General features: G+C 39.7%; 2 protein-coding genes and 1 pseudogene across 3 annotated transcripts; 2 read left to right on the top strand and 1 right to left on the bottom strand.

The window, feature by feature from the left end:
• Positions 1-8,608: 8,608 nt before the first annotated feature.
• On the top strand, positions 8,609-24,983 carry Ppp1r17 (protein phosphatase 1 regulatory subunit 17). 2 transcript variants are annotated; one of them, XM_032906439.1, is made up of 5 exons: positions 8,609-8,708; positions 13,923-14,017; positions 17,522-17,674; positions 18,612-18,764; positions 23,788-24,983. In XM_032906439.1, the coding sequence occupies exons 2-5, from the start codon at positions 13,924-13,926 to the stop codon at positions 23,865-23,867; spliced, it is 480 nt and encodes a 159-aa protein (XP_032762330.1). In that variant the 5' UTR covers positions 8,609-8,708; position 13,923; the 3' UTR covers positions 23,868-24,983. The 2 variants fall into 2 exon arrangements, with proteins under 2 accessions (XP_032762330.1, XP_032762329.1); XM_032906438.1 differs by having other exon boundaries at positions 8,612-8,708; positions 13,864-14,017.
• A 50,416-nt stretch (positions 24,984-75,399) lies between these two features.
• Pde1c (phosphodiesterase 1C) lies at positions 75,400-167,667 on the bottom strand. Its single transcript, XM_032906437.1, has 16 exons — positions 167,561-167,667; positions 166,053-166,235; positions 165,059-165,125; positions 160,056-160,172; positions 157,805-157,945; positions 147,204-147,304; positions 145,425-145,553; positions 139,894-139,995; positions 138,710-138,830; positions 135,575-135,656; positions 132,289-132,409; positions 129,400-129,575; positions 120,376-120,603; positions 116,613-116,690; positions 83,379-83,447; positions 75,400-75,573 (listed from the first exon to the last, which is right to left on the bottom strand). The coding sequence occupies exons 2-16, from the start codon at positions 166,136-166,138 to the stop codon at positions 75,560-75,562; spliced, it is 1,632 nt and encodes a 543-aa protein (XP_032762328.1). The 5' UTR covers positions 166,139-166,235; positions 167,561-167,667; the 3' UTR covers positions 75,400-75,559.
• On the top strand, positions 84,612-85,200 carry LOC116903747 (annotated as a pseudogene).
• Positions 167,668-288,358: the final 120,691 nt, after the last annotated feature.

The following is a 288,358-nucleotide window of genomic DNA, read 5'->3' as shown; positions in this document are numbered from 1 at the left end:
CCCCACCTGTGACAGGTGCCTGGGCATCTCTTCAGATGTCACAGATGTACCTATGTTGAGAGTGTGAGTGACTTTGCACCTTGCCTTCCAGCCAGGCTTAACCATTCATAGATGGCATGCCCAATTTCCTATAATGCTTGGCCAGGCCTTCTCACTGTTCATAGATCCTCAACTGTTCCTGCCCACTGTGGTTTTCTCCCATAGTCTCTCCTTCATGTTCCTGCAGACCACTTTGCAAACTCTGTTAGTTCCCTAATCCCACTAACAGGCAACTCCTCTCTCAGTGTGGTTTGGATGTTAAAACAGTTAAGTGTGCTTTTAAATGATCCACAGGCAACTACTGAACTTTAAACCCAGGATATGATTCAATGACTTTACCACCTTTGTCACAGAGTCCCATTGCACCTGGGAACCATGTGCTGGCACGATTGTGGCACATGCCCACTGGGTCAGCTACCCGCTGTACATTGGGCACCTGTCCCACCTCACAAACTGGCACGGTGAAATACCTGGCTTACTCCCACGCCCAGGCTGTCAGGATAGTCTCTGCTTATCCTCATATAGATGGAGTAAATAAGATTCATTCACATGAGAAGAAGCAGAGACGACCCATTCAGAGCTGACCATAATAAGCGAGTCAACTGTTATCACATGTATTTGTCAGACTCAAAGGCGGGTAGGTCATTGGTTGCAAAATTTTATAATAAAAGGAAAAGGGAAAGGAAGACTATTGGTTGCCCTGATTCGAAATTGGTGTTGGAAAGATAGAAGCAGGCTAATAAGGTGGGTATCCTATTCTATCAGTTTATACAACTATTTGACTTTTTTTCTGATTGAGTTGAGTTAAAAGTGTATGTGTAGGGGGTGTAGGGGATGGGGGGTTGGCAACAAGGAAGCTGTCAATTGCCAGGTCCTGACTTCTGATGTTTTGTATCAGATCTAATCTCTAGGAGTCTATTTCCCAACCTTATCTTGTCATTTGGACATTCAGGGCTTATGAGGGAAATTACTTCTCTTTTTCTTTCTAGATTAAAGACATCCATTGTTTGTCATACATATTGCAAAGGATCTGAATTTGTTTAATGTACTTAGATTAGATTGTGAATTTTCTATAATTATTCAGTTTTCAGGACCTCTACTTCAATGTTTTTCATATTCAAAAATATGAAATTTATATTCTTGTATTTTACTTGTATTTCCTTCTAGTTCTTCTCATGGACAATTTTATTTCTTGCTTTTATTATTAGAGTCGATATGGAATTTACACTGGTTAAAGCTAAGGTAGTTTTCTGATTCCTCTGGGCCTTCCTTGGCTGTCCTTCCCTTAAGGCAGTCTTCAGCGGGTCACTATCCTTATCTAAAAGAAGGTGTGGTAAGCCCCAGTGTGTTTGCCTAGTGTGTAGTACTTGTTGCCCTCAGTGAAGATGTCTGGGGAAGAGCTAGGATATTTTCTGTCCATGAATCCTCAGAGTTCTCACCTGTCTCTCCAGCTCTTACCCTACCCTTGAGGAGTCTCTCTATTTCCACTTACACTGGATTTCTCCTTCTCTCCCTCTGCTACTGATGAAAGCAGCCACAAGTACCTTCTCTCCCAACAGAAGTATGATACATTTATTAAATTTAGATCTCTAGACTTCTTTGCATCATTATCTCTATAGTAGATTCAAAACTCTAATTTCTGAAATCTTGCAATTTTCTACAATCTCAACCATAGCAGAAGTCTCTTTTCACCTTTCATTTGACCTAATCTTTATAAATCTCATACCAGTAGGTCTTATAAATAGTTTTCAAAGTTGTAATGAGTATCTAAGTATAGAGTTGTCTAAGCTGATCTAGGATATTCTCATTAGAACAGAATTAAACTTGATTTTTAGATTTTTATTATTAATGGGACAAGTAGGAAAAATGAGTAGGTTAAAGAAAAGGGTATTTTTAGGTGCCTACGATGGATCAGTCGTTGTATCTGACACTTTGGTAGTGTCATCTCACATAGTACTCATCATACCTCTGTAAACAAGGAAGACTATACTCCTTTTCTAGGTGGAAAAATGAAATTTCAGATATTAAATTATGTATGGTCAACACTGTGTAAATTGAGGAGATGGGATTTAAGCACAATGTTCCGTGATCTCAGGTCTTCTGATGTCTCTCCAGGTGTATCATATGTACGAAATAGAAATGTGTAAGAAGGCAGGCAAGGAAACTGTTCAGGAAGCAGTGACCTACCAGGTAAATGAGACGGGACCAGCCCAGGTAAGCCTTGGTATTGATGTAAATGCTCAAAGCTGACCTTGTAGGCAATGAGTATCATTGTAGTTTCCTATATGACTGTAGGAATCAGTTTGCCTGAAAGCAGGAATGGAAATGTTTAATTTTCTCTATACCATTAACCCAACCCCCCAAAAACCACACAATTGAATGAGAAGGCATGTGCTTTCTTTCTAATAAATCTTGGACACCTTTCCCAACCCCTCTAGTCTAAAGCACATGGACTGCACATATGTGGCTCTCCTAAGCTGTCACTCTGCATACACACCTTTGCCAACACCTGGGGTGCAGACCTTCTCACCAGCAAATGTAAGAGAGCTTCCCTGAGCTTTATGAATGGGCTGACATGTAGCATACACGTTCCTTAAAACCAAGTGCAGAAATTATAGCCGCTATTGCAAACACACGCTGGGCCTAAAATTTGCTTTCACACATCCCCAAATTGGGTGTCATTTTTTATACAGTTGAAACCAAAGAGGTAAAAAAAATCTTAAAACTTAAAAAAGATCTTTTCCACATTGTAAAGATCTTACTAAACACTTTTCCTTATGTTCATGGAGAGTTAATGAACTTAATTACTAATATTTTGTAGCATAATTCAAGAACAATAACCCTGCATTTCTAACTGCTCTGTGTGCAAAAAGGCTTTCAAATACATTGCTACATACCTTAAAATTCTATGTGCCCTTTGGGAGAGTGTACTACTCACTCCCTCTGTATTCAGAAGCCTACAGAAGCCATGTGTTGGGTTTGCCACTCTCCTCACCATCTGCTCGCTGACATCAATCCCCTCTCAGGCTTCCTCCAACAAGGCGGCCTTATAAGAACGCTTGCAGAACATTTCATGGGCTTTGGCAACACAGTGGGGATTGGGCTTGTTTCCTCTACTGCCTTCTCTCTGTAGTAAAGCTTTCTCAAAACTTGGACAACTTACATTTGGGGATTTTATTAGTTCATTGAGAAAGAAGTGAGCAGAAATTTCATTCTCTGAAGGCCTAGTCCTTCTTGGGTGTTGTAGAGGTCAGCAGTGTTGCTGACTAGGTTAGCTCCCTCATAGCTTGCTGCTGGATCAATCAGTGCATTTTTAGCATCCTTATCTTTAATATGTGTGCGTGTGTGCGTGTGTGTGGTGTGGTGTGTACATATATTTAGTATAGGGTATGTTTGATTTTCTCTATACCATTAACCCAACCCCCACAAAAAAACACACAGTTGAATGAGAAGGCATGTGCTTCCTTTCTAATAAAACTTGGACACCTTTCCCAAACCCTCTAGACCAAAACACATGAGCTGCACATATGTACATTTATATTTAGTACTAAATATATGTATATATACACAAAGATAGATAGATAGATAGATAGATAGATAGATAGATAGATAGATAGATAGATAGCACACCTGGGAAGCTGACAGAATTGATACTCACGCAACCCTTTTGAGTAGTGACTGAGGGAAAACCGCTCTTCGCCCGAGCAGTGATCACTTTCATACAGAAGCCAGGTGTGCTGCTCTGAGAAAATGGTTCTTGTGACTGAGACACTGACAGGTCAGATACATTTCAACAACACATGGGAGTGGAAGAGCCAAAGCAGGAAATGTGTGACATTCAGGAAGTGTCACCCTCATCACAGAGAGAGACAAAAGACAGCATGGACTCTGGAGAGGACGTACCTGGCTCCCAGTCACCCCTTTGTTCTTAGTAGCCATGTGTCTTGGCCAGGACCTATGTTTCAGAAAATCAGGTTTTACCTTGCAATATGATGTGACATGAGGACATATTAGTGACTGCACAGACTGCCATGGAGGGTGGAGAAAGATGGAGGAGCTGCACCCCCAAAAGCCCAGCAAGAGAGACCCCGGCACTGTGGGGGTTATCAGTGTCCACACTGTGCAGACGCATACATAAAGCTACCTGGCTGGTACAAGTATGACACACAAGCATGCAAAAGACATACAGGAAAATCGAGATGAGAAGGTGGATGGAGGAACATCAATGTCTTCATTCAGAAGCTAGGATCTTCTACAAAATGTCACCAGCAAGGAGAACTTAGTGCCACACAAAAAGGCTCAGTCTCGACCAGTTCTTCACAGCAGCCCCAACTGAAGTGAAAGACATTTAAAGATTAAGTATGTTACATATTTTTACTGCAAGCAATTTGTTAGGTAACAGAATTTCTTGTTCTTAATTCAAATGCTCCCCATTATCAGGAGCCAAAATGTGTTCAAAGCTGTGCCCAAAGCAAAGGCATAGGCAGCTGTTTACCTGAAAATACTGATCTGAGGCAGATAATTCCCTCCCTTGGAGGATGACACAGACAAACAAAGATATCGCAAGACGTCTACAAGATCTCTCACATCTCTCTCTCTCCCTCTCTCTCTCTCTCTCTCTCTCTCTCTCTCTCTCTCTCTCTCTCTCTCTCTCTCTCTCTCTCTCTCTCTCTCTCTCTCTCTCTCTCTCTCTCTCTCTCTCTCTCTCTCTCTCTCTCTCTCTCTCTCTCTCTCTCTCTCTCTCTCTCTCTCTCTCTCTCTCTCTGTCTCTCTCTCTCTCTCTCTCTCTCTCTCTCTCTCTCTCTCTCTCTCTCTCTCTCTCTCTCTCTCTCTCTCTCTCTCTCTCTCTCTCTCTCTCTCTCTCTCTCTCTCTCTCTCTCCCTCTCTCTCTCTCTCTCTCTCTCTCTCTCTCTCTCTCTCTCTCTCTGTGTGTCTCTCTCTCTCCCTCTCTCTGTCTCTCTCTCTCCCCTCTTTCTCTCTCTCCTCTCTCTCTCTCTCTCTCTCTCTCTCTCACACACACACACACACACACACACACACACACACGCACACACACACCCCACCCATATACATAGAAACTTTTGTAGATTGATTTTGAACAACAAATGTTTTAAGAGAGTCCATTTCATGGGCTATTGACTGAAATAAGTTGTTTAGAATTGTGTATTTCTGAGATCGGTCTCATTCATGAAGATTCAATATTTATGAAAATACACTCATCTAAATATAGCAGAAGCTTCAAGTGTCCATCAGGGGGATCTGCATACTACAGAACAGTTTGCAGACACAATAGCCTCTTGTACTTACACTGGAGTGTTCAGGCCATGGGTCGGTGACTTCACCAGTGCCTGCTTGTAGTTGTTATTTAAAGCTCTCTAAGGCATACATCTGCATTACCATCTGTCATTTCAGTTGCAGTTTTCATCTGTCTTGAGAGTAGGGGAGGGACATGATCAATTGGAGGGTGTATCGAATGTGCGTGGGGGGATGGGGAGTCCATAGTAGCCCCAACCTGAACTTGGGAATACATGTGCCTATGCAAAGAGATGGAGAAATCCACATGCTTTGTAGATAATCCATTTGAACTGTGGTAAATTAAACACCGAAGAAATTTATAAAATTCCACAGGCTAGAACGCCTTACAATGAAACAGTTCAGTTCTGAGACATCTCAGAAATATTTCAATTACCTATGCTTTTAATTTAGTGATAAATTTGACTCTGTAAAAATTTAAGAATCTGTGTGCGTGCGTGCGTGCGTGCGTGCGTGCGTGCGTGCGTGCGTGCGTGCGTGCGTGTGTGTGTGTGTGTGTGTGTGTAAAGGTCTCTATTAAGATATTAAAAAGAGGGCTGGAGCAATGGCTCAGCAGTTAAGAGCACTGACTGCTCTTCCAGAGGTCCTGAGTTCAAATCCCAGCAAACACATGGTGGCTCACAACCATTTGTAATGAGATTTGATGCCCTCTTCTGGTGTGTCTGAAGATGACAGCTACAGTGTACTTATATATAATAAATAAATCTTTTTTAAAAAGGTATTAAAAAGATAAGCACAAATTGTGAGTAAATACTTGCAAAGTAAAATTTTAATTAAGGACTAGTATCTAGAATATGTAAAGAATTTTGAAAACTCAACAATAAAAAAAAATCCAATTGAAAAATGAGTGAAGACGCAGAGAGACTCTACACAAGGAAAAGATATACAGGACTAATAAGCACATGAAAAATGTTTAATATCCCAGCCCTTTAGGTGATGTAAATCAAAACCATAATAAGCTATCACTACATAATGAGAAGAGTGTTCAGGAAAATTGTGGCAATATGAAGGAAAGGCTCGATACAAGAGTGTGGATGCAAAGATACAAGACTCTTGCTAGTGCGGATGGCAAACCGTACAGCTGCTGTATGGTATCATAACATTAAACATTTGATTGCCAGAAATTGTACTTCTGGGCACTTATCCAAGAGAAACAAGAGATTTTGTTCACACAAAGAGCCCCTACACAAATGTTCAGAGCAGCTTTATTTACAAAAGCCAAACATTGGGGACAACCCAGGTGTTCTTCAGTAGGTGAACAGTTAAGCACCCTGGAACCATGCAATATTACTCAATAGTAAAAAGGAAGGCATTGCTGATACAGGCAGTGATGAATCTGGAGAGAACATGCTGTAGGAGAAATGCTAGCCCAAAGCCTTCTCCTGCAGGACTCCATGCTCATCAAATTGTTGAGATAACAAAATCCCAGAAATATAGAACAAACTGGTAGTAAGGGAACAGGTTAGTGAGAGGTAAGTCTACCTATACATATGCTTGCTGAAGGAGTCATGTGATGACAGAAATGGTCTGAATATTATGACATCAATGCCATTGTGGATGCTCTGACACTGTTGTAGTTTATCAAGATGTTTGCATTGGCAGGGGAGTGGGGGTTGGGGCTGCCTAGTGGCTATAGGGATTCCTTCTGAACTATTCCTTTATACTTCTGTGCTATGAGTTGTTTTTATGTGAAGTGATTTTCTAAACAGTACAACGAATTACACTCTCAAATATGTAAAAAGGGAGCAAAAATGTTCAGTGTTAATAAGATTTATTGAACTATGTAAACTAAAAAAACAATATGATGATTGATGGCTACCCCAAAAATTACATTTGAAACAAAAGCTTAAGGATTTTGGGAGAAAGTGTATCCTTTCCACTCATATTTAAATGAAGACACTGCTCATAGAGTGTTCAGAAAGGCTGTTGGTTAGGTGACAGGCAGCTGGAAGCAGGGAACTTCTTCCTGTCACTGTTCCTCAACATGAGGACTTTCCTTCCCAAGGACCTTTTGGCAGTCTTCACCCTCTGTTTGGCTGGTTGATTGGATGTTTTGGGTTTGGTTTTGATTTGTTTTTCATTGTTTTGGGGGTTTGCTGTTGTCACCTTTGCCATTGTTGATGTTTTGTTATTGTTTGGGTTTGGGAAATAAGGTTTCTCTGCGTAGCCCTAGCTGTTCTGGAGCTCACTCTGTAGATCAAGCTGGCCTCAAACTCAGAGATCCACTGCCTCTGCCTCCCAAGTGCTGGGATTAAAGGCCTCTATCTTTTTACAAGAAGTCTTTGGGAGTTTTCGTTTGTTTGTTTGCTCTTTTGTTTGTTTAATACTGTCAAAGGGCACCCACTGTCCTAGAACATACAGCTTTCCTCCAAACAGGCCAGTGGGTCTTACCTGCTTACTTGAGCCCAAGCCTTTGGAGATATGCATATGATTTTTGGCATTGGAACATCTTGTTTGGTTTCTTTGAAAGAATATAGTTTTCTTGGCCTCCAGACAGTGTAGCATTATGCTGTTAGAAATGTTCTTTGATAAGTAGTAGGACAGAGAGGCCAGCAACAGGGAATCAGTGTTCGGTGCTGGATTTGAACTGTCCTTTTGCTAATGTTTGCTAATGGTAAGACCATGTTCTTGTCAGTCTTGCAAGTTATATGGGGTCTTGAGTTCCATGAGACTTCATGTCTTCATGAAAAAAATGTATGAACCTTTAAGAGAATTGTGGTGATGATCTGGCCTCTCAGTTTCATTCTCCTGGTCAGATGGAGATTGGCAAAGCTGTTCCCTTTAAGGTTATGAAGGCTAATGGGATTGGAATGCCTGGCACAATCTACACAAGTTAGGAAGAGATGCCATCACTATCCCTTTCCTCATCCTGCCATCAAGCTCTGGATTCAACTGACACCAACACTATTGCAATTTGCTGCCCCTCAATGAGAAGCTGCGAACCTTTGTGCCTCAGTTTCCATATTTATAATTCCAGGCAACTCTACCCCTGAAAAACAGTTTTTAAACCTGCCTCTGAATTTTCAGTAGGATTCCAAAGTGGAGTTGTTACGTGTTGATTTCCCTGACACACTAAGAACTCAACATAAGACTCCACGTGCTGCTGTTGTTTGTAATATACAATTATTGCTGCAGAGAGCAGGGATGACCAAGTTAGTTATTGTTCTCTCTCCATCCCCCTTGCCCTGGTGCCTGAGAAACAGAGCATCCCCATGGCAACCACAGCAGCTGGTCCCTAGATAAGAGGAGCTGGAGTAGGGCAGCGGCAGCCAGTGCAGCCGAGGAGTAGAGCCCCAGCACGGTCAGAAGAACTGCTTCTAGCCTTCTTCTCCTCTGCTCAGCACCTGCATTGACTGGTAAGTGCTTTGGATTTTTATCCAGGAACTTTGATGAGTTAAAGAAAACAAAGCCAGCTTCCAGTAACTTACTGCTTTCTTCTGTTTGGTGGGACAAAGCAAAGCATGTTGGTGACATTGAGTGCTTTTTTATGGAGCAAGGCTAACCTGGGGCTCTCTGGGATGGACAAAGTCACAATTGTCACATCAATTTGCTAGGGGTGTGGGGGTCCTGAGCTCTGTGATAGTCTGTGTCCTTCCAAACAAAACTGAAGCTTTGGAGCTGAATGTGGCGGGTCCTCATACTCACTTGAGGCCCTGGGGGTCTGGGCAAAGTGCGTTTGTCTCAGGACATTCTCCCATCTTCCTTCACAGCACAGTCAGTCCATGAAGAGGACTGTGTGCAGGGTTAGGTCTCCACATGAAAGAATTCTATCTGCTCATGAGGTGCTCTGGGGCTTGAGTTCAATCCTCAGTTCAAAAGAGGTTGTGAAGTGTATAAAGCCAGAGGGAGGGCTAACCAAGTCTACACTACGCTGTGGATATTGGTCTTCCCAAACTTGTATTGCATCAATATTGTATTGCAGAAGCTAGACCTGGCTGTGTGGGGATGTCCCTTAGAATGTTATACGGTTAGCAGAGTGTCTGGCAGCTCCTGAGAGAGCTTCTCTTGACCCTGAGGCCTGGAAATAGTTGTTCTCCCCCTTAGGTTTGTGCCTGTGGCTGTGCTAATTTCATTCGCAGCTTTGGAAATGGCTGGCACTAGGATGGGATTGGTATGACAATTTAGATTAACTTAAAAATAAGTATCCTAATTACAGCGACTAAGTGAGCAAAGACCATCCACCCACGGAAGGGTCAGTGTGTGCCTGGCTTCTGGCTGGGTGCTAGTCATGTTACCAACCCTAGGGAAGAGCCCCTGGTACATCCCGCCACAGACATGAAAGATCTTGCATTCTTGGCCTTTTGGGTAGGATCAAGTGTGCAGACATGAAAACTAACTTTGCAAGATAACACAAGACAACCCAGCAAGAGTGAGGAAAATGAGTGAGACAGCTTCTGCCTAGTGCCACCTCACAGTATGTCAGCTTTGGGGCAATTTCCTGCCCATGTATTAAAATGTATATCCTTTTGACAGTGTCCTTATCAGACTGAGCACGGGGACCCCAATGGAGGAGTTAGAGAAAGGACTGAAGGAGTTGAAGGGATTTGTAACCCCATAGGAAGAACAACAATATCAATCGACCAGAACCCCCAGAGCTCCCAGGGATTAAACCACCAACCAAAGAGGGACCCATGGCTCCAGGCACATGTAGTAGAGGATAGCATTGTCTGGCATTAATAGGAGGAGAAGCCCTTGATCCTGTGAAAGCTCATTTCCCCAGTGTAGGAGAATGCCACAGTGTTGAGGTGGGAGTGGGTGAGAGGGAGAGCATCCTCATAGAAGCAGGGGGAGGGGGATGGCAGAGGGGGCAACCGGGAAAGCGGAAAACATTTGAAATTTAAATACATAAAATATCCAATAAAAAAGGGGAAATAAAATGATCAAAGAAATGAAAAAAATTTAAAAAACTCAAAAAAAAATGTTTAGCCTTACCCTCTTAAGAGAACACAGTGCCTGGGCCAGCTTGTAACCTCAAACTGAGCTGCAGAAACAGCACAGCTGTCCCCTAGCCTGGGTGAGTGGAGACTGTGGCCTCAGCAAAATGTGCATTCAGGTTTTCCTAGCTGTGCTGACACTCAATGGCCCTCTGGCTCTTTTTCAACTTAAAGAGATACCTTCCCTGGTGCCAGCTCCTTGGCTCTCTGTTTCTACTCTCAAAAGACTAGGTGACAGATATCACGAGCACTGGCTTCACAGTAGGATAATAATTCATGGCTCTCCACTCCCAGTGGCATTTGCAGTAGTATGAATTCCAGGGGAGAGAAAGGCTGGGTCCCTTATGAAAAGAGTTACTAAGGAAGTTCCAAGACTGCAACACGTGGAGTCTTGGAAATTTCCCCAAGACCCTAAAGCTAAGGCTGTTGGTCTATTCCACACATCCCTTGGGTCACCCACATTCTCTCAAGTAACTTCCAAGAAAAGCTATTCAGTCTTTATTCTCTGAGACATCTGAAAGGCAGAAAGGACGAAGGATAGTAAGGCTGTTATATGGTTCACCATAAACTCATTTAATAGCAGAACCTGACCTGAGAGGATATGAATCTTCTTGGCGTCTGCTCTTGCAGCCTTCATGGTGAATGCTTGAATTTGGTTGTAGAAATAAGGCATGAAATGGCCCGGGCTCCCTGGGGCCCTTCTAGGCTTCTTATATAATGAAAATGTCCTGGTTTCCACAGCACATTTGTCCTCAGGTGAGGGTGGGTGGACCAATGCTGATACTCATCAGTGGGTCAAAGTAAAATCCAGAGACCCTGCGAAGGCAGGATGAAGCAAGAAAATGACAAAGTCACAAACCCTTTAACTAAAGGTTAAATGTCCCTATTGTAATGTCTCCTCGAACAAGCATCTCTGAAGGCTTTAACATTGGAGTTGGAATCTGAAGACCCAGGGGAACCAATTATTTAGTTTAGAAAAAAATATTGTTTCCCATCCCCCAATTACAGAGAGCTGTCAGTGGAGCCATAGAAACCTTCTCTGGCCATCATGACAAGTGCAGGGTCTAAAACTGGGACACAGAGTTAAAGGGGTGATGCATGGGTAGAGTGGGGAGCAGAAATGAGACAGACCCTCTTACCGTTGTAGCGAGCTTCCTTTCCTCTGAGGATGGTAGTGGGGAGCTGGGCAGGACTATGTGGTCTTAGTGATAACTGACCTCCATCGACAAGACAACTCTGAATCCAGACACTCCCATTATTGTTACTCTTTGGTTGTTTTCTTTGAAGATTTAATGACAAGACAGTCACAATGATATCACTCAAGATTAAAGTATCTTGTAATCCCCTGGCCAAAACATGCCTCTGTCTGTCAAACATCTTTGATATTGTCGTAACATAAAATCCCAGATCAGAAAACAGTCTCCCAACCCCTTCTACAGACAGTATTCTGCTCCACCACAGCTGGATTTTAGCCATACTGACTTAAAATAGAATTGCTTCCTCTATCACAAAAACTATATGAGTTATCTTTGAGAGGAGCACTCATCATATTTGTGCTGAAGCAGTGGCTGCCCCAACCTGTCCAGGGAATCCTGACAGGATCCAGCTGATGCTTCACCAGCAGGTCCTTCCTGTTGTGGTCCATGGCTAGTGAAACTGCTTATCTTAGATGAGGGCAAGTTCTCCACAGTTCAACATCTACATGAAAGAAAGTCACTACTGCTTCTTGGGGTTTTTCAGTTATGCAGCCGCTCCTCCTCAGCTTTCATATGCAATGGAACAGGACAATAGCTATCCAATGGAAAGCACCTTCAATGTGTTAAACGTGAGGCGATCTAACTTCATCCTCTCAGGAACTCTATGGGGAAGTTGTTGTTTCTTCAAGTCTGTTTGGCTTAAAAGCATAGGTTCGAAGTAAAAAATACCAATGGCTGGGCTCATAGGAGATGTCACTCCAGTCCAAAGAGTAATTTGCTTTAGGTTGCAGGGGAGAAGGGTAGCATCACAGAGCAATCTGGCAAGTGTACACTAAGGGGCCAGATCTGTGCAATGATTCTAGTGGTGAATGCATGACTACTGGTAGGCCAATTTAAACTCCCTAAACTTCAGTTTGCTTTGAAGATGGATACTTATAGAAGATCACTGTGGGTGGTTTTCAACACACCTGTCATGTTGCAGACAGGAGGAAGTTTCATCAAATAGGGCCATTTGCGTCTATCACATTTCCTGCAGCTGTTAGCATAGAGCTCATTCTTCCTGGGGGACATTCCCCTTTTCAAAACTACTGGCACAAAGTGATAGCCTCTGGATGATTACAACACATTTCCTTATGGTTCCAGGGAGCTGGCAGACTGTACCCAGTCACAAGGAACAATGGTCTAAATTAATGTCTGCTGAAGTCACTCCCACAATCAGTTTGCTAAGAGTGACACTAAAAGCCAGGCTCAAGTGATCCACTAATGGCCCATCTGCTCTGCAATGACCTCAGCTTGTGGGGGAGAATCTCTCAGTCTTCCCAGGGAATACCAACTTAGTCTTCAAAGTGAATGAGCTAGCTCAGTCAGAGCTCCCGGACTTTCTCTGTGGATGGTCTGCGGGTTCCTCTGCCTGTTGCAGGAACAAGACTCTCATGAATAGAGGATCAGCTTGGTCATTTTAACCTTGTTCATTTCTCCCCTTACCCTTGCTGTTACAAACACCAGCAGTAAATCCACAGAAGGGAACCCAAGAAACAGACTCTAATGAAGGTTTTCTCAGAGCCTCAGCTAATGCATTTCTCATCCAGACTTGACATTCATGAAGAATTTCACTTCTCCTGGACAAGACTATAACTAATCACTAGAAAAGATCATGCGTCTGTGTTCCAGGAAAGAGGTATCCAGGGACAGGAAAGGATTTGCTTTTATGTCTAAGAAGGGAATAGAAATATTCACAAAGACCAAGCTTTTCCTCTCTAGTTACCTACTGTCCTCATGTGTTCATGAGGAGACAGCTGGGTTACTTTATAAGTTCCAGTTACAAGGACCCAAGAGCCTTATTTAACTCTGGGTTCAGAGGATTTTCTTTATTTTTAAGAGACTAGAGTGCGAAGAATTCACTAGGACTAGGTTTTAATCTAAACTTATCTAAGAAGACATGTGACAACGAAATAAATTAAGTAAACTTGTGTGCTCCTGTTCCTCATTTGTTATGTAGATATAATCATACTCTATAGAACTCAAAACAGACAATGCACATGATGGATGCCTGATGTTTCCTTTAAGTCGTAGCCAACTCATTTCTAATTCAAATTTGACTAGCTTCATGAACCCTTAAATAGGCAAATAATAAACTTTTGACATACAGCACTTTCTAATAGGTAGAGAGATGACTGTGTGTGTGTGTGTGTGTGTGTGTGTGTTGCTTTATTTTGTCTTACATCAATTTAACAATTAACTATAAGAAGAATACATGAAAAATAGTATTGAGATGGGATCTGTAAAAATAATCACTTGGTATTTAATGTATTTATTAAATAAGTGAATGAATGAACAGAAAGTATACTGACATACTTAGATACTGTTTTTAACTTCTCCAGTGCTAGAAAAGTCTCTCTCTCTCTCTCTCTCTCTCTCTCTCTCTCTCTCTCTCTCTGAGGATGTCCACTGAGATGATGACCACTGAGCCAGTGCAGTCTCTGGAGCTTTCAGAAGACATACTAGACAAGCTCGATCCTCATGGCAGCCACTCAGGTAAATACTCCATCGGGAAAGTCTGTCCTGTAAGCCACAGGAGGGTTCTCTGCCATACTGCTTTCAGGCAAGTCTGAGAGAAGGGCCCCTGAAATTCGATAGCTGCTGCCTTCTGGTGACAGTCTACACCAGATGGACAGGCAAATAGCCATGGGTCTGTGGGGTCCGCCGTGTAAATATTAGCTGAAGTACTGGAGAGAAGTTCATTGGAATTAGAGAGACAGAGAGAGGGAGAGAAGCATTGTCCTGTGTTTTGGATCTGACAGAGTCCCAGACAGAGCATTTTTGAGGCAATAAATGGAATGTGGCAATATAGCTTGTTTCCAGTATTTTCCAGCACACTTAAACCCCATGTGCAGCGCCAATAAAATATTTCAAATATCTCTCTTTGCCTATCAAGACAGAATTTTAAATAGCCCCTTTCTGCTTTATTGTCAATCTGTTTCCTTTCCAGAACTGACTTTTTGCATAACCTTTGTAATGAAAACACCAAAAACATTTCTGCCTCTCCCCATTTCTAAAAATGAGACACTCAGACTTTTGATGGATGTGCCTCTTGCATATTCATAGTCTTTGTTAATGCCTCATCTGGCTATGACTCCTCTCATCTCCCCTCTCCTCGATTGCCTTCAAGATATTTTATGTTCAGGGTTCCTCCAAAAAATAGGGAAAATTACAATTGAAATGAAAGTCAAAATTGAAACAAATGTCTGGCTCTCTGCACTAGGTGCGGAGTAGCACCTTGGGTTGGATGTTAGCCCACCCTTAACAGATTCATGTGCAAGCTATGCCCTCAGGGACCCCACAGCTGGGCAGCACCCATCCTAAGCACCATCAATCAATACCTATAGTGCATCTGACATGGGGAAGGGGAATAAGCCACTATGTGGTAACAACTTTGAGGAATTACAGTGTCAGCGAGGCTGACAATGGAGCTGAGTAGCTCCAATACTTGGCTTGATCCTTATCAATAACCTGGTCACATCTGTAAATAGAAGACAAAAGTAGAACAACTGCAGGCTTAGTGTGGGGATTACATGAGATAATTTGTCCAGGAAGGGGATGAATACTGAACAACTGGTAAGGTATAGGCACTGAGAAGTTGGAAGAGCCCACATGTGCAGTGAAATCAGGACAGTCTCCCCACGCCTTCTTTTCATATATAGGTGAACTTCACACACCAGGGCCCTAGAGAGTTCAAACTCAGTAAGTATTGATTAGATTGAGGCTGGTGTTAATATTATCAATGTCTATTACCGATCCATTTAAAGGAAAAGCTGACTTTTCAGTGTCACCAAAGACATGTGAGTTTTTTTCCTTATGTTTTTCTATGTGGATGGCTGGTGATATGTGCATATTGTGTGTGGTTACTAAATGTTTCCAGTGTAACTTTTCAAAATATGTGGACTATGATGGACTATGAAGATCTCTAATAGACTGCAAGCAACTTGGAGGCAAAAATAATTTATCATTTTATTTTTAGGATCTAATAAATGATTTGACAGATAGTAGGTGGTTAAAAAATGTCTTGGTAGAATCATGAATGACGTTGGGTATGTCTTGACCCACAAAGGTTTACATATTCAGTTTTCAATATTTTAAAGTAACTTATCTGAACATTTCCCAAAGAAATGTATAGAGAAAAAGTGGGAGCCAAGTATAGCCATATACACCAACAATCCCAGTACTTAGGAGAGGCAAAAATATCACAAGTACAAGGCCAGCCTGGGCTACACAGAGAGTTCTTGGGATGGGATGGGAAGGGAGCAGAAAAGAGGACAAAAAAGGGAAAAAACAAGAGAGGGGGAGGGGCAGGAAATACTGAAATGTTAAATCAAATCAACCTCTGAAGTCCTCATATTCTTTTTCATATTTCTAGAAATACCCAGACTGTATCCAGGTCACAGTTATGAGCTTTTAGAGAAAACATGCGGTTTCTTTGTGATTCATAATCGAATAGCTCTTTACACTAAGTCTATCCGAGTCCATTCATTCAAGGACGTATTGAACAAACATGTACTTGTGGCTGCTAAAATGATTTTAAAAAGCAAAGTAATGCCAGAATAATACCGACATCATCATTTAAAATATTATCTAAGCAAAACTGCTGTTAACATTCAGGAAATTAGAAAGAATCGTCAGGGCTGGGGTTAACAAAGACTGAGAATGCTGGGGCTCCCTGCAGATCTGCTGGCAGCTCGGGCTGACTGATGGCATGGTGGGTGGGATACTGGGCAGGTGACAGACATCAAATACCCAAAGCACATACACTGATTAGATGTCACCTCCACTTAAACAATGGAGACAAAATCAATGCATCTAGAAATTAGGTCCCGAGTTTTCAGAATCAGCAAATGAGAGACGATGGATGTGAACTCGAATGAGAGTTCGTTCAACTTGCATTTAGAGCACATTTGTTGGAGAGAGATGCAATTAAGAACAAAATCCCCCAAAGCGTGTGATCTTTGTCTCCTTGAAGATTCCGTCCAGAGTTTAAAACTACAGGGATTAATCACTTCAGAACAATGGATCAGAGCTCGAGCAATGGCAGAGAAATGCAAGCAAAGCAGAGCAGAGCAGACAAAGATGCCTGGGTTTAAGATGCAGGCTAGATGCTAGACAAGGCTTTCAGGAGCCAAGTGATTGGTCTGGAGTCATCGCCGGGGAGAACCTCTGATGATGTAATGTAGAATCTGGGCTGCTCAGGATCTAGTAAATGTAGTCATGAAAAGTAAAGAGATCATAGAGAAAACAACATTATAATTTTATAACTTTATAAAGAGGAGACTTGCAAAAGCACGGGGCACAGAGGAAGGTAGATACTGAAGTCTGAGTGGGGCTTTTCAAGAGAAAAGCAGCCCAGAGAGGTAAGGCAAGTAAGAGATTCGCCCTATATCCTAGTGAAACAAACCAGGTTCTAGGAGCGTGAGTTACGGTGGGCTTGCGGGCATTTAAGGAAAATGATTCTTGAGCAAAAGAAGCTGAATGGTGAGCAGTGACGCTACTGTTCCTGCAGAAATTCAGCTTAAGTCTGGTCACATTTTTCTGCTTCTCTCTGCCTTGATAACTCTGATTTCTCTAAATTTAAACTTTTACCAGAGGGCTGGAGAGATGGCTCAGTGGTTAAGTTCGCTGGTTGGCCACAGATAAGAGTTGGAGACCATCTGTAGCTCCAGTCTGGGTCGGGGATGGGATGGAGGGGTGGGAACCAGTGCCCTCTTCTGACCACTCCAGGAACTGCATGTACAGGCACACGGGCAAGCAAAACACGTAAAACAAAAATAGATGTTAAACACTTTTTAAATTTCACTGAGTTCTAATTTTCTATTTCATATACAAACATGCAAGTGTACTCGAGTCTTTCGTTGATGTGATAAAAATAAGTACTTTTCTGGCCAAATGACCTCTGTCCCTAACGTCAAATGTGGTTAAAAGACCAACCAGTTGTGACTCAAGATCTGTTACTCCTTTTCCTCTTTGAACCCATTTCCTCTTTGAAACCAGATGACCTTTCAGACCAGTTCATTAAGGACTGTGACCTGAAAAAGAAGCCAAGAAAGGGGAAGAATGTGCAGGCCACTCTGAACGTTGAGTCAGATCAAAAGAAACCCAGAAGGAAAGATACGCCAGCATTGCACATCCCGCCTTTCATACCAGGTACGGGGTGAGACACGCTGCTCTCCGTGGCTGCAATGGCAGTCTCATAAGACCGGACATCATCAACACATGGGGAATAAGTCCCCACAAGCTCCCGAAGTTACTGTAAGCATCTACATCGAGCAAGCCTGGGGTGGCATCAGGATGGAGGATTAATGGGGGCACTCACATGACATGGGCTTTCCTCAGTCCCTTGTCCCCTGACCATGGAAGAAGCTGGAACAGCAATGGAGCCCAGGCTAACATCTCTATTGCACTTTCAAGTATGTCTTGTGATAGGCTTCTTCTCCCCCATCTCCTTTACTTCTGACCATTTACTTCGTATCCTTTCTACTCATAACATGTTTTGAGGGACACTAAACATGTTTTCAGTGCACACCTAGGTGGAATTTGCAACAAGAAGCAGCATTGTCATGGACGTTCTTAGATCAAGATCATGGGTTATGAGTCTGATGAGTGATTGTGGAAACGCTTGTAAAGGGGGCCATTAGAAAAGGATGAAATGGTGGAGAGTTACCACCGCCCAGTCCCTCTCCTTCTACATAGCAGGTATGGGGTGAAGGTCAGTGACAGTGGAGCAATGCCTAAAAGATCAGGATGAAGGAGTGTAACTCACAGCCTGCAGGACAGACATATGACCCCCTCCTCACTGCTTCAGCTCTGAAAAATCAGAGGCATTTCTCTTTCTTTCCTGAGATAGTTAATAGTGGTGGCAATTCAGGCAAAATGAGACTGGGCATTAAAAACACCTAATAATAAAAAACTATTCTCACTTATTTATAGGAAATCTTTTTTTTCTTATTTTTTAAAGCAAGTTTAAAAGCCACATTGTTTGCCTTCTCCATGTACCAGCCCACAATGTACAACACTTCAGCATTAGGATCTGGAAACTGCACTACTTGACCCTGTTCTTCTTTCTGCTCCTCTAACCACGCAGGTGTGATTTCAGAACACTTAATTAAAAGATATGATGTTCAAGAGAGAATTCCAAAGGGCAAAACAGGTCCAGCTCTTCATAACACTGACGTGGAACAGAAAAGGCCAAGGAGAAAAGACACACCTGCCTTCCATGTGCCTCCCTTTGTTGCAGGTAAAAGCAGAGCAAACAAACAAAACAGCTGGTCTAGAACACTCACAGGAGGGGGAGCAGGTTGGCGTCTAACCATCTGGAGATGCGAGGGGCGTGCCCTGTGTCCTGGCCTAGCAGGCTGTGTCGCACTCACGCGCCCAGGGGAAGAGCATACGTCCTGCTGCCTTCTGGGTTTTTCTTCATTGGTAGTTCCCCAGGGGCTGACGTAGAGGAGGTGGAGGCTGAGAAATTACTCCTGCTTCAGCAGACATAGTCAAAGTCACTCAGCCAATGAAGCAAATGTCAGTGGGATCTTGAGAAGAGGTGAGATTCCTGCTTCCCTATCTTATGTGGATTATGCCTGCTAGAACTCATGAATAATTTCCCAAATCATATGAACTAATTTTCAAGACATGAGACAGAGATGTAGGAAGATAGAAAAGATACACAAGTATCAATAGGTATCTTAATACATGTCAGATCTCTCTCTCTCTCTCTCTCTCTCTCTCTCTCTCTCTCTCTCTCTCTCACACACACACACACACACACACACACACACACACACACACGTAATGAGGTATTGTCCTTGTCCCTGGGAAGTTCATACACAAGTTGAAGAGTGAATGGGAAAAGAAACAAGGAGAATCACAGTCAGACCCTGCAGACTTACAGAAGATCCTTGAGTCAGGGAAGCTCTACTCCAGGGGCAGACAACCCTGCATGGCCCCAGCTTCTCTTACTGGGTTAGCTGAGGTGCTTTATTTCTGGAACCTTTCAGTATGTAAAGAATTGGCAGTAACCACAATGCTAGTTAAGCCGAGAAGGATGAAGCCTTTTGGCGCGTATTCAGAAAGACTCATGCTGGTTCTAATCAGGTTGTTGAGAGGAACTCACAGGCAAAGACACCATAGAGACATATCTCATTAACCCTTGGCAAGTGGAAACCGGACAAGGATTCACTATCCTTTCTAAACCTCAGGCTAACCATCTCACTCCCTTAGGTTAATGAGCTTATTTGACAAGTCCAACTGCCTGAGTGAAGCCTCTGTGGGGAGTCCTCTAAGACTTCCTTCTTTGTCATGCCCAGGCTTTGTTCAAATTTGGCTCACAGTTGAAAACTGCATGACAGGGAATGTTGGGTGTGATTGGTCAGAAACAGGTATCAAGAACCGTTTAAGAGAAAAGAAGTACTCAGTCTATCTTGGGGACAAAAAGATCCAAAGTAAATAAGGATGATACAGCATGTAATAGTGACCACCAACAGGACAGTTGGGAGTCAGAATTCAAAGCAGTGCATTTATACAGAAGAAAGAGAGCGCCACCTTTGTAAATGACACATCTGTTCACTCAGGAGAAACCCCTTAATTTGGTTTATGAGGACAGGTGACACCTTTGTCAAGGCTTCTCAAGGTTTGAGGAACATCTACCGAAAGCAGATAGCAGTGGTTTGGATGGTGCCTAGGTGAGATGTTGCTTAGAATCAGCACAAAGATCCAGGACTAGAAATCTTGGCCTAACACCAGGGTGTTTCTTGGCTCAATATGCTAACATCTTCCAAGCAGCCAAGTTTCCTAAACTCTAAATTCTGCTCTATACAGAAAGAAAGCAATTGACATTTGCTAGATCTTTACTATGTCTGAGACTTGTTCTAGAGGCTGGATGTGTGGGAACGCCAGGAACATGACTGCTGCTCAAGGATTCCTAGCATGCAAACTATGATTTTAGCAGAGGGTCTATAGGATATTATTGGCGAACTACAGAATGAAGGCATGATCTTAGGAGATGGCTTAGTGGATAAAGTATAGGGCTCCAGTTTAAATCTCCAGACCCAGCTTTTTACTCTGGGTATAGACGTGGGCCCAGGGCTCATGAAGAAAAGGCAAGAGACATCAAAAGGAGGCTGGCTGGCTAGCCTGGCTGAATTGATGATCTTCGGATCCGGAGACCTTGTCTCAGTATGTAAAGTGGAGAGTGATTATGGAAGATACTTTATCTCTTGCCTGTACACATGTACACATGTACCTGCAAACATGTAGACTCACATGCACGTATACACACACATGAAGAATTAAAAGGATAAAGAGATTGAAAGCCCAAGTCTTTCTTGCAGCATCGAGCCCTTGAGGAAATGCAAGTTATTTTCCCAATTAGGTAAGATGAGACTTGGGTGGGTTGAGTGAGCTCCTCAGTAAGGATGAATAACCAAGGGAAGAGCTCTGGTTTTAATGTCTCCCTTCAGAGACACAGTTCTGACTCCTCAGGAGAACAGAGACCAGGAGGAAGACAGACCACATCAGTGTTGCTCAAACTGTCCTCAAATGCTTAAAATGACAAGGACAGGAGAGGCAGTAGTAGCATGTGCCCATCCCTATGTGGGTTCTCTGAACAGGGTAACCAGAAAATCAGCACTGTGCTGAGCTCTGTAGTGGGCATTCTTCCAACGTTATGACAAAACACTGAAGGAAATCAGTTCAAAGAGAGGAAAGTTTTGTTTGCCTTAGATTTTCAGAGCTGTTGTTCATAGTTACTTGGCTTTGTTGCCTGTGATCCAGTGTCAGGACAGAACGTGGCAATATAAGGTGCATGGTAGAGCAGGTTACTTCGCCTTTAGTGGCTTGGAAAGAAAACAGAATGGGAATGGGATGGGAAAGTCACTCAGGAGCATTCCCCCAGTGATCGATGATCTCACTTCCTGCTGATGGGCCCTATATCCTAACACTTCCACATCTCCAGACGTCAGCAGCAACTGGGAGTCCCATTAAAAGTCCAAACACAATATATCCCATAATATATCCCATATCGTTCCCTTATAAACTATTACAACCAATGTTTGCCTGTGTTGATATAAAATTCGAGCTCATTTTGCACATTAAATTATGTTCCGTGCCCCTGTGGGCAGATCGTTCCACTTCAGGAAGGGCAGGCCTTTGCCATTTAATATGTCCCTGCTATTCTTGCTATCCCAGGGCCTCCTCCCACCTTCTTGCCCAGATTTTTAAGGACTCTGTTTCAAGGGCACCCAGAGTAACTAGAAAGTTGCTGATCATAGAAATTCAAAGATTTTTGTCTATTTTTAATTACCTGAAATTCAACTTAATGTAAAGAGATATCAAAAAAGGAAGGTTGAAAAGTTTGACCCATCAACATAGCTAATTCTACACGCTCCTGGCACACTAGTTTTAATTCTAAATAAAAATGGAGCTCTATGCAGCTGTCATTAGAGGAAATATCTCCAACAGTGTTTTATGAGTGATTTATGCAAAAGCCTTAGCTTCAGCCAGACTTGAAATTGTTTTTCTCCTCCAATAAATACTAATTGGTTAAAAATATAAACAAACTAGGAATTAAATCAAATGAACAGTCATTAAGATCCACACTCAGTTTTCATTAATTTGTTGCTGTTGAGTGGAGGCCAACGCTGTAGAAAGGCCCCGTGTGGAGCACGGCTTCCAATCCCCAAGCTGAGATCTTTAGGAAGTGTTGCATGGACTGGAAAATCTCTAATGAGAGGAGTAGAGGCAGTTAGTGCAAGGCTGTGGTGGGAAGCATGGCTAGGGACCAGAGGGAAAAGACAGAAATTACCCAGACTCATTTGTCATTTATTAAAGTGGTCCTATTTTCACAAATGGGCAGCATCAATGAAGTCTCCTTTGCTGGCCTTTTCTGAACTGATCAGCTGTGAAAAATGATACAATGGAAAGAAGGAAGGAAGGAAGGAAGGAAAGAAGGAAGGAAGGAAGGAAGGAAGCAAGGAAGGAAGGAAGCAAGGAAGGAAGGAAGCAAGGAAGGAAGGGAGGAACGGAGGGAGGGAGGGAGGAAGGAAGAGAGGAAAGGAGGAAGGGAGGGAAAAATGAAAGAAAGAAGGAAAGAAGAAAAGAAAGAAAGAAAGAGAGAAAGAAAGAAAGAAAGAAAGAAGAGAGAGAAGGAGGAAGGAAGGGAAGGAAGGAAGGGAGGGAGGAAGGAAGGAAGGAAGAGAGGAAGGAGGGAGGGAGGGAAAAATTAAAGAGAAAGAATGAAAGAATAAAAGAAAGAAAGGAGGGAAGAAGGAAGGAAGGAAGAAATTAAATGTTCTGAATTTTACAGGCCAGCAAAGAATAACTTCATATTTTGCCTAAGTAAGGATTTACCTAATATTGCTACATTTTTTAAAAATGGGGATATTTTAATTCTATCTTCAAACGAAGAACTGATCTAGAGTGTGGCCATACTGTGTGTGAAAATGCACTGCTCTCTAGTCCCTTCCCTTTGCTCTGACATGTGGGGGCTCTGCCATCCAAGGGCTGGCATCGGGAGCAGACATCAGAGTTCAGTAATTTCTCTGGTGCTTTTAGATTTGACTTTGTTAGACTTACTGTCCCATTCAAAAGAGAAACAAACTAAGAAATTATAGAAAAAATAAAGTGAAAAAAAACACATCATTTAGTTGATCATAGGTATGACTGTAAACATTTTTATAGTATGTATTTAGGTGTGGGGCAGGGGCAAGCAGTACAAGGGCTACAATGGGCCTGTGGAGGTCAGGGGACAACCTGTAGGGATTACTTCTTTCCTTTCACCATAGGGGTCCTGGAGATCAAACTCAGGCTGTCAGGTTAATGACATATACATTTACTCCCGAGCCATGTCACTGGAGTTTTGCTACACATGTTACAAACATCTTATTGAATTGATGCAACGCCCCTTTGTAATAAATATTAGTGTCTTCATTTTATATGAGAGGACATTTAGATAAACATTAGCTTGTCCCATTTACATTAAAAGAGTGGCTAAACTGGAACCCACAACAATTGGGCTCCTAAATCCCTGAGCCTTCATCCCTACCATACTGCACAAGGGTGAAGGTAGCCTATGGCTCAGGCCTCTGTCTCCCAAATGGAGTCCTCTTGACTACCTCGGCAAAGATCTAATAAGGTCACTTGGTTCTTCCTAGTCATGGAAACATTTCTGGGTCACCATGCCTTTGAGAGCAGTCTTGGGGCTCCAGGGGCTGCCTGATATTTCAATTGGATATTTGTAATTGCAAGTGTACATTTTGTTTTTGCAGGTTTGACTCTCCTCGAGGATGAGGGCACTGGAGTGATTATGGAGGATGAAGAAATGGATGGTGACAAGCTAGCTATTTAAAGACATCTCCCCTGAGATTGCGTGTAAATAGATTACATTGGTTCCCTATGGTGATCTAGAGGAAAAAATAGATTTGTCTCTGCTCTCATTTTGTCCTAGTCGACTCTCAGATCTAGACACCTCCTCCCCAGGAGACCTACTACTCAGATTGCTGGTCACCTCTTTGTCTTTCCTCTTTAGTTGCTTTTTAGCCCCACCTTCCAAATTTTCATTTCTCTATACATTGCAAAGGAAAGTGATTTTTTTCCAAAGTAAGAGAGATGAGACCTCAAAAAACATGGATGAAAGATGGGGTTGGGAGGAGGTGGTCCTTTCTTCCTAGCTTATGGTCAGGCAATCTGATTCAACATCAAGCACTCAGGAGTTCAGCAGGGCCACAGCTACCAGTTAGACTGGGAGAACATGTGGACTCTAACTCACAGAATGCTCTGACAAAATGGTAATTCCTATTTTCCTTTCTACCTTGAGAGTCCAGCTCTGGCCACACTCTAAAGACCCTCATTACAGATGTTATAAGAGTTTAAGAAGAGGAAGCTGGCCCACCATGCAATAACAAAAGACATAAGAGGCAGAGAGTGCTGATCTATGTGTGTGGGGGGTTGTCTTATACTTAATTTTATTGTTAAAAATGAGAGTTCTTAACTATATTGGTTGTCTTGACATTTGTGAATTATGTCATAAGCAAGCCATCCCTAATGGGAGATGAATAAATACCAATAATTGTAAGGAATTTATTTTTTTAACTCTAAGGCCAGTCGAAGGTTCTTCTGATAGTCCTACCATCTCACTTACTTAGACTCTGACACATTTTCTTGTATAAGAGGTGGTGTTGTCTAGTGAACACAGATGTGCATGTGACTCCTGTGCAGCTGGCAATCTCCGAGTGCCCGTGGGAACGTTGCATCTGCACTTCATCCACCAGACAGCAGACAGGGAGAAGGTGAGGACTGAAAGGGAGAAAAGCAGAGGATCTAGTGCTCAGACCAAGGTGGGGAGCATGGGGCAGTTCTATACATACTTGCAGTCCAGCTGTTCGTTAGCCTTTCTGTCTTTCTGTTTCCCTTACAAAGATGTGGAAGATGCAACACATTTCAGAAATAAAGACACTTCAGCATACATCTCTGTATCCTGGAAATTTCTCCTAACGTTTACTTAGAATTATAAAAACAAAACAAAACAGAAGAAAACCAAAAGGTTTTGCAAAGAAGAAGCTACAAATCTTGCACAGTTTGGTTTGATTTGCTCATATTTTTGTTTGGTCTGTAAAGATTATTTTTAAGTCCTTGAATTACCTGTTAATATGTAAGGATCAAATCAAGAAAATTTGTAAGAAATTCTAGATTTTATACTGTCTTGGGAAAAAGGTCTAGGCATGCTAGGCTTTACCAAAACATCCTAACTAATCCTATGACTACTACTGAGTTATATACACAGTTCTAGAAGGCATGCACACTCTACATTTGGAGATCTGGCCCACCCTAGCTACTGACCCATTGACTTCATGCTCCAACATTTTCTGGGAGTTCAGTAGTAAAGACATGGAACCTGTCCTCAGCACTTTCTTGTCTTCTTGCTCCAGGCAGTCCAAGTTTAGGAAAAGGATCATAAGAATGTGACCAGATTGCCAATTGAGTCATACATGATGAAAGGGCGGCAGTAAAGTCTTTAAGCTGTCTAAAGCAATTGCAGGCACCTGAACAGCAGCATTAGTGCACCAGCAGCGGAATGTTTTGCAGGTTTCTCACTAAGAAAATACAGATGCACTCTTGCCTTATTAGATTTTTGTATTTAAACACATGGTTCACCAACAGCCAGGCCTACAGGTTGTGCTTAATAGCTCTCAGTAACTTGGGAAAGCACCCATCATTTCTGGTGGAAACAAACTGACTGTTCTAGAAGTGAAGGCCTTGGATCCAAGTCCTAATTGTATGAAACTGAGCAAATCCCCAAAATGCTGAGTTTGAATATAAGGATAATGGCTCTTATTTAACCTTCGCTGTAGTTTGGGAATCAGCATGTAGACAATGGATTTTGTAAGCTAGAATGGTTATCCACTGTGATCTGGGAGGACTTGAGAAGGGACAGTGTCTTTCTGTGGATAAATCCCAGTAGCCTTGCTGTTGAGCTGTGAGGAGTTATAATGAACTAGTTCAGAGCATTGGAAGGACCTCAAGTACGGAGAGTCTGCCCCCTGTGCAGCCCTCATTCAAATGTCTACTTTCTATTCCTGGGAAGCTGTACCTTGTGACAGAACTCAGCTTCTATGGAAAGGTGCAAACCCAGATAAAGTGCAACCAAACCTGGATGTCACTGCAGTAATGTGAGTTGAAACCAAACCTCCTCCAAGCCCTTTGTCCCATGTGGCGTTTTTGCTGGGCAGTAAATTAGTGAATAGACTTGTGACTAGTTCTCTGTATAGTGCAAATTCCCTCCAATCAAATGATGGTGCTGAAAGCAAATGTATTTCAAGCACCATTCAGGAAGCAGGCTCAAGAAGCAGCTGCCCCAAGCATTCTTTCAGCAATGTCCTCACTGAACCTGAACTTGTTAAGATAAAGAGATTCCATGAATGAGAAGTCACTCTCTTTCAAAAGCAGCATCCCATCCAGACAGCCTTTAATACTTATTGGCTAAGCTCACACAGCCAGCTTATAATGTCTAATTATTACGTGAAAAGTCACAAGAGGTGTTGTAGGATGGGACAGGAGCGTGAAGAAAGAAAGTAAGGTTTTCTTGTCATTACTATTGGCTGAGTTTTTCTTTCCCAGACTGTGGTATCCAAGTTGTCCTAGTTAAAGAAGAGGAGAATGAGCTAGCATGCAGTTGTGAAAATGAGTTTGCTAAGCAATATTTTCCAGATAAGAGTCTAGTCACACGATGAGTTTGAGAAACCTTTCATGTCATCTGAGGGAAGCTTCCTTGCTACTGTGATTCACGAGTGGGAAAAGGATATTCCCAGGAGTATCAGAGCCATGAGGGGAGACACAGCCAGTGGGCAGCTGGGAATGTGCATTCCCAGACACCTGGGGTCTCCTTCAATCTGTCATCTTGGCTGATGTTCTGAACACAAGTGTGAACCCTAAAATCAAGCCAGAAGACTGTGCCCTTTCTTTCCAAAGGTATCTTCATTGAACCCAAGTTCATTGAGAGAAAAGTTAATTTTCTTGTAAAAGCACTGACCAGGGTCTTTCTTTAAATCTAGGCAGCCTTTAATAGCATTTCAAGAACTTGTGTGCTGTTGCAAACAAGCTCTGCCCTTGAATATCCAAGACACCAACTTACTTTTCTCAAGAAGAAGAGAATAAGTGTTTCTTAAGATGAGAAAAATCCAGATACCCTATATCTAATTCTAAGTGAATGGAGGTGTAGGAGGAGAGAGAAGAGCCAATCAGCTAACAGTTCCAGGCAGAAACAGCAAAAGACTATCCCATATTCGTGAATATATGCTGGAACCCAACTTTGAATCCCAGGCTGCATGTCAGTAACTGCTATGTCTGGGAACTGCAGCCAATCCAGAAAAGGATCCATTCTCCTTCTGAATTGTCCTTCTGTCCATAAGTCTTTCACCATGCCCAGGGGCACTGCTGTCTGTCTACACAGTTAGTGTAGTAGAGGTTCCATGTAAACAACACATTGTTTTGAGCTGCAAATTTTCAATACAGAAATATTCTTTTTAAAATTATTTTTATTACATTTAGATGTGGGAGGAGAATGTGTGAGAGAGAGAGAGAGAGAGAGAGAGAGAGAGAGAGAGAGAGAGAGAGAGAGAGAGAGAGTGTGTGTAGGTCAAAGGACTTGGAGGAGGAAGGAGTCTGTTTTCTTCTTCCACCATGTGGGTCCCTAGGATTAAGCTCATGTTATCAAGCTTAGCAGCAAGCACCTTTACCCACTGAGCCATTTCACCAGCCCTTTAGAAACACTGTCAGCTAGAGCCCCAGGAAACAGGTTCCTAAACACCATTTCACCCTGGAGTGGGTGGCAGAAAGGAGCCTGCCCAGAACCTGGGTCTCTTCTACTCCAGTATCCATAGGGGGACAAAACAAACAAACAAGCAAAACAACAACAATGACACCCCCTTTAATTTCAGCAATTTCCTCAGTCTCCACTTTTTGAAACCTAAAGTAGCAGGTCCATTCAGCAAGGTAAGATTTCATAAAGAACTCACAGGAGAACAACAAAAAATGAAAAGGAAAATTTTTATCCTAATGTGTCTCTTCCTTTTGATGCTACAGATTTGTTGGCTGGGAAAGGAGAGAGAGAGAGAGAGAGAGAGAGAGAGAGAGAGAGAGAGAGAGAGAGAGAGAGAGAGAGAGAGAAAACAGATGAAGCAAAACACAGAACTAATCTAAACTATAGGTTCTCCTACACCTATAATTATGTTAGATTATACATTAGTGATGCAGAGAAACAATATGTACCTCAATACTTATCAATAGACTTTCACACACTGTTCTGCCCCTCAGTAAAAAAGAACTCTTCTCTGATCCTTGTCTGCTCTTTAACCCATGCTCCTCCTTTAATCCTTAAAAGTAATTTGTAAAATGTCAAATAAGACCCAGGGAACTGAGAGTCAAGGAAGCCCAGGTAAGAGTCCAGGTCTCTGAACTAGCTCAGTGCTATTCATATTGTGTGGAATTCTGAGAGTTGTTTTTGATGAAGGGTCCAGGGCACAACTGAGGCTGTAGCAGTCTTTCTGCAATCTATAATTCATAAGATTCCTTGGAACCATGTTTCCCATTGTCATAATCCAAAGCATTGGTTTCTCTTTAATGGTGTTAACATCTTCAGAAACATCCCTTCTTAGTTGCATCTATGTTTAGGATTTTCTGATTAAACTACAAGCCTTCTCAAGTTTATCTGCTCTGCTGTTTTGAATCAAAGTATCATTTAAAATATTGCTAAAATGACCAACAATAACCATGCCACAGCCTGAATGCTGGTTGCTGTGATATTTCCTTTATGACATTAACTAATCTATCAAATCTAAATTCAGTATCATGAAGAATATTATGCAAAAAACAAAATGTAAACAAGTTTTGAGCTATATTGTAATAATGTAGTCTCTAGCTTAATTTCCAATAGAGTTCTCATTCCTATCTGAACCCTCATGAGCCTGGCCTTCTCTGTTTGTATTTCTAGTTGCAAGTCTACTCTTCTGAGATTCTACCAAAAGTTTCCCATCAAGGTGCTTTTTCCAGTATTCTGGCTTTTTTCTAATTAAGCTTCCATTTCTTCCTGTGAACCACATGGTCAGCAACATGTTGTCACAGCAACAACGGCACTTTCTGATACCCATGTTATGTTTCAGTTGCTTCTGGGTGGCTATGACCAAAATGCCTGAGAACACAACTTGAGAAAATGAGCAACTTTTCAAAGAATGTAGCCCATGGGTGTTTTAAGCTAATATATTAATATATATATATATATATATATTGTATTATATAGCACACACACACACACACACACACACACACACACACAGGGGGCAAAAGAAAGTAAGGCAGAAAGACTTGACCCCATATTATTAGGCACAGCAGCAAGGCAGCAGAAATGAATGGTTAAGGAGACTCTTTACTTCAAGGTAGACAGGAAGCAGGCAACTGGGAAGGGACATATGTGGTTTAACCCTTAAGGATACAGTTTCATACCTAACCCAGTGTTGTGCTTTATCCAACTAAGCCTCACCTCTTAAGTGTTTCTAAACATTCTGAAATAGTACACACACCTGGAGATCAAGCAGTCAGTACATGGGGTCATAGAAGAAATTTATTTTTAAGCTGCAATAGCACTTTCAGTTAAAATCAGACATGAGTACTGCTTATCATCCACATGTTATGACACTACCGCATTAGCAACCAGACCCATCAGGAAGTGCATGCATGAAAGTGTCTTTGTTCAATGTGCTTTGCTTCCAAGTAAAAAATTGGGTAGCTCCCCTAGGTTCTAGAACTTGACTCATGCGGTTCTAGCGCTAGACTCTGAACCTGCTCACCTGGTGGTAGGTGGTCCCAAAACAGACCTTGACTGCACAGTTGTAGCTGTGATGTGGCGGACAGAGCACTTCTCAACCCCAGAGCTCCATTAAGAATGCTAATCCACAAGCTGCTTCTCATCCACATAGGCTAGAGACTCTGGCAATGTGTGGAGGAATGGCACAAGATGGACACTAGAAGGAAGACTCAGTCAATGGAGGGAGAAGAATAAGTTCACCAGTAAATCAACAGGGAGGTTAAGGGTCACAATGTACAAGGTCAGAGTTATTAGGCTCTCCTTTGCTGCACACAGGGATACAAGGACAGAAGCCAAGGTATAGAGAAAATTCTGGCCTTCTTGGGATGAAACATTAGGAAAACTCCCGGCATGTTCATTTCGTGGTTCAGCCACAGCTTAAGGGAAAGAAGGTTCTAGGCTATTGGTAGACTGTCTTTGGGGCTATAAGCACTAGTATCATGCAGGAGGCTAGACAGGTGGGGGCGCCATCCACATGTACTTGCTGCAGGAGGCATGTGAAAAAATGAGGAGAAATGGCAATCCTTTCTCCAACCATCTTTCAGCCTATACTGGGAGGGAACCCAGGGTACAGACCTAGACAGGCACCTGAAGGAAACAGTGCTGTGTGCTACACTCTGCAGCTACTAGCTGGCAATGAATACCCTGAATAAACATAAATCTTACGTAAAATTAAACTGGAAGTCATGCAACTCTGCCCAGTTGCATTGCTCTGAAATTCTACTCCGAAAGCAAGCAAGTATGAGAGCATAGCCAAACCTATTCCACACCAGTAATTTCTGCCCCAGAGTGAAGCTTTTTGTTACATTGTCAAGTGTTAGGGGCTTCTTTTGTTCAAAAGAAATCACATTTAGAAGTGTAACATGTGGAGTATACAAAAGCTGAGGTACCAAGTTGGAGAAATGGGAACAGTCCCAAGCCTGCCCTCCATTCCTTTCCCTCCATACATACTTCATTTGGTGGCCTTTGAGGGAATCCTTAGCACTCTTCGGAGGGGACCAGAAAGCACCACATTGGGTAATTAGGCAGCTCTGTTCTCTCCTTCACTGCCTCCAACCTGAGCATCCTCGGTTCACACTCAGCCCCAAGCCTCCCATGTGGAGTGGGATGCAGGTTTTCATTGTGTGGGTAATGTATGGGTTTTAATATACAAGTTTGCAATCTTTGTCTTTGATCTACCATGTGCATTTCTGAATAGGAACAACATCCCTGGTGACTCCTCACTCTGAGTAGCAGCCAAATCTGCAGCCAGTCTCCTGTAGAGCCGCGCAAAAAGCCAGCAATAAAAAAACTAACTAGCAAATCAACAGGGTGTAGTTTTTGAATACATGCACATTCATAATTTGTAACTGTGCAGCTATAAATCCCCTCCTAGTGCTTTGCTTGAACGACCTGAAACAGAGGATGCTTTTAGGTTTTTTGCATTTAGGTATTTGGTGAAGAAGCAATATGCATTTACCAATAGTAAAAATATTTATACCTTTTATTATCTTAAGGAATTGCCTCAATGACAGGAATTGCAAAGAACCAATACCAGATTTCACAAAATCCTAAAATGAAGTTGCTATGAGCTCTAGATTATTTTAGAGGAAAGGGAGTATGGTTGATGTGCCTAAGAGGTTTTAGGACACAAGCCCTTTCAGTAAGCCCTCAAGCAGCATGACTAGATGCATAAACCAGAGGATGCAGTAATATCCAACCCAGGTACTCCTCAACTTCAGTGGAAAGCACACAGGGGTTCAAAAAAGAGAATATTCTGGGTCTTTTTCATCTTAAGTTCAACTCTGATACATAGGAACATGGGAAGGGATCAGGAGACAAAGCATTTCAGTGGAGAGATTGTGGTTTTTTCCAAGAGATGATTTACTGTGAAATCACTTCTATTATAGGAATATTTAATGTAGCAAAAGCATATTTTAAACAATAGTAATCAATACGATTCTCTGGAATGATGTCTTAGTTAGGGTATTACTGCTGTGAACAGACACCATGACCAAGGCAAGTCTTATAAGGACAACATTTAATTGGGGCTGGCTTATAGGTTGAGAGGATCAGTCCATTATCATCAAGGCAGGAGCATGGCAGCATCCAGGCAGACATGGTGCAGAAGGAGCTGAGAGTTCTACATCTTCATCTGAAGGCTCCTAGTGGAAGACTGACTTCCAGGCAGCTAGGGTAATGGTCTTAAGCCCATGCCAACAGTGACACACCTACTCTAACAAGGCCATACTTCCTAATAGTGCCACTCCATGGGCCAAGCATATACAAACCATCCCAAAAGACAAAAATGTTCTAATCAGTGCTGTCCAATACAAGTAGACATGAGCCTCATGTGACTAGTAGGACTAAAAACTCAGCAGGTTTAGTTAACTTTAACTAAAGTAGCCTCATATGAGAAGCAGCTAACATACTTCACAATACAGATCTGGAACCTAATCTGATATTCTGTGGCTGGACATAGAATCAAATATATAAGCAGTAGATCTGAACAAGAGTTTCAAGACAAAGGACTTGATGCTGGAAGTTATCTTAACATTCACATTTCATAGGCATGTTCAGAAATAGCATTCAAAGCACAGAGATGGAATGATGATGGAGTTAGGTAGGAGTAACAGCAGCGGATAGCAAGGATTTAGTGAAGGTATTCCAAGTCACACATAGACATGCTAGGCTAGGTGCCCAGCAACTTATAGGGTTCCATAATGAATGTTCATCAAGAGAATGCAATAAAATATTATGTTTCCTGATCACCTGGCTGGTAGCAGGTGATCTCAGTAGTGGGGTTTCACCATCTTGGGAGCACACCTAGAGAGGAGGAAGGTACAAGAGTCTCAGGAAGGAGAAAGCTCTTTGCTTACACTTTACAAATCTAGGTTATATAGTGGTTGCACTAAAGCCTCCCTGTGTCTTTCTTCTCATAAGAGCTTCTCTCTCTTCTTTCCATTTCTCATTCCTTTTTCATGTACTCTAGTCTCAGCCCCAAAACACTTCCTATCCTGTTTCTTCCCAGCACTCCTCCAGACACCAGTGTCCCCATCCTACTTGGCTACTGTGAGTTCCTCACTTCCTGCTCAAAAGGTCACATCTGAAACTATGGTCTCATCTAACTGCACAGATGATGATCCTGTACTCAGAGGTCTAGATTCTACTGGTAAGTCTTGCCAGTCATAACCAATTAATAAATACTTCCTGAACACCAGAATGAATATATACCAGACAAAGTGTTAGCTGCCAGATCAGGTAGACAAGGACCGTGACCTCAGGGTTTGCCTACTGGACAGATATCAGCCAAAAAAAAACTCATGATTTCAAAACCCAATTGTGTTGGCTACATAAAGATTATGAGAGCTCATAAAAGAAGCATCTGACCTATCTGGGGAAGAGGGTTTATCAGAAAAACCTTGTCAAAGGAATAATATTCTAATGGAAAGCTCAAGAGTGTACCAGGTAAAGGAGGAGTAGTGGATCAAGGGAAGAGTAGTTTAGGCAGTGGAGAGAGCAAGTATTGAGGCCCTGTGAAAGAGGGGACTTCAGGGAGAAGGCCAAAGTGAACCAGTATGACCAAGCACAGAAAACAATTGGACTGAGGCAGTCTGGGGAATGTTCCTTCATGTATGTGTGTACACCACATGTGTGTACAGTGCCCTTATCATTCAGAAGATGGTGTCAGTTCCTCTGGAACTGAAGTTATAGAGGTCAGAAACCATCATGTAGGTTCTGGGAACAGAATCCCAGTGTTCTGCAAGAGCAACAAGTACTCCTAACAGCTGAGCATATCTCTAGTCCCCTGTAATTCTTTCAAGACCCCTAATGCATATTTGTCTTTCTCTTTTTTTACTGAAGAGGAAAGTGAGAAAGAAAAATGGAAAATGGCATCTCTAAGACTAAGAACTACCTATTAATAAATTCAAACCACCAGTTTGGTTGCAGCTCGGTTCTGTGGTTTTGAGACTACATATAAAAATACAGGCATATATGGCAATAAATAAAACTTTCCATATTGTATTCATTTTTTATTTCTGCTGGTGCCACATCACACAGTGGTAAAGTTTATGAGCAATCCTCAGCCATGCTACTCCTCTGGAAACATGTGGCACTATAATAGGCACTGGTGTCTAAGAGCTATTTCTAAGAGTTTTAGAATCACAGGTTGCTTAGGTAGTAATCCTAAAGTCTGTGGGCCAGGGGGAGCATAAAATTGTTATCTCTTCTCTGGAAAGAAAAACAAGCAAGCATTTTCTCTCAGTGAAGACAACCAGAATACCTAAAGTATCACCCAATATCCCCTGGGAGGGTCACTATCCTGCTTCCCCCACACATTGACTGATGAAACTCATTCCTGGTCCACCACACCCACAATACAAAGACAGTGCACATCTACACAGCTGTTTGTCCACTGTTGTTTTGGAAGTTTAGTTATTGCAAACAATTCTCAAAGAACAGCCATAAAGTTTGAAAAATAATTTTGAATAACAAATAGGCATTTGTAGTCCTAACAACCAGTTCTTTATTCAGACATCCTTTTTTGTTTTTAATATTTATTTATTTAATGTGAGTACACTATCGATGTCTTCAGACACACCAGAAGAGGGTGTAAGATCCCATTACAGATGGTTGTGAACCACCATGTGGTTGCTGGGAATTGAACCTAGGACCTCTGGAAGAGCAGTCAGTGCTCTAAACATCTGAGCCATCTCTCCAGCCCCTATTCTGACTTTATTATGTGAACTCACTTGTGTTTATTCTTTTGTCACTTAGGTATTTATGGATTATTCCCCAATTACAGATCATTTAGAGGTGAAATAAGACTCAGCCCCAGCCTTCTCTGAGCTCATCTCGGAGGGGGCCACCATGAACACACTGATGACAAACCACGTCTGCCTCTAAACAAATGTCAGTTCTGGAACCTGGGAGAGAAATTGGAGTTAAGTGCTTGCAGGGAGGTTTCCACGATCGAAGTGGGGAGTGAGCTTGGCTTGAATAATTCAACTGAATGGAGAATGGGGAGAAGAAATGGTTCTTTCAGACTGAAGGACAGCTGGGTAGAAGCAAGGGGATAAGGGACGCCTCTGCAGACTTGAGCGATACACCCTTCCAGGCTGTACCTTAGAGTTTGTAATTCCTGGTCAGTCCACATTGATATAACTTCAGTTAAGTTAAGCTAAGACTTAACCTTTGGCATCTGGATGTTTTTGGAGTCTTGCTTAGTTTTCAGAAAGAAAAAAATTAAATGGTCAATATAAACTTTGCTAGGTTACTACAAAGAATACCTGCAAATGTGTGGGCAGCATTAAGGAGGCCTGAAACAGGCAATCAGAGCTTATCTGTAAGGCCATGATCTTTATCCCATTGGATCAAGGTAACCTTTCACTTGGGGTCTCCAGGGAAATGACTGCCAGACAACCACAAGTGAGAATCTGCTTTGGGGATGGCTCAGACTGGATGGATTCCTTTGTTCCTCATCAAAGACTTCGTCATGGTAATAAAGCCAAATTCAACAAAAACATAACTCCCAATACATCTTCACAAGCCTGAATAGAGTAGGCACTTAATAATGACCCAGGAAGAGAAAAACAACACTATTTTGTGGTTCTACCATGCCAAACACTGCATTTCAGCATTTTTAAAATCAACAATCTCCTCAGAAACACCCTTAGCCTTGCCCTAAGAGCACAGAAAATGAAAGAGTGAAACCTGAAAGATTCCCATCCGGAAAGGGGGCTGAGACTAGTTCCACACTGAAAACTCAGTGCACTTAGGAAAACAGAACACGGTCTGCAAAAGGTGCGTGTGATAAAGGGTCATAGCAGATCTTTCCCCTCTAATCTGAGATCCAAGGCTACGTAGGAGGAGGTTTTATTCTAATTGAGCCCATTCAAAGATACAAACTATTCAAAACTTTCGTTGTCATAAAAAAACACATGAAAATGCAATTTGAGAACACAAATGTGTATCTGGAAAGGACTTGTATGTTGGGATTTTATAGTGAGACTATTAAGACATAAAGAACAACTCCTCCACCCTAAAATTGAGGTTCTTTTTTAGCTGCTCTTGAAGAGACCAGGGTTCAGTTTCCAGCACCCACACTAAACAGCCCACAACCATCTGCAACCCCAGCTCCAGGAAAGCAGACACCCACTGTACCAAATGCACAAAACCCCACAGGGACACATAATTAAAAATAATGAAACAAGCAAAAAAGAAAAAAAATCACTAACTCTTCCCATTGTGTAGCAAATTACTAAATTTCTCTTTGTTCAGGTGTCCTCCTCCATAAAAATGGTTTTGTGTTGGGTGAACTGAGGACACTTAGTAAATGAGACAGGCCATGAATATGAGTCCTTCTGCACTATGAAAAGATAATGAGTCCAGGTGATCTGTGTTTCATAATCTCAAGGCAAGTGAGGTGGGTAGGCTGTGTGTAAGCCTGACGGAGACAGGTGAGGGCATCAAGAAAAATAAGAGTAAAACCATCAGGAGTCTTCAGGACCTGGGTCTACAGGACAGGAGAGATGAAGGACAATTAACCAAATGTTTATTCTTCACGAGCCCCAAACAGTCACTGCTAAAACTCATCTCCCAGACCACAAGTAAGGCAGTGGATAGGAATAAGACTGGTCGCTCTTCAGTCAGTGGACAATGCACAAAAATAAAGCCTTCTCTCTGCCTGTGCCTTGTCTGTGTTTGTATGTTGGGGTGTGTGTGAGTGTGTGTACTAATGGTTCTGTTTCCCTGGGGAACACTAACTACACATTGACAAGACTTAAGAGTTTTTCATCCCCACAACTTCTGTTTGTTCTGTTTCATGTTTGACAGTTAACATGGCTAAAATCAATAAAAAACCCTTGGGGATTCATGGGCAGATGTTCTTGGATCTTTCCTCAGGAAAAAGAAAGGGGGGGGGTTGACAAAGCCCTGAGGCTCCTCAGCTCAGTGAGAGATAGCTGCTGAGTTAGACGAATGTAGAAAAGATCCATCCATCAATAGGATGGAGTTTGAAGTGCTCTATTGTCTTGGGGGGAAATCTTGGAATCTGACTTTAGAATTTTCATTTGTAAAGGTAACTTAGTTCATAAGGTTATCTTAAGATAAGAAAACTAATAGGCATCCCAGCATTATCCACTTTCTTTTGTTCTTGGATTGGGGTGAGTGGTTCTGTCCCAAAGGACACATACATATTTATGAGATAAACTGACTTATGATGTCTAATTTGTTAGCTCTCAAATGCATGGAGATTGAGTGTCTCCTTGTTCTCGCCTAATGGCTCCTTTCCAATTACCTGCATCACATCTGAGCCCCATGACCAAAGCAGTGGCTTTGGGCAAAGAGCCACTGATTGATTAGCGGTTTACAGAACATATTGTACAGTTAGTCAATTCTATGTGAAAAGAGCAGTGAGAACCTAGAAAGGAGGTGATGACGAGAAATCAAAAGATCATGCTCGCATTCAGTGTCCTTTTAGTGTTCTTTATTGAGAGAGAACAACCAGTAAGATTCATGTTAGACATGTAAGACAGAGGCACAGAGAACCAAAGTAACTTGCCCATGTTAGCTGAGAAAATAAGCAGTTATTCTATAATCGCAACCTAGGGTTTTGCTTGTGAATCCTCATGTATTACCGTTTATAGTCCTACCTTTCTGAAATATAGTACTAGCCTACTGAGGACCCTCATTTCCTTAAAGAAAACAAACTATACAAGTCCTAGCTGTTTAAATGCATCTTTAATGCATAAGAATGTTTTTGATATTATAGAAACAATAGAAATACTCCACCACTGGGAATTAGTGCACAGCTACTTTCAGAGGCGTTTGCCGTACAGCTCTTCCCTGTGTGACTATTGAGGAATTCACGGTGGGACTTCAAATGAGACCCAGCTCCTACCTCTAACAGCTTTCCCTCATAAAAAGCAAAGACAAGTTTTCAGAAAGTATGTCAAAATGATCTTGAACGTTAGTTTAAAAAGATCCCTCTTGGGTACAAAAGGATTCCAGGACCCTTATGAGGTCAAACCAGCAATTTAGTAGGAGGCTCATGGCTCCTGCTCAAAGCACTCTCCACTTGTCCCCATTGTGGTCCTTTCTATGTAAGTCATAGTACGATGTTGAGGCTGTTCCCCAATTGACCACTGTCACCCACCAGCAGCAAAAGCACAGCTCCACAGTGTAGTTTACACAGTTTGAGAATGCTCTCAGGGCCTCAGAGGCTAATTTTACTTAGTCACAACAGAGACTCAGGACCAGTCAGAATGAAGCGAAGGTAGTGAATTTACTGGCCAGGATAATGGACAGATGGACTTGAGCGTCAGCCATAAAACAGCACAAGTCCAGAGCAGGGCAGCAGCTATGACAATGATTGTGGGCTTGTGGAGTTTCTTCATTTAAGGGAGATGATCTATAACAAAGGGTGAGGCAGAAACATTTCGTTGTTGAAATCAGGTTTCTCTTTAAATAAAACAATAAGGTGATTTGTGGGTACTGGTAGGTAGAAAAGGTGTGACTGAGGCAAAACCCCGGGTTTACATATGAAGATTAAATTGATTTTGTTGTGCAGGTCACACGATGGTTAAGAAACATGCCTTTATCAAGAGTGTTATTCACTGGCTGTCATGATAGCCTTGTCCGTGGTGTTTCCAGGAAAAAAGTATAATTTCTGTGTACACGTTTTATTTAGGGAGGTTTCTAGTGAGCTGTGTCAAAGGTACTGATTCACCAACAGACTTAGCCTAGTAGACAAAAGGGCCTCTTCTCTTCCCACGCTCCATTGATCTTTCAACCTTGCTTCAGTAGCAAGGAGCCATGGGGAAGCACACATATTTTATAATTCTAAAAGAAGGAAATACTCCATTAGAATCCATGTGAATGTCTTGTTCTGGAAGTTTCCCATTTTTTAAATAAGCATAGAAGTTTTTCTAGTGACCCAAATCTTAAGGAGTAGTGCCTTGTGGACATATATCTCATTAAAAAATAATTATAGGAAGCTAAGAAGAAAACAAGACCTTATTTGCTCTTTCCATGTGCGCGTTCATCTCACACACACAGTTCTTTCAGATGGTTGATAAGTGTTTAAGTCAGGACATACGAAACTTAGGTTGTTTAGAACAAACTACTCTCAAAACAGAATGTGAGTTGCTTTGGGCTTGGACATCCGAGATAAGGAAAATATTTAAGGGCCTCTGAAGGAGGGAACCTTATGCCTCAAAGGAAGGACCTCGAAACAGTACCTTTGCTCTCAAAGATTCACTGGAAATGCAGAATCCTCTGCCTCGGCCAAGTGAGCATTTCATTGTCCCGAGAGCCCTGCAGTGACTTGCAGTTCCTACACACCTGTCCCAGTTAGAGTCGCCATTGCTGTGGCAAACCATGACGACCGCCTAAAGCAAGTTCGGGAGGAAAGGCTTTATCAGCTTACACTTCCACATCATAGTACATCACTGAAAGAAGTCAGGACAGAAGCAGGAACCTGGAGGCAAAATCTGATTCAGAGGCCATAGAGGGGTGCTGCTTACAGGTTTGCTCCCCTTGACTTACCCAGCCTGCTTTCTTATAGAACTCAGGACTGCCAGCCCGGGGATGGCATCACCCACAGTGGGCTTTGGCCATCCCAATTAAGATCACTAATTAAGAAACTGTACAGGCTTTTCTATAGCCCAAACTATGAGGCGTTTTCTCAGTCAGGGTTCTGGGTTCTGGTCTTACAAATGACTCTAGCTTTGGTCAACATCACATAGAACTGGCCAGTACAACACCTAACACTGGAGAGCACCTCACTGTGATATGTAGGACAATGCATGCAAGCCTCCCAAGTCCTCTATTTGCCTCAGGGTATATGCTAGAGCCAGGAAATCAGAGTCCACCTATCACTCGAAAACTGGATGTTCAGTATAATTGGGAACTCTGAACCAGTTTTCTTTACCTACCATAGGCTGTTGCCATATGCTCAGAGTGTCGTTAAGTGGGAAGAGAGGCTATGCTCACAAAGTAGAAGGCATGCCTCCGAGTATAGGTGTTCAATTGTCCTCTTCTTTCTTGGATCCATGCTTCAGAGAAGGTCATTTATCTTACTTTATTCTGCATCTTTGATGGGTCACAGTGGCCAGAGAAATGACACTGCACACACAGTCATCAAAGACAAACAGCGACAACAAAGCCAAGCAAACTCCATTTTTCCAGGTCTTACACAGTGTCGTGTTTATCAGCCGCTGTGAGTGGGGATGGGGGGGTGGGGGAGGGGGTTACCTTCAGGATTAACACTTCTCTTAATGCATCCACCAGGTAGTCTTTTCTTTATTTATGGCTGAAAATTTATGATACAAGTTCATCATGCCTACATGTGCCCATGTCCACCATTTTAACCACTTGAATATGCACTCCATGATTTTGAGCTAAGCATGCCCCATAATGAATCTGTCATTACTCCTTGCTCAGAACTCTATCCCTTAACTGAGCATGCTCAGAGTGCGGAACCCTAAAGCGATTTATAGAACATGTGTATCTACCTGGATAGAGTTCCCATTCCTGCTTTGGAGATGACTCTTCTGTCCCTGTTTCTCTTACCCACGGTAGTAAAAAGCTTCCTCCATCTTTTGTCCCTGTTGTACAAAACAATTTTGATTCTACCCTTCCCTTGAACTGCTTCTAGGCTTGTTTTTGGTTGGTATTTCTTTGTCATTTTGATGGCAGACAACATGGATAAAGAACTGGCTGTGGATTTGATTTTTCAGTTTTTTGAAAATCAGTGAGTCAGAAACTTGCCTAACAGAAAAGGACATTATTCTCTATGACTGTGAAGTCTACAAGCTAGAACACCTTATTCCATGCCTACTAGATCATCACATACCTTCCTAAGACGATGCTTGGAGAATGAAAGGGTTAGTGGCGGATTTGCACACTACTATGGAACACCCCAAGCCAGTCTCCACTCCATAATGCCTTTGTCAAAAACAGCTTTTCTTCCTACACAGCAGTGCCACCTGCTGGATCCATGTTCACATTACACTTCTAACCTCCTGCTAGTGTCTTTGATTAATATTTGATAAACTGATTTGTAATTTGTAATCTCAGAGTACTGCAATCCTCAGGCAATGTTAAGGTTTATTTTGCTTTTTATAATTGTCAGAGAAGATGTCATAGAGTGTGGTTGTGGGAGTTAAGAGAGGTATTTTGGATGAGATTCCAAATTATGAGAGTTGCTTTGGGGAAGAAGCTTTGTAATATAAAACTGGAGCGTGGTCCAATGTGATAGCCTTATGAATTGACACAGAGGTCATGACCAGACCAACTGGAGCTTTAGGCATTTAAAAAACTGGCCACTTAATGCAGTCAATGCTCTGATCACAAACTCAATGATCATTAGGACAACTCTCCCAATTTTAACCATAGCTGTGGGGGAAATAAATGAAACCAGCACCATTAACCCAGTTTAATGGCTTTTTGATCATATTCAATAGGATTGCTCCATCTGAAAACTAGAATAAGGAATTCTGCCTTTCAGCAGTTTAAGCTGACCTCTCAAACTAATAGATTTTCTAGACTCCACATGAGAAACCTCAGCTCACTCCCAAGTCACTGGGGAAAAAATTGAGCCTGAACCTAAATTAAAGCAATTTCTCTGAAACAACCATTAGGATTTTGATCATCACTTAACTTGACATAGTGAATTGAAGATTTCAGTCTTGCTGAAGGATGTCACCTGGGAAAATGAGGTCATAAGAAGCTTGATAATCTCAGAAAATGTGCAACAGAAAATTCTCTCCTCCCTGATTGGGGTGGACTCTCCCTCCTTGTGACTCTGTAGCACTTCTCGACCTCTGTCATCACCCATGCTGGGTGCGCGGAGTGACTATCAGTGTTAGAGGGTTTCTGATCACACCTCCTCCCAGCCATTCAGGCAAGAACGCCAGCAGGAAACCGGAAAGAGGACTGTGTGAGGATGATGGAGGGAGGCAGGCTGGATGTGCATGGTTCCCCCAAAAGCAAGCACTGGTTGAAAAGACATGAGGCTACCAGTGAGGTTCCTGAGGAACTAATTTCTACAGCATAAAATACCTTGAAAAGAGACCACAGGAAGTCATAGTGCATCCCTGAAATTACTGGACAGGACTAAGTAGGCAAGAAAAGAAGGATCAGATGTTTGGGGGAATCCTGGGAAGTTTACTAAAACAGTATAAAAAATAAAAAGATGCCACAGTGAGGGAAGGCAACAATATCTTCAGCTGCTTATGATAGTGTCAAGCTGGAGAGGAAGAACAAAAGCTACAACTCAGGAAGACCCAGGCACCAGTTTGCCTCCATGATTCTTGATGACTAGTAAAAGACATTCTTACTTCTGGAAGTGGTAGAGACATAGTAGATGAATGTCCAAGTCCTGTCCTCTGGAGATCTCACAAGTACTGGAACCATGTCTGCGTCCTTGAAAGTAAAGTAGATTTCCTTCCTGTCCCAACCCCTTCACACGTCTTATACCTGTTCACACTCACAAACACACACACACACACACACACACACACACACACACACACACACACACACACACACACCTGTGAATGCCTTCAGTCATTGTGATAAAACACCTGGAGGTAACTTGGAGGAACAAGGACTTTGTTTAGCTCATGGTTTCAGCCCATGGTTCCTTAACCCTACTGTATTTGTTATGAACAAATTATGTACATTTTATAATGAAACCATTCCAGCTACTATTTGAGGTATTTGATCCTTACAAGCAATTGCTGGAAGGATCCACTCATCCAAACTCACATAGTTCAGACAACTTATAAGCCATAGAATTTCGAACCCACTCTAACTAATGGTGGGCTAGAGAGCTCAGGATAGTAGCTTTAGTCTCTCCAGAGGCACCTGAGAGCACATTAACAGTGCAGGATTCCCAAACCATCCTGTACTGTCTGCCTTGTTTTACTAAGCACTGTTGGCTTATGGCCTTGACTGGCAGTGACTACATTTCCCTACCTAGAACTTAAGATTCTAACTGGATCATCCCACTTGGGACCATAGTGTCAGGACTATCCAAATGTGCTGGGCTCCTGTCCCATTTCAAAGCCAATCCTGGTTCACCAGCTAACCCTGATCAAGCATAGGACACAGGACAGGCAAAGGCAGTGCTACAGAGGGGACATGCAACAGTTGAAGCTCATGAACATGAGTGGGGTGAGTAAGAGATGCTCATGAACATGACTGGGGATATGTGGGACTGTTCTCAATTGTCCTAAAGTTGCAACCCTTTTATACAGTTCCTTGGGTTGTGGTGTACCCAATCACAGAATTTTTTTTGTTGCTACTCCATAACTGTAATTTTGCAATTATTATTAACCACAATGTAAATATATGTGTTTTGTGATGATCTTAGATGATCCCTTTGGAAAGGGTTAGGGTTAGGGTTAGGGCTAGGGTTAGGGTTAGGGTTAGGGTTAGGGTTAGGGTTGGAGTTAGGGTTCCTTCTCCCCCAAAGGGATTGTGACACATAGATTGAGAACCATTTCTCTAAGGCAGACAAAAGAAAACATAGCAGCAAATTACCAACAGCATGTTCCTGTCTTCCACAAACAAACCCTAAAATACAAAGATGGTGTAATAGGCCTGACGGAAATGAAGATGTTCTAAGAAACACTTGTGTCTCTCAGTCTATCAGACTGCTGAAACAATGCACACTAAAAAAATGGGACACCCCCCCCCTTGGAATCTCATGGTGGGAGAAGAAAAGGGCTTCAGCCCTGTGAAGATGAGACTGAAGCCCAGATGAGGTTGGTCAATGGCGGGGCTCCCTGCTCACTCTGACCCATGGCTTCCCTGACAGTCTGTTGCAACACTTTGTATGCTTACAGTTGTCACATGCATCCTGACTGCAGGTTCCTTTCTAGACATAGGCTCATCCCTGAGAGAAAGAATTGGGTGTCTCAAGTATTATGACACTCCCTTGAACAGAAGGTCTTTAAAAACAGAAAATAAATAAATCCTGCTCATTTGTGTTGAACCTGGATGAAATTTGAAAAGTTAAGACCAGAGTCACTCTCACAGCCAGCATTTTCACCAAGAAACCTAGCAACCCTTGGGAGATACTCTACAGATCAAATATCTCAAAGATACCCAACAACAGGGACTGTAGCCCAATGTTTCTGGATGTGGTCCCAGGAGAGACATAACTAACAATAGGCCAGAATATAAACCAGAAGAGTTGGAAGCTCATAGCAGTGTTTCCTAATGCTCCCTAGTCTATGCTCATGTTCCCAAGGGGACAGGTGGTAGCTTGATGCAATTAGAAGATGCTCTAACCCCAAAGTCTTCTTGAGAACTTTGCCATGGGTCACAGAGGTCCTACCTCAATTCAGAGGCCACCACTTCTTCTTCTTCTTCTTCTTCTTCTTCTTCTTCTTCTTCTTCTTCTTCTTCTTCTTCTTCTTCTTCTTCTTCTTCTTCTTCTTCTTCTTCTTCTTCTTCTTCTTCTTCTTCTTCTTCTTCTTCTTCTTTCTCCTCCTCCTCCTCCTCCTCCTCCTCCTCCTCCTCCCTCCTCCTCCTCCTCCTCCTCCTCCTCCTCTTCTTCTTCTTCTTCTTCTTCTTCTTCTTCTTCTTCTTCTTCTTCTTCTTCTTCTTCTTCTTCTTCTTCTTCTTCTTCTTGTGTCTCCCTTGGGAACTTCAGTTCCTTCAGACTTCCTATGTACTACATGCCCAAGAAGTGGGAAAAGTTTGATTCTAAATGGGTAGAAATAGCTAATATTTTACAGCAACATCATTATCTGGCATCAATATAGCCTAGCTGGTGTTGATTTGTATAAAGGATGGTGATAAGCTATTTTGAAGTAAGTGTAATGACCCAATTCAAGCCAGATTAAAGTATGTATAAATGTAAGTTTATTGGGAAGCTGCTCTTGGGTGGATCACTGTTCCCAAGAAGGGTAGCCAGGGATGTTTTCCTGAGGAGGGAGACAGAAGGAAGAGGTGGGAGGAGAAAGAAAGCATGCACAGAGAGAGGAAAAGAAGAGAAAAAGAAGAGGAGAGAAAGAAGGAGAAGAAGAAGGGCGGAGAGACCACAGTCTCTGGATTTTAGAGAGAAGAGCCTCTGGGGGAAGGGCAGCCCAGCCACTGGCCTGGAAAGTTCAGGGTAGAGCGAGCAGTATGCTAGGTAGGGACTGAGCATTGCTGAGAGAACCTGGAAACAAGTCTGCTTTGGTATATAAAATATGCACCTCAGCCCCTTGGAAAGACCTGCTCTTGGTCTTACATGATATAATACCTATGAGGAGAAAGAGAGTGTCTGGGGAAAAAACAGAAGGCATACCGATTAACCATTTGTCCAAAATCCTATTGAACACATCTGTCCAGAGCACAGTTCAGCAGCTGATTCTTTGAGATTGCAGCACCCTCCCAGGGACACATAGACAGAGTTCATGTGGTAGAGAGGCTGGTAGCAGTGTAAACATGAAATTTACAAGTAAATGTATGAACCTAAACAAAATCATCCTGAGTAAGGCAATCCAGACTCAAAAAACTCAAATATGGTATGTAATCACTTATATGTGGATGTTAGCTGTTGAGTCTTTGATAAGTAGGGCTCAATCTGCATAATATCAAAGGTTAGGTATAGAGTAAGGGACTAGTTGTGGAGGATGGATCTTCTAGGAAGATGTTTGGACAAGGGGAAGGGACAGAAATGGGAGAATCAAACAGAGAGGGAGAGAGAAAAGGGGAAGGGTATTATGAAAATGACATCTAAAACTAAAGGCCACTTGAGGAACTATATGAACCCTAACACAGTATTATATTTCCTAAAATATATACATACATGAAGGAGATCTAAATGGACTCTACAAATAACAGGGAAATGGAGCCCCAACTGGACATTTCTTATCACCAAATGAAGCTCCATTTCTATGAATAGGTTACCCCTAAATAAGTTGTTGATCAAACGGGCTCTTTGGAACCCCTAAACAATCCAGGCTATTGCTCTCAATGAAGCGATGGTAAGGCACTATTGATGAAAACTACATCTACACAACACTCATTGATTATAAAAAGGTTAAGCTGGTGCTCCCCTAAAGCCTTTATACCTACTTTTGTTCATGCTACTGGAAGGTAGTCTGCATATTACCAAAGGAGAATAGTAAATATACAGGGTAGTTCTGGTGCTTTTTGATTGGGAGTCTGCATATGACCGCTGAAGGTCCTATTCCCCAATTGGTTATTGATCAATCAATAAAGATACCAGAGGCTAATGGTTAGGAAGAAGAGGCGGGACTTCCAAGTTTGTTTAGGCAAGCTAGGAGATGCAGGAGGAAGAAAGGAAATTCACCATGTTTTGGAGGGAGAGAGAGAGAGCTATTAGCCATGTGAGATCTCTGTGGAGTGTCTATTAGCAGCTTCCCTGATTGGGCCTGAGGTAGCAGGCAGGAAATTAGAAACATAACTAAGCTGAGAGCAGATTTAGGGTCCTGAGCAAGGAGAAGGTAATTGGGCTACTAAGTTGAAGGCAGATTTAGGGTGTTGAGCAAGGAGCAAAGGCAAGGGCACTCTAGCCATAGGAGGCTTAGAAGGGCCCAGACACTGATCTTTAAGGTAGTTTTAAAATGAGTTAATGTGTGTGTCTTTAAACCATGGATCCAAGAAAGCCAAGGCAATGGCTAGTAGGGAGGCCTGTCCATAGCTTAAAGTGGGGTAGTAGAAACTACACACTACAGGTAAACACCAACACAGCTACAAACTCTTCTGTCGACTATGGTGACCTGCCAGCAAGATGTGATTGTGCAATAGTGGCACAAATCTTGTAGAAGCAACCAACCAAAGGGGCTGGAAGACATCAAGGAAACAAGGCCTCCTAAGCACAGCAGAACTGATGTAGTATGCACAGGGCTTACACAGATGTAGGCCAGATGGAGTCCTGGTGCTGAGAGAAGTGAAAACAAGCCCCAAACCCTGAACACAGAAGCTATCTCCAATGATAACTCCTTTCAAATAAAACATTAGCTTTCCCCAATACAGTCTCACTAGGTATATAAAGCACTCCTGAGGGCAATCCCCTTGCCCAGCAGTAGAAAGCCATCTCAAAACAAACTCAAAGGCATTTTGTGGAAGTTAACTAATTATCTTTTGTGGAGGGAGGGGTAGAGGGGGTTTTCTTTTTCTTCCTTATAGTTCTTATGACTATATAGTAAGCTTTCCAGATTTTTGTGCTCTTTATGGAATTTCTGTATATGAATATGTGTGATTCTGTATCTATATTTTGTATGCTTTTTATTTTATTTTATTTTATTTTATTTTATTTTATTTTATTTTATTTTATTGGCTCTTCTGTTGGCTATGCCCTGTACTGCTTTGTCAAGTTTGGTTTTGCTTTTTAACTTTTATGATTCTTTATGAGCATCACTTCATTCACTCCAGTCCCAATCATTGTCCTGTGTCTTTGTATCTGCCCTCTGCACTTGCAAACTCTCCACCCAAAAAATAAAAACTACACACATGATAGGTTATTTCTTCCCTGGTGAAATGAGCCAGTTCAAGTCAGATGTTCATTGCAATAAGTCATTGGCCTGGTTCGAGGCCTCTCTGCCTTCTGTGACACCACCAGTATGGATCCTTCCTGGTACTCTTCCTGCTTATCCTGTTATTAGCCTGCATCATGGAGATGCTGCAGCTTTGAATCAATATGACTAGGCCTTTTTATGTGGCCCAAACAGTTCACAGATGAAGTAGATTCCAGGGGTGGGCAAACTCAAAACCCCAGATCTGGGAATGGGTGGTAGCATAGTAGTGGAGTTGGTCAGCTCACCAGCTCTCCTTTATCTGTGCCACTTGGGCCAGCTCTCTTGCATTGTTTAAGCTAGGCCACACAATGGCACCATTGGCAGGAGGCATGGCCAGTTCTCCTGCTCTAGTACCCTCAGGACCAGTTTACCTACCAGTGTTGGGATAACCCACAAATACAGTATTTACTGGCAATGAAAACGTTTAACCTTTTGTTCTCAATTGTTAGTTGCTGGGCCTGTGGTTCCAGGCTAGCAGGATATGTATAAATTTGTTGCTTCCTCACCTGTTAAGGGATGGTGATGCAAGCTGCTGTGGGGAGTGGGGAAGGTAACTTAGCTCATAATGCCAACTGGATGAGTAAGGAGTGTGGTGTTTTGCATAATAAAAAGCTGGTGGCTGGTGCTGGGGCAGAAGAACCTACAGAAGCAGGAAGACAAATTCCTGTCCAGCAGGGAGTCAGACACAGAAAGACAGACAAGGGACAGGAAAGGGAATAGATAAAGCAGGGAGGTACAACAGTGAAAGACTCATAACTGGAACACAGGGCAGAGAAGTCTGGTTAAGTTTAGTTGGGTTAGCTAAGGAACTGCACCAGCAAACAGGTCTTACACTATACAGATGTCTCCCTTTCTTTATTATTAAATGTCAAGTGGGTCCCCTGAAAACCCTGTGATACACCATCCAGGTTCACTGTGCTGCCAAGTCTAGGCATGGGGACCACTTCCCAAGTGCTGCAGCTGACAAGGGGCTGGGTCAGCTCTCCCAGAAATGGATGGGATCTCATGGCCTCAGATAGAGGCTACTGACAAACTATGTCTCTCTTCCCTTATATCTCCAGTTCCATCATCCTTAACAGTGCTCAAACTGTTCCGCCTCTCTTTCTATCTCATTTGTCCACCACACACTTGCACATTAGTGGCTCCCACTGAACTGAAGCTATGTGGCTGGTGAGCCTCTGGGTAACCCCATCTGTCTGCACTACATTGAATGGTGGCAAGTGGGCTGTAAGTGTCTGCAACCCACCTGTGTGGCATGTTGTTGGGAGGCTCTATGGACGTCTTCCCCCTACTGCATCTCATGGTGCAGTTGCAGGAAAGCTTCCGGTTGTCTTCTGCTTCCAGACCTGCTGTTGTGTGGCAGGAGGCAGGGCTCTGCATGTCTATGGCCCACCTGTACCATGAGGCCTGGGGTAGGTCTGTAGGGATCTTTCCCTAGCTGAGCTGTGTGGCTGGCACAGATGTTAGCAGGTCTCTGGATGTCTCCTGACTTTATTTTTAACCTCCATTGCCATCAGCACAGCCCTGGGATACTGTGATGACCTCCTTGTCACAGCAGCCAGAGATCACAGGTTAGGACAAGTCAGGATTTTATTATTTTATTTTATTATTATTTTAGATATCTATGAGAAAGAACAGGTGTTGATTTGGATGGGATAGGTGGTGGGGGGATCTGAGAAGAATTGGTGAAAGGAAACCATAATCAGAATATATTTTATTTAAAAAAAATGTTTAAAATTAAAAAAAAAAAGCCCTACTAACAGGCTAGCATCATGGTTCTGCAGGTAAAGGTGCAGATCTCTCTACCGTATTTTTTCTTAAAACCAGGGAAAGGTATCATTTTAAGTGTGTGTAACAAGCATTGCTTTTTTACCTTTTTTGCTCTTATTGGCTATCTACATGAGCCTTATCAATGTTCACCTTAGATGCTGTGCCTTTGAGGTTTAAATATTCTACTTTGATCCCATTTAGCATCCTGTCTTGGAAGTATGAATTTTGGGGGGAGGGACCTCCAGGTAACCCAAGTTAACTTTAAATTTAACTTTTGAGGGTTTTAACAACAAAAATTAAATTATGTGGTTAAAGATCTCAGAATCAGTCATCATAGACATAAGAACAAGCCCAATTTATAGACTTCACCCTGGGAATAATGTATTTTCTCAGGCAGGTAATAACCTATACCTTAGAGAACCTCCAAGCTTGTGAAAGAGGGCTCTAAAGGGAAGTTGCTCACTGTGGGATACCAGGACATAGGAAAGGAACTGCCCTCCATTCTAAGAAACGAGACTTTGCCCCTCTGCAAAGTGGGAAAGCACTAGAAGGGACAATGTCTCACATCTGAAAGGAGGATGGGGTATGAACCTGAAAATGACTGATCCTAAATACTGAAGCTTCTCAAAGTTTCCTATTGAAGCACCACTCCTTGTAAGTGACTGCAGATCACCAATGAGGCACCTCAGGTAACTCTAGATGTGGTAAGTAAAATGTTAGTTTTCCCCCAATAAAGGAGCATTATTTTCTACTTTAATCAATAGCCCAGGACCCCGCTTTAAATAACAGCATATCCAAGTGATGGCGGAAATGAATTATTGTCATCCTGGCCTTGGTAATTGCCCTATAAGTTCCCAAGTAACAAGGCATACTGTTGGGAGTCCTCATTTAAAGGTTAGGGAACATTCCAAGACACATGGTTTATTTCTCCAGCTACACCCTGTAACATATAACTATCTAGGATGTGTATAACCTACAACAGCTAAAGCAATGATGCTAGAAGGGCCTTGTCAAGGATATAAATGATCATCTGATGTTTTTTAAAACCTTCACAGAGTGCATAAAGATTTACAACAAGCTAGAACTCAAGGAATTGTCTAGAACAAAACTCTCTTTTTAGAACTCTTCACATCCTTAAGAACATATTGTTTATACCAGTGAACCATGAAAGGGCTTATAAATTCTCTTCACAGAAGAGAATGGTATCTGTACTGGTTGGTTTTGGGTGTCAACTTGACACAAGCTGGAGTCATCGCAGACAAAGGAGCCTCCCTTGAGAAAATGCCTCCATGAGATCCAGCTGAAAGGCTGTAATGTATTTTCTCAATTAGTGATCAAGGGGAGAGGGCCCACTGGGGTGGTACCATCCCTGGACAGTTAGTCCTGGGTTCTATAAGAAAGCACACTGAGCAAGCCAGGGGAAGCAAGACAGAACATTCCTCCATGGCCTCTGCATCAGCTCCTGCTTCCTGACCTGCTTGAATGTCAGTCCTGACTTCCTTTGGTGATGAACAGCAATGTGGAAATGTAATCTGAGTAAATCCTTTCCTCTCCAACTTGCTTCTTAGTCATGATGTTTGTGCAGGAATAGAAACCCTCACAAAGACAGTATCTTAACTTCTTACTTGCAAAGATTTATGTACCTGTCAGTAGTTTTAATCTTGCTTTAAGTCTTGGTTTTCTTCATTGTTTTTTCTTCTGTCATGGCTAGTGTAATCCATACTTAATATCTGTAATCTCATATTAGTAATTAGTAACTAGTAATCTCATATTCAACTACTGGGTTTCTTCTTGAAATTATGCCTGTGTGTTTTGCTACATTCTCAATATAAAACAATAAGTATACTTTGTCAAACAATATTAAGAGACTAACCCAAGAATCTCACCCCTGGGAGCCAACTACCTAAGGATCCCTCTAGGGTAATATATGGATACAGTTTTCCTGCTCTTGCCTTTTGGGGGTCATTCATTGACAGAATCATATTGTTATTCTTTGGACCTTTTTTCTTTTTTGAAGATAATTTTGTAGTTATATTTAATACAGAAAATTTAACACTGTACACTTAACCCTGTTTAGTGGAAAGTTCTTTGGCCTTTGCTTTTCCCAGTTTGGCAATGCAAGTCACAGATTTAGGACCCAGGATTTTGTCTTCCCAGTGAGAATGAATCTCATCACATCTGTCACTGTAATTGGTCCCTATAGCTTCCACCAGCTTATCCAGAGCACCCTTGTTTCCCAAGTCAACCTTTATGAAGGCAACCTGGTAAATATGTTCTGTGGACCAGCCATTCCAGCCTGACCTTTCCCTTGATGATGCAGTAGGAGACACACATACCCCGCCCCCTGTTTAGTGAAACAGGCAGGCAGGAATGTGGTTTACATTGTAGGCAATCACCACCAGTTGAGCCTTCTTGTTTTCCACCAAGGTAGAGACTGTACTGACCCCTGCTGGAAGGACAGGAGGTCTCTTAGATGGGAACTTTGGTAGCAGCTTTCTACTAGCAAGGGCCAACAGCCTTGTTTCTTCTGTGTTGTCCCTGGCCTGCACTTGTGGGCAAACTTAAGCACTAGGTATCTGTTTGCTGGTTCATAGCCTAGGGAATCTGGTTAATGGTGGGAGGTTCTTTGAGCCACTTACAGAAGATAGCTCCTTTGCTACTCTGGCCTGATATAGCAAAGCCATCTGAAGAATCGAGTGAGATATCTTTGGAGCTGGGTATCAATCAATGCAGAAGTTCTTTACTCAAACCACCTTTGTATTCCCCTGTTTCTTCGCAACAGTGGGGTCAGGGCCACCTTCTTTCCATTGTTCTTTCTTTGGGGACTTTTGCTTTGCTGGAGGAAAGAGCTGGGTCTTGTGTTTTTAACTTCTAGGGTATAGTAATTTCAGACCAATTGTAATGCCCGCATTTTAGCAAGTCCTGCTACAGAGGATCTAAATCGTCTCTAACTGCTTGATAGAATAGGGAGACTCTTGTAGTTCCTCTCTGGCAGGGACCTATAAAGCAGGGAGTGAATTTAAAATGAAAGATTGCAGACCCTTATTCTTAGCTATCCCCAAAGGACATCTGTGACTATGGCTCTCAAGGGGAAGCTGAGGCAGGGAAGTAGGATAGAGGATGAAGTCTAGATGGCCTTGCACAAAGGCTGCAGCATTAGTATGTGAGGAAAACTGTTGACAAAGGGGGAGGCTTCAAATCCACTCCTAAGGCCCACATGTAACTGAGCATGAGCAAGGAAGACCAGACTAGACAAATGAGGCAGAGATCCCACACTGTGCAGAGAACCCCCCAAAGCCTATCCTTTGTATATGTCCTCCCCTTGAGCTTTAAACTTGTTCTCTGTGGTGGTGCTTTTCTTCCCTCAGGACTGTGTTGTCTCTTAATGACTTCTCTTTTCTCCTTGCTACTGTCAATGTGCCTTCATCCAGTTCCTTGTTCAGGGAAAACAATTCCCTGGAAACTCTGGCAGGTACTCACCGAACCTCAGTATTTACTGTTATTATCCCCACTGGCCAGAACTTAGTCAAAGGCTGACATAATTGGGCTCTGAAAAAGAATGTCCAAGAATGTCCAAAAGGAAAGGAAATTAGCCTGTTGACCATTAAGTCAGTATTATCCCCACTTCCCCAGTCCTGTTAAGAAGAAAAAAATACAAGTTCACAGAACACACCCACTTATTTAAGAAGGATCAATCTGGTATCAGACAGCAGTCTTCAAACAAGTACCCACACAAGTGACATGAACTTTCTGAGGGGCATATGACATAAGATGACCTAGACCATCATTTCCTGGATTTTGGTTCCCCAATCTTTCTACCTGTTTGCAAATAGATTGGCCTGAGAGCTCATCTATGTGTTCCAGTTTAATTGACCAACTCTTCCTTTCCCACTGTATCCATGAATTCTTCTCACAAAGTATCAGTCGTGGGAGCCTCCAGGAATGAAGAAGAGAAGTGCATAAGCCACCTTAGGGTTATTTCTCTCCAGGATCAGCTCTGTAAAGGGTTTTGATGAAGACCTAAGATACAACATTGGAGCCCACTTTGCAGTGCTTTTGTAGAACTCTCCAGGATGTATGAGAAAGATAAAGGTAAAGAAGTCAGTTACTAGCTTATTCTCAAATATAGCAACAGAAAAAAAAAACAGTGCTGATCTACATGTATTATAACCCTTTTATTCCTTTATGAAGTAAGTCACTATATAACAGAGGTAAACAAACAAATATGTGCATATGCATGTGTTAGTATATATAATCATTTGATGAATCTATGTAAAATATATTTATATAATTTTTAAAAATTAAGAAAGTAGTTACCTCAAAAGCACAGGTTGTAAATTTTTCCTAAAACATGTAATTTCCACTTCTTCAGTTATGACACAAATTACGATACAATCTGCTTAAGTTGAGAGAATGTTATTACTATGTACTCAGTTGAGACATGTTACTGTAGAGTTAGATTTTTCTAAGCTTATTTTATTTAGGGTTCTAGAATGCTTCAACCTCCCTTCTAATCCACTGACCTGAGGTAGGAGAAAAAGAAGGCTTATAGGAAAAGGGTGTTGTGGGCCTGTTTAGAAGTAATTCTTTGGGGCAATTTTACTCTTTGTAGTCAGGATAACATCAGTCTAGTCCAACAGCAAACACTAAACATGAATCAGTAGCAGTGGTTCTATCCAGCAGAAACTGCAAGGCTCAGCCGGATCTGCAGGAATCAGTTAAAGTGGCAAGAATCAGCCAGAATGCCACAAGAAGCTCTTTGGTGCATTTCTCTCTATGACGTGAAGAGCAACCAAGACCAGTGAAGACCAGCAAAGACCAGCAAAATGCTGCAAGGTGTAGCAATGCATGAGCCTCCTTTCACTGTCTGTGGACGTATTTTCCTTCCAAACATCAGGCCCCCTTTCAAGCATCTGCTCCAGCAAAACATCACATGCCCTCTCAATTGTCTGTTTCAGCAAACATCCGCTCACATATCTTCTTCAGCAAATCATTCTATCACATGTGTTTTTCAGCAAAACATTCTCTCACAAGACAGCTTCCAAAAACACATCACATGACACAATTGAGTTTCTAAAGAAACCAGAAATTTCCACTTCACTTTACAAAAGAGTTCAAAGACATAACGAGCATTGCTAACATAACCCAGTTTTCACAGATTTACTTTCCTATGTTTTCTCAATTATCAAATTAAAACACATCATTCCAATGACGACAATATACAGCAAGGAAAGCTAAATAGGCCCGGGACTTCCCTTGCAAGCATGGGGATCTGAACCCATGTAAAAAGGGCAGGCATGGCCACATGTCTTTGTATTCAGGCACTAGGAAGGCAGAGGCAGGTGAAAAAGGAGCCTGTTCTCTGGGACTTAGTGGTGCCAATGTCTACCCTTTTGGTGAACTACAAGCCAGTGAGAGACCTTGTCTGAAAAACAAAACAAATCAAAACAAACAAACAAAAACGGTGAGTTTTGAGTGACCCGAGATTGTTCATTGTTCTCATACAATTGTATACATTAATAGGCTTACCTGTATACATACTCGTAACAACACACACACACACACACACACACACACACACACACACACACACAGAGAGAGAGAGAGAGAGAGAGATTAAAATAAGATAGAAAAAGTCTATCAAACCCATGTATTTTGTTTAAATTTAACAATTCACTTGTCAAAATTTGTAATGTAATTTTGCTCATGTGATGCTTTGAATGAGCATGGCCCCCATAGGGCATGATCTTGTTGGAATACATGTGTCTCTTGGGGTAGGCTTTGAGTTTTCAAACGCCCAGCCAGGCCCATTCTCTCTGTACCTGCTGTCTATGTGTCAGGATGTAAAGCTCTCAGCTACTGCTCCATCATTGTGCCTGTCTGCCTCCTGCCTTGATGAACTACTCTGAAACTGTAAGCAAGCCCCACTTAAATGCTTCCCTTTAGGAGAGTTTGCCTTGGTCATAGTGTCTCTTCTCAGCAACAGAACAGTAAATAAGACACCGTGTTTCTTCATAATTAGTGATAATCTATTGAATTCTGCAATTTAAAATCTTCTGGTCTCAAATTTTGTGGCACACAGTGCCTTTTCACCTCCTTTTGTGCTCATACTTTGTCTTCCCTGGGTATAATTTCTGAGAAATTTGAAGCATTTACCTGAGCTCTTAATAAACAAATTTATTGCTTTTCTCTTGATTTTATAACTCTTAGGTGGAATGTCTTAATCACCAATCCTTTGCCATGTTTTAACTTCACATTTTTAAACAATAAATTTTAACCTTTCTGATATAAAATTAAATATACCCATTAGTCATCTTTCATCATTTTCTCATTCCTTTTCTTCAATAATAAGTGTCTTTTGCATTTTTGCCTTCCTTCTTTAAATTGCATGCTCCCATTTTGAACTGCTTTTTATTCTGTCTTTATTTATTTAACTTTTACTTGCATTTATTTTACGTTGAATTTATTCCCATGCAATAGATTTCTCTTTTCTTCAATTTCTTCTAGGAAATTTCTTTCGTTTTCTTCTGTGCAACTTCCTCCTCTGACTTTGGAACAATTTGTTTCTTCTCAGGGACAGTCACCTCAGCTTAACCCAGTCATGGGCTCTGTAAATTCATTGGTAAATCTTCGAAGCTTTGCTCCCTTCCATATGTTCAATAACCAGAGAATATACATCTAAACCCTTAAGCTCAGCATTACTCTAGGTATTTGTAAACATGTGCAGCAAAAAATATCAGCACTGTTTAAAGCCACTTGACGTTCTGTGTCAAGAAGTAATGTTTGGCCTAGATATAATTACTGACTACTTTCACACCACTGGAATGGCCCACGTGACTCCTTTAAAGTGACATCGTTCAAACACTTGGTGACTTCTCAGATATGCATACCCTTGATGGCCTGGAAACTTTTACACATGATCTTAAGAGAACATGAGGATTTGAACATCTTGATTTGCATGATATTGTGGGGTTTTCTGGGTCAGGAAAGTAGTGAACCATCTTCACAGGTCACCCAAAGCCACTTACAGGATTAGGAAGCCTTAATCTCCAGTGTCCTTTCAACTATACTTAGCCATTTCACCATCTTTAGGATTGCTGTAGCCAGCTTCTGTAGCTGGCTTTATGCTAGCCCACTTTTTACCTGCCTGTAAGACAAATAGCTGTCTTCCATCAGTGAGTTGTACATGTAATCTCTGGACACAGGGCCATCATTCAAGTACCCACTCCCTTCTCTAGATTCCATCTCCTAAATTTCCTTCACATCCTGGAAACTCATAAAATGGTGAACCTGTCAATGATGTTAGAGATTTCACAAACCAATCAGTTCCTACCTCTGAAAATTGTTACTGGGAACCAGGCCTTCAGCACTTGGTTCTTTGGTAGACATTTCAGGTCCAAATTGGTACACTAATCTGTCCTGGCTAGTTTTATGGCAACTTGACACAAACTAAAGTCATCTGAGAGGAAGGAACCTCAATTGAAAAAAATGTGCCCGTAAGATGGGGCTGTAGGAAGGCAAGCCTATACAGGACATTTAAGATTCCGTCTCCTAAGTGTGTATTATCTCCTGGGAACCCATAAAATGAAGTTAATCTATTAGTGATGGAGGAGACGTCACAATACATTCACTTCCTATCTTTGGACTTTGCTGCAGGGAAAACCAACCTTAAATCTTGTCATTAGTAATTGGTGGGAAAGGGTCTATCCCAGTGTGGGTGGTACCATGTCAGTTTTCTAAGAGAGCAAGCCAGGAGGAGGGCAAGCTAGTAAGCAGCACCCCTTTATGGCCTCTGCATCAGTTCCTGCCTCCAGGTTCCCAAGCTGTTTGAGTTCCAGCCTTGGTTTCCACCAATTATTCAGGCTACATAGGCTAAACGAACCCCTTCCTCCTCATGCTGCTTTTGTTCATGACACTTCATCACAGCAATAGTATAACAAGAATTAAAGCACTAACACAAACCCCCAAAACACAATAAGTGCAGTTAGTGAAAGGCTAAGTGCTCCACAAACGTGTAAAATTTGTGGAATGCTATACTCTTCAAATTTAGATTTCCATTTCAGCTTTCTTCAGAGCCCCAAACCAGCACTTAATCAAGTAATTATTGTCATATAAATTCCACAATTGCCAAATAGATTAAGTAATTTCCATTCTGTTCAAAATACCACCCTCCCTTTGCCAAGCTATACCCCAAGTTCCTATGTAATCATCACCGTCGTCATCAGCAAGATCACCAGCATCTATCTTAAAACTCCCTATTCATGTTCTGTTGATTCCACTTTCCAATTTTAGATCTCTACATTCACTTCCAATTAATTGGTTTCAATTAATACCTATCTCTGAGATCTTGCTGAATTTTCAGTTTTGTCTCTTCTCCGCTTCTAGCAAATTCTCTCTTTGATAGTCACATGATCTTTGTAGTTTTGAATTTTATCCCACTAGAACCCTATTAATATTTTGTAAAAAAAAAAAAAAAGAAAGAAAGAAAGAAAGAATATCAAGTCTGCACTTTCCAGTACAGCATTATAAAGCATATCTACTTTTGCCTTCGCCTATCCTCAGGAGCTCACCTCATGCCAACCTTTCAAGTGTTTACCACCCCAGCCTTTTCCTGTTTATTAAACAGATTCTCTTTGCTTGTGCTCTTTCCCCTCCTTAGAATGTGCATCTCTCTCCTCCACATGCCTGAGACTTCAGGTCTGCACTGGGATGAGAAGGGTCATCGGGATGTAAGAAGAAATGGTACCTCCCCTTTTCATGGTGTCAACGACTGGAGTCAGTTGTATCAAATCACATCAAACAGTTAAGTGGAAAATCACACACACACACACACACACACACACACACACACACACACACACACACACTATATCAAAAGTACAAACCTGATGGACAAGCATGTCCTTGAGACTCCAGTATCATCTACTTAGTTGGGTGCTGCCTTCCAGGGTCATGATACAAATGGTAGATTTACAGCAACTTAATAAAACAAGGGTTTATTTTTCTGTCACACAACAGTAAGAACTAATGCCAAAGTGCAGCTTTGGCATCTCAGGGTAAACTGAGGCAGGCAACCAGTGCGGGTTAGTGCTGAGAGCAGTTGATGGAGGTTGACCCAGATACCTTCTGGGGCTTTCTCCTATGGTAGCCAACAATTAGAGAAATCATTCAGCAAACTTTTCTCTGAGAGAACAGAGCTTAATTTAGTGGGGTTTGGTACTCCCTGTGGCCAGGGGAAAACTCTGAACTCTTTTAACTCCCTGAGGTCAGTGAGAAAGAAAAGGAAACAAAAAATTCATAAACACATATATACACATATACACACTGAGTAAATGAAGCAAAAGGCAAACTCCAATAACTTCATACATATAAATACATACACAAAATTGGTGGATAGAGCAAGCTCCAACACACACCCAAACAAGCTTTACATACATGCATACATAGAGATTTGACGGTTGGAACAAAGTTCCAACATATTCTCACACAAACTTTACACAATACATACATACACATACATGCATACATACATACTTGGAGGGTAGAAGAACAAAGTCCTAACAAATTTACTTTTTTTACTTTTTAAATATATATATATATATATATATATATATATATATCTCCCAGCAAAATCATTCAAGCAGTATAAAATTACAATGTGATTATGTTTCAGTTTTCTTCTAGTGAATGACTATGAAAAAACTGTGTTCCCTAGTACCTTTACAAGAAATAACATTACATAATACAGATAAAGAAAACAAATTATTCCCAAGAATCCACATATATTTGTAACTAAGCAACTTGTTATAGATTAACAAAGTGTAAGCAAGCAAAGTAGTTTTCTCAAGCAGTTTCTCTTACTGGCAGGCAGCAATTTGCAGTTACAAAGAATGGAATAATAATTTTAATTGATTTTTAAAGTTAATCTTATAAGAATCTTAAAAGAATCACAAATCTAAACTGTTATATGAAAGTCAGATATCCCTATTTTAAATCCTCAGAATGCATAGCTATTCGTCAGCAATTCTTCATACATCAGATTACGAAGCCAAGAGCAAAAAATAAGTGTAAGAAATCAATCCTCACCAATCCAGCCTCAGTGAGAGTCACGTCAGCCACTGCTGCCATTGTTCTTGTTCCTTGACTGAACTAATGAGAGTGTGCCTTTCTGAACTTCAAATTGTTCCCTAAGATTTTTCTACATCAGAGCCAGTAGCAAAAACATCTTAACCTAGCTTCACTAATGATTTCATTTTTCCAAATGTTTTCTAAGGTTAGTGGTTAATGCCTACAATCCACATCTCTTAAGTTTCCTTAGGATGGTGATTAAATCATAAATCTACTCCAGCAGCACTGCCTGAAAGAGATCAAGCACTATTATTGTGAGTGTCAGAGATACTGTCCAGTGAGGGGCTGGAACCCCATTAAAGTTTTCTTAGAATTCTTAGATTAAAAGGGATGTGAGGGCAGCAAGCAGAGCAGAGCTCCATAACAGCATGAAGTCCTCAGGACAGGGTCATGCCTCAATTACCATGTCCTTGCTAACCAGTGGGCCACATTCCATGAGTTCTAACCCCACCTGCATGGCCTTCAGCAACCCAAGAGGTCAGCAGTAAGACCCAAGTATCAGTGACTCAGTAATGACATCAGAGATGCAGCATTTTTTGGTCTTATGTTTAGTGTCATGCAACGTTCCAAACTCCCAATTCCAGGTGTGTTGTCCCGTGTGGCTCTCCAGAATTTGGTGAGAGGCAGCTTCAATTCTCACTAAGTCAAGCTGTCACCCCACTTCAACTGGAAGAACACTGATGAAGTAGTGTGTCTTAAAGCTCTTCCAGAAAAGGAAAGCACTGGCAAAGGCCTTTAGAAATGGCGGCTGTGTGGGTGCGCTGGTGCAGGTTCTGGCATTCCACATACTGGCCTAGTCAGAAGGACTAAGAGTTTGAGCATAAGTCTGAGCTACACAATAAGAGCCTGTATTGAGTCCAGAGACAAAACAGAACAACTCCCTCCCCTAGAGAAATAGAGGTTGAGCTGACATGCCAGTGTGTTAGGGATGATAAGAGGGAAGTAGTGCCAATGTGTCTGCATGTTGTTTCCACATACAAATGTGTGGGTAGTTTGTCTGCTTAGAAATTAGTTATATTTCCTTTAATGTCTATCTAATGTCATCTTCTAGTATTTCCTAAATTCAAGTTTCTTTGTGAGTGAAGAGTTCATATATATGCGTGCATATGCACGCACACGCTCTCTCTCTCTCTCTCTCTCTCTCTCTCTCTCTCTCTCTCTCTCTCTCTCTCTCTGTGTGTGTGTGTGTGTGTGTGTGTGTGTGTGTGTGTGTGTGTCTCACTGAAACTCTAGTAAGATCACCTGGAAGTCATTCTTCTGAAAGACACCAGGTGGCAGCAATACCTAAGAAGTGACTGGCATAGTTAGCCCCATATAATTGAATCCATTTAAATAAATCAGGTAAGTTGTAGAAGTGGGTGCCTTTGCCAAGTCCTTGAGCCACTAATCATTATGGCTTCTGCCTCACTTCCAGAAACGAGAACAACCTGGGTGACACCGACTAGTGACACCATTTTATCTGGCTTATTGACAGCCAAAGGCTGCGGACCTCCAAGAACTGCCTATACTGTATAATCACCTGGTCTGTTCAGACCACACTCTGACACTCCAGAATACTGCAAAGCCTCCACACAGAACATTCCTGAGGTAGACACCCAGACAGACCTTCCCCCACTAAAATCTAGGATGTCCTGCCTTCTCGGGAATTTCAAATTTTAAAAAACAGAAGAGCCATTGAGCATTAAAATAAAGGCAGTATGGAGTCCTTTCCTGGATTGTGGGTGCTAACTGACTTTAACACAGTGAAAATTCTGGCTCACGGGAACAGGTTGCCTGGAGCTCTGCACCGGGACACCACTGTGGTGGTCTGGATGAGAATGGCCCCCAAAGACTCAGGTGTTTAATACATGGTCTCCAGTTGGTAACACTGTTGTTTTGATAGGTTCAGGGTTACAGGCTTGCTGGAGGGAGTATTCCACACAGTGGTGGCTTTAGGATCTCATAGCCTTGTGACATTCCCAGTCTGCTTTCTCTGGTTGGGGCTTGCAGTACAAGACATGATTCCTCAGCTTCTACTCCAGCCACTATGTCTCCTGCTGCCTGCCACACTTTCCCACCATGACCCAAGAAAACATACAACAGGGAAGAATTAAGATATGCGTAATCCACTGACACCACGCCTAACACTGTAATTCAGTGGTTCTCAATCTCTGGGTCATGACCCCTTTGAGAGTCACACATCAGATATCCTGCATACCAGATACTTATACTACATTTAGTAACAGTAGCAAAGTGAAATAGCAATGAAGTCATTTTATGGTTGGGGGTCACCACTGCATTAGGAAAGTTGAGAACCACAGTGTACAGAGCTCAGGAGACTGAGGCCAACCTGGGATACATAAAGATACCAAATACAAGTCAAAGCAAAAGATCATTTTTATCTCAGGAAGTAAGAGCCCCTTGGCCAAGAGAAAGTGGATTTGCTGTTGTACTTTAGAGAACAGCTCAGGTTACAAGCAGAAAAACCTAAGACACTTCAGAAAAACACAGAACAGAATTGAGGAGGGAGAGATCTGGTTCAATCAAGAAACTTCCCTGTGTGAAGGTTGAGCAAAAAAGAAAAATCAAACAAACACAAAACTGTGCAGAAAGTAAGGGGTGTTGCTGCAAACAACTTTGCCATCCAGGGAAGGGGCAGTAATGTATTTTCCACTTGCTTATTCATTACGTGGAACCTTATGCTTTCTGAGCTTGTTGTATCTAAATTCAAATGTTTCTGCTCACACGATTTCTTTATACTATGTATGATACGGGAGTATGGAGGTCATAGGGGCAAGAGAGACTGAGACATCAGGATTAACAAGACCACACTCAGAGCCTGTGAATTTGTGGGATGGAGCTGTGTTGCAATCTATGAGGAACCCACTGGTTGAGACAGGAGACGGCAAACTTATTTCTTCAAATGAAGCTTCTGCTATTGATCAGTGGACAGTGGATTTTCTGCTTCTTGGAGGGAGTGTCTTCTTGCCACAGAAAAGTTCTAAGTGTTAAGGAAGTAACCTAGAGATTGTAATAGATGCCTAGAGAGAAAAGTCATGACCAAGGATAAATGTGAAGGCTAAGAAATATAAATGAGATGTGACTTCTCAAATAGACAGCAAGGACAATGTCAGTACGCAGACACATGGACACCAGAAAGAGGACAGTGTGAGACTTGCAGAAGGACCTAGGAATGAGGCTTGTACTTCTTCTAATGCTCAGGTGAAGAATTCCAATCAGTAGCTGGTAATGCAGATAGAGAAGAACTAAAGTCAGGGGAAGAGCTCATAGCCTTGGAGATCAAGAAATTCTAAGAAAGGGTGCTTTTTGTGAGGAGAAATTTGGAAGAAAGGGACAGAGACATGGTAACAAGATAGAGAAGGAAGGAGAGAGAAGCAGACAAGGAGAGTATATTCCACACAGGCAAATGATAGTGAGGGCTCACTGACTGAAATCCTGAGAGCAGCCTTAGGACAGGCTACAGGACAGTCTGTGGGAACTTGTCTGTGGAGACATCAGGATGCTTTGGAAGGCTATTTATCCAATAGTTGGGTTGATCTTCTTGCTGATTCTCTGTGAAAATGAAATGCAAGGCTATTTTGGCAGCAGCCAGGGGAGAATGACTCACTGTCAAAGACTGGCTTCCAGAAGAGGAGAAACATGGTACCTGTGAGATGATGGAGAAAGTGCTAGAGAGTCATCTAACCATGGTGGGAAGAAGGAATCAACAGAGTGCTTCCCCCACATTGAGTGTTTTGAGGAGATTGAGAAAGAAGTCAGTCATTTGGCATAACTGTTGAGAGGCAAGTTAAATGCATTCAATACACAATGGTATATAGAAAATACAGGCAAGGTTTATGAATGATATTATCAGCACATTCATAAGACTTACCCTTCTGGATCGACAAAGCACAGGTTTCTTGATGCCACCGACTCCAGTATCTGCAAGTAACCAAGTCCCATAGAAAATGATACAGCATTGAATCCATGAAAGTAGAAATGATTTGAGTATGGCTGGACTACAGAAGGTCTGTGATCCTGGCAAGCGGGTTCGACATTCACAGGACAGCATGAAGAATATGTGAAGCAACATGATGATATGGAGCCATGCAGGGTGAAGCTCTCCATTTGACCTACATGTTAAGTTTTCTCTGCAAAAATATCTATATATGCATCTCTATAGATAGCTTTACTATGGTGAGGTGAATCGAATCTAGAACCATATGCATTCCAGACATATTCTTTACCGCTGAGCCACACACCCCATTTCAGCCTGCTACAGAAACTTTGGAGTCTCAATTTACTAATCAACAATAAGAGCAGTACATCTTCTCAGACTGATTTACTTATGGGAATTAAATATGCTAGTATATACTAAAGCCCCTGGCTCCTGGTAGATACTTAAAAACAATTTTTAAAAAATACTTTCAATCTATTGTGCTAGAGGTCTGTTTTATCATTCTAATCGCTGGCACTTTGAGCATATTTATTTCTGCTGTTATATTTGTTTCATATCCTTGTACCTTTATGTCTTAACTTTTCAGATTTTAAACCGGTGTGTTATGAAAGATGTGGCTAACCAGGCAGCAATTGAATTCTAGATGAGGTATTTCTTATGTCTAGATTAACTGAACGTCGTATCTAAACCACGGAAAGTCACAGAGAATCCCGGCTGAGCTGAGTATGAGTGCAAGTCAGAGCAGGATGTCACAGTCACCATCCCTTGTCATCCCTCTAAAGCAGCTTTGCAAAACCTTTGTTGTAGGAAAAGGATAATTGATATTTATAAGTCTTAAATCGGTCTTGAAAAGAGTACTTCTTCTGACATTCCCACTTTATCTCTGGCATAAAAGGGCTGACCCTTGCTTCAACTAGCCTTGTGGTTGTTACTGGGGTGTACAGCCAACACCATACAAGGAAGCATATAATTATTCTTTCATAAATTCCCAAACTCTAGTTCTAGATATTCTTCTTCCTAGCTCTCAATAGACTTCCTATAAATTAAGGTTTTGGCTGAATAGAATCTGTTCGAAACAAATAAAAGATAATTGAGCGAAGCTATATCTTTATGATGACAAACAAGCTAGAGCTTTACAGAAAGACAAGCAACCTGCCTTTTGTCCTAGGAATGGGACTGTAGATAGAAATCCTAGACTCAAAATTAGGAGCTATCAACCACACAATCATATCTTATTCAATGGAGAAACCAAGACCTCAACAATGAGAGCTGGACTCTCAGCTGCTGGAGTGCTCAGTGGTTGTGCACACACACAGAGCAGGGTTTAAACAGCTATGGGAGGAAGCATTGAGTGATGGCCAATGACCTGACTTTGTATACATAGTTTTAATAACCATATGGGAAAGAAACAACTAGAATTCCCTGAAGTTCATGATGGTCAGAGGCTGGGAATAGAAGATAGGGAGCAGTTATTCTGCTATTTTCTTACCCAAAACTTGGATCATAGTGAAAGGAAATTGCCATTGTGAAGATTCTGTGAATTCTTTCTTGTTTCAGAAATGAGAGCTAAAATGATGTCAATTGTTTTCTAGAGTATGCTTTAAAAATACCCAGAACTTGTATCATGTAATGGATGAAAAGTAGGTCATTGTACACATTCATGAGAATTTCGGGCTCAGCACCAGAGCAAACAGGTGTCAGTAGAAGCTCAAAAAGGCAGGGGCAAATCGGTCCCTAAAGGACCCACAGTCAGCAAGACATCCTGCACCAGGGGACTGTCTTTACTGTTGCTTGAATCACGTCCAGCCTGCAGGACAAGTTCTGTGCAGTAGAAGAATGGGAAGCATTAGAGAAGCAAAGCAGCCAGGCTGGGATCAATGGAGTAGAGGACAGAAGGGTAGATCCTATAAAAGACAAGATACAGAGGGGGGTGAGGGATGGCATAGGAGGGAGACATAATAGCGCACAACTGTAACAGCTGGAGGGGGGCTCAAGAACTCTAAAGAGTGGGAGATACCGGACAAGGGAGTGCTGAGGAGGGGATATTGCGTCTCTACCATATGGAGGGATACATGAAAGCCTTTGACACAGGATGGTGTGTCATAGTCACATGAACACCAGCTCCCTGTAATGGCAGGTGAGGATGAACACCTGTGTCAGAGAACCAGCGAGGGATGTTGTTCTCTAACTGAAGGTCCTATTTCTCTCTCAGGCTGGAGCCCCTCCCTCCATAAGGAATACTAGCTAATAATTGCATCTTGTTCTCTCTAGCCAACCCCACACTATGCTGAGTGAGGCCTTATTATTACCCTGACTTTATTGTAAATGAAACAGAAGTTGAGAGCAATTACGTAACTCAGTTACAAAGGGAACTAAAGGCAGATCCAGGGCTTACTAATGAGTTTTCCTAACTCTAAAACCTAGTTCCTAACCATTAGCTAGGCAGCTTGCCCTGGAATGACAAGTATGTTGATAACACAGGTGTTCCCCTACTGACTAGCCCCATTGTAGGTCTCCTGCTATTAGCAAATTAACTTATTGAGTCTGAATGGATGAAAAGATTATAAAATTTCAATAATCTGCATACACAAATTCATAAACTATTCACCTTAACAAGGCAAGCAATTCTAAATACTGCCAAACTATGGACAGGGTGTTACTTTTCAAGTAAATTGCAGAATTCTAAGAAGAAAAAAGATGACTCACAGCCAAGAAAGTCCATTCAAAGCATCTTTTTTATTTGCTATAAGAATATAATCTTCATTTCTGCTTGTAAAACATAGTAGGCATTTAAAAGCAATGCAGACTTGCCACATGTGAACGTTTGTTGAACTAAAATTTTAGCAAGGGTTGAAAAAAATTCACATCTTAAGAGAAAAGAACAGAGTAAGAACAAACATTCTTAACACACCACCCCCAATTAACTGTGAAAGAGCAACCCCACTGAGGCCTGAAACCTAAGACAGGACGTTTTTAGAGATAGGAAAGGACCCCTAAACCTTGTCAGTGTAGTCAAACTGGCTCTGTGCATTCTGCATTACAGTTTCTGCATAGTACCAGGCAGGCGTTACCTGTGAGTTAAACTAATCCAAGTGAAGGTACACTTCCAGCCTGCAGATAGCTTTGCTTGCTCAAATACTGGGCAGGGAACTAAGAATTATAATTGTCTTCCATAACAAAAAGTCACAGTGATTTCTCGCTTGTATAGCAATTATCTGAACAAACTACATTATATATGAACTGTCTAACAGCACCAGTGCTCACTGGACCCTGGAGCTCGTTTCTTGGGTAATTATGGTCTATGGAAATGAACTAAATAGTCTGTAATCTACTCAGGATTCTGTGACTATCACAAAAGGTTCCTTGCTTTCCTAAACATGGAGTGCCCTGTACTAATGTGTCTCTGTACCTATAGTCATCAGGTGTGGCAATAGCTTCCAAAACCCACAGTCCATCTCCACCACAAAAGAAGAGTAGCTTAAACAAACTAAGACTTGAAAGCATTAGACCACAAGTCCAAGGACCTGAAGCAAGTCTCCGGCAGAACAGGTGGAGGTCACCTTAAAACCAACAGAACCTTTAGATGCCCCTGGTCATTCTGAAGGGATCGACAGCTATCTCCAGGTGTGAGAATTCCCTTGCATTTCTATGTTTTTAGTCTCAAAGTAAAACTTCTTGGGAACCTTATAGAGAAGCTAACAATGGCATGCCAACAAGAGGTGACTTCTGTCCCAGGAGAGAGAGGAGAGCAGGTAGGAACCCCAAGAGCTTTGAGTGGGCAGGCTGTGGACTAGATGAGCTAATGTTTAATTTAAAGGCATCTCTAGACTTAGGGAGACAAAGTTGGAAATGAGGAAATAACTTTAGGTTCATCATTTTTCAGCTTCTTGCCTCAGTTCCACAAAACCATATTCCTCTGTGGTAGATCTGGAGCCTGGAGTCTTTGAGCCACAGGCACTTCATGGATCCCTGAGTACTCTGACAGAAAGGATTGAAAAAGTTGAGCCAGTGTATATCTAGAAAACTCAAATCCCCCAAAGTACATTGAAACGCTAGGAATGAGATGTGATCAAAAATCAAAATCAATTTCTCTCTCTCTCTCTCTCTCTCTCTCTCTCTCTCTCTCTCTCTCTCTCTCTCTCTCTCTCTCTCTCCACCCACTCCCTTGTCCTCACTTGGATCTATTTTCTGAACCTGAATTCTAACAAAGAAAACAACCCATCATCCATCTTTCCTCCAAGACTGTTATGCTCAGAAGCAGAACATTTGTTTTGAATGTGTTTGCTTTCAAAGTCACACATTTGCTTGAATTTTGAGCAAGTACTTTAAATTTTAAATCAGTGCATTTAAAATTGGACAACACTAATAGACATGTTAACATGAAACAGAGAAATCTCACAGGGTTGCAACCATAGACAAAGAAGTATCATCAATTAAGGAATGCTGAGAGTGGGAGAAAATTAGTTTTTTCCCAGGGAAAAGCACATCAACTGATTACCCAACACCAAATAGTCTTCTCTGAAAACACATACATACAAGTAATACAGGGACTGAGAAGATGGTATTTATATATTTAGGAATATATATAAGATATATGCAATATATAATATTTTATGTGTATTGTATATATATACATATACATATATATAGTATACAATAAAACAAAAGAAGCCATGCTTTTGAGAGAGAACAAATGTATATGTAAGGGTTTGGAAGAAGGGAAAATGAAAGAAAAAATGGTATACTTATATTTTAATTTCATGAAATAACTTCATTTTAATTGGAAAAGTTATTTTTAAAAGTACATTTCGTACCCCTGACAGTTTTAAGGCAGTGTTCATGTAAGGGTAAATCATCTCTTGGGGATGAAAACAGGGCAGTGGGAAGAATTTTATTTTTTAGGATAAGATATATCATTTTTAATTTGGATGCAACTTAAGACTTTTAAAGGCCTACAAAGTAAAATCAAGTAAGTCTTCCATTTACTAGCTTCTTGCTGGAGTCTTGATTGACTCCAAAGGTAGTGACTGGTGCATCTATAACAAAATGACCAAGAGGAATCTCAGGCAAATTTCACTTTGACTCTCAGGGTCAGCCACAGTAGTGGCAGCTGCATGACTTCGGGGTGTGTCCTGGTGTGTGTAGTAGGTGCTGAGAGGCAGGCAGGCCGGCTGGCCCTCCTCCACTCCCTCAGTTCTTAAACTTGCCCTACTTTTTGTTCCAGTGATGAGAGATGTTCTGGATCTTTTTCATCTTGATCCGCTGATCCAGCATCTTGTACCTTACGGGATGATCATCAGTTTTCTTTGGAACGGAAGGTGCGTAGGAATTAGATGCATAAGCAGGACGCTTAAAGTGACGCAAAGGAGGCTTGATGACTGGAGGCCATGAAAAGAAAGACAGATAACCATTAGCTTCAGAGAGACTTGACTGCACATAGACATGGCGGCCACCTTCTTCTTTGACTCATGTGTCTCCTCCAAGCCAGAAAATGAACAGGATTGGATTTCTAAATTGATTGAATAAGCACAATATCAACTTAGTTATTGACTTTAAACTCAATAAAGACAAGAAGCTGCTAGAGATGGGCACTGGTGGACTAGTATATAACGTTTACGTGGTAATGAATGAATGAATGAACTTATGAAAGAGCATGGGGATGCTGGGGTCACAAGTGGAAGCAAGGTGACCTTGGTGAGCAGTGGTATATTTATGGCTCACAACAATTAGCATCGTGTGCAAGCTTTGGGAGCTGGAAAAAATTCTACTTACTCCTGAAGTACTAACTAAAAGCACATCACCAAGAAAATATTTGAAATTTTTTACAAAGATCTAATATCCAAAATGTACAAAGAACTCTTAAAATTCAACAGAAGGAAATAATCCAATGCCAAAATGGACAAGAATGAATGACCTGCTTTTACTACAGAAGATTCATATATCAAATAAGCAGAGGACAAAATGTGAATAGTGAAGAATTGCAAATAAAACAACAATATTCTACTACATTTTACATAATGCCGAAGGCCAAAACCCTTAGAATTCGCCTTCCTTCCTGCTCAGGGAAGTGATAAATGTTACAGCTGCTCTGAAAGAGAAATTAGCAATTTCATGAAGCTGGACACAGACTTTACCATAAATGCAACATACTTTTTACTTTTTTCAATTAGTATTGTTTACCCAACTAAAAAAAGCCAAGATGACTTTTAATGGGCTAATGGATAATTACATTGTAATAGACATATATGATGCTATCATAATTGGTAAAAATAAATAAGTGATCAAGCCATATGAAAATGTGAACACATCTTAAATACACATTGCTAAGAGAAAGAAACCAGTCTGCAAAGGCAGTCACACTATATGATTGTACTTACAGGACAAGCTTGAAGGGGAAAAAAACACACACACAAAAGTATGGAGACAATAAAAAGATCATTGGCTGTGACATTATTAAAGTGAGGAGAGAAGAATAAATAGGTAAGCAGTAGGAATTCCAGGGCAGTAAAACCATTTTATGCAATACTAGTAGATTCTGACACTATTTGTCAAAACTCATAAAATTTTATGGGAGAGATCTCTAATTTATGCAATTTTAAAAAGGCATGGAGGTTATTAGGATCCCAGAATGCACTGCAAAAAAAAAAATCTGTTGTCCGTGCTAATTTAAGTAACAATGAGCCTGCAGGGGATGGAAAGCTAAGTACCACCTGACTAACTGCTTATAGGCAGGCTCTAAAGGAGGAAAGGGGCAGAGGAGCTCCACATGAACTATGTATTGTGGTTGATGAAGTTGCCTCAATTCCCCTCTACAATTCTCTAAAATTGAAAACTTACATCAAATGAGAACACATGACAAACCCATCCACAAAGATGTTAGGTGAACAGCTAAGAAAAGGAGGAGCTAGAATGATCCGAAGTTCATTGATTAGAGTTGGTGAAATCAATACGAATTCATTGCAGAGAATTGATGGCTACATATAACGGCATTTATAAATAGGAGTGCTTACATAGCTTACTGCACACACATGCATTTCTTTATCAGACCTAGAAAAAATGCAGGTTTTGAGGCTACAGCAGCAGAGAACCCATCTTATATTTGCGTTTTTATTTCAAATACTGTTCTCCAATGAGGGAAATAAGCTCATCCTATAGCAATAGCCTGTTACAGAACTAAGCACAGTATATGCACGGTGGACTTGGATACCATTAGAGAAACATCAAATTCAAAATATCAAAAAAAAAGGAAAAAAAAGAGAGAGAAGTAGAAATGGAGGAGGAGGAGAAGGAAGAAGAAAAAATGACAAAGGAGATCCAAATGGCTCTAAATGAATGTCACTTTGAGCAATGAATGAAAACATGAAATCAAACACCCAAATATAAAACCATGGAGTCAAGCATCATCCAAAGTATAAAATACAGATGTGTAATAATGTGTTACACAAAGATTTGTGAGGAAACATGAATCCACCAATCAGATTGCCAAGTAATTTATATACAGCTGCTGCCTTAAGGAGGAGGATGAAGACGAGGGGGAGGGGGAGGAGAGGGAGGAGGAAGAAGAGGAGGAGAAGGAGGGGAAGGAGGAGGATGAAGATGAGGGGAAGGGGGAGGAGGAGGGGGAGGAGGAAGAAGAGTTGTTAGTGTGGTTTGGACATGGTGACATCCTTACAAAGAACGTGTATCCTAAGAAGAGATGAGAGCAGTCACAGTGCAGAAATATGACCAATATGGCCTCATCCAGGAGACCAACGTGACGTAAATCCTGTTAACAGAGCAGATCCTTTACTCTATGTGACAGGAGTTAATACTTTGTGATGAAAATAAAACTTACACAACCCCGTTCTAACTGGAAGCAAACAGCAGATAACCCCAACTGGTAGACAGTCACAAAACACCTGACTAGTAAGGCAAAGAAGTTTGAGAGACTGAGAAACCACAGAGCCAAGAGGACCCTAAGGAGACACAATGTATCTCTGTGTTTCCCTGGGTGATCTCAGAACAGAGGAAAGAAAAGGACAGCAAGTGAGAAGAGGAAGATGTGAATGGGCTTAGATGATGACCTTCATCATCTAACCTGCAGTTCTGCGAGGAGAAAAGGTGAAGGACTGATTACTTTCTCCCTTCTCTGTTGTAGTCTCCTGTGACTCCTTGGTCTTCCTGAAGTTTAGTTAATGGACAGAGGGAGAGAAATAAAGTTGTCAGTAAGGATGAAACAAAGAGGTTAATTAGGTGAGAAGTGTGGAGGATCAGAGGTGGTGCACCGGATTGCCCAAGCACCAGCTCTCCCTGCAGGCCACTCCTCTTTTTCCTAAAGAGCAAAGGGAAATGATACAGGACGTAAAGCTAAGGGATACTTCTCTTAAACACTTAAAGCAGTTCTTGGAAATACCCTCTCAGCAAATATTTTCTAACAGTGAACAAATGCCTGACTTTTGTTACATGTGAGGCTGGGCAGATGGCTCAGATCTCTGCAAGTTCAAACATCTAGTATCCAGAGAGAAACCTGGTACAGTGACAAACAAGTATAGTGACAAGTATAGAACCCCAGTTCAGGCGGGACAGTGGCATGTCAATCCCAGGGTCTCCCTGGACATTCAGTCTAGAAGGAATGACAAATTCTAGGTTCAGTGAGAGACCCTGTTGAGGAGGACATCTCAGCCTCCACAAATGTCTGTATGATAAGCAGCCCCTCATACACATACACCACATATACTCACACAGTGAGACACAAATGAACTATTAAATAGGATACATTAAACTGTTATGTTTCAGGCCAGCAAGATGGCTAAGTCAGCAAACTTAATGACCTGAGTTCAATCCCTGGAACCCACACAGTAGGAAAAGGAAACTGATTACTACAAGTTATCTTTTGAACACAACATCTGTGTCATGGTACACACACACACACACACACACTAAAAAAATAAATAGAAAATATTTAAATAAATTCTCATTTTTTTATTTAGTAAAAACAGTACTGTGCTATCATGAAAATATGGAAGGTGTTTATTAGCAAAATAGATGCTTATGTGATAATAGAATGAACAATAACTTAATTTAAACCAATTTTAAAATTATGTATATTACATGTTATATATCTATATCTATATATTTGGTTTTTTACATTATGACTGTTTTGCCTGCATATATATCTGTATACCACATGTGTGCCTGGTACCCTCAGAGGCTAAAAGAGCTCATCAGATTTTCTAGAACTACAGTTACAGACAATGTGAGCTGTTATGTGGGTGCTGGGACTTGAACGTGGGTCCTCTGTAAGAGCAGCAAGTGTTCGTAATATCTGAGCTAACTCTCCAGCCCCTAACCTAATCTTATCACTGCAAAGCATATTGCCATGATGTGCATAGGAAAAATCTAAAAGATAAATACTAGCTCAAAGCCATGATTATGCCTATGTGGTACGAACATTTGCTTTGATTGACTTTTAGTGTTGTAATTTTACAAAAGAAACATAACTAAGCATTTATTCTATGGAATCATCTATCAACTCTACAAGAATGCACCAGAGGGGGGAAAAATCGATATTGCAATGTCCCTTAGGGTTTTCCCAGTAGATCCTCAGAAAGTCTCACTCAGCACATGCTTTGAAGTCTAAGATTAATATTTACCTACGGGTTTCTTAGAACATAGGCTACATGCTGCTGGTGTAACTGAAAAGAACAGAAATCCCAGCCCTGGTGGGCAGTCATTCTGGGTCGCCTGGAACTTGTGCATCAATTGCAAGACGCATTCTTATAGCAAGCTGCTCTTCTCAGGCTTCATAATACCCAGGCCGAAACTGCTTGGGTTTGTGCCTTCTTGGACAGTGAAGGCTGTCAGAAATGGGTCTGTTGTGATGCAATAATCAACTCCCCTGCTCATTGTTAGAATGGTCACCTTTAAACTCCCAGAATGCTTAATCCCATGGTTTAGGGTAAACAACCATTACAGCCACGACCATTCCCACTCCCAACACATCTAGAACAAGTATAAAAATATTGCCATGACCCGGGAAGATAGAGCAGGAAGGGCTGAGAGTCTCAGATCAAGAGCTCAGGCTTGGGCTCACTGATTTATGTCTTTTGAGTCACAGTCCCTCTTCATATTCATCCTATTTTCGCAACTCAGCATGAACTCAGCCAAAGTATTATTGAATTTCCCACTTCTCAGCAGGAAGGAACATTTACCATTTGCTAGAATTCTGATTGTCAGAACAAAAACTCTGCTTGCCACTAGCTGCAAATAGCCTGAACCTACTGGTAGAGATCAGCTCCCCGCTGAGCTATGAAATACACACATGCCTGCTGTCTCCTCCACTCAGGGTGGGAAAGGGATGCTGTGCCCAATGCTGTTTGTATGCACGCCTTGCTTTTCTCCTTTGTAGGGGTCAAGATTTGATGGCAGGACATGACAGCAGGGCAGGCACAGGTACACCATCTTGAATGCTGTGTTGATCTTTCTTCTGGAGTTCTAGGTGTTCTCCTGAAGGGGTTTTTATTCATCTTTGGTGTGTTTCTGGGGTCTTAGAAAGGGTCTGACCCTCTTTCTTTCAATAACTGCCATTCACTACCTGATGGTATTCTAAGCAAGGAAAAATGCCCCAAACACATTTTGAACTGAGCAAGTAAAAAGATGAATGTTTACTCAATGACTCTGAGAAGGACCTAAAACGTGCTAGAGATTCTGATGGGAAGAATGGCTCAGACAACCAATGAGGAGATGGCCCTTCATTCCTGATTTCTAATCTAGATGTAATTAGCAGGTTGTAGGGAGACTATGAAAACGGGACCCATCGCGATTCCTGAGACTGCATTCCTTACACTGACGCAGAAAGTGCTTGAGTCACTTTCTGGCTGTGCTTGTTTGTTTCAGACATTTCTTTACTCCATAACCTCTTCAGTCCTGCGTGTCTACATCCTGGGGCAGGTATAATGTGCACACACATTTGTATCTCCTGATGTAGCCTAGCATTGATAATAGCTGGTGCAGAAAAACGTTTAAATGAAAGAACAAACTACTGTGTACCACACTCAGTAACCTTCACAAACGCTGCCTTTCAAAAATAATGATTCACTTGAACTATGCACTTGCTGGTAATGATATTGGTATTGACAAAAGCCAGCATTTTTCCCTTCTGTGATGTCACCACACTTAGAGTCATTGGCTATGACTTTTGTATAAGAAGAAGGATGCCGAGGAGTCCATCCCTTCACAAGCTTCAGGTCTACAATGAACCTTTGCTTTACATAGATGCTGCAACCATGGCGTCTATCATGGGAAGGCACGGATGCAGAGTTCCCGGCCCCATCTCCTAACAAACTGGTGAAGGGGAGGAGGCTGGACAGTCAACTCTTTCCATATTCAAGCAACAGCAACCTTCAATTTAAGGAAAGAGATCCTCCCTCAGGAAACGGATCATTTTTTATTTCATATTTTTATGTTCTCCTTTTGTGTGTCCTAACACACAACAAAGTCCATGTTTCTCACTGAGTTTTCCACTGTGACAAGTGGCGTGGTACAGAGTCTTTCACTTAGTTTTTCTCATCAACATGTGGATGCTTCTTCTACTTGATTATTTAGATTTGAGATGAAAATGTAAGGCTAATCAGTTAGTTGTGTGCCCCATGTCCATGCTAAACTATTTCAGAGGGTTCTGATGGGAAATTATTAGTGCTTGCACAGCTCCAGTGCCACAGTAAGCCATAAAAAGTAAGCCTTGATTCAGTCCACAGTAAGTAAGCAGCAATGGCCAACAATCAGGGGGAACTGAAAGTGAAAGTCAGCTGCATAACCCAAGGTCATGGTTCATTCAGGACTCATTTAAGAGTCCTTCCCTCCAGAGATATGCGCTGGAAAGTCACAGGTCGGGAAATGATCTAAACCTTCAGGGAGAAGGCAAGTGTGTGAAATGGTGGCTCCGTGTATGTAGTCATTACCTCCAGACTTTTCTTCTCTCCCAGGAATGAGAACAGGCTTGCCAGTTGCAAATAATTACTTTGGGCAAGCTATGGAGGTATTCATGTCTCAGTTTCCTGAACTGTTAAAGAAGATGCTCCTCCCAGTGTCCTCAGAGACTTATCAGGGTTTAACAGATGTTCTTAACAGCATTTTCCCCCTGATGTCTGTAAGTCTAAAAATGAAAGTACTTGTCTTCAAAAAGTTGTATTGAGGAGAGCAAAACTCACCAAATTGGAGTTTAATACTTAACAACTTACAATACATGTAGATTTTGTTTGGGGAAAAGAAATCTAAGCTTTCCACAATGTCTTCAGACCTTGGGGATGGTAAGTTCTCTTCCGAGGAAGTTTCTGGATGATGTTTTATCCGTAGTCTCCTGCAACGGGAGACACAACAGCATCATTGGGAGCCGGAGAGCATTTGGCCTAGAAATTCTTTCTACGGCAGGCAGCAGAGTTCAGAAGCAGAGCCACATCTATTGAAAGACTACTGCGCATGCCGCAGTGTATGCAAGGAGCAGCCAGCTGTATTGCATCAGCCGTGACTAAGTACTGTACCTTTCCTCTAAGATCACTCCACGAGGCACCTGGGGAGCTGCTCAGAAGCCACTGCTTTGGATGGTTAACAGTTAAGGCTGGTAATTATGGTCAAACGCTGAGCCATTCTTCAAGCAAGAGCCAACAGTCCCCCAGTTCTCCACCATGGATGTCCCCTGCCCCCAAATTCCATGAAATCTCTATTCCAATCCCACCAGACAACAAATAGAGTAGGCTCTAGGGAAAACTATCTGTGTGTGGTAGTCTTTCCAATGCAAGGTTTAGATGTGCAAAGACTCCAGATGAGGACCCCAAGCAGTCTTCTTGTGCTGAAGCTGAAAGATGATCCTGTTAGGTAACTGCAGAATTGTATAGTCCTTTAATGAAATAATGGTTGCAGCCTTCTGACAAATAACTTCCAGAACTTCTAAAACGACTTAACTCCTCATAGCCCAACCATATCCATAGATTAGAAAGGAAACATGTCAAAGTTCTTAGAGCACATGTTGAATTCTCAACATGAAAAAAAAGTAAACAGGATCATTTTGCAAAACAGTCATAGCTTTATATAAAGTCATTTTTTAAACACAGGAAAAGTATAACAAAATAAAGCTAACAAAATAAGTACATATACTCTCCATACAGCTTAATAAAATCAATGTTTGAACCATTTTTAAAGAGACTAAATAGGAGCTGGGAATGTGCTCAGCGGGTAAAGTGCTGACTGCAGAAGCCTGAAGAGCCGAGTTCAGACCACGAGCATTAATGTGAAAAACGATGTGGTGGCTTATTCTTGTACACCTAGTGCTAGGGAGGCCTGCAAAGGGATGTCTAGGACCCGGTGGTCAGCCTTCCTAGCTCAGTTAGTGAGTTCCAGGTTCAGTGAGAAAACCTGTCTCAAAAAGTAAGGTGGAAAGAGATAAAGACAGACATCCAATATTAACTTTATCACACCAGAGATTAAACGCTGGTAGAACTTAGTATTTCTTCACCATTACTTCCCTCTACCTCTTCAAAGTCATCATCTAGAATTTGTTTATTCTTGTGCACATGTGTGTGGTATTAAGTTTATAGCCATAAAATTATGTTTCTGCATGTTTTAAAATAAGACAAATCATTTTAGTGACTTGTTTTTCTTGCTCAACGTTATGTAACACACTATGTATAAACAGTCTTGTAGCAATAAGAATAGAAAATAATGACAACAGACGTGTCATATGTGTATAGTAGAGTTATATATAGATGGTCTCCGTAAAAGACCCGGCTGTGTGTTTGGATGGGGCTTCCTTTGCCGTACATAAATGTAATCTGACTGTAGTACCAATGTATACCACTACACGGATGTAAAAATGGGGTGGGTCTGATGCAATCATGTCATTGCTGCAGTTGATTGGAAGGAAATTAATCAGTGACTGCTAACTATTTACATCTGGGGGCTCATTTTGACACTCGAGTTTGTGTTGAAGCTGCCATTCTCCGTTCTTAGTTCTTTCCTTTCTTTTCTCTGTCTACTGCCTTCTGCTTGATCAGTCTTACATCTGGATGTCTGTTCCATGACTGCTGGGTGGCTCATCAAGACAAAAACTAATTTGTCATGACGATAAGCCTTGACTTAGAAGATCTGAGTTCCAGGTAAAGGCCGATTGCTGTAAGTTTGGACTGAAACTTCTTGTTACATTCTCTGATAGTTTCAAAGCCTCTAGGCCACCCATGTTGGTTCTATCTTTGTGACCTAACACTTTTGTCGCCAGATGTTTGATCGCACGGTGAACCATGAGATTGTGTTGTTTACTGGAGAAACCTGTTTCTACTTGTGGTGTGGCTCAGCCTTAGTGGACACCTTTAATCCCTCTGGCTGGGATGCAGTCATACCTTTAGAACACACCTTTAATCACAAACAACAAAGGAAAAGTTAGTTTGTAGAAGGAAGTACCCATGCTTAAAAGGGATGTCTAGTTGAGAGGCATACAAAGTGAAGAATCAGAGAAAGATTTTACAGAATAGGATATGCCCAGTTCTCACTTGAAAAGAGAGAGAGCAGGGCAAAATGTCAGACACTGAGAGAGAAGACAGATGAATCAGTCAGCTTGGAGCCAGAACAGCTGAGTTGCATCAGCCAGCCAGAGACCAGAAAGGAGGAGGAGGAGGTGATCTTATTTAGCAGCACGTCTCAGAGGCTGAAAACATTCTAATCCTAGATTAAATTGTAGCCAGGACTAGACCTAGGTCACCAGATGGAAGCTGTTAGCCTCTGAGATGACAATTACATCAGAGGAATAAAAGATAGTTTTACACACTTCCCACTGTCCTATTGTAGATTAGGTTCCAACACATGGAATTGGGGCAGGACCCAAAAGTTCAGTTCATAAAAGTATTATACATTATAATTTAATCATTTTAGTGATGATCCTTTGTGTTAGAAAGTCACAAAATTTCCAAGTTCTCCCGAAAGAAAAAGAAGAAATTAGTATCCCCAATTCTGCACTGAAATGGCTTTATGTATAGTTTTTCTTTCCTGTTTTACTACAGTATTTCTATAGTCACACACACACTTATTAACACGTATACTGCCATGCTACCTTCCTTCTTTCTGGTATGTGCCCTTTAAGGCTTTCACCAATGACTTAAGTGTAGCACATCCTGTAACTGTCCACACTGAATGAAGATTAAAGGGGTTTTACTCTCCTTCACTCAGTACTAATATTTGCCTTGCAGGTAAAAGACAAATATCTTCATTGCCCTCTGACATCTACTGTAGCCAGTAACAATTTGATGCCAGGTAACCCGGCAGCTGGTACTGGTAGCTTCCCTGACCATAACCAACCACAGCATTTAAGGTTTTCTCAACCTTGAGCTCATTGTGGAAACTCTCCTACAAAGTCTTTAAGTCTGCACTTGGTGGCTCTTCCTGCTGCTGCTGCTGCTGCTGCTGCTGCTGCTGCTGCTGCTGCTGCTGCTGTTGCTGTCCTTGTTTTAGGTCTGTTTGAATTGAGGTCTGATGAACGTTGCTTTCCCAATGTCCTGTCTGTCCTGAGGGGTGTGCAGTCCTTTATCTTTCAACACTTTCCTTCTTTTAATCAAATGGTAAATTATTTACATGAGAATTCCTCTTTTGACACATGCCTCTTGTGGTTTTCCATATAGTCACAGAGTTATGTAATCATTACCATCATCTAAATTCTGAGTTTAATCACCTCAAGAAAAAAATCTCATGCCCTTGAAGTCACACTCATGCTCCTCTCTGTGACGCATTATACCTAACTCAATTCTCTTGGAATATGTCATACAAACAGAATGAATCACTGACATGTAGATTTTGTGTCTGGCTTCCACTAAGAGAAGTGTTCTCAAGGATCTTCAGAATGTGTCAGCATTTCATTCATTTGGAATGGATGCAGTATTTTGTTATTGTATTCTTCAGTTTCTGGGAATGTAGATGGTTTTCACATTGGACTCTCATGGAAAACTTTACTGTGACTATGTGAGAACAAAGTTTCCAATGAAAATTGCTTTCAATTCTCTTATGCATGAATCCAGAATTCCTGGGCCGTTTAATGACAGAAAATATTTTGTTTTGTTTTGTTTTGTTTTTCTATGTAGCCTAAACTAGCTGGAGCTGGAGCTAAACTAACTTGCTATGGAGTCTAGGTTTCTGTCCAACACTTGATTCCCCTTTCTCTGCTCCATAGATGCCATCGTTCACCAGGATACTTGGATACATTTAACCTTTTAAGAAGCTGTAACAGCTTCCCAGAGAGCTCTGTCACTCCATTCCTGCCAGTCCTATGGAAAGATTCCCATTTCTCCTCATTTTCATTTAAATATTCTTCTTCTTCTTTTCTTCTGTCATCTACTACATTTGAAGTCAGATCCCACTGAGTTTGAATTGTATTTCCCTGACTAAGGATACTGGTTAATCATCTAGCTGTACATTCATTGGTCATTTGTAGACCTGTGACCAACTGCTATTCTTCTCCTTGTCTATTTGTGAGCTTGGCTCTTTGGCTTTTACTGTTGAGTTTCTGAAGTTTATTATAGATTCTAGAAACTAACCCGTACTCAAACATATTATTTGCCAATATTTTTCCCATTGTTCAATTTGCCTTTAAACACAGTTGGTCATGTTGGTTGGTTGCCCAAATGTCTATTATTTTGATGAAGACCAATTTATCTGTCACTTCTTATGTTATCACTGGAATTCCAATCTTCTGTGCTTCCTTCCATTTGGCCTGCCCCCTATGATAGTTCTGCATCCTGTCTAGGGTTTGTAGTTATTTTCATTTGATCCTTAACTATCCTGTCAGGGTAGGGCTTATGATGATGCTTTGCTTCTAAAGCTCCACAGTCATATTTGGAGGATTAGAGATTTACTTCCAGTACTAGCCTTGTATGGTAAGAAAGCACATGACTGCTTGCCCATTGCTCCAGGTCAGTAGCTTGGCTAGAGCTCCAAACAAAGGCCACCAGCAGGGATTTTACCTTTCTTATCCCTGTCCCGTATTCTGATTAGGTTCCTATTACATCAGGCCTGAATGCCAGAGGATTTTTTTTTACTACCTTTTGGACCTTCTTCAGAGACCTTGCTTGGGCTGTGGAGTACAGCTGTTTCAAAACATCAGTCCTGTGGTGCACGCTGTGTAGTCCTCTTTGTTTCTACTTTCCAGAGCTATTTTTTCTTATACTGCCTTTCAAGACTTTCATTCATTTTTCTATTTTGTCCATCTCTGCATATGTTTGGAGCAGAGGCACACACACACACACACACACACACACACACAATCTCAGGATCTCAGGTTATCCTGACCAAACTTCACAAGAAGAGTTTCATCACTTAATGACTGAATCAAGTAGCCTGTAGCTGACTGGTGTCCTCATACCCAATTCAGCCTTGAGGATGGTGATAATGCCTAAATCTTAAACTCTTCAGCTAGGTCCATTCAAATGACTGCATGATCCATGCTTTTTAAAGCTACTATTTGTCGGTGATAGTTAAGAATTTTCTATAATCCAGTGGTGCTATTATCAACAGCTCCTTTAACGTAGAGCTTGAGAAGACTCCAGAAAGATCTGAGTACGTAATCATAATGTCATTTACATAAGAAAGAGGAAACATGCATAGTTCTTAACTTAGAAAGGGGCTGAAGAGAGCTGATGATTATAGATTATAATTAGCAAGTTGGAGTCATCTGCTAAACAGAGCGCCAGCAATTGTGCATTTTAAGAAGTACCTACTCTACTTCATAGGCTTTAGAGATGGTCAGGATTTATAAGGTAAGACCTTGGGGCAAGTATAGACTGGCAAACTCAGGTAAAAAGACAAGGCTGTCATCCTGGTGATTCGGGGGCCATATAATCCTGAAAAACTACCTCTGTTTTCAGCATAACAAGCAGGACAACATCATCTGAATATTCTTGCAGATGGCCAGGATGACCTCTGAGATGCTCCCTGGCTCAAGAATGAGATAACTTTCTAATATGTAGACATGATCACTTTCAGTGGCATTGCTGCCATGAAGTTAGCTTCTTCCTGATGCTCAGAATTCTAAAGCGCACGATAACCACAGCAGGCACATGGTAAGATAACTTCTAGGCACTGGGGATGGGTCCTCTCTAAGGAAGCACAAACTAATCCTGAGTCTGCTCGCTTAGTTGCAGAAGCTTTGTGGAGACTAATGGACATCCACTTATCACTTTGGCAGTCTGGGATCAGAAAGTAGAAAGATGGACTTCACTGTCGAAAAAACTATCAACAGATGAAAGCACTTTAAAGACAATCACTGCCATGCCATATTAATTTCACCCAGATGGTTTGAAGAAAGCTGCAAAAAGAAAGAAGCCAAAGTAAACTAGTTTTAAGAAGTCACAAAAGCAAGAAAACTCAAGCCTTCTTAGCAAACAACAATGGAATCCACAGGTCAGGCCTGTGCACAGAGCTATAGAACATAAAGCAAAATACTGGGTCAATGTGGATTATATTTCATCTGTTAAAAATACTAGTGATGGTGAAGTGAGCTATTATTTTGCCTACAAGCAAGAAAAACATGTTAATGAAATATGATACACCATGGATTACAAACCAGCCTAATCTCAGAGTGATTAAAATACAAGACTATATGCTTCTCACAATGGTTGAAATATAGTAATTCCCCAAAGCAGAAATCTAAAAGATAATTTCACATTAGTAAACAGGTATTTGTAAGAAGATAAAGGCAAAGAAAATATGGGTGAAATGTCATTTTTCTTATCAAAGTAGTAAATTGTGAAATATACTATTAAGCATTGGCAAAGAAGCAAAATGTGTCTATTAATAAATTAATTATAGTAAGAGATAAAATTTATATTACTAAAAGGAATCTTGACAAGAATCTAAGTATTTACACATTCTTAAGCCAGGATTTCTAACTCAGGAATATCCTTCACTCCATACTTATAGACAAGAGTATAATAATAAAAGTTGTCCTTATGCATATAAGTAAACTGACATAATCATAGGCACGTTAGCCAATTACCAAGATATTGGTTAATTTACTAATATGTAGAGGAGATTTCAAATGGGAGAAAACAAAATTCTGTATAAGATAGAGATTTAATTCGGGAAAAGAAGTGTAATAAGACCTAGAAGGAGAGGGGATCTTAGTTAATGGGTAACATTAGCCATAAACAGTAATTTTTTCTTCCTATAGTTTTTCTTATTATTATAAAACTGTTTACAATGACCATGTTTACCTTTTATGGTTTCTCTTTATCAAAACAAATCCCACTATAGTTAAACTTGTAATAGGGTACGTAAGGTTATACATGTCAAGCTACTCTCCAGAGGGACTGTCTAGGGAGAGTAAGAGGCATTAGTCTTCCCTTGCACCTACATATGAGCATCATGGGCAAATATTTTCCTAGGAGATTCTAGAAGGGAACTGGGCCATATTGACTTCCATATTTGTAATAGTAAATCTTAACTGTGCCTGCCATTAGCTATGACACTATTTTAGGGGATACTAAGGTTAGAGCTGTCAGTTCTAATCCTTAGAGAGAGGAAGTGGGTGAGAAAAGTAAAGCTCCAAGACAAAGGGGCACAAATGATGTTAGAAAGTTAATTTATCTATCATCTATCTATCTATCTATCTATCTATCTATCTATCTATCTATCTATCTATCTCAGCCATTCATTTTCCCTAAACTACCTGACTCTAAGAAGTACATACGTCACAGCCTATACAAAAAAGGGCGGGCTGGAGAGATGGCTCAGTGGTTAAGAGCACTGACTGCTCTTCCAGAGGTCCTGAGTTCAAATCCCAGCAACCACATGGTGGCTCACAACCATCTGTAATGGGATCTGGTGCCCTCTTCTGGTGAGTCTGAGTCTGAAGACAGCTACAGTGTACTTATATATAATAATAAATAAATCTAAAAAAAAAAAAAAAAGGAGCACAGTTCCACTGTGTCCATTGCTGAATAGAAGATTGTCTGGGAAACAACATGGCCACATCTAGAAGAAATTCACAAGTGAAGGTGACAGACACAACCCTCCCTGATAAAGTGGGCTTGAACAGAGGCTCTACTGCAGCTATTGCTCCCAGCTCTTGAAACAGTAGTGCTTTCTGTTGTGTGTGGTCATTAAGATAATAGAGCAATGTCATTTACCTACCTGGCAAAGTAAGGCGACTTGTGGAACTAGTGCTTGGAGCAGGTGAGCCATGAGAACGCTTCTTGGTACCTATGAATAGGAAAAAGAAGATAAGGAAAGTATAATGTGGGTTAGCTTGGATGGGCAAATGCTCATCGGATGCATGACCTGAAAAATAACAAGCGGAATATAGATGATCAAGATTACAGGTGTGTAAAGCCAGAAGTTCAGCTTGTGACTTTGTGGGATTATACTTAGTATATCTGGATGGCAGCTTGGCATATGGGTACCCATGCTCTTCAGTAGGGCACCTCAGTATTAGGAGAGAATATTCCTAAGTATGTAGTTGTAAAAGATGCCAATTTCAGTGTTCTAGATTGGAGACTATAATAGTTTAAAGCTCCATGTAGTCATAATGTGTATGTAGGGTGGGAATCAACAGTTGGGAAATGGAAAGTTTGGAATTTGTAACTGAGGAATCGGGGATTTTAAATCTGTTTTAGCTATAGCCTGGAATCTGTCAGAGTCCCAGATCTTCACCTGGAAATGAATAAATTAACAACTTTATTCAAGTTTTCTGGAGAGTTAGGGTGTGTTAGTGCACTCAGAAACTGAGGGAAAACACTGATGCTATGTTAACAGGGTCCTGAAGCTTCCAGCAGCTGGTGACTAACTCTCATTAGGAAAGTCAGTATCTTTCTTCATGTAAACAGTTGAATGCATCATGAAGAAATGAATAGACAGCCTCCAGGATGAGGTTTAAAAAAGAGATAAAAAGAAGCAAACCAAAGGATCAAAACAAAGGAAGACAGCACTGTTCTGTAAAGGAACACATTTCTCATATGCATACATCTTACACATGTACATACACATATTTATATAAATAAAAATATCAAGTGATGTAGACAATCTATGCACACATATATAGTTATAAATACTATATGTTTATATTTTTTGTTACTTCATTTTATCATCCATATTGAGGAGAAAGAAGCACGGAAGCCGTAACTCAGCAGCAACTCATATGATAATCCCTTCATTAAGCTGGCAGAAATGAACGAGAACTCTTATTGGTTGAACCACATAGTGTTTCACTTTGTAAGTCATGCTAGCCCATACCTCAGTATTCTTCTATATTAGTCTACTGAGAATTGTGTTACAGGCATGTGTCACCATGTGTGGCCAGAAAAATTATTAAATAAAGAATATACATAAGCCAATGCTGATCCTGCCTGAGCCATGGCTGCCAGCGACATGTTTAAGGTAATTCAGAGATCTGGAGGGCCAGCCAGCCTGAGCCGGCTCACCTTCAGAGTCTACGCAGCACCCAAAAAGGACTCGCCTCACAAAAGTTACATGAAGATCCATGAGCTTTCACTCTACTCAGTTCCTGAGAGTCAGTCTAAATATGTGGAGGAGTCAAGGACTCAACTTGAGGAAAACATCTCACAACTCCAATATCGTTGTGAGCCATATACAGTTTGTATCAGGAAATACACTCCCATACTACGCCCAAGGTGGAATACTTTGTCCAGTTGCGGGGTGGACAACTATAACTATCTTCAAATGTGCCTCCTGGATTTTTCCCAAGACTTGGTGTTATTGGTTCTGTTGGTTTTGTTGGACTCCTTTTTGCTAGAGGTTCAAAAATAAAGAATCTGGTGTATCCTCCTTTTTTCATGGGACTAGGTGCCTCCGTCTATTACCATGTCTACAAGCCATCACCATTGCCCACATCCCTGGGGAGAAGTTATATGGCTGGGGATTATGAGGGTACATAGATTTGTGGAAGCAAAATTTTCAGAAGCCAGGAAATGTGAAGAATTCACCTGGAAATAAATAGAAAACTCCATGTTCTGCCTATTTTAATCAGTCATAGATAAACATTGGAAACTCCAGGCAGTAATTCTGTATTTCTACAGACAAATGGCAGAATCAGCATTGGATATGGTAAACTGGCTTTCTTCAGGAAAAACAACACTAAGCCTTTTTGCTTGTTTGGGTGATAACATATTACAGGTCAACTAATCTACAATCCTTTACATGGAAATAATGTACAAGCCTTAGAGCTCCTCATTCTTATATCACTATTTATGTACATAATTAAAGTCGAGATTCAAAAAATAAAAGCCAATGCTATTTCTGTTAAGAGTTCCTAAGATTGCCCAATATCTTAGTTATTTTTCTATTGCTGTAACAAAACATCATAACTAAGACAGCTTATAAAAGAAAGCATTTAATTTATCTTATGGTTTTAGAGAATTAGAGTCCATGACAACAGAAATAGCTGAGAATTCACATCCCAGTTCTCAAGTAGGAGGTAAAGAATGACACAAGGCTTTAGAACCCTCAACTCACCCCACAGGGACACACCTCCTCCAACAAGGCCACATCTCTTAATTCTTCCTAAACAGTTTCACAAACCACATATTTAAACAAATGGGCCAATGGGGACCACTGTCATTCAAACCACCACACTCATATTATTAGTAAAGTCATATGCAGAGAACTGGGATGCCAAGAAGTTGTACTAATGGGCTATACCCTGTTATCACAGTCCCGGTAAAGATAACCAGGATGATCAGCATCAGAGAAAGTATGAACCCAGAACTGGAGATGTGTGGGTAAGCAATGAGCTTTTCCTACCCTAGAGTCTCCTGGTATAGAGTCTCCTACAGACATAGCTTCTGCACAGTACCAGGGACTGTTTTCCTTTCCCCTCCCTTATCTTCCCCAAGATCCTCACATATCCAATATTGTCTCTCCCTCTCCCCATCTTTCACCCTTCCTCTCTCTAAAAAGGAACAAAACAAAACAAGAATCGTGGAGTCCAATTTGTATTGGTTAACTACTCTGAGCATGAAGCTTGCCCTAGAGTGTGGTTGATATATCCCTTGTCACTCCCTTGAAGACAACTGATTTTTCCTCTCCCAGTAGCTATCAATTACATAGAGGTAGCATCAAAAGAAGCACCCCACGTCTGCTTTTCCATGCTGAGATTTTTGTATGACTTGAGTTTGTGCAGATCTTGTGCATGGTGTTAACAATCTCAGTGAGTTCAAATGTGCATCAGTGCTTTTATGTCTAAACATCTTTTTCCTTTTGAGGTCATCCATAATCTCTGGCTTTTACAGTCTCTTCCACATTGATTTCTTGACAGGGGCAGGTGTGATCAAGACATTTCATTTAGGGCTAAGTGTTCCCAAGTCTTTCAGTTTGTACATTTTCCAATAGTTTGTAATTGCCTGTGAGAAGATGTTTCTCTGATGAGGGTTGAGTAATATACTGATATATAGGTAAAATAATGTATCTTTAAGAGTTGTTTTTGTTCACGTAGTAGAATAACAGTAGTGTTTGTTGCACAGTGTCTACTACCCCATCCCCTGACCTGAGTAGCTTATCTTATTTTAACCAAGATGGTGTGGAGAGAGAGAGAGCCTTAATCCACTGTAGGTGGATGCAGTACAGGATGTCCATCAGCAATGAGTGCACAGGCAAAAACCACACCTGGGAACAGCTTTGGAGAACTGGTTTGTTTATTCAGTGGGGAGGGTGGGGATAAAATGGTATTTATGCTCCTGGGAAGATGGCCAGAGTCTCTGGGGCAAGGTTTGTGTGGCCCTGTTCATTGGCCAGGATGATGTTATTAGAAGATGCTTTATCTACATACTCGGGGGTTATAGGGTCAAGGAGGAGAAACCCTTATAAGGTCAAACAAGGAATGAAGCCTGATACCTGTCAGGGTAATAAATTTGTGCTAGGTTGCACAAATGTGATGGTGCAGCTGGCTTTATGGTGCCAGGTTGGGAAGGGGAGGGAGCCAATTCTTGCTGTCCTCATATTTGAGGTATCTAGGATTGAAGCTTCTTTGACCCTTCCTCCATAGGCATGGGCCATTACAGTCCAACAAGTTTTTTTCTTATGGTTTATGTCCTATTCAAGTTCTTGGCTTAATTAACAATGCAAGTATTTTTTCCATCTCATAGAGTGAGCCTGGCTGGTTACTCCCACAACATTCATGTCCCTGTTTAACCAGTGGACATATCCTATAGGCATGACAGGGCAAGACAGTGCATGGTTTCCTTCATCTTTTCCTCTTGCTGAGGCAACTTCAGGTTTAAACTAGAATTTGATCTCCTTGTTGGAGAACTTTATGTAAAATTGTGCTTCTCTATTCAAATAACCCAGTCAAGTTGCCCCAGCTAACTTATCTTAGCTTCTATTAAAATACCTATTTCTGCAAACCTCCATCTACAGCTAACTACTTATCTTGACTTCTGTTAAACTGCTTGCTTGTACAAAACCTCTGACTGAAGCTGTAGCATAAGATACCAAAATATGGTTTTGTCTTTAATAGCCCCTTACTCTAAATACTTGGAGATACACTTAGATTCTGTATAGCTGAGTATAGTCCCAGCTGGTTGGGATAAATATTTTCTATTGGCTATAAACTATGTCTGAGTGGTTCTCTCTGGTGGGATTCCCATAACACTGGCAGGTCACTGTTGTAGCTTGCAGCGTAAGATGTATGGTGAGATTAATAATTTCTTTTCCCTTCCAGCTGCATGTATAGCACCTTCAATTACTATGAATGGCAATCAGTAGAGGTGAAACTTCTGGTTGATTTCTCCATGTTCTGTGACATAAATATTTGGTGTCTATATCAACAGGGTCTTATCAGGTTGTGGAGGGTAATGAATAGTTTTGATAATAACCTGTTATGTTTCAGGTATCTGTGAGACCTCTTTAGTCACCAACTAAAGATGATTTAACCCATTCATGGTACTGGTGGCTTTATTTGGCAGTATATGATGGATATTCTCTTCCCCATTATATGGTATGGTAGGAGAGCCCCAGGCTGTGGTTCCTTGGCATCTCACCTCTCTCCTAGACTCTGCCTCATGGCAGTAGCTGGAGAAACCAGGAACTGCAAACTTGTTCTGCCCGTTGTCCTAGTACTCTCCCTTTGGAGGGCCTGGCCTTCTAACATGACCCCCAGAAGCTATCTTTTTTCCTACAAAGGTCAGCAGCAACTTTTGTCAAGCAGCAAATATCCCTGGGCATGGCCAGCCATGCTGTGTAATTCTTGCCCTGGGCCAGAAGCCTTTTACATGGCTCAACAAGGACCTTACATCCAGAATGACAATAAACAGACCTGCACAGTAGGGAGAGAAAAGTGAGAACCAGGATCCAACTGCATGGCAGGACTGACCACATTCTTTTTTAGAATGTTTAAGTCTTTGGAAGTTTAGACTTTGTGATAATTTGAATATGCTTGGCCCAGGAGTAGCAAGCACTATTAGAAGGTGTGGCATTGGTGAAGGAAGTGTGTCATTGTGGACATGGACTTTAAGACCCTCCTCCAAGCTGCCTGAAAGCCAATCTACTCCTAGTGGCCTTCAGATGAAGATGTAGAACTCTCAGCTCCTCCTGTGTTATGCCTGCCTGGATGCTACCATGATCCCACCTTGGTGATAATGGACTGAACCCCTGAACTTGTAAGTGAGCCCCAATTAAATGTTATCTTTATATGAGTTGTCTTGGTCATAGTGTCTCTTCACAGCAATGCAAACCCTAACTAAGACAGGCTTGAAAAGCAGTTGAATGCTATAAGCAGGGATTAATGGGCAATCCATGTAGGAGCTTGAAAGATAGTAATGCTGAGAGCAATGTGGATTATGGAAACCCAGCTCAAGAAGTTTCAGATGGGAACAATATTAGCTATGGGGCTAGAAACCATTATGATATTTTGGCAAAACATGTGACTATTTTCTGCCCTGTCTCTTAAAAATCTGTTGGAGGCTAAATTGAAGACATTTGGATTAAATTCCTTAGCAAAGGAGATTTCAAGATTGCCTAGTACTCACTTTGTCATGTGGTTATTAGTGATTACTTTTATGCACATCTATAATGAAAAAGAGTTAACAGGATAAAAAGAAATACAAAATGCAGAGGAGAAGGCGGTGACCAGGAAATTTAATGTTGGAAATAATTTTTGTGTTCAAAGAGATGTAAAGCTTAAAGAACGTCTGATACAAAATGGAATAAAGGGAGAGGTGCCCTCAGGGCAAGACCCTACTCAATCAAGCCTCCAACTTATAATAGGAAGCCTAAAGCATTAAAGAAAAGCTTATGCAACAAAGGAAAGTACCAACAAATCAAAGTTTATGCAAATACATGCAGGGGTCCAAGTTCTATCCCAGGCAAGCAGAACTGAGCAGATTCCAGCCATGTGATTCTGAGTGTAGAGTCAAGGAAACCAGAGTAAATAGGTTGGAGACTCTTCCTCTGCAGTTAAAGAAAGCCACTGACAGAGGGCAGGCTTGTGGCAGTGGTCCCTTGCATGCAGGATTGGAGAGACCATGGCCTAAAGCTGTGAAAGTAAAGCCTTGATTGTGTAAGAGACCCCAAGATGTTGGAGATACCAGACTGAGAGATGTCTGCTGAGAGCTTCAAACACTAGAAGAAAGAGAATTGTGTTGCAGGCAACAGAGCTGAAAGGGGTTGAAAATCTAAGCTCTTTGATATGAGACTTTGGACATTGGACTTTTTAACAGTCTTGAGACTGTGGAAAACTGGAGACTTTTGAAGTTGGACTAAATGCACTTTGCTTTATGATATAGCTACAAGCATATGGAAGCCAAGGAATAAAATGTGGTTTGAGTGTGAATGACCAAACATGTTCATATAGTGAATGTTTGATTCCCTGTGGTAGCTTCATCAGGGACTCTATATTCACTCTGTCAACATTTTTCAGTCTTGGTGAGAATGAGGGTCACAGTGCCATAAGCAGACATTTGAGCCCTTTAAGCAGGAATGAGATATTTGAGGGATGGGCGTGGCCTGGGACTTCCAGTGTGACTACTCAGTGAAGAGACTGTTTAGAGTTGAGGAGAGGAGCCATCTTTCTTCCAAGGTGCTTTGGCCTCACAGATGTTAGGGATTTTTAAGTAATTTCTGCTCATGTAGCTTTAGGTTTCCAGAAAACTCAGATCTAGTTTAAGGCTTATTACTGGGATCTGGGGAGGTTCTTTGCCCTGCATTTCCACATAAAGACAATTTCCTGGGCTCCTAGTTTTCCTTTATCCCTCCACTCTTATTCTGCTTTTTCTTTTTTTCCCTCCCTGTGCCATATATATACATATATATATATATGTATATACATATGTATATACATATGTGTGTGTGTGTTCGTGTGTGCATACACACATAAGTGTGTAGGGCACAGAACAACATCAGTTGTCATTCCTCAGTCACTGTTTACCACGGATTTAGAACAGAGTATCTCAATGGTCTGGAATTCATAGAGTAATCATGGTGATTTGAATGATAACAGCCCCCATAGCCTTGTAAGTTTGAATGCTTGGTCTCATGATTAGTGAAACTGGGAAGGATTAAGAGCTACAGTTTTGTTGGAGTAGGTGAGGCCTTGTTACAGGAGCTGTGTCACTGCGGATGAGTTTTGAGGTTTCAAATGCTAGGCCACACCTGGTCTCGGTCTCTCTCTCTCTCTCTCTCTCTCTCTCTCTCTCTCTCTCTCTCTCATTCTTTCTCTGTCTACTTCCCTTTATCACCTTTCTCTCTCTGCCTGCTGTCTGTGCATCAGGATATAAAGTTCTTAACTATTGATCCAGTGCCATACCTGCCTACTTCCTGCCATGATGGTCATGAACTCTTATCCTCTGGAACCCAAATTAAATTTTTCCTCTTATAAAACATTACCTTTGTGATGGTATCTTGTCTCACACACACACAGTAGGCTGGTTGTCCAGCAAGTCCCAGAGTTCCACCTATCTTCACCTTTCAAGTGCCAGGATTAAAAGCACCACCCAACCAGCTTTTCTTTAGTGTGGGTTCTGGAAATGAAACTCTTGTGATTATGTTCTCAAGGGGAGCATTTTATCAACTATATGTGATATCTTCCCAGCATTTATTCTGCTTTCTTAATTTAAAGAGTATATGTCAATTTATGAGTCTTTAGAATTCTTAAAGATTTTATAAGTACACAAGGCATACAAAAGAATAAGCAAGTACATTGAAACAGACTTTATTTCATTTTCATCAACTATTAAGCTTTTAAAAACATCAATTTCAGGATAAAATTTTGAGGGTCAAGAAAGAGTACTCATGCCAGAGTGCTTTGTAAATACTGGGGTATAATATTGTTTGTTAGTGTTTGGTTTTTATTCTAAGGGAAGTGTGTGTGTGTGTGTGTGTGTGTGTGTGTGTGTGTGTGTGTGTGTGTGTGTGTAAATATGTCATCTTTGGAAAGGAGAATTTTTAAGCCAAGAATTAAATTGTCCTTGATCTACAGTGAATGTTTAGAGAGTAAACAACCTAATCAGTCAGCTTGGGGCAGAAATGTCACCAGGGCAACTCATGTGACTGGTGTCTTTTGACAAACGAATAGCTTTCAGATATTTCAAATTAATGTCCTTGGCTCCTTCAGCTAAAAGGCAATGAATCCAATTATTCAGGAGACTGGAAATGGGATGGAGATAGAAGTGACAGCCAAGGCTGCCACCCACAAGGTGAACACACATTCCTAAGACAGAACAGCCTGAGGTTAGTGAGAAACCCCAGTGATTGGTGACTTAACTCAAACAACTCATTTCCCTTCTACAAGGATGGGTAACACAAGCACAAGTCTGAGGAGAAAGAATGAGTTAAGTGCCCAGTGAGTCCAAATATCATTCTTATGAACAGCACTGTTATAAATACAACCCACAAGGCAGCATGGGTGTAGAAAGGCTGTGATGGGAAAAGATGTTGACATAGTAGGCATTTTAAATCTATTCGTTTGAGCATGTTATAAATGCCTGCTCTTATAATAGTCATAACTTTCTGGCCATTGTTGCTAAGTTTATCTGCCGACATTGTTGTGTTCTATTTGGCCTATGGTAGTAGGCGGATGTCTCAGAACAAATGATCACTCGTGTCTTTTTATATCCTAAAAGAAGGGGTACAAAGTTCTTCTTCTTTGAGGAAATCAATGAAAGTTTGGAAGATTTCAAACCATGTTTTCCAAAGGGTTGTCCTCCAGCAATGTATGCATGCCCAGAGCTCATACCTGAAGTGTACTTTCCCACAATACACCAGGTCTATGTTTGCTCTGGCAAGACTTGTCTGTTCTTCACAAAGCATGAAAAATAAGAGCTCTTCACCCATCAGCATTTTATGCTGGTCATTTGAATGTGCTCAGAAATTGGACACCCCCACAGTATGTGCAACTTTTAATCCCATAACTGAACATCTAACAACTTGTTCAGTAACGATATTCTAAAATGTGTCAAAACCTAATATATAGACAGGTTCATTTCTATTATTTCAAATACAAATGCTAAAATAAAAGCACCCAACTTCATTGATCAATAGTAGAGAGGTGGTTAAGTAAACTGTACTAGAACTACAAGATGAAATGCATTATGCTTGCACTAAAATTATATTAATGAGAAGGCTTAAAAAACAGAATAATGCTTACGCTTCAATATTATATGAGTCATAATGATAACTTGAGTGCAGTGTATGGCCTTAATTGTGTTAACACAGTTTACACATAGTAAAGTGTACACAATCAAAGACATCAAGAAAACACAGTGAAATACTGGCAGTGATTAATCATGGGGTGGGGTAGTACAAGCGACTTTAAGTTCTTATCCAGGATCTGATAACAGCACTTTTATTATAAAACAAACAGATCCCACAGGGAAGAAGTGCACAGCTAATGGCTATAATTTATAAGGCGGGTAGTAATGCAGCAGAGTTACTGCGTACGAATACTATGCAGAGCCACACGGAGTAGTAATTGTGTGCTACACTCCATCGTCACAAGGGGCTCCTCTTGGTGACTGCTTTGAAGTTAGCAGCTGGTTCAAACCTTATGACAGTAAATTGCTTCTGTTGTCATAGACAAGGATATTGAGCAAATTAATGCTACTCTATTTGAAAGGGCAGGAAAACATGTCCATGAACGAGGAAAGGAAAGAGTATAGAATTTGAAAATTGGTATTCAGGATTATGATACCATTGTAATCTAACTCTAGGATAGCAACCTTAGTTTCTGGTAACACATTTAACACAAACGTCACCCTCACGCAGACTACACAAACACAACAGCCATGCTCTATGAATAGCCACTACTGTGTAGTAAAGGTAGTTGCCACCTGAGCATTACCCAGGATTCAGGAGAATGCTAACAACGAAAGGTAGAGAGGGTTCTGGCAGCTCCAGATTTGACACAGAGTGTGAAAAACAATAACTACAAGAAAAACGCAGCCGTCTCTTTGTTTTGAATTCCAATGAAGGGGCTAACTAATGTTTTTATTTGACAATTAGAGGAACATACAATAATTTATCACTAGATGCTAGGAGGAATTATACATGAAGGATTATCAGGCTCTTTTGTGCAATAAAGTTTTACAATAAACATATTTTTAAATCTTTTAACAGCAGTTTGGCACTCTCTGTTTTACATGAATCCCGTGCTTTGATTTTGCATTTGGAGGTGTGATGTTACAGTGTGTGAACAACTTTTAGCATGAAGCGACAGCACCGTAGGGGACAGAACATATTTCTTTAGAATGGATAGCCATTCCCTTGCTCTGTGATGGATAGATGGAAACGGAAACCTGCATTATGTCTGCCTGAGACTTCATTCACATTAGGGAAGTATGTGATATGGTGCCATGAAGTAAAGAGAAGCCATTTTCCATCTTCCTTTCTGGGATGGCATCTATAGTACACAACCACACATTTCTTACCCCTCCCCAACAACTAGGCATATGGCACAATCTGAGAAAAGTCTGGAGGACTAGCAGCCTTCCTTCTTCAGAGTTCTGCTAAATGTTCTTGCTTCCATTTCGGACACTTGCCACAAACCTAGCTGTCTAGATCTGAACAGCAGCATTATCTAAGGCTTAGGAAGGGTTTCTACCTTCCATTCCCATACAGCAGGGCCAGGGCAGCTCCCTACAAGGAATGAGTGAATCCACTGATACGTGGTGAGAACATAACATCCCGAGGAGAAAATCCTTGTAACAGAAAAAAAAAAAAGAATTGTCCTACAATCAAGGAAGACAAAACATAGTATTAACCTAGAAGTGATTCACCTTGCTTTGCATAATTTCCTCCCATTCTGATTTCCCTGTCCTTGCTTCTGTTCACCAATCTATCCTTTCCTCCGCATATAGCTCCACTTTGCTTTAGACACTTACCATTTCCTCATTTGGGTTACACTAGAAAGTGTGCCCCCACCCTCATTATTTTTGTTTCTCAGTGCTCGAATAATAATTGCAATTAACATGACTTATCTGGGCAGAAACCACTGAAGAGACTTGGGAAATGACAGAAAATGTGAGGCATGACAGAAACCACAAAGGGAAGGGCATGAAGCAGGGAGAGGATACTTCAAACACTGAAACCGGGGTGTCACTGTACAGGGGAACACAAAGGCTAAGACAACCCGAGCCAAGATCTACAAAGGAAAATAGCAAAAATATTTTAAAATCTTACAGCATATAAAATTGTATAAAATAGCATCAAAACAAGAAGAAAAAAAACAAAGGAATTCTCTATAGTCTGTTTCTAGAGTCCATCACTGGATGATTTGTATGGCTGTAGATTTTCACCATAAAGCTATGTACGTATTAATGTGTGGTTTTTTTAATATCATCACACATATCACACATGTACCTATTTGAAGACAAGAGTAGTGGTATACAAAGCCCCCTCCCTAGTATAGAGCACACGAGAAGAACAGATCTAAGCAGAAGAATGCCCCCTGAGCACTTGGGTAAAAGCCATTCCAGTCCCAGGGTTCCAGTGAGCTTGCCTGTGCATGTTTTGCAAGTGTAGACATCAGCTCCCATGAAGAGTAAGTAGATGTGGGAGCCTCAGAGGCAATGGCTGTGCCCAAGCACTCTGGAAAAGATGTCCTATACTGACACTGACCGTGGACTGTTACAGCCAACAATCACCCAGAAGGTAGAGGGAACCCCAGGAGAGAAAGTAGGCAAGTGTGTTCTTGATGAGCTGCAAGGTCCCACCATCCTACTGTTTCTGACTCTGCAATGGCCGCTTAGTTTGGTTCATTGTATCAGGAAAACCTGCCCCTGCCCGTGTTAACCCACTTCCGCTTGAACAAAAGCCACAATTAATGCCAATTCATCTCTAATATGTGTGCCAATATTTTAAGTGAAGCAGGGCTGATATTAGAAGATAATCAGGACTTAATCTTTAAAGCCTGACCATGAACTTCTCCATCCAGGTCTCCTGCTGCTGCCCCTCACCATTGTTTCCTGAGAAAACAAGTTCTTGAATGGAGCTGGTTTTGTTCATCACAGGAGATCTTCTGGAGAGCACATTCCCCATACAAATGTCCACTGAGAACCTCCCATTTTCCCAACCTCACTCACGGTTGTTAAACACTGCAGTAAAATCAGTAGATGGCCCTGGTTCCCTCCTGTCTCCAGGGCCACCTCGGTGCCCACCTTGGACACTGGGTAGTGAGTCTCCTGGTTTCACAGGACTGTTGGCGCTTTTTATGACTGGCAGCTCAGCATGCTCTCTTTTTCAGTGCTAATGAGGCTTTAATCATGGATGGCTGTTGATGGATTGCAAGTATAATTTTCCATTTGTTCAAGAAGAAGAACCAATACAGCATCATTATAGAAACATTATATTCAACAACACTCAGCTTCGCAGCAGCTGGGCCCTGTGCCCACCACACTGGCAGAGCAGACCGTGCAGGGGTTTCTCATGCTGCATGGATAGTATTTCCTATTTGTTGTAAGAAAGTCCAAGTTTCAACTTGGGTTCTGAGCAGAGTCATGAGTGTTTCACGCAGGTCTGTGGCATCATCCCTCTTGGTTCAGTCTCTGAAGAACTTCACTTCATTGATTTGATTTGTTGTTGCTGTTGTTCTTTTTCACGTTTAAAGGCCACAGAAAATATTTTATCTACTTTCATCCACTTGCTAGCTCTAACAATTTCCCCCCAAATAGCCTGCTGCTTCCTCTGTTTTGTGATAAACGATTGGTGTAATAATGCAAGTCTCACGAATTCAGCCGTATGGAAGGAGGAGATGTGGAATATGTTGTAAAGAAAATTTGAACTTTGTTTGAATTGAAAGGGGACAGTGTGGTTCCACCTAACAGTTCTCCCATGTTTCCTGAGTGTTGGCTGAGTGCCAGGCACTGTGACAAACCCTAATTCCTGTAGCATGGGTGGGCATCTTAGAGATAGAATGGAGTGTCTGACTGGGAATAAAGGTACTCCCCAAATCTCTTTATTTGGAAAATTATGCTATACTCAGACTTCCTATCTTGGAATCTTTTGTCTTGTCATGTGAAAGATTTTCTAGTTTTTATTATTTATTCTCCTCACACTCATTGAAAGAACATTGTAAAATGTTTCTCACTATCAAAATCTCTACTCACATATTAACAAACACCAGAGGAAGATATATATTCTTTTTCTATCCATCCATCCTCTTACCAACGCATTAAGTCTATCTAAGGAAAAGTTATCCAGGAGAGAACAGAGTTCAGGTTCCTAAATGCCAGAATGTGGAGCACAAAATAGCCCCCACCCTTCATACTGTATAACAATATATTTTCCTTTTTACATTTATGGCTGGAGGTGGAAAATATAATGTCTGAGATTCTACAAATGAGATGAACCTGCCACACCGGATTGCCTTTGACTTTGGTGCTCAGTATGATGACTTTAATGGTTGAAGGAAGATGTGTGCAGAATCCTGTCAGATACCTTCAAAAGTCTTTGAAAAGTTCCAAGAACAAAACGGCCAGTGGAAAAAGTGTTTTAATGGTTTAGAAATGCATCTTTTAATTGATGCTATGAGTTATCAGGACTCACAGACTAGGAAAGGCAGCCACAAATAAGAAATAAAAACCAGAACTTTGTAAGGATCAGTCCCTCTGTCCCAAGATGAGACCATAGTGACCTAACTTGGATAATAGGCTTGTTTGGTGATATGAAGATACAACTCAAGTGATGATTCCAGTTATTATACTCAGAAACATGAAAAGTATTTATTAGAATACTAATGAGTATGAGGCCACTGCTGTGTCCACTGTTGCTTATTGTAACTCTGGTGTGCAAGGCTGCACTACGCACACAAACCAGAGCAAGATGATGATTGGGGTAGTGGGATGATGCTGGTTGGATATCAATGCTAAACTTAGGAGAAGCTGTTCCAAGAAAAGCCAAATCCACATAAAACATGCTAGAGCTTTGGAAATATTGTTTCTTCCTGTAAATACTGACCTGGAATAATTATTCCAATGTGTTATCAGGTCTAGGATAAGTTTAGAGCATAGTAATGTGTTTTTAAACAAATGGCTTTGCATTTTTATTCAATGTGCTTTAACACTTGAGAAATTTGAAAGCTGAGACTAAGCAGAGCTTTTGTTCCTTCTGGGCGTTCTTAGTAAAGTGTGATGTGTGAAGCTCTCTTCCTATGCTTTTTCAGCTAAGTTATGGCTAACAGCAAATTTAAATCATTTGCGTCTTCATTGATTCTAGAGAAATGGCTATGTTCCTATTTCTTTTCAAATATTCTTTAGTGTTATTTGCTAGATTATAAAATGAAGCAGTAGGCATTCTGTATCAACTGCCCAAATGCTTCACATACAAAAAATACAGAATAGACGTGAGGTAAGAGGCCCATGTTCCAAGGGCATAAACTGCATACACTCGATTGCATGGAATTGACACACAGAATCACGCTACCTTTAAGGACACAGTTTGCAATTCGGTGATTCCCTGGGTGGCATGCAGCTCATAAGCACATTTTGTTTCACTACTGCAGTGTGAGCATCTGAGTTAGAAGCCAATGTGTAAAACTTAGGAGGAGATTTACATAAAGTCCTGTGTACATCGGACCCGTTTCTACACAGCACAGATATAGCCCATGATACTGGGCTGCTGCCTTTTTACCCCGGCATCTCCCTCAGCAGTTCCTCCTCATCCTTACTCTTCACTAACACCCAGCTTCACCAATTCCCAAGCATTCTCACTCTTCCCTCACAGCCACGCCTCTTCAGTATCCCAACACTCTCACTCTTACTGTCTCAATAATACCATGGCCCATCCTACCGCCCTATATTACAATAATTAGATATCACATGGCTTATTCTAACCATACATTTGGTCCTCCCTCTATCCTCCCAAAGTCATTTAAATCTGAAATCTCATGATTTAGTTAGGAAGGCAGGTAGAGCAATGAGGAAGCATAAGTGTCGTGATGAGGCCCAATATACAACCAACAGAGAAAAAGCCTGTAAACATCAGGTTCTGTGTGTTCCAGGCAACAACTTTCTTCCCATCTTCCTGCTGAAGCCTGTTTCTATGAGCCAAGAGGTCCTAAGGACCGCACACAGTCTTCTGTAACCTCTGAAGAAACACCAACAATTTATTTCAGTAATTCAGATACTTTAAAGTATCTGACTTTATGTTTTTAATGTAGAAATCAAATCTGTGGAATTCATCTAAGCCCACCACCTAGTTTACTTTCTTCCTGACATTAATCCTATAAGACATGCATTACTTTCAGAAGGGACCTAAAACTACATAATAAAAATACATTCAAATCAAACCATGGGAGAAAAATCATACCTTCCTTGTATTCCACTGGATTCCACTTTCTGTTTGGTTTCAGGGCAATCTATTTTTATTTCCTTTCCCTGCCAAATCTCTTATCTTTATTTTGTATTTGTGCAATTAATCAACTCCTTTGTTGTGTTAAAATTTCACTGAAATGAAAATTATTACCTGACTCAGCTCTCTGATGATGGGTCCCTTATCATTTCCCTTTCTAAAATGCTTTTTAAATTAATGAGACCAATTTACAGATATTCAAAAGAAAATGACCAGGCAATGGTGGTCAACATTTCAGCAACATTGTAGTGATAGGTACTACCCAGTGAAAACACTGGGGAACCCACCTGGCAGTATGGTCATCAACTAAGACATTCAAGTTTATATTTATGAGTTTACAGATAATAAATTAAGCATCAAATACAGAGTCCTATAGGATAAACTCCTCTTAAAAATTTTCAAATTACACAAATGGAAAAATTGTTCTAAATTTTAAGTCATAAAGTAAACTGGAAAAAAAAAAAATGAAAGTTCTCAACTGATTCAAAAAAAAAAAAAAAAAAGAACTAGAGATTGGCATTTCACTTTAGTTGTGATGAAGGCCAGCCTGGCTATATTTACCATCAGGAGCCAGTGTGAAAGGCAACAGTCTAAGATAACAGCACTAACAAAAACAAAATGGCAGTCTCCAGGCCTCATTCAGTGCATCCAGGATGTCAGCCTTTCACCAGGTCCCAGGTCCGGAAAGCCAAATTATTAGTAATGGATTGTAAAATGGCCTTTCATGTTTGATTTCTGCTGGGGTGGGAATGGGACAAAACCAAAATGAAAATAAATAGGACGCAAGGAACCCACATGTGGGTTTTGTGTGTTCAGGGAAAGAAATCCCCCAGAATTCGAAAACCAAAACCCCCAGAGGTCCCTGGGAGGACGAGAGAAGGCCAAATGTGGGACTTGGCTTTGAAAGCTGTACACCTTCCCCAGATATGAGTCTTTGTGGAAGGAGGAGAATGGAGAAGCTCAGCTAAAATGGCAGGAGACACTGGCAGCCTCAGTCTATGTGAGGTCTTTTCTACTCTTCTGGATCTGAAAGAAAGAAAAAGAAAAAGAAAAGTGTCAATGCTGCCTTCCCTCCCCCTCTACCCTCAGGCCTCAGGAGAAGAAAATCTGGGGGCAAAGTCAAGGCAGAAAACCAGTTGGGGGACAGTAGAGCTCTGCTCTCCAAAACAAGATTCATTCTACTCATAAGGGAAATCTCAGCAGAAAACTGTAAGCTCCCGACACATACATAAAGACACAAGGGCTGTTTAAATTGGGTTAACAGGCATTCAGCTGAAGCACAGTGTTTAATAAATCACTTTATTTTGTCATGGAGTGGACAGTGGCTGAGAGTCTGGCTAATGTATTTCAATGGTTGGTGAGATTAGAAGAAATCAGATGGCTATGATCTTGCTTTTAGGCAAAACCTTCTTAGAATATTTGCCCCATTTACAGAAGCTTTGCAAAGATATTCCGAACACGAAATGCCCCAACCCAAACCACCATGCAAGGCATCCAGATTAAGAGCCAAAGAAGAAAACAAAGATGAAAACAGAAGGAAGTTAACGGAAATAGACAATGTTGGATTTTTTTTTCAACCTGGTGAATTCTATCCCATATGTCCTCAAAGGTCTTGGAAGGGATTTAAATTAACAGCCCCTGTAAGACTGGCAGGCACTGGTATCATCCCGTAAGTAAGTCACCCTTCCCTGTTTAAAAAGTTCCCTGCTGTGCAGGGCCCCAAAGGAATGATGGTGCAGGGTTCTGGACTCTACGAAGGGTAATAGCTTTATCTGCAGCAGTCCTAGAAGTGATCTCAGGACAAGGAAAGCTTCCCCTTCAAATTTAAAGATACTTTCCTAAATAAGACTTAGCTGAAATTAGGCAGAAAACTAGTTGGAAGATAGGCCAGCCTCTTCTGATCTATTGTAATTATAGTCAATTCTCCCTTTTCCAGGGGCCATTGATCCCGACCTCCTGCTGCTCCTCTTTACTCAGGGCTTGGAGTTTGCTATGTTTACCCTCCATTAGCAACTGCACCCATTTGGGAGAAATAATAGGGGAAAAAGAACTCAAAAAACCCCAAAAACCTGGGCCAGTCCCTCTCCATTGACAGCACTTGGCAGCAAGGGAGGGAGACATGACAAAAGCTAACACTGAGGATTAGAATTTGTCCATAGCTTATACAGTTTGGCCCACAAGGGAGTTGAAAACTGGATCCCCCTTCTTTTTTTTTTTTTTTTTTTTATTTTTATTATTATTAACTTGAGTATTTCTTATATACATTTTGAGTGTTATTCCCTTTCCGGTTTCGGGGCAAACATCCCCTCCCCCCCCCCCTTCCTTATGGATCCCCTTCTTAGTGCTCAGGCCTGTCACTGTCAACTTAAGGTCATACATAACAGGACTCCTTATAGATGGTACTCCTCACACTCACAAATATACCTGAGTCCTCTTCTACAAACTTCATTTTGGTTGTGATGGATGGCATAAGGGATTTGCTTTGTTTTGTTTTAAATAAGGCACACTGGTTAGAAGGAAGCTGAGAATAATTTGCTCAAAATCACCATTGTTAAACTTAGCAGGCTCTGCCTGGTCGATCAACAAGGAGTATGATAGCTCTGCAATGTTGCAAGCAGTCTGGGTTATCAATGGCCTGCTGTCAAATGTTGTTCCAGCGATGGAAAGAGATCCACTCAGAGTCTTCGAGGAACTCAGAGTCTAGATCTTCCGACCTTTCTAGTCATTGCTTAAGTGTGAAACAAAGGAATGACTGTTTTCTCAGGCTCTAGACCTCAACTGATCTTACATTCTTTGGCCATGGTTGGGGAGATATGGAGGGGTGAGGATAAAGAAAGTTTGTATATTTGAGCAATATGTGAGTTTGTTATCATTATATATAAGATCAACACCAAAAGACCAAGAGGTTACAGATCCCTGGCCATCACCCCAGCCTCAAACACGTAGCTTGCTTAGGGTAATTTCTATTTAAGGTGCTTTAGCCTAAGATGTCCACTTTTAGGGCTACTCAGAGGGTGATGTTCTGAGACAGACTTGACCCTTCGAGAGGAGGAAATCATCTATTTCTGTCCACCCTCTTGTTCTTTACTGCATGACATAAATAACATGGTGTGATTTGGCAAAATTTTATATTTCATATATGAAAGTCTCATATGGATGGCAGTCTGTGCAGCTGATCTCTGGAGAGGGACACCTGCCACAAGGCATCTTTTGCCCTGATTTGTTAATCATACCTGAGCTTCTCCTCACTCTAATTCCTATGTATGTTTACGCAGTTCAGTTTGTATTTCTGTTGTCCAGTTAAATGGAAATTGAGAAAACATCAGCAAGACCATAGAGTATATAAAAATGAAGACTCTGAAGACAAATTATTAGAGAGGTTGCCATACTGAATTGTAGTTATAATAGTTTGCTTTAAATTTCATTTGTAATAAATCCATGGCCAACTCTTTGAAGGCCAACAAAAACATTAAATGCACTTCCTTTCAAAGGAATAACTCATGAACTAAAATGGAAAAACTAGGCCATCTTAGGATGATTAAAGAAAATGTTTAGGCTAGTGTTTCCTACCTGCTCCTTACGCCTCACAAGGAGAAGCTTGGTTAGCTTTGAATCCTAAAGTACAAACATAACACAAGAATTCATATAAGTGTACTTGCTTCATGGTGGTGGGTAATGATATCTCAGAAACTTCTTACAGAAGTGGGAGATGGGTTTAAAATGGGGGCCTTGCCTAGTTTACCTTTCTTCTGCATCCTATTGGCAATTGATGCTGAGCTCAGCTCTTATAGCCATTTGGGTTAAAAGTCATGCTTTTAAAGAAACAAGTCAAGGTTCAAGTGAATGTGGTATAGTTTTTTAAATGTGTTTATCATTCCTATTGTTTATTCTCAGGGTATCAGCTGAGCCTCAGCCAGGGAGACGTTCTAAGAATATGGCCCCGGCCTTAAACAAAACACTGTAAACATAACTCATTGCAAACATTTTTTTAGCAGTTTTTGGGGTTTGTTTTCTAATACTCTGACTCAATTTTACAGACTCAAAGATGTAATTTGGGTTGGCTAAGGACAGTTCAACAGCCAAGTCCATATTTTCAAGTGGAAAATACCATGGCTATCTCCATATAAAATCAATGAAAATTTCAAAGCCGTATAGCAAGTGACTTAAATATCTTCCAAATATAAAAAAATATGGAAAGAATAAACAGTAAAGATAATCCTAATACCCAATTTTAATTGTCAAATATATTCTTCTGTGACATGAATAATCATTTGTTATATAGTTTATTAATAAGAATACTAAGAAATACTGAAAAATCCATTATTTTAGAGATATCTATCTAGGTGTAGATTTCACTGTTCTAGTCTCAGGCTATGCAGGTGTTTTAAAGAGTTATTTTCAATGTGCACATTTTCTCTTGTACCCTCAATAAAAGCTAAGGTGATAGAAGAATTATTCTAAATTAATTCAACTGCGTATACTATCAACATCACAGTACTGTTTAAACTAAATGCTCTGCCCACATATTCTATCAGAGCTAGTCAGACAAATGGATAAATGAATCAGTAGATGGTAGAAAAAGATAAACAAGGGTAGATGAGCATAGGATTATGATTTCTAAAAAGCTAACCTATGTCATCTACATGCTAGGCTATCTATGTTCTACAGAATGTCCCGTCTTACTTCAAGTACAATAAACTTCTGTAGTTCTTACTCATAATAGATCCTGGGTCTTGTGCTTGCCTCTCTTTCTCATCCATGGTGCCGTCACACCACTGTAAATGGTGATGTCATTAAACTTTCCTGTTCCTTTACTGTTTCCCTCTTCTTTTATGTGGCATGTGCTTCCTTTGCAAATCTGGAATGTTACCTGCCCATGTTCCGTCTGACAGGAGTCTGTGTGTCTTTCTGTTTTCACACACTTTTAGGTAAAGTGCTACATATGCCATGGCAGGGCCCTAACCACTCCTGCCAGGTCAGTAAGTCTTGCATGGACCTGCATTGACACTGGTGTGGGTAACATACAATCCGCACACAAGACAGTGTTCTTTGTACTCAGTCTTTGGATTCGTGAAGCCAAGAAGGACCCAGGAACATGCAGATTAAGAAAGGTCTTCTGAAAAGTTGGTGGGACATGGAGTCATGACCTGAAACAACCCGACAGTTTCCATGCTTTCCTTGGATTTATTAATTTGGGAAATCACTAGATGCTCCAACATGGATAAAGAAAAGGAATGAATTCTGATGCCTTCATGATGGTTTGTGCCAGAGGCAGTAAAATTATCACTTATTGTAGCAATGTAGTGTGTGGAAACACACACATCTGCACTTGGCCATCAGGAACTCCTTCTTATGAGATCTCTAAGATAAATATTGAGCATGCACATTTGACACAGTCCTTGAGATCATGCATATCTAGCTGAGACATGGCACTCAAAATGTAGACAGTCGTGGGTCAGTATAGATTATTTCAAAAGAAGCTGGTTCTTGTTCGTTTGTTTGTTTCAAGGATTTAATAAAAATCAATAGTTACTCTGGGAAATACAGTTACTTTTGTTTCTCTAATTGTTTGCATAGAACATGACAAAATATAATTTTTCTAGGGGAGAGACAAATATGTATTTTATTGTTACTATTTTATATGTTCTGGGTATCAATATTAGTTAAAAAATAAAAGTCACCTTTTTCATAAAATCTTCTCCCCACCTCAGAAGCTTAGATGCGGATCCACAGCGTAGGAGCCATTTAGTTCACATGCCATCCTTACCTGGTAAGTCGTTTCTTCCATTACCTATCCTTCAATCTATTTGCTCCCATCTTCATACCCACAGGCCTTGCTCCAGGTCTGTGACCTTCAAACCTACTTTGTTTCCAAGCCATCTTTGACTTTTGAGACACTTCCTCTCTCATCTTTACCACTGCCTGATGCCATCTCTACGTGTATATGCCAAACTCCAATCCTGGTGCCATATTTTGCCTGGTCCAATTAAAGAGCTCATCCCCAAGCTTTACCACATAACTTCTGCACTGGCTCAATATAAGGCAGGACAGATCTCACATCAGATACACATCAAAGAAAGTCCACATGCCCAGATCAAATCATCAAAACAGCATTAATGGCTAAGATAGCATGGCTCTTGTCAACCACAGTATTACCATAGCAGTATTCTTCAATAAGAACTACCTAGATGATAGCCATGATCTTAAAAAGGACAATCATAAATATTATCAAAGAATTAAAGTAATTTTAAAAACACATGCTTAAATATCTTATTGAACAGCAAAAAGATAGCAATAAGTACTTGAGTAATGTCCAAGAAAATACAAATACACAACTGAATGAAATGATGATGATGATAATTAAAGATTTGCAAACAAAATTGAATAGAGGGAAATATTGAAGAGAGCATAAACTGAAATGAAGACAAAATTGAAAATTCAATATTTGAATAAGAAATCTCAAAGGAATTATCCTACAAGTAGAATGAATTAGGCAGAAGATAGAATATCAGGATTCAAAGATAGAGCAAAAGATCTATATCAAATAAGTGAAGAAGAAAAAAATTTTTTTAAGAAAGAACAGGAAAGGAATATGCAGAAAATGTGGGACACTAAGACCAAATCTTCAAATTTTAGGCATAGATAATGGAGAAGAATCTCAAAACCATCTAATAGACCAGATCTTTAACAAGATCACAGAATAAAACTTTCCCAAACTAAAGAAATATATATCAATACCCATAGAAGAAGTACACAAAATCCCAGTTAGACAATGCTAAAAACCAAACTTTCCAAGGTTTAATTTAATATCACAGTTAAAACACTAAATACAAAGATCAAAGAAAAATTATTGGATGCTGGATAAGAAAAAAAAGAAAATGTTACATCTAAGGAAAACCTATCATAACCATAGCTTATTTCACATTGGAAAAGTCTGAAAGCCAGAAGTGCCTGGAACAATGCACTGTATGTTCTAAGAGACTTTGACTGCCAATGGAGACTACTATGCCTCCCCCCAAAAAACATAGCCACAATTGAAGAAGAAATAAAAACTTTCCACAGCCTAAAAGAAATCATATACAATACCTAAAGAAAATGCTAAATAGAATACTGGGAGTGATGCTATGAATTGAAGAGTGGGATGAGCAGAGCCAAGAGATGTGACAACAAAACCAAACAATAAAAATGATAACTAAGGAAATGTAAAGCATGACAGAGCATTCAAAGAGTAAAAGAAACCCTAACATCCACACCCTCAATAAAGGATTAATATTAACAGCCTCAACTCTCTAATCAAGAGTAACTGAATGAATTAAGAAATAAAATCCATCCTTCTGTTGTTTATGAGAATCTATCATAGCTTTAAAGATAGGCACCACCAATGTGAAAGGGTAAAATAAAGTGTGTCAGGCAAACAGGATGAGGAAGCAAACACGTATTGCCATCCTAATAATTGACAGAACAGACTTCAAACTAAAATTAATCAGAAAAGACAGAGAAAGGCACTTCATTTTAGTGAAAGGACCAACTAAAAAAGAAAAATTACAATATAAAGCATATCATCCAACTTTGGCACACTTAATAAATAAAAAGCATAGCAATGGAAACAGACAATACAAATTCAATAATATCAGTTGACTTCAACACCCCATTCTTTTCAATAGACAGGTTTTCTAGACAAAATGTAACCAGAGAAACCTGAGAATTATATGACCTTTCAACACCAAAAGGACCTAAAAGATATCTAAAGAATATTCTATCCAAATACTAAATATAGTCTGACTTATGTCTACTTTGGGGGTTCTTTTTCCTTCCACCCTTTCAATCCCCTAACATTAGACAGGAGAGAAAAAAGGATAGCAGGGGCACCATTATCATTAGATGGCATCCTACTGATTAGGGGAATCAAGTTCCTTGGGACAAGTTTGATCTTTGCTGTCAGAATATCTAATTTCTTCTTTTTTGCACACATTACTTAACAAACTGCAAACAACAGCATCTAACCACCATCCCACCAACCCACCAATGACCGTACCTCTCTGGTCCCTAGCATTTATATACTCTCTGAAGAGTTACCAGAATTCTAAATGTCAATAATCACACCGACATTCTGCCACTGGCAAAATTATACCCCTGCTAGAGCATGATGCAAATCATAGTCAGCTGATGCAAACAATCTGAAGCATCCTTATATCACACACTGAGGTTTAAAATGGAAACACACTCATAATATTTCTGTGTTTTAAAAGAAACCAAAATTCTCACTACAACCAAAGAATATACATTCTATTCAGCAGCACACAGATGCTTCTTTAAAATAGACATTCTGGGGCAGAAACAAATTTTAACAGATATAAAAATTGAAGTGATTCCATATATTCTAGAGAATAAACAAGATATTCACAAATAATCAATAAGTCAAAGAAGAAATTAAAATATTCCTATAGTTAAATGAAAATGAATATACAAAACCTCAGGGACAGATTAAAAGCATCCCTAAGAGCAAAACTCATAACCCTAAATGCATACATTAAGAAATCAGAAAGAGTACAAATAAATGAGTTAATAATTTGCTGTAAAAAAAAAAAAGCAAAAAAAAAAAAAAAAACAAAATAAAATAAAACAAAACAAGAATCAAGACCAACCAAGTCCAAACTCAGTGGATGGCAAGAAATAATAAATACAAAAGCTGAAGTTAATGAAAGAGAAAGAAGGAACATAATGCAAAGAATCATGGAATGTAAGAAATGGTTCTCTGAGAAGATAAGATAAATATCTTCGCCCAACTAGCCAAAAAGAATACCCAAATTAACAAAATCAAAATGTAACAGGGAAACACTATGATGGATAAAGAAGAAAGAATATTATAAGGGGATATTTTAAAAGCCTGTACTCCAATAAGTTAGGAAATTTATATATTTTTTAAATTTCTCAAAGCTACTAAAGTTGAGCCAAGAATACATTAACAACTTAAGCAGTTCCACTGCAAAGGATGACACTGGAAAGTAATAAAAGCCTTCTAGCTAAAAAGCCACATGTAGGTAAATTTATAGCAGAGTTCTACCATACTTTTGAAGAACTACAATTGATACTTCTCAAATTATTAAAAAACTGGAAACAGAAGGAACACTCCAAAATTCATTCTATGAAGTCATACTGTACTAATTCTGAAACTAGGTTAAAAACAAAACAAACAAACAAACAAACAAAAACAAACACCTCTATGGAGATTTAATGAACAGAGATTCAAGATCAACAATAAAATACTAGCAAACTGAATGCAGGCACATATCAAGAAGATGATTCACCACAATCAAGCTGGCTTCATCCCAGAAATTCAAGGATGGTTCAACAGATGTAAGTCAATAAATATAACAATATTATATAAATTATACATAGCAGTATATATTATTTATATAACAATACTAAATATATAAAAATATAACTGAGCTCAGTGTCTGTTTGTCAGAAGGCAAACTTGTGTGGCCACACTGGAAATCAGTATGGAGAATGGTCAAAAGAACTAAAAATAACCCTATGATATGATCCAGCTACATCAGCCTTTGGCAGATGTCCAAAGGAGTCAACATCCCACTTCACGGATACTTGCTCAGCCAAGGTCATAGCTATCTTATTTACAACAGCTTATTTACAATAGGAAATGGAAACCTAAATGTCCTTCAACAAATGGATGTATAGTGAAAAGCACAGTATCTATTCATTTAAGAGTACTGTACAGCTGTTAAAAAATGAAATCATGAAATTCAAAGGTAAACGGATGGGCCTAGAAGCATTTACATTGAATGAGGTAACTTAGATCCTGAAAGACAAACACTGCACAATCTCTCTTATCTACAGTACCTAGTTCCAAATCTTCAGATATTAGTATACGATATGAAGTTACCACAGAAGGTAGGAAAGTATAAAGGGACCATGGGGGTACTTCAGAGGGGAATAACAGGATACAGATGATATTGACGGCAAAATGGAAAAATGAGGGTGGGAGTAAGTAGGAGAGAGCTCAATACGGAAGCAGAAGGAGGAACAAATCGCACCAAGGTTGTTTGATAATGCCTCAAGGAATCAGTTTATGTTCATATATACATACACACATGCACATGCACATGCACAGTGATGCGACTTGGGCTGACAATGCTTTCATGATAACCATAGACTAAACATAACCTCAATATTAGCCACGAGAATCTCCTCTCATATGGCTGGTGAGGATAGTCTAGATGACTCTCAAAGCCATATAGGTTACTGCTGTTGCCCTGGATATTTCTCAGAGGTTGAATATAAATCCCTATTGCAAAAATACCACATAAGTAGGACACAGGACTTGGATTAGTCAAGCTGTGTCTAACCTGAAAGCCTACTTCCTATAGTTTAGCTTCTGTAGTACCAGAAAGTACTAGGAAGCTGCCAAGGAAGAGAAGAAATTAAATAGTCCTACCCAACTTGTGACATAGTAGTGGCACTCACATGTTGTTGGTCACTGACAGCTATTCAAGTGGATTTGAGGTCTACTTAACATAAGGAAAATCACATCTGCTCATAGAAACCTAGCCAACTACCTGGGTCTAGTTAGATCATGGATCTTAGAAGAGAATGTACTGTTGCTACACCACCATAATTCCTTGACCACATTCTAAATCCCATTTTTATACCCACAGGCAAATGTAGCTATTTCTTCTCTTTGAAGACGTGTCTCTTTACAGAAAATAATGATAATCCATAGAAAACCTCAACTGTACACATGCAAAGATAAATAGTTTGTGGAGATCCTAGCCCCAATAGATATATCTTCAGCAGAACTCCTACATCTATAACTCAGGGGACATCATGGAAATAAAAGATTATAAAGGTCAGAATTTCAGGAAGTCTGCAGTGTGATTGCCTGTGTTAGAAATGAATAGATCAACAAACCTGAATGATGATAATATCTACAGACAGGTCAACACAAAAAGGGGAGAGTCTCATGGGACCCTACCCCTAGGCAAAGAACTCTAGACAACTAATGAGTCCTAAAAGAGAGAACTGGCCTCCACCATTGATGAGTTCCCTGAATAGTGATCCAATACAAAGTTGTTACCTGAAACCATGCACATACAAACAACAAAAATGAACCCAACAAGTTGTTCTTACATATTGGTGCATATATGACACATATATAATATATTTGTTACAATAATAATCAAAGAAAAGGCTATCAATTTGAGTCTAGAGAAGGATATGAGAGGAGTCAAAGGGAGGTGATATGAGGGGGGCTGCAGGTAGAAAAGGAAAGGGAATGATAAAATTATACTTTAATTAAAAATATAAAAGGTAAATATATATTTTTTATTTTTTTCTGTCAAGCCAGGTTCCTTAACAAATATAATGACATATCAAGAGTGTAATGAAATGCCAAGATGAAATGAAACAATAAAAGTTTATATACCAATAATTATGAAATAAAGTTGTCTGAAAAGAATAATGTTATCTTTGACAAAAAGACAGGCAATAGGCTTTTGTTTGATATTTTCACTACACAGTTATTTTATAAGAGACTGGAGTCTAAGTAGCTGGGACAAAAGCATGAAAGGGTGTTGGACAGTTCCCATCCTACAACACAATTTAATTTTTTTAAACCCGCTAATCTATTATGCAATACATATATACAGTGTATATACACTATGGTTACAAACTTACAGAGCACAAGTTCTACAGGGGAAAGATGTCTATTATGTGCTATCTTCTGTTGCATAATCCATCAAAGATTCAAAATAAAGTTATATTCATATTGTACTGATTTGTGGTGCATGTTAGTTCAAAAAGAGCCAATGGGTCTGACTCATCATGACTCAGCAGTGCTAGAGCTATGAATAATTGCTGGCCCCATGCTCCCTGATCCTAAGAGGGAATTCCATCTAAAATAAGCTAAGCTAAAAGGTTTTGCAAGTCTCCACCTAACCTCTTCTCACCAATATACACACTGGCCCATAGGTTTCCCAAAAGTCATCCTCAACCCAACAGAAACAGATTTGTGCATACCTGAGCCCACAGCATCTCTTAATATTTGGCCAATGTACAGAATAGATTCCAAAATAATCTATTTGAGGTATATAAACAAAAATGTTTAGGCCACACAGCCCAGGAGAGTCTTGTTAGTGGAGCATTGTCCTGATGCATAGCAAGTACCTCCAATAACATTGCCGTTTTCTCCATTCAATGACAGGGACATTGGAATGTATTTACACATTGGCTAAAGTTCTTGAGAGAACAGGGCTGTAAAATGTTTTCAGAAACAAAGTATTTCATGCTGTGGCACAGCCTCCATTTACTGGCCGTATGTTTAATTAGGTCAAAGAAGCTTCCATGGACAAATGGCTAAGGGAATAGGATACTAATCAGAACATGTGTTGTCATGATGATTCATCTTAATTGGTACCCAGAGCACTCCAGATGTTTGCTCTCTCAATCCAGAAGGATGCTGGATTCTCGTGCTAAGAGTAATTCATTTATTAAAGAAATAAGTCTACTCCCTCTCTCTGTAAACATAAAGCTACAACAAGATACCTTCTTAATGTAAGAAATAGTGTTACCATCTGAGAAGGAAGGGATACTTTCTTCCTTCCTGTTTAGAGAAAACACAACAGATGGACTTAGCTGCTTGTAGAAAATAACCTTAGAATATGTTTGTCATTGTGTAATATACTATAGTGCACATAATGAGAATATGCTAAGCACTCAAGCTAGTGAGGACTAATTTGCTAATTTTAAAGTAATTAGAAAGGATTCCATGTTCCTGCAGCTGCAGCATCACCTTGGTTGTGGCAGAAAAGGTCAGACAACAGCGAGAGTTCCCAAACTTTTGTCATTTTTGCCTATTTTCCACATCATTTCATCTGAAGACAGATTTATATTTGTTACAATATGGTCGAGAAAACCCAAGAGAATCAAATCATCGGAGAACACCTGCCTTAAAGATAGCAAAGTTTCATCAAGTCCAAGGACTAAGAAAACAACCAAGGAAGCCTAAAAGAAGATAGGCACACATCTGTCTGAAGGGAGAGCAGAAGGATGCCGCTGGGGGGCTGGTTATCAGGACATGGGATACACAAGATGGCCCGGCTCACTCTTCCTAGGAGATGCAAAACAAAGGTAAAGACTGAAACCAGAATCTCACAGCCACCAGGGTTTCTCAGGAGTGAGAATGGGAGGAAGATCACCGAGAAGTTCAATCAACTCCCGTGGTTATCAAGTACAATAAGATCCATTAAATAGAAATAGTTCTAATCTTAATTCCATATTTTAAGTCGACCTACATATTGTCTACTGGTCTGTATATTTCCCTTCAATGAATTCTCTAAATAGACTGCTTTATGACCATAAGGAAAGTGTAAGTGAAAAATCATCAAATTCCTTTCAACTTCATCAAGAAGTGGCTTTAGGACCTGGTAAGGATTTTGAATGAAAATAGCATCAATTCTCCCAAGCTTAATGTGCTCAGTCTCGCTGATGCCAAATCAGTGACAATGGATAAAAAACACAGTTACTCAGCCTGTCTTCCTACAAAAGCAGTTGTAGGTTGGTGCTATAGTTGGATGCCAGGGACAGAGGGCAGGGCTTGTCATTGTGTACTGCAACCAGTTCATTGTGACATCAGATCAAATTAATAAGAACTGAGTGTTGTGTTTATAGGAGACACTGTTCCTCCACAGAGTATTTCTGGGGTGGACTGCTTGACTTGGTCTGTGTGTCAGACTGTGCTTGACTGTGTCAATCAGTTTAATTCTTTTAAATTCTTGTGAATAATTAAGTTTATGGGCATGGTTAAACTAAGAAGGCTTTTTGAAGATGATCAAATTTAACCCATAATGCACATGTAATGGCATCATGCCAGTTGTTTAAGCACAACTGAATGAGGATCGGGAGGTAGCTCATTCTTAGAACTCTTGACTAGAATAGACAGTCCCTGGGTTTGATACTCAGTGATAATGGTGATGGTGATGGTGATGGTGATGGTGATGGTGATGGTGATGGTGGTGGTTATGATGATGATGATGATACACACCTACACACCGGTGAAGTTTAAGTTTCCATATTAAAAATTGGTGGTTTGATTTGATTTTAAGTCTTATGCTGTAGGACTCAGATGAGGAGTATGGCTAGTTGTTAAATGTAGAACTGAGTGTTGTGTTTATAGGAGACACTGTTCCTCCACAGAGTATTTCTGGGGTGGACTGCTTGACTTGGTCTACTGACACCTGACAAAGAGCCTCTGGTATTTGGTCAAGCTTTCTCATAGATAGAGTATATCTGAGAAGTCTTCATTTTAAATTGCATTTTATTTCTGCACAATTCACTTCTTAGTCACAGTTATTCAAGGAGAAATCACTCATTAAGCAAGGGGTTTCTGGTTGCACGAGCAAGTTAGTGAGAAATTCCAAGTGTGAGTATTGTTAAGATACTTGAATGAGTTTTCTGATTTTTTTTATGAAAGGAGAAGTTTAGTAGCCAACTTCACCTATGAAAGTAAAGATAGTTATCATTGTGGCTACAGTAAAAGGGGTTGACACTCTCCCCAACTTTTTTTTGGGGGGGGTATTTTTGTGGTTCTTCTTTAAGGGCTTCTACTGTTTACCTATGTTGTCATGTATTTCTTTTTTTAATTTTTTTTATTAACTTGAGTATTTCTCATTTACATTTCGAATGTTATTCCCTTTCCCGGTTTCCGGGCCAACATCCCCTTAACCATTCCCCCTCCCCTTCTATATGGGAGTTCCCCTCCCCATCTTCCCCCCATTACCGCCCTCTCCCCAACAATCACGTTCACTGGGGGTTCAGTCGTAGCAGGACCAAGGGCTTCCCCTTCCACTGGTGCTCTTACTAGGCTGTCCATTGCTACCTATGAGGTTGGAGCCCAGGGTCAGTCCATGTACAGTCTTTGGGTAGTGGCTTAGTCACTGGAAGCTCTGGTTGGTTGGCATTGTTGTACATATGGGGTCTTGAGCCCCTTTAAGCTCTTCCAGTCCTTTCTCTGAATCCTTCAATCGGGGTCCCATTCTCAGTTCAGTGGTTTGCTGCTGGCATTCGCCTATGTATTTGCTGTATTCTGGCTGTGTCTCTCAGAAGAGATCTACATCCAGTTCCTGTCTGCCTGCACTTCTTTGCTTCATCCATCTTGTCTAATTAGGTGGCTTTATATGTTTGGACCACATGTGGGGCAGGCTCTGAATGGGTGTTCCTTCTGCCTCTGTTTTAATCTTTACCTCCCTATTCCCTGCCAAGGGTATTCTTGTTCCCCTTTTAAAGAGGGAGTGAAGCATTCACATTTTGATCATCCGTCTTGAGTTTTATGTGTTCTGTGCATGTAGGGTAATTCAAGCATTTGGGCTAATAGCCACTTATCAATGAGTGCATACCATGTGTGTTTTTCTGTGATTGAGTTACCTCACTCAGGATGATATTTTCCAGTTCCATCCATTTGCCTATGAATTTCATAAAGTCATTGTTTTTGGTAGCTGGGTAATATTCCATGGTGTAGATGTACCACATTTTCTGTATCCATTCCTCTGTTGAAGGGCATCTGGGTTCTTTCCAGCTTCTGGATATTATAAATAAGGCTGCTATGAACATAGTGGAGCACTTGTCTTTCCAACTTTTATTTTTAATTTTTATTATTTTATGTGGATGGTTGTTTGCCGGCATGTATGTGTGCCACGTGCATGCAGTACCTAAAGACACCAGAAGAGGGTGTCTTATCCCTGAAGCTAGAATTGCACATGGTTGTGAGCTCACATGTGGATGCTAGAAATTGAGCCCTAGTCCTCCACAAGAGCAACGAGTGGTCTTAATTGCGTACTTACCACTCTAGCCTCCATTTACTTTTGAGAATGTGTCTCGTGTCCTGCCTGGTGAGTACTAAACCCAAGGGTGACTTTGAACTTCTCTTTCTTTAAAATACACTTTTATTTATTGTTTTGAGAATTTCATACATAACTATACAAAGTATTTTCATCAAGTTCACTCCTAACTATTGAAATTGTTGCACTCAAATTTCTTCTTATTCTCAGTTTGATTATCCAGCATTCGTTCTTCAAAGAACAGTCTGTCATCAAATAGGATGCCATCAGGGAAACAAAATGCACCTTTCATAAAAAAGTATTTCCTAGAAGCTCACGTTATCTGAGTATCATGCCCATGGATGAAAGAGTGATCAGGAAGGAGACTGGGTTACAGGTAAAACAAAGAAGTTTATATAAGGAGACGTCTCCATCTAGTAGATCCAAAAGGGAAAGGCAAAACTGCCAGCTTTTAGATGATGGAAAGTTGTTTATACTTCCCATCGTAGGCCCATTTATAATACTGCAGCCCATTCAGTCATGAGGCAGCTCTACACTACAGGTTCATTCGTGATGTACATTGCACTGCAGACCCACTCATGACACTGTAGGCTCATTTTATATGATCTTGCATTGTCTTCAGGACTTGTTCTTAACAGTGAAAAGTGGAGACTAAGGATGCGTATTTTGATTCCCAACCCAACACTGAGCAGATTCTCATATTTATTTTTATCAAAATTAATAACTTACTCAAGATAAAAAATGTGAGAACTGAAAATGTTAGAAATATACTATTCATGTTGCATATTATATTCAGATGCTGATTTCTGGGTTCTGAGATCAAGTTACTGTCAGGACATGGGCATTAACATGGATATTGAAGAATCTCCTATATCAATGTGGTATAAAGAATGCTACCCAGTTATCTGTGATTGGTTAATAGAAATCTGAACAGCCAATGATTGGGAAGAGGAGATTAAAAGACTGAACTTCCAATCCCAGGCAGGGGACAGAGGGAGGGAGCCAAGAAGAAGGAGTTGGCCATGAGCCAGGTAAGGGCCCAGGAGAAAAAGGCCAGTGGAGGAAGAAGACAGTCACCATGAAGTTGGGCATGAGGAGGGTCACCAAGGAAGTTCACCATGAGGACAGACAGCTACAGAAAAATAAGCCAAAAAGAGGCTGAATGCAAGTACCTTGGGGGTGTGGCTGGAAAGCGGATAAAGGATTAGAATAGCTCAGAACCAGTTCAGATTAAGCTTGTAGGCTGCTGATAAAACTACTAGGTCTCTATGTCAATTATTCAGGTTATAAAAACCTGCCCCCTTTAAATTTCATCCTCTAGTTGCACCACCAATGGTTCCAAGCTTGAAATGTGAATAAATAAAATATCCAATTTAAAAAAGTTTCCAAGCTCATATATTAGCAATGTGTATTAGTCTACTGAATGACAATCAGCTAGTCTAGAATCAAGTTTTTTTTATGATGTTTGCAATAAAGACTGTCAGGTGGGGAAAGGAGGCATATAGAGGGTGCTTGTGATAAGAAAGTATTGCCAGAGAGGGAAAGGTACAGTGGGAATTTGTAACTTACTACACAGAGATGGTAGGGCTCTTTAAATGCACGGAGGTCTCATTCAGGGCAGACTGTGAGGAGCAATTAACAGCACCGTTTCCCTCCTGGCACAATGCTAACAAGTTTGCAGTAGTTGCACAATCTACGGAAATCGTGGCGAGAATGACATTCTTACCATCTGCTTTCTTTGACTCATTTCCGGTGTTGGAGTGATCCTTCTTGTCTGCCTTATTTTTACCATCTTTCAAGTCACCTGAAAGCAATAAGCGTGACAAACTGAATAGGTGCAGCTGGGGAGGTAGAAAAACTTAAAATCCTGTGGGGACAGGACATGGTACAGCTCACGGAGGATGAGGACCACACACCCTGGTATCAGTATCTTGATCAGTTCTGGAAATTGGATTACAGTCAGAAATTAAAATTAAAGTATCCATTGAAATAGGCTTGTACTTAAGTTAGTGGTATTTCTCTAAGAAACACAAGTCGGTTTTATTGTTAGGCTGTGAAGGGAGGGGAAACCGGAATACATAAAAGCTCTAATTAACAGCTAGTTGATTATGTTAACTAACAGCTATGTTTTAGATTCTCATCTGCAGAAGGGGGATAATAATGTCTACTTTTTTAAAAAAAAAGATTTATTTATTTATTTTATTGTATATGAGCACATTGTAGCTATCTTCAGACACACCAGAAGTGGGCATCCTATTACAAATGGTTGTGAGCCACCATGTGGTTGCTAGGAATTGAACTGATGACCTGTGGAAGAGCAGTCAGTGCTCTTACCCACTGAGCCATCTTTCAAATACTTTGCATGTAGGCCAATGGACAGATGCGCTCGAGTCAGTACGTGGTCAATGTAACCTGTAGTGTATTGCTCAAAGGCAGAGCTCACTATCCTAAGCAGTCTCTACGTGTGCCGTTCTAATTGAAGGGGCTGACAAAAACTCATTTCCAAAAATTAAAAAGACTACTCTTATATATGAGCAAACAAATGTGAAGAATTTATATAATGCATCGATGAGGGAACGAGAGAAAACAAGATGACTTTAAGAGCATCCAAAGAGGTATTTATAAGCAGTTTAGAAATGTGTTAAAACATGGCTGATATAAAATAGGCATAAAGGTGTTGAAAATCAAAGAATAATGCTCATGACCTGCTCTGGCAATCTTTACACGTCACAATCTCTCATTTAGAAAATAGCTTTAAAGTGTTATGTATGAATCAAGTACTTTAGTTAGAAATGTAAGCATACCTGTATTCCCCTAAACCATGAGTCAGCAAGTTGCGAGGCAACCTGGTTATCCCCGTGTTAGAACTGACTTGTAAGGTTTGCTTTAACTCTTAAGACCGAAATGGGGTAAACAGATTGGCTGGAAGGATTAAGAAGGGGTGTTCAGGATCTTTTCAAGATTGCTTTAGCTGGAGGACATGATTCGTATCCTCTGAACCCCAGCGAACCAAAAACAGTTCCTTTAGAGTTCCTTTCCCTGTTTAAGAGCATTAGAGGTGGACGGAGTGCCACAAGCCCTGGCAGTTTTCTATAGTTCATCTTTTCCATGTGAAGTTCTCTGACTGGGGCCTGTTGTGCTGTTCTGAGCTGGAGGTTTAGAGCTGTGTCTGCAGTGGATGTTTGTGGAGCAGCACACAGCCGGACTTAGCTGGACTGAGAAGGTTCACAGAGAAGTTAGCAACTCCTTTAATGAAGGAGGAGATTCCCAAGGGGGAATCTCTATCTAATATCCTCCAATCCTAACCTAGAAAATACTTTTGTGGCCCACATAGATGAGAAAATGCTCATGCCTATTTGCTAGCACTCCTGGAACAGAACCCATTAGGTGACTTCCCACTGGCTGTACATGGAACAGTGGCAGATGAACTGGTGCTCCGCAAACAGGATGAAGGCACCTTCTAGGCAGCTCTAGATTAGATCTTAATCAGGCTGCTGCAACCACATCCCCAGCTACCTCCGCCATTCTTATTGTTGTTCTTAATTGATTTCTTCTACACTTCTCACTCCAAACTTAATTTTAAAGGAAAATGGCAGACTGCCTCCCACTTTACAACATGGCTATGACACCAAGCAAGGTTCAGGGTCTTAATTTGTGTCTTTCAAGTTTTTCAAGTATTAAATGTAAACTAATGTCCTGCCTTCCCTCTAACTCTTTGTAGAGTTGAAAACCTGTTCACAGGGGTAGGGGTTGGGGGTGGGGGAGGTTTCATTTTATTCATTTTGTTTGTATTCATTGGCTCCTCTCATCAATTATATCAAGGGCTGACATGACCCCACTGCCTGGTTTTATATGAACATACTAAGAATGACATTTATATCTACAAAGGGTTGATTCAAAATAACACGTGACATGAACATTATATCATGTTTAAACTTCAATTTCCAAAAATAAAGTCCTAGTGGACTATAATTTCACTTAATTGTTCATGAGCTCTCCTTAGCTGATGGGCTGTAAGGTCCAAAGGCTTTACCATCTGGCCCATTACAGAAAGCATGTAGCATCCCTGTTGCCTGGACAGTGACAGGGCTCTGCATTCCTCTGATCCCCTCCTCTTCCTAGCTGCACTGGGCTTGACAGATAACAAGAGCTGGCTATGAAACAGAAAATGGGGATTCCCAGAAGCCAAGGATCTCTTGCTTGAGTCTTTTAATTTCTGGGTCTCAATTTTTTACCTGTAACATGGAACTATGTTTACAATGTTAGAATTTGTATGTGTACCTGTATATATGTGTATGTACATGTAGGCGAATGGATGCACATATGTATGCATACCTATGGAGGTCAGAGTTCAACCTTGGGTGTTCCTCCAATACCATCAACCTTGTGTTTTAAAGCAGAGTCTTTCAATGTCTTGACTACCATGATCAGTGAAATCTCACAAGTGGATGAAGTTCTGAATAGGATTTATATGTATTTTGTACAGAGATTAAAAGTTTATGTAGTTTAAGGTCTCCAAGAAGAACGAATTAACAGTCGTTGACTTGAGTCTAGATCTGTTTGCAAAGGTATCTTATTACATAGTTATAGCCCGGCATTTGTAACCTGCCAGAAGTGAACATCCTTCCTATCCATAGACAATGGGGCTGATTCTGTGCCTTGACACTATTTAATCTGTCTGGCTCTGAAGCCTTTCTCCCGCAAACTAAAACTCTGAAAAACCAGAAACCACCTCCTTCCAAGGATACCTCATCCCACTACCTCAACTACCAACAACAATGTCTTTCTTTATGTAGGACTCAGGGCCTTTTATCTGCTACTCTGCCTTCCCTCATCTCTATCGTGTGCACATTCCTTTAGAATTACATTGAGGGTGACTATATCCCCGTAATGCCACATATCTTCCATTCCTAAATCCTTTAGATCTAATATAGAGGTTGACGCAAAGTTGTTAATAAATAATCACTTCATTACATGTAAGAACTCATCAATTATCTGAAAAGCATGGTGTCTCATTGCCCTCACTTTACCTGGACCATTTTCAATTCAGAACTGAAAATCTGTGCCCTAGAAAGTCTTCATCTATAGCAAACCAGGCTGACTGGTCACCTAGTATGTGTGCTTAGGCCTCTGTCAATATACAGATACATACTTTAGGAATAGGGCTCCTGCACACTGAAACCTTGCATAGTTAAAGGGATAGAATATTTGTTTGGATGGTTTGGCAATGAATATAGGCATCCAGGCTGTGCTGGACTATTTAATTGGAATCCTCACTTGTGAGAGTCTCCAGGGCATCAGAGAAGGGCCAGAAAGAGGTGTACTATTGCAGAAAGGAAGAGCTAAGTGGGTGACCTTAGGGATCTTGACTATAACTCTGGAGAAATGGGAACCATGCCAGCTGCCAGGAGAGGGAAGGTGACACCAGTTTCTGTTTGTCACATCATTATCACCCTAAAGAGAGTCTTTTGCAGACAGCCCCTCCTCACCATTCTGCTGCTTTTCGCCTGCCTTGTCGCCTTTGGAGTTCTTCCCACGAGGGTTGTCACCCTTGCTTGTGCGTGTTCCGTTGACTTGACATTTTGTTTCTCCTGATGTCTTTTTTTCAGCTTTGCTGGTTGTGCCTTGTTCAGCTTGGCTTTTGGCTTCCATTTCCTTTTGCTTTTCCTCAGCAGCCAGGCGAGCCTTCTCTTCAGCTTCCTTCTTGGCTTTCTCTTCTGCATTCACAGCAATGAGAAAAGGCAAAGGACAGAGAAAGAGAGGTCTACCATTAGGAAAGCTGCCATTTTGGAAAAATAATCAACAGCGATGTTCATGGGAACCAGTACACTGACAGGACCTAAGGGCTTTATTGAGAGTGTTGGATATTTTCTCAGTTAATTCAAGTCAGATTTATAGGTCTATTTAAGGTAGCAATAGGATAAGCCACTTCTAAAAGCATTGAGTTAGAGGATGGGACTAGAGAATATGATAATAGGAGTATAACAATAATGGCCTGGGCACTGCTGTTCTTACTGCTGAGCATGTCCTCATGTCACTCACTATGTGAGCAGTCTTCAAAGATTGTTTCCGTTAATCCTTAAAAAGTGCCTGTGACTCTGTTTTACAGTCACATTTTAATGAAGGATGAGAGACATGAACAGACTCTCTCCCCAGCCATAGTAATAAACTAAAACAAAACTGAATAAAAGAAAAGAAAATACAGCATTTTATGAGGCTTGCTTTAACACTTACAGCAGAAACTTTGACAACTGAGTATGGAATAAAAAGTTGGGGAAAATAACCATCATTAGAAGAACACAAACTGAAGCCAGCTAGTGAAGTTAGACATAGAAGGGTTGGGTCAAACATCAGAAAGCTAAAGGCAAGCCCCCATCCCAAGATACTTAACTGTCCTCAAGAAGAAGGGCAGCCTTCAGTTTGGCCATGTACTCACTCTGGGACCTTCCATTTACTGAGTATCTATATTATTTTTAATGCTGTTGATGGACTCTCTAGTTAATGAGAATACAGTATAAATGCATAGGTCAAGTATTTATGAACAGATTGGCTCATTCACTCAGCTGGTACTTACTGAGCAGCCATATTGTCAAGCACAATTTTTGATGCTGGGGAAATGACAAGCATGGCAGAAGCATGGAGAATATTATAATTAAGTAAACAATTGGCTGAGGTAATTTAGGATATTGAAAGTATATTGCAAGAATTGAGTTCAAAACAACAGGACAGGATGGTTCATAGCACAGGGTATGAGTTAGTGTTCTTCTTTGAGCTGTTTCCATACAGGATGATTGCTTTAATCTAGAGGACACCAGAGAGTTCGTTTATCTGACATTTGCTTTGGTGTTAGCTGCTAAAGTACTCCATGTCCTGGTTGGACCCAGGTTGGGTTTACTCAGCTCTGTGACAAGTATTCTGTGTTCATGATGCCTGGCTTTATTTTTACTTTGCCAGTTCTTGTACTTGTTTATTACTGGTGTCATCTTTAATATATCATGAGATTTTTATTTATCATTTCACTGATTTGCCAACTCATCCATTTGCTAACTCATTCATTCCTTCAATGACTTGGCCTCATTTCAAACAAAGTAAATCAGATTCTAAAAGAAGGATAGGATAGGATAGGATAGGATAGGATAGGATAGGATAGGATAGGATAGGATAGGGTAGGATAGGGTATCTCAAATCTTTATTTTTGGCACACAGCAAGCACTAAGAAGCTCTGATGTAAAGCCTAAGCATTTGTCATTCAATGTGTTATTACATTCTTCCCAACAAGATGTATTTACAATTTACAAGAAAAGGTATAAAAGTATTTCTGTACACATAACTATATGCATGATAATAATGTCTTCTGACTTCCATAGAAATGTAAACTAAACAGTGAAAGAATGCCCTTTAAAAGATGGTGGGTTGATAATCCCAATAGGTTGCCAAGGAAATGGGGCTCCTAGGACATTCACTAAGACTTCCATGTATCTTAGGTGCTTTTAGGAGAGAGCCAAATGTCATGTTCATAGTTGCTTAGCATGTTATATAGCATACAGCACATGTTCCTGAAGCTTGATGAAGCAGTAAGATTTCATTCATGTATATGATTACATGAACAACCAATGTAACCGAGCACCTTAGACTGATAAAACACCAAAGCACAGAGACTCTCTGTTCCTATTCTGAAAGGAATAATAGGCAAGCATTAGATTCCTTAACTTAAAATATAGGCAAATAAAAAGATGTCTGTTTTTCCTTTCTTACTACCCTCATAGATCAGTGCCATGCTCAGCCATCATTAGAGAAGCTTCCTCCTACAGCAGACGGGAACAATAGAGACCCATAACCAGGTATTAGAGAGTGAGAGACCTTGGAACACTCTGCTCTAAATAGAATGTCTCCAACAAATCCCTTCTCTTTCTGCTCAGGGAACCAAGCTGAAGAGGAGGCAGAGTATGAGAGTCAGAGGGGATGAAGAACACCAAGAAAACAAGGAACTCCAAACCAACATGAACAAAGCGCATACAAACTCACAGGGACTGAGGCAGCACGCACTTTCCTTGCCCAGCTCTGCCCCAGGTATATCTATATTATAGCTCATGGTTTAGTGTTTTTATGGGACTCCTGAACATGAGAATAGGTATGTCTCTGATGCTTGTGCCTTCTCTTGAGCTCTTCTTCTGTTTGTTTGTCTTGTCCAACCCCAATGTGATAGCTTTTATTTTATCATATTTATTTTATTTTGTTGAATTTAAAGATAACTTGGAAAAATAAGACAGAGAGAAACAGAAACAAGGAGAGGCAGTGCCATTCATATTTAGAATGCTCTGTCAGACAAGATTAGCTATGGCCACCTTCACAGACTCATTACTGAATACATGGAAAACTTCCAACACTCAAAATATCTCCAAGCCGAAAATCATTTAAATAAAATCTGAAGCTGTTTAATTGTAGTTTACTATGGAAGACCGTAAAATATTATCATAGAAAGAAAAACTCATTTGACAACTGAGTCAGACCAATTTTCCACAGATGGAGAAAACAACTGAGAAGGAGAGAAGGCATTTGGGGGACAAATTTGTTTTTGCTCAAGTGCAGCTGACATACACAAGCTATTTTAAGTTAACAAACAGTAGCTCTTATTACATCATGATCAAATCAGATATGAGCCTGGGTCAGAATTTGAGTCTTCTATCTTCAACAATCTTCTAGTAAATTCTAGCCATGACTCCACAATGCTCTTCGGCCTGTCTAATCATCTTCTGCCTGTGAATTTGGTGAGTGTCATCAACCACAAAGTACACAGAGATACTACTGAAGATAGAGAGATGCTTTACCAACACACATAAGACTAAAATGGCATCTCCACAAGGTTGGTTTCTCTCCGTCTGCAATCAAACTCCTTTATATTCTTAGGGTGAATTTATTAGTATAGACACTATCATTCTAGATGAGGAAGTTGGTGAGACACTGATAATCTGCACAGATCCACATGTTCCAGTGGTGGCATGGATACAGAGAAGTTGTTTGGCGGGTCTTAGATCTAGACACCTAGGCATTATCCCAAGGCTTCTTGACTAGTAGGCTGCAAACTTCATGGTTTTTTTCTTTTCCTTTTTCCTTAATTAATTAATTTATTCACTTTACATCCCAAACACAGCCGCCTCCCTCTTCTCCTTGAGTCCATACCTCACACACTCCCTCCCCCATTTTCCCTTTCCATTATTCTTTGAGAAGGGAAGCCCCCACACCCCACCCCAACCATGGGTACTAATGAACCCTGTACCAGGTAAATCCTCTCCCACTGAGGCCAGACAAGGCAGCCCAGCTAGGGAAAAGGGATCCAAAGGGTGGTAATAGAGTCAAAGAAAGCCTCTGCTCCATTGTTAGGGGACCCTCATGAAGACCAAGCTGCATATTTGCTACATACAAGTGGGTTCCTAGGTCTAGCACATGCATGCTCTTTGGTTGGTAGCCTCTCTGTGAGGCTCCATGGGCCCAGGTTAGTTGACTCTATAGGTCTTCTTGTGGTATCCTTGCTCTCTAGCTTCCTTGATCCTTCCTTCCATTCTTCCACAAGACTCCTGAGTTCTGCCTAATGTTTGGCTGCCGTTCTCTGCATTTGGTTCCATCAGCTGCTGGAGGAAGCCTCTCAGAGGACAGTTATGCTAGGCTTCTGTTTCCAAGCATAGCAGAGTATCATTAATAGTGTCAGGATTGGCTCTGTCCCATGGGATGGGTCACAAGTTGAACCAGTCATTGGTTGACGTGACTCATTAAGAAAACAACCAATGAAAAGCAACTGAAGAGTTAGGGTATGGCAGAGCTCATGGGATCTGTAAATTGTACTTCTCATGTACAATCTGGGTTTTCTCACATTGGATGTCTAAACAGTCATAAAAATGCACTTGAGTCTTTCTCCATCCTGCTTCATCCTGCCTAAGCAAAAATCCTATAAATTCAATAGTGGAAATGCCACTAGACTACTTATCCCTTAATTTACTCTGAACTGCTGACTTAAACAGGAGAGAAAGACTTGGAGGAGAGCGGTAATTTGAAATGAGATAAGAGATAGAAATCTCACCTGCCAATATAAATATGTATATTATCTGTGCATTGCAATCTACACAGAAACAAGGAGGGCATTAAGGGCATGCCTATGAGTTCATAAGGTGTTCTTATAACAGCTTCCTAAGTACACTAGCTGATAGAAAATTTCAATCAATATTAAAAATTCAAATTGAGGAAAATGTGTCAATGATACACAATAAAAGTACAAAGCTTATTTTTTTAAAAAGAAATAAATGTTAAAGATAAAAGTGGAGGCAAATATTTAAAAATAATGCGCTGGGCTGGAAAGTTGGCTCATGAGTTGAAAGCACTTGCTTCTCTCACAGAGGACCACACATTAGCCTATAGTGAACCCTAACTCCAGTTTGTAGGGACCTGGTCCTCTTTTTTGATCGTTGAGGGCACCAGGCATAGACATAGTGCATATACATATATACAGGTGAAACACTCATGTACAAAAGTAAATCTAAAAATTAAAATAAAATGTACAAAGCTAAGCTGGATGGGAAACAACCCAGCTCTTCTAATCACCAGGCTAGGAACATCATATTATTCAACAAAAGTAAGGGCTGATAAGTAAAAATAAATTTCTCAACAACTGCAAAGATTCTCACTATGTGTTGTATGAATATGTTATCACGTTTATTGAAACTCACTGTCCAATATAGAAACTTAAAGCCAGTTTGTGGGAGAGTAGATGTAGGTGATATAATAGAAACTCAGCAAAGTCAATGAAACATGACAGACTGGGGTTTGGCAGAAAGTGCAAGATACTATTCAACTAAAATATTTTCCTTAATATGTAAAACATATTGACTCAACAATAAGAATGTGGCTATCCTAATGGAGAGAAATAGACAGTTTCACTGTTCTTACATCTGAGAGAGAAACTTTGGTTTTAAGAAAAGGCCAGAGTGGAATTTGGTTTCAAAAGATTTAAAGTTCTTGTCTCTTTTGATGTAAGAATCCCATGGAGTCTATTAAACTTTCATATTTATAATGGCATTACATACAGTAATTACCTGGAACTCTAACATTCAGCAATGAAGGGATAGCAATGATTGTATCTCAGACAACATTACATTTGAATAGTCAACATCAGGATAAAATGCCCAGGTGGGAAAAACCAATAGAATGTAAATGACATTTCATTATAATATTTATTTGTGGGGGGAAAATTGACTATGTGTATACAGAACTGAGCAAAACTAGATTGGTTCAGAGCATCAGTAAGAGTTACTGACATTTGTGTAGGTTAGAATGATTTTATTCTTGTCTACATAGATACTTTAAATAGTCCAGCATTTGTGGACTAAACATATTCCATTAGTAGAAAATGAATATGTAAAAAGGATTAAATATTAGACAGAAATTAATAAATACAGACAATACTGATCAACTGTTATATCCACAAATTTTAGGGTGGAAATGATACTTGACTCAGAAAATTATTCAAAATGTTAACTTTTTCCAAACAAATGTAGATTCTGGTCTATATAACTTTGTAACTCAGATTGGACAACATCACCCAAACTTTATCCCATTTCCTAATAATATGTGTTCAAAGGTCCATGGAAGGCAGCTTGTCTCAAAATCAAAGTCCTTTGGGATTTAAAAAAAGACAATGAGGAAAACAGCTAGGGATCATTTACTCAGACTGACCACTACCAATGTAACTGCAAACCAAACTTCTTCATGTCAGTAGATACATGAACAGCATAACTTGGAGATTGAAGTGTGAGCTGAGTTGAGTTGACAACATCACAGCCAGTGTTTTAATCCTGCCACACATGGCCAACCCTCCTCTGTAATGTATTTAAATAGCAGCTCCCTCTTACCAATCACAAACTAGGTCGGATTTGCTCCTTAGTACTCTCCATATGTTCTTCAGTGCTCAGGGCTAACTCTGAGATCTTATTTTGAATGACCACATCCAGAATGGAGTCTCAAAGAACCTCAAAGCATAAGACTGTACAAGTAGGGATTCAGTTCTCCATTTCCCTGCTAACTAGATATGGCCCCCATAGCTAAGCTACATGCCCCTAGATATCTATAACCTAGGGGCTGGGCCTTGTTCCTTTCGTTTGCATGTGCATATTTTCTTTTTTCTTTTGTATGTATGTACACATCTGTGTGTTTGTATATGTGTGTGTTTTCCTCAAGTACTACCTACCCCCACCCCAAGACAGGGTCTCTCACTGACCTACATATCGTTCTTCAGGTGGGCTACGCTGACTGAGTGGTGAACTCAAATGAGCAGTCTCTGCTCCCCATCACTGGATTACAAATACATACCACCATGAAGCTTCCTTTATAAGTGTTACTATGTGGGAATCTTCTTCATCCCTCCTGTTTCTATTGCTGACATTCTGAAACAAATCCCAGTGTCCTTCAAATTCTACCTACTGGATGTCTTCCCAAAGGCCACAAGCAAGGTTAGGGACAAGTCCTTTCATGCTGCTTAAAATAGTTTCTGTATCTCTACCTGCAAAGTTAGTGCATTTTACAATGATGGGGTGTTTATTTGTCCTTTTGAAAGGACCAGTTATTCTTTGGAGAAGAAGCCATCTAATGTTTCCCTAGGTGATTGATTCAGAAGGTAATTTCAGTAACCAAGATAATTGCAAACAAATGATTTTGAATGACCTCCTTAAATTGTGTGTTGTCAGAAATTGGATGTTCAGGTATAATGATCATGGAAGAATGTTCTTCCAATGGTGCAGTAGCCTGCCAACACAGAGGATTTAAATACTTGAAGCTTTTGAATAGACCCTCAGTGCCTACAATTAAAATATAGAACAGATGTTGGCTTCTTCCATAGCTCAGGATACAACATCTGTCCCCAAAAGATAGTGTTCTAGTAATGCCCCAAGAACACTATAAATCTAAACTCCTTGCCTTACCTGATTTTTTTTTTCAGGATTTTGATGGTGAGTCAGTGTCTGGCATTTGAAATATTTCTATCTATCCAGTGTGGGTTCTGCAGAATCCATAACTCTAATGCTAGTACTTAGAGTTGTTCCCTAGTTTTCATTCATCAAAACCCCAATCCTTGAATTTAAATGCTGATTGGAAGTGGGAACTCTGGGATGTAATCAGGACTAGGTCAGATCTAGTAGGGACTTCACAATCATGTTAGTGAGATTATGGGAATAGAGATTCAAATTTGCACACTGGCTCTTCATGTGATGCCATCTGCCATGAAGTAAGCAGGCTAGATGCCAATACCATTCTCTTGATTCTTTGTAAAATTAATGAGTATCAAATATTTTTGTTATAGTAACAGAGTATTTCCCAAAGCATCAACCATCCTACCTTCTCTCCACATGTGCTGACACAGGCAGATAAACAATGCAGGTACTATTTGTGGACAAAATCTCAAAAAATCTTGGCTGCTCTGAGGGTTTGGGGCTCAGGCATGTTGACATGTACAAGGTCATGTACTGAATTCTCAAGCATTCTATCAAAGTCTAACATAAGAGCCCTTTCCTATGAACCCAGAGGATGGGGATATCCATGATATCGTTTGACACTGGTATTCAATCTAGAAAATGGATGGCATACAGCAGGTGACAGGAGACACTGACTGCTACTGAAGGCTCATCTCTGCAAAGTCCACTGCCATCAGCCCATCACCGAACATCAAGAACCAATTCACATCTTTGAGCCTCCCTGAGATCTAGCACCATAGATTCTTATTCAGGCTTGTGCCTCTTATATGCATGTGCCTCTCCACCCTAACAGTGTGATTGTGTTGTATGTGTCAATCATGTTCAGTAATAAAAAACAAATGTGAATATATGAACTAAAGACCCCAAAGCATGAATTTTTCTACTTTTCTGTGCATGGTAACAAGAGTCACAGCTTTCTGGTCTGAACTTTGAAGAAATTTGCTTCAGGAAAATTCAGTTTCATTACAAGTTATTATCACTTCCCAAACAAAACAACAAAAACAAAACATAACAAAAAACCCATCAGTCAGTTCCATGGTTGGAAATGAGAAGAAGAAAACCATTCCTATGACAAGAAGTTCCTGGAAGAAGTCTAATGCTTCTCATACCCTAACACAGCAGACAGTAGCTATTGACCAAGGAAAGGGCAGAAAGGATTTACAGTTGTGGCAGCTGACATGAAATGTAAAACAAGGTAGCCTAGCAGAGACCAAAAAGTACTAACCCCGTCCCTGCAGAGCTCCACACTAGACAAAGAAGTTTAGCTGTGTTGCAGAAAGGGAGAATTGGCTTGGAGACCAGTCATATCCTGTTACACACTCAGTGTTCAAGAGAATGAGAATTGTCACATGGGAGTACTCAGTATTCAGTACCCAGTCCCTGGAGTAAAGTGCCATACTTAAAGAGACCATAAATCATAGAAGGCAGCCACTTGCTTGGCAAGTGAGTACTGAGTTTTTCTGGATAATTGTAGACGATTCTTCCTGAAGAGCACATTACCTTTGGGAACCTTGGCTCGCCACCGCTCCCGATTGATCTGCACCACCTCGGTCCAAGTGGCTTTAAAACTCTTGTAGTCAACAGGGATGACTGAATTGTTGATGGGAGCACTTCCTTCTGACCCAGAACTCTTGACACCTGATCGCTTTGCATCTGATGAGTTGATGTTGTTCAAACTGGGGAACAAAAGAAATCATTTCAAAGATGAGTGCCAGCATCTGCAGCATGCAAGAATGCAAGCAGTGAGAGAGGCCACAGAACGCTAAGTAGGATTTGCTGAGTTAGCATTGTGAGCCTCCCTGGCCTTAGAGTTTGTAGAGATTCTGTTTCACATAAAATATGAAAAATTCGGTGTTTTAGCAGGAAAAAAAAAACACTGCAAGTTCATGTGTCACAGTATTCTTTAATTCCTTCTATGCTACATGAGCATTCTGTTCATGTGTCACAGTAATCCTTACTTCCTTCAATACTGCATGGGCATTCTTTTTTTTTTTTTTTTTTTTTTTTTTTTTTTTTCTGGTAATGAGGATCCCCTGGCATTTATTTGATCTGTTTTGGTTTCTCAAATGAAAAAATTTAAACTTGAGAGTTTTATCTGCTCCAAGGTACCTCAGTCTGCTAATCACACGGACCACTTTTCCAGGTTAGTCAGCAAATTGATACTTGTTCACCAGTTTATCCTCTTCCTGGACTCAAGATTCCTTTAATGTTATAGTTATTACATTTTATCTATGTATCTATGTATCTATGTATATATGTATGTATGTATGTATGTATGTATCTATCTATCTATCTATCTATCTATCTATCTATCTATCTATCTACACATGCCAGGGCACATATGTGGAAGTCAGAACGATATCTAAGAGGCATCTTCTTTTTGATCATGTATGTCCTAGGGATCACACGTGGATCATCAGGCTTGATGATGAGTCCCTTTATCTACTGAGCCATTTTTTGGTCTTTAGAATTCCTCTAATTTCAGTTCCACAAGCTTATGAAAAGTGATGATTCTCCTATGCTTCTTAGGGATGGTGGATGACCATACCCTAGCTAGGATCTAATTTAATATCAATTCTTCTTTGTGCTTTAAATGGGGAGGCATATTATAAATATCAGAGTGTAGCACTTTCTGATGAATTATTGTATATTCCTAAGTAGCTAGATAAGGTATCAGATCCAGTGAATGATAATAAAGGATTGCTAGCATTTGTTTTAGCCAGTACTTGAAGAGCTAAGGAAGTATGTTAACAAGGGCTTCTGTCCTCATTTTTAGTTTCTTCAATGCAGATCCATTGTAGGTGCTCATTCATCTTAAGCATCTTTAGTTGAACTGCTCATATAGCAACTAAACAATTGCTACAAAATGAATTTTGTAAATTAAGCATCCATAAACATAAGTGTTTTATTAATTTATTTAAGCATCGCCACACAAACCATATAGAGCAATATAATAAACTTAGGTATTGGACTATTATAGCCCAAAGTACACTTTGTTGCTGAAGGTATGTCCTACTTGCCAGGATGTTATTAGTGTGAATAGATTAAAATCAGGGATATTAAACATTTTTTTCTGCCCGCTTTTCCAATACATTTATAGGTTGGCACCTGCAGGGTTGTAGTACTTCTTGAAAAGTCAATACAGAAATCCAATGTCTGTTCTCTTCTCCCTTTATTAGAGAAATTGACAAGTAAGATGAGCCCTCCGGCTGCCTGACATAGGTACAAACCATGTTATCAAATAGCTCTCAGCAGAGGCAGCTACAAGCAATAACATCCAAAATTCTCAGCATCTCTTACAAGTGATGTTTGGTGTAGCTAGTCTTTTCATCCATTAAAATTGTGAAAGTTAATGCCTTATGACTTATCTAATTGTCTGTATTCTACACCCATTTTTGTCCTCAACATTTTCTATATAAAATTATAATTTCCTGCAGGGCTACTTTATGATCCTATTTCGAACATTAATAATGATGTGCAGTGTGTTCTATCAACTGGGAAAAGTCTCAACAAGGAATTATGTAGGTCAAGTTCATCATTTTGCTTGTTTGTGGACATGTATGAGGGAGTTTATTTTGATTACATTAATTTGATGTGGGAAGATGGAGTCCGCTTGGGGCTTCCATATGCTTGAGTCTTGGACTGTATAAACAAAAAGGAAAAAGGAAAAGTGAACTGGAATAAATATACATGCATTGATTTTCTTTACTCTTGAGTATGGATGTGACCTGCTGTGTCAAGTTCCTGCCTTGACTTCATCACAATGCAAGACCATAACCAGGAATTATAAAATGACTAGACCTTCCATTATAGTTGATTTTGTCAATGTCTTGACAGAGGGAATGAAAGTAGGGCAGTGAGTTGACTTGTAAGTGGCTCCACAAGTTAATGGAGTCAGGATTTTAAGCCTGATCACAGGCCATATAGCATGACTTCTACTCTGTTCTATGCTGATATCTGTATGCCTTATGCTATGACCCATGGCACTTGAAAATGCTTAAATTTGAGGTGTTTCATTATATATCTTTTAAAATCTGCGCTCTACTTTCTTCCTGAACTTAGAGATAATAGCCAGCCTCATTTCTCCTAAGAAATCTGATCCAAAGCATGATCATCTAGAGAATCAGGAGCAGGGGCTGACTGCACCCAACAGGAGAAGGATAATCATCAGTGCTGGTAGAAACAATGGTTTCAGAGTGGGGGCATTCTGCTCTGACCTTGGGCCACCTGTTATGGGTCATCCTAGAGAACACAGCTTCATCCCAAATCCTCTGAAAGAAAAGGAGTTAGACATGTCCCTTGTAAGAAGTAAAAGAGGTACAGCTCACTGTGATACCATACAACGAGAGCTTTCCATTTCCACCCAGGTTTCAAACTTTCCCAACTGACCTTGATCGCCTCTGGCCTGTCCCGCCAGTCTGGGAGGTTTCATCAATTAATGGACTCACAATCTTCTCAGTCATATCCGTGAGCACAGTGAAGGTGGGTTCCACAATGAAGTCAATAAAACCTACAGAGAAGCCACAGTGACTCAGATAGCTATATGCTAACAGGGACCAGCCCAGATTTTCCACTAGAAACCAAGTAGTCTTTCCTTAAAACAAACAAACAAACAAACAAACAAACAAACAAACAAACACCCAACCAAGCAAACAAACACCACATCTACATAGGAGCTCCAAATCAGCCAAGAGCTAGTGGGCTTCATTGTTATTGAATGTCATGAGTCAGTTTCTTTTCCCCTATATAATTTCCTCAGGACTTTTCAATAGTGATTCAATTTAATGCTCAAACATACAATTTAATACCTGCTATGTAATAAGCACTGTGATGGGTTTTGTAAAATGCTGAAGATGAATAATTCAATGGAACAGCCCACAGGGAATTTATAGGTAAGATTTAATGTGCACAGAAATGACCCCTAGAGTTTCTGAAGGGCCAAAGGAGAAGCTCAGAAGAAGAAGACTCCTAGAAAAGAAACAGAAGTGAATGGAGAGGAGACATTTTGCTCCCATAGAGACCAGTGAACAATTGTGTGGTGGTTGTGATGTTTGAGCTGGATGCTGAGGGATGGGTAGCCAGAGAGATATGGCTATTCACTCTGGGTAGAGGAAGTTTCTGAGGTGGGAAAGCACACAAGAGGACTCTGAGGAATGACTATGTGTAAGGAATGCATTGGACCTGGGGGGACAAAAGAGGTTTGAAGAGGCCAGTCATTCATAGTTTATGGAAGGCAGCTCCTGGGGTTTAGAATCAGAGGAGTAGTAGGCTGGTCTGAAGATGTCCATGTGTCTTCGTGCTGATATATTCAAGTTTTCTTTGATATGGTTTATGCAGCGAGTAAGTAGGAAAGAGTGAGGGAGGAAAATCTTGTTAGAGTGACTGCAACAGTTCAAACAGAATGTAAGAAACTGAGCTGTTGTAACCTGGGTACCAAAGGCACGCATAGCACAACACAATGGGCAGGGTGGCTCTAAGGGGATTTTTCCAGGAGGCAGCAAAGCTGAAGAAATGAGAGAAGACAGAGGAGGGACTGTAAGATGAGGACCTGAGATACAGGAGGTTGAACCAGATGGGAAGAGTTAGAAGAAAAGGGCTAGACACTGGGTTAGGCTCATTAATGAAATACCTTTTAAAATGGCTATACTGAGGAGATAGTAAAAGCTGACATACAGTGATTATGTTAATAATAACCCCCCCCGCACACACATACATGAAGAAAAGAAAACTAGACGAGTATTTGTGATTCACTGAGTGAAAATAAACACACACTGGCACTAACTCATCATAGTCACATGTAAGGAAGGAAATTAAATACCAACCAAGGGAGACACTGCCCACTCCTCTGAGTGGGTATCTGGAAATGCAGAAAAAAGTATTTAGTTTTCACAGTTACTAAGGAGATAGTGCTACTGGTGCTGATGATACTCAGCAGAGAAGGATGCTAAACATCCTGTAATGTAACCCACAAAAGAAGAACTGTTCATCTGATCGAGTAATACTTTTAACATAATTTGTTTTGCAGTTCACTGCAATTTAATTGTGAGCTCAAATGGCAGTATTTGATGACACACAGGATTCTTTGGATATGCCTCCATTTCCTACAGGAAAGTATAAGCATATGTTATTCTTGGTGCGATGTAAAATCCTTGCCTGATTCTCTCTATAATGTCTCTCTGTGAGTAATTCCCTACCCCCTTTCCCTGCCATGCTGGAGCTACTAAGAATTCCCTGACCATGTTAAGCAGCTTTAATCTCTCTAGCTCCCATCTGCAGTGTTATTTTATCCACCACTAAGCCACTGCTAACATGCACCAATATCTATTACAACCTACTTAGGCACTGCTTGAATACTTCCTCAGATATAGCTCGCATATGACTACTTACTAAACTCCGTGTGGACTACCCACATCTGAAGGCTTATACACTGTCTTTGTATTCCATTGTAAAAGTTGAGAAGTCAACCTTAACACCCATCATTCTCTAAACACATTTTGTTTTCCTAACATCTCACCCACTGTCTAATACTGGTTTAATAATATATTTGAGAGCAAGTACCATGTATAATTAGCCTCGTTTCATTTCATTTTTACTTTATAGCATCCATTTTAATATTAGCAGTACCTAGTACCTAACACGAACCCAAGACACATCATGATGAAACACAACAGTGAATGGTCCATAAAGTTGAAGCAGAGGCCAGGCATGGTAGCACACATTTTTAATCTTAGCACTTGGGATCCAAAGATAGGAAGGTCAGGAAGCCAAGATCCTTGTAGTCAGTTCATGTTTAGCCTGGGCTCAAGGTTAACTTTAGCGAAATGGCCTATTTATACCTAGCCTAGAGTATCTGAGACCCTAGCTCTGCTCCCAAAATGTACAAGAAAAGGCAGTGATTCCTTAGTAAATTGATTATTTGTGTGATAACAGACTCTTCAAAAGTAGAGTTCACTCATGCCATTTATTTATGTGTGACACTGGTTTCCTCTCCCACAGCTGAGGGTTTTGGTAATGCATTGTTATAGTGATTCTTTTTCCTTTTCCTTTTCCTTTTCCATTTCCTTTACCTTTTTCTTCTCCTCCTTCTCTTCTTCCTCCTCTTCCTCCTCCTCCTCCTCTTCCTCCTCCTCTTCCTCCTCCTCCTCTTTTTCCTCCTCTTCCTCCTCCTCCTCCTCCTCCTTCTTCTTCCTCCTCCTTCTTCTTCCTCCTCCTCCTCCTCTCTTTTCTCTCTCTCTCTCTCTCTCTCTCTCTCTCTCTCTCTCTCTCTCTCCTTTTTTTTTTGGAAGAACAGGAATAAAGAAACCAAAACAATTTGAAAGCATCCTCCTTGGAAGGACAGTCCTGAGTGTGGACAGAAGAAGCATGGTGGTGAGACAACTTCTCTTACTGAAGCACAATGGCAGCTGAAGCAAAACAGGCTTCCTAACAACGGTAGGCACGGCCATCACCTCAGGAAGTTGAAGCTCCCTTTCCTTTCAGCAGGAATGATGGGAACCCCAGAATGTCTCTGTGTAATCTCTTCTAGAACCAGTCAGAGTCTAGAGAGAAATATAGAACTCTACCCTGCCAAAGACTAGGAACAGTGAACCAGAGCCCCAGCTGGGATCCCCAAGCCCAGTGGTTCTGACCATATGTATCCTCTGATGTCCCTTCCAATCTGCTGGCAAATACCTACCCACTTGTGACTGAGCAACCATGGTTGACTTTCGGTCACACAGAGGAGAAAATGGCAGCCCCAGCTCAGCTTCTCGGTCACCCTAGAAAAATGGAAGGTCATGGTGAACAAAAGAACAGTGTGCTGAGCTGCTCAGATTCTATTTACAACCCCAGCAACCACTTAGGCCACTTATTTTTATTTTAATGATTGCTATTACATTGTGTAATAAGTCCTGGGGGGCCTGCTTCTTTAAACAAAAGACCCCAAGTAGTGGTGGCTTCCGGAGAACAATCATTCCCCCTGAATGCAAAGGCTCATGCTGTCCCAAAGAAAGTTTCACTGGGTAGCAATAGGTTCCCCAGGGAAAACTAGGCAGCAGTCCATGTGTCCGTGTCCTCGAGCCAACATCACAGTCAGAATGGCTGTGTTTCCCACAGTTTTCCTGTAGCTACCTATGGCCTTCTTCTAGCCACTGAACCCCCAGTGGTGAGCCAACAGGAAAATCAAACTTAACTGATGTGGCTTTGTCCTCTAACATCACCTAAAGCCACACACAACGGGAGTAAGTGTTTCTGTATTTGCAGTCCTAATGCTTAGTCTGTCATAAAAAGTGGACTAGAAAGAGCCAGGAATTAGAAAACAACACAGCATAATTGTTTGGCCAAAAGAGTTTTGAGGGAACTAGAAAGCACTACTCTAATACAAGCACTATGGGATAAGCACTATGGGATGTCTAACTACTGTTGGAGGTAGCCTTTAAAAACATGAAGCAGAAGTTCAATCTTTGTGAGGTCCAAAGGAAGGAGAAGAGTATACCTCATGTCTGTCAGTGGATTATGTTCTTCCTTCTTTTTTTTCCCCCATAGGAAGAAACTCGCTCAGGATAATGGCTACCCTCTATGCTTGAATCCTGCCTTGTTTTGCTGCTGTGGGTGTATGGTCCTAGTAAAGTCCCTGTCCTGTGCTATTTCACAAATTTCATTCTGTTAAATGAAGGGCTTATCATGAGACCAAATGATAAAAATACATATAAGCCAATAAAAGAACTACTTAAAGAATTATTTTTGCCATCAAGATAACCATATTTAAAGTAAGCTTGGAGAAACATGGAGAGAATTTGTTCTAGCTGGCATGCTGTAATTATAATGAACATTATCAACAGACTAGTAGCACTCAAAAACTTAAACACTGTCTCAACACCTGGATACTTATTTCTAATTAATGTCACCAAGGGGTCAGATAAGGAGTCTAGCAGAAGCATGAGGTAGATTTCTAAGAGGAGGCTTTGTACTGATCACATGCTATGAGGGCCTAATACCTACAAAGAGCCAAGAATCCAATAACATAAAAATCAGCATTTATGGAATAAAAGTTCTAATGCATAGAAAGAAATAGAAATAGAAACAACTGTCAGTCCAATGGGGAATCACATATTTAAAAATTACATATAAAATATAAGGTATTTAACTGACACAATGAATAAGGTAGACCACGATGACAATGACTGAATATAAAATGTGTTGGTGACTTGGTCTCCCACTGGTATTGACACTTGAAAAGAACACAGGATATTTGATGCTGAAAGGTTCTTAAGAATATTCATCCAAACCTTTTCTGTTTCTTAAAAAACAAATCTCATACAATGCAAAAGGCGAGATAATCAAAAGGGTGATCTTATTAGTCTGGGCACCAAACCAATTGGAATCAAATCTCCAATGGACAGTTTCAGGGTTTTGTGACTGTTAACTCCAGCCCTACTTACTGGCAGACTATGTGCAATTAGAAAAAAAATACATACAGAAATTATTGTGCTGTTATTTTCCCATTCAAACAAGCATAGTAAAAGTAAGAGTGTCAGCATCATTTTATGTCCCAAGCCCAGGATAACTACTATGTTCCACAGCTAATGTGATGGAGACTTAATTCTCAAAGTCATATGTTAATAGTATTTAGAGGCAAAGCCTTTGGGAGGTAAAATGGATAATATAAGATCATGAGAATGGCTCTCTCATGATTACATGATTACATTAGTTAATACCCCTTGAAGGTGTCAGTAACTTTAAAGTAGAAAGACCAGAGTTAGCACAGTTGCCCTGTGATGCTCCTACCCTGTTAAGATGCAACAGGGAGCTGCAATGGGTGCAGATGTAGGCTAATGGGTTCCTAGGTTCCAAAGCCATGATTTAAGTAAATCTCTATTGTTTATAAATTATCCTGCCTCAGGTATGGTATTATAGCAGCAGATAATGAACTAAGGCTCAGAGAAAAAGCCTATCCTAAGTCAGTTGAGGGAATAATGGGGACATGTGATAGTGAGTATTGATATATGGGGGCTAGGGTCCTCAAAACCCATGTTGTATTCTCCCCTTTATGAATGAACAAGAATGAGCTGAGTTCATTTACTAATATGAACTAAGAGTAACTTAAGTGTATAATCTGCATAGACTGACCTGAGGTCTCATGTCTTAAACCAGGTGTCTGTGTAGCAGCTCTTGTCAAGGGGAGGCCAGCAGCTGTGTCAGACCAGAGAACCAACCCTAAGCCTGAAGACCTCGGTCTTGGTGCTGTGCACTTGTTTTGGTTATCTCATTCTGTTATATGTACATATTTGCATTTGTCTTAAAGCAATGTAAGCTCATTCAAGACTGTCTGTTCTTATAGATCACATGACTCTGGATTGAAGATGCAGCTACATTTAAATGCACTTGAACAATAATTCCTGGTGATTTCTTGACTCCAATTTGCCACATCTTTGTTTTGAAACATTGTGTCATAGCTCATCCATCAAAAGAGACAACCCATCCCACCCCCAGATAAAAAAGACAAAAAAAGAGATATGAGTCAAAATAACCTTTTTGGTAACTCATTAGGCTAAAAAGGGGTTAGGGGATTAAAATGACAGACAAGAGACTGCCACAAGGAAACACTTTTCTTCATCTAAGCAGAAACACCAAAGACAGAATGCATTTCACAATGTCCTGAGAATCAGAATTCAGATAAAATTCAAACATTGCATATACAGAAATAAAACAACTGTGAGAAAGCCCCCCCACCCGCCCCTAGAGGAATAACAATGTCCTCTATGGTCCTTGCCAAAGAGGTGCCAAAATATTTGATACTCAAAGTATCCAATACCAGCAAGACACAAGGTACCTGTCTAAAGAACTCCTCCAGGAGAGACATGGTCCAGCGGTGGTGCAAGTCCCATGCTTTCGCAGGATGACTGATGTCTGCTGTGTGCAGCATGAGGGATAAGGCTTTCGGCTTTTCAATTCTGCAACCCCAACACAGGCAAGCACGTGGTCACCACACACTTCAAACACTGGAGTTCAAACATCTTTAAAATCCCCTCCGTTTACCCTCATCAAACTCACTTGATACTGAGTCGAGGAAACAACTATTTGCTTCTAAGGACTGCCACGATGTTCATGAATGAACATTTCAGCATTTACTGAACAAGGCACTTCTCATTTAACCTATTTTCTTCTGCATTTCTGCATTTTTCAGCCAGATTAAAAAAATCTAAACAGTACTTTTTTTTTTTTTTTATTAACTTGAGTATTTCTTATTTACATTTCGATTGTTATTCCATTTCCCGGTTTCCGGGCCAACATCCCCCTAACCCCTCCCCCTCCCCTTCTATAAGTTCCCTTCCCCATCCTCCCCCCAATTCCCGCCCTGCCCCCAACAATCACATTCACTGGGGGTTCAGTCTTAGCAGGACTCAGGGCTTACCCTTACACTGGTGCTCTTACTAGGCTATTCATTGCTACCTATGAGGTCAGAGTCCAGGGTCAGTCCATGTATAGTCTTTAGGTAGTGGCTTAGTCCCTGGAAGCTCTGGTTGGTTGGCATTGTTGTTCATATGGGGTCTCGAGCCCCTTCAAGCTCTTCTAATCCTTTCTCTGATTCCTTCAATGGGGGTCCTGTTCTCAGTTCAGTGGTTTGCTGCTGGCATTCGCCTCTGTATTTGCTGTATTCTGGCTGTGTCTCTCAGGAGAGATCTGCATTCGGCTCCTGTTGGCCTGCACTTCTTTGCTTCATCCATCTTGTCTAATTGGGTGGCTTAAACAGTACCTTCTTTAGTTATCTTTGATCATTTAATTACTAACAGGGAAATGATGCTAATTGGGGCAAACTGGCACCATGTCTTCTATTTACTCTCATAAGCCTGTAACTTATTGGGAGATGCTGTATGATGTTCAAGCTCTGTGTCCCAGACATGACTACTTTCTGAGTTAACCCAACTGTTAACCTGAAGGTGATATGTTATCTACATATAACATGTTCAGATTTGAGTTCAAAGCCCTGTGAGAACATGATGTCACACAACTCACGCTTCTGGTTGCTGCAGGGCTGTCTTCATGGCTTTGATTTGTTGGAAATGACAGGACATATCTGTGGCCATTACCATCTCGATTACCAAAGTTCGAAACTCCCTTTTGGGGACACCCGTGGAGAAAAGGCATGAAAGCAAAGAAAACAAAAATCCAAGTTAGTTTTGCAACATTTGGTCAAAATCAGTTAATTGTTTCAGACATTTCAAATCTAATGTTAGTCTTTACAGTGGTAAGAACTAAAGAATGATTTATTAAGAATATAATACAGGGGGCTGGAGAGATGGCTCAGAGGTTAAGAGCACTGACTGTTCTAGAGGTCCTGAGTTCAATTCCCGGCAATCACATGGTGGCTCCCAACCATCTGTAATGGGATCTGATGACCTCTTCCGGTGCGTCTGAACACAACAACAGTGTGTAAAATCATATAAATTAAAAAAAAAAAAAAGAAGAATATGATACCAGGGATAGAGATCTTGCTCAGTGGTTAAGAGCATTTAATATTCTTGCAGAGCTGAGTTCAATTCTAAGCAACCACATCAGTTAGATCACCTCTTACCTATTTTACTCATGAGCCTGAGCATGCGCGCGTGCGCACACACACACACACACACACACACACACACACACACACACACACGAACACATACAATATACAAATAAAATGAATGTTTAGAACAGAATATGATCTATCTGTCATTTGGAGAATTAAGCTACAGGGAAAGTTACCGTGGTGCTGAAATGTGAGTTAAAGGGTTTGTTTCTCAGATGGGCATCCGTTTAGCAGCTGACAGCTATGTGGTTTATTCCACACGTGTTTAGAGTGAGCACAATAAATCTTCTCTGAGTATCTGTGTGCTCCTCTCTATATGGACCTGGCCTCAGTGCTTTAGAGCAGATATCCAGAAGTGCAACGGCTGTCATGTTGGGCTCCTGAGCATTTAACTGTGTAAACCTCTGCCAACCCTTTGCAGAATGACTGTTTAGCATCACATATTTGACAAGTGTGTTAAAGTTCTAGCTTTTTTTCCTTGCCCGCTGTTAGCTTTTAACTCTGGCCTTCTACTGTGTATGCAGTGGTGTCTCAGTGTGATTTTAATTTGAATTTTTGACCAATTACTATTGGCGAATATCTTTCATGTACTTTGACCATTTGAATATCAATTCTTAGAAAACCATGTTTCAATTATTTTCAAGTTTTAAAATAAGGTCTTACTTATTCCTGAATTGTCAAGGTACATTATGCTTCTGGATACAAACTGCAGTAGAATATGCACAGTATACACACTTTTCTGGTTTTGTAGTTTATATCAGTTCCAAAAAGTTTAATTACATCAATTATATCAATTCTAAACAGTTTAATTTTCATTAAGTCAAATTTATTATTTTTTAAATATGATTTTCACCTTTGGTGTTCTAAGAACACCACATGTCCTGAAGGTATTGCTGTGCCGTGATGTAATATTCTTGCCACTGTTACCACCATGTTGGGAACAAACCCAGGATGCCTACCACTGGTTGCAACCCAGTGGTAGGCATTCTGAATCAAGGAGCTATGTTCTATTCTTCAGTCTGAAACTTTCCCAGTTAACCTATTTCAGCCTACCTAGGTTTTGTGCTCTGTTTTATGAGAAAGTTTGAGTTGAGTTTTGAGTATAGTTTGAGGTAAGAGTCAAAGTTAACTATTTTCCATAGATAACCAATTGTCTTAACACCATTTGCTGGAGATACTTTCCCCATTGATGTGACATAACACCTTTGTCAAGAATCAAGGAGTGAAGAATCTGGAGAGATTTCTCAGTGGTACAGTGCTTGGCAGGCAAACAGAAGGATCTGTGTGCTGAGTGTAACAAGACATGTTTGTAACCTAGCACTGAGGGAAGAGGGAGCAGGTCAAGAGGATCCTCAAGGCTTGCTGTCCAGACAGTACTACTAAGTGAACTTCACAGGTTCAAGGAAGGCTGCTGACTTAAAAAAATCAAAAAGCTGGAGCACAGTAGAGCTCTATGGAGGAGGAGATTTAACATTGACCTCTGACCTTCACACTAAAGGACTTTTAATTAGTATACAAAGTGACAGCTTTCAGTATGGTCCTATGTACATGATTGTCATTGCTCTTAGATTATTTTCCCCTTGTTGCTCTTCCCTCCTCTCTCGAAGGAGACATCATTCTACTTTTATGTCATGTATGTATTTATTTAATCTAGATTCTGTAGACTGGAGAAAAGTCTAATATCTACTTTTCTGAGTAGATATTTCATTCTTCTTTGTGGCTGAATAAAACTCCACCATAGGAGCTAACAAGATGGCTCAGTGGCTGAAGGCACTTGCCACCAAGTCTAATTACCTGAGCTTGATTCCCGTGGGGGAAGAAGCGAACATGGTGCGCTGTGGCATGCATGCCCTCCCTTCCCACCAAGATGGATGTCTAGATGAATCGTAGCTTGACTCTTATGAACATGGTCTCAGATAAAGAGTAGTGTGCAGGTGTCTCAGTGCTATTCTCATGTATTTCAAAGGTACGTTCAGGAGTAGGAGAGATGAGTCATATACTTGTTTTGTTTTTAGTTTTCCTAGAAGTCTTCACACTGACTTCAGAAATTTTAAATGTAATTTTCTAATGGCTAGCTGCTAGCCTATCATGTTTTTACATTAACTTCATCTTTATTAGCCTTATGCAATTCATTTACAGGTTTAGTAGCTGCAATAATAGTCTTAAGATTTCATTTGTTAACAGAAACATGTTATACAATTTAATATAAGATTAGGCATCCTAATCTTGTTCCCAGACTTCAGAGGAAAGTTCAGCATTTTACCATGAACACTGATGCTACCCAGGTGCCCTGTATCTCTCTGGAGATGCTGTATGCTCTCTTTTGTTTCTTATTTGAAGAGAGTTCATATTTGATAAGTAATGATGTTTTTCAAGTTTTGAGGATATACCCAGTGAAATGACCATGTTCTTTATTTTTTGTAGATATTTTGTGGGTTTGTTTTTGTTTCTTTTTGCTTGCTTGTTTGCTTGCTTATAGCTTTTTAAATAAATGTCTTACTCGATGGCACTTGCTAGCCTGAAATAACTCAGTCTGGATTCCAGCTCTGGATCCTCCTGCCTCAGTCTCCAGGGTGATGGTATTATAGGTGTGTAACAAAAACATTTAGCTTTCTTTGCTTGCTCATTTGCTTTTAATATGGTGAATTATTTTATTTATTTCTGAGTGCTAAATTAACCTTGAGGTCTCAGGATAAATTCTCCCTAGTTGTCAGGGTTCTTTGATGTTATAAACACAGACAGACAGACAGACAGACAGACAGACAGACACACACACACACACACACACACACACACATACACACACCCCACAAACATATATATGAAAATTTCATTATAAAATTTCCACTTGTTTGTAAGACAGTGCTTCCTGTACCCAACTGGCTGTGACCTCTCTACGTAGGGGTAGACAAACTTGAAATTTTCATCCTTCTGTGTCCAGTTTCTTTTTTTTTCTTTTCTTTTCTTTTTTTTTTTTTATAAAATGAAGTATTTAATTTGCTGCTCACAGTTCTGGAGGCTTAGAGTGCTTGACCATCACGTTAGAAAGTATGGCAGCAGATAGGCAGGCAGGCATGGTGCTGGTGTAGTAGAAGAGAGCTTCTGTGTCCAGTTTCTTAGTGCTGGGACTACATATATGCGCTATAAATTCAATTTTATACAGGACTAAGTACCAAATCCAGGGCTTCTTCAATGCTAGGCAAAAATTCTACCAATTGAGCTACATCCTCAGCCTTGAAATTAACTTCAATATTTATGAAAATTAAAAAGACTAGGGTCATGATGCATTTGGGGCTAATGATATAATTAAGTCAAAAGCCTCAACAGACTCAAGGTTCAGGAAGGAGGAGAGAATTTGATCTTATCTGGGAGAGGGGGGAGTCTTTATTGCATTTGGTATAACCATTGGCTCCTCAGATTTGGCCTGCTTCTATTAGGAATAACAGTCTGCTTTACTGGGTCCACTCTTTTATAAGTTAGCTTCAACTAAAAACAGATTCATAGAAAGATCTTGAATATTCTACAAAGAAATATCAGGGCTCAGTGTGGCTCAATTGACTGATACAAATCTAGCCATACTACCCACATCAGGATCTTCTTATAACACTATTTTAAATGTAAATACTTAACAAGGATTGATGTATTTATGTTCATTGGGGTCTACTGGTCCCCAATATTCTTTTTGTGATTGTTTCATAAATGTATGGTGTTTAAAATTATGTGGATTAGAAATGAACTAGAAAGTAATTGCTTCTTTTAAAAGTTTACAGATAATTTATAGATAATACTGTTATGATCTCTTTTTTCTGTTTTGAAAAAGACTTTGTTAGAGAGAACACATGAAGACGGAAGATTCCTCCTGTAAAGATTTTTGACTGGAACCTCAACTGTTTTAATAGATATAGTAATATTTAAATTATCTGCTATGTCTTAGGTGAGGTTTTATAAACTTTATTTTGCAAAATATTTCTCGTTTTAATCAAAACTATCAAACATGTGAAGTATTATTATATTTTCTTATATATTCTTACATATTTGAAATACATAGACTCTGATAGTGGTAATATATATTCTAGCTCAGTTATGTTAGATGCTTATCAATTTTGTTGCTTTTTCAAAGAACTAGATATTAGTTCTATAACTAGATGTCAGATATTAGTTCAAAGAACTAGCTATTAGATATTCAACATTTTCTGTTGTTTTCAATTTTATGGGTTTCTTCAGTGAGATGGTTATTTCTGCTCTCATGAAATTACTATTCTTACTCTAGCTTCCCACAGTTACTGTGTTTATGTATTTCCACTAAGATGCTCTGATATCTCAAATACAGGATGCTTTACGTGTCTTCTTAATATTTTATTTCTTTGAGATACAAAGAGGCACAGGTATAGACAGTGAATGCACAAATACACCTCAGTAAACTTATTTTCAAGGGACTAATTTGACTGTGTTTACATTAACTCACCCATGTGATTTGAATCACTTGGTTTTATAATATATTAGTCAGAGATTATATTCAAATGATTTAAGCTAATCCTATTATTTGTGGTCCTATTATTTATACACAATCACCTATAATGCAGGGTTAAAGACAAACAAGGATGCCTGTGTTTGTGTGTGGATGTGCTTTAAGGTCAACAGATCTGTCTTATTCCAGGCTGCAGAAGTTCAGCTGCTCTGACCAACTGGGGACAGAAAGAGCAAAGGAAGCGGAAGATCACACCAGAAAAAAAATAGAATACCACTTGTTTTTGGACAAAATTGTATCCAAACAAAAAAAGAAAATATAAAAACAAAACTAAAGCCAGAAGTGGTACATCTACTCTTCATAAAGATGTGATAGGCCACGTTAGCAAGCTTTGGGGCTTTTTGTGAGAGAGCAGAGTTAAGCTTAGATGAGGTATCTTTCCTCAGCAGCAGCACACCCCATCTGTCCACATTCCCCTTTGTGGCTTCCAAATCTGTCACCTCATATTACCTCCAGTCATCCTTTGAGAGGTTGACCAGAATATTCATCTCTTCATCTTCCTGGAGAAGACGGTAGGCTGCACTCAAGTGGTGGTTCTCCAGTACAGATCTGTCATTGTACAGGATAGCTGGATCCGACCTGAACAGAGACACACAAACTCCTTCAGGATGAGACATAGCTGAGATCCCTTTGGCTTACTCTGACAGGTTATGGTGTGCTGTCACTCTTTCCTGTGTTTAGAAATGATCTTTTGGATCACCAAAAGCACAAACTAACATCACACATTATCAGTAGATACAAGTAAGGCACTTTACTAGAAATATGTGGATGTGCCATGTGTGATACCCAGCCTGAGCATGCTGAAACCTGCTTTAGAGCCAGACCTCAATTACCTGCACCAGTCACAAGAGTGACTTCTTAAAATGTCAGTGTGTTAAACTTCCTTAGTATTTTTAGAATAGCTTTAATCTTTAAATTTGCGTTTAATTCATTGAATCCCCTGGTGAATTTATTTTAGTTGTAATTCTCAAAGTAGATATCACCTCATGACTACTATCTGCACGCTGCCTCCATAACTTGATCTTAAATTGCTTTTCTATAGAAGTGTCACATTTCACTTTTTTTCTCAGAAAGGGCACCGTGGCTATAGATAAGAAGTGTCAGAGCTCCAGAGCAACGTCACAGGACTATAGTGGAAGTAACAGTCCTTCTGATAACAAGACTGATACTCCTGAAGATAAGGTCTACCTACTGTTAACCAAACCATGGCCTAAGTCTAGAATACCTTCAAAGTCTTAGGCTTAACACTTTGTCTATCAAAGGAGAAGGGGTCTAGCCACAGTTTTCTAAACAGGGATGGCTTGTGCTCAGGTGAACTGGACAAAGCTTTGCTGAGGACCAATGTGTCAATATTTTAATTCCATTCCAAAGTTCGATATTGGGAGATGTCTACTTTGTGGCATTAAACTCCTATTTACCTCCTGCGATTTATAGGTTTTCCGTGGGTTGACTGGATTTGTTCTGAGTCTCCAAACAAGCTTCTGGCAATTGTCCTACCCACCCCTCTTCCTTAGGCAAGTATGAATCATTGTGGTCTCTGTTCTCTAAGTTTCTATCTAGTCTTCTGGGGATCTACCTAAATTTAAAGAACTTGAAACAGATGACAAAAATATGCTTCGAGCAGCCCAGACCACTCTACTTGGGGAGAAGCAGTAAGGAGTGAAAAGAATAGCTTAAGTCCTTTACTTTACTTCCACTCCCTCTTCTAACCACAGCACAGAAAATATTATCTTCTCTATGTCATGGGATGAGAAGGAAAGAAATGAGAGCATTGAGCAAGAGAGTAATATCCCACCAGATGGTCAGAGACCAGAGGGTAAGAAAGCATCAGTATTGTTAACATAACAGAAGCTCTTCAATGATTATCTGAGCTTAGTGACATCATTTACATGACACCTGGGGCTCTATGCACCTGTACCACACCCATTAGAAACCGGTAGGGTAGGAACAGAACATACATAAATAATGAGCAAACATTACCATAGTGAAGAAAGGGGGACCCACTTCAGATCTGAATAAAATATGAGAAATAGCAGCAGGTAGTTTTCTTTTTAAATGGTGTGTGTTCAATGAAGCTGCCCAGGCTTGTATCTTGTTTATAAATTAAACTTTCCTAAATTCAACATAGAGCTACCACATAAAAGGAAAATGACAGGCGCATACCTCATTGTCATCTAAAATTATATCCCTGCCCCCTTCTGCCTGTTTTACAAACATTTCAACCCTCACCGAGTCTGAATGTGGAAATTGTTGGTAGTTCCAGTATGTTCATAGTCATGGATGGCAGCCGAGAAGATTATTGCAAAGATCTCCAGCTCTGTCAGCCAGTTCTGAAAGGGAGATTCATGGCAATCAGATCACCTCTCTTCTTCAGACCTTTCAGCACGCATACAATACACCCACACTTCTGCCTTCTACCCTGCAGCTGTTAACTACCACCAATCAAGAAGTAGTATGGGCTTTTCCTCATAGAGGAGACTGTGAACTTGTGGTGTGTACACAACATGTGAGAGAACTTTTTCTCTGATCTGAGTTTCCAGAAAGGCAGTGACAGTCAACATGAAGCACTTTTAAATGTCCTCACCATATAGTCCTCCAACTTTAAAATAAAATCCTTATTTCTCTTTCCTTTCCTCTTTCTCACCTTCCCCTTCCACTGAGAAAAAAAATCAACACAATACTCTCTCTTTTTTATACAGACATCATTAAATATTTAACACAATATCAAGCACTAAGTGTAAAAAACACTAATGTCTGACTATGGGAGAAATGTCCTCTATGGTGTGCATAGACACATGTGTAGAGAAAAGACACTTTTCTTCCTTGTGTAAACTGATGTTTGCAGGGCATGATTCTAATCAAACCCATGGTTCAATAGTTTCTGAAGTCTGTCCCAAAGTAGGAGAACTAGCAACATCTGGAAGTTTCTACAAATATAAGCAAATTCTCTGGCTCTACCTAATCCCAGTGGATCAGACTCTATAAATTATGGCTCAGTAATCTTTACTCTATCAAGTCTCCCAGATAATCCTGATATACATAGGGGCTTAAAAAAAACTCTGTTCTTGGATATTCCCTTAACTGAGTCCCACTGAATGGACCCCATGACTTGCAGATGTACCCCTTTGTACCCTGTGTTCCCCTTGCTGACATCCCAGTATAGACAGAATAACCTTCAGGACTCATAGGACACCCACTCATACTCTCTGCTCAATTACATCACTGGTTGAATTGATGTTTACCACATTCTTTATGGTTATTCCAAGCCCTCTTGATTGGTTTCAGCTTATTACAATTTCTTGATCAGATGTGATATAAAGCAATTAAATATGAACAATGACATATGAAGTTGGCATTTCTATAGAACCCAAATTGAATGCATTGTATAGTTACAGACACCATGGCTGTCAAAACATATGTGACAACTGTGAATCCACAGAGAGCTGTAAAACTTTATCATCTCCACTCTGTGTCCTGTGTAGTTTGATTTGTACTTAGTCTCCAGTTGGTGGCACTGTTGGAAATGTTTGGGAGGAGTGGCCTTGTTTGGGAAGGTCTGGGAGGAAGTAGTCAGTGGAGGTGAGCTTCAAGAGTTTAAAGACTTGCATCATTTCTGGCTGCTCTGGGGCTTGCTGCTGTGCCTCTGCTCTGCTCTCGTGGACTCACCCCCAAGAACAATAAGCCAAAAAACTGGCTCTTTAAGTTGACTCTGGTTGTTTTGTCAAAGAATCAGAAGAGTAACTAATGCACTTTGAGTATTTTTATGGTTCCACTTCACTTTAAACAAAAGGAAGTCAAGTTTTCAGAGGGCTGGTAGGAGACAAAGTGGGAACTCAAATCACCCAACTTAGAAAAAAAGCACACAGTGAGTACATGAGACATATTTGCATGGCTTATGTTCATATGAAGTGGTTAATAATAATCATACACATTTTGTAGTTCTCCACTTTAAGTATTTCTTTCAAATGATTGTTAATTTTGGTTGCTAACTAAGGAAAATACTGAAAATTATTGCAATCTATGAAAAAATGACTTCGTTAAGGTAAAGAATAAGGGGCGGGGGGACAGTTAGGTTTTAAAAAACATTTCTAGTAATTTGTAGCATGAAATTCCGAAAAAATACTATCTTTTACCTACTAAAAATTCCCCTGAAAATTACAAACAGAGATTCAAGGAATAAAAATAAATAAAAAGGAAAGAAGGGAGAATGGAAGAAAGAAAGAAAGAAAGAAAGAAAGAAAGAAAGAAAGAAAGAAGAGAAAGAAAAAGAGAGAAAGGAAGGAAGAAAGAAAGAGAGAAAGGAAGGAAAGAGGGAAGGAAAACAGAGACTTAGAAAAAAATACTGAAATGAGATGAAAAGGCTATGCAGATGCACAGTGAAAGTGCATGCTGCTAAGCCTAAGAACAAGAGTTCCATCTCTGAGACCCACAAAGGGGACTTCCTCACAGGTACACACAGTGGCACATGTCATTTTTCCTGCATGTATGTTTGTACAGCACATGCACGTTCTTCCCATAGAAGCAAGAAGAGGCCATCAGACTGAATTACAGAGATTGTGAGTCATCATACAGATGCCAGAAATAACCTGGGTCCTCTGGAAGAGCACCCCATGCTCTTCACCATTGAGCCATCTCTCAGGCCCCTGTATCCTCTTCTTAAATGTAGAAACTCATGTATCTTTACACATCCATGAAGAAACTAGTTGGGCAGCTGCACTGAAAGTTACACAATTGGTCATGTGCCAAGCCATACTTTAGGTTTAATTTCAATTATCTATATTCTATATTTATTTAATTTTGTGTAAACTTATGTATGTTTAACATCATCTACACCTCTTCTTGATATTGTCAACATATATCACATTTTTTCTTTTTTCTTGATAAAGGGTCTCACACCAAAGTTCAAACTCACTATGTCATCTAGTCTGGCTCTGAACCCACAGCAATCTTTCTTTCTTAGCCTCCTGAGTGCTAGAATTACAGGCTTACACCTCTGCACCTCTCTATACTGATACCTTTGCTTCCCTAACACCCTATTGTCATGTATCTATTTTTGAGCCATTCCCTGTATACAAGTCTTATTCTAGAGCCATACAAAGTCAATGTCATGTTTTAAAATATGATGGTGGGTAGGAAATTATCATAAAACTTAAGTAAATCCAAGTCACAAAAACATTAGTAGTCTAGGCAGCAGAAAACCCTACAAAAGAATACTTCCCACATTACAAATATCAGACACACTTCCTTCCCACCCGGACACACCATCAGCTATTCTTAGTTATCACTTAGCTTCTCATAAACCCAAACAGCAAGGGATCAAACAGGCACAGAGCAAAACCTAACCTGTACTTTAGAAACTAAAGTCAGAGCCTTGCAATGATCAGCACACTTACTGGCTTGGGGATAAGAAGCAGGGAAAATGATATCTGGAAGAAAAGGGGAGGGACATAAAACAGTTTCACAAAGTCCAGACATCAAAGATGAGCCTCAGTGATGGGGAGAGAGTGACATGGAGGAGGACTTTCAGAAGACATGTCCACTTGAGCCAAGGAATTAGTTCCTGGCCTGAGTGAGCAACAGGACAGACTAGGGGTTCTGAAACATCAGGCATTAAAAGCCAGAGTGAATGAGGTCTGCAAACCAATTCAACAGTCAGTAGTGTTTATGTCCCAGAGAGCAGCAGAGCCAGCCCAATACTCTAGAAAGAACATTTGTCTGAATAGAGAGGAAGAATGAAAGGTTCTTAGAACATGTGTGAATAGCACGGAAGTAGAAGCCATGGGAGTTAGAACTGAATGTACGATAGGTATGGATAAAAAGAAGTTATAGTCAAGAGAACAACAGCTTATGCACAGCCTCCCAACACTGCACCAGTACTAAACACTCCCTGGGTGATAACGATGGCATCCTTGGTAAGAGTCAAAACAGAAAAGGTGGAAGAAGACATTATGAGGAATATTGGGATTCATATTTAATATAACTCAAATTTCCTTGTCGTTTCCAACTTAACTACTGTAAATGCAGAGATTTTAAGTCAAAATATAAGCGATCAGAAACTGAAGTTCCAAAGGCATTTTTGTCCTAGAATTACCTGACTGATTTTTTTTCTTGTCTTCCAAATTCATCTGTTACAGACAATTCACTGATAGAGCTTCCTTGACACCAGGAGGTGGTATATTTTGGACTGTGGCATGTGTGGCTCAAAAAAGCTGTGTGCTTAGGTATGTGGGTGGGTGAGAAGAATTGTGTACAACAGAGGAAATCTGAAGGAAACAGACATGGGTCAATTTCCACTTCTGCAGGATATATTACTCTAAGTTGTGATTCTGCTGTATGAGCAGCAGCTTCTGTTTTTACATTATTGTTCTATTTGTACCTTCACAAACCAATACTGAAAGAGAGGAGAGAGAGAGAGAGAGAGAGAGAGAGAGAGAGAGAGAGAGAGAGAGAGAGAGGCAAGAAGCAAGCAGTAGGTCATAGAAGGACAAGCAGATAAAGTGTTTGTAATATAAACACAAAGGCCGGAGTTCTGTTCCCAGCACCACAAGAAAAGCCATGTATGGTGCTTGTAATCCCAAGCCTAGAGAGATGAAAAGAGACAGAGCCCTGGGGCTCACTGGCCAGTCAATTTATCCTAATCGTCAACAGGAGATTCTGTCGCAAAGACAACGTATACAGGACCCAATGAAGAACATCTGAGGTTGTCTTCTGTCTTTTGTCTGCCCATACACACACACATGTCCCTGCACATGCACGTGTGAATACATACATACATACATACATACATACATACATACATACATACATTGCAAATAAATAAGCACAGTACATCGTTGGATGTGACACCATTGATGCACATTAGTGTTAACTCATATTAGCATAAATGTTTCAGAGTCTTTCTGTAACTGTTTGATTCATATTGATATGCTGTGGGAAACTGTGCATGATCAATATAAGAATATGCTGACGAGATGAGCTCAGAGCACTAGTTAGCTTCGGCTTCAACCTGCACTACATTACCTTCTAGTACACACCCATGAGGATTAGGACATATGAGGAGTTCTCTTTCCTTAAAGATAACTGGAGAATTATGGCCTAATACTTCAATGCCTGACCATAGACGTCAGACCCAGGGGCGACAGAGAGATCAGCTCATTGATAAAGAGAACTTGCTACTTTTGCAGAGGACCTGGATTCTGTTCCCAGCACCCACATGACAGCTCAGAGTTCCCCTATTACTCTGGTTCCAGGAAATATGAGACCTTTTACTAAATGGGCATACATGGGTACCAGGTCTGCACTTGGTGTGTGTATGTATAAGCAGTCAAACATTCATACACATTAAATTTAAAAAAAGAATAAATTTCAAGAAAAGAAGTTAGACCTGAGGCCAGCTTGGCTGTGCCACTGTATTAGTTGGCTAGGCCCACCATAACCGTAATAAAATACCAAAGAAACTTAGTTTTCAGGGATAGAGCAGTTTCCTCAGGCTGAGAACTGATTTACAGAAACCTGTATTTTATTGTAGATGCTAAGGTCTATTTGACTAAACATTTAAGAAGTCAATGAGCAGTAGTTACTTTTGCTAGGTTTCCATTACTGTGACAAGTACCCAAGATAAATCATCTTAGAAAGAAAAAAGGTGGATTTTGAGTCATGGATTCAAAAGTTTGAGCCCACGTCTGTTGGACAGCTGGTTAGAGGTGATAGCACACCATGTAGCAGGACAAAGCTGTGCCCCTAATGGAAGAGCAAGGGGGGCAGAATTGAAGAGGAAGCAAATTCTGAGTCTCCATTTAAAGGACACCAATTCTACTTCTGTGAGCTCTGACCTTATTATCCCATGACTTCTCCAAGTCCTCACCACCTAATATTATCACCACAAGGTAGTTTAACCAAGTGCCAGCTTACCACAGTAAGTGATCAATAAACCTTTGAGTGTATGGTTGAAACTGAAAATCCATTATTGTATGTCTAATTTTCTCATTTGATTTCTAGAGCTTTGCAAACATGTTAGCATTAGTAAAATAAGAACTACCTTCCTGTTATATATAGTTTCTTTCTGAAACTGCCTTATCTTACATAACAAATATACCTTTTATATGAATTTCAGACTTGGGTTATCAAGTTACACATTAATTTTTAAAATTGGATTAATATCCATTATTTTGAGGAAAATTGCCATCTATATCATATAATGATTTCCTATTTAATGCACAACATATTACTCCACTCATTTAAAGGTTAGATTTGAGCTCTTGGAGTTTTACAGTTTTCTCTTTTCAGTTCTCTTTATAGACGATCATACATTTTTAACCATGGGTCTCAGTGTGCAGTGTGGACATCTCTGTATCAGTTCCATGTCTTCACAGGTCACACTTAGTGTGTGGTCTTCTGCTTCTTGCTCTTGATGTCCTCATCATCGCGAGTCTGTTTCAGTGTAGACACCTGTTTTCCTCCATGTTTTCATGAAATTATCATTTCATATGGTTGTTGGTCTGAGTAGAAACTCTGTTATCACAATAAACAAGTTCTCTTTGATTTTGGAATGGCCTCTTAATAGTATCTTTTTAAAATGAGCCATTTAATAAAGATTAAAAGATAATAATGGATTTGAGGGACATTCTAAAATAATCAGGTATTAATATATTTTAAATTGATGGATAAAATACTCAATATTTTTGATACTTTATTTGTAGCCGTCTTTAAGGTAAAATCTTTCTCACATTTCAGAAAGGAGGAAATCTGCGTACACAGACTCAAGTGTTTTATCACTGGTCATAATATCTAATAGCCATTAAGCAGGGATTTTTTTTTAAGCAGGGATTTATGTCTAGAATATCTAGCCCCAAGGCCCACTCCTTCCACTGTGTTCCAAATTTAATTCAGTGAGCTACTAACTGAGCCACTGTACAGAAAAGGCATCTGTGTATTAGGTTGTAGCTGCTTGTCAGGCCTGAACAGTCTTACGTTCACAGGCCTATAGAGAGCTGTGAGAACAGATTGCCATTCTCTTGACCACAAAATCATGGAAATCAAGATGTTCAAATCTTTGTTTATTTTCATTTTGACACATTCACAAATGTCTCAGGCCGTCAATTGTGTGCATATCCAAAGTGCAGCCAGCATCTGAAAGGTGTCATGCTAAAGGAGCTGTGAGAGCCATTCCTGTGACGGTTTTCCTATTTCCTTTTTTCTTTGTTTTAGTTTTTCTAAGAGATCAGTGGAAGAATACTTAGTGTCAGTTCATAGAAGAGTCCAAGAATCAATACCAGTGGAGTCAGAAGCTGTGTGCAAGTCCAAACAGTGGGGCTGGACTTGTGGTCACTGATCCACAAACAGAGCTCAATTTTTGTTGAGTGTACTCAAAGGTGTAGACAGCACATGAGAATTTATGGGGTTACATATAGATTCCTAGTTGCTGCATATACCCAAGTTAAGAAGACATGTGCCAAACATATAGCACTCATGGTCACATTAACCCAGGTCACACTAAGATGATCCTCACTGAGAGGGAACAAACTGTTCCTAAGATGGAGGAGAGGACTTCACAGGAGAAAAGATGGCCCAGTGCAAACTGCAGAAACAAAAATTCGACGCATTATAAATTCAAATAGAAGTCAAAAAAATGATTTCTATAGGTGTTGTATAGGTAATCTCAATGTGGAAATGCATGGAAAGCTGTTGTGATAAATATTAAAAAAGAAGTCATCAACCCACGCTATTGCCGGCGCTGATGAGTCACATGGCACCTGTGGGGTATTTTCATCTCAGTCGAACTTGGCCCAGAGCTCTCAAACCATCTTCACCCAACTCTCTAAGTCCCCAATTTCCATCCCACACTACCTCTTGCTACTCTCTGATGCGGTCTCTCCACCTCCATGGCTAAGCCCATCAGTGGCCATCCATCTAGCTCTCAAGGTGAATCGGTCACGCCAGTACCATACAGAGACCATTTAACTCAAGGCTCTCTCTCTGCTCCCGTTCCCAGCAACCTGATAAAATCAAAACTCTAGAGGCTCACAATTTATCAGTTGGATTTATATCAGTAAACTCTCACTCTGTAAAATGTCAATAAACTCAGAGCCAATTAATACTGACGTAAACTGCCCACCTAGATAAGACAAATTGTCATGTAATTATCCATCCCTTATAAGATTTTCATACCTCCCTGTGGTGATTTAAAGCCACATGGGGGTGGGTCATCCTTCTCTTCCTCCATCTTCATTTCTCCTCTCCTTCTCCCCTTTCTCCTGTCTTTCAAAAACTCTGCCCCCACCTTTCTTTTTCACTGCCCAATCACAGGCCTTGCCTTATCTTGTGCCTGCCCTTATCTGCATATAGACATCAATCCACATTTCACCCTTTCTGTCTAATTAAAAAAAAAAAGAACTTTTCTCTCAGGTATAAGCTGAGCAAAACTATTACCATTCTGTAATTTATAAAATATAAGGTATACCTAACAACTAGATCATCATTTTTGTCAAATAGAACACTCTTTTATCTAATCCTAACTTAAGAAAAGCTGAAAATTAATATTTTATATCCTGGCTAGTTTGTATACTATCTAATTAAATATGTTTTCTCAATATTAAATAGCCTGGGTAGGCTATGAGACTATAATTCGTCTTCAACTCCACCAGAAATCAGAGAATGACCAATACCATCTGAAAATATAGGAAGTCTAACATGACTTCCAGAACTGAGACAAGTTGTAGAGACAACTGCCTACCTATACAATCCCCTGTTAGCCAAACACAAGAGCATCCCTCTTCAGCCTTCTGACCCAGGATCATCTGACAGACCTTTGTAACACAAAAGTTTGAAGGGCTGATTATTCTGACTTGGCAGAGATTATCAGTCAACTATTTTGTATAGTGTATCCTTTTGTGGACAGTATTTTGTCTGTAAATGAAATAGGCAATTTCTGCCCAGTGCCTACCTATCCACTTTCATTTTCATCTTTTGTCTCTTATTCTGATCTATAACTTCCCGTGTCTTCAATTCTAGTGTTTCTTCTAGACCACATTGCCAAGTCTTAAATTTCTCTTTCTGTTGTTCATGCTGCTCTATAATTTTCTGTATCTTCTATTCTAAGCATGTTTCCATAATCTTAGCTTCTTTTTATGTTATAATTCTGATATTATGGCCTTATTTTGATTTGCTAACTTTAGCAAATTATCTTCTAGACTTTACTTCCAAACTTTATCTCTATCTCCTTGCTGTCCAGTGTGATCTATGAATCGACAAATTATTTTTTCTAGAGTCTCTTCGTTGTTTGGGGATTTTCTCTGGACTACCAAATCTATGCACATTATAATCAATGGCTTATATGGAGGTAAAGAAAGGAAAGTAGGCTGGATGGATGATTCAGAGGACAAGGGTGCTTCCTGATGACTCTTTTGTTTTCTTCAAAGAACAGAAAGAAGATGTTTAATAAGAGTATTTCAAATGCTAGAATTTTTCAACAGCAATTCAAAATCATAAAAAATATATTTAAAAATCATTTTCCAAATATTTTGCATAGTGATTAATTATATATATTTGCATGTAGCATTTACATAATAATAATTTTATGGGTTACTTATAAAGATAATACTATAGGAACCATACGTAACTAAAATTTTCATCAAATTACCCTTACTGGTAGAAAGCATATATGTAAAAAATATACTTATGGTACAATAAAATTATACTTGACAAGTAATAAATATTATAATTATACCATCATATAGATATTATCTCATGCTTCTATTCATGTGTGTGGTATATTATTTAATTTACCCACATTTCTCTAAGGATTTGTTTATATGTATATTTCTGCTACTAGCTAGTGAATATACTGAAGACTTGGGTTATAATTTTTTTCTCTTTACATCTCCTTTAACATCTGGGCTTTGATGGAAATTAAATGAACATAAAATTGATCAGAACCTTTCTTTTTTTTCTTATTTATTTATTTATTTATTTATTTATTTATTTATTTATTTATTTATTTTTAGAGCAGAAGAGAGAGTGAGAGCCTTTCTTTTTTTTCTATGTTGCTTTCTAGCATGTTTATTCAAAATTAGCTATGTTTTTTTCTTCTTTTCTGGTCTCTGCAAGGTAGAGATAACTGCTTCCTACAAACTGTTTTCTAACATCTACATGCCTATTGTAGCGCATTAGAATGCTCTCATACTCACGCAGAAGAAGTAAAGAAACAAAATAAAAAGTTAAAAAATCAAAAGCACAATTAACTTGAACAAACCAGTTAATAAAATGAATTATAGAAAAGGCATCTGAATTGATCTAAGGAACTTAAAGGTTGAATCATAATAATATTTCAAATGATTCAAAGTAAAGATTGACTCGTATCTTTAAAAACTGCATAAGATGTAAATCACCAGAGTGCTTCTGAAAAAGACCTAATAGTTTAAGTCAAATATGAGTTGGAGTAATGGTGGACAAATCTACTGAATATAATTTCAGAATCAGTGAACATCATTGTTAATTGACAGATGTCATAACTCAAGATGATCACCTCTATAGGTGGTAATATGTACTTAGTTCTAGTAAATATTTTTTAATTGGTCATTATCGATTTTAATGGGCCCAGAACAAGTAAGAACATCACAGAGAGCCCCAAGTGTTACTAGAGTGATCAGGGGGACACTTCAGAGAACCCCCAGGCTCTCCATAAGGATCAGAGGAGCACTGCAGAGCACCTCAACACACTCCATTGTGATCAGGAGATGTTGAGTTCACAAGGCAATGGATTCACTCTGGGCTCACCCTCATCATAGCTGGAGCACCCGCCAACACAAATATGAGTCCCCATCTGTACTTACTGCTACTCCCGTCTTATAAAGGAGGTAATGCACAGTCTGTGTGACATCGGCGGCATGCATCAGGTTATGGTAAGGATTTTTGTGCTTGCTGTAACCAACTTCAAGGGCCTCCACAAATGAGACAAGTGCAGAAATGGGTATCTGAAAGAGAACAGTAAGCTTCACTCACTTCACTCAGCAGGATTATCTTATGAGAAACACTAAGGTCCCTGCTTTGCTTATTTTGAGGGCTGTTGTAGATCACAGGAGGAAGCCACAATGCTCCATAGTTAATAAAATTCTCTGGTGAAACTGTTAGATACTTAGAAGTCTAACACTAGGTCCTTGGGTGAAGTACAATCAGTCTTACAAATTGCCAAAGAACTATATAGATTCATCTTTAATACATTTTGTTTAAAATATAAACTAGGGGGTTTTCATGTGTATGCATGCAACCCTATTATGGGTGACTCCTAAAGTTCCATATTTCTTTGTCCTTTATTTGTTTTTAGCCTTTTTCTCCAATCCTAAGAAGGAGTAGATGTTATGCAGGACCTCAGTGTCATAAACTGTGGAGAAACTAATAGAACTGCTAAGCACTGTGACTTATGTGATCTTTAACCATTTGTAATAGTTCACCAACAGAAGGTATCATTCTGAACTGCAAGTCACTCATTATGTAGATCATTGGGTGACTAAAACAAACAAAATAGCCTGTTCCTCTCCCATACACACTGACTACCATATCACGTTTCTCCATATTTCAAATGCACATAATGATACCTTTTAAAGAGCACGGCTTTGAAGAAATTACACCAGTGACAGCTTACATCTGTTTCACAATCATTTTACAACCTAATTTTTTGTATCCTTTATGTTTTCTAACAAGTGAATTAAGTATGCTACATATTTTTCTTAAGACATAGAGATGTGCATGTTTTCTCAGAACTATCAGTGTATCAGAACAATATTTTCAACTGCCTTGATTGCCTTACAAGATCAAATATATGAAATATATTTCCCACTTTACATACAAATAAGAGGGCCCTCTAAATATTTAGCATGTTAGTTGTGAGATTATTGCTATGAACTGAGATAAAATCCCTAGTCCAAGGCTGCAGGTTAAGGGGAGAATCTATGTCCCTAGAGACTAACAAGATTCAAAAGAAAAGCTAAGACAATTCAACTATAATAACCATAATGAGTCTCTCACATTCTGTCCATCAGGGGATTTTTAAAAATTCAACTATGCCCTTTTGTTATAGAATTCCCAGGGAAGAGAAAAGAGGATTGCTACAAGTTCAAAGCCAGCTAGGATTATTTTGCAAGATCCTTTCTTATGAAACTAAAGTAAGTAAGCACTGTTTATTGTTGTTCAAACTAAAGATCCAGGGAACCTGGGGCCTTTGGATGTTGTGGGGAATCTATGAACCAGTGTGAAGCTAAGCATGGGTGTACATACAGCCTTTATTCTGAGAAAAATGTCCCCAGTACCTATGTTTTCTTGAAGGCTTCTTATGTAGGCACAAGGTAGGACAAACAACACTGATGTAAGTTATTTTTGGTATGTAGAAAGCACATGCTTCAATACAGCCCTTAAGAAAGTGATAGATATTTTCTGTCCACAGATCAACATTTGTGCATAAAACAACCTGCATTTTCCAGAGACACAGCCACACAATGATTGGAGTCTGAGAAAATCAATTGGATAAGGGTTCCCTTGAGGTTCTGGCCTGATTGCTGCAGTGTACAGTGTGCAGTGTGGTGGCTGAGGGGCTGACCCTGGAGATGATTTATTCTCCTTATTTAAAGCAAGGAATTAATCTGAAGCATGGGTGGTTGGGAAATCCCAGTGCTCTGGCATGGATGATAAGTGGGAGTTTTGTGTGAATGAGGCATGAGGTGGGGGAAAGTTTATAGAAGCTGTTGAACTTACTCTGTCTCCATTGCTATTTTTCTGCTAAGACAGATCAGTAGTGCACATAATTATTATGAAATGAGATTGGTAGGCAGCACCTATGGGAGACTCGGCTACTGCAGGCACTACTTCTAAGAAGATGGGTCTCCAGTCTCTGCCTTCAGCAAGATTCACCAGTCAGTATGCAAAGGAAAGAGACCTCCAGAAATAAGAAACCACAGTCCCACCAGAATCATGTCCACAGTTGCCCATAGCAATTTCCTATCTACTTAGAGGGATTTCCTTCATCTTGACATTGAAGTCACATAAGGATGGACATGCACATGCAGTTTATCTTTTCAATGAGGTGCTGACCTTAAAACGGCTGATCAAGTCATAACGTGTGAGTAATTCATAGAAAATGAACTTCAAAGCATGATCTCCACTGGCCTCATTGAGGGAAAAGACATCGAAGGACCATGTGTCCACATCCTGCAGGACAGAGCAGGGAGAAAGCACTATTAGTTCACATCACCTATGAACTGCTAATTGATCCATGGTAGAGAGCTTCTATAGCCCACACTTACAATTAAACAGCTCAAGACTCTAAAGTCTCTCAGTTGCTTTCTAGTGTGGTAACGTTCACTGTTAAAAATATCAAAGACATTTACTATCTACAGAAATATTGACAGGCATTATGACTGGCAAAAAATAAGTAATTTATCAAACACTTCTTAGGTGGTATTAGTAGTTACATTGTACAGATGAGAAAATGGACAGTTACCTAGTTCCTCAAAGCCTATTGGAAGCAGATACTTGGGATACAAGTAGGAAAAGACACATACACCTTTCAAACCAAGGCTTCCTCTCAGACTCCTTCATTCAATCCCATTAGCCACCAGTCTGAGTTCAAACTAGCTAGGGCATACAACTCATTTTAACTCTCTCCATTCCACTACCATCTGCTGGGGGTCCACCCTGGTGGGGGTCTTCTTTCTTGTTGGTTCTTCTTGAGGCAGCAGAGGGGAAAGAGAGTCAGCAGAGGATAAGACTTTGTCTTATGAGATATTTAGGGTTGCTGTATAATAATAAAAAATTTACTTATCTAAGTCTAAGTTACTATGCTATTGTAGCTGATTTACTTATCTATGCCTACTTTACTATGCTAAGCTATTGTAGCTGACCCATCTTCTGTGTTCCTCTGAGGCCAGAAACTGCAGGCCCTAGCACTTAGCACCTCTTTTTAAAACATCAGGAGATAAAGGAAAGGATTAATTGGTAGAGACTTTCCCTTTTTGTCCCTATAACTCTTGCTTGTCAGGTTAGGGGGAAGTCTGGAGCAACAAACTTCTATTGAACCAAGAGAAGTGAATAGTGCTTTCAGAAGAAAAAACTTTTATATAGGCAAATATGCATAAACTTATATAAGTTTATATACAGATTCATTAATACGCATTTATACATTTCCACTCATCCTAGTTGGGATCAGCTTACATGCATTCTGACAACTACATTCTTACACATACACATGCATACTTTCTCACAATCACATACTTACACACACATTCATACTTATATATGCATATGGAGCAAAAGACCAAGCACTGGTGCAGAAAGAACTCACTCATTTTGGATGAAAAATAGCTCCAAACTTTATTGCATAGAGAAAGAAAAAGCTTCTACCCTTTTAATGCTAAATGAATTAAACCCAAGTTTGTAAGAGAAAAGCTTGTTCCTTTTAATAAGACTAAGTCTGTCTTGTTATTAAGAAATGACTTGTTCTGTCCCATGGAAAGGAGAAACCTGCCTGCTCCTTCTGCTCTCTGCAGCTTCTTCTTTTTATCCTCTTTCCCCCCACATTCTGCACATTGCTCTCTTATGCTACCTATAGTCTCTAAGTTATTCCACTCTGCATTCTCCTTCTAATATTATTCTCTTCCTGCTCTGAGGCCACAATAATGTTCTTACTCTCAATGCCTTTTCTCTCAATGCTATCTATGCCTATACTTCTAAGTTCTTGAGCTCCGTTCTTTCTAAAAAGTGTTCTGTCTAAAAACTTCTCCTCAGCTCAGTTCCTCTCTCAGATCAGTTCTTCTTAGCTCAGATCTGCTCAGCTCAGTTCTTCTTAACCCAGTCCTGACTCTTCTCTTTGTCCTCAGCACTTAAACATCTTTCAGAATATTTGATCACATGTTACAAAGTTCATCACAAGTTCACACAAAAAATCAAATCATAAATCGAAATAGAAGTTTACAACAGAGAATGTTTACATGCAAATCCATTAGGAGTAATTATCTGGCTAAACATCCATCACTTGTCTCAGATCTACAGGTTCACTGAAGGTTTAAAACCATAACTAAGTTATCAGTGAAGTTTTGTTTAGATAAACCCAGTCAATATTTTATCCTCTGTTCTAGAACCTATAAAAATCATTAGTTCCCTTTTTATGACCTTTGGTTAATTGTTTACAACCTCTTGGAATGTGCTCTGAGTAAGTAAAGTCTAGTTACCAAGAGCAAATAACTGGTGACACTTGGGAGACTGGCAGAGTTCTCACTGCAGTTTTGACTATCATAAAAAGACTTAATAGCAGTTCCACTATAAAAGAGCTTAATAATCACTGTTATAATTTTAGGAATTCTTATAGGATCATTATTAAGACTTAAGAAGTCATCTATTTGTCTATATACCATCACTATGAGACAGTACATCTTCATAGACCTGAAGAGATCTGCTCCAAAGGGGTGTGCTATTACTTAATGATTGTTATATGTGTTTAATAATAACAGGAAAAGCATTTTAATAGAAGGAATCCTTCTTAAAATGAATCCCTTACAGTCTTGCTTAATAAGGGCAAACTGGTCACAGATTATATAATAATCCAAGAGAGGCCATCTCAGGATGATCACCTGCTAGTTATTAGCTTGTCCCATTATGGCTCCTGACAGGCATCCTATGCAATGACATTCTCTGAGCCCAGACCTGACTCATTTAAAAGTATTCAGAAGCATGTTTTGAGACTGAACATGGAAATGGAATACCACTTACACTTCAATAGCTAAGCTGAAACCCAAGAGAAAACACTCATTTCATGAACAGTAAAAGGCCTTCTGGAGCCAGGAATATGATAACATATTTCTCCAATTGGTATAGCGTGTTGGTGAAAGAAGTAAATTTAAAAACTAAACTGGACACACACCTTATCTGCCACCATGAAATTCCTATTTGTGAAAAAAATACTGGCTGGTGAATAAGTGCAAACATTATCCTGTGTGCTTTTAACACAACAATACCAGCCACTTTTGGACATAGTAAACAAATGTGTGTTTAAACCATAGTTAAATCATCAGGGTTTTGGTTTCCTCATTGCAGCATAGGTATTCCTTTGGTAGTTAAAGGATGTATATTGACTTTCTCTTGATAACACAGACCCATAAGAGATCACAAAGACTGGAAGCTGTAGCCTGGACAGTACCTCGGGCATCAGAAAAGGATGAGTATGAAAGGCTCAGCATATCCTAAGATGGCCCTGCAATCCCATCTCTGTGCTCCTGTCTCACTAACCCTTCCAACCATCATGGTTAAGACCACTGGGGATTCTCTCATGGAAGCCAAACTTGATATAAAGATTAAAAAGAACATACCAAAGGATCTCAGTTGGATTGTTTCTATTTAAACTTGGTGGCAAACTCACTTCCTTTAGCAATAATTACCCTTCCATTAAAATAATTAAAGCTGTCGTGTAAAGTATTAATTCACAGTTCTCAAATCCCCCAACTCTAGAAAAAGTTATACTTTCCCCAGTGTTACACAAGACAGCCTGGGAGAGACAAAAATTCCAGTGTCACATGGTGGCAGAACTACTTAATAATCTCACTGGCAACCTTTCATGTGACCGCACTGCCTATAGATGACACTGGTAAATCCAATCAATCCATTCTCTGATTCATAGGGTACATCTCCAAAGTACTCAATGAGGACCCAGGTCATAGATGTTAAAATTTACTCACAACCTAGCGCTTTGCTTGAGTTTCATAATTAGAGTGTTATGAGTCACAGCCATGGTCTGAACCAATCATGGTTTAAATCAGCTTCTAATGCTCCTAAGAGTTATGTTGAATGTTTCAGTTCAATTATGAAAATCAATGCAATTGCATTGTGGGTGTTAGGAAACAGGCCTCATGAAGGGGCTCTGCTGCTGAGCTGGGAAACTTCACTATAAGCTACTCTGATGGGCTGGCCATTAGCATGTGGGTGTTTGCTCTTAAGCTGAGTGGAGGAAAACAAAATGAAGACAGTAAAAAGAGATGTGAATCTTATAAACACAGCCAGTGAGTGTCTCTAAACAAGAAGGAAAATCATGAACATATAATCAGAATGGCCCCAGGAGACTTGCTTCTTATGCGAAGCTATTTAAGAAGCACTCATCACTCCTCTTTCCACAAGTGGGCAATTTATCTTCTGAAAACATCATCAGATTATACTTGGTGAATGTTTTAGAGAAAGACGATACTAGAAGTCAGAATTCCACAATACTGCTGCACAAATGGATGGGTGTTAAGTGCAAACAGCAAGTAATATCAACCAGCCCAAGACACTGTGCCCTAGCCAACCCCACCCTCTGACCTAAGTGCACCAGGAACACTTTGGACCCCTGACACTGACTCCATACTGCCTCAAGGAACACATCTATGTGGGGTCCAGAGAAGTCAGGTGCATAAGCCTGGTTGAGTGTTACCATACAGGTCTCCTTAATCCAAGATCATATTTGAATGACTTCCCATGGAATGCTTGGCTCAGTGCAAGTCTTGGGAAAACAGCAGGATATCAGAGGGGGACAAGGGCTCTGGAGAAAACAATCACATCATGAAATGTTTCCAAGAAAGCACCGTGTGCTGGGAACACCATGTTCAAGCCTCACCTCTAATCTCTGATTAACTCTGATTTTATTTTTCTTAAAAATTTCTGGGTCTTGTTTGTGTATTTTTGTTTGTTTGTTTTTGGGTTGTTTTGGTTTTAATCTTATACAATAAACTTGGGGCAGGCAATCAAGTACTGGTATAATTACAACCAACAAGTTTCTTCCTCAGTTTAAACAGTTTTGCTGTGATGCGCCTGATCTGTGGCTACTGCTACGTGAACCTCACCATGGCAGATCACTGTGTAAAACCAAAATCTACACAGAGTTTAATTTAGAAGAAAAAATGAGGAAGTTAAAGACTGAGAACACAGTACTACTATTAGAACAGATAAAAAAAAAGAAAGATTAAGGTATGAATAAGAGAAAAGGGCAGAGAGGAAACTCTATTGTTCTCTAAGGACAAAAGTAACTGTACCTATCGTTTCCACTTACCCATAGGCCTTCCCATCAGTCTTACCTTCAGTGCATCGATTACAGCCGGTGGATAGCTCAACCCAACCATGTTTGATGTCCGTCTATACATTCTGGCAAAGGTGAAGGAGGAAATATAATGTAACAGCTTACAATGAATGGTTGTACACGTTATGTCAAGGGATAAACACCCAGGAAGTTTGATGGCCCAAGGAACTTGAAATTCTAAATTTACTCAAGTACCCTCAGTGAAGAGTTTAAAAGACATGAAGGCAACCTCAAACATGCTAGCCACTGGAAACAAAATTAAATTAAGTTCATGTGCCCCATATTAAACATTAAATCACTAAAATGACCATGCGACCTGGCAGCACTTGCTGTAGTACAGCAGGAGTAGTGCACAGCTTGTATACAGTGATGAACAAGGATCAGTGTGCACAACCCAGCAGAAACGCTTCTCTCCAGAACCTCTAAAGCAAGCAAGGAAAGGTCCCAGGTAAACTTCAAAATTACCACTGTGGGGCTTCTAAAATGTGTAACTGTAATAGGGTCTGGTAGAAGAAATTATTCTATTTCTTGTAGGGAACAATTCAGTATCAAAAAGCTACCAAATTATGACTCAGGGAACTCAGAGCCCTTCAGTAAACTATCTTCCCTGGGTCAGCGACCTCAGTGTACTCTTGGTCTCTTCCGATGTTATCTATATATTTAAAAACTGTGCACCAGATGACTTCTGACTTTAAAAATGAGGCTGAACTTAATCTAAATCTTAAGATGGGAATTTTGAGCAAAGGTAAAAACATGTCCATATGATGTAAAGGAGATGAAAATATCTGTTTCTACTCAGAAATTTGAGTTTTTAAAAGTTATCAGAATTACATTAAAGGCTCTGGGAGCAGGGCTGGAAGGGGGCAACATTTGGGATGTAAACAAATAAAATAATTAATTTAAAAAATTACATTAAAGAAAGCTTACAGTTATAGGACCTAGTATTCTTCTTATTGGTTTTGCCCTTGTGTAACAATGAGTTTCACCTTTACCTCTCCACAAATATCCCAGCTTGCACTGCATGGACAATGCTCTTGAACCTGGGCTTCTCATCGCTTCTCCTAAGCATCATCCCCATCTGCCGTGTGAAGGTGGAGGCCAGCCAATCCCGAACTTCAGAAGGCACAGCATCTGACTGAATGTCACTAAGTTCATCCTCTGTATCCAGCAGGCGCCTAGAAATAAGACACAAGGCACTGAGACTGAATCTGAATCATCTAGAATTTTCTATTTGAAATGGTTGCCTTTCTCTACCCATCCAAAATGCAGATACAAAGACATGATTATCAAACACACACACACACACACACACACACACACACACACACACACACACACACACACGGAGGGGTACACACAGCAGTGCTTTGGCAAGGTTGCTCATACTGATGGGTCTCTTTGACTGAATGAGTCTAGTCTGTCCTCCAAAAACACAAGTATAAAAAAGTGTAAAAAGACCCGACCAGTGATAGTTTTGGGAGAAATCCCTAAAGATGAAAACTACAACAGCCAAGTCCTTTGAAGCAATGATTTTAACTGATATCAATGAATGCCCTTTTAATTCAATAGGATATAATAGAAACATGAACTTCGAAATTCAAGGAAAACTTCCCAAAAAATACAATTCTTCATTTGAGCCCAGTGAATTAAGCCATCTATGAACAGACTTTTCTGAATTGCCTGACTTATTCAGATGTCAGAGCACTAGAAAGGAACAAAAGTAGTTATAATAGAACCAATAAAAAATGAATGTCTTCTATTTAAGCCTTACTGAAATAAGCAGTTAAAGTAAACATCAAAATGATGGTGCTTTCTATCATTGTTGTTTGTTTAGATGTATTCATCTGGGTAAAAGGGGAAAGACTGTGGTGTCTTATTCCTAAAATTAGCAATAAATTACATCCTTAAAAAAGCAAACCCAACAACGTGTAAACTGTCATGAAATCCTTGCAGATTGGAGTTTAGTGAAGTGAGACATCACAAATAGTGAGGAGTCTGACTAGAGAGACTTTCACATTCAACATTTTAACAGTTTCCAATAGGAAAGTGGTTCTATTTCTTTCAAAATCAATTTCAGTGGCTACAATTGCTGTAGTACTTGTGCAATTTAAGTGGAAATGTTTGCTGAAGGAGGGATACTGGGAATTGAATCGCTCTGGAAACCTCCAGTTGCTAATGCAGAGGGTGGATTCAAACATGCATTTGAGCCATCACTGTGGACTCAACAACAGGGAAAACCTTAGCAGCCTTTAAGAACTGTCCTATCTACTCTCACATCATTTTATCATCCAGTCATCTGTGCAATAAATTCTGTTGGTCCTCTCACAGTTGAGGGAAGAATAGTTCCAGCTCTTTCCTGTTTGTTGGAACTAATGTTTCAGAGTCAGAGATTTGAACCATACCCCAGATCGGGCACAGGAGAGGGCTGTGGGAGGAGGGGGGTGACAGGATGGGATGGGACTGTTTGATACTTACTTTCTTAGCATTGCTTCTAACTTACCTTGTTTCATCAATATATACAGACTCAAGCACTGTGGCTGCATATTCCAGATTCTTCTTAAGATCTACCACAGAGGCCTCTCCTCGCTCTAATTGCTTGACCAAAGACCGTAACCTACAGGGGACAAGATGATGTTATTAGAATAAAGGAAGCAAAGAATAATTCTAAAACTAGGAATGCACATGCTTTAAAGCCTTGGATATTGTTTTCACTCCACTATATCTGAAATTTTAAAAGTAACAGTGATAAAAGAACAATTTATGAAATAATAAAATAAGAACAAAACTGTTCTCTAGCCAGGCCGTGACCACAACCACTATTTTGTAGTACTCATTCATTAATATGAAGGTTCTGAATTACTGACAATCTTCTTCTTCTCAGATAGGTCTCTTTTAGACTCTAATATGATAAAGGGAAGTCTGAACAGCACCAAACACCATCAGACACCTCCAAGTCTCTATTGGGAAGGCACTTTGCTCAGTAGTGGCCACAGAGAACCATAGCCCTACAGCCTCCAGATGGTACAAGACTCATGGGAAGATATAGAGTTCCACTGTAGCCACAGATGGCCATGGGAAACAGATGCAAGTAGACAGGGAGAATGTCCATAAGAAGAACAGTAATAATGGAGCTATCAAAATGGAGGAAGGCTGATAATCTGAGGAATCTAGATGGCCCAAGAGAAATGAAGAAGCATATTCTCCTTGCATAAAAATCACTGCAACACAGAAGGGCAGTATGGGTAATAGCAACAAAATGCCTGCAGGCAACCGAAGCAGGATAACTAGCGCTGTGGTAGCAAGCACCTCTTCAGGGTTTTTTGAACCAATGGTATGAGAGCAGACAGTACAGACCCGAATGTCAAATATGGACTTGAGTTTTGCTTTACAAAGTGTACACTGCACGTCAGGTAAGCCAGGCAACATCCCTGAGGATTATAAAATAGAACACCACACAACAAGACTTGGAAGTTGATATAAAGATCAAATATAATATAGATAATTCTGTATGATGCTATTGATATAATTACTGTCACCACTGTTAGTCAAAGGTCCTGGACATCACAGGTAACCAGACATGAAAATTCTCCCCAGAACACTAAAGATCATGTCATGTCTCTGTTGCATGTGGGTTTACACAGTCTGCCTCACCTGTCTGATATCAAAGCGTCCACAAGTTTGCATTTTCAGGACAGACTAGGTAGATTACTTGACAAGGTTTTCTCTTGAATCTGGAAACTTAGGACATTTGGCTATTCCAACACCCTAGAACCTGGCAACTTGTACACTATTCTTCTCCAGATATTTATAAAATTGACTCAAAAATTTTGAGGAAAAATTTCTACCTTGATCCCTGAAAAGTAGGCAAAAGAATTGGTTCTCCAAGTATTAAGTCTCACAAGAATGTCAATAGTGTAGAATCCAGATAAGATTTGACAGTAGTCTCTATTGTACTGACTGGCAGTGTCTAACACACAGAGATAAGTCTGTGGAAGTCCCTATGAGTCTGAAGATGACCATCAGCCTTGTGAGCTACACTTGTGAAAAGCGCTAGGAAGGACACTGGACAGTTAGCTTAAGACAAGATATTGGCATCTGCCCATCATTCACATTCAGTGGACATCCTGTCTGCCGAGGAACAGAGAGATTTCATCAAGGAGCCTAGCTACTTTTTACTAAGATCCGACACTCATAAGCAAACTACATTCCCAGCTAAGCCTGCTTCCAACACTGATTCTCTCTCTGGAGCTCAGACATGGAGAAACTATTTGGGCTCTGAGCTGGAAAAGTAAATTGAGAAAAAATCCAAACTTTAAAAACATTTTGCCTTGTCTTGGAGATTCTACCAGAAAACCAGCATAAATGTTTTGTTGGGACCCATCTAATCCTTAAAACCTAAGAGCAAGGGATAAAAATGGGGGAAAATGAGAGGAACTATGACTAATAAAGTAAAACCAGAAGGTGCCACCTTCTAATAAGAGTTTCAGGATTAAATAGAGAGCAGCTGTAATCAAAATAAAAACACTTATAGGCTAAAGAAAACCAGACAAGTAAGAACAGATCAAGCAAAACCAAACCAAAAAAAAAAAAAAAAAGAAAAGAAAAAAAGATCCAACATTCACAATTAATTATATTCCAAAGAATAAGAAGAAAAAACTGGGAAAGGTTTGAGAAAAGAAAACATATTGCTTTAAAAGTAGCAAAACTTCAGGGCTGGGGAGGAGACTCAGTGGTTAAAGCACTGACTGTTCTTCCAGAGGGGTTGGGTTCAATTCTCAACACTCACACGGCAGCTTACTACCCTCTGTACCTCTGGGGATTCAACATCTTCACACCGACATGAATGCAGGCAAAATACCAATGCAAATAAAATAAAACAAAAAGAAGAGGAAAAATAATTAATGATGATAATAGTGATAACAAAAAGTAGCAAACGTTCAACCTAGCTTTAGGCTTCTACCCTGTCACATACCAGAAAGCAATTTTACAGCGGCATTAATTGTTTTGAGGACAATGTGGTATAATTGAAGCCATCCATATACTCGTGTAGAAGGACTGTTGTACATTTTGTGGAAGAGTGCAACATGAGGTAATTCGTATACTTCCAGAAAGAGAAACAAGCAGCTTTAAGGTACACTCTGGAAAGTGCTCTGCAACACAGTTGCTTGTCATCGCAGGTTAAACGGCTTCTGGATACATGTGGGACCTGGATTTAAGTACAAACTTTACCAAGAAGATGGCTTCTTTAGAATCAACCAATGAAAGAGAAGCTCCAAACAGGATAATGAAACAGAAAGTGAGCAACCGTAAACAAGTTCCCCTTCCTATTAAAGACCCACCTGTGCGATCCTTGCGAGCTAACACCTTCTAGTCAGAAGACAACTGAAATGACTGTCAGAGAGACTGTCACCTATTCAACTACATTCAACTACTCCTTCTTCCAGGAAAGCTCAATATCAAGAGACTCAAGTGATGAGGAGCCTCTGGTGCCCTGCCATGGAAAACAGGTCCCAGCAGAAGTCACACTTCACCTGAGAGAAGGGAGCACTCAGAATCTCCCCTCAGGCACATTCCACAGCATGGGAAGCCCCAAGCTTCTGTATCTTGGTCAGCAGGAAGTCAGCAATGCAGGGGACAGGGAAGAATTCACATACAATGTACTTCTAGAACTCGAAAAGGTACAAATATTTACATCTTCCCATCTGTCTAGTTTCTAAGCTAGACTGAAGATGTGTCCTGGCGGAGAACATGGGGTCCTGGCATGACCCCCTAGTTTGAAAAACATCATCCATCTATATTCATCTGTCTTTGTATAGAGATGATGATAAACAACACAAGAATATCCATAGTAAGAGTCAGCAATGAAGCTTTGTCGATGGCACACAGAATACAGAGGAGGAGCTCACTGCCAAGGAAGTTTGCCAAGGGAGCATCTGCTAGGAACTCAAGAAAGTTCAGGAAAGCATAGATTTGTAGAGAGAAATTGATGTTAAAAAGTGAGCATACTGAGAGAAAAAGAATTTAAAAGAAAAACCATGACAACAGAAAAGACAATAAGAGTAGTTTTTTTTTTTGGGGGGGGAGCTGTTTGTTGAAAGAAATGGCTAGCACACTCAGGGTAGACAGCCGCTGGAGCCTCAGGCAGCCTGACTCTTACAGTGTTGAGCAGGGGCATAGTATGACAGGGCTGCTGATCCAGTGACCCTCAGCCCACTTCCCTCTACCTCAGTATCCTTCTCACTTAAAATGTGTTACCAATTCTCAGATAAAATAGCTTCAAAGTAGCTTCTCCACTGCTAAACAACTAGTAGCCATTAGTCTCAAAAAAGTAATAAAGTTGTTTAGGATAAAGACCTTTTCCTGTCACCCATAATGTAGGTTTCCCCTAGATCTGAATCTTCTTCATTTTGGGATGCCTCAAAAGTAGCTGGAATCCTCCATACCTCCATTTTATTTACATCATCTTTGTAATCAGAGTTAGGAATTTCATTAAAATTGGTGCAGGAGGGATTGGATAGCTTCCTATGTTTTTCCTAGTAAAGTGTATCTGTACATTTTTTTTTTCATGCAACTTCATTTCACAAAGAGGCTAAGGGCCAGGTCTCATTTTAAGTGGTAGCCTGTATGTTAAGAGAGACTCATATCCAGACCATTTGCTGGTCAATGGAGGGAAAATATGTGAGGCATTTATACAATGAAATATTGTTCTGCTGGTAAGAAAATAAAATTATGAAATGTGTAGGTAAATGGATGAGCTGGGTAAAAACCATCCTGAGTGAGACATAACTTAGACCCCAAAATTGTGTCAAAATTGTATGTTTTCTCTTCTACATAGATGTTGACTTTTAAGCTTCCTATATGGGTGCTACAATCCAAATGACCAGAGAGATTAGGCATATAGTAAGGGACCAGTAGGGAGTAGGGAGTTTCCTAAGGAAGAGGAAATGGAGTGTGGTTCTACTGAGAGGTAAAGCAGTAACTAGAGTAGAAGGATGAAATGAGGAGGTGAATGGTAGGGAAATGTAAAGAAGGAAGTGTGGAGAAGGACGGCTGACGTGAAGGCCTTTTCAAAAGAAAAAACCATATGGAAACATGAAAACTGTAGAAGCTTATATATATGTAATCATCAATATCACAAATCTACAAATGCAGAGAATTATGATAGCAACCTGCCTGCACGATGTATCGGTGCACTAGTGGCACAAATGTTATAGGAGCGACCAGCCACCTTTTGTTGGATTTAAGGCCCACTCCATTAGAGGAACACATACCTGACACCTCCAAAGTTGCCAAGAACCTGAGAGTAGACAGCTCATGATCTCCAGGGGAAAATCTACTACCGATATTCTGCTAAAGTAACAAAGCAATAAAATGACTACCAGTGACATATTGTTATACCCATAGATCAGTGTATCACTCAACCCTTGCTTTCTTTTTACAGCAGATGGAGGATTAACCCAAAGACCCACAACTTGACAGTGTACAAAGAGTAGGGAACTTGGGAGCACTGAGTCCTAAATGAGATGTCTTTATCAACACCCCCCCCCCGCCTCTCCCATCCAAGGCTTAGGGAACCTATGCCAGAAAGGAGGAGGAAAGATTTTTAGAGTCCAAAGTGACAGACAACCCCAAGAAACCAGAGTCCTCCAGACACAACAGAACTGACACACATAAGAATTCACAAAGACTGGGGCCCCAAGCATGAGGTCTGCACAGGTTCACTCCAAATGTAGCCCCAATACTGAGAATGAGAATTGGATACAAGGTCCTACCTCTAACCAAAAAATTACTAGTAATTGATACATGTTACAAAGGGAAAGTCAGTTATTAAATAGAATCTCATTGGGTATATTAACCACACTTAAGGAAATGTCCAGGAATAGTTGGTAAACATAAATTCTCTCTGTGTCTCTCTCTTTCTCTGTCTCTCTCTGTTTCTCTGTCTCTCTCTGTTTCTCTGTCTCTGTCTCTGTCTCTGTCTCTCTCTCTCTCTCTGTATGTGTGGTGTGTGTGTGTGTGTGTGTGTGTGTGTGTGAGAGAGAGAGAGAGAGAGAGAGAGAGAGAGAGAAACAGAGCATTTTGTATTTTTACTTTTTTGCTAAATTGTTTTGTTTTTCATTTTTGTGGTTTTATCTCTTTTTGTTGTGGTTTTAAAGAGAGAGAAAATAAAAAGGTAGTTGAGGAGCAGAGGGATCTAGGAGTAGTCAGGTGAGTGGAAAAGAAACTATTCAAATATATTGTATAAAAACAATTTAACTTGGGTCTGGACAGGTAGCTTCATGGTTAAGAACTGGCTGCTCTTGTAGACAGACACCCTGATTTGGGTTTCTGGTGCACACACATAAGGCAGCTTACCACAGCCTGTAACTCCAACTCCAGAACAGGCATCAGACATATGGTGCACACATAAATACATATAGGCAAACATTCATACACATAAAATAAAAATAATTTAACTTAAAATGGAGAAATTTTAAGTGAGGCAGAAAAAACGGAAGAAAGAATAGAGAAAAAAGGAAAGAAAAGAAAAGGAAAAGAAAAAGCTATGGTCTTGTGCAAAATCAGCATGTTAATCATTTTTGCCCTTTTTTGCTGAATTCCTCTCTGGAGAATTTTTTGTTAAAATCTTCTCCATTAAAAGAAGACAAAAGAATAAGTAGAAGCATATATATATATATATATATATATATATATATATGACTTAACTATTGTGTTATATGTAAAAGATTTGGTATGTAAAACCATATGCACATGACTCCAAATTCATTGAAAGATTAAAAGAAGCAGAACTAAGAAAACTGAAGATAGAAATGATGAAATTGCTCTGTATTGATTGTAAGTGGTGGAGGCATATTTTAGGTGATGAAAATTCCAATTTTTCATTATTTACTTTTTCTTATTATTATATAATTCCATGGAATAAAAATACCATGTTTCTTAGGTACCGTAAAAAAACCAGAGAAAAGACTATTTAAATTTCATTAGTGCTAGAAATGATGAGCTTAGGTTTAAGGAGAATTCATTGTATGATTTCCAAATGAATCTTAAATGTTAAAGGGAGGGAGGGGCCAGAGAATGGGGATGGGAAGGAGAGAGGGAAGGAGGGCAAGAAAATGTACAATAACATAGTCTACCAGCGTTCATAGTTTCCAGCACTCCATCCATTTCTGTCACTGTGGCTGCCAGTAAGAGTTCCAGAATGAGCCTGCAACACCATTTTAGGAAGCATTTCTCTTTTCAAGCCTTGGCACAGTGCCTCCACGAGGCTGCGCACCAGTTCGCCAAGGATGAGCCTGTGCATCTTCAGATGAGTTGTTCGTTTCTTCTCACAAACCCCCTGCAGGCTGTCACCTGCTTTCCACAAAGCATTCGATGACCTGTGGCATCTGCTCAGCTCTGTACACATTCAAGTTCAGGGCGAATTATAGGACCAAAGTCCCCTGACATGGACAGTATGCACAATGCATAAAGATAGGGGGGCTCAGATATAATAAGAATGTGTACCTTTGGAATCTGCACTAGGTTTGGGGACTTCTGAGAAAACTGGCTTCCACAAAGAATAGTCACAGCTGCTTGTCCGGTACTCAGTATGAGCACTATTAGTATAAACCCTAGGAGAACACATGATCAATGGTTCTTTCATTTCCTAACTTTATAATGATGTAGATGCTATGGAGTTTTAAATTTCATATTGTCTACAGTATATGCCAAGTGAAGCCTCAAAATCTCCATTGGGGCTGTCACCCATCTGAAACAGTGCCAGGCTGAACCCAAGTTACCAGAATTCTTAATAACCCAGGTGTTGCCCCCTTAGGTCTTAATGCTGAAAACTTCAGGTTGGCAACAAATTGAAAGTTTCATTGGAAAGAGTTGAATGTTATTTCCTATTTTGACTGATAAACCTTCTCACTAATGCTCTCTGGAATTGATAATTCAATACACAATAGCAGAAGTTGTTTTTGTTGTTAGAACAGAAATGTCTTTTATATGAATGAACAATTAATATGATTCAGATACATGAGAATTGATGAAGGCAAGTAAAATTTACTTGAAAAAGATATAGAAGGAGGAAGAACTGAAGAAAAGAAGTCTGAATGCTCTTTTTCTACAATTCAATAGTTGAGTTAAAAGAAAAGACTTCCATCACCAAAGACAAGTCCTGCAATTTTGTCCAGAAGATTTCACCTGAAGCAAGACTTCAACAATTAAAACAACCTGCATGAGGAGGATTAGGCATGGTTCTCCCTTGTGCTTCTCCACTGAAACACCTCCAACCCAATAACGCACTGCCCAAAAGCAAGAGGGTTTACAGCTTAATTCCACTATAGAATAAAACCCTGGCACTTACCTAAGTGTTGTGGAAATACAATGGCTTCTCTTAAGAGCACCAGTACTTTCTTGAACTTATACTTGTGCCATCTGATAGTACCATCCGGGATTACCGTTTTTCAGTGAGTTGTTTGTTTTTCACAGTTGGTTGGGAACTGATCAGGGAATGGATTACTGCAGCCATTGATCCAACATTTAGCATTACCTCAGAAAGTGCTTTCTCTGTGCAGATACAGGAAGCCCAGAAACAGAGGGGAATACATCTCCTTCCAAGCATGAGCAATGTCAGGGAGATTATTGGCTCTCAAGAGTGAGGCCTGTAAACACAAGGTATGATGAGCTAAGACAGGAGAGGGATATCCATCAAGCAACAGCTTCCACAGAAAAGGCCAATCAAAGGTGCCATGTAGACTTCACGTGGTTCATGATAGACCAACCAGGGACACAAGATGGGATGGAAAGATGGCCGACTTTATCCTGGGACAGCAGCCTGAAAGGGTCATTTGTTTACAAAGTTTCATGGGAGTCTGGAACTCGGGCATATGCAGAGACGAAATTGTAGAAGTCAGAAATGGAACCATAGTGAGTTCAACATACCAAATACTGCAACCCAGCTTTCTCTGGCAACATTAATGATGGACATTTATTCAAGGAGAAGCTGGGTAGCAGGAGAAGCTTGATAAATTAGAAAGATCAGTCTATGTAGCATTAGACTGGAGGGGCGCAATGCTTAGTGCACAGCTAGTTCTGCATGGGCACTGATTGTGTGTGTGAATAGGAAAAGCCATGCACCGTTACTAAATATGCAGACCATTTCCTTGTTACTTCTTAAAGAACAACCATGCAGATTCTATATAACATTTACATATTAATAGGTATGATAATCTCTGCCTTTACTATTTAATCCACAAGCAAACCAGAAGCACACAAATAACTTTTCCACAGGTTGCTGGACTCCAGTGAGTTTGCCAGTTAAGCAAAGAATCCATTGCTACTTTTACATATGTCTACACAGTTTGACAATTAGAAAAACATCACAAAACTACAACATATTTCAAATGTCTTTACACGATAGATACAACACCAATACCCTGTAGCTCCTCTAGAGGAACGTGCCTTTCTTCTAAGCCCTGTGAAATATGGAATCAGACCTGATCTCTGCTGTACCACAGAGAAAATCTGAACATTTTTGTGATACATTTTGCCAAGTTGCCAATGTTTAAAAAACGGCAAAATAAAATGACTAGGAATATTCTAATCTTTTGAGATACATAAACATATTTATTACTTTAATAGGTAAAAAATGAACATATGGCATATCAAAACTTGTAGCTTGCAGATAATTCAGTATCCAGAAGGAGATGTGCAACTTGAATGAGAATATTCAAACAGGAGAACCTCTAACAGTGAATGGCAACCTTATCTTCCTCATGAAATGGAGCAAGTTAGCATAAAGAAACTAAAGGCAAACTTGAGGCTAACACGTGACCAGATAATGAGCCCAACAGCAGAAATTATCATCAAAGTCAAAAGCTGTCTTCACCTGAGCAAGACAAAGTAGGAAAGAAAGTTTGTCCTTTGGCTGTTTCTACTTCCACTGAACTCACACATTTGTTTAAAGAAAACCATTGATTTTTATTTTGCTTTGTCTTGTAAGGCAAATTGCCCAAATATGGCAGAATCACCTTCCCTGAAGGAAACTGTATTTCTTAGGTTTGGTCTAGATATTTTACTAAGAGATGACACTAACGAAATACACTTCTCTAACCATCGTTCTTCCAGAGAGTGAACGAAAGGAAAAAAAAGGAGAAAGAAAACCAACCAACCAACCAAACAACCCAACAAAAAGACAACCAAGATTGCAGAAAGCATCATCTGGGATCCAGCCTGGAGTGCTAAGGACTGATGGGGACGGAGCAGATCCTAAAGAAGCTATTCCTCTCTGATCACTGTTCTTTTGGAACTTCTCTGCTGATGACCATGCCACATGATCAGAGAGAGACACAATTAGCAGTGAAAACATCCTACAAGGTGTAATGGACAGAAATGAGGAGAGAAGTTTGCATGACCACTCAATGGTGTAACAAATCCAAAGGTCTCTCCTATTTTCTGAGTCAATCCAGCCCCATAGCACTTGTTTCCCGAGCCTGAGTACTCTTCGTTCAGCCAGAATTGCATCATTCTGATATGGCTACCCAGAGATGCTAAAGTCAAGTCTCATCACCCAGGAAGATCACAAGAATTCTGTCCTGCTAGCTACATAATGTGTGGCAATGATTGTCAGTTGGGGATACAGAGCAACATCTTTACCTTACAGAAGTTCAGAATTCTCTCAAACATTAAGAGGATTTAAGAAAGGCTTCAGATCTCCAGGCTAAGCAAGACCCTGAGAAGTGCTAATATCATAGGAGAAGAAATAGTTGTGGGCACAGTGCACAATGAACCTAGGAAGTTCTGTGTTCAAAGAAGGCAGAATGGCTTCGTTAAGCATGATGAACTGGGTGAGTCGTGTGTAACAAGAAGCATTAAGTAATCTACAGCTCAATGAATGAAAGAATGCATTGTGGGTGGGGGCACATGTTTGTATGGGCAAACGTGTATATGTGTGCATGTAAACATGCAGGTCAGAGGGCAACCTCAGGTGACTTCTCCTCCCCCCTTTTTGGCAGGGTATTTCACTGGTCTGGAACACGTGTGTGTACTCATTAAGCTGGCTGGCTAGGGGGACCATTAGACCTAACCTGTCTCTGCTTCTCTAGTGATGGGATTACAAATGCATATACTTCATATGTATGTATATATATATATATATATGTATATATACAATATATAATCATATATAATATATATAATATATATGACATCATCTTTTCAAAAGAAAGGCAATGCATGCTAAACCCCATCCAATTTTCTTCTTTTGTACTTCTTTTATTTTTTCTTTTATACTAATAGGAGAATTAGTTCATGGATTATAGCCCTTCAAATAATAGCTAACAACGTGATTTTGAATTTTCTTTATTAACTTAAAAGAAGTAGGTTACATTATATGACTTTTCAAGCATTTTTTGTTTTTGTTTTCCTTCATTCTACCTCCCTCCCCAGCATCTTCCCACCTTCAGGAGTCTCCTTTCTATTTTCATGTCCTGTGTGGTCTTTTGCCACTACCCCTCCCCTTCCTCAATACCTCGTGTTTCCTCTGTGAGCCTCTCTAATTTCATTGTCTCTACCTATTCTCAAACCCTTTATCTTATCATACATACACAAATACATACATACATACACACATGCACACACACACATATATATACACACATATATATACATATATATGTATATAAACACAGACATGTATATATACATACACACATAAACACTTGTATTAAAAGTTAGGGTCCATATATGAGAACAAACATGCAATTTTTGTCTTAGACTGGGTCACCTTTTTAATATAATCCTTTCTAAGCTCATCTATTTTCTGAAATTTTCACTTTTATTAACAGCCGAATAAAAATCCATTTTTATTCACTCGTTGGTTGATGGATGTCTATGCTGATGCTGTGTCTTAGCCCTTCTGAAAAGAGAGGCAATGAACAGAGATGCTCGGGTATTTCTGTTGTTAGACATCAAGTCCTGAGGCTCAGGACTATTATTGATGGATCGTATAGCAGTTTTACTTTTAATTTCTGTTTCCAAATGGTTAGCCTACTTTACATTTTCACCAGCACTGTGTAGGGTCACATTTCCTCACAGCTTCACAATGTCTGCTGTCATTTGTTTTCTTAAGCCTCTTAGTCATTTTTCACTGGGATGAAAGGCAGAATTATACTTGAGGCTTGTGAATATACAAGAAGCTAGTGTTCATTCACACCTGTGCCCTCAGAATTTTCCTGTCTCCTACCAGTCTGTGAGCATGAGTAACAGAAGCTAAGCAATGCACTGGGACCTGGTGTCACCACAGAGGTGTCTGTCCTGTGCACAACCAGCCAGAGACAAAGGCAAGACTGAGCAGATTGATAACTGACAGTAGACAGTTACAGTGCAGATGTGACATGTCTCTTTAAAGGGCTCAGGGGACACTCTACTAAGCAATCCTCTCAAAAATATGAAATATTCTGTGCTTCTTGTGCTTGTTTGTTCTAATCTGAGTTTGGGTTTTGTTTGCTTGTTTGCTTGTTTTTAGTTTGCATCTTTGTCTCCTAAAGAGAGAGAAAGAAGGCGTGGAGTTGAATAGGTGGAGAGATGGAAGTATCTGGGAAAAGATGAGGGGAGGGAAACCATGATCAAAATAGAGTATATGAAAAAAATCATTTTCCAATAAAAGAAAAAATAGGAAAAATATTTGAATATGACAAAAATTTCTCAATAAATTGTAATATATTTCAACTAATAATTAGAGTCAAGAAATCCTACTTCATACATAATTAAATAAAAATAAACATTTTTTAAATGAATAGACACTGATGACAGTAAATTAATTCAATCAATAGAGAACTCTAAAGATTCTATTCTTGATATTTTGTAATTCAAGTGACTTATAAATTCTACTTGAGTATTACAAGGTCAGATCCCTGGATCAATTGTTGCATTAGTATTAAATTAGTATAACCTGTCAAGCCTCAAGCATAGAATAAGACCCTTCAATATTCTCTGTCTGTCTCTGTCTCTGTCTATGTCTATGTCTCTCTCTGTCTCTCTGTCTCTGTCTCTGTCTCTGTCTCCCTCTCCCTCTCCCTCTCCCTCTCCCTCCCTCCCCTCTCTTTCTCTCTCTCTCTCGCTGGTCAAAACTTTAAAGGTATGTTCCTAAAATGGGAAAATTATTTTATAGTAAGATTTGTAGACAGATAGCAGCCTGAGTCAAACAGAAAATACTTGATCAGATTCATTCATTACTATAATATTCTGGAGATCTTACAGATGTCCACAGGGACCAAATGAAGGTTTATTTAATAAAATAATCAGTCATCTTTATTTGTGCCCATCATGAAGACAAATATGATTGAGACAAGAGATGAAATGGTCATTTCTATCTTAAACTTATCTGACCCTTAGTCTTGGATTTCACTGGTAGGAATGTTAATACAGTTGAGACAGAAACCAGCAAACAAAGCCTGAAAGGTCTGTTCAGATTCTGTAATCCACCCATCTCTATCCTTTTAACATTGACACCTCTTTTGTTTACTATCTGATATTAACTTATGAAGCCAATACTATCCCAATCTGATCTTAACTTTTACCTCTTCATTTCCTTCTCTTTTCATTTTACATTTTGCTTTTATAATTTTTCAAAAACAAACAACAACAAAAGAAACAAACCCAAAACCGAAACCAACCCTCATAGGCTGCCCTGGCTTGTGGAGTCTCTACACTTCAGTGTCATGAGAGCTGGAGGGTTTTTAAGTTATCTCATTGTACTTCCTTACCCTTCTCTTTTCATTTTACCTTTGGCCAAAACTGAAACATCTTCCTGCCCTTGATCTTTGTTTTCCCTTAATATTAATGACTCATTGCTCATAATGTTATTTACTTTTTCCTTTCCCATTTTTTTCTATTGACTCAACATCAATCATTAGATTTTTTTAAAGCACTCTGTTTTCCCTCCCCCACTTCCATTTATCTATTAGTGCAAAGGGTACCATCAGTATTTCTCCACTTCCTACGATGATTAAGGTTTAAGATGTTAGTTTTTTATTCAATAATTATTTTATTTTCATAATATTTCATGTTTTACTGTGTTACTAGTGTTGACAATATTTGTAGTATTCTGTTCTTAGTGAAGTACTGGTGATGATAAACCCAGTACCCTCAAAATCAGAAGGGGAAAAAAATCACACACATCAACACTACTCTAACATAATCCCTCTTGAACACTATAAACTGTGAATGAATAAATAGGTGTGATTAGGCCTAACCTCAGATTTCCAAGACCCCGATGCCAACCCAGAAGAAAACCAAACATAAAAAACAAAAGCAACAAGATTCTTTCAAAAAATTATTAGTCTTATAATAATGGCCTCAAATGGCATTAAATTAAATGATATCACAGACAAAGAATTCGAAAGAATCATTACAAGTATAATCAAAGAAATAGAACATGACAAAATCAAGTTTCTAATGAATTCTAAGAGAACATAAATGGTTGAGTAAAATAAGAAAGTCAAACAGTATATTACAATACATGGAATTTGAATTCAATGAAGAGATACAAGTACTTAGGTAAAAAACTCAAATTATTCTAAATAAAAATTTCAATAAGTCAAACAGGGAAAACCTCACTAAAAGAATAATTTATGGGTAGGACAGAATATAAAGTTTGAGGGAATTGATGAATTAATAAAGTCCAAAGAGAATATTCAAGACCCATGAAACACCATAAAAATATTGTCTCGATGAATCACGGGAAGAAAAGAATTTCATGCTAAAGGCATAAAAAATAGTTTCAATAAAACCATAGCAAATAAATGTTAATACAATGTAATACAATGTTAAATCTAGGTAGATGCTTAGGTTGACATAGAATGCCTTTAGAATACCAAGTGGGTTGATTTCAGCCCTGATTTTGATTTTTTTCTGTTTTCTATTCCTCTTGGGTGTATTTGCTTATTTTGTTCTAGAGCTTTTAGTTGTGCTGTCAAGCTTCTGATGTATGCTCTCTCCTGTTTCTTTTTGCAGGCACTCAGATCTATGAGTTTTCCTCTTAGCACTGCTTTCATTGTGTCCCATAAGTTTGGATATGTTATGCCTTCATTAAATTCTAAGAAGTCTTTAATTAATTAATTTATTTATTTCTTGACGAAGTTATCATTGAGTAGAGTGTTGTTCAACTTTGATGTGTATGTGTGCTTTCTGTTGCTTTTGTTGTTATTAAAGAGCAGCCTTAGTCCATGGTGATCTGATAGGATGCATGGGATTATTTCTATCATCCTGTATCTGTTGAGGCCTGTTTGTGGCTATTATTTTGTGAGGTGTAATGTGTGATTTGAGCCTTAGTAAGGTTTCTTTTATGAATGTAGGTGCCCTTGTATTTGGAGCATAGATATTTAGGGTTGAGAGTTCATCTTGGTGGATTTTTCCTTTGATGAATATGAAATGTCCTTCTTTATCTTTTTTGATGACTTTTGGTTGAAAAAATATAGATATTAGAATGGCTATGCCAGCTTGTTTCTTCTGACCATTTGTTTAGAAAGTTGTTTTCCAGCCTTTTACTCAGAGATAGTGTCTGTCTTTGTCTCTGAGGTGTGTTTCCTGAATGTAGAAAAATGCTGGGTCCTCTTTATGTATCCAATCTGTTAGTCTATGTCTTTTTATTGGGGAATTGAGTCCATTGATGTTAAGAGATATTAAGGAATAGTGATTGTTGCTTCCTGTTACTTTTGTTGATAGAGGTGGAATTATGTTTATGTCTCTCTTTTTTGGTTTCCTAGCAAGGAGATTACTTTCTTCCTTTTTCAAAGGTGTAATTTCCCTCAACCAAGTAGAAACAAAAAGGACTATACAAAGAATCAACAAAACCAGGAGCTGGTTCTTTGAGAAAATCAACAAGATAGATAAAACCTTAGCCAGACTAACCAGAGGACACAGAATGTGTATCCAAATTAACAAGAGCAAAAATGAAAAGAGAGACATAACAACAGAATCTAAGGAAATTAAAAAAATCATCAGATCCTACCACAAAAACATATATTCAACAAAAGTGGAAAATCTGGGGGAAATTGACAATTTTCTAGACAAATACCAAGTACTAAAGTTAAATAAGGAAGAGACAAAAATCTAACCAACCCCATAACTCCTAAAGAAATAGAATCAGTTAATAAGAGTCTCCCAACCAAAAAGAGCTTAGGACCAGATAGGTTTAGTGCAGAATTCTATCAGACCTTCATAGAAGATACATCAATTCTGTTCAAACTATTCCACAAAATAGAAACAGACAGAGCACTACCAAATTCCTTCTACGAAGACACAATTATGCTTATACCTAAACATACAAAGACCCAACAAAGAAAGAGATCCAATTTCCCTTATGAATATCGATGCAAAAATACTCAATAAAATTCTCACAAACCAAATCCAAGAACACATCAAAACGATCATCCATCATGATCAAGTAGGCTTCATCCCAGTGATACAGGTATGGTTCAATATACAAAAATCCATCATCGTAATACACGATGTAAACAAATGCAAAGAAAAAACCACATGATCATTTCAGTAGCTGCTGAGAAAGCATTTGACAAAATTCAACACCTCTTCATGATAAAAGTCCTGGAAGGATCAGGAATTTAAGGTCCATACCTAAACATAGTAAAAGCCATATACAGCAAACCAGTGGCTAACATTAAACTAAATGGAGAGAAACTTGAAGCAATCCCACTAAAATCAGGGACTAGACAAGGCTGCCCACTCTCTCCCTCCTTATTCAATATAATACTCAAAGTCATAGCCAGAGCAGCAGACAATGAAAGGATGTCAAAAGGATACAAATTGGTAAGGAAGAAGTCAAAATATCACTATTTGCAGATGACACGATAGTATACTTAAGTGACCCCAAAAGTTCCACCAGAGAACTACTAAACCTGATAAACATCTTCAGCAAAGTGTCTGGGCATAAAATTAACTCAAACAAATCAGTAGTTTTTCTCTACTCAAAGGATAAAAAAGCTGAGAAAGAAATTAGGGAAATGACATCCTTCACAATAGTCCCAAATGATATAAAATACCTTGGTGTGGCTTTAACCAAGTCAGTGAAAGATCTGTGTGAGAACAACTTCAAGTCTCTGAGGAAAGAAATTGAAGAAGATCTCAGGAGATAGAAAGACCTTCATTGCTCATGGATTGGCAGGATTAATATAGTAAAAATGTCCACTTTGACAAAAGCAGTCTACAGATTCAATGCACTCCCCATCAAAATTCCAACTCAATTCTTCATAGAGTTAGAAAGAGCAATTTGCAAATACATTTGGAATAACAAAAAACCCAGGATAGTGAAAACTATACTCAACAATAAAAGAACATCTGGGGAAAACTCCATCCCTGACCTCAAGTAGTATTACATAGCAATAGTGATAAAATCTGTATGGTATTGGCACAGAAACAGGCAAGTAGATCAGTGGAGTAGAATTGAAGACCCAAAAATGAACCCACACACCTATGGTCACTTGATTTTTGACAAAGGAGCTAAAACCATCAAATGGAAAAAAGATTACATTTTCAATAAATGGTTCTGGTTCAACTGGAGGTCAGCATGTACAAGAATGCAAATCTATGTTATCACCCTGTACAAATCTTAAGTCCAAGTGGATTAAGGACCTCCACATCAAACCAGATACACTCTAACTAACAGAAGGAAAAGTGGAAAAGAGTCTCAATCACATGGGCACTGGGGAACATTTCCTGAACAAAACACCCATGGCTATGCTCTAAGATCAAGAGTCAACAAATGGGACCTCATTCAACTAAAAAGCTTCTGTAAGGTAAAGGACACTGTCATTAGGATAAAACAGCAACCAACAGATTGGGAAAAGATCTTTACCAATCCTACATCTGTTAGAGGGCTAATATCCAAAATATACAAAGAACTCAGGAGACTTCAGAGAGCCAATAACCCATTAAAAATGGGGTACAGAGCTAAACAAAGAATTCTCAGCTAAAGAATATCGAATGGCTGAGAAGGACATAAAGAAATGCTCAACATCCTTAGTCATCAGGGAAATGCAAATCTAAACAATCCTGAGATTCTATCTCATTCCAGTCAGAATGGCAAAGATAAAAACTCAGATGACAACAAATGCTGGTGAGGATGTAAAAAAGAGGAACACTCTTCCATTGTTGGTGGGATTGCAAACCGGTACAAACCCTCTGGAAATCAGTCTGGAGATTCCTCAGAAAATTGGACATTCCACTACCTGAGAACCCAGCTATACCTCTCCTGGTTATATACCCAAAAGACAGATGCTCCACTATGTTCATAGCAGCCTTATGTATAAGAGCCAGAAGCTGGCTCTTATACATAAGATGCCCTTAAACGGAGGAATGGATACAGAAAATGTGGTACATTTACACAAAGGAATACTACTCAGCTATTAAAAACAATGACCTCAGAAAATTCATGGGAAATGGATTGAACTAGAAAATATCATTGAACTAGAAAATCACTGAAAAACACGTATGATATCCGCTTATTGATAAGTGGATATTAGCCCCAAAGCTCCTATCACCCAAGATACAATACACAGACCACATGAAGAAGGAGGATGACCAAAGTGAGGATGCTTTACTCCTTCTTAAAAGGGGGAACAAAAATATTCATAGGAGGAGCTATGGAAGCAGAATTTAGAGGAGAGCCTGCCCTACATGTGCCCCATGTACATACAGTCACCAAGACTAGATAAAATTGATGAAGCTAATAAGGGCATGCTGACAGGAACCAGATATAGATGTCTCCTGAGAGAAACAACCAGAGAATGTCAAATACAGAGGTCAGTGCTAGCAGCAAACCACTAAACTGAGAACAGGACCCCTACTGGAGGAATTACAGAAAGGATTGAAAGAGCTGAAGGGGCTTGCAACCCCATGAGAACAACAATGCCAACCAACCAGAGCTCCTAGGGACTAAACCACTACCAAAAGTCTACACATGGACTGACCCTGGGCTCCTACTGCATATGTATCAGAGGATAGCCTTGTTGGACACCAATGGAAGGAGAAGCCCATGGTTCTGTCAAGGTTGGACCCCCAGTGTAGGGGAATGTCTGGGGGTTGAAATGGGGGCCAGATGGGGAAGATACACCCTTATAGAAGAAGGGGAGGGAGGATGGAATGGGGGTTGTGTCTGGGAAACTGGGAAAGGGAATAACATTTGAAATGTAAATAAAAAGTGTCCAATAAAAAAAGAATACCAAGTAGGAAGAGAAAAGAACCTCTTGATGACACATTATAGTCAAAACACTAAACATACAGAACAAAGAAAGTATAATGGAAATTACCAGAGAGAAACAGTCCATCACATATAAAGACAGGCACATCAGAATAACATCAGAGTTCTCAACAGAAATAAAGCCAGGAGGTCTTAAATGAAGTATTGCAAACAATGAAGGAAAATACTACTTCTGTTTATGTAGTAAAACATCTGTCAAAATTGAAGGAGAAGACACACTTTCCACAATAAAAAGACAATAAAAGTACTCATGATTACTGAGACAGCTGTTCAGAGATCCCAACGGAAGCCTTAGATTGAGTAGAATGACAAATCACTATTGAGCCAGCTATAATAGATTGGAAAGACAAACTTATCCAAGGAGGTACGGGAAAAAGTAAACCATGATAGAAAAGTTGTTGAACATGAAAGGAACCAGAAAACCCGAACACTAAAAAAAAAATCAACAAAATGACAAAAATTAATACACATGTTCAAGTAATAACTAAATAATATCATCTCGATTTCCCAAATTAAAATGCAAATTGAATTATAAAAAATATCAATCAATATCCAAAATTGGTCCCTTGAAGAAAGGCACTTTACCATCAAAGATGTAAAAACAAAGTGAAAAGAATATTCCAAGTTGAACTAAGAAGCAAGGAAGTATTGCTGTTCTAACATCGGAGCAATAAGGCTTCAAACTAACATTTTAAAAAGATAAATTTAGTTCCATGTTGATTAAGAAACAATACAGCAAAAAAAGACATTACAGTTCTAAATATGGAGTATCAAATATATGGGTACATTCAATTTCAAAAAACAAATACTACCTAATATAACACAGATGAACTCTAATTCAATAACAGTGGATAACTTTAATACCCTTGTATCACCAAAAGAGATGCATTTTGTCAAAAAATAAGCAAACATCTAGTTTAAATGATATCACAGACCAAACAAGTCCAATATCTATGGGATATTCCATACATTCACAGAATATACATTTTTCAACATTCCATGGAACAAAGTTGCTGATACATTATGGAAATAAAACTAAAAATCCACAGTAAGAGAAAATACACAAACTCACAGAGATTAACAATGTAGTGTTGAATGATAAAATGGGACAAGGGGAATATTTCATTTTGAACACATTGGAAAAAAAGACAGTGTATTCAACAAAGGGTGTAGACAAAATTGTGGGTCTACCTGTAGAAGAATGAGACTAGATGCCTATCTCTGATCTTGAAGAATAATAAAAATATGAACTGCAAACTGATTGAAGAACTTAATATCAGACCAGAAACACTGATGTTACCAGTGGTGTGGGTCGGGGTGGGATCTCCTGACACTGCCCTCTGTTTCCTCCCAGAACTTGAAGGTAAGACCCTTTCCTGAAGATACTACACATTTTGGTTCCTGAACTTGAAGGAATCAAGCAAGTATTGATCTGTAAGTTTCTGCTTTGAGGGTACCATCCAAAGGACTATTTGAAGTAAAGATGGTGTCCAGAGACAATAGACTCTTCAGCAGTATAGAATAAAGTTATTCCATTTACGTAAAGGTATGTGCAACTGGAATCATATTAAGCTAGTTTCCGAAAGACAAGTGTGTATTTTTTTTCTTATTTTAGGCCTATATTGATATATTAAAATTACATATAAGACATGAGTGAAAATATCTAGAGGAACAAAGGAAAGTGATGGGGGGGGAGGTGAGAAAGGTCAGAGGTGAGGAGAGAGTATGCCCAGTAACCAATACATAGTTGTGTATAAATATTCTCATGCAGCCCTTGGTCCTGCCAAGATTGGATACCAGTGCAGGGGACTGTCATGGGGGGCGTAGTAAGGGGAGAACACCCTTATGGGGGAGGGGAAAGGGATAGGGGGCTTATGGGGATAACATTTGAAATGTAAATAAAGAAATATATCCAATAAAAATATTCTCATGGAGCATACAGTGAATATACACAATGCAAAATTTTTAATTAAATTAGAAGCATATGCTCTGTTGATTTGAAGATGATTACATAAATTGTGTAAACATTCTTATAGTGCTTTTAGACCCTCAGGGGCTGCTCTGTGTGTGTGTGTGTGTGTGTGTGTGTGTGTGTGTGTGTGTGTGTGTGTGTACAGGTGTGTGTGTACAGGTGTGGGTGTACAGGTGTGAAGACACCCACTGTGTTAGGCACTCTGCTGCAGTATAAATGACACTGATGCAAGGCAGAACAAAAGCGAAAGGATTAACTGTGGACAAAGAATAGATCTACTGAGTCTATTTTGGGAATGCGGGGATTCTTGGGTCCAAAGTACACTGTGAAGATACATACACAGAGACAAGATTTAGACAATGCCTAATAGATAACACATGTTATACAAATGTTATAATTTTCCTCAACAAATACTTCTAGCCTTTTCCTTGGATCTTAGATTCATGGTTGATATTTTTAATAACAGGCAGATGAACAAAAATGAACGTGTGGATTTACTTAACATAGCCTGGGAGAGTTTAGAAACGAAGATCACAAGAAGCAGGTAGAGCTGTACTCCTCCTGCTGGACTGTAATGACGGGTGGACAGAGGTGGAGAGAGGAGACCAGAGCACACAAAAGTAGGAGCTGATGGTCACAGACTGGGAAGGCCAGAGGACTGCAGTTCTTCCCTGTGTCTTCAGAGATGAGGATATTTTTCCCTTCTGAGAAATGGAAGCAGCTCCTTGAATGGGTCTCCTGTGACCTGGCTCTGGGGAGGAGGGAGAGAAAAGTCTATAGAGCAACATCCATGCCATTTGTCAGATGGAAAAGTGTTACTTTGTGGTTGATGTCGCAAGCTGGGGTTATTCTCACCAATACTGTAACCTTCCTCCAGTAAGCAAGTTATAGGATCTCTGAAGATAAAGAATAGGTCTCGTCACGACGGTCAGACAAAACAGAATTATAGAGTACTTTAGGACGACAGCTGAAAACATTATGGGGACTTTTATACAGGGGTAGAAGATATGGTCTCAGAAAGCAAACTGACTGCTTTGGAACATATAGTTGGTAAAAGTCAAGAATTCAAAAACAGTTATCTCTCCACATTGTAGGTTTTACAGTCTATTTTCTTATTATTGCTCTTTCTGTGTTGAAAAGCCAATGTATTTTCTCTGAATTAAACCTGTATTAAGTCAATTAACCTCTGTTTAGGCATGAGCAGGATAGAGGAACTGTTGTTTGCTCCGGTACTTGTTTGCACCTGTGCCTGACCCTGTGATACAACAGAACCACAGTAAATCAGACAAAGCCCACCGCCACGTGCAGCTCACATTTGAGAGACTTACACAATGATTGAAAGATTGCCTTAGACTAAATTGCAATATTCACGAAGCGCATCACTTATGGAAACAATCTGAGGTGCAGCTCTGCCAACCCCCACCCCATTTGGAAGGTAGTAGGTTGCTTTTTCAGCAACATCTAATTGTAAAGTCGGGTTGCAGATTTGAGGCTGAGAGGTCTATGTACTGTCAATTGCTGTTCTCTATACCCTTTCCTGGATGAGAATCAGAGGAATAGAAGCAGCTCAAAGTGAGGCAGTCTAACCTGATAGAAAAGGTGTCTCTTTGGAAGACTAAAGTGTGGATGCTTCAATCCTACATAGAAGAGGAAACAAAATAATCACAAGAGGTAGACAGAGGGAGGCACCTGGGGGGGTTAAAGAAGGGGGAGAGGAAGGGGAGCAGGATACTGTATGGAAAGGGACTGGAGAGAAGTACAAAGGGCCAGGAAATTGAACAGAAGTATTTAGCAGGGGGTATGGGGAACTGGAAAATAGCCACTAAAAAGTCCCAGATGCCAAGAAAGCAAGAGGTTTCCAGGATCCAACATTGATGACTTTAGCTATAATGCCCAACAAAGAGGAGATAGAATCTATACAGACCACCTCTAGTAGATAGGCACAGCCCCCAGTTGAGGGATGGGGCCACGTACCATCTCAAAATGTTTAACCCAGAATTGTTCCTGTCCAAGGGAAAGACAGGAACAAAAAATGAGCAGAGACTGAAGGAAAGACCATGCAGAGACTGCCCCACCTAGGGATCCATATCATCTGCAAACACCAAACCCTGACACTTGCTGATGCCAAGAAGCACTTGCTAACAGGAGCCTGGTATGGCTGACCCCTGAGAGGTTCTGCCAGCATCTGACTAATACAGATGCAGCCAACCATCGTAATGAGTTGGGAGACCCCAGTAGAAGAGCTAGGGAAAGGACTGAAGGAACTGAAGGAGATTGCAAATCCATAGAAAGAAAAATATCAACTAAGCTGACCATCCAGAGCTCCCAGGTACTAAACTACCCACCAAAGATGATATATGGAGGGATCCATGGCTCTAGCTACTCTGGCATCATTGAGAGGGGAGGCCCTTGGTCCTGTGGAGGCTTGATACCCCAGTGTATGGGGATGCTTGGGCAGTGAGGCAAGAGTGTGTGAGTGGGTGGAGGAGTACCCTCAAAGAGTCAAAGGAGAGGGGGGATGGAATGGAAAGTTTGTGGAGGAGAAACCAGGAAGGGGGATATCATTTCAAATGTAATCGAATAAAATGATTAATGAAAAGAAAGAAAAGGTGTCACGCCAGCCACAAGTAGAAAGGTATGTTATCTGCAAGTGACTTTAGTCCTGACCTGACCTATCTTTCCAGTCAAATGTAGCAGGCTATGAAGATGGCTAACTGTAATAGGGATTATTCTCTATTTGAAGATGAAAGATGTGTTTGATTATGTGCTCAAAACTCCCGGGGGTGAATTTTGAGGAAAGAAATAAGATTTTGGTAGCTACTGATTGCATTTTGAGAGTTGTGAGTTTCTTCCAGGATCCAGTGACTTTTCACCCATGCAACTATCAAATGAGTTTTGCTCTTTAAAGAAAATTAATGTCAGCCTAAGTATGAATGACTCAGGCCTGTGACTCTCTCAACACCAGGCTTCATTATGCTGCTGACACCAAGCCTTGGAGAAGTAGTTTTAAGGCATTGTGAATATGCTATGAGTAAGCATGCTGGAGAAATGGTTTACTTAATGACTTGATGGCATTTTCTCCAGACTGGATTGGAATAAGTTGGGTTTTTTTAACATAATGAATAAAACATGAACCAGACTTAGAAAATTATAGAAATTGTGTGATAATGTCTTTCTTCCCCTAATTACTGTATTGAACTTAGAGTAGAGACCTGACAAGCTATCAGCCCTGATCCATACTGCCATTCTCTATGTTCCTTCCTAGTAACTATTCTACAGTAAAATATTCCCCCTCAGTCATGAAGTCTTATCAAGTAAGCTCTCAAAAAATACCTACACCTGTCCTCTGGAAAAATCCATCAAAAAGTGATATTGTGAATCATTCAGATTCAAATCATTGTCTGACTTAAAACCTATGGAAATAATGTAAGAATGTTGAATGTTGCCCATTGATCAAAGACTCTCAATGACATTTAATATTGAAGGCATATCCAATAGTAAGTCACAGAGGATTTACAGAAAATCACAATGATTAGACTTTCTTAATTAGAATGCAAATTCATTTATTGATTTATTATATCAAACAGATCTATAAGTAGCTACTGATTTTTTAACAAGCTCGTTTTCTGTGTCAATGATAGATAATAAATATTTAACAGAATCCCCTACCTCATTTATAGTTCCCATGTGCTGAGTTCAAATGAAAGGTGTTGGAGACAGCCAGTACATAGGTTTCTTTCAATCTGATTTCCAAGTTTTGGAAATTCCTATTAAACAAAACTTGTAACTAACTGCCAGGTGAGGTGAAGTATATTGTCCCTCTGTGTGTGTGTGTGTGTGTGTGTGTGTGTGTGTGTGTGTGTGTGTGTGTGTGTGTGTGTGTACATGTTAGTTCTGTAGACCTGTGAATATCCACGTGATTTCTCATTCACCTCATTGCAGAGTATGGAGGAAGCAAGTATGAGGGAGGAAAGGTGGGGACAAGGAGGAGGAGTGAGAGGAGAGAGGGGAGAAAGGGAGAGAGAGAAGAGAAGAGAAAGAGGAATAGGAACAGATAGAAAGAGACAGACAGACAGAGACTAAGTTGTAAAACAGCTCTTCCTATTGAGGTAGACATCTGGGACCCTAACTCTTTCATTTTCATTTTTTTATGTTTCCAACCCCCAAGGCTCTTTTCTCCAATGTGGAGTCAGTCAGGTTAATCGATACCAGCCCATTTATTTAGGCATTCTAATTACTGTTGACACTTCTTTGCTTCTATCATTGCCTCTCCCTATTGTTCTTGTACGTTGTCTTCTTTGATGCTTTATTGTCAAGCAGAAAGGCAAAGAGTTCTAGTGCAGAATACTGGGTTAGTCCTATTCCAGTCAAACCTGTTAGAGTTGAGACAGCTGCTATTCAACTGGAGTGCAGATGACACAAACTACAGTCACAGTACTCTTCTCATTCCCTCCCTCCCTCTCTCTCCCTCTCTTTCTCTCTCTCTCTTTCTCCCCCTCTCTGCCTCTTCTTTCCTTCCCTTTCCCTTTCCCTTCCCCTTCCCCTCCCTTCCCTCTCCCTCCTCCCTCTCATCCTAGGACCAGGTTATTATAAGCAAATAATAATTATAATAATTTATCAAAGATACAAATAAATTAACCTGGCCTGAGACTGGGATTCAAACCTGAATTTAAATTTACTGTTCATGCTTTGAGTCAGCACAAATGTACGAGACACAGTACCAACTTGGAGACAAGCTCTGACAGCAGGTACCTGATCTCTAGACTGCAGTTTCCATGATATAATCCAAAAGGTACAAATTCTGATTGTGGCATTGAAATTCATCACCTTAGGCAAAGAGAGATGCTCCTTTAATGGCAATCATCTGGTAAGATCTCAGGAATCACTCCTTAAAGTCTGGCTGAGTGCCAACTCTCCTCACACTTCCTACAATTTTGTGAATGCTTATCACTATCAAATTTTTCTCTGCCTAAAATAACCACAGGGCTTTCTGATTCCTGTAACTTAACTCTGGAGCAGGTATGGAGTAAAAAGTGTGAAAGTGATAAAGTAAAGGCCATCAAGAAAATATCAAGAGTCTCACAAATTCATGGAACTTTCCCTAAAACAGAACTCATAATGATTTATAAAACAAACCTCAACCAACACAGGGACATTGAAATAAAGCCTTGTATTTTCTCTCACCACAGTAGGATAAATTTAGAAATCAACAGCAAAAGAAACCATAGAAAATACACACAGTCATGGAAACTAACAGCATACTTGTGAATGAGTAATTCAAGAAATCAAAGGAAATTAAATTTCCTATAACTGAAGGAAAATGAAAACACAACACAACCAAAATCTGTGGTTACAGAAAAGGCAGTGCTAAGAGAGAAAGTTTATAGCTCTAAGTGCTTACATAAAACAAACAAAAACCAGAGAAAACTCAAATCCACAATTTAATGATTATACCTTATAAAGCTCTGAAAAAAACAAGACAACCCAAAATCCCCTTAAGAGAAGAAGATACATTAAGATCACAGGAAGTAATCAACAAAAGAAAAATGAACAATCCTCTAAAGAAAACAATACAAAGGACCAATGAAACAAGGAGCTAGTTCTTTGAAAAGGAAAATAAGACTGACAAACCCTTGGGTAATTTAAAGGGAAAATGAAAAAGTAACAATAAAATTAGAGATGAAATGGGAGAGATTATAAACAGTTACCAATGGATATCAGAAAATTATAAGGATATTCATAAAAAATCTATTTTCCACTAAAATGAATACATTGAAAGAAGTGTATACAATTCTAGGTGAATTAGACTTAATAAATTAAACCAAGATGGAACAAATACTATAAATAGCCCTATCAGTAACATAAATATTGAAGCAGTAATATGGAGTCCCTCAGCTATAATACCTGAGGATCTGGTAGAGTCACTTTAGAATTCTAACAGAACTTCTGAGGCAAGCTATCATCTATATTAATCAAACTTCCCCACAAAAGAGAAGAAGGAATATTTCCAGGCTTTTCTCACTGAGTCTATATTACCTTGATACTAAAACCAGATAAGGAACAGTTAAAAAAGAAAATCACACAGTGGTTTTCCAGATGAACACTGATATAAGAGTTCTCAATAAAACACTTGGAAGCTGAATTCAAGATGACATCAAATGTTCACTCACTATGATCAAGCTAGTTCTATTAAAAAGATGTACAAATGATTTGACATTAATTAATAAGTTAAGTCATCACAAAAGTAACTCAAAGATTAAAATCGCATGATGGGCTCAATAGATAATAAACATCATAGGCCATTAACAAAATCTAACATTCTTCCATAATGAGAGTTATGAAAAAGCAAAGGATGGAGAGAGCATACTCAAGATAATGAAGGCTACGCATGACAAGCAGGGAGTTAACATCATGCTAAATAAAGAAAATTCCAAACTATTCCCTCAGACGTGAGGAACGGGACCAACATGGCCACTCTTCTAATCCTATACAACACAGTGGTAGAAGTCTTAGTTAGAGCAATAAGAAGAAAAGGGAATAAAAGGGAGACAAATAACAGGGGAAGAAATGGAAGGATCTCTGTTTGCAGGTGACTGTTTTATATATAAGAAGCTGTCAACATTCCACAAAAAAACCATCTTTTAGAGTTGATGAACACTGTCTGCAAAGGGGCAGGATGCAAAATTAATTCCAAAAGTCAATAGCCATTCTGGAGCCAGAGATATGTCTCAGCGGTTAAGAGCCAATGCTGCTCTTGGAGAGGACCCTGCAGCACCCACACGATGACTCTCAACCATCTGTAACCCTAGTTCCAGGGAATCTGATGCCCTGTTCTGACCTCTGTGGGAACCAGGCATACATGTAGTACACATAATCACACGTAGGCTAAATACCCCTACATATGAAAATAAATAAAATAAATAAAATCTGATAGAAATTTTAAAATATTAAGAAACATTTGAAAAACCAGTATCTTTCATATATAGCAGTGGCAAACATACTGAACAGGAAATCAGGAAAACAATCCCGAAATTCACAATGGTCACAAAAATAAATAAATATCTGGAAACTTAATCAAAGAAATGGAAGACCTTTATAATGAAAACCATAAGAAACTAAAGGAAAATATTGAGGAAAACACTAGGAAACAGAAAGACCTCCTATGCTAATAGAGCAGAAGGTTTGCTACAGTGAAAATTGTCATCCTACCAAAGCAATCTATGGATTCAGAGCAATAACAATCAAAACTCGGGTTATTCTCCACACACTGAAAAACAATGTGAAAATTTAGATGACAGTAAAATAACCAAGAACAGCCCAAACAATCCTAAATTAAGAAACAATACTGTGGGAAATATTGACATAGCCAATCTCAAGTCATGCTAAAGAGCTATGCTAACAATAAAGTATGGCACTGGCAGAGAAGCAGACAGATAGATTAGTTGAGTAAAATTAAGGATCCCCACAATTCAGCTATTCACCATTTCAAAAAGACATACAAGAGAAAATATATCTTCACAATGATGCTGTGAAAATTGGATACCAACATATAAAAGGATGAAACTAGATCCTTTTCTCCAACTTTGAACAAGACAACTCCAAGCAGATTAAGGATCTCAATATTAGACCTTATACTTTGAAAGTGCTAGAGGGAAAAGTAGAGAAGTGTTTGAACCTATAGGAACAGACAAAGACTTTCTGTTTTCAGAATGTTTGCCTGCATGAGATCTACACAAGACTGAATCAGTAAACATTAAGTAACACTTGAGTCTGGGGCTCACAAGGCCCTGTTCTGCCTGGATCAAGGGTGTTAATGTCAATCAGGGGCTGCTGAATGAAAGTTATTGTCCTCAGTGATACAGCCATAGGCGGCGAGTGACTCTTGCTCTGGAAAGCAGCTTTACCCAGTTAATCCTAAGTTATATTCAGTATGTAATAAAACAAACAAAAAGATAGGAATGTGGGATGGGGACTTGGTAAGAAGAGAGATTGGTCAGAAGAAGGAGGATATGGATAGGTGGAGGGAAGATTAAGGATGGGGTGTAGGTAGCAGGAAGAAAAAGGGGTGTGGGGGAAGGAAGGAGGAGGAGTGAAGAATGAGTGTAGTCCTGACTAGAGTCTGTTGTTGCTTTCAAACAACATGTTAACTTTAAAAACAAGAAAGTATCGAGGTTTTTGCCAAGAAACCAAGATAGACTGGATCATGTGTCTATTTTTAAAAGAAAAGGTTTAGCTATGATGTTGGACAATATGGTTGGTTAGTATTAGTAATGATATTAGTAGTAACTTTAACCATGATCATTCCATGCTATCATTTCTGCGGAGTATTTATTTGTATGGGCACTGTATCCAATAGTTTATGTGTATACTTCATCGAATATTCATAAGCATATTATCAATCTAATGACAAAACGAGAATTAAAACACATATCTTTCATGGTTAAAAATGGTATGGAGAGTTGGACTTCTTGGGACCCCAAAGCTTCTGAATGGCTTGATTTTACCAACTCTCAAAGCTTATAAAATTTCACTAATGAAGGAAATAGTGCTTGATAATATTTAACTTCGTTTTAGTTAATTTTGTATGTGATTGCCTTGGTCCCTTCTAAAAATACTTCAGATTATTTTGGGCAGACTTGATTTACCAGTCCAGAGAAATTGCTCTGGAGGCACCAACATAATTGAATCATGAAAACACAAAATCTCCCAGATTTTGTTCATAATTTAATAGATTGTCCCCAGCATTTGCATAGTAACATAATTTTTAGAGTTTTAATTCTGAATTTGTACTGCAGAAATGTTAGCCTTGTGTATACAACTTCACTAAATTTTCTGAAGGACTTTGTACATATGTGTGTGTACGTGCACACCTATGCATATGTGTGTATGGTGTGTGTATGTGTATATGTATGCCTGTATTTGTCTGTCGTTGTGTGTGTATGTGCCTCTGTGTGTATGCCTGTGTGTCAATGCTTTTATATGTGTTTGTGCCTCTGTGGATGTGTGCCTCTGTGTGTGTGCCTCTGTATATATGTGTGTGCAAGTGTGTGTGCACTTTTTTGTATACATGCATGCCTTTGTGTATGTGTTTATTTCCTGTAAGCAGCACATTTCAAGGCTAAAATGTATCCTGAAAACTTTAATCTACAGATAAGACTTTACAAAACTTCCTTGACATCTTTCTCTTACAGTTATCTGAACTGTATGCTGGCTTTGAAAAATGAATGAGGACATAACATAGCAACCTGAGTGGACAAAATGTATGAATTGCTTCCTATTTCTGGAACACTTTCACAATTTTATAGTTGACAATTTTGCTTAGAGAAACTGAAGAGGCAATTGAAATCAACCAGAACTTCGCTGAGAGAGGAGAGAGAGAGAGAGAGAGAGAGAGAGAGAGAGAGAGAGAGAGAGAGAGAGAGAGAGAGGATCTTACTCTTCAAGATAAGAGTGTAGAGTGGTATATAAAACTAACGTGGGAAAAGAGATGTTTATCTTGAAGGTAAGAGTGTCAAGTTGAGAACATGTCTTCTAAGAAACAATCCTATGTATAAAACTCTTTTAAAGAATGACTTAACCTAGAAGTCTATTAGAAAAGGGGATCTTGGAAGCCTCAAGCCCTAATTCCTCCTGTAACTCTAAAAATGTTTCTGTCATCTTAGGTACATGTTCATCAGTTTAGGAGCACATTTGGGAATCAAAAGCTAAGCAGAGAGGGATGGTAAAGCAGAGAGGGATGGTATTCACTGGATCAACTTGGGAAGAGGGAGTCAGGGGAAACTCGGCAGCTTCTGATGATGCTACCAGGAAGCTACAAAAACAAAACAAAACAAAAACAAAAACAAAAACAAAAACAAAAACAAAAACACCTCCAGCAACTACCACCACTAACAACAACACAAAACCCATGGGTTCTAAGTTAAAGAAGTGCCTCAGGTTTCCAGATGCTCTGAATCACTGCCCTCCTGATTTTGGATTAAGTTTCTACTAACCTTGACTCCACAGCCCATGGTTTAGGCACAGCACTTTTTGGCTCTGGTCAGCATCACTTGGAAGACAACTAAAGATCCCCTACTAGATGCCACAGACTGTAATGTAGATGGAGGGGTGGAAGATGAGGACGGATGGTAATCAAAGCCTTCATCGAGACCCACTGTTTCAGGTTCGTAGCTTTCAAAATTCATTTAGTCATAGTATTGTGTGATGTCAGTGCAATTCTTTGCTTATGAATAGTCGAAACTATTTCATGTCACTATGTGTCTATGTCCTACAGTAGAGTTGCCAGGGCTAGGTGCTCAACCATGTGAAATCAACAGGAGATTAGGAGTTGCTAAGTTCATCTCTTAGACCAATACATCTTCTAGTAATGGAAGTAACCGTGCCAATTTAATAAATCATTTCATAGGATGCATTGCCCCACTACTAAGCGGTTCTGCTTTGTTAACAGTAGACACTTGAGTGAGTATTATACTACAGGTGTGAAGGTATCTACCACTGTCGTTAGCACAATCTGTTTAGTTATCAGAGTACCTGAAGCAAAGGAAAACAGGAAATCAATGAAGGAAGGGGTGGTGGTAAGAAAAAAAATATGAAAGGGAATGGGGATCAGGTGGGTGGAAGTGTAAAGAGAGCTGAGCTAATCTGGAGCAAGGATGAGTGGGAGATTCTGCCAAGCAGACGAGCTTGTCCCATCCTCCTGTGTAGTCAATGGTGACTCCAGCTAGAGCAGCCTGACAATCTTACTTGTTGCCCACAGGCATCATGCCTGGCACTAATCTAACCCTTGCCTTGAATCACGTCAGGGCATTTAGGTCAATAGCTCCATGAGAGCCACAGGCACCCGCTTACATGAAGGGCCTCTCATGTTAGTGACGTTCCTTCATTCATCAGCTGCTGCTTCTTCCTTTTAGAGGCCATGGAGTTTCACATTAGGTGTGCAGAGCAAATACAGTGTTTATCTCTGATGCTCCTTGTTCAGGAGCACAACGGGGGTCTGCGCTCTGTCTTCTGAGAGTCCAATGTACAGCACTATATATGACTGCTTTAAGGAGACCATATGGCCCCATTATTACAACAATTTTTAGAAGGCTAGAGTGTGAATTTCAAACACAGGATAACCAACAGTGATTGAGAAAAGATTGGAGCCCCTGGAAGTTCTTTATACTTATTGGGATACCCTTGGAAGTAACATTTATTTGCTAGTTCAGATGATATAACTTATCCTAGTGCAAATGTATTAAAAACAAGAGACAAAGGAATGGGAGAAAAATCGGTGCATAAAGGATCTAACCAGTTTCTGGGACACATGAAGGAGACCAAGGAGGAGTTCAGTGAGGCCCAACCAAACTGCATTTTTATGCATGCTTCTTTATTCACACAAAAGTAGAGCCAAGAGAAGAGATAACAGTTTAATCCAAGTACTGATGGCAAATTCCCAAATAAATGGCTCAATATGCCAGACTTATAAAAATGATCTAGTAGAAGATTTATCTCATCTGCTTGAAATATCCAGGAGCAACGTTTCCATGTGTATGTGCATTTGTGCAAGCATGTGTACATGTGTGTGGGGTACACCATACCTTTGTGTGTGTGTATGCTCACACATGTATGTGCATGTATGTTGGAGTTTGTGCACAGATGTTGTGTTTCATTATTTCTAAAACGAAGACTAAAGAATTATTTTAAACAGATTAGATATCAAGCCATAAGAATGGCTAGAACATCATTTAATTATACTTATTATTAGCTCTACGAATCTGTTATTTTCAGTCAGATACCTCTGTTCATCAGTGAGGAAAATATTTGGTATATTAAGTCAATAAATATTTATTTTCTGTTATGTACAGCATACTAATTAAGGGACTGTTTCATCCACACAATAAAATTCCATTCAATCAGAAAAAAAGAATGAAAAATATCTACAGGATGCTTGGAAACCACTCCAAAAATATGCAAAGATGCCCATGTGTATAATATCTTGCATTTGTGTTACTAAAATTATTTATTTGTATATATACATAATTATATGGAACACTTGATACAATACACAAGAAAGAACTATGGGGTAGAAGGGAGTTCCATCTTCCCCACTGTGCCTGCAGTCTTTCACCATGTGCATTTCTTATTTTAATTAGAAAGAAAGTATTTAAGGCATCAACATCATTTTTCTAGGGCAGAAAAATAATTTTCACGGAAAATTAAGAGTGACTTCAAAGAACCATGTAGAGATGTCATCATAATTTTTACCCAGCATTCAAACATTTTTAACCTGAAGCATATACATTTTCAAACAAAATTGGGATTGGTAAAATAACTAAACATTTAGCAACAAATGTAAGCAATCTATCAGCGTATCTATTCAACGCCCATGCCTGCCCTTTCACAACCAGTTCTATCTGCCTGAAGTCTCTCCTGCTCTCCCCAGCTCACCTCTGGACAAGGCCTCCATTCTTCTCAAAGTGGGAATTGAATAGCACACAAGTACTCTGCTATTACATACTGTAAACTGCAAATCAGCCTTTATATTCACAGTGGACTAACAGAACAGAAAACACCATATTTACCCTGCACAGATGCTGTGCACACATGTAATAATTTATTTCAATTATTTGTCCTCACATGGTTTTTCCCCTTTAGTAAGCCGTTAACTGGCCTGAGATAGATTATAACATGCATGTTTAAACCCACGCATGGTATAGTAGTGAAAACTAACCAAACTGAAGCACAGAACAGTCACAGATATTTTCAGAATGAGTCGTCTATATTAGAGTAGACACAAAATTAACCACCTTATAACCACATGAGAAAATAAACATTTGACTAGTTTACTAGAAACGTCTGTCTGTGTTAGATAGAACACTGAAGTATATCAATATAATAATTTCAATTTACCATATTTAAATTAGGAACAAAAATTAGTGCATTACATTTTGAGGGAGAAAAACTGCAGGTTGTATGTTTCAGAAAAGGTATACTAGGAGCATAAAGGAGTTTCAATGCAAAGCATGTTGCATGGAGAAGACATTCTCTGTGGTAAAACACTTGAGGGCACATGTCATACAAAGAAGATTGCTACTGTTGGACACATGCTAGGTCATAGCATGTAACATGTGTGGACACATGTGAAAGTAGAGTTTGTCACATGGAGAAGATTGCCACTCTTAGACACACACTATGACTTATGTCCTGTCTGTGATACCTAACCATAACAATGTTGATAAACTGAAGTGAAGAGCCTTAGAAGTCCTCAGCATAAAGTCTTGACTCCAGAGGGCATGCTGACAAAACATGGAATCATGTTGGTGTCTACCTACTTCCCGCAGCAGAGATGTCCACCAAAATAGATGACGAGCGGTTCTTCTTAAATGTTTAAGTATTTAATTAATTTATTTATTTACTCATTTATTTATTTATATTATTTTAAGTGCATGGGTCATTTGCTCATATGTACATCTGTGTACCATATGCATCCCTGGTTCCCTCAGAGTTCAGAAGAGGGTGTTGCATTCCCTGGAACTGGAGTTTTGAACAGTTATGAGCCACTGTATGGATTCTGGTATTCAAACTTAGGTCCTCTGCAAGAACAAGAAGTGATCTTAACTACGGAGCCATTTCTCCAGCCCTGGAAGACCTGTTCCTACATTTGACAAACCTGAATTTGATGGTATTTTCATATTGTAACAACTGGACAATGTAAGGACATAGTGTCTCTTAGCAGAGAACCAGACACTGGAACTTACCCTTTGCAGAACAGTTCCTCATTTCTTTCCATATCATTATGTGTTTACAGTATTGTGGGAAAGGAATAAAATAGAATAAGTGCTTCATAAAGTGAAACTCATCCTCTAGGTGCTGTTCTCTTGCAAAACACCATACTTCTGTTACATATGCTTCTTTAATATGGTGGTCCTGGTATCTTTGCTTAGCACCGAAATTTGAAACTTGGACATTTACTCCTAATGGAAAACTTGCTGGTGAAGTTAAAAAGACTGCTTGCTACTTTAGAAATTGCTCTTAGCACCATTGAGTTTTTAAAGATTCCTTTACCTTGAGTTGAAGCCAGTTTTGTTTATCCAACAAAGCATGGGACCTTGTTTGAACTTAAGAGTTTGGGTAACTGAAGTTTTTGACTTGTGTTATTGTGCTACATATGAGGACATGTTCCCTCTTCTGTTGCCACTGTTCCTTTTCTCTTCCTCCTCTCTTCCTCTTCCTCCTCCCACTATGTATGCTTCTATAGCCCTAAAAGTCTTTTTGCATGTTCAAACCATAATATATATAAAAGTATGAATAAGTCAGCTGAATGTACTTTCCTCATCACAGAATAATGTACCTTTATATCAAAAGCAACAGGACCTCATTCTCTTGCTCCATAGGAGTTTAATGGATGGAGTTGCCATCTACTCATGTGTTCACAGATCCTAGAAGATCTAGACACTAAATAATGAAGAATGGACATTCTGTGTAAATAGAAACCAAAGAGAAGTTTTACACATTGACACAAAAGTGCTTACTTTACTAGAAAGCAATGCTTTTAATAAGTATTTGGCTGACAGCCATAAGCCAAGGGCTATTCTTTAATGAATCAAGTCAATCATTTTAGCTTGCTCCTTGACCAAGATTGCACTTTGCCCCATCCACTATGATCTCTCTCTCTCTCTCTCTCTCTCTCTCTCTCTCTCTCTCTCTCTCTCTCTCTCTCTCTCTCTCTCTCACTGATTCGTTCTTCTCCAGCTCTTGCTTTTTACTCTCAAGTTCATACCCCTGAAAGGAAAACATATAAATCAGCCTTTGGGGCAAAAGCAAATCAGCAGCAAAGGTTAAAGAGTTTCTTCCATTACTATCTTTGTTAGTGGCAGGCCCCAGCCCTTGGCCCCAGAGACAGATATGATTGACGATAACCAAGACTTAGTTCCCCACTGAGATGGTTAAATCCACTTTGGAATAAATAGGATGAATTAGTTAAGATGCATAGGTTAAGGTAGATACAAACAAATTCTAGGGAGATTGGAGAAGAGAAGTGTAAGATCTTCCTCATCAAAATCTTGTCTTCCTTCTAGAGGTCTATGGTGATCAAGAGGCTAATGTTGTGCAATAGACAGTTTCAGCACGAGTGACAACTTTCACAATGCTTGTTAAACAAAGACAGATCAAAGAGAACCAGAGAGGGCTACTACCTAACAGTGAAGTTACTTCCCTTCCTGTTTGGCAGCAGTTTTATCTGCATTCAACCATAACACATTACTTGCTTCATAGTGGTCATATTTGATAAATAAAAATTAGAATGTATGTCTCACAAAAGATAGGATTTTTCAAGTGAAAAAGTATAAGGAGTTTATTAACACAAACTTAAGTAGACATAGAATGACTCTTTATCTGTCTTAATAGCTCCCAGCAAATTAGAGATAAATTGAAAGGGTATAGACAGAAACACTAAAGTTAGGATGCAAGCAGCAAGGTGCACAGCAGAAACACTGTAAAATGTGTTCTGCGAGTGATAATGGATGAGAAAAGAGTCAATCATTGTGTAATAAAAAGGCAGGAATACATTAAAAGCTGACTAAAAGAAGTCCAAGATCTTATATGGCCCTAAAAGTTTTCTAAAAATTAGCTAACCTCATTACTATTTACTAACACTAAGGATACCATTACGGAGCTCAATTTTAAAAAATAACAGTTAATAATTATTAGAGAGTTCGTACATGCACGCAATATTGTATTTTGATCATATCTATACTTTCCTTCCCCTAACTTCTCCCAGACTACTCTCTCCTTATTCCTTTCCTGATTTAATATTTTTTCCCTAAGTAACTTACAATGACAATTTATATTGCCCATATATACATGAGTATGGGACTGTCTATCTCAGGCCACACCCTTAAAGAAACTTACATTTTTTTTCAGCACATTATAAGTTGCAGACATGAAATTAACACTTCCAAGATTGACTTTGTTTGTAAAATTTATTAAAATGACCCTCTGTTTTTAAATAAAGTGAGATAGAAACTTTATCATTTTGCCTCAAAATTCTTTTTTCCCTTTGCTTAAATGGGGTTATATACTCATTTAAAACAAACTGCATAGGACCAAGAAAAAGCTTCTTTCGGTCTCTAACTACCCCAACTGTGATCTACTGATTGACCTCCTTAGGTGTTCCCCATAAGTCCATTCCAAGCTATACAGGCTGAAGTCAACACTTACCAGAGGACTAATAAGCAACTCTAAAAGTCTCACAACAATGTAATTTTGAAAGATGAACATATATTGACAGAACAGAGGCTACCCAATACCTTAAAGAAAATTGATGGACATCTAAGATGTGTTAAAATGGACTCATAAAGTTTTAGTTTCTAAAGAATTTATAAATTCATATAATTCCAAATTATTTCACTGTGACAGTTTTGTTAACAGAGGATAGAAGTTTTAGAATAGTTTCATCTAAATAATGTGTTCATTCCCATAAGTCTCTGTGTCTAACTCTCACTGTAAAGTCAGCTGTAACTGGAAATATACAGATCATATACTGTGTTTCTTCCTCTAAAATACTGCTAATACAAAATTAAACTCACTGCCTGAGGTGTAAATGAACACAGTACAGTCACCCTGTGGTACTTGGGTGGTTGGTCCTACAACCCATCATAGATATCCAAATCCAAAGATGTTCAATGCTATAAAATGTAGTGTAATGGAAGTAGAGAGATTGCTCAATTGCTTGCTGCACAAGGACCTGAGTTCAAGTTCCCAACACATAAATGCTGGTCATGGCAGTGTGTGTCCAAAACCCCAGCATCAGAGGTTAGAGATGGGAAGATCCTGAAGCTCATTGGCAAGTTGGTCCATCTGACAGAGTCATTGCCTTCCAACATGAGTGAGAGGAAATATCTCAAAATATAAGACTGAGTAATTAAAGAAGAGAGCCAATATCAGCCTTTGACCTCCACAGACACATGTATACACATACATACTCATAGTAGACTCCCACACACACAATAGTGTGGTATTTAATATAGCCGACACATACCCTCCAAATACTTTAAATCATCCCTAGGTTACTTACAATAGCCAATAGTCTATAAATGCTATGAAAACAGTTGTTAATATTGTATTGTTTTTGCAATGATGGCATAAAAAGATATCTGAATATGTTCAGCATATGTGATATTTTGTTAAAGTTTTCAATCCACAACTGGTCAAATTTGCAGTTACTATACTAGGTAAAGAGATGAAAGAATATATATAATTGAAAGGGCAGATGAGAGGAATGGATCAGCCTTTACTGATTCTCCAGTTCTTTCCTACAAGACAGAGATGATGACCGCCACCCTCCTAGAGGGTAGGGAAAAATAGGTGTTAGAGCCAGAAGTCAAGACAAAGAAAGAGGCCTGAGAGGTATGTGAAAGATCTAATGTTTAGTGAGTCTGTTTTTCTTAGATTTTCATTGATGAGACACAAATAACCAAAAATAAATATATAAACAAATAGATAGACAGATAGATAGATCTCATGGATTTGGGGGACCCAACCCATTACAGAAGGGAGAATGTGGCAAAGTTAGCAGTTTACAACACAGCAATCAGGAAACAGAGAAGTGGATATAGGAAGAGACAAGACATAGCACCAAAGAAACACACACTAACCTACTTCTCCAAAATCTCCCTCCCCTCCCACTGATGTCATCACATGATAATCAAGGGGTTAATGAACTTGCTAAGCCAAATTTCTTAGGATATAATTGTCACTGAGAATGTTCTCACACATACAGTCACAAACATGTTTTGTTGATCTTCTGGGCATTTCTTAATCCGGTTACACTGATATTAAGAACAAATCTGTCAAAGCCTAAAGAGAGGCAGATGGATGGTGCTCCAAACTTCTTGCCCTGACCATGAATACATCTTCCAACACATACTTCTACATACTAAGTCATTGTTCATCTGAGCTAGTAAATATATTCTAGCTAACTCTTATTCATGAACTTGTCAAATCATAAGCAACACAGGGTATTTCAAACCAGAAATGGAATTTCAAACTCTTAGCACCCTCCTACCTATGCTACCAACCACATGAAGAGCCACCACACACAGCACTAGATTTCTGTCCACCTGAGGCTTTGGGATGGCCATTCTAAGATGCCCTACGATGCTGCTCTAAACACACTGAGCACAATACTGAGGAATAATAATAAGTGGAGGTGGAACTAACAAAAAAGGCCACTGGCTTCAAGGTCCCAGAGATCATAGGGTACCTCATTGCCATCAGTGTCAAAACCGAAGGTCAAGTCCATGCCCCCTAATCTATCCGCAAAGATAGTAAAACAGCCCAATGTTCTAAGACCCGCAGAAGTTACCCTAGAATTGAAATAAGCCTTGGTGCTGAAGCTACAGAAGTCTCAGTGTCATGTCTAGGGGAGCCCCTCCTCTATTTCAATATGTTCAGTATTCATTGTAGTCATGTTACTGAAAGATAAAATCAATGTGTCTGGTCCTGTCATCTTTCGTGGACCCAAGGAAGAGGTACAGCATGACGAGTGTGCCTTTCCTAATAGCAAGTGCTCTGTCACTCTTTCATGCCCCCTCCTAATGGTTCTTGATCTCAGCCTTTCAAGGATTTTGGGGAAAGAATGTTAGAAAAAAGTGTTGAGGATCTGGTTCTTAATTCTTCCCCTCTACTGCCCTTTAGCCTAGCAACAGGGGCACATGCATGATCCTCTCAAGAGGTCATTTGTGATCTTATAATAAGACTATCTGAATCACTCGGAGTTTGAAATTACTCAAAGATGCTGTATGAAAGTGTTCTGAAATTTTGTCATAACTTATTTTACTAAATTACTCTTGTGGTTTATTGGTGCTTTTTCAAAAGAAAATGATACAAACACATATAAAAGCGGAATAAATATTTAAGCAACACTGAAAACCAGAATCTTCTTTCTGTATTCACCTCTAAAGAGAGATACTAAACACAGCTCACAGATTACCAGTGTTTGTTACTCTTGCAGAGTACTGGAGAAAGTTTGTAGCACTTTCTTGGTGGGTTCCAACCATTTACAACTCCAGTTCCAGGGAAGCCAACACCCGCTTCTGATTTCCTCAGGCACCAGGCAAGCATATGATACACATACGTATAGGCAAAGCATTCATACATATAAAAATAAACAAATCCAAAATAAAAATGTAAAGAATAGAGCAATCATTCCATTCTCTTTCTAGAGCAGGGCAAATTGTCCCAAATCTGTAGAGCGCTCCTTTCAGAATCCACAGATCCCTCCTTTCAAAGCTGAAGAGAAAATTGTGCAGACATCAGGAAGTCTGCTTGAAAAAGAAAAGAAAAAAAATGTCCATTTGGATGTTGCTAGCTCCTAACCTATGTCCTCAAAATAGCTTTGTACCATATCTGGTTTGCTCATGGTACTTCCTTAGTAACCCTGAAGAGGAGTGCATTTCTTTCTACAAAACATTTTTATTGTATTTTGTTTGTTTGTGTATGTATGTGTGAACATTCATGTGCACAAGTCTGCGGTACAGAGTGTGTATAGTCTGTGTACTCAGTTCTTTCTTACTGCTCTGTGAATTCTGGGGATGAAATTCTGATCATCACAATTAGTCAGTAGCCTATATACCCTGAGCAGTCTCCTCAGCCCAAGGGTGCATTTCTAAATTCATGATCCTCAATAATTTATAAGCCTAGAATGATATTATCAAGGCCATTTCAATTACCAGAGGAAAGAGATCCATAGGGCCTTAAAACGGATGTGTATTGCCCTCTTCTCTTAGGTAGTGAACGATATTGTACCAATAAGAGATAGTTCAAAACATTAGATGAATGTGACACAGAAATTGGAGTTCATTCTTCCTGGGACAGCTCATTTTGAGATACAATAAAAAGAAAGCAAAGTTTCACCTGGAATAAAATCTGTTTTGATGGGAAATTGATAGCTATCCTCAGGACATGTCCCAACATGAAAAACACATAAATTCTTGATGATTTTTATTTAAATCTCACCCAGTAAAGTCTGCCTTCCCCTATGAAGGAAACTTTCTCTGCTGGCAACAACTTACTCCAGCTTTTAAGAGGCTTAGTTTTAGGAAAAGTAGCACAAGGGCAATTATTGTAACAAGGTTTCAATAACACTTAAAATAGAAACAGCCATGGGGGTGAAGAGCAACTGGCTACAGCTTGGGAGTGATTCAGACAGGGCTTCAAAGTAAAAGCTGTATGAAAATTGTGTTTGTGTGTGCATGTATACACACACACACACACACACACACACACACACACACACAACACACAAATGTTCCCTCTGACAGTCTAGAGACCTTTAAGCCTCAGTCTAAGAACTCTAAATGCTTCCAGGTAAAGTACTAATTTAAAGCAGTCTGCCATGACACAGCCCCAAACCTTAACAGGACCCATGCAGTCTTGCTGTGAGGTTCAGAACACAGTTTTGACCTTACCATTTGCTCACTGTTCACCACACATGTAGCCATTGGAAACCTGGGAGACCCTCCAGGAGACTGCTAGCATAGGAAACCTAGACCAGACAGAAGCTGCATTGACTTTTAATTCATTTGGAATCTTTACGCAACAGCTAAACAAACCTATTTCGTGTTTATCATAGGTAATAAACCCAGAGAGAGCAGTCTTCATTTTCTCCTAAACTGACATGGTTATTTCAATCTCAAGCTAGAAGCAAGTTCACCTGTAGCAGGTCATAATCTATAGTAACTAGGAAGATAATTTTAAGTAATGACAAATATTTTTAAAGTACTTCTTTTATTCCTTGGGATCATCTATACACCAGGGTCTTTTTCCCAAAGGAATATGAGTAAGGATTTCCATTCAAGGAATAGGAAAGTATGGGACTCCCTAGCTCAGAATCAGAATGTAGATACTAAGATCAAAACCAACTCGAGGTCTTTTTTAAAAAAAAATTTATTATATATTTCTTTACTTACATTTCAAAGGTTATTTCCCTTCCTGGTATCCTGTCCATAGCCCCCATTCCCTCCCCTCTCCCTCTCCTATACGGGTATTCTCCCTATACATCCCCCATATTGCCCTCCCCCATATTCCCCTGCACTGGGGGTCCAACCTTGGCAAGATCAAGGACTTTCCCTTCCACTGGTGCCCCAACAAGGCTATTCTCTGCTACATATGCAGTTGGAGCCCTGGGTCAGTCCATGTATAGTTTTTCCATAATGGTTTAGTCCCTGGAAGCTCTAGTTGGTTGGCATTGTTATTTTTATGGGGTTGCAACCTTCTTCAACTCTTTCAATCCTTCCTCTAATTCCCCCCCAAGGGGGTCCTGTTCTCAAGTCAGTGGTTTGCTGCTAACATTGACCTCTGTATTAGACATGCTCTGGATGTGTCTCTCAGGAGAGATCTATATCCAGTCCCTTTCTGCATGCATTTTTTTAGCTTCATCAATCTTATCTGGTTTTGGTGGCTGTATATACATATGGGCCACATGTATATCAGGCTCTGATTGGCCATTCCTTGAGTTGCTGCTCTAAATTTTGCTTCCATATCCCCTCCTATGGATATTTTTCCCCTTTTAAAGAAGGAATGGGAGCATCTGCATTTTGGTCATCCTTCTTCTTGAGCTTCCTGTGGTCTATAGATTGCATCTTTGGTAATTTGAGCTTTTTGGCTAATATCCACTTGTCAATGAGTGCATACCAAGTGTGCTTTTCTGTGATTGAGTAACCTCACTCAGGATGATGTTTTCTAGCTCATTCCCTTTGTCTATGAATTTCATGAAGTCATTGTTTTTGGTAGCTGAGTAGTACTCCATTGTGTAGATGTACCACATTTTTTGAGTGCATTCCTCTGTTGAAGGGCATCTGGGTTCTTTCCAGCTTCTGGCTATTATAAATTAGGCTGCAATGAACATAGTGGAGCATGTGTCTTTGCTGTATGTTGGAACATATTTTGGGTATATACCCAAGAGTGGTATAGCTGGGTCCTCAGGTAGTGTAATGTCCAATTTTCTGAGGAACCTCCAGACTGATTTCCAGAGTGCTTGTACCAGTTTGCAATCCCACCAACAAGGCCTTTTTTTGAATGCAAGAAAAGCAAGCTCAGAAAAACCATAGTGAAAAGTATCTGGTGCCATTTTTTAAAGCTATGGTTGATGAGATTAAAAAAATAAATAAATAAACAACCTAAGGAGGAAGACATCAGGTAGGATAAAGCTCACATTTGTAAACATCCAGTTTTCACAGATGACCCCAAGCACACTCTGGTCATCTGACATGTCAGCTGTTATTGGCCATATCACTCCCAGGAGAATCCCTGCCCACTGAGCTCAGACCAGTGGCTAAATCAACTCCTTCTTACTTTTGGCACTGAAAAGGGTTGGGTAAAGACAACTTAGCAGTTAAGAGTTGTCTTCTGCTCTTCCAGGGGACCTGAATTCAATTCCCAGCATCCATCGGGTGGCTCACATTTATCACCAGTCCCAGGGAACCCAATGATTCTGGCAATAAGGGCACCCAAACACATGTGTACAACATCCGCACCTCACATATACACATACTAAAAAACAAAAATCTTTAAAAAGATATACTGAGGCAAAACCCACTTTTCAAATCAGCAGCTCAAGGCTCAGTTTAATCATGTTCAGATCGCTTGGGATTTTCCTCAACAGACTCTGTTTCCCCTATTTTTCTTTCCCCATTATTGCCATCCTGAAGAATTCTCTGTCATGAAGGCTAGCATAGTCATGTGTGCAATTCTGTGTTCCCATACTTGGGAACAGGACAGACATGGCCAACCACTCCGGACTCTTCCTCAAATAGACAATGTCTCAAATCTACTTCTTTCAGCCTCCACTTAGCCACCACCAACAGACGACTCCCCTGTGCTTGGTGGTGGGAGGACATGTGGTAAGTGAAGGCCCTAGGCTGGATCCTGTGCCAGGCCAGCCTCTGAAACTCTCCTCGCTTCTCTGGTACAAAACAACTCAACATGAGCCTATAGGATGTTCTGTGTCCAACAACATGAGCCTATAAAGTATTCTGTATCCATCAGCATGAGCCTACAAGATGTTCTGTTCCCATCAACATAAGTCTATTGGATATTCTGTGTTGACATTAGCCTAAGGATAATCTGTGCCCAGAAGTCACAGATTAAATATAGGCCTGAACTCAATTTTTATTCTTACAACCTGAAAGAATTTTTAAAATACTGTCTATTCCTTCAAACTTTATAAAACTGATGTTTTTGTTTTCATGTTGCATGTAGTTAAGGAGTTTCAAGGATATAAATTTCCACCATGTTTCAAATATTATTAAAGCTTCTATTTCTATATAGAATATGAAACTTAGATATCACAATGCTCTAGTATCAAATCTACAATTACCAATAAGATTTAATAATCACCATCATGCATTTAACTACTCAAATTCATGCAACATCAATAAAGAAGCTTGTTTTAAACAGTTTTACATTCATGGAAAAGCTTACAAGAAAACAGTTACTTCCCCTTGTTTTCTTTTTAGCTTTCTTTCCTTCTTGTTTTAACAGGAATTTCACATAATTCTATTCATTTTCTCTCTTATATAAATTGTGTTTTAACACTTTAAGCCTTCCTGCTTATAGATTTAGTTTATTTAATGGTTACACATTTGCAAATAACATACCACGTTGTATGGAGTGTGCTATCTCACAACCCAGTAGAGCATTCCCATTGGCCTCTGCAGCTCTGCAATGTTGCGGTCATTCTTTTCACTTATCCGTCTGTCAGGCTGGCTCAATACATTTACTGACATTCTTATTGCATTAAACAGTTATCTTTTTCATCAACTGGGAGTGAGGAAAGTATTTTATTTTGTGCTCATGCATTCCTTTTTTGAAATGTTGCCTTAGTGTCAAGTGGCATCTCTGACCTCTGTCCTTTTCTTTGAAAGGAGGGACAGTTGGTTATTAAAGCTTCAGTCTCTACCTAAAAATGCCTCTATTTAAAAATGCCTGTATTTTAATACTTTAAATATTTTTATTTATTCTCTGTTTTAGTAATGCTGAGAGTCAAACCCAAGAGACTGAATGCTAGACAGTCCACCACTGGGCAACCTATCAGTCCCATCTTTACTTTTGAAGGATTATTCCAGTGAACAAAAATTCAAAGCTGATAGTTGTGTTGACTCAGCATTTTCAAGTATCTAAACATATATCTATAAATGCAGTGTAATAAATATTTTCTTCACTGCTCTCTGAGAGAATTATGATGCAATTCTTTCCTTGTTCCTGTATAACTAAGTGTTCCATGCAACTTGTGACTGAATTTCTTTCAAGAGTTTCTATCACTGTTTCCTATCTTTGACTGTGACATGTGGGTTTTTTCCTAATTTATTCAGCTTCCTGGATGGCAGTCCCATGTTCATTATTATTATCATTTCAGAATGTCCTCAGACATTGTGACTTCAAATGCATGCTTTCTTCATTTCCTCTTCCCATTATTCCAATATCCCTGGGCATTATTTCATGATTCTAGAATGTTTTAAACTCTCTCTCTTTCCATTTTAGAAGATGTCTACTGACCTACCAGTTCTCTCCTTGAATGTGTCAGTTTTACTCTCAACAAAAAGGACATTATTTCTGCTACTGTGTTTGTTCACAGAAAGTCCTTTTGAACCATTTTAGCTACCATCTCTCTGCTTATCCTGCCCATATGTTCTTATGAGGCATCTGTGTCTTCATCTCCTACCTTGCTGATCCTATCTGATGATTTCAGTACCTGTGTTGTATATAAGGCTGGTTCTGATGGTTGCTTTCTCTTAAGGCATACTATGTCATGTCTTTAATTGAAGCAAAACACATTATAGGTAGTAAGGAATGTAGTGAGCATGGTCTGAGTATAAGGATTTACATTGATCTGACTAGAGAGCAGGTACATTTAAATTTTCATCCAGAGGTTTCAAATTTCCCCAGTGGCCTCACTTTTTCCTAGCTCTTATCTTTGGCTGTTTATGAACTGCTCAGAGAAGGTTGCCCTCCCAGCTCTCCCAGCTGTAATCCATTGCTGTGATTCACAAGCCACTGGCATGCTATCACTGCGTGTGTGGAAAGGGCAGACTTCTATCTTGTTTTAAATGAATCCCAATCTCTCCATGAGCTGGGTCTCAGAGCTGTGACCTCATTCCTCCTGATTCTTACTTTCTTCCCCAGCTGCAATGCTACAAAATTACTTCCATGACCCTGCCTCCCCAACACAAACACACACAGGCGCGCACGCGTACACACACACACACACACACACACACACACACACACACACACACATACACACACACACACGTATGCACAGAGGTGGTGATGGGAGAGTAGACAGTAAGGCTCTTGTAGGCCTGTTGGGAACAGTCTTCTTCACAGGAAAGGGTCTGTGTACTTTACAAAGATTACTCCTCTCCTACAGGAGCCTCTAGGGGATCTGTGTTCACTGTGAAAGGTTTTCCTTGTCTTACTCTATCTTGCTTTGTCATATTCGATTGTTTTACTTAGGAGGCCTACTTTGTTTTGAAGGATACAAAGGGGTGTGGGTCTGGGGAGAGGGGAGATATAGGGGGTTAGAGAGGAATGGAGAGTAGGGAAACTGGTCAGGATATATTTGTATGAGAGAAAAATCTATCTTAAATTTAGATAGAAAGAAGAAAGGAAGGAAGGAAGGAAGGAAGGAAGAAAGAAAGAAAGAAAGAAAGAAAGAAAGAAAGAAAGAAAGAAAGAAAGAAAGAAAGAAAGAGCGAGCACCTAGAGGAAATTCTGTAAGTAAAGCCAAGAAAATGAGAGGGACCATGAAGCCTAAATCTTAAGGTCTTTTGTCACCCTGGTCTGCACCTAGCAGTCAGTAAGACACCAGATTAGCCTCCTGACTGATGTAGATCCAGTGGCTTCTACCCCTTAAGGCAGAGCTAAGCAAAGACTGGTTGCCAGGTTTTGTATATTGGAATATAACCCTACAGTTTTCCTCTTTAACCTCTTAGATCTTCCCTCCTATCCATAAATATCTATTTGTTCTATGAATTTTTGACAAATTTATATCCTAAATAAATTTTATGTCTAAAAGTGTTTTGAGGTAAAGGCAGATTTTGTTACAGGTCATTTGAATGTACTGCAAAATATTAAAATTTAATAACAGATAAGCCTATGTTGCTATAAGGCTTGTGAAGATTTTAATAAAAGGCTGTACTCAGTTATGATTAAATTATCAGATGGTTATATAAAATTGGAGGTAGTTGCTAAACATGAAAACAAACTTTTAAACTATAGCACGTACTGTGTTAACCCAAACTGTCCTTGTGCGTATAATGGAGAAGAAAAGATTGTACAGCTGAAAACTAAGCAGACTGTGGCTACTGTCCTATCTTTTGTTATTACATTCACTCAAAACACTGATCCACCACCTATTAGAATTAGATCATTGGTAGGAGGAACAGAAGCAATTCACACTTGTAGAGTTAAACATGTTCTAAGGACAAGATCAAGTCTAGACACTGATAGATACATCTGAGAAAGTCTGTTCTTCCTTTACTGCCAAAAAATATGCACTAAATATACAGGTGATGATGGTAAAATGAGGTGTCCATGCTAAGAAATTTAACTTCACTCTGAGAATTGTCTCTGTCTGAGAGGCTAGCCCAGCGCTCACCAGGCTGGCCTGGAGGTCCTGGTGTGGGTTGTTCCTCTCTGACTGCACTTCTAACTAACTCTCAACACCAACTCCTCTCCTGAGTTCTAAATAATCTAGCTCACTAGGAAAGCACTTGGCATCTTTTCAAACATTCAATTTCTGAAAATTAATTCTGGCTTTTCTAGGACACCAATTTGAGTGGCTACTCCCTTCCTTCTCAATATCTTCATATAAGTTGGACTGTACACAGACATGGTGATTGATTTAGCAACCAGAAAAAAAGCTTTAAATGTCAAACTGAGCAGGCATCCTTCAACTTCCCTTCAGTAAGAAGTTTACAAAGCATAACTGCAAGTCCGGGAAAAAAAAGCAATCATCGTTCTACTCTGAGAACTGTCTCTAAGTTTTTTGAACCATTTTAAAGATGTATTTATTTTTATTATGTGTGTATGAGTCTATGTGTATGTCCGCCTGTGTGTGGAATCCAGAAGAGGGTATTGGATTCCCTGAAATTTGAGTTACAAGTCCTTGTGAGCTGGCTGATATATAGGTGTTAGGAGACAAATTTTAGTCCTCTACAAAAGCAGTGAGCACTCTTAACCACCGTTAACCACTCTTAACCACCGTTAACCACTCTTAACCAGTGTTCTGTACAGCGAAAGCAACTGTTTGCAACAAAACAAGAACAAAATTCAAACATTTAAGTTGCGGTCAGATTTGGACTTTTATTAATGTCACTTGGAAATGATTATCCCTGCACCTTTGCTTAGGTCTGTGAAGACTTAACTGTTCAGCGACTCTAGGCTCTGGGGCATAACAGTGAGCTGTTTGAACTTACTTCTCGGGGACCTAGCTCTTCATGATGAACTACACCACGAGGCAGCTTCCATAAGAGTATAAATACAGGCGTTATCCCAAGTAACTGAGAATTTATTTTCTTTGTAGGTCCTTTACCTACTTTTATTCTCCCTGATTGGCTACTGTTTGAGTTCCCTGGATGTTCAAAGACCTGACCCAGTGAAATGTGCCCACTTTATACACCTGCAGTGAAACTACTCAGTTTCTACAAAACATATAGGCCTTATTTTCAATCTCACTTATTAGCGCATATACTGAGTGCCTATTTCACTTGCTTTATTTTGGTAATTTTAATTAGCCAAGTACTCAGGCTATCTTTTTACAAGTTAAAAAAAAAGTCTCCCATTTAAAGATTTGAACCTGCCCATGGAATCGGTATAGTGTGCTACTAACACACACGCAGAACAAAAATCTAAGATCCTTAGTTCCCGCGAGGTGTTCACAGCTGAAGAGAGCTAATAAACCATTGCTGTGGCTGCTAATAGTGCCTTGTCAGAGTCTTCCTTTGCTCAGCAGTCTCTCTCTCATAGGTTTTTTCCATGGCAGAAGTCTTTATTTCTTACTTGTCTTTGACCCAAACTTAGTCTCCTCTTTCTCTTCCAAGCCATCTTATCCTCAGCCCTATGTGTGAAGGATCTAGATTGTCCCATCACTAGATGCTCAACCAACTTGTTCTGTGCCACGGGAAGGAGGTTCTATTGTCAACTCTCATCCCCCCTTTCTTTGATCTGCCACATGGAGAAACCAACTTACAGTCTTATTTCCCCACTTGTTTTGGAATCGGAAACAACTTGGAATGTTAAAATAAAATAATGGCCATAAGCTCACAAGTACTGACAGCTCACAAGCTGGCCACTGGGCTGAGTGGTTCCAACATTCCGTAAATCCTCTGAGCAAAGCCATGGATTTACAGATAGGAGACTTGAGATAAGAAAGGCTAATCATGCTCCCACAACTATACAACTAGTGAGCAGCAAAGTTAATATGCTGGTCTCTATTTGCAGTGCTCTTGTTTTTCCTACTCTTCTTAGTCAGGAGGCTGTCTGATGAGGTTGGTGCTCAGCTCCATTCATTCTTTGTATTTAGACCCAGACCCTAGTCCATGGAATGGTGCAGGGCATATTCAGGTCAGATCATTTCTTCTCAATTAAAGCCCCCGAAGTGTTCTTTCAGAGACATGGCTATGTCTCCCAAATGATTCTATGTCCTGTCAACTTGATCATGAAGAATAGCCTCCACAGAGGACCACCCACTGACTTTCCTATGAGAGATGGAAGTGAATCTCCACAATGGTAGTTATCCTCACCCTAACTGGTTCAGGTTCACTGGTTTAGGTTTGTTTGTTGTTTGTTTGTTTGTTTGTTTTAATGATGTAGCTTTTAATTCGTGTATCATTTAGTGACTATTCCTTTATTAATTACAATTTGATTTTCTGTCCTAGTCTTTTGCTTTATACACTTTGAAGTACAATAAGAACTAGGCCTCTGGCTTGCTGAGATAATACCTACCTGTTCTTTCCTCTAATATATGTCACGGTGTGGGTTAGAATCCCAGGCTTGACTCTTTGATGGAAGAGATTAAACAGACTTGAAGAATACTGTATAAACAAGTCTGGATGTGAGTTCTACATAACCTTGGACAAGTGACAATCCTCAAGCCTCAGTTACCCCATTTGTAAAAGGACAGCCACACATGTAACTTGGCTTGAGATTTCATCACACACTGGGGTGGTGTCTCTTCACAGTTTGATTTCTACCCAGCAGACTCAGTGATGATTTAGTGGAAAGAAACCTCTGCTATGGAATCTCACCCTCTAAGGAACCTCCTTTCACAAGCAGATAAAAATCTCATACGGAAGCAGCTGCAGTTGATCAGACATAAGGCAGCTTGCCTTGGCAATTCTTCCTACTTAAATGGATTAAGTTATGTATGATTTTGTGACCCTGCTGGTTTGTCACGTATGATTAATCAAATTGATATCTGTTGATGTCCATTTCATTAGATGTTTTTAGTAGACAGAGAAATAGGACTGCAGGCTGCCCCTCCCTGGTAAGCTGCTCATCTGTTAATCAAAACCAAATATTAAAACCCCACCATGAGTCAGTCTAAGACATAAGAAAATTTGGCCTTTCTTAAAAATAGTAGAACTCAGGAGGCAAATTCCAATTCTAAGGCTAAAAGTTCAAAAGCACACACTTTCCTTGTGTTTAAAATGCAGTGGGACAACAGGAAGGATACTAATTAACCATCTTAAAACAAAAATCACCAACTCCCAAGACATAACTGCCCAACTCTAGCCTGATGTCCAGATTACTGAAGGGCATCTAAAGGGCATTACCAGGACCAGATGAGCTCTTGCTCAAATGTGTCATTTTGACAGAAAGAAATTGAAGGTGAGGGAGATTTGCATGACTCAACCCTATCACTTCAGTATTACAGTAATTTACCATGTGGGGGTCATAACAGTCTCGCCAGCCTTATGCTAGTTCACTGGTGTCAGAAGGTCAGTGCCTTCTCTTCTCCTCCACCATCTACACAGTCTTCCTTAAAGGAGGAATAACTTAAGAGCACTGGGGCATGCAGCGCTGAAATGACTGGAACACTGGGCCCTAAGGAATTCACACCAGTGCCCATGTCAAAGAGCTACTGCAAGGAACTCTAGAACCTCCTTCTCTGTACTTAATATGTCCCCACCAAATATTCATGTTTTGTTCTTTGGAGCATCTGGTCAGACATGATGTAGTAGTAGGGCAAGAATCTTCTTGCTGATGTATTTCTTTCTTTTCTATCACACAATTAAGATTACTTCATCTTAGAAAAACAATACTGGGGGATAGAGAGATGGCTCAGAGGTTTAGAGCACTGTCTGCTCTTCCAGAGATCCTGAGTTCAATTCCCAGCAACTACATGGTGGCTTATAAGCATCTATAATCAGATCTGATGTCCACAGTCAAACAAGCAAAGAAGCCCATGCGTGGTCTTCATATCTTTAGAGACAAGAATTTGGGCTGAAAAAACAAACAACCTGACATCACAAGGAGTTCGCTAGAACAGGCTGTACCTGTGTCTTTACCCCACTAGTGCAAGATGAGAATGAGCTCAATCTCAGAAGTCATTTGCGAAAGAAGACATATTTTTAAGTATAAATTTAGAAACTGTTTGAAAGCATGTTAAAATATGTTCAGTCAAAGATTTACCAATGAATTCACTTCTGTGAGTGGGTGTGGACATTCCTTTCCTGAACAATATGATATTTAGTCTTCTCATTGTATGAAGATAGGGTATAGGAAGAGGCAGTTTGATGACTGGAAGATGCAGTGGACTCTCTGTAACTGGTTACGTGTGACATTTGCCTTCATCATAATGCCAGCATCTTTATGACCATAGTTTACTCTTTGACGATTCTTTTATTTAACATTCTTGACAATGACTCTCACACTAAAGAAAGAAAAAATTCAGATAAACAAAACAAGTTCAAAACTTAAATTAAAACTTTAACTCATGCATTTCCCAAGGATTTTAGAATTAATGACCAAATCAAAACTTGTACACTTTATCCCAACTATTACTGTAAAAGTCTTCAATTGTATGGAATAATTTGAGGAATAATGTTAATTCTTTGAAGGTCTAGTAGAACTCTTGGATGAATCTATTACTAGTTTGTTTTTGTTTCAGTTGTAATATTTTTAATACTACATCTTTCTTTTTTTTTTTTTTTGAATTGTAAAGAAGTGAGGTCCCATAGAACCCATACATTCCAGCCAGTTACCAATGCTGTTTGCTGACCTCTAAAACTTTACTGTAAAATCCTTTTGTTGAAGATACCATATATTTGAGTCACAGACCATGAAGAAATCAATTTCTTATCGGTTAGATTTCATAGTGCCAGAAGGTACTGTTCATACTAACAGCAGAGAAAAAAATAATCAGTTTTACCCAGTTGTGAAGCCTGAAAACTACAGTATCAACTTGGTAAGCTTACCAAGGTATGCGTACAAGAATATGGACATCATGGGAGTAAGTAATCCCTTTCTGATAATGTTTTAGGCCAGATTTCTCCACAAGATGAAATTATGCCTGGTACAGTTATTGTAAATAAGAACCTGGAGTTAGACAGGTCATAGGCCATAGGGGAGAACCTACCAACCACTATTATTACTCTGCTAAAGAGACATAGTAGTAAATGAATCGCTAATGACATCATTACATCAGAGAAGCTATTTACAGTTGAAGGGAGTTAGCACAGACCATAACAAAGAATAATATACTACAGAGTATTCAGTCCTGAAAAGGACATCTATCACACCCCTCCTCCCAAAGTACAGGGGTCATCACAGAAGAGGAGGTGGAAAGAATGTAAGAGCTGGAGGCGATGGTTAGCTACAAAATCGTGCTTTCTGGACACAGCAGGACAGCTGCACTTATGAACTCAGAGTGATGATGATACCAATGAATAAAACCTGTGCAATGTAAGCCAGACAAAATCTCAAAATGAAAAAGGGGGTAGGCAAAGTCCCTGTCATAGTTATTTTTCAGTTGCTGTGACAAAGCACCATAACCAAGGGAACTTATGGAAGAAGAGTTTATTAGGGGCTTACCGTTTCAGAGGGTGAGTCCATGACTACTATGGTGGAGAGCATGGCAAGCAGACATGGCACTAGAACAATAGCTGAGGGCTTACATTTTGCGACATAAACACCAGAGGGCGGGGGAGGGAGGGAGAGATGTGGGGGAGATTGTGTAGGGATAAATAGGAATAGCACAGGCTTTTGAAACTTCAGCGTTCATCCAGTGGCACATCTCCTCTGAGAAGGCCATGACTTGCAACCATCCCAAAACCTTTCACCAACTGGGTACTAAGCAGTCAAATATTCAGCCTATTGGAATCATTCTCATTCAAAACACTATAATCCCAGCCTAGCTGAGGATGTACTGGCTACTGATAGCTGCTAAGAGCAGGTGAGTCAGTTCTTTTTAAGGATGTAACCCCTTTGTAGGTTGACCACACCCCAGGAGGTCTCTGTACATCCAAGAGTACATGCACTACACAAATTGGACTTGATGAACGTTTTTTTAAAATATATGGGCAGGAAAGGGGAGTGGATCTGGAAGGAGTTGGGAGAAAGGAGATGAAGATATCATATAAAACTCTCAAAGAATTAAATGAAAGTAAGAATCTTTCAAAAGGACATTTATAAGGATAAAATTGAACGTCAACTTGTCAAAAGCCTGGGCTAGTGAAAAGTGGGAGCCATTTCTGTCTGTGCTCTTCTCAGCCACCATGTTACGAACTGACATGGCCAAGACTGCAGAGGACAGTTTTCTCCTTGAGTACAAGCACTGTTCTTAAGAAGCCTACCTAATCTCTTACGAAAGATCAGAATCTAAGTGTGTGAGTGGCACAGGCCAAACTGAATGGTGGGCTGTAATGTTTGCACTGGTCCTGCCTGCTGGGGACATTCACTGGCTCCCAGGCAGAACTGTAACGTTTGCTGGGACCTCACCTTATTCAATTCTGTTATGGGAGTTTCAGTTTCCTGCAATAGCCATTTCCTCCACTTTTTGTTGTTGTGGGTTTTACTTTTTTGAAATAGAGTTGCAATAGTTAAAACTGGTCCCTAATCTGCTCTGTGTGGGATGGTAACCTTGACCTTCTGGTCCTCCTGCTTCTTCCTCAACGATACCTTTATACCTGGCTCAACATGCTTGAAAAGCAATCTCAGATGACATAATATAGAATATCAAAGTGATGCCTGCCTCTCGAACTGTCTGGAGGTAACAGAATCGTAAAGAGGTAGAATGAATAGAAGGAAGCTAGATCATCGGTAACGATAAGCCCTTAAAAATATGTTAGGACTGCTCTCCCATTCTCCTAGATATATATTTCCATCTTGATATGACCTGTATCAACACAGGCCCGCAGCAACATGGCCAGCCAGCCACCCGCTAAAATATCTGAAGCTGTGAGTCCAAATAAACCTTTCTTCCTGTTAAGTTGATTAATTCAGGTATTTTGACACAGAGAAGGAAGTCTGACTGATATAGCTATTTTCTCCTTTGGACTAGGGACAAGAACAAGTGACTCAGCCTGGGAACCCTGTTGTCACTGAAAGGCTGAAATTGGCTCTCTATAAGTAATAACAAGAGAATCCTTTCTTTTTCCTCTTGATGATGCCACTCATTAAGCGAATACACCAGTGCAGTTTGCACACTGCATTGAATACACTGGATAGCTTAGCAAAGGTATGTTTTCTGCAGATTGCTTCCAGAAATGGCCTTGGTCTCTAGTTGTGAGCATGGGGCTGAGGAAGGGCAGATAGAAAATAACATTGGCAGCAAGTCATCCAGAAGCAAACAGGATGTGACACACTCTGTCATTTTTAACAAGCTGTCATTCAAAGACTAAGTGATTGGGGGAAAATATATTGGGTGTTATGTAAAGCATCATTGCAGCCGCAGAGCCCCAGTGTGTCTCTCCAGGATGCTGGATACAAACAAGCAGCCGGTTTTCTAGTCCCTAAGGCATTCTACACCTTAAGTCTATGTCAATATTTCTGGCTTAATAATGTTTCCAAGCTAACACTGAATTAAAAATGACTTTTTATCCAAATCTTTACAGGGTAGATTGTCTGGCCATCATGCTCGTGCCAAGGAATGTGAACAATTGTGACCTCCATCTCTTTTTCAGGGCTCAGTTTACCCTGATGGTCCTCTAGCTAATACCCACAGTGGACTCCTTCAAAACTTGTACAATATTCAGTCACAGTTTAGACTTTACAAACACTTGCTGCAGACAGAGGTACACCTAATGTTGTACAGCCAAAACATTCCTGGAGATTTGTCTATAAACTTATGTTTTTCCCCTTAAGTTTTTTATTGACTCTTTGTGAATTTCACATCATGCACCCCAATCTCATTTATTTTCCATTCCTTTCATATCTGCCCTCTACTCTTGCAAACCCCTCTCCAAAAGAAAACAAAAAAATAAAGAGTAAAGAAATAAATACATAAATTAACCATCTTTCTGGGGAAGCTGTAAGATCCAAGAATGTATCACACAGCATACCCTTTAGCCCAAACAGCTTTACTTGCAAAATGTTCACTGCAAAGAGTCATTGGTCTAGTTTTAGGCCTCTGGCTTCTACTACACCGTACCATCAATATTGGAGCAAGTGATGGTTTGCATATGGTTGGGCCAAGTGGTGGCACTATTATGAGGTGTGGCCTAGTTGGAGTAGGTGTGTCATTGTGGGTATGGGCTTTAATACCCTATCCCTAGCTGCCTGGAAGTCAGTATTCTGCTAGCAGCCTTCAGATGAAGATGTAGAATTCTCAGTTTCTCCTGTACCATGCCTGCCTGGATGCTGCCATGCTCCTGCCTTGATGATAATGGACTGAACCTTTGAACCTGAACCTGTAAGCCAGCCCCAATTAAATGTTGTTGACTTGGTCATGATGTCTGTTCACAGCAGTAAAACCCTAACTAAGACAGACTATGACAAAGGCTCCTCTTGCATATCTTGCTGTTGTCCTGAGTCACAGAGATCCTACAGTTTCGGTTCTGCAGTAACTTAAATAACCAGTTCAGGGTGCACTATTTACAGAATTCTTTACAATTCAGTGTTTTGACCAAGTTGCATTTTGCAATCTGAGTATCAAGTTTTGTTCATCTATCTTGTATTGAGTGTATCTGCAGAGTACCCACCATGGTACCTAGCAAATACAGACATTCAAAGGTGTTCTTTCTAGGACTTGTAAATTTTTCTAAGAATTTTTAACTATTTCAAAAGAAAAATTAATGAACATATGAGAAATCCTTGTACCAAATTAAAGTACTGGGGTTACTACCTATTTTCCCCTAATTGTATCAGCTATATCAGTATAAATGCTATAAATACTGGAGTATTCCCTTTGTTTTTCTCTCTGGGACACCTTCCAAGAAAGAAGTCATGGTCATTAGAGTCTCCTATTCACTCATTTCCCAACAGCAAGACCAGTGGGCTCAACTTTCTTATCACCTTCCTTAATTTGGTCCAACCAGCTAGCACATTGTGTCAGATATCTTTAAGAAAACACAGGGTGCTAGTTTCCATTTGAAAGTCGTGAACCATTTTGCCTAGAGAAGCAATGAATTAATTAAGTTTAAAATCATCGACAATTAATATAACCCAATGAATTCAATTATCCACAGGTATCAAATTTTATTTATATCTTATAATACTATTACTATAAATCATGTATTATAGAGAGTATATACATACATATAATTGAGTACACTGAAAATATCTGATAAAATACATAAAGCATAGTATTGAGCTATTGCTTTAAAATTAGTTAGATCTAGTTGTATAATATTTATTTCATTTGTAGTCTTAGTGTGTATGATATACACTTTATTTACTTCATTTCCATTATTCTGAGGAAAACAGCCAATAATCCCATTTGATGGATAAGAATTCCGGGCACAATGACACATGAATGAGGAGTTTGGTCAGTTCAAATGGGAAACAGGCCAACTCAATCTTTCTGTCCAGAGTTCTATCCTGGATCTTGATGAGTTTGGCTAGCACTTCTCATGTTTGCCAACTTGACACAATCCTGATATCTTTTCTAAATAACATGACTTCCTTCTACCAGTTCCACGTCTTTCTGATTCTATTACCTCAAGCAGTTTGAAGGGCAGGCAATAAAGTCTTTAACACATGTTTAGACATAAGTATTTTATAATATATGCACAGACGCCATCCAAGAATATTACCGATGACACATTCCCAATAGCATTGTCTTCACTGACACTCAGCAAATGTAGATAGAAGGAGTTATTTACAAACCAAGTTCCATCTCAGTTCACTAGCATGAAGTTCAAACCAAGAGCTCAAATGGCAAACCTCAGAGACCAGTATACAGATAGCAGTCTAGAGTAAAAATCTATAGTAAAAATCAAGAAAAAAAAATGATGGTCTACCATCTGTCTGCTTACAATGCCTACAACTTCATATGCAGATATCAGACCCTAGGTCCTTACTATATAAGACACCTTTCAACATCTTTCCTATATAAGAATACAAAATAGACACATTTTGTTCCCACTGATTTTGGAGAACTCCTCCTGGAATCAAGTCAGAGGGGCCTGGATAATGCATCAAAGTTTACTACTTCTAAAATATAGCACCCGAGTACAGATACTTTCAAAGCAAGCTCACCTCTCCTGCTAAGTGATAATTCCAGAGAGCCTTTTCTCAGAAGTAAGTCCTTAGGTGCTATTTGCACCCAAAGATTTCCAGTTCAACATATGCCAGACTGTCGATACAATACAAAATTTACAGACTACTGGAGATGGAGAGGACAGGCACATGGGCCACATTTTCCACCCACAGACAAGTGACTCATGTCTGTGCTTATTACGACCTCAGGGCCTATAGCTGAGGAGGCACACAATTGGAACTAAAACAGAGTTGACTGAATTTTCTGATGAGAAACACTAAGGAAATTCTTCTTCAGAGGAAAGAGGAAAACATGATGATTTCAGTAAGTCCTATTAGGGCAGATACCTTTGATATGAATACCAACAGCATAAGTGTTTAGACACCATTGTGCTCTCTGTGAATTAGTCTGAACCACATGATCTTACTTCCACATACCCATGGTTCACAATCTAATTCTACACTATACTTTCTGCAGTAGGATCCCACATATAAATGTGAGGGGTAGCTAGAGGAGAGAACTACATGAATAATAAAAGGAACCATGGCAACCTCAGGGACCAATATACCAACAGAACCCTGCAACGACAGCTCTGTCTTCCCTGGGACAAGAGCACAGTCTGCCTTCTCTTACCTCTTTAAAAACTGCCCTGTTCATGGTATCTTTTGCATTCTCCATTTTCCTAAAAGCAATATTTTCTAATTTTTAATAAACAGTAGTCTAGAAAATGAAAACAAAGAGAAAAAATGTTCTTTACAAAAATAACTATTAATCTTCGGCATATAAGGGTAATAAGAAAAGTATAGTAACCGTTAAGAGTTATTGACCATTGTTAAATGCTGGGCATCCCACTAGGCATTCTGTAAATATTATCTTACTCAACCCTCACAATAATGCTTGCTTTTTGAAAGGTACTAAGTGTATTTAACAGATGTTTGACAGCCAATGTCATGTGCATTAGCAGGCAATATTGCCTATAAAACATTCATTTGGTGGTCTATGTAATAGCTAGTCTTTGTCCATGTGACACAGGCTAAGGTTATCTAGAAGAAGGAACTGAGAAAATGTCTGCTTCATATGACTTGTAGACAAGTCTATGGGGACATTTTCTTGATTAATGATTGATATGGAAGGGCGAATCCCACGTGAGTGGTCTCATCCCCAGGCAGATAGTCTTGGGTTTGGTGATATGACAGCAGTGATGGGCAAGAATAAGGGCTGAGGTTGATGGTGGATCATGTCATTGCCCAATGAAGTTGACTGGATGGCATGCAGAAGCCCAGGGCTTCAGCAGATGTAGACTCAGTTCCAAAACAAGCTGTGTGCACACAGAATAACACTAGGTCTTGGCCACTATGGAGGCCTGAGATGAAGTATTGTCTACTTTCTAGATTAGACCTCCACTAAAGACCACCATGTTCCAAGATATTGCTGAGAGTCATGTGTGGATCAGTGGCCCTAATGTGGCTGCGATCCAGGTTAATATCCAAGAACCCTGTTTGTCCACCTGACAACATAAGGATATTCATAGCCTATGCTGTGGCCTGAGTCCATGTTCATATCCCTGGGCTATGATTCCCTTGGGACCCTAATGATGTGAATGGCAGACTGTGCTGCTACCTGAGACTGTAGTGAATACCAGGTCCAGACAGTTGTGGAGGGCCATGTGTGTGTAAATGACATTAATGTAGCCAGATCTGTGTTAATGGCAATGACCTAAGCCATCGCCAAAGGACCTATGGATGACCATGGTCTGTGCTGCCTGAATCCATGGTGATGTCCACAGGCAATGCTGCCACCAGGTACTACACTAATCTGAGTGGCTTGTGCTGCCACCTAATTCTACACTGATGCCCAGGTATGTGCTGCACAGAGGACCATGTCTGGGACCATGGTTGTACTGTGTCTGTGTCTCTGTTGATGTCAATGGCTGGAACTACCACCAGAGGCCACACAAATGTCTGTCTGTGCTGTGGCCAGAAACCATGTTGATGTCTGTGATCCCAACTACATCAGAGGACTTTATTCAGGTCCATAGCCCTACTATAACTGAGACCCCTGTTTGTGGTCTGTGTTGATGCCAGAAATCACGTAGAAGCCCATAATCCATGCTCTTGACATCTATAAAGAGGAAATAAGCTACTTTCATAGTAATAGCCTAATGACTGCAGAAGTACAGTTGGGAGACCTCTGTGACAACCTCTATCTCCACTCTAACCTCTCCCAAAAGAAAATAACAGCCTAGACAGTAAGCCATCAAAAAGAATTCTTTTTTTTTAATTGGATATTTTATGTATTTACATTTCAAATGTTATTCCCTTTCTCCCCTCTCCCACCCTCCCTCCACCTGCCTTCATGAAGATGCTCCCCCTCCCACCTACCCACTCCCACCTCACCACCCTAGCATTCCCCTGCACTGGGGAAATGAGCCTTCATAGGACCAAGGGCTTAAAAATTGTGATAGGATGCTAGGGTGTCCCCCTCCACAACAAATGACTTCCAACAGGGATGCAGAAGGGGAAGGACTCAGCTCCATGTAGGAAGAAGCCAGTGTTTGACGATGCCACAGTGGATATATAGATAACACAGATTGGACCATTTTGCTGGGGGAGATGGTAGATTACAGAGTGGGGGAGGACAAAGAAGAACTGTCAAGTGATGGTGATAAGGGTGATGTGAAATCCCCACAGAATCAATAAAAATTTTATATCAGAAAGTAAAAACATGGAGAGCAAGCCAGCAATCCTTGTATCTCCATTGCCTCAGCTTCAGTTTCTGCCTGCAGGTTCTTATCTTAAACGAACTCCCACCCTTATCTCCTTGAAGACTAACCACAAGCTATAAGTTAAAATGAACTCCTTCCTGCCCAAATTGATTTTAATCATGGTGGTTATTGAAACAACAGAAATTAAACTAGAAAGGAAATTGGTATAAAAGACTGGGTTGTTCCTGGGATAGATGGAACATGCTGTTTTTGGAAAGACTATAAAAGGTTTTGGGGCTTTTGGCTGGAAAGTCATAAGTACTTGGAGATCAATAAGATATTGTGTAGGAAATTGGAAGATAGGAATACTAAAAAAAAAATTGAAGGAGGCCTGGCTTATGAAATTTCAGAGGTTTTATGAGCGCCTTTTCCTGTAATATTTTGAATTATGAATCCGTGATTTCTGGTACAAATGATACCGGTAAGCTGAGCCTGAGAGGTCGTTTATAATTAAGAAGAGAGCGGCACTGGTCATGCAGTTGAGTCTTCTGGGAAGTGTGTTTTCAGGATGAGACACAAAAACTGTGGTCCAGCTATACCGCCAGCTGGCAGTTGAACTTGATAATGTGTTAAAAGTCACATACATGTTTCTAGTTCGGGGGACATGGGAGCCATAGGATCACTGGGGTCATAGAAAGAAGCTGTGGCTTGGCACCATGAGAATCCAAGAAAGACCACTGATGAATGGGCAACTTCAATTATAATGGAAACCCCAGGATTTGAAGGGGTCATAGTGAGAAGCTGAGGCTTGGCCCCCTGAGACAGGGTCAGTGTCCCTTAAGAAAGTTCAGGAGAGGCAGTCAAGGAAGTTATAGCCTAAATTGTAGAGGAGTCTCCATCATATTTAAGCGCCCAGCACTGTATCTTGGGACAACCACCAAGGACAGTAGCAGATATAGCATGATGTGCCCTGAACCAATGAGGGAAGTTGTGTGTTTGCTGTGAGGGAGAAAGCCAGAAAAGTAGATCTTCCCAGGCCATTTGAAGCCAAGAAGATCATGACTCTCAGGCTTTGGATACTGAATAATTTATGTTTTTGAAGTCAAGTAGCTTTAATTTGATCAAGATTGTGACCTGGTTCTTTCCTCTTGGAGTTAGAAAGTATTTGACTTTTTATATATTTTTTTAAGAGGAGAGGCCCTCCATCTGCCACGCAGTATTGGCAGGCAGGCAGATGATACCATGGTGAGCAAGTATGTAGCAGAGAATAGGAAGATAACGAAGCAGGAAAGATTGTGCACTGTGAAGAAAGGCCAGACAGAAGAGGCAAGGGTGGTGAGAACAGTCCTTTATGAGTAATCTGCATTCCCACCTAAGCCATGGTGATGTCGTAGACCATGATATCACAAGGAACTGCCAATTTCCAGACAACACAGGTAAGAGTGGCTCCAAAGAACCTTTCTAATCACATTCACTTCCCCTCTATCCCTTCTTTCCCATTTCCCCTGGTGAGCAGTAGACTAAAAGGGAGATTAGAATGTTTAAAAAGTCATCATTAAAAATAAAACATTTTTAAAAATTAAAGTTACACACAGCTTCCATGGCAAGATTTTTAAAATTTTTTATTTATTTTTATTTTTGTTTTGTTCTGTTTTTTGTTTTTTGTTTTTTCTGTGGGGGTAGAGGTTGCAAGGGCAGAGAGAGGATATGGAGGGATGGGAAGATGAGGTATTGGTGCATGTGATGTGAAATTCACAAAGAATCAATAAAAAGTTTAAAATTTTTTTACAAGAACCCAAAGCTAATAGACCAGATTTTGAGGAGAATTTAGACTTTCAAGTGTTGATATTTTTAAAGACTGTGGGCCTTTGAAAGTAAGAATTGTGATATCAGTGTTACTATGAGCTATTAGGCCTCAGCCAAAACTAAAAGGTTATGGTTTAAAAGTGATGTGTTGATGTACCAACTTGAAAAGGAATACTAACTGTGTTAGTATTTTGTCAACTTGACACGTGCTAAAGTCATATGGGAAGGGAAAACCTCAATTAAGAAAATCCCTCTATCAGATTGGCCTGTAGGTGATCCTTTGGAGCATTTTCTTGATTAATGATTGATGTTGGAGGGCCCAGCCCAATTTGAGTGGTGGCATCCCTAGGCAGGTGGTCTTGGGTTCTATCAGAAAGCAATCAGGAAATGCCAAGCAGAATAAGCCATTAAGCATCATTTGTCCATGACTCCTTCATCAGTTCCTGCCTCTAAATTCCTGCCTTGAGTTCTTACCCTGACTTCCATTCATGAATTATTATAAGCTATAAAAAAATGAAATGAACTTTTTCCCCCAAGTTCCTTTTGATAATGGAGTTTACCATAGCAATGGAAAGCAAACTTTTGGAAAGAGGCTGCCTATATATTGATTAATAAAATAATACTGATCTTAAAATTTGAAGTCTTATAATTTAGAAATAGGGAATATTTCTAAATTGAATCAGACTTTATGTCTCTCAAAAAAGGATTATAATGTTCTGCATTGTGAGAAAGTTAGACCCTGGAGAGACCCAGAAAATGAGAGGAGATAAACTTCTATATAAACTTCCATTTCCCCCCTTCTGCTTTACATTTCAAGGGACTAAAAGGAACAGAATTGTTATGTGTGCTGCCCAAGATCAACCAGGTCTTAAGGACAATAAGACACGCTGTTAGAAGGCCTAGGCCCCAGGTCTTCCTGGGTTCAGATGACACACGAGGACCTGATCATCACCCAAAATTGATAAAAATGGAGAAAATGTTGTCCACACACATGGAAAAGATAATCAAAGATAAAGAATCTCTTAATGTGGGATCCCCATTCTTCCTGAGTCATTCTCTTACTGACTCTTATAAACATCCAGCCAAGTTCCAATGAGACACTTAGGAAAGGGGTTCCTCTAGAGCAGCAGTTCTCATGCTGTGGGTTATAAACCCACCAAGACCATGAGAATATACAGAGATTTATATTACAGTTAATAACTAATAAAATTGCAGTTATAAAGTAGTAATGAAAATAATTTTATAGTTGGGGCTCACCACAACATCTTGAAGTATTTTAAAGGGCCATTGCATTAGGAAGGCTGAGAACCATTCTTCAAGGAAGTCATCAAATCACCCTTTTCCTGCCCTGGGGACTACTTTCAAATCTGGGTAATAAGATTAGAATTCTGAATGCATGATACCTTCCTGAAGCCCAAGAAAAATTTTAGAGCTCCAAGTACTTCTGCAAGCCACTTCAGAATCTAAAACTGTTGTTCAAGAAACAATCTATCTCAAGTAAGTAACTTTATAGCTACTTCTAAGGCAACTGCAGTGCATAGCACCTCTACCATCTACAAGGCTTTCTCCCCAGATAGGGGCTCTAGCTAATGGATCTGCTCTGCTAGTTTTGGGCCCAGGCCTCCCTAAACTTCTTGAAAGTCTGTATCCAATAGAACAGAGTATGAGTATGTAGTCAGGTCTTCAAATTAAACCCCCAAGCAACTCCCTTAGCAGCTTCTACTGGGGACACATGACTCTTCCTCTCCCTGACCTGACTAGGAGTCTCATTTAGAGAACCTCCTTATATATCCAGAGAGGTCATCACCCTTCCACCAGTAGTTGGAAGAACCCATCAGATAGGGGAGTGAGGCTGTGGATCCCTGGGAAAGGGATGAGTGGAGAGTAGTAACTTTCCATTTCTACTTTTCTGCTTGATTTTTCTCTTTCACAGTTGTTACAACACCAGAATGTGAGGCCAATGTATACCCTTATTTGTTATAAACAAACAAACAAATAAAACCTTAAACCAACTATTAGTCATTTCTGTACCTGTTCTCCAATGTGGAAGACCCTATCATCATGCAACATACACACAAAGATAGGAGACCCAATGCCTGCATCAGAGGTTGGGCACCTTAGGACTAACAGAAAAGGACAGTCCCTGACAGGGTACCTAAACCTAAATAAAAGTGCAGATGCCTTAGAATCAGCAATCACAACTCTGAGGGCTGCCTGCTGGAGGGGTCTGTGCCTCTTGTTAATAAACTTTCACTTTGTCCTGCCTCCAATCCAACAGTTTAATTTGATTAGTCAGTGGAAAATGAACCCAGTAGTTCACAAAGATAGAAGTTCTAGTCATGCCTTTTAAGTTTACTCTTATTGACATAATTGTGTCTAGACACTTGTTGACAAGTTTAATACTTGCTTTTACAATTCTTTGGAATTTCCAATAATTGGGCAGTTGCCAATAATGTTTTAGAAGATAAGGCATCTTCTAGGGAAGATTAAGAGCTTTGGGATGAAAAAGATGAGGAATAACTAATAGTTCATTGTCATTGGTTTCCTTGGAAGAGGTAAAAATGTGTCAAAGTATAATAAATACCAGCCAGCATCTATATCCTGCCTCAGCCTAAAATTGAATTATGTCAGGGACTTCTATGGTAGAATCTGGTGACATCTAACTTTGATCTGTGGGAGCTAATAAGACTGATAGGAAGTAGAATTTGTAATCTATATGAAATAATTTAGAATCTGTAGAACTAGTAAATATTAAGTTGTATAACATGACTGTGTATGCTAAATGCCACAGAAAAAGTGTTTGATGAGGGGAAGTAGTTAAAAGAGAAACACCAAAATATATGTTTATTTCACTGGTTCCATAGACAGTTGGCAGATAAAATGGCAACATAAACACAGAGATAGTTTAATATAAAACTAGTCTAACTACTTCAAGTAGAATGTTAATATCCCAATATCCACTAACTCTGACACAGAATTTGTTAGAGGAAATAAAGTCATGGAGAAAAAATAGATAGCACATCTCCTCAACTGTTGCTCTATTAAACAATGTGTCTTTCTAAGAAGTGGGGCAATAAATAAGCCTGAGATTGCTTCTTTCTTGGATGTTTATTTTTTTCAATTGTTCTTCATACAAAGTTCATTTCTTCAGTTTAGAATTTACTGCAGTTTTACCTTCCCTAAGAAATGAGCATTGTGCCTGCTCAATAAACATCATGAGAATATGTCTATCCTTGTTGACACCTAGGTTCCCTTGCTCCTCCCTGGATCTCTACTTAGTCACAACACACACACACACACACACACACACACACACACACACACACACACACACACACACACCTCCACTGTGGAGGAAGCATCCTAGCCACATAGGGATGTATACCCTCTCTTCCCACTGTGTTTTGATCTGTAAAACATAAATATAAGGAATAGAAAATCAAAGGTATTGAATTAGTGTGGAGAGTCTCTTATAACATAGAGTCTGCTGAACACTCCACAGGGTCCTCCTTATAATAATCTGGGGTAGGTTTGAGACTAGTTTTTGCGAGATGAGAACAAAAACAATAGTTATAACAAGTACAGTGCAGACTCTCAGGCTAGAGACAAGTGTCCAAACACAGGGCTGATGTTTCATGGCTAGATGATCATGAGTGAATTATTGAATCATTATGAGCTCAAGTTCTTTGTCATTAAAGTTGGGGGAAAGTCTTTGAAGGCAGTTTAAGAATGTGACATTTCATTTAGTTTGGGCATGTGGCCAGAATTCAGTAGCTTGGCTATTGGGTTTTTGTTTAGTTTTGTTTTTCCCCAGTTCACACTGGTAATTCCTTCTGCCTTTACCCCTTCTCTTTCATCTTGGTACCTTCTCTCCTCTGCTACATGAGCTGAAACTTCTTCCTAAAGATGGATTTCCAGAGCTCCCCCACTGGAAGGCTTGACCAAGGCCAATGGGAGGCATCTTCAGAAGAGTTCTGAGATGCAGAAAAGAGATGAAGAAGTAATTCAGTACTTTGTACTTCCTCTGAGGTCTGATTTGAGGAAATGAACGTCTATCTGTGACTCTAATTCCTTTCAGGAGACTCCTCTTTACAGTTTCTGCCTTCGCTGGTTTCCTGTGGTACAAACACATAACATTGTTCCTGCGCCTACAGGAGTAAGCATGGTACCATTCATGGATGAAGCCTCTGGGTGCCCCATAGTCTTGGCAACCACTTTACTCTGCCCCTGTGCTTAGTACTCCTTGCAAAGTCTTTTGAAATAACTGGATTGGCATCTGCCTATACCTGACTGATATTCAAATTCCCAAATCACACACAGGTAAAATGTGAGACACAAACAGCAATGTAACTCTTTGCCAACACTTTACAAAGCCCTCACTTGACAGTGGTAACCCAAGTGGTAGAGGTAGTTTACGATCAAGATCGCAACTGAATAACCATTGTTATTACCAAGGATAGGAGCACTGTCACATATAGCTGTCAAATTTAAAATGTGTTCCTCCGCAGATTTGTCTAAATGGAATCCTACAAGAACATCAACTACAACCCAACTTCCCTTTCTGAGAAATGTCTATCTGAATTACTCTGAGGAGAGTAAGCGAACACCACAGGACTCTTTAAAGAACTCTCTTCGAGTGTAATCGCTCACTATTTCTCAGTTTTTCTGAAACTGTACATCACCAATTCCCAAGCGCTGCAAACAGCCATTATGAGAACACCACCAGAGCTGTTTCACAAACCGTTATGTTCTACCATGTTCAGTTAGTTCTGACAGAAATTGCTTGAGTGGGTCTCAGATTTCCAATCAGTCCATGGGGCATGAATAAGCATGTAATTACTAAGTTAAAGCGTAATTAGATGGACATTTATTTGTACCCAACAAGCTTAAGGAACTGAAAACATCCGAAAGGGGTATACTATGTCTTCTTAAACTCCAAAATTCCTCTTTCCTTTAGTGTTTTCGTTTTCCCTTCTCTGCAGATTTCTGGTTTGATAGCTTTTGTTTTGGTGCACAGTCTTGCCCTTTGAAGCTTACATGCTCTTAAAGGAACATTCAGAGTAATGTGCCGTAGTGGCTCCACATGACTGTGTGGACAAATTCACTGATTTAAAGCAATTCCATAAGTGACCCCATTTTCTAGTGAGTCATTACAAATTCCCCACCTTGGAATGAAGCCATAAAACAGTAGTCTCCACAACTTCTCATCATCAAGAAACCCCAGGCTGACAATAGGTATGGAGCATGCATTCGGAGAGTCTGTCAGCTGCCATTTGCAGTAATTATGTTCTGCCCATCTTAACTCCCACTGCAGTGTCAGCTGGGTATACAGCTCCTACCCACTGAACCCTGCACTGTACACCCACAAAACTGTGACGCTCTGCTCCGGATGCAAGAATACTCCTCTGTAGAAAAAGCACTGGCCTGCAAAGACAAGTTTCCATAAGAACATGTGTAATCACATAAGCCTCTGATGAAAAAAGAAGTAACAGCCTCATGTCATTGTCATCAGGCCTCTTCATATGCACAATCTGTTCTTTTAAGAGTCACAGTATTTCCTCCTGTACTAACCATAGACTTCCCAGTTATAAACCCCTATTTAATTCTCTGGTTCTTACCTAAGACACAGTAGGCTCAATATAAACATTTCATAAATGAACAATTCAACTAATTCAATGGAGAGGTGACTCCCCTTGGGCATTCTCAGCATCACTCATTTCCCATGTGGTGAACAGCTCTCTCAATATTTGGTATAGGTGAACAGCCTATACCAAATGTTATAGGCATATTGCATACACCAGAACTACTTGGTCTACAAATAGTCTAAGAAACTGTGAGTCAAGATAACACTCTTGCTATTGGCACCAAGGCAACAAGCTTGATTTCTGGCTTGTTCTTCCCTAGTTTTACATCAGTTTTATGTTGATTTTTTATGCTTTCATTTCCCAGATCCACTATAAACATCTTCCACTGAAGGACCAATACCCAACTTACAGTAAAAGCCTGGTAATCCCAAAAAGTGTTCACTATCATCAGTGATATTTGATATACTGTGCCTCTGTCAGAGGGTACAGTTGAGATTTAAGATGCCTCTGTTAACACTGCCATGTGATTTTCACAAAAATCAGTTGAATTTGGGTAGAATTGTAAAATAAAATAATGGTCCCAAACAAAAAATATGAGAAAACCAAAAATACAGCATAGATATGCCAACAAAATTATAGACTTATTTGTATTAAAAAATAAGTCTAAGGCATAAAGTCTTGAGTCTTCCTTCTCTACAGGTGAAAACCTAGATTCACAGAGGACACACTCCTGCACAGAGTCTGATGGAGCACACACTCCTGTGCAGAGTCTGACGGAGCACATACTCCTGACTCTGCGAGAATAGAGGATGGAGAAACAAAGAGCATGTGATAAACAAGACAAGAGTGATGGAGGTTGAATGGAATCACTCCATTGCAAAGAAAATCAAAAGATAACAAAATGGTCCCTACCAGTTCTGTTTACAGAGCATCCCTTCATTGCTGACTGTGATGTCCAACAAGTCAGGATGTGTCAAAACGTACAAGTTATATCTCTATTATTGGTTATATTCTGCTCAAGTCCCTGAATTCCTATGTCAAAGCTCCATTCTCTGTATTTCAGAAAGTGAGTGTATTTAGAAAGAAGACTTTTAAAGATATGATTAACTCAATAAAAGCTGTTAGTAGGGGGAATATTTTAGCCCTATATGGCTGGAGTCCTCTCAGACAGCAGAAGTTTGAGTGTATAGAGGAATGGTTATGAAAGTAGGAACAAAAACATCCACAGACAAGGAGAGAGACTCCAGAAGGGACCAATCCTGATGCCCCTTGGACTTCTGGAATTGTCAGAAAACAGGTAGCTGTTTTCTGTGATGTGAGCTCTTTTGTTCATGGAAACTATAGACATTTAGCACACCTTAGATGCTCTACTTTGAAATGATGAAAAATTCCAAGTGAAACCCACTGGGCAGGGATCAGAATAAAGGCCAGAATCTGTAAAGTCCTACACTGATAACTCTCTTGTATTCACATGACAAAAAACAAAGTTCCTTCTTCACCTCTGGGTCCTAACAGCCTGAGCTATGATATAGAAATGTACTAAGAATAGCATAACCATTAACTACCTCATAGATCCATTTCAGCATGAAACGGTCTCATTAGATTTCTACATCAATGTAAAGTTTAGAGGTTCAAGCTACATAAACTGCTTTGTCTTCTTCCCTGTTAAGAGCAACTGGAGACAATATAAGAAGCAGTCACAATTGGATGCTTAAAGTGAGAGGAAGGCAGATGAGTCTGAAACCTGAAAAACAGCACAGAGGTCTATATCCCCCTGACCTCTTATATAAACAAGGAAAATTCCTCAAGTGGGAGCCTCTTTCTCTGCAGGTGGCACCAGGAAAGACTAAGTCAGAGCTCAACCATCAGAAGTAGCATTCTCTGCTCTTGGAGGCCTGGTATCTTCCACACTTCTATTTGGATATACCTAGCACACACATGAAGCACCTGTGACTGTTAGAGTGGCAGACCCATGAGTCAGCATGCTTGTTAGTTGATGACTTTTTGTTTTTTTTGGTCAACTTGACACAAGTTACAGTCATCGGGGGAGAAGTCTGGAGGACATTTTCAACCAATGCAATAAAACCTTTATATAAAGAAAGTGGAAAGAAAGGAATTAGAGATATCCTAGCCACTGAGTTTGTATCTTCTGAATCTCATATTGATGAAGCCTAATGATTAAAACCTACAGTGGGAAATGTAGAGCCAGGAGACATAGAACTTTGGAGGGTGATAAAAATTTTCCCAAAGTGTTATGGTGGCAGTGCCATAACTCTGTGAATTAACTGAAAAGTAACAAATTATAAACTTATGTGAATTTTACAATCTATCAGTTGATCCTCTAAAAAGCTGCTTTCAAATGAAAAGTCTTGTGCAGGGTCTTCCTTATTTCTTGACAGTAGAGTTTAAGCCCATAAAGAGCATGAAGGACAATTTACAGGAGACTCCTGCTTATCTCAAATGGTTTCTTTGTTAGCACTGTGTTTAGCCATCTCTCTGACCTGGACTCCACTCCATTCTATCCAGTCAGAGCTCTGCAGTTTTCAGGACTTCTCATTCCCCTCACCTCATTTTTCTATCTGCTCTAGAAACTTCCTGGCTACAGTTGTGGGCAAAACATCAAAGGAGGAGTTCAGTTTAACCCTATCTTCTATTCTAAGAAGTTCTTTTCAACTCTCCTGGATAAAATTGGTTATATCTTCTTGTGTACCTATAAAGCAACCAGTTCTTTTAATATCAGCAAATTCCTTAAAGATAATTACAGTTGCATCAAAATGTCCATATTGCTCAACTTTGATCTGTCTCTGACCTACTATAAAATAATTATCACCAAGAATGTATTGAAATGAACAAGGATGTAATCCATTATAGAAGAGAGGCAGAAGAAAAAAGTATAGTCTCACTGTTACACACCAAGGAACATGTTGACAACAGAAAAAAATCATTTGTGGAAAGAAAAGTTGCAATGTATAATAGAAGAATAAAGACAAGATTCACAGCCAAGCTTTTTAAATTTTTTTTATTTATTTTTACACTCCAGATTTTATCCCCTCCCAGTCCACCCTCAGAAGAGTTCTACAGGTCATCCAGACAAAAACTAAACATAGAAATCCTAAAACTAACAGATATTTTAAACCAAATGGACCTAACAGATATTTACAGATCATTTTACCCAAACACAAAAGAATACACCTTCTTTTCTGCACTTCATGGAACTTTCTCCAAAAGTGACCACACACTTGGACACAAATCAAGTCTCAACAGATATTTAAAAAATGAAAATAACATCCTGTATCAAACTACCATGAATCCATGGTGGATATCAAGCTAGATATCAACAATAGAATCAACAGAAGCTTACAAACTCATGTTAATTGAGCAATTCTCTGCTGAATGAAAACTGGGTCAAGATGGAAATAAAGAAAAAAATTAAAGACTTTCCACAATTCAACTCAATGGATACCTAACATACTGAAATTTATGGGACACAATTAAAGCAATAATAAGAGGCAATTTCAAAGAACTAAGTGGTAGTATGGAGAGATCTCATACTAGGAACAAAACAGCATGCGTGGAAGCTGTAGAGTAAAAAGAGGAATAGATGGCAAGAAATAATCCAATTTAGGGATAAAAAGCAATAAAATAGAAACAGTTGGTTTGAGAAAGTCAACAAGATAGACAAACCCTACATTTTAGTTAGTTTAGAGAAGACCCCTGATGAACTAGAAGTAGTTATTAAAAGTCTCACAACAACAACAACAACAACAATAACAACAAAGCCCAGGGCAAAAGAGTATTAACACACAATTCTACCAGAGATTCAAAGAAACAATAACAACCATACGTCTTCTCAATTATTCCACAAAATAGAAACAGAAGAAATATTAGCCAAATCATTTTGAGAAGTCAGTTACCCTAATATCTAAAGTACATAGATTCAAAAGTATATAGATTTCTTATTAACAAAGATGCAGATGCAAAGAATTTTAATAAAATAAAGGCATGCCAAATCCAAGAACACATCAAAGATCATCCACCATGATCAAGTAGACTATTTCCCACAGATTCTGGAATGGTTAAATATATGAAAATCAGTAAATGTGATCCACCATATAAACAAACTGAAGAACAATAACAACAATACAATCATTAGATGCATAAAAGGCCTTTGGCAAATTTTAACAATCCTTGATGATAAAAGTCCTGTAGAGATTATGAATACAAAAGATATGGTCAAGTAAAATAAAGTCAATATACATCAAGCCCATAGCCAATATCAAATTAAATGAAAAGAAACTTAAAAGAATTCCACTAATTCAGGAACAAAAGAAGGCTGTCCATTCTCTCTGTATTTGAAATTTCAGCTAGATCAATAACACAACTGAAAGAGATCAAGGTGTTACAAATTGGAAGAAATCAAAGTATCATCATTTGCAGATGATATGATAGAATACATAAGTGAACCTAAAGTTCCACCAAAGAACTTTAACAACTGATTAACACTTCCAACAAAGTGGCTGGATACAGAGTAAATAAATAAATAAATAAATAAATAAATAAATAAATAAATAAATAAATAAGATTAAAAGACAATTAATAGATTTTCTATAAATAGACTGAAAAAAGAAATCAAGGAAATAACATCTTTCAAAATAGCTCAAATAATACAAATAATACAAAATATCTTCATGTAACCTAATCAAGCAAATGAAAGACTTGTAGGATAAAAACAAATCTTTGAAGAAAGAAATTGAAGAAGATATCAGAAGATGGAAAAATCTCCTATGTTCATGGATCAGTAGGATTAAAGTAGTAAAATGGCCATCCTAGCAAAAGCAATCTACAGATTCAATGTAATCCCTATCAAAATTTCAACACAATTCTTTATAGATGTTGAAAAGACAATTCTCATCTTCACATGGAAACAGAAAAACCCAGATACCTAAAAAGTCCTGGACAATAAAAGAACTGCTGGAGGTACCACTCGCTTGACCATGTTCAAGGCAGCATTATTCATAATAGACAGAAACTGGAAACAACCTAGAGGCCCCTCAACTGGAGAATGGACAAAGAAAATATGGCACATTTACACAATGGAGTGTTACCCTTTTAAAGAATGATAGCATAAAATTTTCAAGTAAAAGGATGCAACTAGAAGAAATCATCCTGAGCAAGGCAACCCAGATCCAGAAAGAAAACCATGACAATTATAAGTGGTTATAGCCAGTAAATATATAAAAATCAAGCTACAGTTCAGACTCAGAGACGTTAGGAGGGTGCTAGGGGATATGCACAGATCTTGCTGGGAAGGAGAATATAATAGATTTTGTAGGTGGATTGGGACAGATGGGGATGAAAGAAGGAGAGTTAGGATTCAGTGGTAGATAGGACAGAAGGAGAGTGCATGGAGAGATGTGGGGAATCATGGTGGAGAGGTAATGATGTTAACTTACTGTCATGTACACTTTCTGAAATCTGTGAGGATGATCCTAGTGAGGGTGAGATGTAGTATGAATTGGCGATTGCTGCTGATAACCAGGTAAGTCTTGCAGTCAGGTTGCACTTGGTTGAGTTGTTGGCCAAGTGGGTCCTGTGGTGATCCCTAAACAACCCCTGACTCTAAGACAGAATGCTGCTCTCCTCAAACTGATACGGAGTTGGGGGGTTGAGGAGGGGTGAGGACACACTTCCACTGAATTGAGCTGATGCCTTCATGGAACCTTCACCCCGAAATTCAAGTCTCTTTGGTATGTGAAGATACTCTTACTCTGTAGGCTATGACGAAAGAAATGTGAGCATCGACCTAGTCACAAAGCCTTTGACCTCCAACCTGTGGTGTCTGCAGTATGTGTTGGGGCAACAATGGCATAAACCTTGTTGGAGTGGCCAACAAATTTCTGATTTAACTTGAGGTCCACTCAAGGAAAGAGAGTCCATGTCTAATAATATTTCTTGAATGTCTAGAAATCAGAGACTAGATAGCCCATAGACCTAGGGTAGACCCAATTATGACTTGTCTAAAAAGAACAAAATCAATGAAATGATTCCTAATGGTATCCTGCTACACTCATAGATTGGAACCTTGTGCAGTTGTCATCAGGCTTTCTCCACAAGCAGATGGGTGTGAACGTAGAGATCCACAGTCAGACATTACATGGAGAATGAGTCTATATTGGAGGCCTCCCATCAGGTCTGTCTCTTCAAAACTTGGAGAATCCCACAAAGGGACAGAAAACTTGCAGGAGTCAGAGGGGATGGAGGACTGCTGCAGAATATTTGATCACACTGTATGTTCCAAGATTGTCTTAGTTACTGGAAAACCCGTGTTGAGTTGTGATGTGTCTCAGCCTTAGCACACACCTTTAACACAAGACACTTCTGTTTGAATATTATAAACAGGATTAAGTAAAGTCAACCATAGGTCAAGAGGCAAAGCAAGCATCCCGTTGACAGGAAGTAAACATAGGGTTATTAAGGAAAAGAAGAGTTAGAAGGATGGATAGAGACTCACAGGAAATAGAAAGGAGAGACATTCAATTTGACGGAGGTTTTCACCCCAGCATCTGGCTCCTGACTCTTCATTAGTAAAATCAAATGATTGAGAGTTTGTTTTTCTTATTGGTTATTTTAATTGTCCATATTTCAAATGTTGTCCCTCTTCCCAGTTTTCCCTCTGCAAGCCCCTATCCCATCCCTACTCCCCCTGTCTCTATTAGGGTGCTTCCCTACCCACCTACCCACTCCCACCTCACTGCCCTAGCATCCCCCTGTGCTGGGGCATCAAGCCTCCACAGGACCAAGGGCCTCCCCTCCCACTGACGCTAGATAAGAAACAATAGAGTGCACCAGAAGAACATGCCTCATTGAATCAAATAAGCAGGATATATATGGGCTCACAGAGGTTGAAGCAGCCAGCACAGGGCCTGCAGGAATCAGTACCAGCATACATGGTGTGGCTATTAGTTTGGTGACTTTGTGTGTCTATGACTATTTTGCCTGCCTTTGGGATTTTTTTCTTCTGTTTGGGTTGTACTGTCCAACTTCTGCGGCTTTTGCTTTGTCTTACTGTACTTTGTATCGCGTCATGTTTGATTCTTGTCTCTTAGAGGCCTACTCTTTTCTGAAGGAAGGTGGGGGGGGGGAGTAGATCTGGGAGAGAAGGGACGGAGGTAGCTGGGAGAAGAGAAGGGAGGGGGAATGTGCTCAGAATGTATTATGTGACGGAATAGTCTGTTTAATAATAACAATAGTAGTAATGATAATAATAATAACAATAATAATAAAACTATTTTTTAAAAAGACTCTTCACCATCAGCAGCAATCTCCTCATGAGAGAGGAGTCCCAATGACCTAAGTACCAGTAGACCCCACTTCCTAATAGTGTCACACTGGGAATTAAATTCTCAGCATACTTTGGGGGGCACTAAAAACATAGCTGTTATAATCAGGTACCCACAGTAGACACTCAATATAGTTTACATTACTAAAATGACTACAGACAGAGACCATAGGGTTAAATAATTCAACATATAGTTGTTTTATAATGATGTGCTAGGTTTTTACATATCAACTCATTCATTCTTCTACCGTATAAGACCGAAAACTTCACGATGCTGCTCTTAAAGTAGCAGCCACTCAGGGCAGGAAAATATGTGTCCATGGTCACTTAGCTATTGAACAGTAGAGCCAGAGTTCCAACTCAGATAGGCTGATCCTAAAGCTCATATGCGTAACCACTGCATTGACGGTCCCTGTGCTTATAGTACTTGCTATAATATGTTATTTTCATAAAAGTATCACAATAAATATTTACAAGACTTGCTCTGAGACTGAAAAGAACAGAGACAAGAATTTTGTTGCCTAAGCCACAGACAAACAAAGGAAATAGGGCATGCTCAGTGCTGGCCAGTGATAGGGTGCCAGTGCCCACCTCAGGATAGGTGATGTGCCTACCAATACTCATCCGAGCCTGACAGTGAAGGGAAGGACATGAACACTGCCTCGGTGAAATGTTCCAGCAAGGAGCTTGTCTTAGTTACAGTTTCTATTGCTACACCTAAAAGGCAAGTTGGGGAGAAAAAGATTTATTGCTGTTCGTCATCAAAGGAAGTTAGGATGGGAACTCAAATAAGGGAGGAACCTAGAGGGGATGCAGAGACCGTAGAAGTGCTACTTACTGGCTTGCTTCCCCTGGCTTGCTCAGCTTGCTTTCTTATAGAACCCAGGACTACCAAACTAGGGATGGCACAATCCACAATGGGCTGGGTCCTCCCCAGTCAATCGCCAATTAAGAAAGTGCCCCAGAGCTGGATCTAATGGTGGTATCTCCTTGATTGAAGTCCCCTCCTTTCAGATGACTCTAACTTGTGCCAAGTTTTCATAAGACCAGCCAGCACAGAACTCTCAAACAGACCTCGCCCCTTCTTCACTCTTGCTCAGCCTCCAGGAAGGAGGCACCATGGCAGTCAACTCTCTTAGGTTAGGTTGAACAACAGACTTACAGTCAGCACCTAGCCATTTTTGTCATGTTCTGCTAGTTTCCCAGGGCTGGACAAGTCTAATTCACTATGAAGTTCTAGGTGAGTCATAGGGAGAATGTGAATCTCAAGTACTCGGGATGAGTAATATAGGAAGTAATTAATTTCAATAAATTATATTTAATTTGAGGAAGCAAGGACCTTAAAGTGTGCAGATGATTTAAATTTGATTTACTTTCTATTAAATTATAGTTATGGTGACTAATATTCACACTCATACTTCGAATCTGCCTGCCACCTCCAGACGTTTGAATCTCTAAGGGATTCAACGAATCCTGCATAGCAAGATTACTATATTTGTCCTACATTTCATGAGATCTGGGTGTTGGAACTCTAGAAATGATTTGTAAATAGGTTTTGACTCCTGATCAAAACTACAGTGAGAATTGCACCAAGCCTGCTTCTGATCAACTGTATCCATCCATCAGGGCATCTTCTAAGCTCCCGTGTCCCTCACACTTTTGTTGACGTCATAAAAGCCCTTGATGTTACACTGGACCCATACAGATAATCTAGGACAGTCAACCACATCCAGATCTCTAAGATGCAAATTCTTTTTAGTTACATGGGAGTTGGGGGAGGGGACCCTTCATGGGTTTCAGGAAATGCAATACAAATAACTTTGGAAAGCCATATTGATTCTTGGGACTTTGAATATTTATTTCTTCAATGCTAGGGATTTGAACCCAATGTTTTACACATGCTAAGCATGAACTCTATCACTGAGCCATGTCCCGAAGCCAAGAAAGAGCTTTTCTGTTTCATTGAATGTTAGAAACCCTGGAGCCTGGAGAGAGAACTTAGTAAGATGCTAAGAACCTGAGTTTGATCCACAGGACTCATGCAAAGGGGTGAGGGGAGCCATGCATGGGGCCTTGAGCTTGTGATTCCAGCTCTGGAGGAGGAGATATTTGGGCCTACACTCACCAGCCAAGCAGTCTGAGGGTAGTCAGCCTCAGAGACCAAAGCCAGAGTCTTTCACCAATGCCCAGGTGTCTGGCTGGGTCCTAAGAAATAACACCTGAGGTTGACCTCTCAATCTCACACACATGTATGCACAGTTATACACAAATGTGTACACACACACACACACACACACACACACACACACACACACACACTACCCTAGCTTCTCCTTTGTTGTGATAAAACTTTGACCAAAAGCAATGGGGAGTGGCAGTACTTAGTTTACAGGTTACATTTTCAATGAAAGCCAAGGCAGGAACCCAAGTCAGAACTGAAGCAGAAGCTATAGGAAAATTCCTCTTATAGATTCATTTCTCCTAGCTTGCTCAAGTAGCTTCCTTACACAGCCCAAGCCAACCTGCATAGGGATAGCCTCCGCTGCAATTTAACAATCAAGACAGGAACACAGGCCAACCTACTGGAGTCAAGGCCTCAACTGAAGTTCCCTCTTTCCAAGTGACTGTCATCTGTGTCAACTTGAAAAAACCTAACCAGCACATGCACAGCCCCACTGAATGCTGTTAGTTTTGTAACTACAAAAGGCTTTATCCTTACATAGTAATTTATGATAAAAAGTTGTTCACAAGCCTTGCTCTGAGACTGGAAAGAACAGAGACAAAAATTTTGTTGTCCTAAGCCATAGACAAAGAAAGTAGGGCATGCTCAGTGCTGCCCGTTTATAGGACATGGGTGCCAGTGCCCACCTCAGGATAGGTGATGTGTTGACCAATACTCATCCGAGCCTGACAGTGAAAGGAAACACATGAACACCACCTCAGTGAGATGTTCCAGCAAGGAGCATTGAGAAATGATTTAAAATCTTAAATTCAGACAGGCATGGGGAATGTACCTGCAATCCTAGAACTGAGAAGCTGAGGGTAAAGGATTTAGATCAAGGCCAGTATGAGCCATATACCAAGCTCTAGGTTAGCCCAGGTTTCAGAGCAAGACCCAGAATCAAAAAAAAAAAAAAATGCGAAAAACTGACATTCACACTATGCATGTAAATATATAGATTTTTGACTCATAGAATTTCAGTTGGTACCTAAGGCAATAAATAAAATTGCATAGCATATTATCAGTCATCTTTAGTGGTTTACTTCATATCTTTGAATTACAGAAGATTTTTGCTGATAAAAGTTCAAATCAAATTATTTTGCTTTCCACCAAAATATTTCAACAGATCCATGAGTTTAAAACAAGTCTCCCTCTAGTCCAATCATGGTATTTTTAGTCATTAAAAATAAACAACCATATTTTACAGCTCGCCCTGCTGCCTCAAACAAAGCTATTTTTTCACTGTTCTAGCTTTTAAAGTATCTTGTTAAAATTGTTTCCCTAGACAGCCCTGCCTGTTTGTTAGTTTAACTGAGTGTTATTATGTACAGATACATTGTCAGTATGTATCACACAGGAGAAATCAGGGATGTATGGGTATATATGCATATATATAATCTTTTTGACAGTATAAAATCCATTTATAAAGTTTTATAACTAAAAGTAAATAGGATTTTTAAAAAGAGAATTCTGTACCTCACAGAAGAGATTCAGCAAAACATTTTCAGGGCACGTTTCACATGCAAACTTTTGATCTGGGTCCCTCCCTTGAACAGTTACTCAAATGCACCACCATTTCATCAGTGCCTTAAAACTCACCTATTACGCGACCTAAGATACCAGCTGTTCAGCATAACTGTCACTGGCTCAGCTGATGTTCCACTAAAGTCCTGAGTGGAGCTCTGGGCTTCCATTTGCAAATATCCTCAAGATTACCTGGAGGCTTAAAGTCTCCTCTAGGGGACCCAAGATAACTGGAAATAACTCTCATTGAGACCCTGATGGGTGCCCTAAATAAGAGATGCTGAAGTATGAAGCACCTCAAATTCTATCGTACAAATGACTCATAGAACAATAATAATTTACACCCTCGCATCCTGCATTAAACAGATGTTTAACCCAAGGCCTACCTTATACGTAGAACACTATTTGGCGCTGGAGACAGCAATGGAAAGGCAAGGCCATACAGTCAACCTAACAGTATTCCCAGATAGGTAAAGAGAAGTAGAAGAGGTCAAGGTAGGGAGCAAAATCTGGTGCTCAGGAAGCAAAGGATTAACCTTTCTCAGAAACCCATCCAGGGTGGGGAGTAAGAGGTTGGGTATTCCTTATTTTAAATGCTTGGGACCAGAAGTCCTTCCGATTTCAGACTTTTTAAATTTTATATTTGTATAAACATAAGGGGATATTTTTGTGATTCATCTCAATTCTAAACATAAAACTTGTCTATCTCTTCAGCATGTTTCCTGAAGGTAATTCTGTCCTACTTTTTTAGAGTTCTGTCATTCTGACTTGTCACATGAGGTTTAGTATTCCAATAGTGGTATCAGATCAGCACAAAACTAAGACTGGATTTTTTCATTTGTGAATTCACATTTTTTTAAATTATGTCTATGAACCTATACCGGGCTTTCTAGGAAGAAACACAGAACACAGTGGGGAAGCTGGAAAGCAGGGAAAGAGAGTGCCTGAGTACTGGCCTCCCTGGAGAACAATATGCAACTCCTGGGTGATCTGCAATGTCTCAAGAACATCTCAGAATCCCTAGTCCATCAGAGGTTGCACAGAGGACCACTACTTACTTTTCAAGCAGGAGGTGGCCTGTGAGGACACCCCAGGGAAGAGAGGACAGTGACCTGGAGGCAGGTGGTGCTAAGCCAGGCCTACATGACTCAGCCCTTTCAGTCCTCTGGCACACCATTCCTCCCTAGTCTTCCTCCTTCCATGCCTTTATTTCTGGCCCTTTCTTCCCTTTATTTCTTCCTTGTGAGCAACCAGAAACATCTCTGGTCTCCTCACGATGCTCTTTCCTACCCTTTCCTATTTCATTATGAACATTGTCTTGGAATTGTGATTGATTCTAGGGCTGGGTCCAGAAGCCTGTGCTCAAAAAAGTGTTGGCCTTTAATACTGTGAGGGTTGGAGAGACCTCTCAGCAGTTAAGAACGAATCCTGCTTATCTAGTGGATTTGAGCTCATTTCTTAGAACTGTAAGACAGCTCACAACATGACTCCAAGGGAGCCAATGCCTTCTTCTGCACTCATGAACACATAACCCACATATATACAATTTAAAATAAATATTTCTTGTAATACTGGTATATTGCCACCTTGAAGTTCTTAAATAGTTATGAAAAACCTAAATTTTCTCTGCAGCATTAAACTGTGAATATTACAGGCAACCGGGCATAGAAGATGTACCACTCTAGATGGGGAATTCGGATTCAGGAAGGTCACCTTTGGGGTAATCTTTTCAAAAATTGATTATGTACAGATCCTCTGCTACCTTCTTTCTCAAAGACACTACTGACTAAATTAAATCTGAACACATACAGTTTGGTCACATGGAAAAAGAACCTATTTTTCCTCCTTAAGAAATCCTACTAAACCAGCAAATTACTATATGGAAGTCCCAGTTCACAAATCTAGGAAGTCCAGAAAGTTTTTATGTTAGAGAGCAAAAGCTCACTCAACTGCCCTCTCCCAGCTCATTCCGCAGATACTATCAAGGAAGGATAAACTTACCTTTCAAACACTGGAGAGGGAAATTCATGGAATCAGTTCTAACTAATGCATTACCAGGTGGCTAAGAAACTGCTGTCAGCAGATGCCATCTATCTCGCAAGTGGATGGAATCTCTCTTCTGAGAACAGACTTATCAGCCCAGGACCAAGAGTGAACCTGACAATGAGCACCATCACTCCAGCTTGATGAACTCAGCCTCCAAAGGTCCCTCCAGGACCTGAAGGGTCACTGTTTTCAATGCCTTCCAATCAGAGTTCTGTGACAAGATGGTTGTTGGTCTCACTTTTCACAAGTGGTACTTTTTATGTAATCTGATATACTTATGATTGATCATGCTCAGGAAAATTCATTTTCCAGAGACTTAATTATGTTTAACTAAAACTTTAAAAACATATTGAAAACCCTGCTCTGCCTTCCCTTGGAATTTTGTTCCACTTTACATAACAGGTGGAATAACACTGGCCAGCTCCCCTCACAGTGTCTGACTAATGCTTCCTCTCCCTACTCTGTGACTACCTGGAATCCTAAAGTGTGATTGTATTAGTTTTCAGTGCTGTAGAAAATTACCACAAACCTGGTAGTTTAAAACAACAGAAATCTATCCTTTCTTGGTTCTAGAAGAAATAAAATTACCTCATGATGTTCTAGGTAGGCAAAATGGGGGTTGAGGGACTCTGTGGACCATTATTTTACCAACTACAGTGATCATACTTGGGAATAAGACACTTAAGGATAATTGTATGCTCATAGTAGATTATAGTATACCCTAAACCAAGAATTGATGTCAATATAATTGAGGGAGAGTACCAATAAAAACCCATGTGATACAGAGGAAAGAAACTAGAGCAATGCTGCTACCAACCAAGAAAACCAAGGCTCCCTGAGAGCTACAGGAGGCTAGAAGAAGCAAGGGAGGACTCTTCGCTAGAGCTATCAGAGGGAGCATGGCACCTGGATTTCAAACATCTGGCCTCCACAAGTGTGAAGGAGCACAGAGAACTAGGGTGTAGAGGTTTACAGATGAAAAGTATAACATTGTATAAGCTTCATCTTTCCAAAATAAATAAAGGTAAAGTAGAAAAGGTGTTCCAGTCCTAGACTAACTCTAACCTGCCTGTAATAATTACACTTGTGAAATCAAAGCAGGGAGTCAGAACCATGTCAGCTGTTGAATGGCTGCCTTAAACAGCTCTGTGGATCAGAACACACCCATGTGGACTAGGATGAAGTCACCCACATTTCCTATGCTTATTTATTCATGCACACAAAAGTGTTTATTTAGTGGGATTCAGATTGTTGTTCTTTTAAACTGGAGATTTAAATTGCTTATTAGGAAATTTCCTGCTTTTGAAAAAAAAAGCCATGTCTTAGTAAACCAAATATGTCAGAGGAACTCAGGAAAGGTAAACAGAGATACACACTGGACATGCAACATAATGCATTTATTTCTAGTGGGGATTGGAACAAGGCCAGAATGGAGGTCCACCCAGCTGAATTTATCTTGACTTTGCTATACTCTGCCAACAAGTGTTTGTGTCAAATCCTCTCAAAGATCCCCTCCCCAGGAGCACTGGAAGTCACCACGGAGATCTGGAACTACTGAAGTGGACTTAAAGAAAGCACCCAGACCTAAAGGAATAAGCATAGACTTCAGAACCATGAAAAGGTCTCTAGCTGCAATTCCAGAGAGTTTTGCTCACCCAGGTCCCATCTCAACCAAATACCTGGTTGAAATGAGGAAGCAAAATCTTAGATAATAAAACATCCATTCCAGTAAAACCCACTTATGTGAAGAAATACCCTTTACCATCCCTATCACAAATATTTAGAGTTCTCTTCAATAGCTTCCTGTCCAAACTATTTCTTTGTAGGGGCTGGGGGGTGGCCGGGGGTTGGGGGTCACATCTTAAGGTAGTGCGGTAGACACAGGAACACAAAGAAAGACAAATTGAGTCAAGATCGCCTCAGAGCAGACACTGGAATAGATCAAAGGACCAGGGAATACTGACTGGGTTAATTGGAAAGAGGCCAGGCAAAACTTTCCAGAAAGAATCAGTATACCAAGCCTTTACTCAGAGTTGGATTTATGCAGAGGAAGAAATTCCCTTGATATTCAACTGACTTGGAGAAATATGGAAATAATATCATCATAGTCACCAACAACAGAGAGATGCATTCCATGACTGAATGAATATAAATTTGACTTGAATTCTACTATCTATAAGGAGGCATTATGTGCTTTGGTGAGTGTGACAATAGAACTTTATTCAATTTCAAAATTAAATGGTCCTCTGCTGGAGATTCACACTGAGCAGCAAGATGTGGGGAGATGAATTTAAATTAAGGCTGTGTTTAAACACCCAATACTTCACTGCATCTTACTGTGACGTCCACTTAAACTGAGACTACACCACTGTGTCTTCACACCCAGGAGTCTCTTGCACAGATAGCTCCTTCCAGGCAGCTAGTCTACTCCTCCCTTCTCCCATTCTTCCTAGATGACACTTAAGCATCTAGACAGAAGCACTTTAGTAAATTACTTTAAATATATGAATATCCAACTTCAAAGTTGCAAAATTTTGACGAGTATTTGAATATGTATTATTGCTCATTGTTTATTTGTAAGCCATTTCAGTTGAATGTGACAGGCATTTTCTTACAGACCTGAAAATATTACTGAGTGTCTCAGACTGTTCTCAAGAGCCCAGCACATGCCAGTATCTGGTCACCACATAACATCTCTCCAAGGGGAAAATGTGAGCAACTGAAACCCAGCCACTAGCTCTGGTGTCATCATGCCCTTATCTACAAAAGGGAAAGGCATAAGGGCACTGTAAAGATCAAACAAAAGAACCAGTATGGTCCCTCCCACCATGCTTGACACAGAGCAGACACTTGGAAGAGGAAGACAAGCTCTCCTTTCCATTCTTCCTTTTTATTACTGTATTGATTATTCATTATGGTGGTTGAATAAGAATAGGCCCCACAGGATCACTATGTTTGAATGTTGGGTCACCAGTTGGTGAAACTGTTTGGAAAGAATTCAGAGGTGTGGCTCTCGGTCATGGTGCTGTGTCACCCAATGAAAGTAACTAACACACCCATCTTAGACTCTGAGTGTGCTGGTAGCAACAATACAGTATTGAAAACAAAATTAAATAGTGTACGTCAATGTGTGCACTCATGAGTATGTATGCAGTAAGTTTTCAGTGATTTCGTATAAGTACAGAATTGATACATATTTGGCATGATACATAGAAAGAAGTCAGTAAAAGATGGCTGTACTTTATTTTGCCACCATTTTCAAGTTCCATCCTGTGTAGTCTGCTTCATTTTCCTCTGATACAGCCCTGTAAATTCTAGCTCACAGTTTTGTTCCAGTCTTCTACAGGCTGAGTCAAAAAATATTCTGCACTAAGCCAGAGGTTCTCACTTTGATAGATGGTGATATGTTATATGGTTCTTGCTTGATTCCAGACCTATTGAGGAGAATGTGGTAGTGGCAGAGGGAGGCAAACTGCAAATACCCTTTTCCCTGGACTGATCAGTACTGTCAAAAAAAGGGGTAGGGGGGCTCTAGTGATAGGGATGTGTATGAAGACAATGCCAGTTCTCTAGTGGTATCTCACACAAGCCTTGAGGTCTGAGGAGGAACAGTTAATGGACATCAAAGGAGTATTTCTACAAGGCTGTCCCAGGCACCAGTACAGGCAGGGGAGGAAGCCTTCTCATACAGAAAGAGGACACTGGTGACTACAGCTTAAAGACTCTATGAAAACACAGAAGGTATAGTCTAGGCAAGAGAAGTAATGCTGTTCAAGAGACAAGATACTAATCACGGTATCAAGATGTTTCCAATATCAAGGGAGATTCAGACAGGTAAACCACAGGAACTGCTTCACATCAGACATACATACATGACACTCCTGAGAACTGCCAAACAATTTGGAGAAAACCTTATTTGGATGCAGAAGGCAGTGATAATTCCTCTGGTTACGTACAAGGGAGAAAAATGTGAATTCCTTTGATGTGATTTCCTTGTGCCTCCCCAGGCTGGTGAGACCCTAGCATACTGCAGGCAGAAGAGTATGCCCAGCACCCCTGTATCAGGTTGAATGTGACAATGGTTTTAGTTATTGGAGTGAGCTAGTCTTACTGGCTTGAAGGCAGAACAGATGAAATGATCTTAACTTCATCTGTGAACATTATTTTTTTTAATACTGTGACACCGGTGCCTTTGAAGCAAGTGTACTGAATCCTTACTGTTTACTGCCACACAGAGATGAAAATTAAGGCTTGTCAATACTTTTCATAACCTTAGGTAGAAGATGCTGTATAATATCAACTAGAGGCAGCTGAATTTTTCCTATTTTCTCTTGTGTTTTTACCAGTTTTGTTCTCTAATCATTAGACCACACAGTCAGCATTCACTTGATGCACCATCCGCAATAATGGTGCCTGGACCAGCGTCTATACAATTTTTTTTCTTCCAACAAATATGCTTTAAGAGATGTTCTAATACAAATTAAAATGCACCAGATAGTATGAAAACGGTTTCACACTAAGATAATACAAAATAAGCATGAATGCCACAGATATAGAATTGTGGGTGCATATATGTGTATGTGATATATATGTATGTAATGCATATGTATATGTATATATGTGCATGTATATTATAAGATGTGTATTATATTATATATATGTATATTATGATATGTATTTATGTGTATGTGTATATGTGTACATATATGATCCAGGATCATCGTCACTGGCAATTATCACAGGCATAAGGAACTGCTTACTTTTAATCAGGTTCCTTAATTTTATATGTGGCTGGGAGCCCTTCCCTAAGCCTTTAGTTTTAGCTCTTGTGTTTTTTCAACTCTTCTTGTCTGTTTTCAACACCTGCACTCCTCCTCCATTTCCCTGGTGCATTATAGATGTATAAATAGATTAATTGATATAGACATAATAGAGCAATTTCATGGTTCTCTAATAGAATGCTTGAGAGTGAGTGATTTATAAAGAAGAGTTTCTTACATTTACGGTGGTTAACTTAATACTGTGAGGCCCAGAGATGGCAAAGGCCTTCATGTGTGTCATCCATAGTAGGAGAAAGCCCAAAAGCAGACTAAAGAACAAGATGTGTACTTGCAGCCTGAAGCCCTCTCATCACTAGCTTGCATCTGTTTGTGCATTGTATGGGCCGAAGCCTTTTCAACACTTGATGAACATGACCCTCTGGGTCATTTCATAGAAATGATTAAGCCAAAAGACAACTGCCATTTTCTAGAGTGACATTTGGGTTGGTGGATTTAAAGATGTTTGGAGTGAAAAGTTTGGGAATATGTAAAGAATGAGATTTGAATACATCGAAGAAAAGAACGAAGGATTTAAGAAGACCCTCCTGGAGTTGGAGTGTATCTCAAACCTCTGAAGTACTCATCTTTACATCAAGAGGGTGGATGTTTGGTGTTGTATTTCTATTAATTTCCTCTTATAAATATAATTGGTTAGACATGTAAGAGCTTTCAGTGTTTGATATTAAAAACTGAAATCTTGCTATGAAAATCTCAACAATAAAAGTTGTTATTGTATAACAAATATTTGAATAATAACAAATGCAAATTAAAAAAACCAGAAAAGTGACTGGGACAGAAAATTAGAAGGCCAATTTCTGCTGTTAGTACTTATATACTCAATTAAGTCACAAGCTCAACGTATCCTTCAATGTTTCTCTAACTCTTTCCTCACAAAGAAAATCATGTACTCAAGTATCTTTTATGAACAAAGAAGCTGAAAAGGAGTAGAAAGCAGTAAGGAGCTGGAGGAGGAGTGCAGGGGTTCAAAACAGACAAGAAGAACGACAGAATCTCAAGAGCAATAACCAAAGGCTAGGGGTAGGGCACGTGGCCACACACAAAATTAAGAAAACTGTCAAAAACTAAGCTGTTCTTCATGCCTGCAATGATGGTGACCTTGTTGTTTAAACATCTGGATTCCCCACCAAAACAGCCTTTGCCACCTGGAGCTAGAAGATGGAAAATAGTGTTGCCTTTTAGTCTGCTGCACATTTAAATAAATGTTTATAAAACTGAGAAAATATAAAGAGGAAAAAAGGAAGAAAGGAAGAAGAGAGGTTATACCATGAGAAGAGCGTGGGGTAGGTAGAGGGAGGTAGAACAAGAAGGTTTATATAGCCAACCACGAGTACAGTCATTCTATTGGACCCTGTATATTTCATAAATCATGTAACCCTGTTATCAGTGTGCTTTTTAATTTCCTCATGCAGAAAAAACAATAAATCACAAATTTCCATAGATCCATGACATGGTGGACATGGTGGAATCAGTATTAGAACAGGAACATAAGCCTCTCCTGATGTCTCCTCAGTGTCACCCAAAAAAAAAAAAAAAAAAAAAAAAAAAAAAAAAGTCAGGGCTACACACCCAAGCAGCCAACACACAGAGGCAGGAAGCAGTCATGAGATGCAGTCTAAAGACCACAGTCGCAGGGTTCCATTCCTAATTCTGTTAATAGCCCCAAGTGAGTATACAAATTCCCCTATTTTTCTAGCTACATAACAGATATTATCTAACTACCTGTCATAAGAAGATAATGACATTTTAAAAAATTCAGAACATCACAGAAGAAAAAATACAGAACTGTACTTTAAAACCAAACAAACAGAAAGTGCCCATCCCGAAATTTCAACACCATCTAGGCCAAAAATATTCCCTTGCATTTTCTGGTGGTTTCCGGTTGACTAATTCTGTCTGTATCTGGTTAAGTCTACCCAATCATAGATACCCTGAGCAGCCTGCATTATCCTGCGAAGGACATGTGTTCTGAAGGAAGGTCCCACTCCGTGCCAGCCTTTGGGGCCATCTGCCTATTTCTGCTTACACACACACACACACACACACACACACACACACACACACACACACACACACACACACACAAATACATGTACAATTCAGTGCACTCACTGAGTGGGAAATCCAAGCAGAGAGAGTGAACAAAGTATGAGACTTCCTCCTTCCTGCAGAGAGTGAGGACCACATACTGAAAACTGTCAGGATTCCTAGGAGGGCTTTTGGTCCCTTATGTGAGGAGATGATTAGTGCCAGCTCCATGCTGGAACAATGACCCAGAGGACTGGGATATCTTGTATGACTATATGTCACCAGAACTTGGCCCTGGATCTGTGTCACATCCATGGTCAGTTATAAAATCAGGAAACATTTTTTTTCTCAGAGCTGAGGACCAAACTCAGGGCCTTGTGCTTGCTAGGCAAGTGCTCTACCACTGAGCTAAATCTCCAACCCCAGGAAACATTTTTTAAAGATTATCTGAAAACAAATTTATAGACAGAAGGATCAGCACATCAGTAACTCAATAAAGACTTCTCACAGTTCATTGGAAGCACTGAAATTAATCAATTCACACCAATGAGTGATGACAGGAACACTCTCCTGGAATAGTTAGACACAGAACAAGCCCAGATTTGAATTGTCTACTTCTCTCTTTGTTCCTTCCATCTGTTCGCATTCTGTAGTCTGTGGCCCTGTCTGTATTGCCTGTCTGTGCTCCTGCCTGTAACACAGGCCTTTTCTCTGTGTTTACATAGAAAGCACAGTGTGTGGGGAGGGGCAAGCACTTCTTTACAGAGATTAGGGATAGTTTACAGGGGAGAATGTTACCTTATTGACCAGAACAGAAATCAAAACTACAAAAAGATATTATCAATCACCATCGACATATTGCTTCCGACACTTACAGGTTATTTGTCAGTTAAGGTTCCTTTCAATCTGTTGGCTGCTTTCAGCAAACAATTACCACAGTGCATACACATGCATGCACACGTACACTATTCAGGGTCAGAGATATGGAAGAGTGCACAACTTAAATTTAAAGCTATGCATTTAGCTTAGGTTGTAAAAGCCAATTCCACTGGGATGTCCAAGGGACAGTAGGGTTAGTTACATTGTTTTCCTAAAGGAAGATTAAACTTACAGAAGTTGAGTATTTTACTTAACCAGTAAAATAGCTGGTTAAGTATACAGCCATAAGAGAACATCAGTGGGAGTTCAGTCTCTTAGAAGGCAAGAGGTGTTTTCAGAAAAGTCTATCACCACAGTGAGGTTGAAGAAGCAAGAAAGGAAATTCCTTCTGCTGAGGGAATAGCCAACCCATGACTGCCCCATCTTGAGAACCATCCCATATGAGAGAGTCAACTTGACACTATCAATGATACTCTGCTATGCTTGCAGGCAGGAACCTAGCACAACTGTCTCCTGAGAGGCTTCATCAAGCAGCAGATGGAGGCAGATGCATAGGCCCATAGCCAAATGTCAAGCAGAGTTTGAGAGTCTTATGGAAAAGTTGGGGATAGAAGTGAGTAAGCCAAAGGGTTCAAGGACACCACAAGAACACTGACAGAGTCGACTAACCTAGAACCATGGGGATTCATGGAGCCTGGGTCACCAGCCAGGTTGTGTTCAGAAGCTGGATCTAGACCCAGTACATACATGTAGCAGATGTGCAGTTTGGTCTTCTTTTGGGTCCCCTAACAAGGGGAGCAATGGCTGTCTCTATTCTCTGGTCTCTATTGGATCCCCTTTCCTCTACCTGGACTGTCTGGTTTGGCCTCAGTGGTCAAGGATGTGTCTAGTCCTGCTGAGACTAGATTTCCCAGGATGGGGTGGTATTCAAGTGGGGAATCCCCTTGTCTGAGGAGAAGGGAAGGTGAAATAGGGGTTTTGAAAGGGTGGAAATAGGAAGAAAGAAGGTAGGGGTCTGTAATCAGGATGTAAAGTGAATAAAAAATAAATTATTGGAAGAAATAAAATGTCCTCTCGATGGAGGAACTTTCAATGACAAGCATGTAGTACCCAAGCCATAGACCAGGAGATTGTAGGGCTCCTCCCACAAGTGTCCTGTATATAACCCAATGAAGGATGGGACAGAAACTCTCTGTTCAAATCGATCTAGAAGCTTTCTGTTGTATATTGTTGGGCTGGTGTTCAAGAAAAGAAGTCTGAATAACTGTTTGAAAATTATTATAATTTCATAACTAATACTTTTCTTTAAAAAATTGATCAGGAAACTTCAGCAGCACTTAATAGAGGAATATGGGAAACACACCCATTTTTCAGGAGCTCCTCACCCACCTACTTACTGTATGTTCTATTTATTTTATGCATATTTTCATATGACTTGATTTTTTTAATTAAATTTGTTCTTTAGAAAATTCAGTCATACACAATATGGACACTAATTTTCTCACATCTCAGCCTATCTTATCTCCTCCCAGGCCCTGTTAATCACTCAATGACTATTAGTTACATTTTTAGTATTTGCATGATTCTTAGAGTTAAGAAGTCACAGAACACACACACTCACATGTAGGTGCACATGTGCACGTGCACACAAACACATATACCCTAGGAATGTTTTCTTGCCTCTTAAAACTAGTTTACATACACGCTTACTATACAATGTACTCTTGATACCAAACTTGGTTGTGTGCCAATCTATTTCCCTTCTAAATAGGAGATTCCTGAAATCAACACAGAGATTGTTTTACACAATTGTGTAGCCTCAGTTCATAAGCACTTAGAAAGTGCTTATGTGTGATTGTTAAAAATATCAAAGTGGAATGACAAATTTTAAACCATTTAGACCCACAGAGTAGTAACTGCAGGCAATATTCTGAAAATTGAAGTTTGGTCTCTTTTCATTTTGATGATATATTTTTAGATAGTTCTTCATAAAAGCAATATCTATAAATAAGGCTAATGTATGCTTGGATGGCTATAGCTTTTCTTGATATTCATTCAACTCCATTTCTGAAAAAGTTTAAAGGGATTCAATCTGAACTAAATGAATTCAATCTGTCTAGGTCTCTAGCCTGCCACAGACTTATTCAGACCAAATCAACAGGTCTCCCTGGGATAGGAGTTGAAGGTCCCATCAGCAAGTGCAATCACTGGACTGGGTTATCATTCTAAAAGATTACTGTAGAGCAAAAATGCATACAGAAGCTGGCAAAAGACACTCTCCCTTGCTGGCACTATTCCAAATTCCATAAATGGTGTAGTTGCTTTGATGTGCCTGTGTGGAGGAGAGTGAGGTTCTGAGTTCTGAAAGTGAATAACAGACCTCGTTCTATTTCTATAAAGTATAATCACATCTCTCCTCTGATGCAATTGTGTAGTTTGAGATAAAACACTCTACAGTACAGAGATTATTGTCTTTAAATGTAAGTCTCATTCATCATAGCAGCCAGACTTGTGCCTTGCCGAAAGCTAGTAATATGTCTTTTGGATAAAGTACAAACTTTCAGAGTTAATAACTCCATCGCATTGCATGGCTCATTCGTTAAAGCAGAGCAATGGCTCAATTCCTCTATTGTAGTTACTGCATCCAGCTTCTTTTACATTTGTGTCTGCAGAGGCAGGAGAAAAAATGGTTCTAAAAAGTCATTAGTTCATTCATACATTCATTCATTTATTCATTCATGTATAACAGCTGTTTACTAAATACCTACTGTGTACTATGCATATGTTCTATTGCCACTGAAGAAAACAAGACAGAAAAGAAGTGCCCTTATTGGATTTATTATTGGTGACAGGTTAGTGGAAGGAACAGGAGGGAAAAGTAAGCCAATTTCAGATGATGGGCCACTGCAAGGAATCAGGAAGACCTTTCTGAAGAGAGTGAGATGAGAAAAGGGCATCTATGCAAAAATAACCTTCTACATAGAATTTAAAAGAATTTTACAAGTTATTAGATAATTTGTGCATATGAATACATGTGATGAATGAGACCAGGGAAAACAGATCCCTCTGGAGCTATAAAATGAGCTTAGGTCATATCACAACCCACTCTGCTTACTGGTTATCTGAAACTTTATTAATTCATAGATTAATAAATTATCTTTTCCATTTCTCATCCTTATACAAGGTAGATTTTCTACAGTACCCCACAGAAAGGGTCTAAATATACACAATAAGTCAGTTCTCTTTTAATATTAGAGAGAGGATATTCCTCAATATACATAGAGAACAATTCTACATTCCTCATAAGAGAGAAGTAAGGTCTCTTGATTTCAATAGTCAACACTTATTAGATACACGCCATGTTTTCAGCTCCACTGAAACATCAAAATGTATAAAACTGAACTTCCCTGGCCTCGTCGTCAATATCCTCCAATCCATCACTATGACCAGTGTCTTGCTTATCCACAATACTTAACAGGCTTCCGGCATTTCTAAAATATTTGAGTTGAGGACCACAGAATGAGAGCCATTCATCAAAATCCTTGACTCCTGAGCTGTCATCTTGTGCCTGTCTTGCCACTTTTATTTTTTATCAAGTGTGGCAAAGTCCTTGTTCTATTGTATTATTTAAACTTCACTGCTCAACAGAGATGTCAGGAGTCTAAGACACCAAGTGCATTCCAGTCAGTGGGCTTCAATGTGGAATTTTACTCCAGCTACTTCTCTTTCACGTTCCTTCTCACATGTGTGAAAGAAGGGATTCCTCAGTCACACTAGTGACTACATGTCTAACAGGTGTAGAACATGGCACCACTAAGAATAAAATCAGAGTTCAGGAGATTACAGATTTGGGGTTTTTAATATGGCCATTCTAAAAAAGGCTTCTACCAGTTCAGTACATAAATTTGATTATTTCTCTCCTCATAATACAAATCGTTAACTTCAAACATAGTGAAATGTTCAAACCCAAATCAAATTAGATTCGTTGCAGTTCATACTGAAGAGGCTGCTTAAGATATACATAATTTATATGATTCTGTGTGCTTATTGTCTATGCATTTGAAGACCAGAGGTCAACCTCAGGTGTCATTCTTCAAGAGTCATCTATTTGGTTTTTATTTATTTGTTTTAAGACATGGTATTTCATTGGTTGACCTGAAGTTCATTGATTAGACAAGGCTGGATAGTCAGCAAGAGGGATCTTCCTGCCTCTACCTTCCAGGCCTGTAGTTATAGCACACAATATCATACATATTTTGGGGTTTTTTGTTTGTTTGTTTGTTTGTTTGTTTGTTTTAAAGATAACAAATCTTTATAGAAAATGAGGACTATACATGTAAAGACTGAAAGACTAGATTGCACAGTGAAATAGGAAATAGTGACAAGGGCGGGTTGCTATGATCAGAGTACAACGTTTGGACAACCTGAAATCACGATTTGACTGTGCTTTGCCCGACATACAGAGGCCCTTTTAGCTGTGGAGAGCACTCAGCATTTTGGTGCCCATCCTATTTTGTTCTTGTTTTTGAGGGTGTTGTTTAATTCTCTCTTCCTCTTGCTCCTTTATTTTATTTATTTGTTTGTTTGATTACTCTTTCTTGACCTGAAATTTTTTAGAATTTTTTTAATGCTGAGTATTGACTAGCTTGACCAGAAGTGTCAAGACACACAAAAGGATGGTTGTTAGTTGGAAAATGGGGCTAAATCAGAACTGAAATTTTTTTTAGAACATCATTGTTAAGCGTGTTGTTTCTATGCTACATGTGTGTGCTGTTCTGTGAACCTCTTAAAATACATGGCTGGAATCTGGAGGATGGAGTTACAGGAAATTGTGAGCTGCCTGATGTGGGTGCTGAGAATCCAGCTCTGGTCTTCTGTAAGAGCAGCAAACACTCTTAACCACTGAGCCATCTCTCCATCACTCTAATTAAAGTTTTTATATCTCATAAACACAACTGATAAAACTAGGAAGAGCCAACAGCGTTGAGTCATCTGAGTGCTAGTGACCAAATTTCGGTGATCGAGTCTATGCAATGTGGTTGTTAATGTTTCTATTGCTGTGATAAAATACCATAACCAAAAGCAAGTAGGAGAAGAAAGGGTTAATTTAGCTTACATTTCCATATTGGAAGCCATCATTGAAAGAAGTCAGGACAGGAAATCAAACAAGACAGGAATCTGGAGGCAGGTACTGATGCAGAGGTCATAGAGGAGTACTGCTTACTGGCTTTTTCCCAATGGCTTGCTCAGCCTGCTTTCTTATAGAACCCAGGACCACTCACAGTGGACTGGGCCCTCCCTAGGTGATTACTAATTGAGAAAATGCCATACAGGCTTGCCTACAGTCCAATCTTATGGAAGCATTTTTTCAATTGAGGTTTCCTCCTTTCACATATTTCTAGTTTGTACCAAATAGACATAAAACTCACCAGGCCATGCAACAAGCACTTTATCAACTGAGCCTTCTCCTTAGCACCTGTTTTAATTTTGAGACACTTCTTTCAAATGTTATTAGTTCCTTTATTTAACACCATTGTCTTTGTTTTTAATCAACATATAAGGTGCATTTTCTTTTTGTAGGTCAATAACAAATCCATGGTGCCTTTCCTGATTCCAATGATTCTGGCCAAAGTCAGTCATGTAATAAAGGCCACCAGAGTTTCATTATGTAATGGGAAAATAAAATCACCTAAGAAATAACTTTCAAACTTTTGTAGCTCTTGGCTTCTTTGCCTGAAATTACCTTCCTTCTTCCCCATCACATTCATTGTGGGAAGCAGCTTCACTTTCTGGAACAACACTCTCTAGAGAAATTAATGTGATTCTTACTGGCCAGTCACTTTGAAAAAATAGGCTCAATTCATCCCAAAACACAATACCTTCTCTCACCCACACAATGTGAAGAGTGAAAGGAAATAAATGTTTCTATAGTATTAGGGTTTACTTAGGATATAAGCCATGGCTTGGATCCCAGATTCTTCATACAGTACCAGTAGGTCTGGGCCAAAAGCTCTGTGTCCAGGCAGGGTTCCTGTGCCAGACCTGTCACTTACACTTGGTACTGGTAGTACATGATAAATTGGTACCATCTACTTGAAGATGATAAAGGGTAATGTTGCAGTAGTGTTGTCCTATTCACAGGAACAACAGGAGTTAAAACTCCATAAATGAGTAAGCTAAGCCAAGAAAAGGAACATAATTGATGTTCTGTGGGTGAATTTGTGACCCACGAAGATGACAAAGGAAGAGAAAATAGTGTACAGAACCTGCAAACAGAGTGGGCCACCACTCACATTTACTCTACCACTCTCCAGATATAATGCTGTAGTAAAACAAAACAAAACAAAACAAAACAACAACAACAACAACAACAACAAACCAGAGCTTATTGTCAGACAGTCAGTACTCCAGGGAGAGTGGCCTCCCTTTCTCTCCATCCGGCTTTCTTTGTTGGTCCTTGGTCCACTTCTTCTTTGACTTATCTTAGGTTTTATGGTTTGAATGAGAATGATTCACCTATAGGAGCTCTCATAAGAAATTTCAGGATATCCTAATATCGGATTTTGCCGTGTACTTACTAATAATCACTCTTATGCAGGTCTACAAAGAAAGAGAGCAAGCAAGACTTAAAGAAATGCAAAATGTACAATGTAGGGGGAAAAGGAATACCAGGAATTGACCAGAGGCAAGTCTTGTGCTGAAAGAGATGAGAAGATTAAAGTAGGACCTGGTCTGAAATGGAACAAAAGGAGGGACGCCCTCAGGATGCCCCACCCAGCAAAGCCTCCACCTTGTTAAAAGAAAAGCCTGAGGAATGTTCTGTTCCTAAAAACACCAACAACTGAAAGCTTCTGCAAATGTAGAAGGGCAGACTATGTCCCAACCAAGCAGCCACATGTGGTGGCATTCTCCAGCAGCTGTTGCTTTTACCCTTTGATGAAGAGTACATAATTAAAAGGTGGTAGGATCTTCCGTGTTTAACAGGAATCATTGAGTCCTTGAAAGACCACTGTGCAAAGTTGTGAAAATGAAGCCTGATTATGTTGAAGACCCCAAATTATTGGAATGCTAGAGATATCAGACATTTTCTAGCCCATGAGCAAAAGTGTGCTGCAGGCAGCAAAGCTGGAGGAGTGAAGCCATCTATGCCCTTTGACATCAGACTTTGAGCTACTGCACTTGTACTTTGACCTACTGGTTTTTGGTAGCTTTGATGCAGTATTTTCTCACCATGCCTCTCAGAACAGGAACATATATTCTGTGCCATTCATGCTAGAAGTATGGAGTTTGCTTTTTTAATTTTACAAGAAGCTACAATTAATAATTGCATTGTGTCTCAGAAGAAACTGAAATTTTAAGCTGTGTTGATGTTGTGAAAGACTTTTTTTGAAGTTAAACTAAATGCATTTTACATTATGATAGTAACATGAGTCTATGAGGGCCAGGAAGTGGGTGTGGTGGTTTGAAGAATGCTTCCTGTAGGCTCATTTATTTAAATACTTGGTGCTAGTTAGTGGAACTGTTTGAGAAGGATCAAGAAGTATGGCCTTGTTGAAAGAAGTGTGTCACTGGGATTGATCTATGAGGTTTCAAAACATCCATATGATTCTCAGTCCTCTTTTTTGCCTCATGGCTGTGGAACAAGGTCGCTCTCACTATTCCATCTCTCTGTCATAGATTCTAACCTCCAGAAATTATAAGCCAAATTATTCACTTTGTTTTATAAATTGCCTTGGTCGATGTGTGTTATCACAGCAAAAGAAATGTAATCATGATAGGTTTGATGATATTCAAACACATACAGAAGAACAAAACTAGTGAACACAGAATTTTGAATGCCATAAACAACAGGTTTTCATTAAGTTTATCTAATTAACTCTATTGAGATCCATGGGGCAATTGGAAGGCAGATCTTAGGAGTGAGGTGGAGGCAGAGAAAATATCTAAAACAATATATGGCCCATAGCAGAAATGCTAAAATATTTGTGTGCTAAAAGGTCAGATTTAACTGGTTTCTTAAAAAAGACTTGTTCTTTTAAAATATTGTCATAAGGAGTAAAATACAATAAACAAAGATAATAGGGAAGTTTATAATAAAAAGTTTCAGATAATTTTCCAAATAAGTGGTAGAAATTTGTTGTTTAACTGATCATTAACTGAGGAATGTTTGCAATCAAAGTATCAAAATACCGTGGACTATCCATTTTAGCTTGAATTCTAAGAATGACTTGAGATATGAACCTGTGAATTCACGTGTACATGAAAGTGAAGCAAAAAAGGCTGGTTTTGTGTGTCAACTCAACAAACAAGCCAGAGTTATCACAGAGAAAGGAGCCTTCCTTGAGGAAATGCCTCCATGAGATCCAGTTGTAAGGCATTTTCTCAATTAGTGATCAAGGGTGGGAGGGCCCATTGTGGGTGGTGCCATCCTGGGCTGTACTCTTGGGTTCTATAGGAAAGCAAGCTGAGTAAGCCAGGGGAAGCAAGCCAGTAAGTAACATCCCTCCATGGCATCTGCATCAGCTCCTGCTTCCTGGTCTGCTTGAGTTCTAGTCCTGATTTCCTTTGGTGATGAATAGCAATGTGGAAGTGAAAGCTGAATAAATCCTTTCCTCCCCAACTTGCTTCTTCGTGATGATGTTTGTGCAGGAGTAGAAACCCTGACTAAGACAATTGCTATCTAACTGTGTTAATTCAATGTAATTTACTGCAAAATATCAATGACATTACAAGACTTTTTCACATACATATGGATGGATGGATGTATACATAGGCATTAAATGAGAAGTCCAAAATTAATTTTATATCTTTGAGAATCCCTCCAGGTTAGGCATTAATGAAGATATTCTGAATCAAGAATTTACCTCATAAGAAATAATATAAAACATGCCATATATATATATATATATATATATATATATATTTTTAAAACACTGTATCAGGCCACTAAGAACAGATAATGAAGTGTATATCTGAAACACATAAGAGAAGCACTGTGGCTGCCACAACTTACTTCCTGGAGAAAGCTCCTAGGGTTTGGTTCACTCACAGAGAGGTAATGAAGGATTAGTGGATTCTAGTGGATGGCTGGACATTGCAAGGGGACTAAGGTAGCTAGAATGCCCAGGACAGAGTACTTAAGAAAAGAGAACAACATGAAGAGAAAACAAACATCAACACCAGCAAAAATCCTCTTCAATACACACTTAAGTAACAACCAGGACATGTGTGTGGAAGACCTGCATGCTGTGTTCTACAGCAACCAAGTGAGCAGAAGCAGCGAGCCTATGCTCAAGCTAAAATGCATTTCTCTGCTCCTTGTAGAGATAAGTGCTAACACCAGATTTATCAGTCTGAGATTAACTGCTTTCTTCTCGAACTCTAGAAAAGACAAGGATTCTATTCTTATGCATGAAGAATGATGCACATTATTCTGAAGGTTACACACAGTGCATGAATGCAACACAAAGAAACAAAAAGGCATACATATTGAACGGGAGGAACTAAGCCTGTGTTTTATTTACAGTCAACATGAACTTTTATATAGAAAGACTGATGGCTCAAAAAGCTACTAGAACTAATCATTTAGCATACAGAGCAGATGAGAAATCACTATATTAAAATAAATTTCATTTCTGTATACTATAAAGAATTAGAAGTTTTAAAATAACTCCATGTATCCCTTTTAACCCAGGTCACCCCAAAGCTTTCCAGGGACCACCATCCCCTTGCAGCTCTCCTCCCTTCCTTTGGGATTCACTAGATCCTAGACAATTCCCTACCAGTGATCCTCCAGCCAGCCCAACTCCCGCAGGGATATAGGTAGACTATTTGTGCTCTCTTCCCAGCCTGCTACATTTGAATCACACCAAACCTTCAAAGCTGCTTCCTAGGTACTGTCACTACCTCCCAGTATCCCCTGCCCTCCTGTTCCCTACATGGGACTCCTGGAAGACTCAGGCTAATCTCTCCATTTGGGGTTCACCATACCTTTGCTGCACTAGTACCCCTGAACTGCCCCTTCCAATACTGAGATCCAAGAACCAGTGCACACTACCAGAGAAAATTTGTTCCAAGCTACTTAATTAAGTCACTTAAGTCACCAGACTGTAGCTGACAAAGATGAAAAGTTTAGATGGGGCCTGTAGCTCCAAATACTTAAAAAGAGAACAACAACAACAACAACAAAACCCAAAAAACCAAAAAACAAAAAGCAAAAAACAAAACAAAACAAAAAAAAAACCCAAAAAAACAAAAAACAAAACACAGAGTGCTGTGAACTTGCTGTGAATTAGGTCCTTTCCAATATGGTAAAGAGATGTGTTGTCCCCCTCCCCAAAAAAATTAAAAAGTGGATTGAAGTAAACCTCAACAACAAACTAATTTAGATGTAAAAATACAAAAGAAAAAAAACAATGCTAAAAACAACAAAATAATGGATCTCTCCCCAAACTACAAATCCTATAATTAAAAACTGACTTAAAAGAACTCAAATAAAGAATACAAAAATACAAAAAGAATGATTATAAATGGAAACTCAAAAAAAATAAAGTCTGAGACAAGAATAAAATTGGAGTCAACCCAATATATAAAAATGGACTTTAAATTTTTAAAGAAAATCCAAATAGAAATGAAAGCATCAATAGTACAATTAAAAACTTCAGTAGAAAGCTTCAACGACAAAAAATGAATCCTGTCCAAAACAAACAAACTAAATGCCCAGAGATTTAGGGTTAGGAGACAGATAGACAAATAGGTTTGTCTCATTCAGTAAAATTCAATCAAAAGGGTGTGTGTGTGTGTGTGTGTGTGTGTGTGTGTGTATGTGTGTATGTTTAGAATATGGGATAGTTTTTGGTACAGCACTGTGCAAGCTAGTTTTATGTCAACTTAACACAAGCTAGAATCATCTAAAAGGAGGGGACCTCAATAGAAAATATGTCTCCATAACAATTGGCTTTAGAGCATTTTCTCAATTAGTGATTGATGAAGAAGGGTCCAGCCCATAATAGGTGGTACTATCTCTGAACAGGTGGTGTGTTGGAATACAAGTCAAAACCCCTTTCATCTTCCAGTTGATTTTAGTCATGGTGCTACTTCAAAGCTATAATAGGCCTAAGACAAAGACTTAGCCTCTAAATTATGGTCATAGAAGAATACCATAGCCAAGGAAAGAAGATGTTCTTTTCTGCCCACACATAGAAAAGAGATGTCTATCCAGGCACAAGATGCCACAGATTACCAAATGAAAAAATCATTCTAGATAAAATATTTAAAACACAGAATAAGGAATGGGTATAAAAAGCTGCAAAAGTAAATCCAAGTCACTTAAAAGAGAATAACAACTCTAAGTTTTAAAAACTTGACAATTTGGCAAGGGTGTATACTCCAGATCCTGAAAGCAACATTACATACCAAGCAACGTATTTTAAATTAAAATTGAAGGAAAAAATAAAAAAATAGGTTAAAAGGATTTATGACTACTAAGCCATCAAATGATTCATTGAAATATAGTATGGTTGACAAATCTTTAACCAAAATGACAAAATGATAGTCAAAATTTTTTAAGTTAGAGATTAAAACTGTAGACATTATAATAGACACTAAAGAAACTCAGAGAATCATAAGGCCATACTTTAAAAATCTATTTTCTACCAAACTTGAGAATATAAAAAAATGGATAAATTTCTAGATATCTATGCTCACTAAAATTGAACCAAGATTGTTGCTGTAAAATTATAATAAAATAAAATGCTATTTTTTACCCCGTACTAGATCTTCATCTCAGTCAGGAAAGCCTCTTACCTGATTTGCTCTATCCCACATCACACTGCCGAAGGCTTGTCCCTAAGCCTGGCAGCAATCCCTCTACCCATCCAGTTCCCAAGGCAGGATGCCACCATGCCAGAAATATACATCCCAATTCTATGGCGGCTTAGTGTCTCCAGCTGCTACATACTCTCTTAAACTTAAATCGCCACAATGAAAGAACACACAACACAATAACCTATGATCCAATTGATAAGATATAATCACCTACCTAAACATACAAAGTCCTGTACACATCCATCATAAGAATATTCATAAAACACCTTGTAAATGCAGAGGGGAATCTTAACATCAGCCTCCAATTCCTCCAGTCTTGATCCTTCCTTTTTCAATGACAAGCCTGATTCTATCTTGTACCCACCTACACCTGTGTGTGGTGACATCATCCTACACAAGATGAGGTAAATAGTTTAAATAAACCATTATATCCAATAAGATATAAAGAGTAATAATCTCTCAAGTAAGAAAGACCAAAGCCAAAAGGATTCAGTGTAGTTACAACCAGACCTCCTAAGAAAAAATTATGTCAATATTCCTCATTATTCCATGAGGTAGAAAATGATAGAACATTTCTAATTTTGTTTTATAGAACCTGTATTATACCCTGATACCAAAAACCAGACAAAGGCCTAATGAAAAAAGAAAATTAAAAGCTAATATCTCTGATAAAGATGAATATAAAAATTCTATACAAAACTTTTACCCACCCAACTCAAAACCACATTTGAAAGATTATGCATTATCAACTCAGTTTTATCTAAGAAATCTACAGATGGTAACATATAGAAATCAATATACATAAATAGTCTTAATGACAGAAAACATATGATTATTTTATTAGCTCTAGGAAAAAGCTTTTGAAAAAATCTAAAATTTGTTTATGGTCAAACTTCTAGTGATTTTAGGGATATGCCCATATCCTGGGAAGTTTTATGTCAACTTGACACAAGCCTAAAATCATCTAAAAGGAAGGAATCTTGATTAAGAAATTGTCTCTATAAGATTGGGTTGCATACAAGTTTATAGGGCATTTCTTTAATTAGTGATTAAGATGGGAGGACCCAGCCCATTATGGATGGTGCTACCCTTGGGCTGGTGGTCTTGAGTTCTGTAAGGAAAGGACATAGGCTTATCATATCATGGGGAGCAAGCCAGTAACCAGGATGGCCTCTACATCAGCTCCTGCCTCCATGTTCCTGCCCTGTTTGAGTTGCTGCCCTGATTTCCCTCAATGATAAATTGGTACCTAGAAGTGTAAAATAAATAAATGCAATTTACAAACCCACAGCCAACATCATTCTAAATTAAAAGAATCTCAAAGAATTTCCACTAAAATCGGAAACAAGATAAAGATTTCTACTTTTCTCTGCTGATTCAATATAGTATTTATCCAGAGAAATCAGATAAGAAAGGCAATTAAAGGGGATATGAAACTGAAAGGGAAGAAGTTAGTGCAAATGATAATTCCATGTATAAAAGACCCTAAATACTTCATCAGAAAACTCCTACAGCTGATAACCCCATTTAGCCAAGTAGCAGAACATAAAATTAACCCATATTCTGTAGCTTTTCTATAAACAAATGCCAAACACATCAAGAATGAAATAAGGAAAACAATACCATTCACAATTCCCTAAAAATAAATAAAGTATCCTAAACTAAACATGGCCAAGGAAGTAAAATACTTAAAGACTCTGATACTTAAAGAAATTGAAAAGACACCAGAGGACCAAAGGACGGAAAGACCTTCCATGCTCATGGTGTGGTAGGATAAGTACTGTGAAAATGGACATTCTAAAGGAATCAATCTACACACTCAACTCCATCCTCATCAAAATTCCCACACATACTTCCCAGATTCGATGACAGACAGACCAAGTCTGTATGTCTGTTTAGGAACCTCAACATCCATGTACGCAACTTAAACTCTGGTGTATCTAGCCATGAACTTACAATCTCTGAGTATAAGTATACCCGAAATAACAAAAATTAGACATATAGTAATGTTCTGCATTCTTACTCGTCATATTTTATATGTAGACAAAAATAGAGATAAGTTAAATTTACAGATTCTGAATTCATCCTAATAAAATAGTAATTCTTATGAAATACAAAGGCTTCAAAGATGCCTAAAAATTTTATGACCTTTTCTCAAAATAGGACATGTAACTAAATCCTGTCAAACCAAAACATAGAAGAGTGGCGATGCTTTAGATGCAAGAAAGTAACAGGCACAGGTACTTGTTTTACAAGATAAAGATGCTCAGTGTAAAATTTCACTTATGTCTCTGAAAAGTACACAAGAGCCTTAAGTTCTGGAAACTACGGCAATAAACTGTACTCAAAACAAGGCCTGGAAGTGTTCAGTGTGTGTCAGACTAATTTCACACGAATCTAAAATTCACTTTGTGGAAGAAAGTCAAGCCTTCTGGAAGACACACGGATCCCACAGCAGTTGTTGGTTGTTTTCAGTGCAATTGCCAGGAACATGGAAACCACGCCCGCTTTGTCCCTCAGAGCCCCTCAGACCCCCATCTGTCAAAACTCTTGACAGGCTGCTTCTTGTTTCCAGATGGTCTGATGCAGAAACTACAAGGAGGAAGAATGCTGAAGAACAGGGGAGTGCAGTGCACTTGTACCTTAGTCTCCTCTCCCAGCTTGCAGCTTCTCTGAGGCTAGCAGGCTAATGCTGCAGTTTTAACCCCAAAGGAAGCCTGTTGCTAAGGCTGTCTAGCTCCCAAGATTCCCTAACCCCTTGTGATAGTCCCATATTCACAGTCCTAAATTCTTTCTTCCATTATTCTAAAAAGAACTTTTGCCACAGATTTTGCTGGATGGAAATCTCTCAGTCTGAGTTTTGCGCTAAGACCCAGGACACTGAGCTTCCAATATCTTTGACAGCTCTTAAGGAAAATCCCCATCTGTCTAACTCTTCTCTAACAAATTACATTTAGTGGAGATTCCCAGCTTCATGTACAGTCTTTCCACAAGAACTTTTGCTGAGCAGAGAAGGGAGCAGAGATGAATTAAGAGTGTACTTATTAGCTGTGCCATTTTATAATGTCCCACTGCCATAGTCCAAGACACAGATTTCAATATAGCCTGGGTAAGTAAGCAGCAAGCAAGCACTTACTCTCTCCATTTGTTCTATTCACACAGCACTTTTTTACACTCAGAGATGCATTCTTGGCTGAAGCATATGCACACCAATCATTAATCACTTGGACGTATAATTGAATTCAATCCCATCTCACTGTTCTCCGTTTATATCATGCAGACAGCGGTGTCTGTCAACACAACTCCTAAACTTTCATAGGTTTGAAGAGTCCTAGATCAGAAGCAAGAACAGGTCCTTTGCAGTCTGCAACCATTAAGGTAGATTCCCAAGGCCCTATCTTGAGAAAAAAAAAAGGATATCTCACTTCCCTTTAAAATTAATGAAGATAATTTCTGGATATAATTTGTGGAGATGTCCTTTATTTCCAAGCTAATGGTCTGGAAGATCTTTTAATTCCTCAAACTCAACTCAAATATTAGATCAAGTATCTCAGAAAGCTAATGTGTCCTTATTCTACCCAAACCGCTGGCCACAGTGGCAGGTACTCAGAGGGGTGGGGGACAAAGAGAGAAGAAAGAAGAAAAGGTTGAAGATAGAGTGCCAAGGAGGAAAAAAGGGAGGACACAAGAATAAATATTATTAAGAACTCATCATGAATCCATCTCTCAAGAAGCCAGCACCAGAATAGCAAAGATATGGAATTAAAATATATTAAAGGGACACAGAACCCACGTCTGGACAACCAGAACACAGCTATGTAATTTCCACATGGGAGACAACAAGAATCAGTTAGCAGAGGAGATGACAGTTGAGGTGAGCTTAGAAGCCTACTAGACTTCAGGCAGGCAATCCAAGCCGGTGGTAGTGAATGTTGAAACAATGTAGCACAAGAGAAGACTGGGCTATCAGGTAAGGCTTCTGTAGGATCCAGACTCAAAGCAGGAGTATTTGTAACTAGAAATGTTGCTTCAGGAAGGAAATGGATAAGAACCCAAGAGCAAAAGAAATGCATTAGCTAAGCCTGGCCCCTTAAAGGTAACCCTTAAATAGTCCTGAATAGTGTCCCTCTTCTCTCCTCAAAAATAGATGTATTTGAAAAGTAAAATTAATGCAGAATTTTAATATTTCATCATTTGCATATTGCTTTATTTTAACCCCAAAGATATGGGATATCAGTATAAAATCCTTTTTGTTTTTGGTTTTCTTTTCTTATTACCAAAGTGTAATTAATGTAATTTTGTTTTCTTTGCCCTTTTTTCCCACTTTTGATATCTTTAATTTAAATGCAAATAAAGCCAGCATCACTACTGTCATTTCCTATTTCTTACTGGTTCCAAGGACTATTATTCTGCAATAAACAAGAAAGAAAGCAGCACTATGCACCTTTTAATGAAGGAAAGACTAAGAAACAGGATATACTGTCACACAACTGGATCTGGCAAATATGTCAACCCTGGAACAAGACAGACCCAGAACCAATGTGACAGGCAGGGAGAAAGGCGAAAGCCTTGACATACAGCTTGCAGCTGAAACCACTTGGGACCTATTTTGTTAAAGACACTTGGTGTAAAACACCTCAGCTTCTGGCCCTACACTCTGTTTCCTCTCTACAACTGTTCATCATGTTCTGAGACAGGTGGGCAGATCTTTTCTTGAGTGATTATTGAAGGCAAGATAAGTTGCTGGTTTGGATGCCAGCATTTCATTAAAACTGTACTGGGTAGGTAGTTCCACCCTGTGTAAGAAAATAGCATATACTTAGGTCTGGTAAACCAAAGTGTGGCAATGCTTAGTCTAAACTAGGAAAAAAAAATGAATCAGAACTTAAATCTTAAAAAATACTTCTCTTTAGTCAACATGCTGGGAAAAGTTTTGATGTATATCTGTCCATCTTTAATCTTTAATCTTTAAGTTTTGCTACTCTTCAGGCTTTTTTCTCAGAAAGAAAAACTAAATTTGTTAACATGCATTCACTTTATATTGGCATAATAGTCTATTTTCACTTTCCTTTGAAATTTATCATTTTATTTCAATTAAAATATTATTACATCAGATTCCTCTTTCCCTTTTTTCCTCCAGTCTCTCCCTTGCTACCCCACAACCTCTCAAACTGATAGCCCTTTTTCACACATACACAAAGAGAGGTATGAGAAAGAAAGAAAGAAAGAAAGAAAGAAAGAAAGAAAGAAAGAAGGAAGGAAGAAAGACAGCCTGCTGTATTTGTTTAGTGTTGTGTGTGTGTACATGATTTCAAGACTGACAGTTTTATAGTGAAATGGGTAACCAATCAGGTACTCATCATTGTGAGACACCAATTTTTTCTCTCTCTAGAGCCTAGGGGTAGAATCTAGTGATATTTATGATATTTACTCAATCCATGTCATTGTTCAAGCCTTGTCTAGACAGCCATTTTCTTAAAATATCATAGACCTTACCGGTCACTTGAAATTTTTCTTAACCTATAGTTTTACTGTATATTTTATTCTTCTCACAATCCTATCTTTCTGTAAAGGGTCTATGGAGATTAACATCATTCTCACAGCTGCCCATTGAATAGTGACACAGCTTCTATCTCAGCTTTTTGTCTCAAAGACTCCTTTCCTACAGTCTAAAGAGCAGCTATCTGAGAAAAGAGACTAATTAATGTGCAGAATTTAGAAATTGTGAAGTCACAGAATCCTAAAGGACAATTCCTCTTTCCTATTTAGGGCACTGAGGCGCCAAGGCATATCTATACATCATGCCCCCCCATGTTACACAGCTTATTTATGAATGGAAGTAGGAATGTGGTGCTCTTACTCTTAGCCTGGGATCCTGGGTTCAAGGAGGAATACAGAATCAACAAACTGTCAGGACCCTGGAAACAGTAAGGGGCAGTCTTCATGGGGAATGCAGAAGCATGTGCCTCTATCACAAGGTCCAAGGCATTTCTACAGCAAAGAGGAGGAGAGGTGGAGTAATAACAAGATGCCTGTGTGGGGTGTTGTGAGAGGCACTGGGCAGTGGATGACCTGGCAGAGACAGTACTTCTGGGTAGAGGAAATCCAAGCATTGAATAAGTTCTCTGTGTTCTACATTTCTGCAGACTGGGCCCTTGGCCTTCTCACCTTGGGAGGTCCCTTTTTGCTATTTGAGCTCATTGTTTCACCTAAGGATGAACAAGATTGTGTCCCAGACTCCTCCTAGACCCAACAGTGACATTAAAGTCAAACAGTAAGACATACTTCCTTGTGTGCTGATTATACTGCTGTGGGACGTAACCCCACTTATGACAGAAACCCAGAATACCATAACAAGTTAGGAAAACCCATAGCCCATGGGTGGCTGCAAAGAACAGAGGACATCAAGGAATTTTCAACCATCACCCGCAGATGGTTGGGACGTGCCCCAATCAGTGGGAACAAAGCACAGGTTTTGTTTTATTTTGTTTTGCTTCTGGCTAGAAGATGGACTCCTGCCAAGAATTCTTCCTGCGCTGAGAGTTTTCCCAACTCTCTATCCTTGGCCATTCTCTACTTCTCATAATTTCAAGTCCGGAATCAAGTTCCCAGTGACTCTGTTCTCTGAGGGGGTGTGGAGAAGGTCATTGACAGGAAACAAACATTTATTCCCAGCACAGATGTCTATAATATAAAATGAAATATGGATGTGATCCCCAACTGCAAAATTTCATTGTTTTCCATTACTAATTTTGCTATTGTTATGATTCATAATGTAAATATCTGATATGCAGGGTATCTGATGTGTGAACCCCCAAAGAGGTTGCAACTCACTGGTTGAGAACAGCTGTCCTATAAGGAGCCATGTTCCTGACTCCTTGATGTAGATAATAAACTCTAACATTCATGGTCACATACCAGGTATCCTTAAACAAATACATCAGGACCTCTCAGCACCTCTGCACAAACCCACGTGGGGGGAGCAGATAATCTCTACTCAAAGAATAGATGAGGACCAGGGGCATCACTATTACTTACTTGAAATAAAGAAACCCATAGCCCAAGCCTAGTGGGTCAGGACTCCCATTTTCAAACCTGAGATGTGATATTTATAAAAGTCCCAGGTGTAACACAGCTGTTTGAAAAGGAAGCCTAACAAAGGAGGGGAGAGCTAGAGTAGGAGAAAGAGTCCATGAATTGCAAAACACAAAACACAAACGACAATTTAGAAGGCAACTCAAAAACAAAAAACAAAACAACAACAAAACCTTCCACTGAGGTTAGCTGGCACCAAAATTTCCTCAGGATGAACACAGTACTGAATCCCCAGATTCACTGGAGATTCACCAGGAGAAGAGGGAAATAAAAGCAAACCCATTTGATAACGTCATCAAAGGATTAAATATGGGCTCCCAGAGCTGTCCCAGGATACCTGATTCTCTGTGGTGAATTTACTGCCTTTGTGACTCACCCACAATGAATGAGCTTACAGAAAAGGGAGAAGTGACCCATGAAATATAGTCAATTACAGCTTAATCTTCCTCACCCTGGAATCTATTCAATAGCTTTAATGAACTTAACAGGCTGGAAGGCAGGGCAAAGAATGCATAAGAAATACAACTCAGGCACTCCTGGCACTGTGGAAGCCCATTCCCTTTGTTATTAAGGAAGAAATGTTCTCCCTCCAGTAAGTACTTTGGGAAAGGGAAAATACAAAAACCTGTTTCCATTATCATTGTTTCCTGCTATAAAGCTCCAAAGAATGCATATTATTAAGGGTTTTAGAATACGTGGCTTACAGCACCACAGTTAGCTTTCTCTGTGCTTCCCCTGCAGCATGGAGACAACTGTCCTAGTTTGCTTTCCGATGCTGTCATAACACTGACCAAAACCTATTTTGGGGAGAAAGGGGTCTGTTTATCCACCTTACATTTTCACATCATAGTTCACCACTGAGGAAAGTTGGAGAAGGAACTTGAGGCTGGAACCTGTACAACTAGGGTGATCAGCCTGCTGTGCTTTCTGAATTGTCACCCAGGGCTTACATGTTCAAAAGCTTGGCCCCAGCTGGTGGTGCTGCTTAGGAAAGTTGTGGGAATTTAGAGGTCAAGCCTCATTGAAGAATGTGGATCAGTGGAGGTGATCCTTGAGACTTTTATAGCCCAGATCCCACTTACCTCTCCTCTTTATCTCTGTTTCTGTTTCTTGGTCTTTGTCTCTGTGTCTCTACCTCTCTGTCTCTGAGTCTCTATCTTTGTCTCTCTCTGTCTCTGTCTCTCTGTCTCTGTTTCTCTGCCTCTCACTCTCTCTTTTTCTGTGTGTGTCTCTGTCTCTTTCCCTCCCTCTTTCCCTCCCTCTCTCTCTCCTGCCTATGAAATGTTACCCTCAGCTTCATATTCCTCCAGTCATGCCTTCCCCAATATGACACACCTTGGAATTCTAGGCCAGACTAAATTTCCTGTTCTTTGGTCAGATATTTTTTCCCCAGCCATAAGTAAAGTTTAATAATTAAGACATACCTCTTCTCTAGAAAAGGCATGTTGGATATCACAAGAAAGAGCAAGAAAATACAGATGATTTATGGGTTGCAAACAGCAGAAGAGCACTCAAGTCTTCTTGAGATCCAACAGAACAGGGTGGATTGTCTGGATACCCTTCTTCCTCCTCTTAGCCGCATCTCCAGTTATGACTCAACTAGAAGTCACAGTAAGAAAGAACGGCTGCTTTGTGTCAGTATGCAGATCAATCTGCCTCAATAGAAATACAAATCTAATATAAGGTCTCTGCTTAGCATAGAAAGAACTGGTTAAGCAATTTGGACATTTTTCTTGATACTGTTTTCACTGAGATTCTAAATTATCACAAAAAGCATTTTTCTCCCCTCCCTACCACAAATCATGCATAGCAGTCCCTTGCCATGTCTGGTTTAAAACACAAAGGAACAGCATAGGGCTTAAACAGATGTCCAAATTACCCTCGTTAAAATGAGTATAATTCACACTGATGAATTTCAGTGTAAACATCAAGTTACAACATCATTTTTGCCATCTTCTCTCAATATGTCCAAGGTTAAAGAGTGTCAAGATGTTATAAAAATTAGTAGTTGGGGTCATAAAGTAAACCCCCCTTGAGTGTAGTAGACCCCATAGTTACCTGACACTAGAAAACTACCTGGGCTTTCTAAGACTCAGGATTTCCTAGTTATGATGTGAGAACAAAAATACCCACCCCAGAGGTGGTAGGAAAAATCAAATGAGGTAAGTACATTAATCATTTAACCAATGCCATGAACACATTGATCACTAGCTACTATAATTATCACTGCCATAGTTATTGGTATTTCACAGCAAAGTTTAATTTCTCCTTAGCATAGTTTATTTAATGATTTTGTTTGTTTCACAATCAATATTACTGGTATAGATTTCAAAATGGAATTTAAAAACATTTTGTTCCAAATGTTCATTGTGAATTTCTTGCAAATGAACAGATACCCCAAAAGTAATTTTCTAGGAAATCCTTCATTTCTTCTGAGGAGTATTATAATTCTTCTGCCTTTAAATGAGCTGATAAAAGCCCAATCCAAAAATTAACAATAACAACAATAATAATAATAACAAAGAATTTCTTAAAAATCCACACATAGAACTTTCATCTCTCAAGACATAGAACCTCAAAAGTAGTAAGGAATCTGTGTGTTCTGGAACACGTACCAGAGAGCAGTGCTTGTCTATGACAGTAGTGATCACTGCTGTACTGGGAAAAGAAAATACAACCCACCCTCAGCTGTATACATCTGATTAGTTGTTTTTAATGCAAGACGGCCAAGTTCTCCATGGTAATGAACATGAAGGGCAGCCTGGCTTCCCAAGAAACTCTAAGGAGGGACCAGCTCAGAGGGAGTACAACCAGCCCAGAAGTGGGACTGGTCTGTCTCACTGCCCCCTATTACAAACTTAACCCAAAAGTATTTGCTCTAGACATGATTTGAATATAAAACTTTTTTCCTAATGTTTTAATGACTTTTCTTCCTATTACTAGCATTAGGGGAGCTTGCTAAGAGCATGAACGTTAGGAAGGGCAAAGGAAAATGAATCCAGTCGACCCAAACCCACCAAGTCATCCTCATTCACTCAGCCGCCTGCCCTAGCACAGGCATCTGGTTGTAAACTGGCAATGTAATCATGTAGACATGTGAAAGACTTGGTCAAGTGTCAAACTGGCTTCCATTAACGCAAAGCTATGGCTTTCTTCCATGAAGTTCCTCGTCCTAGTTTCCTCTATGAAGGAGCATATGTGTTGATTAGAAAGACAGCAAACAGAATTCTGTCCTAATCAGGATAACAACTCTAGACAGAACCTAAGAAGTACAGAGGAATAAAGTGCTTGTGAGAGCTGTGCAGCTTAGACCCTTGTACCATAAAAGAGCCAAGTTTTGAAGCTAGCATTCCACATTTCATCTCAGGAAGTGAGAAAATAAAAAGTAAAATAAGCCCAAAGAAAGTAGAAGAGTGGAAATTATAAATATAAAAGTAGAAAGTAAAGGAAGAATAGAAAGAGTTAACAATGATGAAAGTCAGTATTTCTAAAACATTCCTAAAAGCAATGAACAAAATTATTTCTTGATTGAAGCAAACCAGTCAAGAAATAATGAGAGAGCAGCAACCACCAACCCAGGGAGGAGGTCGTCACTGCTGATCAAGTACCAACACAAGGATGAGAGGTTGTCCCTCCTTATCTGGAAGATATTAAGATGGCAGGCACACTATAACAGTGAACCTCATAACTTAGATGCACCACCAAGAGGCAAGAACTGAGAATTTTCTGGAATGCTAATCCTGCAGTCTCATCTCATGCTCAAGTAGTCAGGAATCTGAAATGCATTGTGAGAGGACAGGTTCAAGACCTTTCTGATATCTGACATTTTCATTTTTTCTTTTCTTCTTTTATTACATCCCAAACACTGCTTCCCCTCTTAGTCTCCTCTCATAGAGTCCCATCCCCCACCCTCTCTCCTTCTCCTCTAAGAGGGTGGACTCTGTTCTCTCAGTCCCCATACCCTACTCAACCCCTATGTATCAAGTCTCCCCAAGATTAGGTTCATCCTCTCCCACTGAGGCCAGACAAGGCAGCCATGGAGACTGAGCTACACTTCTGCTACATATGTGCCAAGGATGTCCTTCCAGCCCGTGTATGTTCTTTAGCTGGTGGTTCAGTCTCTGGGAGGTGCTAGGGGTCCAGGTGAGTTGATTCTGTTGGTCTTCCTGTGGAGTTCCCATCTGCTTCAGGGCCCTCAATTCTCCCCAAGTCCCTACTCTTCCTTAAGAGTCCTCTTGACTTTGCTTATGGTCTTCAGGAGAGTGATAATCTGCTTCTGTATAACATACCTGAGGCAGTGAGGCCATGCCCAACAAACAAGGACAGCAAGTCATTAACAAGTGACTTTCCTTCAGCTCTAGAAATGTTCTCAAGAAAGAATTATCAAGATGAACCAAGACACAGAATTTAAAAGGACAATCATAAATTTTGTCAAAGAATTCAGAGAGTTAAATGAGAGAAAAACAAACAAAATGAAAACAAAGCAACTCAATGCTCAACGAACTTAAAGAGGATAATAACAAATGTCTACATAATGTCTAAAAGAAAAATATATGGCTGAAGAAAATGACAAACGTGTCTCAAGATTTGAAAACGATTCAGTAAATATATAAAAATATTGAAGACAACTCAAACCATAATGAAAAACTCAACAACTCACTTAGGGAACTCATTGGAAAGCCTTATAAGTTGAATGGATCAAGCAGAAGACAGTATGCAAGGACTTGAAGATAAAGTCGAGGAATTAGACTACACAGGCAAAGGATATAACATCTTTTTAAACACAGGATCAAAAGCAGGCAGGAACTGTGAACTATCATGATAAGACTAAATGCTAGATTTATAGTCATGGATATAGAAGAAGAACCTCTGGTCAAGAGCACAGACCAGTTCTTCCACAAGACACAGAATAAAGCATCCCTCAGTTGGAAAGATATGTCTACAAAAAGTATTCTCGCAAAAATTGAATCAGGAAGGAAGCAGGTATCTCTGTCCTAGAATCTAACAAGAGACTAAAGAGACTAAAACCAATCAGGAGAGATAAAGAATGACACCTGAGTTTTATCATGAGAACAATTAACCAAGAATATATTACATTCTTAAACAGATATGGACCAAATTCTGGAACAACCAAATTCATTGAAAGCATACTCCTGGACCTTAAGACTTAACTCAAAGTCAATAATAGTAGATGGTTTTAGTACTTCACATTACCCAGTAGACAGGTAATCTACAAACAAACAAACAAATACAGAAACATCACAATTAAATAACTCCATACATTGAATGGACAATTCTACCCAAACAGCAAAGAACATACATTTTATTCAGCAACTCATGTTTTTGCTTCTCTAAAATAGACCATATCCTAAGTTATAAAACTATTTTAATAAATTCAGAAAAATGAAGTAAATCTATATGTCCTATCTGAACACAATGCAATAAAGCTTCAAATCAACAGCAAATAAATCTCTAGCAATTACTCAAATGCATAGATAATAAACAACACATTACTGAATGATGAAAGGTCAAAGAGGTAATAAAAGAAAATTAGCTCCTAACCATTTGCTCCAGGTCTCTTTTGATTGTCCTATGAATCAGCATACCATGACCCTAGCCCCTTAATTCTTAGGAGAATATGAGCATACACTTTCTTTTAACATTGCAAAAGAAGTTAGAGATCTGCCTGCCTCTGTTGAGCACCGGACTATAAGTTAGCTGGGTGGGATCCTGTCCCGGAATTACCATTTCTATCACACCTGGGCCTAACCTTGCTCTGTCCAAGGCTTCAACCCTGAATCAGGAATTTGTCTATCTTTGTAAGCACAAAGAAAATAAAAACCTGAACTGGATGGGATCTTCTGTGATCACTGCTCCCTAAATCTCTTTATCTCCTTCCTTAGTATCTGATAAGTTGGCTCACAACACAACAGCTGCTTTTGTCCCTTTAGATTCATGAAGCCTCTGGTATAGTTCATATTGCATTCTTATATTTTTGCATAGTTGGGAAGTTATATATTTGAAAATTCATGCATTTAGAGTTCTTTTCCACAGCCTTAAGGGCTGTCCTGAAGGTCCCACCGTTTACCATTTTACTGAGACATTAGCCATACCTTCACTCACTCCTGCTGTCTCTGATTATCACGTCGTCATTAACATTAATAACGAGGACATTCCTTGAAGGAGGAACATGTGTACATTCTTATACAAACAAGCCTTATGCCCATAGCAGCTACTACACTCCTGGAGGCCCACTCCTGCTGGCCCGTGGCAGGAACCATGTCATTCTGTCCCTACCGAGGTTATGCCAGACCCAGCATTTAACTATCTGAAGAATACTGCTAAAGAACAGCAATGGAAATTCGATTTAAGCTTAGAGCTCAGACCTCCAAATCCATGCTCGGAATGTGTGCTCTGGCAATATCTTGCTTCTGCACTCTTGGTATAATTATGATACTTCAATGCTGCACACGAGCCCATGACACAAGCAAGCCACTGATGTGAAGGATGAGAAATCATCTGCCCCATCCATCTGAAGCAACAAGTATCCTTTAAACAGGATTCACTCTCTACAGAAGAGACTAATGTGAGGAAATTTTCTTTTTATTCAAAATAATGATACTAAATGGGTAGCAATTTAAGCTTGACAATGGCTTCATCAGACCTCATCTCCAAGTCCCAAAATCACACTCCAAGTGCACATTTCTCGGTGGCGGTGAAATCAGCTGGGGGAGGCAGATACCAAGGAAACAGGTGAAAGCATAGAGTTAGCATACCCTTTTGGGCACGAAACAGTTTTAATGGATATCTGTGCTAATGGGCCTCCACAGCACCATCCCACCATTAGCAGCATTGATATTATATAGTTATAACGATCCTCCATTTCCAAAAAGGAGTAGCTGTCTCCTGAAAAACTGAGGCTCCTGCTTATCCATTACTAGGCATTGTCGACTTTACCAAAAGGGTTAATTTTCTCCTCCTTTTTCCTACCCTATACTATTCTTTCACAATAACTGGCCACGAGTGAGCATCACTATTTAAGATTGTGCTGTTACTAACAGTATAGAATGCTAGCAGTTAATAGCATCCTCATAGCACCTTGACAAGGGTACTGCAGATCAGGAACTCCCATGGAGCAGGAGATGATCTCACAGCATTTACTACAGTCACCATCATTGAGCTCTCTTAAGCTCTTCAGTTGCTAGGCTAATCCTACAGAGCCCTTGATAATGATCTGATGATAGACACATCCTGCAGAATAAGGGGATGATTATAGAAGTCAATCTGCAAGACTTTCATTTGCATTTAAAGAGGCAACAATGGGAGAATCTGGTCCCCCAGTGGCAAAGCATAGCCATCATAGATCTTAGAGTCAGAGCAACTTGCAGAATTCCCTTGCTAGCCCTGCTTTCTAGGGGACCCATCTTGCTACTGGGCTGGCACTAATTTCAATGGATAATTTTGTAGCCTGGGTATACTAAGGAGGAATCCATTCAGTTTATATTTTGGCTTACTTTCCAGCTACTAATTTTTGCTAAGAGTATTCTGTTAATTTCCTTTCTGTACTCCACATATATAGGATGCTTTGTTTTATTGCCTCCTTGGTGAATATGCAATAATACCAACTGTTTCTGTTAAGATCTATAATTTTATGCTTTGGGGAATCAAGCAGACTAGCATATGGACCTCAGGATTTGTGACTTTGTCCAGGATAGAGTATGCTGAACGTACATAAACCAAACCACAGTATCTCTTCAATTTACTTGAAAATCCCCTTTCATGCATTATGAAAGAATTGCAAATGCTTTTTTCTTGTGAAATTTAAGTGCACTCACCAAACCTTGAAAATCTTATATGCAGCTTTCTATGCCATGGAATATAGTCTATCAATGTAATACACTGGGCAAATTATAAGCTTAAATAGAACAATTAATAAAAGCTAAAATATTATGTACTAAGTCTTGAAGGTACATATTTTTTTCACTTTTATTTAAACTCACCATACTTTCATGTGGTAAACAGTAGTCTCTCCCTCTTCCTTTTCTTCTTCTCTTCCCCTCTCCATTCTCCCCTCTCTCTCTCCCTCCAACTTCCCTTTCCCTCTCTTTCTCCCTCTCTCTCTCTCCTCTTTCCCCCATCCCTCTCCCTCTCTTCCCCAGCCCTATCCTATTTCTTTTTCCAATGTTGTAATTGTTGTTGTTTCGAGACAAGGTCTTGCTATATTTCCCAGGGTGGCCTCAGTTCTCAGGCTGTTACAATTCTTCTACCTCTGCCTCTTAAGGAAGTGGGACAACAAGGATGTACCACCATGTCTAACTGTTATTCAATATTCATAGTACTGAAAAGTGAAGTTTCATGTTTTTATAAGTGTGTATGTTCTAATGTGTGTGTGCAGGTATGCCTACAATGTATGCTTATAAGTGTGGAAGCCAGAGGGTGGCATTGGGTGCTTTCTCCACTTGTTCTCCACTCTCCATATTGAGATAAGGTCTACCATGTGAACCTAGGAGTCTGTGACTCAGCTAGTCTAGCCAGCCAATTTGCTCTAGGGATCCTTTGTATCTACCTCCAGGGTTACTGGGCTTACTGGTGAGCCACCAAGCTACCATGTGTCTGGACTCTGGACTCTAGACTTTGCTCCTCATGTTTGAATGGTAAATGCTTTACCCAAATAAGCCATCTCCCCAGTACAGTACCAAAGTAAAGCTTTAATCAAAGTTGTCAACTTCAGCACAGCTAATATTTCGGATGAACCTTTATAATTTTCTCAGCCAGATACCAGATACCACTAGATACCAGTAGCAACAGAAGCAACAACTGGAGTGCCTCATTCTCTGACCTCCACATATGCGTCATGGTACAGGCACCCTCATACACATGATAAATTTTAAAAGAAAAGTGACAACTATAAATATCTTTACCCATTGCTAAATGTCATTTGGGGTGATTTCTCCACTCAGCCAAAAATTATTAGCTTAGAGAGAGCAAGTAATTTATTTTTTTTATTAACTTGAGTATTTCTTATTTACATTTTGAATGTTATTCCCTTTCCCGGTTTCCGGGCAAACATCCCCCTAATCCCACCCCCTCCCCTTCTTTATGGGTGTTCCCCTCCCCATCCTTCCCCATTGCCACCCTCCCCCCACCAATCACGTTCACTGGGGGTTCAGTCTTAGCAGGACCAAGGGCTTCCCCTTCCACTGGTGATCTTACTAGGATATTCATTGCTACCTATGAGGTCAGAGTCCAGGGTCAGTTCATGTATAGTCTTTAGGTAGTGGCTTAGTCCCTGGAAGCTCTGGTTGCTTGGCATTGTTGTTCATAAGGGGTCTCGAGCCCCTTCAAGAGAGCAAGTAATTTATAAAGGCTGTCTACTTCAAGAAACGTGGATCCTGGAGCTGGGCATCTGGAATGTAGAATATATGTTTCAACCAGCAAAATGCTAGTTACACAGTGAGGGTTAAATGACATAATTTCTAATTCAAAAATAAATGAATGAATAAATAAATAAATAAATAAATAAACAAACAAACATCAGAGGACATGGTTGTGAGTACTTTCCCCTATGGAGATAACTTGTAGTCATAATAGCCAGGGTCCTAGAAAACTTTCTTTCCTCCTTTAAGCCCAATGTACCTTGCTCTCCTGCCCACTACTCAGCCATCCTTTAATCCTACTTTATGTACCCTGAGTAATTTGTTGAGGCTGATTTTACAGTCTAGTAAATGAGACGAAGCCCCTGCTCTTACAGAGCCACTAAAGTTCAAGGCCTATTCATCCTACCAGCTCTCTTAGGTGACCTGAGATACAAAACAGCATTGCTCAGGAGCTCTTGAACCCTGGCAGCCTCTCTGAGGGATGGTCTAAGTGGTCAGTGACAAACCATTATCCATGTACCAACAATTCCTATGTGATGTACACATGCTATTTCTATTTCATTCTGGGCTCATAAGAACTCTAGAAAGCAAATCCATTTGCAAACGAAGGAGGAGAAACCATTCCATTAATTAAAGGGAACTACACATACCCCTGAGTATCCCATAGGGTTACTGTGAGGACTCAAATTTAACCCAAAATATTCAAAACTCCAACACCTTGATCATCACCACAAACCTTTAGCTGAGCATTGCCTTTTCCAAAGTACATTCTCTATTTACTCAACTCTATCCAGTTTGCTTGGAATTCTTCATTCTTATTCCCTGTCCCTGACATGCAAAACTTAAAAGGAATAAGTGTTCCAAATTCCACTTGTGGTGATGGAATGTGAAAATTTTCAGGCAACGATCTCAAGAATGTTGAAAAGGTGATAATACATCAAACAAGATAGAAAATGCAGGGTGAATTTCCTTTTCTCTGTTTCTATTTTTATGAACAAAGGATTATGAATTTACGGAAGACTGATCATGTGGCTTCAAAATACTTGAAAAAGTAGATGATCTGTAAAACTTCTTAGTGGGTGGTAAAGGAGGAATTCCTTTGCTTGAATCATGTGTAAATAGAGCTCTTAAAAGATATCATCAAGGGTGGGCAATCCTGAAACTGCAGGGCAGGAGAGACCTCCACTTCTGCCCACCTCTGCCCATATCCCTGCCCAAGAGGAAACTGTATAGGGCCTTTGGGCATGGGAAGTTAGGAACAGTCAAGCTGCAGGAACCCTGCAGTCCAGACAGCCCGGATCTAAGCAGACCGGGGAAGACAACTCCCTGCACCCAAATTCCTTAGGAGGGAGAGCTGGACCTTCAGAGGGGCAGACACACCTGGGAAACCAGAGGAGACTACTCTCTGACCACATTTCTGACTCTAGAGGAAAACACCTAGTGCCATCTGGGCCCCCTGTGCACAGTGACGCAGGAGAAGTAGGGGCAGGCCCTTCTGGTTGCTGCCCTTATGGAGAGCTGAAAACCAGCCCTGAGGAGTGACTTCAGGCCTGAGACCAGAGGGTAAGACCAACCTTCCTGCCCCAAGTGACCTGCCTGGTGGACTCAGGACACACAAAGGCAAAATTCCTCTCAGACAGGACACTTCCGGTTTCTAGCTGGCGCCCAAAACTCACTGATCCCAGCCCACAGCTCCTTGTTCCCAAACCCCAAGGGAGAGAGAGCCCAGAAGTGTGGGCAATCCTGAGACTGCAGGGCAGGAGCAATTGCCACTTTTGCCCACCTATGCCCATATCCTTGGCCCAAGAAGAAACTGTATAGTACCTCTGGGCACGGGAAGTTAGGAGCAGCCCAGCTGCAGGAGCCCTGCGGTCCAGACTGTGCCCGGATCTGAATGGACCTGGTCAGACAGCTCCCTGTACCCAAATCTCATGAGAGGGAGAGCTGGACTTTCGGAGGGGCAGACACACCTGGGAAAACAGAGGAGACTACTCTCTGCCCACATATCTGACTCTAGAGAAAAATGCCTAACACCACCTGGGCCCCCTGTGCACAGGGACCTAGGAGAAGTAGGGGTAGGCTTTCTGGTCCCCGCCCACCGGGACAGCTAAAAGCTAGTGGAAAGGAACAACTACATGCCTGAGAGCAGAAACCTCTGTTCCTATAACTGGCTGAAAGAAAACAGGAAAACAAGACTACAGCATTCCTGACACACAGGCCTATAAGAAGGTCAAGCCACTGTCAGAAATAGCAAAACAAGGTAACACCAGGGACAACCTGATGGCAAGAGGCAAGCGCAGGAACCCAAGCAACAAAAACCAAGACTACATGGCATCATCAGAGCCCATTTCTCCCACCAAAGCAAACAATGAATATCCAAACACACCAGAAAAGCAAGATCTAGATTTAAAATCACATTTGATCATAATGATAGAGGACTTTAAGAAAAACATAAAGAAATCCCTTAGAGAAATGCAGGAAAACACAAGTAAACAAGTGGAAGCCCTTAGAGAGGAAACACAAAAATTCCTGGAAGAGTCCCAGGAAAACACAGACAGGTGAAGGAATTAAAAATGGAAATAGTAGCATTAAAGAAAGCACAAAGGGAAACAACCCTGGATATAGAAAACCAAAGGAAGAGACAAGGAGCCGTAGATACAAGCATTACCAACAGAATACAAGAGATCGAAGAGAGAATCTCAGGAGGAGAAGATTCCATAGAAATCATCGACACAATGATCAAAGATAATGAAAAAGAGAAAAAGCTACTGGCCCAAAACATGCAGGAAATCCAGGACAAAATGAGAACATCAAACCTAAGGATAATAGGTATAGAAGAGAGTGAAGACTCCCAATTAAAAGGACCAGTAAATACCTTCAACAAAATCATAGAAGAAAACTTCCCTAACCTAAAGAAAGTAATGATATCTATATCAATGATAACCTGGTCAAAGAAGAAATAAAGAAATCGAAGACTTCTTAGAATTTAATGAAAATGAAGGTACAACATACCCAAACTTATGGGACACAATGAAACATGTGCTAAGAGGAAACTCATAGCTCTGAGTGCCTGCAGAAATGGGAGACAGCCTATATCAGCAGCTTGACAGCACACCTAAAAGCTCTAGAACAAAAAGAAGCAAATACACCCAGGAGGAGTAGAAGGCAGGAAATAATCAAATTCAGAGCTGAAATCAACCAAGTAGAAACAAAAAGTACCATAGAAAGAATCAACAGAACCAAAAGTTGGTTCTTTGAGAAAATCAACAAGATAGATAAACCTTTAGCCAGACTAACGAGAGGACACAGAGAGTGTGTCCAAATTAACAAAATCAGAAATAAAAAGAAAGACCTAACAACAGAATCAGAGGAATTTTTAAAAAATCATCAGATCCTACTACGAAAGCCTATATTCAACAAAACTTGAAAATCTAGAGGAAATGGACAATTTCCTAGACAAATATCAGGTACTGAAGTTAAATCAGGAACAGATAAACCATTTTTAAAAAACTCATAACCGCTAAAGAAATAGAAGCAGTCATTAAAAGTCTCCCAACCAAAAAGAGCCCAGGTCCAGATGGGACAGAGCAGAATTCTATCAGACCTTCATAGAAGACCTCATACCAATACTGTCCAAACTATTCCACAAAATTAAAACAGATGGAGTGCTACCGAATTCCTTCTATGAAGCACAATTACTCTTATAACTACACCACACAAAGACCCAACAAAGAAAGAGAACTTCAGAACAATTTCCCTTATGAATATTGACACAAAAATACTCAATAAAATTCTTGCAAACTGAATCCAAGAACACATCAAAACAATTATCCATCATGATCAAGGAGGCTTCATTCCAGGCATGTAAGGATGCTTTAATGTATGGAAAACCATCAACGTAATCTACTATAAAAACAAACTGAAAGATAAAAAAAACCACATGATCATTTCATTAGATGCTGAGAAACCATTTGACAAAATTCAACACCCCTTCATGATAAAAGCCATGGAAAGAACAGAAATTCAAGGCCCATAACTAAAGAGTAAAAGCCATATACAGCAAACCAGTAGCTAACATTAAACTAAATGGAGAGAAACTTGAAACAATCCCACT

The sequence above is a fragment of the Rattus rattus genome, chromosome 6 (assembly GCF_011064425.1).
Source record: "Rattus rattus isolate New Zealand chromosome 6, Rrattus_CSIRO_v1, whole genome shotgun sequence".
NCBI classification, from domain to species: Eukaryota; Metazoa; Chordata; class Mammalia; order Rodentia; family Muridae; genus Rattus; species Rattus rattus.
Note: the sequence above shows the minus strand (reverse complement) of the source record. Positions and strands in the feature narration are given on the sequence as shown.

Coding starts and splice junctions, on each gene's coding strand:
- Ppp1r17 (XM_032906439.1), top strand. CDS start 13,924: ATGTCCACTGAGATGATGACCACTGAGCCAGTGCAGTCTCTGGAGCTT. Junction 14,018..17,521: donor TCCTCATGGCAGCCACTCAG/GTAAATACTCCA, acceptor CTTTGAAACCAG/ATGACCTTTCAGACCAGTTC. Junction 17,675..18,611: donor CATCCCGCCTTTCATACCAG/GTACGGGGTGAG, acceptor CTAACCACGCAG/GTGTGATTTCAGAACACTTA.
- Pde1c (XM_032906437.1), bottom strand. CDS start 166,138: ATGGGGATGATGCTTAGGAGAAGCGATGAGAAGCCCAGGTTCAAGAGC. Junction 139,996..145,424: donor CTCTCAAAGGATGACTGGAG/GTAATATGAGGT, acceptor TGTCCCCAAAAG/GGAGTTTCGAACTTTGGTAA. Junction 135,657..138,709: donor TGGAGGAGTTCTTTAGACAG/GTACCTTGTGTC, acceptor CCATTTTTCTAG/GGTGACCGAGAAGCTGAGCT.